We start from the raw sequence: 288,358 nt of genomic DNA on the forward strand, positions 1-288,358 counted from the left end.
CTAGAGATTTCATTCTTTTCTACCTGCTTCTTGCCTGGTGTAGCTGCAAGGCCCATAACTACTCTGAGCTCAACACTTGTATCGGCTTGAGATGCGCCTTTGGTGGAAGATTTGAGAGATACCTATCTCTCTGACCTGTTTTAATAAAGTTATTTCTTTCTATGCAATGGAAGTACATGGAAAAGTACTTGCGAAAGAAGATAAAAGGATTATGTTGAGCCATTTAAGTTTTTAAGAGTCACTTTCCCACACTGTTTTGAAACTTATAAAAGGGTAGCATATGAAAACACAGATCAGATATAGATAGGAACCTCCTCCTCTGATTGCATCACATGATTTATTTATTTCAGTCTGTATCTCTTACACTCCCTAAGGTTCATGATGTGCAGCAAGTTTAAAAACAGACTGAAAAGTTCTCTTAAGATTTAGAAGTTATAGAGAAGCAGGGCCTGCAGAAACCATCATTTGCAGTACCCATTATAAAATGCAAAATACACAGACTCCAAAGATCATTTTGAGAACATTATCCTCACATTTACCATGTTAGCTTGAGTGTGATTAAGTTCCAAGTTGGTCTTGAGTCAAATAGTCATGATGGGAGTTGTGAAAAGACAATGTCTACAAGGTATGAACACATTAGAGCTGCACAGTGTTTCCAAAGCTTAAAACTAGCCCTTAGCTTACACTTAAAGTACCGTAATGTAGCAGGGAAATGCAAACCTTTGGAAATTTCAGCTTTTTAATCCTCCACAAGAATACAGTGCTGCATTCTGCATCTTTTAGCAGTCATGGAAGGGTAGTTCCACACACAACACATTCAGTAGCTAAGCCCAGGTGCTACAGAAATATGAATGACAGCTGCCAAGTACACATCCATAAGAACTATTTACTTCTGCATCTGGTGAAAAAGGTTGCACAGGGCTTCTGTGCAAACAACTAGTCAAGAAGTGCTTCAAGTCTACTAGCTCAATGTCACTCATAAAGCTATCCCAATTCAAGGTCAAAAGTTCTTCCAATTCCATTGTAAATATGCTTACACTATATATTCATTTTTAACCTTTTTGGTAGTAAGCATTGTCAGCTGTCTTTTAGTTCTCATAGTAGTACTTCATTCCTATTTACATACATAAATGCATTGCCTCTTTTAGCTGCCTTGCCTTCCAGCTTTTCCGCTTTTGTCAATATCTATGACATCAACAGCTAAACCTGTATGTTCTCAAATAGTCGCTTCACATACTCGGCCTCCCAAGTACCGGTATATAAGCCACCAATTTAGCTCCTTGTGAAATCACTGCTTCAAAATATTCTGCAGATATTATCCATACCCACAAAAAATGTTTCAAAGAGACGTTTCCACATATAAAGGGGTGGTTCCATTTTATTTGATGTTGTCATGTATATTATCATCACATGGACTGTCAGGTTTCACGCACATCTTGCCAACAAGCTTTGCATCCCAAAATACAGACATACAGTGGTACCTTGGGTTAAGTACTTAATTCGTTCTGGAGGTACGTTCTTAACCTGAAACTGTTCTTAACCTGAAGCACCACTTTAGCTAATGGGGCCTCCCGCTGCTGCCGCGGCGCTGCTGCTGCGCGATTTCTGTTCTCATCCCGAAGCAAAGTTCTTAACCCAAGGTATTATTTCTGGGTTAGCGGAGTCTGTAACCTGAAGCATATGTAACCTGAAGCGTATGTAACCCGAGGTACCACTGCATATTTTTGTTACCATAGAATAATGTAAACAATTGTAAAGATACAATCCTATACTTACTTGGGAACAAGTCCCATTGAATTTGGTGAGGCTTACTTCTAAATAAATTTGTACAGGAATGTGCTAGAGAGTATTCTCTTATGTTTGTGTGTGCCTGAATTTAAATTTTCCTTATGCAATCTTTTTAATGTTTTTGTTTAAATCATTGCTCCTTTTTCTTGATTTGCTTTTCTTTTATTCAAAAACATTTCTTTGACATACAAAGTTTTGCTCAGACCTCTATGGATTGGATCCAGAGTTAGCTATGCTTAAAGCGAAAACCACTGAAAATCAATGCAACTTAAATTACTCATACTTAAATCCCAATGATTTATAGGTCTACTCAAAATGATGATGATGTCTGGATTCAACTCATTATGTTTGACATTACCAAAATAAAATAATAATAATAATAATATAATAAAATAGCAAGTATTTTGCATCGGCCACAAACTCCTGCTTATAAATGCTACCAAACTGAAAGTAAAGTGTAAGGTGTAAATGAGAGAGAAGCCCTGCTAGTGAGTCTGGAGACATAATGAAAGTTTAGAAACACACCAGAATGATCCCAAGAGGGAAAAGCAGTCAAGGTGACTTGGAAGACTCTTTGGCCCATGATATCCATAATCACTGTATTTCCTGTGTATTTCCATTTCAAACAGCTCTGTCATTAGCAGTCCCCAAACATATCCAAACATAAGAACAGAAATGCCACTACATTGTCAGAAGCAGGGATGAATGAGAATTTCAATTTGGTATGCATTTAGAGCAGACTCTTATCAAATGTGCACATTCTAAAACAATGTATGAACTGAAACAGAGCCACCCTTCAAAATTTGCACATATCTAAATTTGGTGATGCAGTTCGGCAAGTGAGCATGTTTTGCAAAACTACATATATTAGGGTGAACATGTGCAGAAAAATTAATTTATTAGTGAAAATATCATACAAAAATCTTTTTTAAAATAAAAAACCCACAAATAGCTGCAAAATGTGGATGATTGAGTTTAGGATTCTGCACCTGTGAAACTGAGAAAACCAAAATTGACAGATCTTTCCATCCCGAATCAGAAGAAAAAGCAAACTTGGGTATCAATAGGACAATCACCTGACTCCAGATTGCACCCAGCAGTCCATCTTACACACTTAGCAGGCAATGTCCCAAGAGAAGTGTATCGGAAATCTAAGCAATAACTATTTTACACATTCTGAAAACTGTATGCCAACTATGTTGAACAACTCAGCAGATGTCAGGCAAATATCTGCCAAGCATATTGACATTTCAGCAATACTTTATGTTCAACAGTATGAAAGATTACTAAGGTATCTAAAAGGATTAACAGTTAATATCCTCTGTCAATGTCCAACCAATATGCACATCAACAACCCTACCACAGACCTGACACTACATTAACTGATATAGGTCTCAGAGGTGGATTTAGGGCAGTCTGACCGGTTGCACTTAGTGGCGAAGATACCTGCTCCAGCACCGGGAGTGGCGTACATCCAGGGGCGTGGCTGACAAGCGTCCCAGGGAGCGTGGTGCGCATCCTGGGGCATGGTGTGCCACCCGCAGGGGGCGTGGCATGTGTTGGGGGTGCGCGATGAGCACTGAGTGTTCCAGGCGCGGGGGCGATGTCACCTCCCCGGATGGTACCCAGGGCGAACTGCCCCCACCTTCATCCTCCAGCACTGCACTAGGAGCCAACCCTATAGAGCACTGCGGAGTGAACTGAGCAGAATGGAAGGTGAGCGGCAGAGAGGAAATGAATTTTGGCTGCATGCAGAGCACCGTTGAAATTTGATAGACCAAAGTCTGTCCCTGTAAGTCTAGCAATCAAATAATAGACAACTGTTACCGAAGCTACAGTGATAGTTGAACAATGTAAAGGAGTTATGAAGGAAAGTCAGCACTAGTGGTAACAAAAAATCTAGGTCACAACCCTATTCCTACATATGTGGGGTTAAGCACCATTGAACTCAGTTAAACTTATTTCTAAGAACAGTGCAATCCTATATGGTTTGAGCATAGTCCCCCAAACATATCCTTTGTACCTGTGGGTAAGATTAATTAAAATGGATTAATATGCATGGGTGACAATAAAGTTGCCCAATTTTTAAAATGTAGTGATTTTTCAGTAATAATAGTTCAGATGCATAAATCTACTTGACGCCATGCACGCCAAAGCACTCTTGGACAGAATTTTACACATTCTAGGCCCTGTAGAGAAAGTAAAGTGATAATTAATAAGGAGTGCTGAAATGATTGTCCATCATTTTATAAGCCAGAGTGCTTGGATTTAAGACAGACTGGTTCCATTAATGCTTATAGGGCTAAGTTTACAAAAATCCAATCATTTAAGTTTAAATGGATTGTAGCGAGTACTCAGTTAATTATATTTATTTCCAAATGGTACTTAGCTGTTATTTATATGAAAGCACCTTGGAATACGCACTTGCGAGACCTTAAACATTTGCAACTAAGCTGAATAATAAGATAAAAATGGGAAGAAAAAACTTTAATAAGGTTTATGCAGTTGTATATATCATCACATTTGTTTCAGTTACATGCATTAAGAGTCTTCGATTTGCAAGGCTCTCCTAGTAGTATTTCAACTCTGAAACATTGTAAACAACTGACTTGCTTGGATAAGCTAGCAAGTCAAATCCTCATGGGACAGGTTAAGAGAAGTGCAAATTACGATAATCACATAAAGCAGGGTTGCAGCCCTTTTCACCTTGGAAAAAAGGCCAGGCTGATATTTCAGACATAAGTGTAAACTATGAAAAGACATAACTATCTGAAGCTGCAATCCTATACCCAGTTCCCTGGGACTTACTTTTGAGTAGCTATGCGCTGAGGATTGCACCGACAATTTTATCACCTCCAAAACAGGTGACTGTGTTAGTTTATATGTAAAGGGAAATTGCCAGCATTTGGTTCCTCTCCCCGCCCCCATATTATAGAACACAAATATTATGTTATGCTCCAAGGGAAACCTGCTTATTCCTGACCATATTTTATATATCTTGTGCACATAAAAACAATGAATTTGATTATATAGTTTATTACACAGTAGATGCTGTAGTCTGCATAAACATTCCAGTGGTTTTTAAACATATGATTTTAATCTCAAAGGTTCTTCACTTTCAGAACAAAAAACAAAAACAAAAAACCCTGATGCTGCACTTATTAATTCCCCTCAGAAAGCTAGCATCAATTTGCAGAAATAATTTCTCTCTTGGGCTATACTCAACATTTATGCTTTTGCTAATGAAATATTTTTATGCATTGGTTACACTGGGTTCAGTGATGCTAAGAAATGTGTTATAGGTTTGCAAGGCAAATTTAAGCATGGCAGATGATTTAGCCATACATTTCAAATAAACAAGTGTATCTTCAAATAGGAGATGAAAGGTCCTCCGTCCAAACCTATTTAGATATTCTTAGTTTTTTTATGGTTCCCATTTCCAAAATCTCTCATGAAGTGATTTTTTTCTATCTACCACTCAGATACATTTACAATTTGCTGGAGAACTAGTAAGTTTTTGCATATGAGTGTTTGCAAAAGTCAGGTTTTAGATTAGGCAAGCCGTTATCCACTTACATCATTATTGTGAACAATATCCCAAATTGCCACATGTAGCAATATGCTTGTAGAAAGTAAACAAATAATATTCAAATGTATCCCCTCTAAATAAGTAAAGTGCACAAATTTGACACTCAAGTGTCAACTATGGGTATTATACGGACTCAAATATGTACTAAGGCTCAAGACAAAACCAAGTACAGTGGTACCTTGGTTTACGAACTTAATCCGTTCCAAAAGTTCATTCTTAAACCAAAGTGTTCTTTCCCATAAAAGTGGGGGGCTCAATTTACAAATGGAACACATTCAACAGGCAGCTGAACATGTTCTGCTTCCAAGGCAAAGTTCACAAACCAAAACACCTACTTCTGGGTTTACAGCGTTATTAATCCAAGTTGTTCATAAACTAAGCTGTTCTTAAACCAAGGTAGCACTGTTTGAGTACTACAGAAGTAGTGTACTAATAATACACTGTTAGTAACCATCTGAAACGAGCCAGACTATCCCGAAGGAGTGCCTGCCACTCTGTTGAAGCATTTTGGCAGAAATATGAAGATGTTGACAGTTTGATATTTACAATGCATATATATCAGCTAAAGATGTAGGATGATGCTGGCAGTTTTTGACTTACGTCTTTTTATGCAGAGATATAGCTACAGACAAATAAATCAATTTTGAGATGTTATACAATCTTTGTTCCTACCACCTGCCCCTATGATTAGAATATTTACATATGGACTCCCTTTCCTGCACCAAGAGGATTGTATTCAGTGACATGAGATATTCCAGAGTTCCACCGTAAAGAAATTGTAAAAAAATATATATTCAGGAACATTGCTGGCTTTTATTCATCCATACAATATTGCATCCTATAAAGAGCATGGATTAGATAAGGTACAAAAATACTGTGGTTTCTGAAAATGAGGGAGAAACAGAAACAAGTGTCTCAGCAATACTGCATATGACTCGTCAGGCAAAAATTAATGTCACTAACACTAGGGAGTTTCTTGTCAAAAATATTGTTGATGCCATCTGCCACTGAATTAAACATTAGGAGCATCTTACGACAAAGAGCGAAAGTTGCCAATGGAGGTATGCTAATGTTCTAGTAACACAACCAATTTGAAACAAACCTTGCATTTCACTCCCAATATAAATCATACACATACAAATGACTGACCCTCAACATTAGCAAGACATGACTCTATTCAGACCTGTTTTAAATTGAGCAGAATGTCAACTAGTTATTCTTGCTGGTTTCCATCTTTAGTAACACGGTGCCTCATCATAATATGCCAGCACATGAGGATGTTAAGTAGTCTAGAGAAACATACACAATACTTCTGGAAACACCATCTAAAGTAAAAAAAATTTTTTTTTGAAACATATATCATCCCACTTTCATCATCTCATTGTCATCTGTAAAGCTTCAGGCTGTGCTTACACAATGAATTCCTTCTGCTTAAAGAAGCCACTTCAATCGCTTAACAATCAAACTCCTATAATTTACAAGATTTAAGGAACAGGAACACACATTTCTCCTTAAACACCTTGTCTGCTCATCTCTTTGTTTTCTCTCTTGAGATTCTTTAAGATTTATTAAATGGCCAAGCTACCCTAAGCAGAAGGCTTTAACAACAACAACAGCAACAGCAGCAACAACAATTAATAATATGCATATTATGCATAGACCGTAGCATCACTGTAGTCCTCAATGCCACTCACTTGCTGCAGAAATGTAAAGATGTTTTGCTTTGCCATATTAACATGATTATATTTTTCCCTAGTCAACCAACAGAAGTACTAACATGCTTCTTTTTCTCTCTATAAGTAGACTGTTTCTAACAAGAACATAAGAAAAGTATACTGGATTAGACCTATGGGTCAATCAGTATGAGTCAATACACTACTTAGTTATCAGGGTTAGAATCATCCTTAAAACAGAAGCAAGAGACTCCTGTAGCATTTTAAGGACTGATACATTATTTGTTTATTAAATTTATTAGTTGCTTTTCTTACAAAAGGAGCTCAAAGTGGCTTACAACAGCAAAGCAACATAAAACACCATAAAACAAAACAAAACAAAAATAATATTGAAAGCAATCACGTTCATAGAAGGTGGGATTAAAGCCTTCCTTCAAGGAGGCTGCAAAAAAATTAAAAGCCTGATGGGAAATGTTGTTGCCTGGCATCTCAAAATATGTAATGATGGCATGAGCTTTTCCCACTTTATCAGATGCTACAAGATACAAGCCCTTGCACTGCCATTAGCTACACTGTAGAACTCGTTAGAAACAGCTCCCCCCCCAAAAAATCTAGTGTTTCCTGTTGAAAGCTACAATAACAGTTTTTATTGATTTCTGAGACTGTTGCAGTGTTGACTGCAGCAGTTCTGCTTTCACAGCTCTCAGAGTTCCCTTTCTATTTTCAGTACCCCAAGAGATACACCTGTCTGAGCAGTGAAGCTTTAAGGACAGTCAAAAGATTTCCTTCCTTAGACTACGAATTATGTATCAAGACATATACTGAAATTTAGTTTTCCTACAGGATACAAATGTTTTTAAGATCTCATGCTTTCTGAGTTTGCAGGGTGCAAGAGAATGTTCCTAGAAAATACTAACTAGTGGCTTAACATAATGTATTAGCACTAATTTTGCTCGTATGTATTTTTTTCTTGATCACCCCAAGATAATCCCCTACATGAAATTTACAACTAAGCTCCCACATTTAAAGAATATAATAGTCAAACTGTTACTAACTTATTTGTTACTTCAGAGGCAATTCAACTGCTGGTTTCTTTTTAAGGAGGTTATCATGTCTTTTCACCAGTTAGAAGACAGATTCATGACAATTTAAACTAGTGTCCAGTCATTTTAACAAGACTGAAAGCTGTTTGTGACCAACAAAACAGCACACATTATATCTGAATACGAATTAATGATGTGCACAAGTTGTGAGCGACAATATGCCAAATCTGTCAGTCTAATAGTAAGTATTTAATTGGTCCCAAAGTTTTTTCTTGATTAATGAGTATCAGAGCAACCTTTTCTTGTTAAAATATGAAATAATGCTTCATAGTACTACTACTCATTAGAGAAAAGAAATTTCCCCATATGGCTTATCAATATGCCTGTTTTTAATGGCGTTCATCCATGCATTTGGTGTCTCTACAGATGCCAAGTATATTGGCAGATCATAGTACTAGTGAATAAAGACTGAGACATGAAATCAACATGACATCTTCTTAGGTTATCAGAGATATCTCATAACTTGGGAAATTGTCCCTTTGCCCAAAAGAACCACCTAGGGATAGGATACAAGAATAGAAGTTGAATCAAAATCTGCATATAAAGAAAATCACTAACAATCCACGTAGGAAGTGAGGATCACAGTATCTGGAATGAAAAGGCATTGTTGCACATTTCTTTCTAACCTATTCAACTTATTATGACAATATCCAATTGCAACATGTTAAAGTTAACTATAAAAAAGACGAAAAGATTGCTTTACCATTGCAACCATTAGAGTAAAATATAAAGGAAGGTACTTTTATTGCAAATATTCTATTTGTAGATGAATATGTACATTAGATGAGGTGTGAGTTGAGTGGTTAATGTGCCTTATAAATGGCCATTATGTACATTCAATACACCTCATGGAATGTGACATAATCTGTCCATGAGAAAATTATGCATGTTTTATTGCCAATATACATGTTCCGCAACTATTGTTGAAGAATGTGCATATTATTTTCAAGAAATACACCCTTTGCTTCTATCTCTAGCTCAGAAGTAGGGCTGGTTTTCAACACTGCAATATATCACAATATCTGAAATAAGGAAGGAAATACACAGAGGCGAACAGGACAATGTCCTGGCAACTGATACTTAAGGGTCTAAAACTGATAAATGATGATATTATCATCATTTCAGCAGCACTTTCAGCAGCAGGCAAGCCAAAATGCATCCAAATGAGACTTTTGATTTCAGGTTTACCTACCAAATGGTGGTATTGAGGACAAAGTACCTGCCACCATCGCAAGGCCACACAGGCCACCACTACTGACAACACCATTACAAGGCCTTGCAGGCTGTCACTGCTTTTGCCACTACCACAGGTCCTTGTAGGCCACCACCAAGACAAGGCCTCTTAGGCTGCTGCTTCTGTCAACACCGCCCTCTGTTGTGGCAAGGCTTCACAGGCTGCTGATTATTGTGCCTCTACTGCCAGGCTGCTACTGCTTCTGCCTCCCATCCTGGCCATTGCTGATTCTGCTGCTGCCAAGCTGCTTCTGCTACCTAGCAGGCCTGCTGGCAGTCCCATATTATTTGTATTCACTATGACTTATCTCCGTACTTTGGACTGTCCTGAATACCACCAAGTATACCAAAAGTCCTCTTGGGATGCATTTTGAATTGCCTGCTGATGAAACTGTGTGATGATTAATAATATTGTCATGTATCCATTTAGACCCCTAAGTAGTAGCAGTTGCCAGGACATTGTCCTGTTCGCCTCTGTATAGCTCCATCCTTATTTCAGACATTGTGGTAGATTGCAATATTTAGCTGGTGATATTGTGAGGTTTAGCTGCTGATAACATTGCAGTGTTTAGTTGGTGAGTTATCGCAAAGTTTAGCTGGTGAGTTATTTTGATGATGAAAACCAGATATCACCTAGTCCATACACACATTGTGATTCATGATATATTGCCAGCTCAAATATTATGAAACAATTAGCACTATGTGAACTTCAAACCAGTTTTGGATGATATATAGATATATCACCCAGCCCTACTTAGAAGTAGGCAACCTGTTGCTGGAAGGCAGTCAACCATCTAACTCTGTGTTACTTGTAGTGTGCCTTTCTGCTGACCTAAAACATTGTGCAGCTGTTCCTGCTGAGAGAGGTGGGGGAAGATTTGATCCTCCTCTCTCCTTCTAAGCAGTGATGAAAAAGAAACAGGGTTGCAGATACAGTCACATCTGCATTCATAGTGGGACTCCATTTACATGCACTTGCACATACATGTTACATATAATAAAAATGTAACTGCACTGGAGGATTTGTAGTGCTGTATCACAATCCTTGATTTGCATGTAGTCAAGAGTGTAGTCCCCATTGGAGGATTTGTCATACCTCATCACAACCCTCAATTTGCATGAAGTTGGGATGGGGTAGGGAAGTGAAAGAGAAGGTGTGTTGGAACAACAGCAGAGGCTGTGGCATAGGAGTAAGAAGAGAGGGTCACTGAGAAGGGGAAAGTGATGGCTTAAAACAACAGTAGAAATACAATTTCATGCATTGTATTTTACTCCTGGTATTATGTGTTATATTCAACATGAAGTTCCAGAACAGGTTTTTAACAAACACACACTCATCTAGGAACAACATCCAACAACTGAACTCTAACTGAACAACTCAATTGACAGGCTTGCTTTTGATATACTGTTCATCTTAAAGATGCAGTAACATGTATCACTCCAGGGTGTGTGCGCAAAGGGCTGCTACAGAAAAGGAGTACGGGGTGGACCAAGTGCAAGGGAAAGTTTAAAAAGGAAGGAGGAGGTAGGTGGGTAAAAGGGGATGGATGTGATAATGGTGTTTGTGCAAAGGGGGCTGCAGAATGGGGTTGGGAAGGTGAAAAGGGAGCTCAGTAGTTGCATGGAGTTGAAAGGGGAGGCTCTAGGGGGTTAATGTGGAAGGAGTGGCAGGGGGAATAAGAGAGAGTAGGGGCACAGCCCCTAGCGTGCATGTGTGTGTGTGTGTGTATACATATACACACAAACGGAGCATCCATCCATATCCAGATTGTATATGACTGTATATGAGCAAACAGCATGCTTCTTGAAGAGTATACGGTATATGTTGACTGGAGAATGACCATATTGCCCAGAGAATGCACAAAATGCTGTCACATTATGCACATTCCCCAAGGCCTGTTGGAGACTGTGTATATTGACTGGGGAATGTGCATAATTTACTTCTAATGGACAGACTATTTGTACATTCTCCACGTGGCATGATTAATGTACACATTCCCCGATTACACACATTAACTACTCAGCTCAGCTGACCCCATATGATAGATCTACACACACCTCTTTGACTCAAGGTAACACTTCATGCGTCTGATGAAAAAGACTGCAGTCTACTAAAATTTATGCCATAATAAATTGGTTAGTCTTTAAGTTTTGTAGTCATTCCTCATAAGTATGAGTAAAATCTCCCATGCAGAAAGGGTAATCTACATTTAGTAAAGCACTAAGACCACAATCCTAAATGCAATTACATTGGTCTTAGTGGGTCTTACTTTTGAGTAACCATGCATGGGATTGCATTTTTTTAAAAAAAATCTTCCCAAATTATAAAGGCTCTTGGAACACAATCAAAATTCTGACTGTCATTTCTAGAGTTGAAACAAAATGTTTTACTAGCCAATTGTTCAAGCAAAGAAATACCTGTATAGTGTTTGTTTGAGCAAGCTTCCAAGGTGAGAGCTCAGCAAAAGCAAGAAAGGAAGAGAATGATGTAGGAGTTCAAGAATTAATAATAATAATAATAATAATAATAATAATAATAATAATAAATTTTATTTATATCCCGCCCTCCCCAGCTGAAGCCGGGCTCAGGGCGGCTAACAACAATAAAACAGTACAAAAGTACAACATAAACAACATTCTAAAATCATTCATTATAAAAATTAATTAATTCAAGCCACTGGCAACCATTGGGCCAGAGCTCTGCGAAGATTGCCGAGGGAGGGAGTCAGGCTGTGCCCTGGCCAAAGGCCTGGTGGAACAGCTCTGTCTTGCAGGCCCTGCGGAAAGATGTCAAGTCCCGCAAGGCCCTGGTCTCTTGTGACAGAGCGTTCCACCAGATCGGAGCCACAGCCGAAAAAGCCCTGGCTCTAGTTGAGGCCAGCCTAACCTCTCTGAGGCCTGGGACCTTCAAGATGTTTTTATTTGAAGACCGTAGGTTTCTCTGTGGGGCATACCAGGAGAGGCGGTCCCGTAGGTACGAGGGTCCTAGGCCATATAGGGCTTTAAAGGTTAAAACCAGCACCTTAAACCTGATCCTGTACTCCACCGGTAGCCAGTGCAGCTGGTATAGAACCGGGTGAATGTGATCTCGCAGCGAAGACCTCGTAAGGAGTCTCGCTGCAGCATTCTGCACCCGCTGGAGTTTCTGGGTCAGTCTCAAGGGCAGCCCCACGTAGAGCGAGTTACAATAATCCAGTCTGGAGGTGACCGTCGCATGGATCACAGTGGCTAGGTCAGGGCGAGAGAGGTAAGGAGCCAACTGCTTAGCTTGGCGGAGATGGAGAAATGCCGCCTTTGTTATAGCTGCAATCTGCGCCTCCATGGAAAGGGAGGTGTCGAAGATTACACCCAAACTCTTAACGGACGGTGCTGGCACTAATTGCGCCCCCGCAAGAGATGGGAGTTGCCCCCCCAATCCCATATCGCCCCGTCCCAGCCACAGGACCTCTGTCTTCGAAGGATTTAGCTTCAACCGGCTCCCACGTAACCATCCAGCCACAGCTTCCAAACATCTGGTCAGTGTGTCTGGGGCCGAGTCAGGATGGCCATCCATCAACAGATAGAGTTGGGTGTCATCGGCATACTGATGACAACCCAGCCCAAAACTCCGAACAAGCTGGGCGAGGGGGCGCATAAAGATGTTGAAAAGCATCGGGGAGAAGAGTAGGTGGACTTTCCCAGTTATTAGGCAGCAACCTTGTCACTTGCATCTGATTTCCCTTTAGAAATCTACAAACACACCTCCTTTCACCATAGTTATGCAGACTGCTTACTCAGTTACATTAGAGCAGTGTTTGTCAAACAGCGAGCCAGGGACCACCATTGGCCATCACTGTACTTTTGAGTAGGTCATAGTTCTGCAGCCCATCTCCCCCTGGCCATGCTGTTGCCCTTTCATTGATAGATGCCAGCACCAACAGGCTGCTGACCATTTGTCTGACCAATGGACTACAATGAAGTTATATGGGCAACATGATGAGGAAAAACCCGACTTTGAAATCCAAAAATTATTCATAGTTAAGGACCTGAGGAACATAGAGGTGGATTGCATGTCCATTGTCTGCATCCTTAATTGGGCATGTCAGAATTATATTTTAAAATTATGTTATAATTATATTTATTTATAATCATATTGTAAAAAAACATAGGTGTAGCAGCTCAATCTGTAACAGCTATAAAATAGGAGATGTGTACTTTACAGAGTACTTTGGCAACTGAGTCATCAACAATGATAAACTAACAATGTCACTGCCAAACTGGTACAAGATAATTTGATACTGACTTTTAGTTCACCAATTCCAGGTGTTGTTTAGTTTTAAATCGGAAAGCCTTTATTCTATACGGTGCATGAGGACCTTGAGCATACTTTCCAGAAGAATCATCTTGCCTAGGCCAAAAGCTTGCATATTTAATTTGCCCAATAATGGTCAGTTTTGATGCCACTGGTTTCATACATGGCAAGCCTTATGGGTATATAAAAAGCTGCATAAATGTACTGCAAGGATCAACATACAAGTGTGTAGCTTTGGACTCAGTATATAAATTGGACATTACCTTCTTAATTCCCTTTGGAACCAGAATACAGTGGTGCCCCGCAAGACCAATGCCTCGCAAGACGAAAAACTCGCTAGACGAAAGGGTTTTGCGGTTTTTGAGCTGCTTCGCAAGATGAATTTCCCTATGGGCTTGCTTCGCAAGACGAAAACGTCTTGCATTTTTTGCAAGTTTGTTTCCTTTTTCTTAACACCGTTAATACAGTTGCCACTTGACTTCGAGGAGCAACTCATAGAACACGGTGTGGTAGCCTTTTTTGAGCTTTTTGGTGATTTTTGAAGCTTTTCCAAAACTTTTCCGACACCGTGCTTCGCAAGATGAAAAATTCGCTAGGCGAAAAAACTCGCGGAACAAATTAATTTCATCTTGCGAGGCACCACTGTATAAACAAGGAATCCTTATGTTTTTGCTATGTTTTGCAGTTCCATATACAAAGTAGCGAAATGAGAATGAAGTACCAAATAACAATTTTACCTACTTCATGCTACATAGAATTACAATGACCTTTCCCTGCCCACCACCAAATATATTTCATATACATTTGTAGCCTCTTGCTCAACAAGCTTTCCTAAAACAATATGTATCTACTTGTATCGGTCCTTTAAAAAGGTCCAGTGTGGACTGTGTGCAAATAAAAATAAGAAAAAATAAATGATGGTACTGGGAAGGAATGAGTTTAGGGATCAGCAGTTAATTCTGAAATTTAATTTGATTTGAAGCCTACAATTACTATTTGTGCAACATGCAAAACTACACTCAACCTGGAAGACTGAATGTTGACTATACCATGCATATATACATAAACCATACACAAGATTTCCAACACTTGTTTTTTTTAGACCCTAGCTGTTTTCACAAGTGATACTAAGCTCGTTTTTCTCCATCTCTACACACACCTGCATTGCTCTGGTAACCTTTTAAACACACAGGCATTCAAATTTTAGATCAAGGGAGTGCTGTATGGGAAAGGTGGGGTTATTTTTCAGCTCTTTTATGCCTTCTCAGCTAAGGAGCCTGCTGCAGATCACCTGATGACCATTTATAGCTGCATACATCCCAGGCCATTCAAGAGCAGGAGTGCCTATCCAGATCGAGTGGGTGTGTGCAAGCATGGGAACCTCTGAGCCAGAGAGCAGCCTGGCTCATTAACAGAGGCAAATGAGCATCAGCTGGAACAGGGTGACATCATCCAGAAATCGTGGGTAACAGCAAGAGATCTGTGTTAACCCTTCCCGGACATCATGCCGGGTAGCGGATAGGAGCCAATGCCTAGGGCCAATACCTTCAATTCTCTAATCAATAAAGTTGTGGCCATTTCATGCCCATTAAACTTAAACATCGTGTCCTGTGTCTTTCTTTCTGGGGGAGGGGTTTTGACACGCAAGAGATCTGTTGGAGACACTTGTGAAAACGCCCCCTGACGACCGAGTAGGTCTTCCCCGCCCCACTTGGGCGCAGGTGTTTGGTGCTCCCGCTTACCGTCCACCAGCTCGTCCAGGTTGGAGAGTTTCCGGCTGCCGTCGATGGTGTAGATGGTGCGGACACCCTGGGGAAGGTTGACATTGTCCGACAGAGACCTGGTGAGCTCGACCAGGAGGGCGTCGAAGGAGCGGAAGCGGTCGCTGGAGATGGGGTAGACCAAGCCCTTGAAGTACTTGTCTCCATTGCGGTAGAAGCGCGCCTTCTTCGCCTTCTTCTCGGAGCTGAGGGCCTGCAAGGTGCGCGTGCGGTAGAAGCTGCAGTGGGCGCTGTGCGCGGGGCTGGGGATGAGCCCGTTCCCTTTGGGGCCCGAGCTGCTGCTGCAAGTGGAGCTGCCCCCTCCGCCGCGGCGGGAGCTCGAGCGCTGCTGCCTTTTGTCCCTCTCCTCGAAATGCTCCAACTCAATGTTCCTCCGCGGGCTGGCCATTGGAGAGCCGTGTCGCCCACACCGCAGCCCAATACAATATAAACCCTCCCCTCGCAAGCGACACCCCCTCCACTCCCCACCTTAAGCCTCCTCACGCGCCCTGACCAAAGAGATGCCCGTCCGCGCGCGAGGGGATCCTTTACCTCAGCATCCCGCCAAAAAAAAAAAGAGGGCGGGAGACTGCGGTCCCTCAGAGGCTGGGCGTTAGGAAAAAGAAGCCGCTGCCTTCATCCAAGCAGGAGCAGCAGCAGCTGTAGCTGTAGCAGCGCCAAGCTGTGCCGGGGACTCCGTGCCCATGAGGGGCGGGGGAGAGAGAGGAGAGGCAGCAGGTCGCCCTCTTAAGTCACGCGCGCGCAGGCACCACCACGCATCCCTCTCACAGAGCCCCTGCTCACCACCTCCCGCCTCGGGGACGCCCGTCATGAGCCGCTGAGAGGCCGCCAAGCCTCCAGGCTGCTTCCATTTAGCCTTAGGCGCGCGCCCGCCTAGGGAAAAGCGGTGCTGGGAGGCGGAGAGAGAGAGAGAGGACGCCGCTGGCCGCGTCCCCCGCCCCTCAGTCACTCCGCTCGGAGCTACTGAGGAGAGGGAGGTGGGGACGACGGCGCGTCTGTTCCGCTCGGGGCCGGCGCGCCCCCGCCCCCCTCTCCAGAATCCCCAACTAAATACGATGCGCTAAGGGAGGGGGGAGAACCCACCCACAAAGAGGACGCCTTTCTGCAGGGCGCCTAAGCTATCCAAATCCCTCCTGTCGCTGCTGCTGCTGCTCCAAATGCATCCGCGCGCCCGCGAAGGCGCATGCACAACCCCGCCGGCAGCCGTAGCCGGGCTGATCTCCCGGGCGATAAAACAGCGCCGCACTGTAGCGTAAGGCTCTTTAGAGGGGTGCGGCGGTGCCGCCGTGCTGGAGTAAAATAAATAAAGGAAAGCAAAAGGAAGCAGGCTTCCCCTGCTCGCCCCCTTCCTTTCCTGTGCCGGCAACCTCTTCGGAAGCCAAGTGCAGAGAATCCAACAGGAGGAGCAGGCGGAGGCTGCAACCCGGCCAATGTGCACTAATAGCAATGCAGTATGTGATGTGACAGAGGCAAGGGGAAGTGGCTGCTGGGTCCTAGAGCGACTCGGTTCTCAGCAATCGCAGCTCTTCAAGGCAGGCTCTGGTTGCCCAAGCTGCATTGTGGATCCCGTTATATACACTGAGCGAGCCCGATCAGGGAGCTCAGAAAGGAACGCAGCAAGCTGGCTTCTATCGAGTCAGCCCCATTGAACCATCTTGATTGGTATTTTGCACAGTGACGGGCAGCCTGGTTTCCAGGCAGGGAATCTTTCCCAGCCCTGCCAGGGATTGAACCCCCGGACCTTCTGCAGGCAAAGCACATGCTCTACCATCTACTGCTAAGTATGCTTATAAATGCAACATCCATATGCATCTTCGGGATTTTACATAATGGTTTTTATATGTGCTAAGTTTAATACGCCCTCAATCAATATTCCATTTTGATGCCACAACTAGAAATTTCCATATTTAGGCCCACAAACTACCTGCTACTTTAGCCACATTCCTTATCATAGGAGCCAGTTCCTAGGAGCAGAGATCCCTTTGGCCCCCAATAAAATATTTGAGGGGGCTGCCCCCCTCCAAATTGATGGGCATTGCCATTCAAGTGTGTGCGTGTGTGTGTGTGCGTGCGTGCGCTGCATCATGTGATCCATTATGTACAGTAGGGCTTACCTAGACTAGACCAATGTTTTATTCAAGTTGGTACCCCTGCTCCTTATTGTTTCAATTTTATTGTTTTATTGTTTCCATTTGGAAATAGACAACAGCTTGCCTAAAGAAAACAGGTGTGTTAAGATTCACATAATATATTACTAGATTCCATGAACCAAGGTCTTAATCCTCTGCCACTGCAGGGATGACACACTTGAACCCTAAAGTTCAAGTTCAAGTTTTATTGCGGCCAAAGCCAGTGACACTAAACACCACAAGATCAGACAACAAGAAATCAGCAACAACCTCAGAAAAGAAAAAAAGGTTACACAAGGGAACTTCGCAATGTGCCATTCAACAGAAGAGATTTACGCTTCCTAATTACTAAAGTGCAAAATTTAGCCACCTCATATGATATTGAGCTTGAGGAATCTTCCAGGAGGTATTTTCGGAGAATTTCAGGAGAGGATTCCAAATAATATTGAAGGGGTATAAATTTTGATAGAAGCGGTAAAATAAGTTGAACTCATTCTTCACTATAAAATTCGCAAAATAGAAGAATGTGTGTGACAGATTCTACCTTATTAGACATACAAGGGCAGAGACGTGCATGCATTGGAACCCGCGTGAATTTGCCGTACAGCACTGCTGAGGGCATTGTCTCAAAGCGGGCTCTAGAGCAGGGTTTCCCAACCTTTTTTGGGCAAAGGCACACTTGTTTGATGAAAAAAATCTCGAGGCACACCACCATTACAGCCCCGTGACGTCAGCGCGCAGCGTCACGCCGGGAGGGACGCACGAAAGTGTAAGTTTCAATTTTTTCCCCTCCCCCTTGCCGGGGAACCTCCAAGCTTTGGGGGTGGGGGGGGAGGAGGCAGCAAAGCGAGGGACTGAGGGACTCCTCCAACGACAAGCGTTGGGGAAGAAGAGAAAGGGCTATTCCGCTCCAGTCACGGGAGGGGAATATGTACTGGCCCAACTGGTGTGCGGTCTTCGGAAAGCGGGGTGCGGGAAGGAAGCCTAGGCTCGGGGTCCACCGACCTCGGCGGAGAAAGGCAACAACCGAAGCCTCCCGACGGTTTCGGGGGAGACGTTCAGAGCTTCCCTGGGAGTTTCTCAGCCTGCCTTTCGGAGGAAGAGGCGGAGGGGGCCTGGGGATGGCGGTGGCCTCGGCCTCGCCCTCCCTCCGTCCCTCTACCTTTGTAGTGGACGCGCAGGTTGTTCTGCGAGAGGCCGATGTAGCTGAATTTGTCCTTCGGGCTCCAGGAGTGCGGCAGCGGCGTCTCCTGCTTGTCCACGGCCGGGTAGAGCCGCTTGAGGCGCCGCTTGAGCTCCTTCTCCTGCTCGTTCAGGGCCGGGTCGCCGCCGTGAGGGAAGGGCGCCAGGGCGCTGCTGCTGCTGCTGCCGCCGCCGCTCCCGGCAGGCATGGGCCCAGCTGAGGCGGCGGCGGCTGTTGTGGTGGTGGCGGCGATAGCGGGCGGAGGAGGGGCGGCGGCGGGGCCGAGGTGGCCGGCGGCGGCGGGGGAGGCGGCCGAGGCCGGTGAGGGAGTAGGGTTGCCCGGGGCTTGAGGAGCCGTCGCCGGGAGTTGCTGCTGCTGTTGTTGCTGCTGCTGCCCGAACATGCCGGCCTCCTCCTCGTCCGCTGTCTCGCGCTCCTCCCTTTTGCGCGCGCTGCCCCGCCGCCGCCCCATTGGCCGGGTCCTGTCAGCTGATCCTGTGTTATTTCCTGTGTGTGTGTGTGAGGGGAGAATGGAGAGAGAAACCTCGGCACCACCACCGCGGAGCCGCCCCCGGCTCGACGTGGATCCTCGCCGCCGCCCCGCCTCTCGCCGCCCGACTCGCCCGCCTCCCTCCCACGGCACACCAGCCAACGTCTCGCGGCACACTAGTGTGCCGCGGAACACCGGTTGGGAAACAGTGCTCTAGAGAAAGCCCATCTATAGGCTTCGTTAGTGATGTTAGTTAAGTAAGGGGCAGCTGCAAAATTAGGCCAAGCTTTTAAACATCTATACGTCTCCGGGAGTAGGGCGCCTTCTTGTTGTAATTCGATATCATAAAGTCTCCGAGTGACAATAGCTTTTGCCTTGTTCAGAGTTCCAATAAAAAGATTTTCAGGGTTTAGACCAATTTGTTTGATCTTGTTAGTTATTTGCATAAGCCAAGGAGGATAGGGAACTGCGGCCAGGAAGCAAGGTAATAGACCCTTAGGGTTGTAATGGATTTTCAGCCAGAGGGATATTGCTTGTTCCCAGACTTTTAATTCCACTCTGGGCAGTCCTGCCTCTTGCCTTAAGACTGCATTAGGTGTACACTTAGGGGTAGCAAATAATGATCTTAAGAATTTAGATTGTACTGTTTCAAGGGTCTTAAGGTTGGCAGAGGGGTTAATTTGAACCCTAAAAACACTCCAAGCTTCCATCCCTTGCGCATAGTGACTGTGGAGTAAGTCCACTGAACTCACTTTGCTTCTCCGTAAAGATACCTGGGACTGGGGTGCACATTGAATGAGAACGGCCTAATACTTTGGATGACCTTGACTAGCACAAAGGTGGCTAGATTGGAATACTAACATTCCTAACTCATGACAAACGAATACAGATTTATTGTTTTCAAATGTGACTATAAACACCCCAGATCTGGGAGAGATTGTTACCAGAGCCCAAGTGCTAAAGGGGAAAGCACTCTGCTGATGCTCAGTGGCACTTGCCCAACTAGCTTGCATGCAACAGGTCTGACGCTGCATTCTGGGGGGAAGAGTTCTGGAATCTGAAACATTAGCATGGACCCTCTGGGTTTTTGCTACACGACTGATGGACAAACAAGTCTAGTTGTGGAAGATCCATGATGAGATAGATAGCCTATTTAATAATAATAATAAAGTTTAAACACAGAGGTTACAGAGAGGAGGTGAGGCAAAATAATGATAATAATAATAATAATAATAATAATAATAATAATAATAATAATTATTATTTATATCCCGCCCCTCCCAAATTGCATTGGGAGCAACAGCTTTCTTAATTCTCCCATGTAGTGTTCCAGATTGCAAACAGCTTCTCTCAGGAGAAAAGACAAGGTTTTTTTTCAGGGATGGGGTTGACAATATCAACTGGGGAAGTGGCATGGATGCTGAACACTTTATTAAGCTTCTGGCATGAGGTTAAAACACACCTTATTCATTGCATGCCTCCCAGAAAACTTTATAGTATGGGATGGCAAACAAAAGTCATAAATAAAATAAGTAGAGGGTATGCATTATGTAATGATAGGAGACTGGTCTGCTTTGTTGCTGTCATGATTATATAAAAAGCAGGGTTGTTTCTGGACTTGGCATTGGTCCCGGATGCTTAAGTGGTGGCTATGGGCAGGACCATTCTCTTCTGCAATACAGGATTCATTTAGCCAATATAATTAATTCTGATAATCTGCAGACCCTTCCATCACAAGTTTATATTAGAGTGCAGGGGTAGATTTGGGATACAGTACATGATAGGGAGCAGATAACCATGCAGGTTACAAGCTCAGTATGAATTAATCACTGCAATGTACTCAATGTAACACTACTTTTAAAGACCATTTGGAAGCTTCAGTGGATCTGCCATGTAGCAGCCACATCACCAGCCAGACTTAATACCTGGAGATTTGTTAAGCTAGTTCAGGGGTCGGCAACCTAAGGCCCTGGGGCCAGATGCGGCCCAGTCGCCTTCTCAATCCGGCCCATGGACGGTCTGGGAATCAGTGTGTTTCTACATGAGTAGAATGTGTCCTTTTATTTAAAATGCATATCTGGGTTATTTGTGGGGCCTGCCTGGTGTTTTTACATGAGTAGAACGTGTGCTTTCAGAGTTGGTTGCATTAGCCACTACTATATGAAAGACATAAAGAAGACAGCAAGTAAAGATTCAGTTATACAAGATCTAGGTTTCAAATGGAAGGGATTGAAGGGAAAGTGAAATTACTGAAGGCCGCATACAGCATGCTATTAGAATGGGGGGAAAAAGATGAAGAAGTAAAATCAGTTATGATTAAATGGGCACAAGATGTAGGTCACAACATTATGATAGAAGATTGGGAAAAATTATGGAAACTGATTTAAAATTTACAGATTGGGGAAATAAGGATGATATGTTTCTGGATAATATGTTTTGCTTTAATTTCGAATTAAAAAAGTTTTTTAAAAAAGAGTGTGTGCTTTTATTTAAAATGCATCTCTGGGTTATTTGTGGGGCATAGGAATTCATTCATTCCTCCCCCCCCCCAAAAAAAAAAATAGTCCGGCCCACCACATGGTCTGAAGGACAGTGGACCAGCTGGTGGCTGAAAAAGGTTGCTGACCCCTGAGCCAGTTCCTAAGGCATCCCACTGGTGACAATTTCTGGCAGAGTTCAAGGTGCTTGGTTTTAAGATCCTAAATGGCCTGGGCCCAGAATGTCTTCTCCTGTTAACCTCTCCATGTGTTAACAGACTGCAGCAAAGCAGGTTGGGTCAAACTGATGCTAAGAGTATAGTTTATTTATACGTATATATACAACCTGAGCCTGGTTTAATTAGCGATGATTGGATTTTAACACTTGCTGGCTCCAGGGGTTAGGGGTGTCTGGCACCCTCAAATTCATAACATTATGTTAGGATAATGATAACCATCCCAAAACACAGGCCGCAATCTGAAACCCTACTACTGCGATGATATTGGTAAAAACATCTCCTCCAAATTAAATGACAAAAGGAGCAACAAACAAACACACATGCACTTGGGCTGCATTTCTAACCCCACTAGTCCAATGCTTCTGCTTCTGCTGCTGATATTCAGAGGAAACAGGATATTGTGCAAAGAATATAAGAGAACAACAGAAACATTGGGCAAGACACCTTGCCCTCTGATTTTAACAGTAGCCCCAGAACTATCTGCCTTATCAACACACATCTATTCTGGCATAAGGGGTGGTATGGAATGCTAATTCTACTCACATTAACCTATTAAAGTTAGTGGATATGATTCACTTAGGTTCATCAATTGCAATGGGTTTTCTCTGAGAAGGATTAGTTAAACAGTCAAAACACAAATTTTTTAAAAAGCTTTTAAAAAGTGAAGAAAATGGTATAGGATAACTTGCAATTTGCCTCCAAAATTCTCCCCCATCCAAAAAAAACCCCAGGTTCTTTAGGTAAGCAAAGGGACACCTTTTTCACAACCATTTTAGCAAAAGAAGAAATATGAGCTCTTGCATGAATTTCTCTCACTCATTTCTCTCACCTGTGAGTTGTTGTTTACAAAGTGTTTACAAGAATGTCAATAAAACTTTCTCCACTTTCTGCCTCAGTCAAGGTGCCTAGACAAAAATCCTACACACACACACACACACACACACACACACACACACACACTGGGGGAGGCAATGAATGAAACTGTGCACACTCAAGAGTGCAAACAGCTTGGACCCTGTTTCTGGGGCTATGCAAGAACTGCCCCACTAGACTCCTCTTCCCTCCTCCCACCAGCTTGGATACTTAAGCCTTCTCTTTTGAGGTCTGGCTTTGGGGAGAAAGAGAGAAGCAGGGAGAATAATATAGGAACCCCCCCCCCCATCTTTCTATGCCTGGTTAAAAAATAAAAAAATGAAGAACTCCCTTCTCATTGGAGACAGAAGAGGCATTTATTGCTAGTGAATTTTATAACTGGCCAAGCAGAGAAGGTGGACAGAAGCCTATTGGGCACTGGAAATGTGTTGATATTATTGTGGGTGACAGGACAAAGACTGGACCATGGCTTTCAGCATTGGGAGGGTTCAGAATCTTGGCAGGGTCAAGCTCCAATTTGCCCATAAGAGGAGTCCCTCTTGAAAACAATGGACTGTTTTGCATGCCATGGTAAGCCAAACTATGGCTTACCAGGACCTGCTAGTTCCTGGACAGGAGCTTGTACCTGTTTTGATCCTCTCTGGTCCTTTTAGGTCAGTACAGACTGGCAGATAAGCCAAGATTTGGATTAGCATGTCATCTGAACCCAGGATCATGTTTAAGTTCCTTCTTCACTAACCATGAGCTGATTGTGGCTAATGAGGAAATACCTCCAATTTAGTGATAAAGAGTGGGTTTTCCTGGGGAAACTGCCAGGACAAATGGAAAACTGCTTGGACTCATGCTTTCTAGGCACAGACACAAGCGGAATTTGGACAAGCCTGAACCCAAATAACTCTCCCACAGCCCTCTTCCCTTTCTGATCTTTTTTCCCTGACGAGGAACCAGCACCATATATTAGTCTTATTTCAAATATTCCCCACTGACATTCTAGCATTTTCTTTTTTTAAGCTCAACCAAACCCCCATATTTTGTTCTTCATTTTGGAATCACAGCTGTGTGCATTATCACAATTGACTGCACTGCATTTCTTTAACCACCCTTCATGTTCCCCCTTCACTCTGTTCAATTTACCCTCTAGCTTCTTCTATCTTTGGCTGCTTTCTGTTGTTCTTTTGTTTATAACCTTGTATTACATAACATCTTCCCCCTGCCCCCTGCCTTACTTTATCTCTTTGAGCTAAAATATCCTTTGCTGAGTCAAAGCAACTGTGCACCATGTTATGATGTCACAACTGTGCCAATTAATTGGCTAGATGATGAAAACTGGACACACCTTTTTTGCAAGCAGAATTCTGTAGAAAATACACGTATTTAATGTTATTTGATTTTACAATAGGATGAATGTAGAATGGCAAAGTTGATTGCATTTTTCTGGGTTTATGCTGGGGCAGTTCAGAGACCTAGTATTTCTATCTGTGTTGGCATTTGTATGGGGTTTTTTTTGAGGGGGGTGGGGTAAGATCTGCACTGTGGTTGATAGGCTTGCAAGAAATTGCATCCCCTAAGTGAGAGGGCTGGGAACTACTGAATACAATATCCTTCTGTGAGTCCTACAAACAAATAAAATGTTAAGACCTTTCCATCACAAGTATATATTAGAGTGTGGAGGCAGATTTGGGATACAAGATAAAAGAGGTAAAAGTTAACCAAGCAAGTAACAAGCTCAACACAAATTACTTGTTATTCCTGTGTTTTTATTGTATATTTTCAGCTGCTTTGAGTACAATCCTTTATTGACAAGCAACGTACAAATTAAAATTACAGAGGTTATCAATTATTGCTTATTAATTTTACAATGCACATGCATTGCTTTTCCTTTAGGGATATGTGTGATGAATATCATTCAAGCAGTAATGAATCACATTTTTTTGCCTTTGATTTAAGAAAGGCCGTATAGAAAATTAGGATGAGGAACTGTATTTAATTTCTCCAACCCTACAGTATATGCACTTACTTCTGAATTTACTTTTGAGTAGACATGCATATGATTACCCTGTAAGTCCCTTATTCTTGAGAGTTACACATGACTGGTTAACAGTACAATCTTGCTCAGGTGAATAGGGTGTTAATGATAACAAGCAAATGTCAGGATCTTTTTAAAAATTAAAAATAATAAAGGGGGCATGGCTTAATACAAATAGCTGCCATGGGGCATGGCTTAATGCAGACTGGTTCCCATGGGGGCACAGCATTGTAACGGGAGTAGATGTATTAATTTTGTGGCTACAGGATAGAGCTTTTGACATGATCTCCTATGCCTACACAAGCTTATTGCTAATATATGTGTATATTAGCAATAAGCTTGGGTAGGCATAGGAGATCATATCTACTGATTATGGTGGTTTCTCTGGACTCTGTATTAAACCTCTGTATTATATACTCTGGTTCAGGATGCTTGACTTAAGCAAGAGTCTTTTAGAAGCATTTTCACTGTAACTGTCAGGTTTCTGGATCAGAAAACAGGACAGGTACAAGGAGTGAGAGAACATTCTGAGGTTAAAAAGGAGACGTCAGCCAGTTTCAGGAGGCCTTGTGGTTTTTAAAAAAATCACTAAATGTAGGGATGAAAACCTTCTGTTGAAACAATATATTGTCATTCGGTTGGCGGGGGGAGATATTATTTAACCAAATGTATCACTAGATTGAGCATAACATCCATAAAAATATTTGGTGCAGTAGCAAGGGTATAAAAGGAAAAAGGACATGGAAATCTGGGCTCTTGGTCACATCCAGAAAGATTCCCCACCAGTCTGGGAAAATCAAGGCCATGGAAATAATCCTTTCTACTTTGCTAAAGATGTTGTAAATGTTCAGTGCTCTTGCATGAAAGGCTATGTAAGATTTTTTTTTAAAAAAACCTTTCTAGCTAGTAAATAAAGTGCCCAGTCAGTATTTAACAATTTGCTTGTTGACCATGTATTACTGGTCCAGTTGATGTCTCCCTAGTTCTCTCACCTACAGGCTAGGGGGGATGCTGATTGTATGTAAGCTGTGCCCCCTTTGCAGCTCTTGAATGATAAATAATTATTAACCCCTAACAGCATAACACAAAATGGATGCCACATGTAAAGAGCAGAAAAGAAGAAAGAGGACCACAAAATGGTGCAGGCAAGCCGCCTCCATCAGCTCTGTACCAATGGAGAAAAGCACAGGGCACTTACATCAGTGGTAGAAACACACAAACAGAAGCCCTTTGCACCTCATCTGCACAGAATGGAAGGGAAACTGGGCGTTCAATCCTGGTATCCAATGAAATGTGGGCATGTTTAAGGAGGCATGTTCAACAAGGAGAGGTCAAACGGTACTGACTCAAACCAGTAAAAACCGGAACTGAGCAGGAAGAGCAAACAGCTGCTCATGCCCTGCAAATTCTGAAGGAATATTTACTGAAACCTTTAGTAAATGGAAACCATGGAAGGTACTGGCTTTATAAAAATAGGGTGTGATCTGCTGCTCAGTTCAACTTCTTGTGCCCAACTTAAAACTGCACAAGCAGTTTGCAGCTATACAGAGAATAAATAAATATAGTCCAGAACCTCCTTATAGGTTCTCCAATACCAAGTTTCCAATTTCACTTCCATTTATGGCCTTTATTATTAGTTGTACTTCTGGCTGTGTTTATGTTTGCTAGCATTACCCTTCTTACTAGGATGATTTCAACTTATATTTAGTTTGTATGTGGGATGTATCAGGTTTCAGCTTCAATAAACAGTAGTGAAAATAAAGCTCAGAAATGTTTGCTTTCTGAGCTAAAGTATTCAACTAGTAGGGAAAGACATCACTTTTGAATAATATATTTTAAATATCATATGATAAGTTAGACACTGATAGCTTGATTAGTATTTTTGGCTTGTGTGATTCAGCAATTTTTTGTGGTAACTTCAGCTTTTTGTGCAGCAGGAAAAGTCAGCATATCTAAGAAGTCTTTTGTTTGTTTATGTAAGCATTAGAAGCAAACAATATTTATTGCTGAGAGGGGATTGCATTATTTTATAGTGGCAGCAAAAAAAAAAAAGTATTTCTACCTTTTTGGGGGGTTGGAGATTTAAGGAATATTTGTGTCACATTTCAAAAGCAAGATTTTTTTTCTTAATGCAAAAGGTTCAACTTCTCTCAACTTCCACCTTATCTGTATAGAGAAAGTAGGTGGGTACACACATTTATAGGCATAACACATTTAGATATAGCACCCTAACCTGTATGAGGCTTGAGTGTTCTTGAGTTGAAATGCTTTTATTGCTCTTGGCATGTGAAATGAATTGAGCTGACACTCTCAACTCCTATGGGCTTGGCAAACTATAAAGTCTCAGTATTTTTTATTTATTATGTAAGCAGAATCACAGCCTTGCTCTTTTATACACTGGCAGATAACCGTGATAATCTGAAGAAGCCCTCAGGACTGTCCCAAAGTTATATCAAATTCATTTAGTTTATTTGCAAACAATCTGGATATTTTGTCACCTTCTGAAAACCAAGCATATTTAGAGAATGAATGTTATTCAGTATTGGTCAAATGCTCTTTATTTTTTTGAAAACTGCCATATGGAAGCACCAGACAGATGAGATATTCTAGTGGGCAGAAGCTGCCTCAATATCCACCAGAAGCCGCAGATCCAACCAAAAAACACTGGATGCAATTCTGTGCAATCTTTCCATAGGTCAGCAGCAAGTATTCAAAATTGTTTAAGATAATGGAGTCAATGTTCTTTTGTTTTGTTTTGTACATTTCCATCTTATGGATAGCAACCAATCATTCTGTATTTAATTATATTAGCTTATATTATGTGAAAATAATGCTTAAGCAGTCCCTATGAGGCAGAGGATGATTGCTCCTCTGCCTCCCTTCATATCCTTCATATCCATTACACAGATACTTGTGTATATTACAATCCTACTAAGTGGCCTAGCAATCATGTAACTGCCCCCCTTTTTGCAATAGCCATTAGGAATTGTAATGTTAGTTTCGTTGATGCCCATGGGTCTAAACCAAGCCTGCGAGGCAGCGTCTCTGAGATGAGGGGTTGCAGTGGAGGGAACCTGCAGACTTGGTCAAGCCAGTTGCTTTGTTTATTTGTTTTTCTAAAATAATTTTTATTAAAACATTTCTTAGGTTACAAAAGTACTTGCATTGTCTCTTTCCCCCCCAGGTCGTAGAGTTTTTTCTAGAGATCAGTTACATTTGATGTGGGACATTAATGTTGTATACACATGGGGTACCCCATCTGAATGACCAAGAATGACATAGAGACCATGGAGTCTCCTTCTTTGGAGGTCTTTAAGCAGAGGCTTGACAACCATATGTCAGGAGTGCTCTGATGGTGTTTCCTGCTTGGCAGGGGGTTGGACTCAATGGCCCTTGTGGTCTATTCCAACTCTATGATTCTATGACCAATGGGTGGGCCTCACACCTCCTTACCTGGCTGGAAGAAGCACATGCACAGGTGGTGGCTTGCTTGATATCACTAGAGCAGATATGCTGCTTTAAACAGCAACACTGATCTCTTCAGCTATGGGGCCTGCTGTGCTGAATCCAACAAAGCAAGTGGGGAAGGTTTGTAAATCACAGAGCCATCCGAACTAGATGTCCGGCTAATTTATGCCAGTGCAAATTACTCCTAATCCAGACTTTGTTCAGGAGCCTCTGGGAGAGAGAGGCTACTGCAGGTTGAGTCGCTAGGTGAGTGTGGGCCCAAATTTTGAGGATTGGGCCCCCTGTATCACATGACCCATATGAACAAAGTTTGGAATAGCTGGAAGTCTCTCTTTGCTGCATCCTGCCACTTTGTTTTGCTTACATCAGCTTCAGTTCCACTGACTGAGCCCCAGCTGAACAACAATGAAGGACTTTTGTGTGTGTAGCTCAGCTGAGGTCAGGGGCTTATGCCAGTTTAGGTAAAGGGACCCCTGACCATTAGGTCCAGTTGTGACCGACTCTGGGGTTGCGGCGCTCATCTTGCTTTATTGGCCAAGGGAGCCAGAGCAGCGCATGGAAACACCGTTTACCTTCCCGCCGGAGCGGTACCTATTTATCTACTTGCACTTTGACGTGCTTTTGAACTGCTAGGTTGGCAGGAGCAGGGACCCAGCAACAGGAGCTCACCCCATCGCAGGGATTCAAACCGCCCACCTTCTGATCGGCAAGCCCTAGGCTCTGTGGTTTAACCCACAGCGCCACCCAGTTTAGCCCTAGCTGAAACCTGGCTTAGCCAAGGAAGTCCAACTTCCACCAGATCTAAACTCTCTCACCCCAGTGGATCTTGGGTTTGGATTGCACTGCAAAGCTCCCTTCTTTGGATTGTGATCAATGTTTATATATTTAAAACGTCAAATGTGGTTACTTAAAATCAGTGTTTCTTTCTGGGGGGGGGGACACAGGAGGATGCATACCCCAAAACATTTTGTGAGTCTAAGTTTGGCTTTATTTAAGGGCAGTATTTCAATATGAGTAGGAAAATGAGAGTACCCCTAAACATTCCCCCCCCCCGAAAAAAGCACTGCTTAAAATAAAATATCCTGTTCCCTCTCTCTAGGCTGATCTTGGCTAATTCATCACAAATGCCACTTCTCTGATCCTTCAGTGGCAATTTGTCTTGTGGGCGTCTCTCAATGTAGATAAATAATAATAAAATAGTAATGATTTTTCCTTAAAAGCATTGGAGTTTTATTGGTAAAAATCAGCACTGGATCAGGTGTTTCCTGGCAGTTAGTTAATTTCATGACTGGTTTAAGACCCCCTAAGCAGCACACCCAGACCCTCTGGTCATCTCAGGGATGCAATAATTGCCTGGAAATGGCCTCTCTGGTGGCAATTACTGCACTGACATGGTGCTTGTGAAAGCTTTACTACTGTTCCCTCCTCCTCCCTGTGCTAGTCTTGTGGGGAAAACACAGCTTCCTCTGTACATACTGTAGGTTCTTATTAGATTTATTTATGGATGGTGAGGTGCCATATTATGCTTCTTGGCTATTTTCCCCCCTTCTAGATACAAGCAACCCATAACCACTTCACTTTGTTTCTTCCTTGTCTCTCCCTCTGTCTGTGTGTGTCAAACATTAATGCAGAACTTAATATTCTCCTTAGGCTACTTTCACTTCCCTGTGTGAGAAATAATAGAAGATTGGAAAGGGGGAAAGATACTTAAAATACATATATTTGAAATGTTGCCTTTTCATATTTCTGACTTCTAAAGCAGCATGTTTTTCTGGTGGAGTAGAAGCCACAGAAGATATTTAGCTTATAGGGCTGCCCCCTATGTACTACGGCAACAGGGCCCTAAATAAAACTTTAATTTTGCTAGGCTTTTGCCCTAGGTCCTGTGCTGAGAAAATGAAAGAAAAAAAATAGGAAAGTGCATAGTACATTTTGAGGTAGTCAGTGACTGGCTCTAGAGTTAGAAGCCTTTCTGCACAAAGCAAAATTAAGAAGCAGAAGAGCACCGTCATTGTCATCATCTAGCAGGATAATGCTGTTGTTGGTTATATGTCCCTTCTCTATGGGGTTCCTGGGGTAGTGCTACCCATGTGCTTCCTTTGGATTAGAAAACACTGGAGATTTATGCCAGCTCTGTAATATTTGCTTTATATGCAGATATATGAGCAGAACATATATGGAAGCAAGCAGGAGGCACAATTACATAGGCAAAAGGTCCTTCAGTTTTGCTCTGTGAAAACTGCCCTCTACCTTCAAAGTGCCCTTAGCCAACTGACTGCTTTCTCTTCCCCTGCTTAGGTTCTTTCAAAGCAGCAATAGGTTGTTTTGCACCCAGACACATGCATCTGTTTCCTTCCCTTATCTGGGCAGGAGGAGGAAGTGGGGGAGAATTTTCTCCAAGCACTGATGGTTTTCAGAGAGAGAGAAAGAGAGAGAGAGAGAGAGAGAGAGAGAGGGAGAGATGGACGTTTTAAACCCTCTTTCAACCATTAGCTCCCAACAGCTGATCATTCTGGGCTATTAACCAGCAATCTGCCTAACAAAGGGCCTAATCTATTGGGACTAACAATAATTGTATATTAATAGTACTAGTCTATATGCATGCTTACGCCAAAGCCACTCTTAGAGTTCAGTGGAGCTTTACTCCCAACCATGTGTGTGTAGGATTCCAGCCGGTGTAACATACTTTGAATGGGAAAATACAGAACTGAATTTTATTTTGTAGATATTCCAGGCTGATGGGTCATGGCGAGCTTGTAACTGTAGAAAGAGACAAAGGCTGATGGCAAATGAGATTTATTTACATTTGAATATGGCATGAAAACGAACCCTAAGCATGGTTTGTTTGTTGTTGTTTAGTCGTTTAGTCGTGTCCGACTCTTCGTGACCCCATGGACCAGAGCATACCAGGCACTCCTGTCTTCCACTGCCTCCCGCAGTTTGGTCAAACTCATGCTGGTAGCTTTGAGAACACTGTTCAACCATCTCATCCTCTGTCGTCCCCTTCTCCTTGTGCCCTCAATCTTTCCCAACATCAGGGTCTTTTCCAGGGAGTCTTCTCTTCTCATGAGGTGGGCAAAGTACTGGAGCCTCAGCTTCAGGATCTGTTCTTCCAGTGAGCAGGCATGCTTACTTTAAAGTAACCCCTGTTCAATTCAGTGGAGCTAGGTCACAAGTGAGTGTAGGATTGCAGCCTTAAATCAAAACAGGCTTGTAGTTGCATCTCTCTAGCAGTTGCCTTCTTAATGTTAGGTCACACAATATATTTAAAGAACTCTTGCACCATTTTAGCACTCATGACTCTCACTCCCCCACACCAAAGAATCTTGGGAACTGTAGTTGGTTAAGGGTGCTAGGAATTGTTGGTTAGTGAAGGGGTCCCTTAGCAACTCATAGCATCTGTAGCTGGCAATAGGATTCTTTTCAGGAAGCCAGGACGGTTAAAGTAGTTTGAGAGTGGTTTAAATGTATCTCGTGGATGTGACTTTATTGTGATATTGAGAGACTAAAAGCTGGTGGAAGCATGGCTCCAGCTTTCAGGATATACACCCAGGGAGGGGGTATAGTGTTTATTGGGTTTCCTTAGCCTCTCTCCACTAGGGCCGACCCTATCATTAGGCAGGATGAGGCAGTCACCTTAGGCAGCAGGTGCTGAAGGGACAGCAGTGGCAGCCCCCTGGCTGTTCCCTTCTTGGAGCTGTATGTGCCACACGGCCTGCCCTGCACCCCATAGCTACTCTGCTGTCCCCTCTGCTACCCCATTGCCAACTTTGAACTAAGATTCAGCTGTCAGCTCAGTCAGCTTCTGTACACAGAATGGAGGGTTCCATTATCATCCATGATTATTTCTATTGTTTTATTTTCCCTCTGGTTTATTTTTATGCACGCTGCTTATCTATGCTAATCATTTAGGAGCCTATAGATACCATAAACAAACAAACAAACAAGCTTGGGGATCAGTAAAGCAGTAGGAAAATGGATTTTTAATGATCATCAACCCAGATAATGATAAATGAAGCTTATGGAGGAGCAATTATGGATTGCATTGCAATGTAAGTGGGCTGAGGAATTTCCTGCTTTCCCTATTTAGCCCTCTGACATTTCAATGTTTCTCCTCCTCTTCTGTGATCTCTGAATCTGCTTCTTCAGTGATAATGGGAAATATCCTAGCCTGAGTCAGCTTTGGTGGAAGTAAAAATATGTGTTTCTGGAAGTGTGTGTCATAGGCTGCTGTGAGATGGACACACAAAGATATACACACATAACCCGACACACAGAAATACAAGGGTTTAAGATGTTTTATGTGAGGCTGTGCTATATGATGCAAGCACTGCCACCTGGTGGTTTCAAATGAGTCATATATTTTCACTGCTCTTACAATGGGACCATGTAAAAATAAGGCTTTGTACACACCACCAATTTAAAACACAGCCAAGTCGTTTTTATTCTCACTTCGGACTGAAGCTGGTTTGACAGGGAAATGAACCATAAGAAAGGATAGATACAGGCAGATACAGATTGTGGCTAATGCCATGTGTACACTGCTTCCCAAACCATCAGTGGGAGAGCACTAGGTAAAGGGACCCCTGACCATTAGGTCCAGTCGTGACTGACTCTGGGGTTGTGGCGCTCATCTCACTTTATTGGCTGAGGGAGCTGGCGTACAGCTTCTGGGTCATGTGGCCAGCATGACTAAGCCGCTCCTGGCGAACCAGAGCAGTGCATGGAAACGCCGTTTACCTTCCCGCCGGAGCGGTACCTATTTATCTACTTGCACTTTGACGTGCTTTCGAACTGCTAGGTTGGGAGGGGAGAGCACTAGATGCAAACGAAATGAGTGTGAGAACAGTCTAAGGCCAATGTATACAGGATATATAGAATGTTGTGTAAGTGCAGGGCTGGCCCACCCAGGAGGCAAGGTGAAGCAACCGCCTCGGGTGGCAGGATCCACAGGGACAGCAGATCCTCAACGGCATGGCTAGCCGCTCGAGTGCTCGGGGCAGCACACGTGCCCTGCACCTGGGAATGGAGAGAGCAAGCCAGGGCAGGGTACACTGCCCAAAGCCTCTCCGCCGCCTCCCCGTCAGCTGTAGGGCAGCTGAGGGAGAGGCGGGGGCAGACGCAAGCCCCACACTGCCATTTCAGGCAGCGCAGAGCCTGCAGGCGCCCAAGTTACCACGTCAATCCCAAGAGAGACATGTGGCTCAGGCATGCTGCAGGCCCCTGCGGTGTGGCGCCCAGTGCCAGCTGTGTTTCGTTGTGTTTGTTGACTGAACTAAAAAGTTTCGTGAGCCCCCAAATGTTTATTTTATTTTAAAAACTCATATTTTTTTGCCATTTTGTCACCCCCCTCAGTGATGACACCCGGGGCAAACCGCACCCACCGCACCCCCCTTCCTATGTAACTGCAGATCCTGATGTAGACCTTTATTCCCCTTGTTCACCTTGTTCATGATGTAGATCTTCATTCACCCCTTCTTACCTGGCAGGAAGGGGGAAAGCATTGTGCGGTTCATCTTAGGTGCCAAAATGTCTTGGGCCACCCGTGTGTAAGTGCAAGGGGGCTTTTTATCTTTCCCACTCTAACATCTGCCACTCCCACCAGTACTTATGGGTTTTTAAGACTGTATGTGATATGGCATCTGTGTGTGTGTGTGTAATAGGTAAAAACAACATTTTATTAGGCACACACAAGCCCTTCAGTAGACCTAAAGTTGTTACTTGTCCACTGCCCGTGTGTGTGTGTGTGTGTAAATTAAGGCTGCCTTTAAGGTTAAAGCTCTCAAGCATGGCTTAGAAAGAAAGGAGGACATGATTAAAACAGCAGAGATCAACAGTGTTACAAACAGCAAGGATGCAACAATGAAACTAGCAAGGAGAGCAATAAGGCTTAAAAGCACAGCAAGAAAAAAAACCACCCTTTTAATAGCCTAGGAGAATTAAGATATTTATGTACCAAATTTATTAATCACTCTATAAAAATATTTTTGAAATTGTAGTGTTGTCCAATAATAATAATAATAATAATAATAATTTATTATTTATACCCCGCCCATCTGGCTGGGCCTCCCCAGCCACTCTGGGCGGCTTCCATAAAAACCAAAAATACAGTAAAATGTCACACGTTAAAAACTTCCCTGAACAGGGCTGCCTTAAGATGTCTCCTAAATGTCAGATAGTTGTTTATCGCTTTGACATCTGCTGGAAGGGCGTTCCACAGGGCGGGCGCCACTACCGAGAAGGCCCTCTGCCTGGTTCCCTGTAGCTTTGCTTCTCGCAGTGAGGGAACCGCCAGAAGGCCCTCGGCGCTGGACCTCAGCGTCCGGGCAGACTGATGGGGGTGGAGACGCTCCTTCAGGTATACTTTGAGACAACAATATACAATGATAATAATATTAAAACCTGTGTAAAATCTGAGCACTGATAAGAAGCATGGCTGAGGTCACCCCTCTGGGAAGGCTTGTCAAAATAAGAAAGTTTTAAGCAGGCCAAAAATTGGAAACTACAAGAAGTACCAACAGTGGAGGAATGGCAGATGAAGATGATGGATTTTTGGGAGCCAGCCGACCTGACCGGAAAAGTCCGTGACCAGAGGGAGGAGAAGTACCAAGAGGAGTGGAAGAAATTCAAAGACTATTTATCTAAATATCTTAAGATAATATAAATAGAATTACTTGCGAGTACCAAATAGGCCTAGGATTTGAAAATGTGATGTGTAAAATACTATGTTAAAGTTAAAAATGAAAAGAAAGAAAGATGTTAATTGACCAAGTAAATTTTATGTGAAAATAGTTTTGGAAAACTGTTACAATGATTTATATGGAAACTCAGCCAGGGGGATTCGAGGAAGTCACCTAACAATGTTAACAAAAGTGGAATTACTGTAATCAGGATAAAGGTTTGTTAGTTAATTTGTATGTTTTTTGATTTCCTTTTTTCTATCTGTTTGTTATAAATTTGGAAAACTAATAAAAACATTTGAAAAAAAAGAAAGAAGATTTTAAGCAGGCACCATATGATCACTGCCTATCTAATTTGTTCAGGGAGGGAATTCCATAAGAAAGACCGGTGCTGTGATGCTAAAGGCCCTGCTCTGAGCTGTCATGAAGCAGGCATCAGATATCTTAGGCACAATCAGAAGAGCATCTCCTGATGAGTGCAGCAGCCAAACAGGGGGTAAAGTGATCTTTCAAGTAACTGCACCCTGAGTTGCTTAGGGCCATGGACACAACTACCAAAATCTTAAACCTGCCTGGCCCAAAAGTGTTATATGCTGGCTGTACGTTGCTTCAGTCAGCAGTCTAGTCACTGCATCCTGCACCGGCTGCAGCTTCTATATCAAACTCAAGTGGAACCCCATATGGTGTCCATTGCAGTGATCCAATCATGAAGTTACCATCTGCAACCAGCACTGATAATAACAGGTTCAGCACCAGCTGAGTGTCCCTGGGAGAACATTCCATGATGAGGGAGCCGTCACCGGAAAGGCCCCGCCTCCACTTGCAAGCTATCTCTCTTCTGCAGGTGGCAGCATATCTTAGATGGGTGCACATCTTAATAAACTGTCAGGTACCCATATGAGTAGGTGATTCTGCAGATACCCTAGTCCTAAACTGAATGGAACAATATAGGTTCAAACCAGCATTTGAGTTGTATTTAGAATAAAGCAGAAGTTAGTAAAAATCTTTTACTACTAGCGAGCTGTGTATCAGTAAGTAATCTGGTTGCACTATTCTGAAGTTTGAAGTTTCTGAATAGCTTTCAAAGGCAGCCCACACACAATGCAATATGTTATGTAATGTATTTACATAAGCTGCTTTAACAATGCTTAAAGCTAATGCTGCATAAAGTTATTTTTCCTGCTCTGCTGGGGTTTTTGGAGGGTAGGGGAGAGGTTATGAATAGTTTTTCAATGAATAGTTATGAATAGTTTTATTTGCAATGAATAGTTTTTTCACCCACACAAGTCTGTATATTATGTAATAGTTTACTTTGCAAACAAGAAGGTGACATTGTCCTCCCCTCCCCAAGTCAGTTACTGAGTGACTTGCCACAAAGTCTAGGGAAAACCCCTTCAACATTTGCTGACTCATAAACAACAACAATATAAGTAATGCCAATGTGGTGTAGTGGTTAGAGTGTTGGACCTAAGACCTGGGAAACCAGGGTTCAAATTCCCACTCAGCCATGAAGCTTACTGGGTGATCCTGGGCCAATCACTGCCTCTCAGCCTAACCTACCTCACATAGTTTTTGTTGAGATTAATTGAGGAGAGGAAGAACTGTGCATGCTACCTTGAACTTCTTGGAGGAAAAAGGTGGGATATGAATGCAATAAATAAATATCCTGATTTTCTGTTCTGAAAGAGACATGTTTATGTAAAACCAAACAAACAATAGGGCACATATTTCAACTATAGAATCTAAGGACACTGGAACATTACTCATTTAATCATGTGGGTTCACAACATTAAAATGCTTGGGCTTGTGAGCTACCCTACTGGGTTAATATCTTCCTCTTTTAAACTAGAGGTTGCTGTGGACGGGGCATGTTATAAGAACCTACAAAGACTGGATTAGGAACTAGATTACCTGCGTCCAATTTCAAAGCTGTAACAAAGTGTCACCATACCTTTTGTTTTGCCACTTAATCTCCACCAGTGGTTTTGAATAATTGAGGTCCAGTTAGCTACGCAAGGAAGAGAAGCCTGCTACGAAGCCCTGACAAACTATCAAGAGAACCTTTGCAGTCCTCAGCATCGCTAGCCTTATCAAAGTGAGGTGGTTGGACGGCAGCAGTAAATCCATCAAAGCCAGATGCTCTTCCCACGCACAGCATTAGCTGTTCAACCCTAGGCCTGCCCTGGGGTGAACTGTTCAGTAATATACCTGGGCAGATGGTAGCTTTCAGAGACTGGAAGGTAGTTTGAGGGGCTGCAACTACCCATTTGTGCACAGATTTATTTTTATAGTTGCTCTTCTGTGGTCTTTGGCCAAACCAGTGAGGCATGTGTCATATTACTTTTAAGCTGCACACTGGAAAAGTTGAAGCTATTTCCCCAAAGACATAACTTTTGCTTGAATAGAATAAAATAGAATAGAATTTATTATTTATACCCCACCCATCTGGCTGGGTTTCCCCAGCCACTCTGGGCAGCTTCCAACTGAGTATTAAAATACAGTGGTCTGTTAAACATTAAAAGCTTCCCTAAAGAGGGCTGCCTTCAGATGTCTTCTAAAAGTCTGGTAGTTGTTGTTCTCTTTGACATCTGGTGGGAGGGCGTCCACAGGGCGGGTGCCACTACCGAGAAGGCCCTCTGCCTGGTTCCCTGTAACTTGGCTTCTCGCAGTGAGGGAACCGCCAGAAGGCCCTCAGTGCTGGACCTCAGTGTCCATGCAGAACGATGAGGGTGGAGACGCTCCTTCAGCTGTTATACACCATCCCCAATCTCTGCCGGCTGGTGACAAGATTCCATGGGGTTCCAGGTGCTCACCCAGGGTTTGTGTTTCCACCAGAAAATTAAGGCAGAGTGGAAGCTTATTATTGACACACATTAACACCCGAGTCTACTGTGAAGAGTGTTCCCAGCATTCGCATGACAGGAGTCCTTTGTTGCTCTCCTAAGAGAAGAGGAAACCCCAAGGGAAGAAGGGTCAGAGCTCAAGGATTGGTGGTGGGGAGACAATGAGGGAGAAGAGGGAGAAGGCTGGGAGGAAGTGTCAGAAGAGGCAATGGGGCTTAGTGAGCTGGGAGAGTCTGTGGCAGAGAGACAGAGATGAGTCTGGCTAGTGAAGAAGCATGGGTATCTCCCAGAAACAGGAGAGGCATGAGGAGAGCAGCTGAGAAATTAATTCACACAGGTGCCGTCTCAGATTGCTTGGGGGAAACTCTGGAGAGGAGAGGACTTAGGAAGCTGTGGGGAGGCAGGCACATTCAGTCATCAACTGCCTCATGGGGGTTCTAAAAACCAACTATGCCAGGCATAGGCAAACTCTGCCCTCCAGATGTTTTGGGACTACAACTCCCATGATCCCTAGCTAACAGGACCAAAGGTCAGGGATGATGGGAATTGTGTTCCCAAAACATCTGGAGGGCCGAGTTTGCCTATGCCCAAACTATGCTTTAGGGCCAGAGCTGTATAATGTAACAGCTTGTTCCTTGCAGAAGGTTTTTTCTGTCCTCTATGTTGAGACCACACCTTTGGCTTATTTGGATAGAACATTTGCTAAAATTGTCATATGTTGTTCATTGTGTATTATGTTGTCTATTGCATTGTTTGCAAATGGAAAGTCTTTCCTCAATAAAATATTGGCGAGGACCAAATGCATTATTATCAAAAAGTAAATATGTGATTTATAAGGTGATTTTATCTGTTTCCACTGCTGAGGAAAAAATAGGTAAAAGTATGAACAGGAAAATGTGGTGCTATTTGAATTCTGGAAATTGTGGTACTCTCTCTATTATCCTATAGATTTTTTTAAAAAAAAAATAAAATCCACCTGTGGATTTTTGACCTTATACACTTTACTATACTCAAATATGTATGGAATTTCATTTTGTGATGACTTTTGGTTTTAAGGAAATACAACCAACATAATCCCAAGGCTCTAATTCTGTATTTACGTACTCAGAGTAGCCTCACTGAACTTGGTAGAACTTACTTCTCAGTCGGCATGAACAGGATTGCACTTCGAATGTATTAATTTAAGTATGATTAAAATTGCTTTTCCTGCTGATTTGTTTTGGTATGCATTGGGTTGATTAGGTACTTCTTGGCTTCATGCTAGCAATTGTTACTTGCTTTCGTTTTCTGCTTATTGTAGCAGATAAGACATCTGGGGATGAGTCATGCGGAGAAAAAAAGAAGCATCTAGAATCCATTTGCTTTCTTAAAACTGCATGTGCATCTAGGACAAGTACGACTTGCATTTTTCTGTCAGAGCAGAGATATTTATATAAATGAAAGGTCATAAGCTCCTTGTGCTGAATTAAGCCACACTGTCTTTGGGACAATGGCAAAATAAGGAGACGTGAACGGCATACTTCAGCAAAAATGAACATAATATATGAGAGAGAGAGAGAGAGAGAGAGAGAGAGAGAGAGAGAGGGAGGGAGGGAGGTGAAATGCTTTATTCCCACTGGTGTATATGTGTGAATTGTTTTGATCCTATTGGCTTTAAATTTTATAGCCTGGAAAGTCTGGGATGAGCTTCATTGTTATTAACATGTCCATGAATTAAGACCTTCATCTGAGTCTCTTCTCCATTTGGCAGTTAAGTGGTGTCTACCATAGAGAGGCCTTTTCTGAGGTGACATCCTGATGGTGGGATTCTTTTCCTAGACAAACTTGCCCCATTCTGTCATTGGCATCTTTCAATCTGCCAGGCATATTTGCACAATTGTTTCTAATAGTACTTCCTTGTCATTGTGTCTATGGGTTGTAGACCCATGAAATTAATGGATGTGATTGGCTTACTCATTTTGGGGGGAAAAATTATAAACATAATAAAATCACATGTTTTATCACATTGCATGCTAAAATTACATGTGTGGGTAGGGTTACCTAAACAAAAAACCTCTTAGCAGGCACCCATAACAATAAAGCAAAGGCACTTGCCTAATACAGTGCTATCTCGGGTTAAGTACTTAATTCATTCCGGAGGTCCGTACGTAACCTGAAACTGTTCTTAACCTGAAGCACCACTTTAGCTAATGGGGCCTCCTGCTGCTGCCGTGCCGCCGGAGCACGATTTCTGTTCTCATCCTGAAGCAAAGTTCTTAACCTCAAGCACTATTTCTGGGTTAGCGGAGTCTGTAACCTAAAGTGTATGTAACCTGAAGCGTATGTAACCCGAGGTACTATTGTGCTAATGTTCCAAAGAGCTACAATGAAAATTGTGTGGAAATTGTGGAGGGGGAAAAAAGCAGTTTCTCAGATTGAAGTGGCTGAGAGGGCACGTATTAGGTAAGGCAAACCTTCAAGTAACGTAGTCCAAAGTGGTTGAGGACAATTCCACTTCAACCATCACCTTATGTGCCCTTACGTGTCATGACCGCTTCAATCTACGATTGTTAATCTGTGACCTTGAAGGCTTTAAAAAGGAACTAGCTGAGTAAAAAAATAAAATACAAATATCTCAAATCTCTAAATACATATTAGATATTTGGAATCTTTGGAATCAGTCTGATTTGAGAACTACTGTGATACACCCAGGAATAGCTCAGTCGGTAGAGCATGAGACTCTTTATCTCAGGGTTGTGGGTTCGAACCTCACGTTGGGCAAAAGAGAGTCCTCTGTTGCAGGGGGTTGGACTAGATGATCCTTTTTGCCCCTCCCAACTCTACAATTCTATGAGTCTGACATGGTGCCCTCTAGATGTTGTTGCTGTACCATGGTTTTATTTGCTATGAAATTGTTGGCAGGGAAATGGCTGTGCTGCCACCATTGGCCCAGTTTGTCCCACCCATCCCTGGCATAGAGGCAGGGAGATCAGGCCATTTCTGTGACTGAGGTGGGAGAGTGGCTGCTCCCCTTATAGTGACCTGCCCACCTACCCTGTGAGCAGCGCAGTTGCCTTCTAGGGATGAGTGGGAATATTTTTGATCTTGGTGTGTCCCTTTTCATCTGCTCTGCACTGTTCTGATTTGGGGTGTGTGGCTCTAACTGGCTTAACCTTACTGTCACAACTTAGCATTTAGGGTGGGATGGGAATTAATTTTAATATGAGATGTCCCTGCAGGAGCCTCCTTGGCAGTAGGCATAAGACAGGGAATCAGGCCACCTCCCTCAGCTTATCTTCATGGTGAGTTGAGTTAGGAATGAGAACCTTGCCTAGGTTTAAAACAGATGATGTGGTTTGAGCCAGAGGTTATTGCCCAAGACCAGAGACAAGGGCCACTGCATGCCCTTCATGGTCTTTGCCAATTCCCTGTCTACAGTTATTCATTCTGCCTTGCTGCAATATCTTGAATAAAGTTGTGATCTTCATACCAAATGCCAGTCTTGTGAGTCTTTACTCCGGACAGGGATATGCAGGCAATGTTAGCTGTATTATCTGATTTTTAGAAAAGGGCATTTGCTGCCAGACTTTGCTCCTGGTCAGAGAACATGGCCAGATGGAATCCTTGCTGCTTGGTTCAAAAGACAAGCCTGACTATAGAGCTCAGTGAGCTTAACCAGTTACAGTCCCCTTCAAGCCCCTGGAAGATGGGCTACTGAGTTGCAAACTGGGAATCCCTGAGCCCTGGGGTGGCAATCCCCCTTATGTTGGTGTGATGGGATGGTGGTGGACAGGTACACACATATTTTTCCTTGGCCTGATGCAAAAAGGCTGGCTTGGGCTCATGACCAATTCACACATACTTGGATATTTATGCTTTGCCCTTATAAATCAGTGCATATTCTGACAATGTCTTTATTGCTTTCTATGTAACCTGCCTTGTAACTTCCTTAGCTGAAGCCATTTTAAGAAAGGAGTTGAGAATCTCAATTGAACACATCCTCAGCTCAATTGAATATGCTTTGTGGATTTCATTACTTTCCCAATTTATTAAAGGGATGACTTTATCTTCATTTCCGCCTTTCTGATATATTTGTTATAGCCCATCTCCTTAATAACTTTGGCTGAACAATTCACTCTGCCTTTGGCTGCCCTTCTCCTTTTGCCTGCAGCACTAATTCACACTCCACTGCGTATATTTTTTTTATTGCTCGCTTCGCCTCAATTTCTTTTGCAGCTTAAAAAAACACCACCCTCTCAAATCCTTGACCCGTCCATTATTGTTCCACGTTTTTATGATTCACTTCACTGTTGATGTTCAACACTCTTCTGGAATGCCATTCAAGAAAATTAATCTTGATTTTTGTTGTTGATATTACAATTAAAGTTATATAGGAAGCATTTTCATCCGTGGGGTCTTGCTAATGACTTAGGAGGCGGACGCGAAACTATTGGTCTTAGCTAACTATATCATAATTGGACTGGTCAAATTAAATAATCTCAAGCAAGGAAAAGCAACTGATTGAAAGTAGCTAATTGAAAGTGCACATAATTTTACATATCCGTGAAATACATTGCATTTTTGAGAACTGATGGATTGTGGTCAAGGAGACAAGTTTCAAGCGTCACCTAAGCCATGAATGCATCAGTGCTCTCAGTTTTGTGAGGGGCAGCTGGAGATGGAAAAGGAATTTTATAAATAAATAAATAAATGTAACAATTAAATAGTTGAATAATTAAGTAAGTTGTCTTGCAGGCTCATTTCCCCATGTATAAAAGGATAATCTACACACTTTCACTCCAGAGTGTTTGAAGCTAGACATAAAACTGGTCTCTCTCTCTCGTATACAAACTGCAATATCTGCTATCGAGCCCATTTAACCATTCTTCATATCTTGAATTCTAGATGCTAAAACTTGCTGTGCCAACATGTAAGTGTGTAGCCCAAGCTTAATGCTCCCAAAGGTGGTGTTATGATATATTTTGCAGTAATATTAAAATCAGGGAGACATGTAAGCAAAAAGGCAAAATAACTGGGGCTGATTGCCCTTTCACTTCTTTTCTCAGGCATATTAATGAAACACGCAGTTGACATTATCATCACCTTATACATCAACATGTATTCAACTTGTGAACTACTGTAGGTTTCAGATTGTTCCAAAATTACTACTTACCATGATTCCTGCTTTATATTGTGTGCTGTACTTGTTTTGCATTCAGATATAAAAAAGTGATGCAGGTACAAGGTAGAGGGAAGAGATATAATAGTCCAACTATGGATATTGCCAACCAGTATAGGAAAAGGAATGAGGCTTGCACTGCCTGCTCATCTCCTCCATCTTCAGCATCACAAGGGAGTGAATATGTTTTAAAAGACACATATATTAGAATATATCATTTCTGACAACTCAAAGACAATATGATGAAGCCTTAGGCTGCAATCTTAACCCTACTTATCTGAGGTTCAGCAGGACTGAATTCAATAGAACTTACTTCTAAGTAGACATGATTAGTCTTACACTGTTAGGGCTGCATCTCAAAACACGGAAATCAGTTGACTTAGTCAGGGCTGTCAGTGCTATCCCCATCCATGTCTACTCAGCAGTAAGTCCCACTGAGGCTTAGTCCCAGGTAAGGAGGCTAGGACTGCAGTCTATGGGTTGCATCTGGTGGTGTCTGCTAGAGGCTCTGCTACAGCAATGCCTCCATGCATGAACATTGGGATACTACCCACCCCCCATACCTACTGAAGCTTTCTGCACCATGTCTCATTTTTTTCTTGAGAGCCCCCGAACCCTGAGAAGCAGCTTTTCAGGGTGGGTGTAAGTGGGAAAACATTAGACACAAGTGCAGTGCCCAGACTTGCCAAAGAGTGGGCCCTTCAGAAATGCAGTTCTGCTCACTTCCTGCTCCTTCTTTCTGCCCACTTCACTTGCTCCCAAAGTCTCTGCTATAAAAGGCCCCTGTTACCCTGGCAATCTCTTCCTCCAAATTCTTCTGTTTCTGTCTAGTCCTCAGCTGGGGGGAAGGACAATGGTCAATTGTCCTTCATGGCCCTGGACTTAGTTCTCCTTGTGTTCTTAATGGCATCAATACTGGAAGTCTCCTGAACAGGAAAATAGGTTCAGCCTGTATTTTTCACTGGCCTGGCATCTTCCCATCATACTCTAAAAAAAGAGCTAAATTCTACTCCTTTACTAAACTTAGGATTTGGTGTGTCTGCCTCCCCATTCATAACAATACACTGGATTGCATTGATAGCAATCTCTTAAAAGTATAAAATAAAATTTTATAATGGTTATAATAACCAGGGTCAAGACGACTGAATATTTAAGCTGTCAAAATACTTTGTTATGGCAGCAGTCCTGGAAGCATTTGCCAAGTGCTTATCCCATAATAAGCTGATAGTCATGTGCCTTTGGGATCTCAATCCACACAGCATTGATTAATTTATTTATGCATTTATTTCACAGCATTTTTAGCCCACCCATCATCAACAGATCTCAGGCCAGGTTGTTACCAGGTCATTTCAAAGCAATGGGGATACCCCCTCATTAAATGATAGCTGGGGGAAAAAGAGTTAAAACCACCAACACCCCCTTTTAATAAGCATCTTCCAACCTGTTACTGGCAGTGCTGCTGAGAAATGATATTTACAAACAGGTACTGCAAAAAGCAACTTAAAAGAACATCAGACAGTTTTCCAGCCAAGAGTTAACTCAAGAAGAGGGATCAATAAAATGGTGTGTTTGTGAGATGAGGAACCATGCCCAGAAAGATTTTGCTCCAGCTGCTTAGGGAACCAGACCTCAAACCAAGAAGAAGCAGATATGGCTACAATATCTAAAACAGAAAGAAAAAAGTGCTAAACATCAGCAAAATGTATTAAATGTATGGACTGGAAGACTTTAATTTATTAAACAACATACAAAAGTTAAATAAAACCAACAAGATAAAGGCATTCAAATGACCACCATAAAAAACAACCTCAGGGCAGGAAATGACTGGATTTGAATTAATCTCTAGACCAAGGTAAGAGTGCTCACAATAGATTTTGCTATTTAAAGGTAGACTTCCCCCAATCATGCATAGTGTATGAGGTTTGTTCAGGGTTTATTTTTAATAGCAAAATGGATGCACAGGTGAGGTTGCTGAACTGGACTCCCAACCTGCTGTTTGTTTCCCCTCCAAGGACTTTTGCCCAGATACTTCCTGTATCAGAGTTAGTGGGGAAGGGCTATAGTGCAATGGTACAGCATGTACTTTGCATGCAGAAGGTCCCAGGTTCAATTCTGGCATCTTCAGGTATAGCTGGGGATATTCCCTGACTGAAACATAGTCAGCCTTGGATATTACCCTGTGCTGGGAGGTGCCATTTGCCGTTCTGCTGCAGGCCAGTCCTGGCATCCAGACATTGATCAGGTGCAAATCTGCTGAGTTATCAAGGCTGCATTGAGTGCTCTCAGCCTACCTGATAGAAGACATCATTCCTCTGCTTTTCCAGACAAACCTGAACCAAAAGAACCACTTAGGGATAGGATACAAGAATAGAAGTTGAATCAAAATCTGCTTATACATGGTACCTCGGATTAAGTACTTAATGCTTTTTCAGAATAGTGGTCTCTTACAAATCTGGGTTTTGAGACTGTTTGAGGGGAGTGCAAGTCAGAAACAAATGAATATGGAAGATTCCTTAAAATGTATGCTTTGGAAGATTATTTGCACATCTGAACTATATACAGTGGTACCTCGGGTTAAGTACTTAATTCGTTCTGGAGGTCCATACTTAACCTGAAACTGTTCTTAACCTGAGGTACCACTTTAGCTAATGGGGCCTCCTGCTGCTGCTGTGCCGCCAGAGCACGATTTCCGTTCTCATCCTGAAGCAAAGTTCTTAACCTGAAGCACTATTTCTGGGTTAGCGGAGTCTGTAACCTGAAGCGTATGTAACCTGAAGCGTATGTAACCCGAGGTACCACTGTATACCAATGAATGAGATTAATCACATATAATTACATATATGATTGTCATTGGACTTTATTAATTTTTCTTTTTGGTTTTATGTCTTCACTGCATCCTGATTTTTGTAAGTTACCTTGAGGTGCCTTTCAGAACATTTTGAATTAAATATAATCAGTAGAATAAGGGCATTTCTCATGCAGTACTTACTAAGTTGCGGGCAATTCTACCAACTTGCAAGCTTCCTCTTTCTGGTCTCCTATCAGTCACTTGGATTAAAGTGGTCCAGACTGAGTGGTGTCTTATCCAGAAAAACATTGTTATTTTTAACCAGGTAATTAAATTAGCTGGTCATCCGTTGGGAAGTAAAAGAAGATTATCTTTGTCTGTGATGGTTCCAGGCTTCTATTTTGTCCAGTGCTGCCATTTCACTTGAAAAATGAATTCTGCAACATTTTTCATGTTTTTGTTTCAAAAATAAAAAATGCTTGATTGCAATTCTTAGCTGTACATTATCTGTATTTTCTACACCATATATAAAACCTACTATTTCCTCCTTGCTTTACCTGCAAGTTCACAGGGCTTTGTGTAACAAGGATTCTGTTAAGTCCATCTCATTGACTCTCTGGTAGGCATCAAGCCGCTTAGGATTGGGAATACAAAAAATCAGCCCAGCCATTCCTGATCAAGGGATTGAGATGAACTGATTGGCTATATCCAGTGTTTGCTTTGCCTTAGTAAAAACTGCAAGTTATAGGAACATAGGAAGTTGTTTTATGCTGAGTGAGATCATTGGTCCCTATAGTTCAGTGCTGTTCACACCAGGGGCCCAATAGGCACACGAGACTGGCCCATTTGGCCTACATGACAGTTTTCAGCTATCCACACTCAGCTGTCATTTCAAGTGCTATCACGTGACTTCAGATGTGTGACAGATAAGCCCTGTTGAGGGCAGCCGGAGCTACCAAGTACATTCCTGATTGTTCCTTGTCAGTCTGGCTTGCATTTGACACTCTTTGAATTCCGAGCTTGAGTGCAAGCCCAGCTGCAGGTGGCTTTGCTTTGGAGCTCTCAATCAGAGCTTGCCGCTGGAGCTGATCCAGGAATCTTCAGCAGGAATAGGCCTGGCTTAAATTCAAGGAAAGGAAGAATCTTGCACCCCTGTTTCTTTTGCAACCATCACCTCAGAGCCAAGGCTGAAAAAGAAGAAAGAAAGAAGATAATTTCTTTGAAGTTGAATCACATGCCAACCTGTCAAAAATGACCCATGGAAGATGGGCTAGTTCTGGATTTCATCCAGTTCCCTATCCCTGGTTTAAACTGTCTGACAGCAGCTCTCCATGCTTTCAAGAAGGGAAATTCCCATTCCTAACTGGTGATGCCAGGGACTGAATCTCAGGACGTTCTACCTGCAGAACAGAAGCTCTACTACTGAGTTGCAATGACAGAGCTGTACAAAACTCCTGTGGTAGGGAGGGTAATCAATCTTCCCTAGCTATTTAAGTCTCTTTCCTCCCTGATAAGCTGTTGCTGAGGGTTGGGAGGACTCTTTGGGCAGAACAGCATATGATGCAGAGCTTGGCAGGTAGACAGGAAGGATCAGCAAAAGTAGTGTGCTGTGGCTTGTGTGATCAGCGGCACTTCCTCCTGTGTCATCATTGGATGCAACTTAATGACGTCTCCTTCCCAGGACCCTGGCACACACATTCCTTCCACAAATAGCACTGGTTGTCTGCACAGCTGTGGCACAGATAGAAAGTGTTTCCATCTCTTCTTTGGAACTGGGTGCCTCACTTTTATAATAGAGTTACAAATATCGGTATTTTTTTTTAATGAGCCCCTCCCTTCTAAAATCTATGGTAAATCTTATTTTAGAATTCTGCTATCAGAAATGAGTAATTACACAAATGCATAGGGGAAAGAAATCTCTGTAACCCTGTTCCTGAAAACAGGGATGAAAGTATTCACTTGGTATTGTACTGTTAGGAAACCATTTTAAAGTGATTACACAGCAGTATCTCATGGCATGAACTTTTAAAGACCAATATATCATTGCAGATGTTGGGTGTGTGGTTATCAAAGAAGTTATTTATTTATGGCATCCCTGGAAACGTACAGCCAGGGGCTGGGTTATTGTCCTCTGAGGAGATCTAAAACAATATGATAGAAACTGCAGCTGGAGTTAATCTTCCTTCTCCTGGGCAGGACAAAGATGTTGTTCCATGATAGTGGAAGGAAGGAACAGTCTAAATAAATAAAAGAAAAATCTATATTAGTTGCCTGTTACATTTAACATTATGTTATATTTGATATATGATAGCTATTAAAGATTACTCATTGTGTCTTGAAATCCCCCCTCCTTTCTTGATGTGTATACTTGTTCATATTGGATATTTAGAGTTCATGTTTGGAAGCAATAATATTGTTGGCATCCATTTGTCTCGAAAAACAATGGAGTGCACCTCCAGGGTTGAAGTCAAACTGCTGCGTTATCAGTACCAAGGTGACCTCACCTGGGCACAAGCCTGGGCAGTGTATATGGTGGTCCTGGGCTGACCAGACAACAATACGACCCCTTCTCAGCCTGGCTGATGTGGTCCAAAGGAAAGCAGAGCAATACGTTTGGTACCAGTTTGGCTGCAGCAGTCAGAAGAAGAAACACAGGACACCATCCAACCATCTTAGGGACTCCACTCTGGATTTGTGTAGGGTTTACTCCTTAGCCTTTTCCTCTCCCAAAGATATCCCACAAGGCAGTCAAAGAAGTAAATAACCAAGGTGTAACAAATGCATGACCTTAGTTGAAGATTTGCTTGCAGGTAAGGTTCAAGCACCCTGAAAGTAGACAAAGAGGCAAGAATTTACATTCTGCCTCGTTAGTTCTTTTCTTCTTAGCAGTTAGTTCTTGTCCTTCCTAGCATCCTATGATGTGGAGGCCTGTTCAATTGCAGAACACGGAAGGAGAAGGTTGGAGAAAGGTCACCTGCATTAGCAATAATGTGGCGGAAAGAGCAGAGCAGTGTGATGTGTTCTGTGAGTGTTTCAAGAGAAATAGATTACACATATTTCTAAGGTATATTCTATGTCTAGTTATTATTGTTATGCAAGCTAAGGCTTCACTAAGACAGCTAGATGGACTATTGGCTCAGTCCAACAGGCTTTTCTTATGTTTTTATTAAGTTGCTCCTCCCCATTGTCCTTTCAACATATAAGCCTGCTAAGGCTTTCTTTTATTGTTTATTCTTTAAAAGCTGAGTTGTACATGTAACAGATGAACAGAACTGGTCCCTCCAAGGTTTCATATTCCCAAACATCTTCTGGCAACTTCTCCTCATGGGATCTTGGCATTTTTTTTGCAGCCAGGTATTTGCCACAATGTTGCATTCAAAGTATATATAGCTTAAATATACTACAGAACTTTATCTGACGATGGGGGAAAATATTATATGCAAGGCAACAGGTGGGTGGAGCAGCTGGTATGAGAAGTGAGCAGCCTGATCACACACACACACACACACACACACACACACACACACACACACGGGGGGGGGGGAAACCCAGAGTAGGTTGTGACACAATAATTTTCCTAGGAAATTGCAAATCTCACAATCTGTTAATCAGAGCTGATGGTGTAAGTGAGTGTGCCAGGCCGCAAGTCTGGGAGATACTAGACTTTGCAGGAAATGCTCCGTTTGAGACCTTCAAAGATCTTGTTAGTTTTGGCTCCATCCTATTGGCATCTCTAATGCAATCCCACTCATTCAGGAAGGTAATTCATGGTCAAAGTGCATGACGAGATTTGAAATGTCACTGTAACTTCCACTGTTAACCGATTTGCTGAAGTGTGTTAGCTGGCATGGCAATGCTCTACGGCACAGATGGCCTCTTTAAAAGTTTTGAAGGTGTTCAAATAGTTGCTAATAGCTAGCATCATATTTAGTTTAGCATTTGGCCCCATTCCATAGACAGCTTGGGCTGGTTTTGTGTCAGAAAAAACCTAAGGAGCTGCCCTTCTTTCTTTCTTTTTCTTTGAAAGTTGGTGAAACTGAGTAGCTAAAATGCAATGTGTTCACATTTTATCACGCTCATGAGCTCAATGGAAGCATGACCTGGGAGATGCATGGATGCCTTGTCTGCTGTTTTTGTCTTTTTCTAAAATCAACCCTGAACCTCCTCCCCTAGTCTGAATGGTGCTATGGTGCTGGGGGAAGGAAATCCAACACTTTAATATCTGGGCCATGGTCCTGATACAGCTCACTCCTCCTGAAGCTGCTCTTATTTTTATATTCTGTCCTGATGTGAAAAGGATCTAGGAGTCTAGGAGTCTTGGTTGACCACAGACTTGACATGAGCCAACAGTGTGACGCGGCAGCTAAAAAAGCCAATGCATTTCTGGGCTGCATCAATAGGAGTATAGCATCTAGATCAAGGGAAGTAATAGTGCCACTGTATTCTGCTCTGGTCAGACCTCACCTGGAGTACTGTGTCCAGTTCTGGGCATCACAATTCAAGAAGGACACTGACAAACTGGAACGTGTCCAGAGGAGGGCAACCAAAATGGTCAAAGGCCTGGAAACGATGCCTTATGAGGAACGGCTAAGGGAGCTGGGCATGTTTAGCCTGGAGAAGAGGAGGTTAAGGGCTGATATGATAGCCATGTTCAAATATATAAAAGGATGTCACATAGAGGAGGGAGAAAGGTTATTTTCTGCTGCTCCAGAGAAGCGGACACGGAGCAATGGATCCAAACTACAAGAAAGAAGATTCCACCTAAACATTAGGAAGAACTTCCTGACAGTAAGAGCTGTTCGGCAGTGGAATTTGCTGCCAAGGAGTGTGGTGGAGTCTCCTCCTTTGGAGGTCTTTAAGCAGAGGCTTGACAACCATATGTCAGGAGTGCTCTGATGGTGTTTCCTGCTTGGCAGGGGGTTGGACTCGATGGCCCTTGTGGTCTCTTCCAACTCTATGATTCTATGATTCTATGATTCTACGATGTTTCCTCTGCATGGCTAACAACTTTAGCGGAACGCATTTGGGATTGGAACTGTAGAGCAGGAAGAAAGGGTGTGGCCTCCTTTGTCTTCACCACAGCCCCAACTGAAATCGCCCTTCCTATGGTTACTTTCAGCAGAAGAAAAAAGACATTGGGAAACGCATCCATGCAATTCCTGAATCACTTTTAGTTTGGCCCTGGACTCCCAGCCATCACCTTTCATCTGCCTTGTGGGATGACACAGGCTTTCCTTAAAAGGATTGGTGGCTTAGTATATGTGAAGCCCCCCCCCCCAATGAACAACATCACCATCACCGCCATCTATTTTTCAAAAAAAAAAAAAAAAAAGCACTGATTAGGTCCATGGGGGGGCTTCACATCCCTGAGTAGCCCCTACATTACTCATGGGCTCTCTAGTCCAAACTGTATCCATAGTTGGATCACTTGGATCAATTATTTGATATTGTGTTTTAATGTTGTAACTCATCCAGGGACCTTAGCATGAAGGGCAAGTTCCTATTACTATATATTTTGTTTGCACAGATGAACTCTCATTGCTGTTAGTGCAAATCATGTGTATTCGGAACAGTAATATCCTTTCTGTAGATAAGAGGCTGTGATTCATGAGACATCAGGAAGATCCTTTTTTTCCTTTATGACAGCACTTATGAAAATGATTCACAATAGATACATTCACCTAGAACTCTCTCTGTGTGCTGAATATACTATTCTCCCCCTTCCCACACTGTGAGTAGCAAGTGGGAAGCTCAACCCAGCCATCTCTTTGATGTTCATCCATTTCATCATGCCCCTTAAAAATTCTGAAACACTTCTTCCTTCAGAGCTTATCAAACGACTCTCCCTTTAGACCTCCTCAAATACCTGTACCTCATCTTTTCAAGTTACTCAAGCTGCTTCCTTTTTCCCTTGCCATAACAGCAGAAGCTATTAAGAGCTTCCCTGTCAATCACCCGGAAAGCCTCCCAGGAGATCGGATTAGTATTTGAAGTCCAAGCTGAGAACCAGACAGAGTGCGCTGTAGCAACACACGGGGCGGGGGAGGAAGAGAGGGGAGGGAAATGCGTTAGAGAGAAATTCTTATTTCATGACAAGTGAAATAGAAGTTTTAGGTGGAATTGGGGGAAATAATCCTGTATAGGTTCTGAGATTATTATCTCCCAAATAATACTTTACCCAGCATATTACGGAAACTTTTGCAAGTGGCTGAATATTCAACTTTTGTGATCCTAACACTACAGAGAGGTTGGCATTTATATTTGCATTTAAAGCTTTGAGGTCTAGTCAGGGTCCTTGATGTGATGCCGGATGGGTGGAGAGACAAGCGAGTTTGCAGTGATTACCGTATTTTTCGCTCCATAGGACGCTCCTGACCAAAAGACGCACCAAGTTTTTAGAGCAGGAAAACAAGAAAAAAAATCTGACTCAAATTTTGTACTAAACTATTTAAAACAGCAAAGTGTGTGGCTCCTGTCCACTTTGCTGCTTTAAAGCGAGCCATGGTATATAATGATGAGAATGGAAAAAGGACACATTCCATTATAATGTAGCTGTTTTCATTATCACTGGGAAGTTAGTATTGGCAGCAGTCACAAAAACTAAAATTTGAGCATTTTACTGTTATTAATCAAGAATATTAATAGTCAGGGAGAGAAACCAGGGCTGTGCAAATGAGAAGTGCTTGGAGTATGGAGGAACAGCAAAAAGATGATGATGATGATGATGATGATAATGATGATAATAATAATAATAATAATAATAATAATAATAATAATAATAATAATATATTATTTATACCCCGCCCATCTGGCTGGGCCTCCCCAGCCACTCTGGGCGGCTTCCAAAAGAATATTAAAATACTGTGAAGCTAAAGATCAAATGATTGTGCTCCAGTTCCTAAATCTCTGAAGTTTTCTCAAAACAGGCATGGTTGTTTTGAAAGGAAGATTCAAAATGGAGTGACTGAGCAAAGAACAGAGGAGGAAAAGAGGGCAGATAAATAGCTTCCATTCAATACCAAGAGAACACAATGTTTTTGGTTTAGTATAGGTGGACTGTACTTGTAAGAATTTGTATAATGAATTATAGAGTTGGAGTGGAATATCAGAGCCTCTTTTCAGCAGTAAAGATTAGCTACTAGGAACATGGTCCACACACACAGGATGTCTGGTTATAGCTGTGCAGTTTAAACTGTTCCTGAGCCAGATACCTGCTCTGTTTTAGCTGAAATTACTATTACTGGTTTGTGGAGATGCTTTGCATGTATTTATGACTATTTCCCCAAAACTGCTACTTGAAGAAATCCCCAAACTTACTATTTTTAAACTTCAAATGGAGCTCAGAATCCAGTTAGGCAATCCTTTGCAGCTGAATTAGGAGGCACTGAGAGACAGCAATTTGCTGCTCCCCACCCCCACCCCAGGAGCACACAGCCTTCTCTCTGCTTGCAAACCTTGCAAACCTTGTCCGGACTTCAGGGGAAAGCAAAGTCTGTAGGCAGAGCAGTGTAGCTCCCCACCCCCAAAAAGCACCCCAGCAGCACAATCTTCCCTCTGCTTGCAAACCTTGCAAACCTTGTCGGGACTTCAGGGGAAAGCAAAGGCTGTAGGCAGAGCAGTGTGGCTCCTCCCCCCACCCCCAAAAAGCACCCCAGCAGCACACAGCCTTCCCTCTGCTTGCAAACCTTGCAAACCTTGTCGGGACTTCAGGGGAAAGCAAAGGCTGTAGGCAGAGCAGTGTAGCTCCCCACCCCCACCCCCACAAAGCACCCCAGCAGCACACAATCTTCCCTCTGCTTGCAAACTTTGCAAACCTTGTCGGGACTTCAGGGGAAAGCAAAGGCTGTAGGCAGAGCACTGTGGCTGCTCCCCCCACCCCCAAAGAGCAGCCCAGGAGCACACAGCCTTCCCTCTGCGTGCAAACCTTGCAAACCTTGTCGGGACTTCAGGGGAAAGCAGAGGCTGCCGGTAGAGCCGCGTGGCTCCTCCCCCCACCCCCAAAGAGCAGCCTGGGAGCGCACAGCCTTCCCGCTGCTTGCAAACCTTGTCGGGACTTCGGGGAAAGCAGAGGCTGTGGGCAGAGCACCGTGGCTCCTCCCCCCACCCCCAAAGAGCAGCCCAGGAGCATAGGACAACAGCGATTTGGCTCCAGGGAACACACATTCGCTCCATAAGACGCACAGACTTTTTCCCTTACTTTTTAGGAGGGAAAAAGTGCGTCCTATGGAGCGAAAAATACGGTATTTTAAAAGGTATTTCCACTCCCCCCTCCCCCAAAATCTGTTGGACTAGGATAGATAGTGTATGTGTAAGCTTGGGAAGTTATTCCATATAATTATGAATATATATTCAAAAACATATCATATTATTAATAATAAAAAAATGTATTTATACCCCATTTTTACCTGACAGGACTGAAGGCGGCTTAAAGATAAAAACAGGAAACAATAAAAACACAGGAAAATGTCATACTGAAAATGTAAGTGTCTTAAGGTAAGACAAAGGTGATGAAATAGCAGCTGTATTTAAATTAAGGCTGTGGATGCACTGTATATTTAAAGCACATCCTCGCCAAGAATCCTGGGAACTGTAGTTTGCTAAAATGGTTGGGAAATGTAGCTCTGTGAGGGTTTGAAGCAGGAGTTTAACATGGAGTTTTATGGGTTCTCTCCTGGACTGATTTATGATCATAGGCTCCTAGGGAAGCTGGGGTGAACCCCAAGGGATTGTGTTTACACGCTCCAAGATGTCCTGCCACCCTTGGATTTCTCCAGACATATGAAAGGAAGTGATGTCTCTAAGGAGAGCTCCAGGGATCATAAGGCCTCACAATACAGGCCCAGCACCACTGCAAGCAAATGCCGAGGGCTCCCACAACCAGTGGGAAGCAAGATTCAATTGCAGGAATGAATACATTCACTTGAATACACTCCGAAATAGTTGGAGACTGTTTTGAGGACCAGTCGCTGCATTTTTAGAAGCAACAGAGGTGCAAGGTGAAATTTACAAGTGAATACAAAAGAAATTTTGCTTGTGAATGTAGGATATGAGTCCCCTGTCTCTTCAAATCCTGCATTTGTTTAAAGTGCTTTACTTCGCTACTCCGTCATTTGCTATCCTGTGCTCCTTGGAGAAAAAAACTTGGTTTCAGAATGTAATAAGTAGGCTTACAAAATTAGGAACCCCTGTTTCCACTGAGAAGCCTTAAGGGGGGAGTGGTTGCTGGAAGGGGTTGGACTGAAATATCAATTTTATGTCTTGAACTAGCCTCTTGACATCAGAAGCTTGGCCTTGAGGCCCTGTGACTGGTTTGGCCTCGTCCACTTCTCAGTTCTGTCCACTGTGCAATATGTCACTGCCCTCAGAGTGCACAAAGTAGCAGGTTGGTTGGCCCTTAGTTTGGCTGAGAAGGAAAGAAGATTGTCAGCGCATGGATGCTCAGCGCATGAACACAATATATATACTGAGTCACCTGCAGACACCAGGGATTCAAACTGGGATTTCCTGCATGCAAAGCAGCTGTTCTACGATTGACAGATCCATATATCCCTAGCCATAGCTCAGTTTTAGTTCTCTTAAGTTTCTCATTTTTCCAGTCCTAAAATTGGTTTGCCACATTTCTGCAGCATGTTGTAATTATTTAAAAAATCATGAAAAATCCTCAGCACATTTCTCTTGCAAAAATACATTTTTTGTATGTAGTTTTCACTGATATACACATTTTTGCAAGGAGGTTTCCAGAAAACAATGCATTTTGAATGCAATTTTAATTTCTCCCTTATATAGCAATTTTTGTAAAATTGGTTGGCTGGACAACTGCATCACAAAATTCAGAGAAGTGCACACTTTGAAGAATGGATCCATTTCAGTTCTTGTACTGTTCATCTTTAACTGTGGACAGAGTCAAATTCCCTGTCCCCCATCTCTAGCTACGATTCTTTCCCTACATTAAAGACCAGTGGCACCACACATTCACACTATTATTGTGGCTGCAGGGGGCCACAACTGGGGGGGGGGATGAAGCTGCCATAACTCATCAAAAATCCACACTCCTTCAATAGAAATACCACCCGGTGCATGTACACAATTTGCTTCCCTTTCCTCCTCTGAAAACCTCTTGCACCATCCCTGAAATGGTCTGATGGATGGCACTTGCTGTCAAAAACATCTGGAGGGCACAAGGTTAGGGTAAGCTGCCCTAATTGCATTTTGAAAGTGTGGGAATTCAAAGAGCTATTTTAGGATTCTAAGGGGGGAATTCTAAGAGAGATAGTTAAAGAGAAATCTAGGTGTTACTGCAATGCTGTGGACCACAGCCAGCATCTTTGAATGTGCGGCAGCTGTATAAAGAATTCAGCCCCAATAAAGAATACTCTGAACTCGAAATGAAATGCAGGCATCTCAGTTTTGTTGTCCTTAGCAAAGCCCTTTCACACAGATGGCACACAGCAGGCTCACCCACACATTTCCACCACCACAGAGAAAAGTGAGTGACACACTGGCAATTTAGGAAGAGAGGAAGTGCTTGGTATAAAATAATTTAGTCATATGTTTGTTGTTACTTCTTAACTATTTACAGTTATACCCTGCCTTTTCACACTAGGTGGTCAACGAGAGCGATGTAAAAAGACAGGGAGTGGTATCTAACATTCTTGGTCCACTAGTGCAATGTTTCCATGTTATGTATCAATGGAATCCAATGCAACAGTTTGCATTAGGGGAAACTTGTTGCACGACAGATGGTGCAACGAAGTTACAAGCAAGCTGCTTATGCGCGACCTTCCGCAACAGTGTCCTGCTGGTGCTGAATATTTTCTCAGTGGAACAAGAATAGATTGCTAAGGGACTTCAGTGTTTTAAGATTATCAAAATATGTTTTTATTGTTTCCCACCCTAGAATCCTTTGGGAGGAAGACTGGGATATAAATTTTATAAACAAAACAAATAACTTAGCAGCACATCATTGGACGCAACCCAATGCAAAAGCATATTAATATATATATATATATATATATTAAAAAATAAAACTGCAGTCAAGGAATTATTTAAAGGAGTTATTTTGCTATCAAAATAATAGCAAAAGCAGACAGAAACAGCATAGCAAAAATATTGTCTTCAATTTCAGTTTATTTGACCTATAGACCATAAACTTCAAATACAGTGTAGGGTTATCAGGGCAGGAATAGCAGAAAAGAAACAACACAAATGCACACAAGTTGTGCCTTTTAAAACGGGAAACCCTAGAATATTCATTATAAACACATTGATTTGATTGTATTTTTATTGAGAAAGAGGAAGTTAAACATGGCATCTTCCAGGAGGTGGCAGCATTGCTAAAGAAAACAAGCTTGGCATTACCACTACAGTTAATGGAACCCAGCTGCTGCAAACTGGTGAAGACGGCTGGCAAAAGAAGTTACATTTTGCCTTTTCCTCCTGATGGACTGAATGATTCTTTGTATGTCATCAATCAACACAGAGGTCTCATATGTGGTTAAAATCCATTGTCTTGGGCTTACACCTAGGGATTCTTGAGGAACTTGACACTTGCAGATCTCTGATATGAACTTATTTCATCCATACCTCTCAAACTAATGCACCAGTTGAAATTTAGTAATAATGATCCCCAAATGTCCCAATGCACTTGTCAGCCAACATAAGTATAAAACAACTGTTGGAAATGCATATTTTGAGAGATGATACATTTAGGTGTGAATATTTGGGTGGATCTATTCCCCCTGCCCAAAAAGAATAACATAGAAATGAGACCAAACATATTTATGCGTGAGCACACATGGAATATATTTATCTGTTCTGTTAGTTCGATACCAGGCTTCCTGTAACTCTGCCCTCCAGATGTTTTGAGACTACAATTCCCATCATCCCTGACCACTGGTCCTGCTAGCTAGGGATCATGGGAGTTGTAGGCCAAAAACACCTGGAGGGCCGAGGTTGAGGAAGCCTGTTCTATACCATCTGTCCACCTGGTGATCTCTAGATGGCTCATGGCATGTTAAATCTGATAAACCAATAAAGCAATATCAACAATACAAAGTATTTATAGAAGTACAGTGGTACCTCGGGTTAAGAACTTAATTTGTTCCGGAGGTCCGTTCTTAACCTGAAACTGTTCTTAACCTGAAGCACCACTTTAGCTAATGGGGCCTCCTGCTGCTGCCGTGCCGCTGCCACACAATTTCTGTTCTCATCCTGAAGCAAAGTTCTTAACCTGAGGTACTATTTCTGGGTTAGTGGAGTCTGTAACCTGAAGAGTCTGTAACCACTGTAGCAGCTAAACGTTTTGCACCAGCAGAAACACAAAGGGACAAATATAATAGAAGATTGGGGGGAACAGACACTAGTATAAAGGCTATTTAAAATGATAGCAACATGGACCAGAAACAGACCGATCAATGTGCACATTGCAAGTTGTATGACTGAAGAGCAAGCACACCAGTTCTTAAAGTCCTGATGAAACTAATGTTAACTTAAAGCGAGTTTTCACCTGACACCACATTCTGGCATTTACATACAGCTATTCTGAGAATACTTCTCAGCACCTTCCATGAAACACTTCCCACCCTTTCATGCTGGGTGCCATATTGCATCGGTGCCAATAAGCATCCCATTAGCTGTCAATATAGTGATGACAAATTTGTATTGCCCATTGGAATATGATGAATAGTACACTGGGTAGCTGCTTGAGGGCTGCTGGCTTGCTCCATTATCAGGAAATGATCTCCTCTTAGTACTGGTTGCTCATGATATGAGAAAGTACGTTTTCATAACTTTAAAAAAACAGGCATGCCCCCCCACTCCATATATAACATTCAGCCTTTGAAGTCATATATCACACATTTATCTGCAACACTATTGCTTCCAAGCTGCATCTGAGGACAGACTCTAGTCCTTGAAAACTCGTGCTAGAAGAAATCTGATAATCTTCTTTGAGGTGCTGCAGGACCCTATATAGGTACAGAATGAGCATGAATTTAATTTGTATCTGAATGGTTAGGTCTGCATTAAGTTTAGCAAGGAGGTGGTAGATCAGAATTGAAGTTTCTATGTGGCACATAGAAATTTTAAGGACACGAGCCCCCATTCCTTATTTGTAGCTTTGACCCATTCATTTGTCACGGGGTTGGGCTTCCCACCATGTAATGGTTGGGCAAGATTCCAAGTCTTAAGTTAAAGGAGGTTTTAATTTTTTTTTTTTGGGGGGGTTGCTTTTATCTAGCAGCATGTCAGTCAAGCGGCTGGACACCCCTCCACTCAAACTATGGTCCAGTTTACCTTGGTGCATGTATACAAAACACACAGAGAATGCAGCACACAACACGCAAGGGGGGTAACACACAGTTCCCTTTATGCATTGATCAAATGAACATGCAGAGAGGGCAGGAGGCTCTGTGCACCTCCAACACCACACCTTTGATTTTCTAGGAATCACACATGGGGAGACTGCTGTTGTGCTCAGTCTCTGCTTTTGGGCTTCCCATATGCATCTGGCTGGCCACTGGAGAACAGGATTCTGGAATGCCCCACTGCACTAGCAGGACTCATTGTGCTGCCTTCTGGTGGTGCAACAGCTTAGCTGAATCCCGCCCAGTGTGTACAATTAAAAGCAAATGTCTATGGACTTCATATGAGATGATTCTGAAAATGCAGTGGCAAAAGTACTATGTGCTTTGAATGAAACAAGTAAATGTCCCGTCCCTCCCCAATTTCATTAATGGCTAAATTCATATGATGAAAGCTTCCCCCCATGCAAAGACTGTGCCTTTCTCATTTATGAACAATGATTTTGAAGGAAGACTATTGCAAAGCAAGCGTAACATCCCTGCCAAGTATTGTTTAGTTCCCATCACCATGCTCATAAAAAAAAATATATGGAAAATATCTGTACTACAAAATAGAAACATACAAATTAATTGCGCCCTCGAGCTTACAAAGTATTTCCATTTTGACCCTTAAGGAAGCACTTAGGTTGGCACACTATCACATTTCTTCAGCACTAAAGAAGCAATAGCATGCTGCTTGGAAAATGCAAATTTTCTCACAAATGCCATTATGAATGCTGTGAGAAATGTGATTGTATGAGTGTCAGGAACATCTGTTGGTCTCTATTGGACAGTGCCTGTGATGTCACTAACAAACATATTCTCCCCTGGTTTTGAGACCAAAAGTCCTACTATGAAATAAACAAAAACTGTTGTGAGCATGTGTGCTACTCTTGCTTGACTGTAGCCAACACAGTATAGCATTAAAATTATTTCTTTTATAAGCATTTGGAAAGGATCTTTGGGAAACAAGGGCTTAACTCTGGTTGGGAACGCCTTCCCAGATGTTCTCCCTGGTCATATGAGAAAGAACTTCCCTTATTTGCTTCTCTGAGGCCATTGCCTTCCATACATTTCCTACATCCTTATCAACAGCGCATAAATGTACCAGCGGCACTTCAAAACTCCTGCTTGCTATAATCATGCTTCAGCCTGGCTCTCCCCGCACCCCACCTCCAGTTTAATATAATCTTCAGTCCCTCCGAACCTGGCTTTCAAAGTAGAATGTAAGCTTGGATTTGAATTCTGGATTAACAAGATTGGTTTCACATGAACTTGATGCCTAAACCTGACATCCAAGTAAGTAAAAAAATAATAATCAAAAATCTGTTATCTATTCTATGGGACCAGAAGGACTAAAATAGTATTTCTGCGCCGGGGGGGAAGTATTCACTCAGCTCTGGCATGGTGGGTTGGTGTGTTTTGGTTGAAGTCTTTCACACATGTAGGCTGATTAAATCCCACTGAAGTAAACAAGATTTCAGCAGCCTTCTTGTACAAAATTGCAGCTGCTTTTCAAAGATTGTCCACAAAATGTATTTGATTCACATCACAAGAACATCAGAAGAGCCTGCTGGATCAGACCATTGGCTCATCTACTTTAGCATCCCGTTGTTACAGTCACCACCCAGGTGCCTATGGGCACTCTCTTCTCCTGTGGTTACCAGCAACTGGTGTTCAGAAACATAAGTTTCTGTGTGTGTCTCTTTGTGGCTGATTAGCTGCTCTCCCTGTGCAAAGGTCAGAGGGGGCAGGGTTTCTGTTGAGGCAGGTGATTAGCTGTGGGAGGAGCTTATCAGAGCTTGCAGGGCAGCGGCGCGTGCCTAGCGGTGCGCGAAGTTTGATCCATCTTTTAGATTTAGGGGAGCTAGTCTCAAACGTTTGTTGGGGGAGACCTAGGTTTTTTGGGGGGGGAGTTATTTGTCCTGTCTTCATGCTTTTTATGATGGAGGACCGCTGTAGCCACCCCCAACGACACGTTCTCAAGATGGAGGGGGAGGGAACAGCTGCAGTCGCCTGAGGTTCCTGCGCAATGTTTGCCATCTTGCCAAAGGTTGCGGGCAGCTTTACCTGCAGCAACTGCATGTTGATTGCCCTCTCAGAAGACAAAGTCCAGCAACTGGAGGAGTGTGTAGCTACGCTCCAAAGAATTAGAGAGCTGGAGCTCTTCTTGGAAGCAACAGAGCACACCGTCTCCACCAAGGAGGAGACAGGGGACTCCCCTGAGAAGGAGGATAGTTCACCAACACAGGAGCCAGATATATGGAGAAACGTGACTCAAAGAAGTAGGAGGCCCAGGGTTCGCTCTGATTGTTTAGAAATACACAATCGCTTTGAGGTCCTCTCCCCTAGCATGGAAGACGAAGAGCAGACTCCATTTGAGGATCTCTCCCTCATTACAGTCGATCAGGTATATGAAGACGAGCAGCAAAGTCAGTCCTCAGGGAATGTGCAGGCGACCTTGGAACGGACAGCTCATGGAAGATCCCCGACCAGACCTAAGAGGAGGCGTGTAGTGGTGATAGGGGATTCCCTACTGAGGGGAACAGAAGCAGTGATCTGTGGGCCTGACAAGATGTCTCGGGAAGTGTGCTGTCTCCCCGGGGCTAAGATCCAAGATGTAACTGAACGACTGCAAGGAATCATAAAACCCACTGACAAATACCCCTTCCTCTTGGTTCATGTGGGGACCAATGACACTGCAAGCAATAGCCTCCAGAAGATCAAAAGAGACTACGAGGCTCTGGGCAGGAAATTGAAGCAATTAAATGCACAAATTGTCATCTCATCTGTCCTCCCAGTTGAACGACGTGGCCCAGGGAGAGAGGGAAAAATAGTGGAAGTGAACAGCTGGCTTCGCAAATGGTGTAAACAGGAACGGTTTGGATTCTTAGATCACGGACTGCAGTTTCTTGAAGATGGACTTCTGGCAAGTGATGGGCTGCACCTCACAACGGTTGGGAGGAATGTTTTTGCCAAAAATCTCAGAAACCTCATCAGGAGGGCTTTAAACTGACTAATGTGGGGGAGGGAGACAGTGCTCCTGAAGGTAGGAGTCTATCAATTGATGAAGATGATCATCCAAATGTCATAGACCAAATGGAGCAAACAGCACGCAGACCTAGTGGTGGGAGGAAAAAATCCTTAAATAAGGGGAATGATTAATGGACTTCAATGTCTGTACACTAATGCACAAACCATGGGAAATAAACAAGATGAGCTTGAGCTCTTGGGACAGCAAACTAAATATGACATAATAGGCATCATTGAAACCTGGTGGGATAAGCCCCACGATTGGAATGTAATAATGGAGGGATACAATCTATTTCAGAGAAAGAGACCAGACAAGAAAGGAGGAGGAGTGGCGTTATATGTCAGGGATGTGTATACCTGTGAAGAGATCCAAGATTTAGAACCTCAAAGCCAAAGTGAGAGCATTTGGGTCAAAATTAAGGGAGAGAAGAATAACAGTGACCTCATTGTGGGAGTTTACTATAGATCCCCAAGCCAAACGGAGGACATAGATGATGCCTTCCTGGAACAGATGGCCAAGCATGCAAAAGGAAGGGAGATAGTAGTAATGGGGGACTTCAATTACCCAGATATTTGTAGGATGTCAAACTCAGCCAAGAGCATAAGGTCAAACAGATTCCTCACTGGCCTTGCAGACAACTTCACTGTCTAGAAGGTGGGAGAAGCAACAAGAGGAACAGCCATTTTAGATCTGGTCCTAACCAATGTCGATGACCTGGTTAGTGGGGTAGAAGTGGAAGGATCATTAGGCGCGAGTGATCATGCTCTTCTGAAGTTTACTATACAGCGGAAAGGAGCAGCCAAGCATACTAGGACTCAATTTCTTGACTTTAAGAAAGCCGACTTCATAAAACTTAGGGAAGTGCTGAGTGAGATCCCATGGACAGTAATACTAAAGGGAAAGGGAGTTCATGATGGCTGGGAGTTTGTTAAGAGGGAGATAGTAAAAGCACAACTTCAGGCAATACCAATGAGACGGAAACATGGAAGGTGCCTAAAGAAGCCAGGGTGGCTATCTAAAGAACTTTTAACTGAGTTAAGATTAAAAAAGGATGTGTACAAAAAATGGAAAAGGGGGGAAACCACCAAAGAGGAATTCAAACAAATAGCCAGCATGTGTAGACACAAAGTCAGAAAAGCTAAAGCACAGAATGAACTCAGGCTTGCTAGAGAGGTTAAAAGCAACAAAAAAGGCTTTTATGGGTATGTTCGTAGCAAAAGGAAGAACAAAGAAACAGTGGGGTCACTCAGAGGAGAAGATGGTGAAATGCAAACAGGGGACATAGAAAGGGCTGAACTCCCCAATGCCTTCTTTGCCTCAGTCTTCTCTGATAAAGAAAACAATGCCCAACCTGAAGAATTTGGAGCAAATGATTCAGCAGAGGAAACACAGCCCAGAATAACTAAGGAGATAGTACAAGAATACTTGGTTAGTCTAGATGTATTCAAGTCTCCAGGGCCAGACGAACTGCATCCAAGAGTATTAAAAGAACTGGCAGATGTGATCTCAGAACCACTGGCAGTCATCTTTGAGAATTCCTGGAGAACAGACGAAGTCCCTGCAGACTGGAGGAGGGCAAATGTTGTCCCTATTTTCAAAAAGGGGAAAAGAGAGGACCCAAATAATTATCGCCCAGTCAGTCTGACATCAATACCAGGGAAGATTCTGGAGCAGATCATTAAGCAAACAGTCTGTGAGCACCTAGAAAGGAATGCTGTGATCACCAATAGTCAGCATGGATTTCTGAAAAATAAGTCATGTCAGACTAACCTGATCTCATTTTTTGACAGAATTACAAGCCTGGTAGATGAAGGGAACGCTGTGGATGTAGCCTACCTTGATTTCAGCAAGGCATTCGACAAGGTGCCCCATGATATTCTTGTAAAGAAGCTGGTAATGTCCTCAAGCAGTCGGTGGCAATTTAAATTTGTATTTCTTTTTTTCCTTTTTTCTTTTGTTGGGGGTGGGTGGGTGTAATGGATATTTGGTTGGGGATTAATTTTAGTATAATTGTTCTGTTTTTGTTTTCTGTTGTTTTATTGGTTCTGTATAGTTTGTGTTTTGTTTTTAAGGGGCGGGATCAGGGCTGCCTGGGAGTGAGGCCCCAGCCAACACGATGGCTGGGACAAGTTCCACAGGGGGGGGGGAGCACTGGGACATCCGATCTCGGTGATCATGGGCAGGAGGCGGAGTTACGCTAAGACCAGACCATGTCATTACCGAGGAGGCAGGTTTAGTCGTTGTTTGAAGACTATCCCTGCCTCCGGGTCTGGCCTGGACCAGATGGATACTGGAATCAACAGGGGAAACCCACATAACCTGAAGGTGTTGCTGTGTAATGCCAGGTCAATGATGAATAAAACCACTGCCATCCACGACCTGATTGTGGATGGAGGATTTGACCTGGCTTGTGTGACAGAGACCTGGTTGAATGAGGCAGATGGGCCTGTCCTTGCTGCCGCTTGCCCACCAGGTTTCTCTTACGCACAGCAACCCAGGTCATGTGGGCGGGGAGGGGGGGTTGCAGTGATTTTTAGGAAGTCATTAGTTTGCATCAGGCGTCCTACTGGGAAGACCCAGTTTTCTGAGTGCATGTTCTGGAAGTTGGGCAATAGGGGCAGTACAGGATTCCTTTTGGTGTACCGACTGTTAGGATATTTCCGTTCCACCTTAAAAGGGAGCAGGCTTTGAGAGTCAAAGAGTCTGCGCATGTCCTGTTCACAGGATGTTTATGCTTGCTGTTTCCTTTCGATTTCAGTTGGTCAGAGATGCTGACACATTTTCTTTTGTTCTGTTCAACGCTAAATAAAGTCTGTAAATTATGCTCTTCTGCGGTGCAACTTTTGGCTGTGTTTTCTGCTGATAAAGAACTGTGCACAAGCTCTGGAATGTGGCAATCTATTTCCAGAACGGCTTCGTGTCGCTAACTGCTGGATCTGCCTGTCTACGGGAGATCGATGGACGTCCGACAGCCGGCTTGGGTCCATGATGATGGACTATATCTCCCTGGCAGTTTCCCAACAACAAGGTTTCGGGCCCAGATTCACAGCACCTACAGGAGAGTAAATGCTGCAACAGACTGCGTTTAAGAGGTACGATGGGAAAAGCGAAAGAAAAGAGGGAGGCTTTTGGCTTTTCTGTTTACCTCACAAGGAGCCTTTGAACTCCGGCAGGCTTAATTGGCCTGGGAGCCGAGCCAGAGAGTTCGTGATTAATGGGCTGCCAAGATAAGGAGTCTTTGAAGGCATAAAAGGCTCACGGCTCAAGCAAAAGGCTGGAAATGGAGTTTTTCCAAGCTTCTGAGGCAAATGCTGACTGTCCTAAGTTAAATGCGAAAAATTATGAAACCTGGGCAAAATGGTGTGAATCTTTGCTGCGTCAGTTTAGGGTGTGGCATGCCGTATCTGAGCCCCCCCACAGTTCCTCTGACAGAGATGGAAAGCCGATGATTCGAAAGCGATAGACGTAATAGTCTTATCCGTATCTCTTGAGGAAATTAAGACGCTGGCTGGCAACACCACTGCACGTGGAATGTGGAATGTTTTGAAAAAAGCCCACCAGCCAATCATCCCAGCCCAGAGTTTGACTGCATCGGAGGTCCTAGCTGTTTCCCAGAATGCGAGTGAATGCAGGGATGCTGAGGGCACCGGTTGCAAGCTGCAGGGGGAGCTGACCGTCACGTCATCCCAGGCAGAATACCAGCCTCCAGGGGGAGCCAAGGAGTCGGCAGCTGAGAGCTCTGGTTCTCGTGAGAACCAAGGTCATCGCCTTTGCAGAGGCCGGAAAGGCAAAGGTAAACAGACGCAGCCGCTTGCAGATGGCCAGAAGCAGAGGGAGGGTGAAGAGCCCGCGCCAGGGAAAAACAAAGCGTTGTTTGCTGGCACAGCTTCACCAAAGGCTAAAGGCACTTCTGCTGACCAGAAGCAGGGGGGCAAGCTGCAAAAGCCCACGCCAGTGGAAAACAAGGTTATGTTTGCTGGCACAGCTTCACCAAAGGCTAAAGGCACGTCTGCTGACCAGGAGCAGGGGGGCAAGCTGCAAAAGCCCACGCCAGTGGAAAACAAGGTTTTGTTTGCTGGCACAGCTTCACCAAAGGCTAAAGGCACGTCTGGTGGCCAGCAGCAGGGGGGCAAGCTGCAAAAGCCCACGCCGGTGGGAAACAAGGGTTTGCTTGCTGTAAAGACTGCTCCAACAGTCAAAGGCAGGTTTATTGTCGATTCAGGTGCCACCCGCCACGTCACGAAGGACCGCCATCTCTTTATCTCCTTCGAGCCTCAGGAAGGTGAGATCCACCTGGCTGACGGAAAGACGTTGCAAATCGCAGGAGAAGGGACTGTGAAACTTGCAAGTTTGCACACAACCATCAGAGGTGTACTTTATGTTCCACGCGCTGCAAGCAATTTGCTGAGCGTCCCACAGCTTACTGGGTGTGGTTTTCAGATTTCCTTCAAGAGGAGCGTCTGTGTCATCAGTAAAGGCTGCTTCAGGTCGTGGCGGATGTTCTCCTGGAGACACCTAGTTTGGTTGTCCTAGGGGATTTTAACATCCATGCCGACACGACCTTACAAGGGGCCGCTCAGGACTTTGTGGAAAGCATGGCCTCCATGGGGCTGTCCCTGAATAAGTTGGGCCCAACTCATAGTCATGGACATGCCTTAGACCTGGTATTCACCTCTAGTGACGTGGGTGATCTGACACTAAGTAAAAGTGAAACCAAAGAAGTGCCATGGTCAGATCACTTCCTGGTGCAACTGGACTTCTCCGCGACCCTTCCCCTCTGCAGGGAGGTGGGACCAATTCGGATGGTCCGCCCCGCCACTTAATGGATCCAAATGGTTTCCAGAGAGTGGTAGGGGATGCTTTATCCCATGTTGATGGCCTTTCAGCTGATTCCCTGGTGGCCCGCTGGAATGCGGAGTTAACCAGGGCTATCGACTGTCTGGCTTCGAAGCGCCCTCTCCGATTGCATGGAGCCCGGACAGCCCCGTGGTTTTCTTCGGAGCTGAGGGCGATGAAACAATCGCTGAGACGGCTAGAGCGTCGGTGGCAGAAAACTCACTCCGAATCTGACCGGACACAGGTTAGAGCTCAACGTCGAGCCTACCAAGTGGCGATAGCGACGGCGAAGAAGACTTTCTTCACCGCCTCTATTGCATCTGCAGAAAATAGTAGCAGGAGACTCTTTCAGGTGGTCCGCAATTTAACAGAACCACCTTTACCACCGGGGCCTTGTAAAGACCCCAAGATCTCCTGCAACGATTTTGCAAAGTTTTTTGCAGATAAAATCACTCATATTCGGAAGGAGCTAGACACCACCGTGGGAGCAGGGCTGGGGCGGGAGAGTGCTGGAGCTCTGTCTGGTCAAGTTGCATGGAATCAATTTCAATCCGTTACCCCCGAGGATGTGGACAGGCTGCTTGGACGCCTGAAACCAACCACCTGTCTCCTTGATCCTTGCCCATCCTGGCTAATAAAAGCAAGCCGGGAAGGGCTGGGCGATGGGCTCTGCGGGGTGGTGAATGCTTCCCTCTGTGAGGGAACATTCCCAGATCCGCTGAAAGAGGCGGTCATTAAACCGCTTCTTAAAAAACCATCTTTAGACCCGGCCAGTATGGCCAACTATCGCCCAGTCTCAAATCTTCCATTCTTGGGCAAGGTGATTGAGCGTGTGGTTGCTGAACAACTCCAGGCACACCTGGAGGATGCGGACCATTTGGATCCCTTCCAATCGGGGTTCAGGCCTCATCATGGGACTGAAACTGCCTTGGTCGCACTGGTTGATGATCTCCGGTGAGCTAGGGACAAAGGTGAGAGTTGTTTCCTAGTTCTGCTGGATCTCTCAGTGGCCTTTGATACAATCGACCATAACATCCTTCTGGACCGTCTAGAGGGGTTGGGAGCTGTGGGCACTGTTATACAGTGGTTTCGCTCCTTCCTCCTGGGCCGTGTTCAGAAAGTGGTGGTGGGGGATGAGTGTTCAGACCCTTGGGCCCTCACTTGTGGGGTGCCTCAGGGTTCTGTCCTCTCCCCCATGCTTTTTAACATCTATATGAAGCCGCTGGGAGAGATCATCAGGGGGTTTGGACTGGGTGTCCATCAATATGCAGATGATACCCAGCTCTACCTCTCTTTCAAATCAGAACCAGTGAAGGCGGTGAAGGTCCTGTGTGAGTGCCTGGAGGCGGTTGGAGGATGGATGGCGGCTAATGGATTGAAGTTGAATCCTGACAAGACAGAAGTACTGTTTTTGGGGGACAGGGGGCGGGCTGGTGTGGAGGACTCCCTGGTCCTGAATGGGGTAACTGTGCCCCTGAAGGACCAGGTGCGTAGCCTGGGAGTCATTTTGGACTCACAGCTGTCCATGGAGGCGCAGGTCAATTCTGTATCCAGGGCAGCTGTCTACCAACTCCACCTGGTACGCAGGCTGAGACCCTACCTGCCCGCGGACTGTCTCGCCAGAGTGGTGCATGCTCTAGTTATCTCCCGCTTGGACTACTGCAATGCGCTCTACGTGGGGCTACCTTTGAAGGTGACTCGGAAACTACAGCTAATCCAGAATGCGGCAGCTAGACTGGTGACTGGGGGCGGCCGCTGAGTCCACATAACACCGGTCTTGAAAGACCTACATTGGCTCCCAGTACGTTTCCGAGCACAATTCAAAGTGCTGGTGTTGACCTTTAAAGCCCTAAACGGCCTCGGCCCAGTATACCTGAAGGAGCGTCTCCATCGTTCTGCCCGGGCGCTGAGGTCCAGCGCCGAGGGCCTTCTGGCGGTTCCCTCATTGCGAGAAGCAAAGCTACAGGGAACCAGGCAGAGGGCCTTTTCGGTAGTGGCGCCCGCCCTGTGGAACGCCCTCCCATCAGATGTCAAAACGATAAACAACTACCTGACATTCAGAAGACATCTTAAGGCAGCCCTGTTCAGGGAAGTTTTTAATGTATGATATTTTAGTGTTATTTTGGTTTTTGTGGAAGCCGCCCAGAGTGGCTGGGGAAGCCCAGCCAGATGGGCGGGGTACAAATAATAAATTATTATTATTATTATTATTATTATTATTATTATTATTATTATTATTATTATTGTAAAATGCGGTCTTGACTATGCTACCACTCAGTGGATTTGTAACTGGCTGACTGACCGAACCCAAAGGGTGCTCATCAATTGTTCTTCTTCATCCTGGAGAAGAGTGACTAGTGGGGTGCCACAGGGTTCTGTCTTGGGCCCGGTCTTATTCAACATCTTTATCAACGACTTGGATGATGGACTCAAGGGCATCCTGATCAAATTTGCAGATGACACCAAACTGGGAGGGGTGGCTAACACCCCAGAGGACAGGATCACACTTCAAAACGACCTTGACAGGTTAGAGAACTGGGCCAAAACAAACAAGATGAACTTTAACAGGGAGAAATGTAAAGTATTGCACTTGGGCAAAAAAAAAAAAAAAAAAAAAAAAAAAAGAGAGGCACAAATACATGATGGGTGACACCTGGCTTGAGAAACGTACATGTGAAAAGGATCTAGGAGTCTTAGTTGACCACAAACTTGACATGAGCCAACAGTGTGACGCGGCAGCTAAAAAAGCCAATGCAATTCTGGGCTGCATCAATAGGAGTATAGCATCTAGATCAAGGGAAGTAATAGTGCCACTGTATTCTGCTCTGGTCAGACCTCACCTGGAGTACTGTGTCCAGTTCTGGGCACCACAGTTCAAGAAGGACACTGACAAACTGGAACGTGTCCAGAGGAGGGCAACCAAAATGGTCAAAGGCCTGGAAACGATGCCTTATGAGGAACGGCTAAGGGAGCTGGGCATGTTTAGCCTGGAGAAGAGGAGGTTAAGGGCTGATATGATAGCCATGTTCAAATATATAAAAGGATGTCACATAGAGGAGGGAGAAAGGTTGTTTTCTGCTGCTCCAGAGAAGCGGACACGGAGCAATGGATCCAAACTACAAGAAAGAAGATTCCACCTAAACATTAGGAAGAACTTCCTGACAGTAAGAGCTGTTCGACAGTGGAATTTGCTGCCAAGGAGTGTGGTGGAGTCTCCTACTTTGGAGGTCTTTAAGCAGAGGCTTGACAACCATATGTCAGGAGTGCTCTGATGGTGTTTCCTGCTTGGCAGGGGGTTGGACTCCATGGCCCTTGTGGTCTCTTCCAACTCTATGATTCTATGATTCCATGATTCTAAGTGCTTCCAGTTATGGAGATAGAGCATAGCCGTCAGGTCTAGGAGCCTTTGATAGACTTATCTTCCATGAATTTGTCCAATCCTCTTTTAAATCCAACCCAGGTTAGTGGCCATCGCTGCCTCCTGTGGGAGCAAGTTCCATCATTTTACTATGTGCTACGTGAAGAAGTACTTTTTAAAATCTGTCCTGCATCTCCCACCACTTTGTTACCGGGTCCTCTTCTCATAACTTTACCCATTGTCCCCTATGGAATAGTGGGACAATGTTCTTGACGCTATCAAAACTGTTGGGCTATTTGATGCTCAAAGATTGCTTTCATGCACTGTATTCTTGTCTCAACAAATCACTTCCCCTCTTGTAGTTCTCCGCCCTGCAGTATACTCTCCTCTCTTAATTTTAAACTGGTATCCAATTGTTTCTTTAACCAGTTTGACTCGTTTTGTTTCTGTTCCTAAATCCAATTCTCCTCTGCTCTCCTGGTTATCAAAATTCTTCATGGAGTTGCTCCACCTTTTCTCCTCTTCATATCCAAATGATCTGTTCCTTGCCTTATTCATTCACAGCTCACATCTCAGTCATCTCTGGAGATTCGCCTGCCATCCTTTAATTTATTATCTGCTGGAGATATACACTTCCAGTACATTTTTGTACCTACTATTCAAAATGATGAAAGAACTGAACTCCAAACTTTGTTTCGTGCTTAAATAGAATTTTAGGCTGTGATCTTGTCAACAGTTTTATTGCAGGCTTCAAAAGGACCAGAGCTGATTTTTTTTAGTGTTTTATAATTAACAGAGCCTCTTCAGTTATTCCCAACATCTCCTGAGCAGATGGCATGTTTTCTCCTCGTTATTTATTTAGAAAATTTATAATCCACTTTTCAATCAAGAGATTCTCAAAGCAGAGAACAGTAAAACAGAGCAATAAAACCAATAATAAAACAACAACATAATCATGATGAAAAATGGGGTGGGGCGGGAACTGCAGCAGCAGAAATTAAAATGATGCTAAAATCTACCCTGGAGATCTGAAATGGCACCTGGGAGCATTTCTGTGAGCTCAGATACGGGGACTGTTAGCCAGTGGAGTGGGGGGTGGGGGTGGGGGAGCACACTAAAGCCCTTTTCATATGTACAATTTCATTCAAATGATATAATGTGAGCAAGGACAGTGGGTTTGCGCATGTTCATACTATTGCCACAGTCACACCCCTTGCTAGCCCTCCGCAATGCTATTGGTGCATTTGGATGTCTGCAATGGGGCAGCTTGGGTTGCCCCATAAGCTGGAACCCTGAGCACTCAGAAGATTGAAAGTGTGTGTATGTGTGTGTAACTGACAAAGTGTAGCATTTCTTAGCAAAGGTTTCTCAGGTTGCTATCAGCCAAGTATTCTGTTTTCCTCAGAAATATGGAATGGTATTCAACTAAGTTTGATTCAGAGTAGACCTACTGCAATTAATGGACCTAACATGTTCATTGATTTTACTCTGAGTAAAAATTAGTTGATTACCACCTGCAATGTGGGAGATAAATAACCCCATATATATCCAGAGCTATCTAACCTCAATTTTAAGTGACGTTTAGCAGAGAATACATGTATTTTTGTTCCTCTGTGTAAAATGAGTACCAGAAGGTGATTATGCCCATCATGCTAGATATTTGCGGCATCCTGGATTTTATGATGACATGAGTGACAAATCCACTCTCTTACTGTTTCTTCTTTGGCAAATTATTCCATTTTGATGGAATCTTGTAAGGCTTTCTGCATATCTAGCTTTGCACAGAAGTTCATTATGGACAGCTTTCAGCCAATAAGCTCTTAAACACCCTATTTCCATTAACTTGAGCTTGGCTTGTGCTGCTACACCATCTTCTGTACTGAATCCAAGAGAGAGCTGAAATGTTCTTTGCTGCACAGCACTGTCACATTAAGAATCAGTAACAGAATTTGAAAATAACATTTTTTATAGGAATAGGGTTCACTGGTAGGTAGCATTGGGAGTACAGAAGGGCCAAATAATTTTCCAAAAATTGTAAATACTTGGCTTTTCATTTTGAATCCCTGTTGTGTTCGCCTGATCAGATTTCTATGGATTTCTTTCAGATATTGAGTTCACAACTGCATCAGAGCATTGCATTGTGTCATTTTAAGTGGTTGTTATGGACTCTATGTTATGTAAAAGGGTTTCCTGTAAAGGTTTCATTATCTAGAGAGAATATGTATAAATTGATACACTCTGTACATAGCTAAATTCTATAACGCTAAATCAGTGTTTGAAAATGCTGGTTGCAGAACAGTCTTATCTGAAAGATTGTTGTGGGGGATGTATGTGTTCAATAACTGCTTTTGGGTGACTAAATTGCTCTCCTTATCATTTCAATTGTTTTACAAACTTTTACTGCATTAACCGTGCAAGCCTAAGTTTATTCAGAAGTTAGCCCCACTGCGTTCAATAGGACTGTATTTCTAGGACTGTAGACTGACATTGTTGAGATTCATAGTTTTCTTTTTTATGACATTAGCAGTGTCGGCAGTGAGAGGGAAGTTTGTTTCCTGCTTTAACTAAGTGTTGATTCCCTAGTGGTGAGTAGGAGTGACATAGATATTAATGAAAAATAGATTAATTTTTTTGCCACAGAAGCCTTCACACTCTTGCTTAAGGATTCTTATTGTGGCATCTTGTGCTTTCTTGAACCTCATAAGGCTCCTGCTGTAAACAGCCTGCTTGTTAATCTACCTTATTATTGCTCCCCATTTCTTGTAAATAATACATGCCAATGGAGGCATCCAAAGCAAAGATGAAATAGCCTTAATCTCATTGGAAGCTTGATCCAATCCCACTTTGTTTTTAGCTAAGAGTTTCAGAGTCATAAAACAAGGTTACAGCTTTTGTCTACATAATCCTGAGACACATTCCTAAACTTAAGAAAATAACATATGGTACAGATTCGAAGTTCAGAAGATGACTAGCTGATTAGCTGGTAAAGCATTGTTGGTGTTTACTGCTTATGCTATAAAGGAATGGAAATATAATATTCTGGCAGGTGTCTTCACTGGCAGATGCTTCATAGTTTGACATGCTACAACCTTTTATTGAATTTACGTTTGGTGTTTAGCCTGGTGTTTTCAACCTAAGGCAGGGGTGGGAAGCCTCTTTCAGGCTGAGGGCCAGATTTTAATGTGGCCAACCTTACAAGGGCCACATGCCAAGGCTGTATGGGGCAAAAGGCAGAATTGAATGGGTGAAAGACAAAACAATAATTAACAAGCATAACAAACACTTACACACACAGAGGTATCCCTTTGTCTGATCTTTAAGGGTTAACCCCATGCCCCACACTTCCATCTACCTGAGCACTGGGGGGTGGGGGTGGGCATGGATGAAAATGCTGACTTTGACTATTAAAGACCAGGCAGCATATCTCTTATCTCTAATATCAGCACTGGAGGTTCCAGATTGCTTTTGCTGCAGGGGCAAGGTGTCCTTCCTAGGCACTCCACAACGAATGGCAGGGAGTGTGGGTATGACCTTAATGGCAGCTGATAGCATCATAAAATGGAGTGGCTGACCCTAAAAGTGCCAGTTGGGCAGGGAATGCAGATCTGCCACCTTTCCCAATCCACCACCTGAGACATAGGGCTCACTTTGGCTCACGGGAGGTTGCATTGGTAAATACTAATCTAGATCATAATGATAAGACCTCTAACTTGATAACACTTCTAGTTGTTTGTAGTTGGGTTATTGAAGACAAAGACAGCAGTATAGTATCAATGAATAATATGTGGATCCAGTACCATAAAGAATTGGATGAGACGGGCAAAGCATGAAAAGAGGTCAGCTTTCAAATGAGCCAGTTTTTAAGGGGTGCTGTCTCCTTTTAACATTTCCGAAGGTCTGGCCTCAAATGCCCCTTAAGAAATATGTCGCACACATCCCCATCTGCTCATAGCAGGTGCAGTTAGGATGCAGAAACAAAAACATTATCTAATTTTCATGATTTCATTCCCTTTCCTAGGAATTTGGCAGATCACTTAATCTGCCTGTGTGCCTCAGTGTCAATCTGTGAAATGGATAAAATGTTTTAGTCCTTGCTTCCCAGACATGTTATCAGGTTAAGTATATGATGATTACCATAAAAGGGCACATTAAAGATGGAAGGTGTTTAATGTTGTAATCCTAAGAACTGTTGCTTTGATTCAACCCCCCCATGAGGCACTGATGTTGGGTTTGGACAGCACCATTTCTTTTCAGGGCCAGCGTTTCATCCTTGGGAAGTGCATCCCTATCTGGTGCAGAGCTATCTAATCCCGTGTTTACACCACATCTATAGTCATATATACACTTGTGCCCCAATCTAGCTAAGGAGAAGCACACTTCCATGATCATATCCCTCACTGGCTAAAGAACCATATGCACAAACGGATTCTATGAGGTTATCCTCCATAAACCAGCAGAAAGAAAGAAAGAAAGAAAGAAAGAAAGAAAGAAAGAAAGAAGGAATTTCAGTGATGGACTGGAATCAGCAGTAGAGTGGGGCATGGATCAGTCTCCTAATCACCCTTGCTTACCAGACAGTTGAGTGGCTCAATTTTGGGTTTTAAAAAAGGGTTAAATGTGAATAAACCAGCTGCCCTGTGCTCACTGTTTTATATCAAAGCCCTAGGAAGTATAGTTATAGCAACAGACCTATCAAGTTCCTGTATGGATTCTTTGGCTTGGAATAACAGAGGGGCACAGCTTTCAAAGGCTGTTTGTGCCCTGGCCTAAAGCCTATAATGAATCTCTTTGGGTGCTTATTTATATATTTATGACACTGGCTAACCTACTCTGCAGTCTTTGGATTTACACAGTAGTTTGCAATGAAACAAGTAACATCAAACATAACAAAATCTTCAACAGGAAAACTGCAATTGACAATACAGCAAAACCGAACTTTTTTAATGTATGCAACAACAGCAGCAAGAATACTCATGGCGAAGTACTGGAAGACACAAGATTTACCCACCCCGGAAGAATGGCAGATGAAGTTGATGGACTATATGGAAATGGCGGAAATGACTGGCAGAATCCGAGACCAGGGAGAAGAATCGGTGGAAGAAGACTGGAAAAAGTTTAAAGACTATTTACAGAAATACTGTAAAATTAATGAATGTTAGAAAAATGTTGGAATGAAGTTATATGGCTTTAGTAGAAATGTTATAAGGAATTAAGTATAAATAGATTAATAGAGTATTAAAGGGAAAAATAAGGTTAGAATGTGTTAAGATAATTATAGGATAGAAAGCAGAAGAAGATGGAAAGGAATTGCTGAAACAATTAACAGAAGTGGAATACAAAAAGGGAGGTGTGAGGAGGTCATGGAAATAAGTGAATGAAAGATATGATATTGAAATTGTTTTGTGTTTTAAATGGTTTTTTTTGTTTTGTTAGTCTTATGTGTTAGTGTTTTGTAGTGTTTTTGTATTGTATTGTATGGTTGTATTTTTTTTCCTGTAGTGTTGTAGTTAAACTGTTAGAAAATTAATAAATATTATTTTTTTAAAAAAGACAATACAGCAAAACCAAGAAAAGCAGAGTTAAAAACCAATGGTTCTAAAATGCCTGGGGAAATTAAATAGCTTGCTGGTGGGCTCTTTAAGAGATACAGCTATGACCTATGAGCTGAGTCAGAGGTGTGGCCTAGCTGGAGAGGTTGGTCCCTACTCTTTGCAAGCTCCCAGACCTCACCAGAAACAAATTTTGTTAGCCACTAACTCAGCTTGCAGTGAATGTCTACATAAAAATCTGAAGACAACACCCAGAGAGCCTACCTGGAAACATAATTCTCATACATATACATCTTCCATAAGGTGTAGTGTACCAGTGTTTGCCTTTGCCCACCTTGTGCATTTGTCATGCTAGCTAGGGCTGATGGGAGTTGTAGTCCAGCATATTCAGGTTAGGAATAAGGAGCAAGGCACATTCAACTCAGAGCTAAATCGTTCTACCGTCAAGGAGCCTGGAGATGCCAGTTTGTACTCGAACCACATTTTTTTTTGTACACTGGATGATAACTCTCATTTATAGCAAATACTCCCTCTTTTTCTTTCCATCTTGAGATGCTTTTAGACTTTGCTAAGGTAGGAACACACCTGAGAATGCATTCCAACCTGAGGCTATTTTAAGGCACATGAAGTAATCTTACTGGATCAATCTAACATTTTTCTCTCTACAGAAATCAACTAATCTAGTAAATGCAATAGTTGTAAAAGAGATTGATTTGCATACTTTCTCAAATTCTTCACTGGGATGACACAAATAAAAAACATCTATCTACAGGTATATAAGCCTTTTTTCAGGTGACACCTGGTGATGTGTTCAGTGCAAAATTGTAAGGCAAGCTGTTACTGAATTATAGTCAAGGTCAGGGAAAACACATTTATTTTACTTGTAGCTGTATCATTATCAGTGGCCTCTGATGATAGATCCACTTGAAGAAAAAACACAGCTTACCTTGGTGAATTTGATTTATTAACATTGCAACTGACAAGGTTGCCCGTTTGTTAGTGCTTATTTTATATTTGAATAGCTTTCAGCACATAAATTTGAGGTATTGCTGCAAGTTACTTAGCATGCTTCATATATCATACGGAAAGGCAGATCTGTACAATAATTCTCTTGATATTTCTATTTGGGATACTACCCTCTTTTTTAAAAAAAAATGGGCACAATTTCTAGGATGACATCTGAACTCATAATTCAGAGTGATTCCATTTAGACTGCACTACGAAATGATGGCTTCACCTTTTGGTCTCCTATTTTGATTTTTGGGTTGAAAGTATTAGAGGGAGCATATGTTGAAAACCATCCTCTTATTGTGAAAATAGTCAGTTCTTTTCAGTCTTGTTTGTTGACATTCGTTTGATTGTTTCTCTTATTTGCTGCTGATTTGGAACCATTTTTTTCTAGGACACTTCTGAGGCAATCCATCAGGAATCATGTAGTGAAATGTGGATGCTCTAACGTTACAGAGGAAATCAAATTTGACTATGTACAGACTTCACTGAGCTCAGACTAAGTACATTCAGAGGGAAGGCAATGCTTATTGAATAGGCAAACGTTCCGCCACCCTCCTCCCCATTTCAAAGCAGGCATGAAAAATCATAAATAGAGGGTTGCCCCCTTTTCTTTGTTAGGCTGTATATGAATCTTATAGTGCGTAAAGTGAAAATGACATATCATAGAGAACAATAGGAAGCTACATACTTGTTTTCCTCTTTAGTTTTGTAGCACATTGGCTCATGGGGAACTCTGTTCTTTGATTCTTCTTAGAAATGAAAAATACAGCTTGTATTATCACAGCTTCTTATTCTATTCAAGTTGTATCCCGAATAGTAATAATGGCCAGCAAATATTATTTTTTGAACACAAAGGGCCAAGTTAATTTGCTTTTTATGAACTTTGCACAGGGATTGGATCCAAAGGCTGCATGTCACTCCATCCACACTGTACCTTTAAAGCACATTTTATGCACATGCTTACCCACAAAGAACTCTGGGAACTGTAGTTTGCAAGTCACAGAACTACATTCCCCAGCACCCTTAACACTACAGTTTCCATGATTCTTTGGGGGGAAACCACATGCATTAAATGTAATTTAAATATATAGTTGAATGTGACTTCCAAAAGCTCTTTGTGCAATCAATTTCCGCTTGTACAAATCCCCTCTGCCAAACTGGAGCCCCTCAGCAGCACAGCCCACGCTGTTCAAGAGGGCACCAAATCCACTGGAATGGCTTTTGAGGGACACAGGGGGCTTCAGTGGAGCAGAGAGGAAGAAAAAGATGACTTGTATCGGTGGTTTTCCAGTCACTCAACCCTTGAGTTCAGCCCATAGATCTTAACAGATGGACTGACATATCTGAGACAAAATTTTACTTTCTTTATTTTCTTACTTCTCTATCCCACCTTTCTGCCAAGGTAGAGTACATGTGGTTCCTAGGAGACCTTCCATGTGGGAGAATAGTCTGATAGAATATGATTAAATGTCACCCATTTAGATTAGTTGTCTCTGGGAAAGAGGCCACTAATAAATTCTGTGCTTAAATCAAATCATAGTTGCTGCATATATTTTCAAGCTAAATTGTTCATTTATAGACCTTTGTATTAGCTTTATTTGTGATGACGAGACAGTCATTGTATAATTACTGCATCCTAATACAGAACATGCCCAGTGTACTTTATATGTAATTCAAATTCTGTAGAATTACAGTGAATTATAAATATACTTTCAACATCGAAAGTAGGTTAAGATATACAAATCTGTTGTTTTAACCATTACAGTTATTCTCTAGTGAATCAAAGTTACCTCAAGTAATTTTAATATTGCATTTTAGTTTGTGTTAATCTTATTGAAGAATAAATATGGGTTTCCTATTATGCAATTAGTGGAGCCAAACTATTATGAAGAGCACTGACATGTTGAATCATACATAGAAATTAGCTAGGGGTATTTCATTAACAAACTAATTCAGTTATTTCTACAGACTTATGGAAAATGATATTCACCTCTTGGGGATAACTTTTGGCAGGAGAAGACAGTTTTTCTTGGCATCTACTGTACATCACTTCAATCTTTGGTTAGTCAGTTCTCTCCTTCGTGATGGATGTTGGGCACACACTTGTTAAGAAAGTATTCAGCAGTTTATAATGCTAGAGCTTCACTGATCAGACGTTCCAAAGGGCATCCAAAACATTTGTGTAATGAATGTGTTTGGATGAATAGGAGAGCTGTGAGCTGAAAGAACACAAGTAGGACACATTTAATATCAATAACCAATGGTTCATATAATGACAGTTCTCCTGTATTTCCTGAGTTAGGCAGAATCCATGCCAAAAATCTATATTGTTCATCAAAGAAACTAAAGTCAAATGTTAAGAACAAACTGTGCATAACTCAATTGCTTGAGCATACCAGGGAAAGCATGTACATCTAAAAACCCAATTAATGGTGTGCTGGGTTTCACTCTTTCACTCTGTGGAATGATGAAATGTGTACTAGGGTAAAGGTAAAGGTAAAGGGACCCCTGACCATTAGGTCCAGTCGTGACCAACTCTGGGGTTGCGGCGCTCATCTCGCTTTATTGGCCGAGGGAGCCGGCGTACAGCTTCCGGGTCATGTGGCCAGCATGACTAAGCCGCTTCTGGAGAACCAGAGCAGCGTACAGAAACGTCGTTTACCTTCCCGCTGGAGCAGTACCTATTTATCTACTTGCACTTTGATGTGCTTTCGAACTGCTAGGTTGGCAGGAGCAAGGACCGAGCAACGGGCGCTCACCCCGTCGCGGGGATTCGAACCGCCGACCTTCTGATCGGCAAGCCCTAAGCTCTGTGGTTTAACCCACAGCGCCACCCGCGTCCCGTACTAGGGTAGCAATGGGCAAATATGTCATTTTCTGTTTCTCTTGGTTTCTTCTTTTTCCATCCTTAACCAGTTCTTCACATTTCTACATCAGTTTGCAAGGGAGGGGGGGGGGGTGAATGATTTGCATGATTTCCCCCCTCCAATATATATTTTTATATGCAATTTTGCCTCATATACACATTTTTGCAAGGCAATTTCCCCTGATATAATGCATTTTTGTATGGTATTTTCACCATTATATGCATTTTATATGCCCACTTTACTCTAGTATATGCACACATTACTTGGCTGGAGAGCTGCATTGCAAAGGTCAGATAAGTGCAGATTTTGAAGGACAGCTGTGTTTCAATTCACGTATTGTTTTGGAAAATGTGAATTTCATAAAATCACTTTTACATGTAAATGGAACCAAATTTCTACCCCATCTCCAATTGGGGCACATGTGGGATGAGTGGGTGAGGCTAGAGCTCCATTCACCTTTGTTGCAGAACATACCGTATTGGTCTGAATATAAGCCGCACTCCCCTCCCCCCAATTCCGACCGTGAAAAGTTAAAGTGCAGCTTAAATTCATGACCTTACAAAAATTGACTTTTACGATATTGCTGCTGAAACAGACATACAGTAAAACGGAACTGGTGTGAGTGCTTGCGGAATTTTAAGGGAGTGGCTTATATTCGGGTATTGTGTTTTTTCCTTCTCTCTCCCCCCCCCCCAAATTTTAAAGGTGCGGCTTATATTCATGTGTGGCTTATATTCAGGCCAATATGGTAAGTATGCAGATGGAGGAGTGGGACCATACTTTTAACCCCACCCCTGACAATGCATTCAAAATACAAATGCTGCCCCATGCCTGCTATTGGTTCCAGGAAGGAAACCTCCATTGATACTACTCCATTGAGGCTTCCCTCTCAGGACCAGTAGCAGGTGGTTGGTCAAGACCAGGGTAGAAGAGGAAAGGATTAAACTTCCTTCCCTGTGTGCTGTGAAAATCCCGCACATGCCTTCTATTTTTATTTCTTAAGTGGACGTGATTTCAAGTCATGCTTACTGTCACATCAAATTTGGTCCTCAGTTGGTGAGAACTCTGTGCATTGTGATGTCTGGGGCACATCAAGCTGAGGATGTGCTTCCTAGAATGTACTCAGCACTCTTTTGTAGTTATGTTGGGCATTTCCCCCCTGTAATTCTCCCTTTCTCCTTGTCATGGAAGTCCAGAATTTTGTGACATACAGATTTTAAAACAAATCGTAGTTCCTGTCCAGATTTCCCAATCCTGCTTATTAGTATTGGAGCTTTACCTTCTATTAGTATTGGAGGGAAAACTTCCGTTGGCACAAATAGAACCTCCCCCCCCAAAAAAAATCCGGAGTAGGACTGCAGCAGGGGGCAAAGGCCTTACAACCCAACACCCGCCCACCTCTCCAGTGCCAGGATCTTCTCCCAGAATACTTTACCCACACATGCTATTTACTTCTTAAAAAGCCATTCGTGCCATTGCTAATTGTGAGAATGGCGCCAGAGGTGAATTTAGGGGAGTGCAACCAGTTTGCCCACACTGGGTGCTGAGTTGAGAGGGCACCACAACAATGACTTGGAACGGAAGGTGAGAGGTGGCAGCGGGGGACAGGGGAGGAATTTTGGCATCGCACAGGGTGCAGTTGAAATTCAAAAGCCCAAAGTCCACCACTGATGACATTTCGTCTAGTTTGGCATAGTAGAAAAAGTGACATTAATGTCCTATGTGTAACTGTAGCCCATTTCCCCTAAAAAAATTAGACATGTTTTCAAACAGAACAATAATGTTAACATCTTGTCCAAATATTATACATTTCATTGGCAATGTAAGTAGATTTCTTGAATGGAGATTGCACTGCTTCAGTGTCAGATGTAATGTTTTAAGTCCCAATTTTTAAAATAATTGTTTGCTGTTATGTGATTGCAATTTATTATGCCTAAAGCAACCTGAGGACACTTTGGAAATTGAGATGATTCGTTTTAAGTGTTTTATCCTAGTGAGCAAAATTTTAATCATCTGGTTTTCTAATCCCAGCTCTGTTACTGGCACAGTCTGTAAACTTGGCAAGGTCAGTTCATCTGCTCTGGCTTCAGTTATTCCAGCTACAAAATCATTAAGAAGGACTCTCTGGTAGATGTGTTTACTTATGTGTTTTGTGGATATTATAAAGAAGTAAGAGACAGCTATAAATTGTTGAAACCAATTTTCTTTTTAGGATTCTGCATGCCAGTATCTAGTATGCAGTATTTTATCATAATTAATTATGACCAGCAAAGGAATGAGTTATAAAATGAATAATTTACAAACCTCTTGGCCACATCTGTATCAAAGCTCTATAATTTCGCTTTCCCTTGAAACTCCAAGTCCCAATGAAAAGTAATTGTCTCTTTACATGTAGGATTGATTCAATGACCTTTTACAATGCAATCAGTCCCACTAGTACTAGATGTTGTTGTTGTTGTTAATTAAATTTCTATACCACTATTCATCCGAGGATCACATGGTGGTTAAAAAACACAGCAATACATAATACAGTGTGTATATATACCAAATCATGCCTCATTACTTGCTGCAATATTCTGTTTCATCAGGTGACTAGTGACAATATAGTTGACAATACTAGCATATTTTTTAGTAGAGTGCATTTGCTTCAGGAACATTATATCCACACCTCCATGTTTCCATGACACCACATTCAGGAGTACAATCACTGTGCAGTATTGGAGCAGCCATAGCTCAGTAGTAGATCACTTGTGCTGCAAGCAAATGATATTTGGTTTGATCCCTAGTAGCTAGGATTAAAGGGATATCAAGATTGCAGGGCTAGGGAACACCTCTCTGCTTGCCATATTGGATTGCTGCTGTCAGTCAGTTTAGAGTGGACTAGACTTGGTTGAAAGGCAGATTCATAAGTACATAAGCATTCTGTTTCTGTATGTGGATGATCCTTTTGGCATTATTTTCTTGGCAAATAACACACTCGGAAGCTTCTACTTATTGAAGTTATCTTGAATTATATATTCTACATACCCTAAAATGTACATATTCTTAACTTTAAGTGATGTTGAATACATACTTCTCAGAATAGTAGACATTACTATTTCTAGTAATCTTAATCTTCTTTCAGTCCAATTATACAATTAGGTGTAAAACAGTACTGATTCTATTATGTCTTCCCAGGATAAGTTAAAATTTGCATAAATTGTAGCAGTTTTCTCTTAGATTAGTTGAGATGGAGTGCTCCAATTAATTCAAGAAGGTGAATAAATGTCACTTATATTCTGATATCTCCTCAGTAAAATTCAGTACTTGGAATGAACTAGCTGAGTTGAACAAAGTTCATTAAAATACTTCAAAAAACTACACCTGAAAGTAGTTCCCATATTACCAGGTGAACTAAAGCTGAATTAAGTTCATTTTGGAGCACAACTCTGAATGATTTCTGATTGATCTTCACATTCAGTCTCTCCCCACCCACCCCCACCCCAGCAGGTGGCATTTTAATGCTTATTAGGCAGATATTGAGGCATTGCTGTTTCTAAGAATGCCTAGTCACTTAATCCCTGTTGTTAAGCAATGAGAAGGAAGGGATATGAGGCATTTCCTGTATCTTTCTTGCTGAAGTGATGCACTCTCTTCCAACAGTAGCAGTTTACAGTGAGAAGTACTGGTACATAAACAAAGCAGATGATGCCTAGTGCCGTTAAGAGTGCTGTGGCTGGCAAAATTAAACAGGGCAAGCATTTTCTATTATAGAAATACAATTATGGGGAAAGCTTCACTAGTTGATATTCTGTCTTTCAGGCATCATATTACTTGTGTTGGCCTCTGGTTTACTTTTGGAGCCTATACGTCATTATAACAGCTTGTAAGATTCTGAACTCAGCTTGAACTAGTTTGTTTTGTAAAATTGAATTGAACCTAGATTATTTTTGGACAGGATGACCTTGAACTATAACTTGTTCCTTTTCAAAATGAACTTTCCAAGCACTGTGAAAATTATAGCAATAGCTATTGTACACATTTTATTTTATCTTTAAAAAATTAAATATTACTTCTAAATGAATCCAAAATCCTGGGAGCAAAATCCAGTTTCGCCTTTTCTAGTTTTTTAAAACTCCAAATGGCAATGTTTACTGATTATAGTTTTGTATACAGATTCTATAGCTGTGTAAATTATTCACTGATCTATTTTAAAATATATATATATTATGTATTTCACATATGATGTATATCATGATTTGTCAATTTGCAATGCACATAAAGCCGATAGGATTAACTTTGTGATATATTTTGACACCACAAAACGCATTAAGACTGATAGGTGATAACTATGATTCAACATGAAATGACTATCATACAGTTAGTTATCTGTGCATCTTCTAAACAATATATCAGTTTGGCAAATAATCTATTGTTCAGTTAGGAAAATAAAAACTTATTGCAATGGCTGAAACCTTCACTCAAAATGAATGAGATGCAAGGATGCACAAGGTCTATTTATTATGGGATTTAAAACCATGCAATGTATGGCACATATCTTAATGGCTCTTCTAAACAATTATTGACGATAATGATCAAGAACTAAGCTGGATGGAGTTGATTCTCCATATGCCAGCTGTGATCAGAGACACAATAACCCAATTTTGGAGGGATCTAGCCAGAGCAAATATTTCATACTGGTACACAAAGGTGTGGGAATCATCTCTGCTAGAAAAAAAAATGGCATATAAACTGAGATTCTCTAGAGGTTAAAAAGTAAGGACCAATTTATTTTGGTATGGTATGATTTTATTGTTGATGATAATAATAATAATAATATAGAACACAACCAATCTCTCCTCCCCCACCTGACCTATAAATGGCCGTGGACAATACAATAAAATAGGAATACTTCACAAACAATGGTTTGCTGAAAATGCAGCTCATCATCCTGGAAAATAAGGGATAGCCATGTTAATAGTGTTTTTATTTTTATTAAGTATTGATTATGCAGAATCCTCAAATCTGAATTAGAACCAAGCCATAGTGGGCTTTGAACTGGCACCCTAAAGCACATTGGGCAAAGATTCAACCTCTTTGTACTGTTTATTGTACAGTCACAGCAGCATGGACAATTCTTTACCCTTATAAGTCAGAATAGATCAGCTGTTGCCCCTCTGCCCGTCTAGAGACTTCTACATTGCCTTGTTGCTCTGAACAGTAGCAGATTCTGTTTTTTGCTGCCTGTTCTCCACCCTCAGCTTCATAAGAAGTGAGTCTTATAAATACTTTGGTAATAAAGAAATTTAAGTGGTTTAACAATTTAAATAGCTTGCATACATATCTATCTGATGTCTTTTCAGTATCTGATGTGTTGACTCTGCGGCAAGGATGAATATCCTCTCTGGTTCACACATAAAACTGCACACTGGGAAATCTCCCAACTTGCCCAAAGTCTGGCAGACTCTCTGTGACACGTAGTGAAGTATGAATCATATGCTTTAGATCATGTACTCTCAAGACAGCCTACGTTGACATAATAGGATTCAATTAGCATAACATGACCTCTCATTTAGTTCCAATTTTCCAAAGTTAAAGCACTTCAAAAAGCAGTCAAGAGTGAATATAATTGTATTATTTTTTTTAATGACCAGGTCATGGCCAGAACTCCTTTTCTTGAATAGCTCTGTTCTTCTGTCATTGATTCTATGCAAAGAATCAATGCCCACATTCCATCAGTATCGGAGGAAGAAAGTTCTATTTTCCTCTGCTCTTCTGGTGATGTCACAGTGCACAGATGCTTTCTAGTAGAACGCTAGGATGGGTTAGTAGAGTACCAACATGTGAGTGTGTTTCAATCTATTTCTGGTTTTTCCCATGTATTTTTAACTGCTTTTCTCGGACTCTATTTTTATATATGTTATTTTAAAGAGCTGGAAGACCAGCCCTCCTCCCATTTCTTATATGAGCCTTTGGCTTCTGAATGAAAGCCCCACCCTAAAAACATTAGCTTGGAGCTACGTTTGACTAAATGTATTGCCAGGTATGTGGCTTAGGATCACAGCCACTCCTATTTCTGTACAAAACAAATGACTTAGTTAGAACTTTCATTTTGCCTCTGAAGCAATGCTTTTGCAATAAATTCATGCATTCTGCGGTGAGTAGTGTGCCATGAGATCGTGCTTACTTGAAATCAGGGAGATGTATGTCCAAAGAAAGTTACAGCTTAAAGTTGTGCTCACTCATTCCCTTCAGGTGTACACAGAACACATGGCTAGGGTTCTGACCTCTGCACATTCAACACATGCATGAAAAGGCTCTGTCATATGCTTAGAAACTCTGAATGTGAATGGTTCCAGACAGCATGGGGATCTTGTCATGGCCTGGTTGGACACAGAAGAATGGTGGGAGGAACCAGCTGGGGAACCCCCAAGGGAAGAAGGCTCAGAGCCCGTCCAGGAAAGTGGTGGGACAATGATGACTGGTCAGAGGGAGAAGAGGGAGAAGACTGGGAAGACGAGGTGTTGGAAGCTGAAGAGGTAACAGGGCTTGGTGAGCTGGGAGAGTCTGTGGCAGAGAGAAGTCCAGAATCACAGGCTGAAACTGAAGCAGGAGAGGAGAGAGGCCAAGAGGCAGAGACGAGTTAGGCTGGTGAAGAGTCAAGGATGTCTCCCCCTCCTGCTGCAACAGGCTCCCCCCCACCGCCCACCGCTTGTCTCCCAGAGCCAGAAGAGGCATGAAAAGGGCACAGGAGAGATTAGTACACCCAGACATAGTCTCTGATTGTTTGGGGAAAAACCCTGGAGAGGAGGGGACTTAGGCAGCTATGGAAAGTTGGGGACCTTCAGACTCAGCAACTGCTTCATGGGGCAAAGACCTACTGGACATGAGTTGCTGTGCTCATTAGGCCTGACACTGCTATGCACATCTTGTTTTTGCTGATAAAGAGTTAACTCCAAGTTACACAGTGTGATTTACTGTTGGCTTGTTGACAAGTCTACATGCACTGAGTCATTCTTGCACATCTGCTGAACATGTAAACGTTGAGGCAGGGAGAACCAGTGTGCATGATCCTGCTCTCCTGCCACATGTCTACATGGAGAGAAAGAATGAACTGAGCAATCAAGTGATGAGAAATCAAGTATTTTACATGCAAGTATGAACTGTTCCAAAATCTTAAGGGCACCCACCCAGAGCTGCTACTGTAACCCTGTTCTAATTAGTTATAATCAGTCTTAAAAACAAAAAAGCAACCTGCCTGCAACCTAATAATATTTTTATTTTCATCTTTACTTTTCTAAAATGCCCCTACATTTGATCTACTGGTACGGTGAAGAGGCAACTGCAGTTAATTCATAATATATTTTATATCTCCAAAAATGCTGTTTTGATCTACAATATCCTATAAATAAAGTGTATTCATGCTATGTTCTCAGCTCTGTAGAATTCTGAACTCTCTGTTCTTAAATAAGTGGTCTCATGCATGTTTTGTGGATTTGTGATAACATAACATAATGTCAGCCCCTTGAGAAGAAGGGGTGTTTGGTAAGTGGATGCCATTATACTTTGCGTGTCAGATATGTCATGTACTTAATAAAAAAAATCCTCAGTTTTGATTGAGGCCTCGAAGGGGGATTATAATTCAATAATAGGAGCTGAATTTCCAGCAATAGGCTGTGATATCATTCAACATGACTTGATTGCACTGGGATTTGGGTATGTCTGAAGGAAACAAACTCTTCTTTCCTCATTGCTATGATCTGTGAAAATGTGTCAACAAGAGCAGAAGTTATTCTAAGTATTCATTTTCTGAATCCCTGCTCTAAAAACACACGTTATCCCCAGTTCCCCAAAAGCCTGTCATCATTTCCCTTAGTGACACTTAGGATGCGGATTCTCTCAAAGCAAAGTTATTAGTGACAATCAATCTCTTAAAAAGCACTTTTATTCATGATGACAGGAACTTTACTACACTTCAGTTGAGCAGTGTGTTCCTTTGATCTGGTAGAAAATCATCCTATGGGCCAATAACACTGGGCGTTGAAGGTAGTGAGAATGCTGATTTATTTAGGGGGGAAATGGAATTGTGTTCTCTTTCCATGAATGAGAGCCTTTTGCAATATCCACATAAAACAAAAAATGTTTAATTGATTGATCATCTATCTTTCACCCAATTAAACTTAAATACACTCACATATTACCGAAAAGGCCCTCAATATGTGCCTTTTCAAGAAGGAAGTGAAAGATAACTTAATAATCAAGACCTATTCTTTTTTTAAAGAAGGAAACCAAACCTTCCATATACCAGAATCAAATTTATCAGTCCAACTGACAGAACATTGGTTCCAGTGATTACAGTTGGAGCACCACGAATACAGCAACAAAGGTTTTAATAAATTGATTAATCTATTTTTAAAATGTTGGTCAAATGCCTGCTCCCTTGGACAGCTCCCTCCACCTTCTATAAAAAATGAAAATGAAAGGCAAAGCTGCCTTAACAAGAGAAATTTGAGGAGCAAATTGACATGGTACTTTAGCTGTTCCCCATTAAAAATGTGGGGAGAGATAGCTGGTCAGATCTGGGGTTTCTAGTATGTACCTCAGCTGTCAGAGTACTCTCTCTCTCTCTCTCTCTCTTGGTGGCTACAGTTGAGGTTGGGCAGGATCATGGCTCTTTTCCAAGCGTCCAAATATTTGCCTGAAAGCCTTTTTGTTAATATTACACCAGAACAAATGCATGCAAATGTTAGTGAGGCATTTTCTAGAGAAAGGGATTGGTGAAATGAAAATTTATGACAGCTATTGAATATGCAGGTGAACCAAAACTGATTGAGAGTGTCAAACCACTGGGCTGTTTTATCATAATTTGCAATTACTGGGCAACACCCCCTGCTCCAAAAAACATAGTTTCATCTATTATCAGCTGATGAAAACTGACCTACTTTCTAGCCTAGAGTACAAAGGTAATTGTGCTCAAGACTATTTTCCATGGTTAACCTTGACACTTCAAATGCAGAAGGAAATTTGTCATTAAATCTTAAAGATCTGTGTTCTGACGAGCATAAAAAGGAATAATTCTAATCTATTCTCCTTCATTTTCAGATTACAATATAGGCATAGCCATGTTGCAGTATGCCATACTCCACATAAGGTGAACTTGGAAGAAGTAATTATTTTCGGTATTGGTCAGGAAAGGGAAGAACAGGTAAGGAAAAGTGTAACTATACAGCCGAGTTAAACCTATTGTTACTTTACAAATTATTAGAAGAAGAATTGCGAAAGCAATCAAGTTTGTGAAGCATATGTTTCTTATTTGGTGAAATCAAAAGAAAACAGAATCAAACCTGACTTGTGACAAACAACAGTAGCTGTGCCGCAACCAGCTCCTGTTTCAAGAAACTAGGAGTGCTCTGCCAAGATGCTGAAGACTTACACCAGGCATCTTTGCTTTTGATTTTTTTCAAATTAGGCCTTGCAAATTCTGTTTTGCCAAAATGGGAATACAAAAGATCACACGGGAGGGTTTAAATCTAATCAGATATTTTCTATAGGTTGCCTGTATTTCAGACAATAATCTTTACTGTAGAGGTTAATTTGTCAAAAGCTATTAAGCTGGGCAGGCAACCTGCAGCCCTCCAGATGTTGCTTGACTACAACTTCCATCCTTTCTGACCAGTAGTTATACTGGCTGGACTGATGGGAGCCGGAGTCAAACAATAACTGGAGAGCCACAGGTTCCCACCACTGATATACAGGGTGTAGTCAAGAGGGATAACAAGAAGGAAAATGTGTCCAAAAGTGGATAAACATACACATTCTATTTATCAGTCTAAGCTATGGTGTTAGCCATTTAAAACACACTTGTTTTAATATGAACAAAGACAGCACTGTCAGCTGTAGTATTACAAGAAAAATAATGGAGACAAGAAATACTCAAAATTCCAATTTGTCAACTGTTGACTCATAGCTGTGGTGTTTTTAGAGTGAAAAAAAAATCAATAATGTAATTGCAACTGATTGCTCTTGCTGGGCTACTTCAGTTTAATTACTTACAGTGCAATCTTACGTATGTCTGCTCAGAAGTAAGTCCTTTGGATTTCAGTGAAGTTTATTCCCAGGTAAGTGGGCATAGGAATGCACTCTCAGACTGTAATCCAAATCACAATGACCTGGGAAAACGCAATGGGACTTACCTCTGAGCAGGATTTTATTCTGAAAATTTTCCAGTTCTTTATTTTCCTGTGGAAAATAAAATTAAGAAACAGTGAAAGATGACTAATATAAAGTTTAGGAAAAATGAAATATGACTGCTACAAACCCACCTGCCTCTGAGATAAAAATATAGGGTTGGTTCCAGACTTAATCATGCTAAGATTAGGGACTCAGCTACACAGCTGAAATTATAACATTATAAGTGTGTTATAAAAATGTGACATCAGACAGCACTGTAGTGCTCAATGGCAAATTGCATATACGGTATATATTTTATAGCATTTTCATAGCGTTTTTAAAATATCTGTGTAGATCCAGCCCTAGTTAAATTAATGGGGCTTAAGATATGATTTACTTGCTGCATAATCTTAACCATTTCTACTCAGAAGTAAGTCCTATTGAATTAATTGCAGGTGAGTGGGGTTAAGAGTACAGCCTTAGCCATAATTTAATTGCCATTTATTTTGGCAGGTCCAGTTTAAGCAAGAATAAGTCTAGATCCAACCCATATGTCATATCTCTGAGTTTATAGTAAGGAATAGAGTTTAAACCAGAGATGGGAAACTGTGGTTCTCCAGATGTTGTTGGACTACAACTCCCATCATTTCTGACCATTGAACATGCTACTTAGAGCTGATGCGCCACAGGTCCCCATCCTTGGTTTAAGCAGTGCCCTGCTCAAAATTGAAATGTTGGCAGAGTACCCATGATTAAAAGATGATGACATGGAAAGTCAGTGGTGTAAAAGCAGGTTTTTGTGGTGAAGAGACACCAGTGGAAACAATAAAATACTCTTTCATACTGTAGGCAGATAATGTTCAGTCTTCTCAATATAAGATTTCAGATTGCATCCTTAAGGTTCCTCCCAATCTTCTGAAGTGCTGAATTCAGGAGAAACTATGGCTACTCTTGTAGTGGGGTATTTTAATGTAGTTTCTCTGTGTCTCCAATAATTATAAAGACTTACTAGATCTGTACATAACCAATGTAATTAATATATTTGAAAGAAAGAACTTGGAAAGGGAAATGACGAATACTTATTCAATTTTTTCCCTTTCTGTATCTGTGCAAAGTTATAATTTATTTTTAACATATAATTATTAAACTAGGACAGATGAATAAAGATGTAAAATAAGCATGCAGAAGGAAACCTAATACATCACGTAGGTATTTATAGCCCACAGACACTAGCATTATTGTTAATGAAGATTAATGACCTTTGCTTCTTACACATGTAGATTCCAAAGTGTACACAGAGCTGATTAAGCAATCCAAGGTTATTGCAAATCATGTAATGGTAGTCTATAAGATAATATGTGTCCTCAATGGATGTGACTGAGATTTGTCTGGAACATTTCCATTGAACATGGAGAGGGATACTTTCCAAGGCCTATGCCAAGGTTCCTACACCTGAATTTCAATGAAGTTGTGGCCTAATTAAAACCCATATATTGTTGTCATGTCTCATTTCGGGGGGGGGGGGACGGCTCCAGGGACAGGGTTTAGTGCATGGGCTCACAAATACAATGGTACCTCAGGTTAAGTACTTAATTCATTTTGGAGGTCCGTTCTTAACCTGATACTGTTCTTAACCTGAAGCACTACTTTAGCTAATGGGGTCTCCTGCTGCTGCCGCCGCCGCCACACAATTTCTGTTCTCATCCTGAAGCAAAGTTCTTAACCCGAGGTACTATTTCTGGGTTAGTGGAGTCTGTAACCTGAAGCGTATGTAACCTGAAGCGTATGTAACCCGAGGTACCACTGTACCCTACAAAATTGGATGAAAGTTAAGAGAGAAGATGCTTGCACTCTTCTCTTTCAAAGCATGTAGGAGGTAATTCAAAGCTCCATGTACTTTTGCAACAGTTGAAATTTTTGTTGTTACATCAAATGTGCTTGTGTGCTTCTTACTGTTGGACAAGGAAACTATGTTATCTTGTATGTTTCTTTGTTTTCATTGGCTGCCAGGAAATTGAGAGCCAAATGTGTGGCTTAACTCTGAATGTCTCTCCCCCTCCATTTTTTCTGTTTTATAGCTAAATAAAACTGTTCCAGACTTAAACTTTTGAAGAGTAATGGCTTTGAAAGTAGCACAGAGCAAGAGGGATGATTTCAGACTAAAATTGGTGATGGTGTTACTCATTTGTTTTGTCAACAGAAAACATGGCGATGCACCCGATTCTTAGCGATATCCTCGAGGAGCCCACAGAAAATATGAGTGACCAGAATTTTCATAGCAAAATCCTTGGGGAGTCAGAAAGAGCGACTAGTGCACCACCTAAATTATCATCTTATGTGGGCACTAAACGCACCCAGTCAGCAAAAACTCTTAACAAGACCTCTCTGGAAGAAATATTAGACATGTTGCCATTAAGACCACACTCTGAAACATGGAGGTCTCTGAGCGGTATAAAATCCTGTCCTACGAAGATGGAGTATGGCTGGGGAAAAGGTGAGATATATATTTGTGAATATACTTAATATGGTTTCATATAGAATGACATACCACTCTTGACCAAGTTTTGATGTTCTTCCTACTGTGAGATAATTCAGCTAGGCTGAATTCAAACCTCAGTGAAAGTCAATAGCATTGACTTCATTTGCTGCAACTGTTCATATATGCCTCAAAGGTGGTCATCACACTATTTCCACCCTATTTAACAATACTATATCTGTATGTTTGTATGTGTTGTTGGTGCACATGAGTGCCCCAGACAGCACTAACTCAGGCTTAACTTTCTTTAGAAGGGGAGCTCACTGCAAACATATGGTACTTTTGTTATTTTTTATTCATTTAGAAATGAACCTAAGGCTGGTCAAGCTATGCTGATGAAGAAATTCCCAAAAGCCCAATTTCCTGGAAGAAAAAATACAAGAATGATAAATCATTAATAATTTGTTGCTTTTTCATGACACCCCAAATCATGAGGTACTGCCTGAGGTGACCACCTCGCTTTACCTCAAAGCTGGCCCTACCTTTAGGCAGACTCCTATTCATAACAAGTGACTTCACGGTTCCTTCCAGCAGCTCAGAATTTATTTTGAGGGATTCCCTGATATATTATGAGACATTATTTTCCATAGCTTGTTTATGGCTTGTAGCCCATCCTTAAATGTTTTTAGTCAGGAGTAATTCCCTGAACTCAATAGGACAAAGGGCCAAACTAGATATGGCCTTTGTCAGGTCATTTGCCCTAGTGTGCCTGATTAACAAAAGAGAAAAGTTGGTGTAGCCAACCCAAATGGCATGGAGAAAGATATGTGAAAAATACTTGTCAGGAATGGGTGGAGTTTAAAAAGACAATAAAGCCTTTTTCTCTTCATGGTGTATTAAAAATATACTAGAGCTTTAGGTCAAAGAGAGACATTTTTTATCTTCTTGCTCTACATGTGAGCAGCTCAATTGATGTCTACCCCAGCAAGCCACAGGTGTGGAAACAGGAAATCTATATGACAAAATGAAAAAGGCTGGCTATGAATAGTTGAGAAAGGGTATGTGTGTTTGTACAGACATTTTTTCGTAGAGTATGCATAATTCTTGAAACTCAAATACAGAACTGAGAAGAAAAGCTGACACAACCATATTCCACAGAGGCCTTTCTGCTCTTACTTCTCTCCATGCTGTCTTTATATTTCAAAAAGTAAAATCCTTTTAATTTATTTATGTGTGTGTATATATGTGTGTGTATAAAAGTTGAGCTCTGAGAAATTCTCAGGAGTTTTTTAATGCTCAAAGATTGTTATACTTTTATTGAGTCTGTATGCACCTGTTAAAAAATCTTGTTTTAGAGGTTGTGAAATGACCAAAGGATTTTAGTTGTAAACTGATGTATTTACAAATGGAATGTTTATATCCAAGTATTTTAATTGGGACATATACATTATAGTTAGATTTCTACAGACACCTTTCATTCATAAATCTATATCTTTGGTTGATGCAAAGTAATCCAAAAAGTTAATTTCCATGTCTGCATATGTAATATGCTGTGTAGAACCTTTTCAGCAGCAGTCCCCTAATTGCAGAATTGAAAACAAGAAAGAGTCTTGTGCACCTTAAAGACCAACAAATTGATTATAGCACAAGCTTTCATGGAATAGTGTCTACTTCATCAGGAGCATCAAATGTAATACTCAGCTGGTAGCTGGGTGGCTCTTCTTAATTAATGACTGTGGCCAACTCGGCTTCATTCGCCTCTCTCTCTCATCTGTCCTTCTGGCCAGCATTGCCTCCACTTTTCTGCCATTTCTTCACCTCAGAAATTTCAGCATTCCTTTTGCAAGGCAGCTGAGACTTAAACAAAAACACAATGACAGGCAGGGATTATGAGTGCAGCCCATAGTGGACATAGGAATGGCATCTGTGGCACTCTGCCCTTTATGGTAATGGTTTGTAACATGCATTTATAGAAGCAATTAGCTTCCCTTTCAAGTACGAACAGGCTGTCCTGTAGAAGAATAGAATAATTTTTGTCTGGAGTCTTTGACAAAAACAGGAGTGCTTTATATGCAAGAACGTCAGGATAAGGTGCACACTACACAATTACTGGGCAACTAACCCCGTTGAACTAAGTGGGGCTGACTTCTGAGTCAACATGGGCAATGTTGAATTGCAATGCCCCTTTCAAGGAGTATTCAAATAATACACATTTTTGATGTGGCTTGGGTATATGGTAACTTCATTTTCAGTGAATGCCATAAATATAATGAAACAGAAGGTCATGGTAGTTTTGGTGTAATTTTCCATCCAGAATTCTTTCCTCTCTGTGTGGGAAGAGAACAGAAGGAGTTCTTTTCACGTATGCATGTTGTTGAAGTCTCCAAAAAATTTTTTCCACGGTCTTGCATATTTAAAAACAAGAATTTTGTGCATACATCCCTTGTAAGCCCAGCTTCTGAAGCTGTTTACATTAAAAAATGTTTTGCTTTACAAATATATAATAAAGAAATTGTGTGTGTGTGTGTGTGTGTGTGTGTGTGTGTGTGTGTGTGTGTGTGACCTACTTGACTAGTGGTCTGAATCCATAATTAATTGTACATCTACATATGTGAATTGCCTGAGTTGGCAGTTTGTTCTTTTGTCAGTAGCTTCTTTCTGAAATGTATTAAATGCTTTCCAACTTGGAATAACAATATCAGCTACTACTTTTGGTGCAACTCTCCTATTATTGTTAATTATTTTTTAAAAAAACATTTCCCCTTTCTACTTTTGATAGAGAAAATGTGGCTAAGTGATGTATTTACCGAGGTTGGATCACTGAGCAGAGCCATGGAACGTGAGAAAGATAAACAAAAGCTATCCATTGGGTAATGTATTGAAATGGTTGGAATAGCAATTCATATTTATCTCTACTGCAATTCGTTTTGACAGGGTGCAAAGAATAATCTTGAGCTCTTATTGTGCTTTAAGTCAGGCTAATAATAATAATAATAATAATTTATTTATTTATACCCTGCCCATCTGGTTGGGTCTCCCCAGCCACTCTGGGCAACTTCCAACATACAATTACATCCATTACAATTTTATATAACCAATGCATCTTTTCAATTTGCTGACAACAGAATTCTACTACAATTTAGAAAAGGAAACCTCACTTGCTATGTATCCATAATTTAAATGAAACTATTCTGATGGTGAATGTGTTCATTTAATTATTTAACAGCTCAATTCTATATATCAGAAGTCCCCTTGAAGTCAGCGGGCCTGTCAAATCTACAAGTTTAATTGTACATAAATGCTGTATTTAATTGCATTGTATTGTAAAATAAGCTTTAGGCACATAGCAAGTAAATTTTCACTGGGTATGGTAGGCTATCTTGTAACTAAGCCTTGTGACTAGATCACAGGTATTAGACTCAACAGAAAAGCGGTAATTTGACTACTTACCTGTGTGCATAGATGTAGATGAGAGAGCTTGCAACACAGAGATGCACATAGGCAGTTACTCAGCATGCAGGAGCAGAGAGAGACAGTCAGTGGTGTTGCATCCTTTGCTGGTGCCCGGGGCATACAAGCACATGAGCTGGGTGGGACCAGAGGTGGGGCAGTGAACAAAACCTGCTGCCCCAGCCCAGCCCTCACTGGAGGGCACAGAGGATTCATGAGGACGGGTTGCGCTGCCTGCCTGCACATACTCTCCAACATTGGCCAGGTGGCCATTTAGTGAGGGGGCCAGGGACGCAGTGGCAAGGCAGGGCAGGACAGGACAGGATGGGGACACATTTTAGAAAAAACGTGTTCAAAACACTGTGTTCTTAGTGCTCTACATCTACATGTGGATGTTGTATCCCAGTTGAACAAATGCTTTCCACTTTTCCTCCTGACATTATTGGCCCAATGATATTTATGACAGCAATAACACATGCAGTGCAAACTTGGAAGTCTAGTCAGAAATAAGGCCCATTGAGCGCAATTGGACCTCCTCCCATTAGAGTAAATATAGAATCACAACCTTGGTATGAAAATAACTCAATTCCTAAATGTTCAGAGTCCGTTGCCTCATTGTCACAATGATTTAAGATAGGCAAATATTATTTGCAAATGGTTATTGCCTAGCCATTTAAGTTTTGTAACCCCATATTTCGGGGGAGGGAGGGAAATTGTATAGTCTTTACTGAGGGTACTCAGTAAATTTATAGCTGTGTAAATATTTCAGCTGTGACACATAGCTCATGCTGGTAACCACTACTTATGATGATGCTAAGACAGCTCCAATGCTGCTGCTGTCAATCAGCAGCGCCGCCCTATGATACAACAAGCCGCTGCATGGTTTCATCCAATGAAGTTATATTGCCATAGGCAACCGGCGATTTGCTTTAAAGCTGCTGTTTCTGCTTGTGATCTCACACATGGGGGTCACCTCAGAACCTTTGTTCCATAATTTGAAATGTCATAGAGGTACTGTAATCTATTTCTACTTATGCAGAGTTTTGGAGGGTGTTTTGAGCTGCTAATCTTTCAACAGTTTAATGAACTCCAAACATTCTGTCATGATTATCATTTTTTTTTAAAAAACAACAACTCCCAGTTGAACCATGTTGCTTCTAACATATCTCTTTATTAATGTCTAATACTGACTGACAATAAAATGGTGTATTCTAGAAATTCTGAAAGTCTCTTTTGAAAGATAAATGTTGGAATATAGAGAGATGAATGCATTCTTCACTTCTGCTTTGTGGGATAATTATATTCTCTTGAAAAGAATACTGTGCAAATGAATGATCACAGTGAACAGTGTAGTTGTGCATATAGGCTTTTGGCAGTTTCACATACATACTCAAAGGATAACAAAATTATAACTTGTATACAATTTCTTTTCTGTATGCTTGCATTGATTCTTTTTGCTCAAGTTGGTGTAATTTGTATAAAGCCAATTCACACATCCAGTTTAAAATTAACTCATAAATACATCTTTTCCATCCGTAAGAATGTCTGTTTGAATTTGTCAGCTTTGATGATTTTCTTACAGCCCAATTCTATGCATGTTTTCTCAGAATTCGACCCAAAAGTCCAATGGGGAATTATTCTGATTGAATGAAGCCACCCAACTACTACAGGGGCCAGGCAGATGGAACAAATTACACCACTATCTCACCAGTTACATTTTCTGGCCAAGTACAAAGTGCTGGTTATGACCTTTAAAGCCCTAAATGGTTTGAGACCTGGTTATCTTAAGGACTGTCTGCACTGTCAGTCTGGCCATATCGTAATATCTAATTTGAAGACCCTGTTGAAATGCCTCCCTGTAAAAACAATCAGGTTGGTGAGCACCCAGAACAAGGCCTTTTCAGTAGCAGCCCCACAATTAGAGAATTTGATTCCAAGTGAGATCAGGCTTACCTTGCTAACTTTAAGGTCCATTTAAAGACCCACTTTTTCATCACGGCTCTTGGGGGCTAATCTAGGTTATTGGATTTTATTCTTTAGAGCTAAAGGCTTAATTGCTGATGGAGCTAAATTAATGCAATAAGCAGTAAGCAGGACTCCCAAGCTCAGGCTTTTATGTTCCTAGGATGGAACTGGATATTTTAATTGTTTCAACTGGTTTTACTGTTGGATTTTATCCATTTACATTTTTGCATGGTTGTAAACAACTTTGAGACAAAAGTGGTCTGTAAAAGTGTTGGGGACAGGACTGTTATTACGATGATTGTTTTATTATTAGGCCGTCTGTCTGTATGCTTTTAACTTTGCTTTTATTATGTTTTTATCATTGATATTCTGTTATGTGTTTTTAAGGTTTTACACTGCCCTGGGATGTTTTGACAAAGGGTGTTATATAAATTAAAGTAATAATAATAATAATAATAATAATAATAATAATAATAATAATAATAATAATTTATTTAACTCAAATTGGTAGTATTTAATTTTGGGTGGGTTCTGCCCAGTACATATAAGAATATTATAACAAAATAAACTAGCACCTTATAACTGATTCCAGAGAAGATAGTCTCTGAAAACTTTCCTTCCTTCCTTTCTCATTATGCCCTGCATGACACCTCACACACTTCAGTCTCAAGAAAATCTGAATGAAAAATTAATATTTCATGAAAACATAAGTGCTTTAGTTTGACATTTAGCTTTTCCCTTCCCCACCCAGACAGCATTTTCATGTGAAGTTGCTGCCATGTTTCAACGGTGGCTTTTGCCTTCAATCCTAAGCAAATGGGAAAGTGTTGATGTGCTGTTTCTGGAACAGATCACAAAGCAGATTGGCATTGTGCTGGTTATGGGGCTTAGCCCAATTCCACCCACTTGTACAGAAGGGAATGTCAACGACGGCTCAGACGGCTTTCCTTCTTGTAGAGTTATCTGCATTACAGATAGCTAGAGAATGGACAGATGCTATTAAACTTTATTTCCGAGCATAAACCACAGTTCAGACTCGGAACACAGTATGTTTGCAAAAATCAATACCAAGTTTTATTTATTTTTATTTTATTTTTAAAATGTATTGCTTGCCTTTCAATTCCATTAGAGCACTGAAAGTGGTTGCAGGGCACATGCTTTTTCAAGCAATTCCTCACTGTTCATGAAATGTTTCGATTTTTGAGATTATATAAAAGGCATGTACTTGTACCACTGTTTCTACAAAACACATCGCTCTGTTCCTTAAAAAAAAATAAAAAAAATTGTACATAAGTTATTTAAGTAGAAAGATAAAAAAAGAAAAAAGAAATAATGGCTGTTTGTTTTGTGCATGTTTGTTTTTGTATTTAAGCAGCCGTGGCAATTTGCTTGGATTATCCTCAAATGAACAACATCAGACTGCCTGGATTCCAAAACTTCAGAAGGGTAAATCTTTATTGTTATTTAGCAGTCTCATTTCATTTTAAATAATTGCCAGTTACTGTAAAAATGTTATACCGCATTTGTACATTTAAGACTATTTCTACCTAGGGGTGGAAGTGACATATTTTTGAAGGAATGAGTTATGGATAATGACCATAGGGAAAGGGTTTTTTGTTGAAATACATTTTGAAAGTTTCATGTTTGTGTGTATAGATAAAGACACACACACACACACACACACACACACACACACACAGCAATATTTCTGAATACAGTGTGACACCTAATGTTAGCCATATTCAGAGCTGCCCCTTTGAAATAAATGGACTCAGGTCCATTTCAATGGATCTATGAGTTTGTCCATTGATTTCAATGAACTTACTCTGAGTATGGCTATTACCCATACTTTATTGAGGTTTGTTATCTAAACTATGATTTTTCTTCAAAAAAGGGAAGTATTTTAACTTTACTTCTGCCCATTGACGACCAAACAGTAGTTGCTATTTTATAGATTATACCAGATCTTCCTTCATCAATCCTCAGCTGCTTGCTTTACTCTTACATACTTCTTCCCAGATTTGAAAATGCTCATGGGCATGTCTTCCTATATATTATCTTGTCTCTGTCTCTATGCACACCAGTGGCCAGATCTCTCAAGTTTGCTACAGTTTCTCATCTCCTAGTTTGTGTAGCTGGTGAAAAGTTAGGACTGGAAAAACTGGCAAGAAGATGAGCAACATTTTTGTTTTGCCGTTCAGAGCATGATTGCCCTCATTCAGTTGGAGGCGAAGCTGAAATAGCATGGACCACATATCCAGTAGCCTCCAGTGTGACCCAAGCTTGAATGTGCACCCAATTGCAAGGGAGCCCTTATTCACATGGTCTTCATCTTTTCTGGGAAGGAAAGAATAATGCAAATCAGGTATCTATGTAATGTGGTGCCCCCACAGAAGTCTGGGTCCATACAGTGGAGGCTACTCTCTCATGCCACTCCTTTGCAATGCTTTTTTGATGCAATCAAAATGTACGAACCATGCTAGCCTTCGTGTGGCAGAGCTAGGTAATGGTTTTATCCCGTTTATGCAGCTTTATGTTGATTTTGTATGCAGTGGAAGCAAATGGACCTACTAACAGGTATGCCCTCAGCCAGACCCCCACCTGCCTGCCTGCCTTCTTTATGTTGGCATGCAACCAAGGAAACCGGGGCAATTGGCAGGCCCCCAGCTGGCTCCAGCCCACTGGCCGGTGTGCCGGGCGAACTCCAGTCCTTGGTGCAGCATGAATCTGCGACCTGAGCTTCAGAAGCTAGGGCACGCTACTCATCAGAGTAAACGCTGCTCAAACAGAAGTGGCAGGAGAGGCTGTGTGAGCATATTTACAAGCAGTTTATTCAGCGTACATCAGGACAAAAGGAAACATGTCTGATCTCCTTTGTGTCCAAAGCAAAAAATCAGCATAAGCAAAAGCTATACACAAAACGGAAGTTCCCAGCATACTGTGCTGGAGTGTAAACAGACATGTGACACACAACAATCATGCCTGTTCCTTAAAGTGGAATGGAATATCCTAACACTTTACACTCTATCCAGGGGGTGTCCTTGCCTGTCAGCTTCCTCCTCCTCAATCTCTGGGGTGTGCCTGCAGAGCCTAGCAGGCAGGAGGATGATAACAAAACTAGAATCAGTTGGCTCTTCCTGTCATTGGCTCTGGCTCCACCTGATGCTTGGACCTTCTCTCCTAATGGTCCCAGTGTGAACCTGCCACCACTTGCATTTATTTGTATGCAAGACTACATCCGACCACATGCATTCAGTAATTGGAGAGCCCTTTCCTCTAGATCAGGGGTAGTCAACCATTTTATACCTACCGCTCCCTATTGCATCTTTCTTGATGGTAAAATTTTCTTACTGCCCACCAGTGCTCGATGGAAGGAGGATTCAGCTTGTGCCATAGAACCCCCTACTGCCCACATAGAATCCTGAAACACCCACTAGTAGGATGTAGTGTAGGGACCAGGTTGACAACCCCTGCTCTAGATGGTTCCCACTGAAGCATTTGTGTCACAAAATACACATATTCCTCTTAGAAGTCTGGAGATAGTTCTGAGCTTGGTCATTCTTGGTGCTGAACAGGAGGAATGACAGCCATCATCTTGGTGTGTGTGATTTAATCCACTTGTCAGATCCTCAACAGTTGAAGATCCACAAGTTAACTGTATCAGCAAATCCACATTATCCCAAATGATACAATGCTCTTCATATTTTTGGTGTGAAGGCAACATTTCTCATCACACTTCCCACAGTGTAACTAAATATTCTATCTTTATTAATTACATCTTTACATCTTTATGTAAGAAAATTGTGTCTCTTTTCATTACTTGACTTATGCTTTGAAAAAACTGCATTAATTTAAGTAAGGATCAATTTGTTATTGCTCGGTGAGCCCAGTTATTTGCAGTAAATGCATACAAATTAATTTGGATATGGAAATACATTTCCTGTTTTATGGCAAGTCATCTCTTCAACACTTTCACTAAGTAGAGAACACCGTAATTTGGATGTATACAAAGGCTGTTTATTCCAAATATTTCATCCACATAAATGTTTTAAACATGAGTTGGCACAGACGTTTTGCATAAAATGTGCTACAATGCAACTGCCTTTTGAAACAAAACAAGGTTGTTCTGTTTGCCTGTTAAGTCAGCTCTAGCAGTTCTTAGAAATGTCATTTATTAAATGTCACGCTAATTGCTTGTAATATCAACCCCTGAAAAGCAAACCTTTGTGAGTGATCTTTCAGAAGCTTTATTTTTCTCTGTTCTGTCTGTCTGGTACATTTTGAAGAGAATAAACAAACAAGATTTACCTTTGATACAGCACCACTCGCTAAAAATATAAGGCTGACTGACTGGTGCATTTAAGGATATTTCATCTCTGCGAATAAAAATGATGCACCCATTCTAAATTAATCAAATGCTTTAAAATTAATTTGATGAAATTAATATTCTAAGATTAATGCCATCATTTATCATCAATATGCTATACTCTGAGTCAGGTTAATGAGTTAGGGGGAAAGTCCATTCTTCATTTGGTTTCTCTGCTGTAATAGATGGCCAATAATGAAAAAAGAAAGAAAGAATAAGAAGTACCTGGTTCAGCCTCCTTCTCCTCCTTACAGTGGCCAGCTGGATGCTTCTGAGCATCCCAAATGCAGGACATGGAGGCGATAGTTCTCTAAGATCATAAGATCAGCCTCAAAGCCTATCTAGTCCTGCATCCTGTTTCCCATAGTGCTCCACCAGATGCCTATTGGAAATTTACAAGCAGGACACAAGTGCAGTCGCCCATTCCCTGCTGTTGTTTTCCCAGCAGCTAATATTCAGTGTACACAAAGGTAAGTAACATGACTGTGGGCTAAGGCAGAAGGGTGTTATGGGCCTTTGTTGTGTGGTAAGGGTTAATATTTGTTTTTTGATGAACAGAAGCCAGCTTTATAATCAGATGCTGCTGATTGCTTCTAATGCTATTTATATCTCCTCCAGACTTATTATCTATATTTCCTTGAGGCTTATTTTGAAATTGTTTTTATGTGCCACTGCAGCTATTGGATTATTCAGTGTAACTCACTGTACATGTGGCTATTCTTGAAGATGGCTTGGAAACTCCAGGTAGAACCTAATTCAAAGCATTCACCTTGACATAAAAAAACTCTGAATGGCTTGTGACCTGATTACCTGAAGAGGTGTCCCCCTCATCACAACAATGTGAATTCAGTGCGGGATGCCAGTGCTCCCCTGCCATATTTTAAATTGCTGTTACCCACCTCAAGATTACCTCTGATGAAGGGCAGGATATAAATCCTGTAAATAAAGAAATGAGCAAATGTTGGTATATGTTGTTGAGCTATTAAAAGTAACCATTCCTATCAGCAGTGCCATGTTTATCATAACGTGGTCACTTAGTCGCTTGGCCCCCAAAATGAGAATCATTCAATAATTATAGTGTTAGGAAATACTTGCCATTAGAGGTATTGCAGGCTGGCACTTGTCCTTGTTCTGGCAGGTATCTCAGATATTATGGTATCAGCCTAATTAAGAGAACAAAATGGAAATGGAGTGAAATCTTCTGTTGAAATGAACTGATGGAAGGTACCTGTCCTGCCTCAGTAGAGACTCATTCCTTTTAGTATAATTGACTTCACTTGTTGACATTTCCTTGGACAGATCAGGGTGGGTTTTCTTTTCATGCTCAACGGATACAGATATAGCTACCTATGAGTAGGATGGAATTTATCATGGCACTGGATTGACTGCTTCGATTGGCACATAATTTGTCCCTTTCATTATAAAATAGGTCTTGGCTCCACTCCCTGCAATTTTGAATGGTTCGGTCTGTATGCACTTTAGGGTGATATAACTTGATTGTTCCTTTTCCTCTGCTTGTGGTGCACTGGATTGCATAAATAATTCTAAGGCTGATGGTAACTGGTTTTTAGCTTGATAAATTGAGCTGTACTTTGGTAAACTGTTGATCCTTTTTAGTACCATAGCTCATTGCCACTGTGAGTCTTGCACAAATTGGCTGGTTTTAAGATGAAACAATTCTGAAAATTCTTAACTTTGCGGGCCAGGTGTTTTCTTTGTGTGTGTGTGAATGAATAGACAGAAATATGCTCATTTGTATGTTTATCAGCTGCAACATTTAGTTGACTAAGCAATGAAATACCTTTTGATTGATTAAAAAGCTGCCCCAATTATTCAGGAAGCAAGATAGCTATATCTATCTATCTATCTATCATCTATCTATAGTCAATTAGGTTGCAATTAATTTATTTGTTGTACTTAACCTTGTTGTAATTAATTTCAAAGCATTTGTTTGTAAGAATGTCTCAATTTATAAGAAATAAATTCATAAATAAGTAAATTTATAAGAAATAAATACAACAATTGTTCATGTAAGAACTCCACAAATTCATGACTGGCAGGTGCCTTCTTTGAACAGGCTTTCTTACTTTTTTCTTACACAAACAGAATGCCTCTTTTGAGATAGTGACACTTAAGTAGATCATATAGAATCCAAGAAAATGCTCCCCCCCCCTTTGTTTGGCACTCCTCATTCAATAAGTCAAACTGTGTGATGTTTCCTGTACAGTATGTCTTGTGCACGGGCTGGGAGACACTGAGCAAACCAGATCACAAATGCCTTGCAATGAAATAGACCCTGCAGACAGTAGCTGGCCATGCATGCTGGCAGAACAGGCAGACTCTGAGGATATTCAGAGTACTCTGCCAAAAGAAAACAGATATGCAGTCGTGTGATTGTCTGCCTGGTACAAGGAAATGAATCCGCTAGGCATACATTAAGTGCAATATAACTGAGAATGCAGACTGTGATTCTGGACTTGTGGCATATCAGTAAATTCGCAGGGGAAACAGTTAAAAAAGGAATGCAGTAGGTGTTGAAAGGGCATACAGAGAGCACTTTTTTGGGGGGGGGAGGAGGTGAAATGTAATCATAAAGTTGCCTGCATAGCACAAGGGAAGGAAGTGTTGGGGCATATACTGAGTGCGATATAGCCAATTGCACCTGCACAGCCTGTGCTGTTGGAATTCACAGCCAAATGCACTTGTGCATCCTGTGCTGTTGGAATTAGCTGACTTGCTTCATGACCTGAGATGAGAACTTGTGCTTTGCACACCCAGTGCATGTGATGAGCCATAATAGCGGAAGCACGGCATCCTGGGTGGACTGACAGCAGGCACTAGAACATGTGTTTGGAATGCATGCAGTTTATGCTTCTTCTCCCTTCCAACTTCTTAAGCTCCGTGGAATTAGAAGACAACTCTCCTTGCCTGAGTGCTTCCGTATTTATTTCCCTTCTGCTCTAAACCAACTGACTGAATTTCTCTGTTCATTTATGTGCTGCTAGAATTGAAAGAAGGCTTGGTTAGGGACTGCAACTCCCATGAGCCCCAGCTAGTATGGTTAATGGTCAGAATTTATGTGAGCTGTAGTCCAGCAACATCTGGATAGCATCACATTTGCTGGCCCTGGGATAGAAGGAGGGAATTCCTTCTGAACTCTCCACCTGCCTTCTAGTCCCCTTACATTGCTGACAAGAGCTGGGCTGAATTCTGCAGGTCTGTTGCTACCCCTTATTCACCATGTGGAAGTGGAACCCAGGGATGTTCCTGCTCACAATTTGATTCTTACTTCTTCAGCTAAAATCCTGTTTCTCAGATACCACAGTCCTCCTGGAAATAAATGCCATTTAAAAACATGACACATTACCATACCATTGATAGCCATATTGCATCTTATATTATCAGTTGCAATGCTTTTTGGAATTCTGATCACTTTCGCAGTCTGTTACATTTAGTAGCTTCTTAGATCCAGTGCTTATCAAGTTTTCTTTGTTATAGATGATCTCTGTTTTGCAAGAACTTATGCATGAAATGTATTGGGTTCTTATAAATGACTTAGTGATTTGACATCATAGCCATGTTTGTGCAAATATGGAGTTATTTTCCTTTATTTACAGTTCAAAAGAAAATGAACATGAGTTCAGCCCTGTATACAAGTTATTTAGAAATACAGTATGTTGATCTATTCAATTATATTCTTTCGTTTTAGAAAACTCGATTAGGTGAAATCTAAACTGTCCAAATCAACCCTTCACGACACCACTATTCAAATAATTAGGATTTGAACTGACATAAGATCCTCCCTCCTCATTTTTCTAATTATACAGATAAACTGGTAGCTGCTAATTCTATCTTCCAGCACTTAATTGTTTGTAAGTGCCTAAAGATTAACGCTAAATGTCCAATTAAAAAGGTATTAAACTATTGTGAGATTTTATGGAAAGATAACACAAATTTTGAATTAAATGGTCACCGAGGAATAGTGCTGCTGAAATCGGTTGGTTCTTCCCAGTTCTTTATTGCTTTGCCGGGAGTAACACTCTGAAGGATTAGATTACTGTTATAACCATGCAAGCATTTAACTTGAGGAAGGGAATTAGACAAGTATGGAATGATTGCAGTTGAGCTTTTGACTGGCACTGACAAGATAAGGATATAGTATTTATCTTTTTAACAACATCACAAGAAAATGACACTTGTGTTGTTGCTTTGACATAGTAAAGCATACAGGCCTTGTAATTCAACCCAACTGGGCCTGCCACAACCCTATAATTTCTGGTTTTGGTAGAGCAGGTATGGGGAACCATTTTCAGATCAGGGTATACATTCCCTTCTAGGCAAGCTTTTGAGGGCCATGTGCCAAGGGTAGGTGAAGCAAGAGGCAAAGATGAGTGGAGCAGCAAATCCTAATTTTACAACAGTTTACACATAAACAGCTTTCTGTTTTCTTCACCTAGGCAAGCAAGAAGTACTACCAGAGTTCAAGGACACACTCAAAGACACTCAAAGAGGGGGGCATTAAAGCAGGTCAGGTGAGCGGTGTGGCCTGGGGAGAGGGGCATAGTTGATGAGAGCCCTAAAGGCTAGACAGAGAGAGTTGAAGGGCCATCTTTGGCCCCTGGTCCACCAGCACTACACCAACGGGACACAGCACACACACCCTCCACCATCCTGTGAAAACCCCTCAATCCCGATTTTATTTTATTCTCCGGTAGATTTACAAAAAGAAAAACATGCAGCAATAAATATATTTTATAAAGGGCCATTATTAGACATAGACACACATAGAATTTTCTCTCTTTTTTTAGTCAAGACTCCTTTTGCAAAAGGAAAGGCCACGGAGAGGCAATAGGATTCTCCCTCGCAGCTGTCTCCAACTCTGTCACCACCACCACTGCTTGGGATAAGCGTTGGCTCATCCTTTTCCCTGAACTTGATGGTGGCAGCACTGATGGGGGAAATAGGGACATCCCAGGATCAGATCATAAGCTGGGACGATTTTCATAATTCCGGGACTGTCTCTGGGAAATCGGGACACTTGGAAGCTATGTGGTGGCATGGTCAGGTTCTGCTAGGATAACAAAACATTTGAATAGGACCTGATGTCTTTCCCAGTAATGGTTCTAATTGGTGTTTAATTCTATTGAAACCTGGGTCAGCTGACTGGCCATTCTCATGCTTCTGGGCTCAGCATTTCTGAAGCTATAGATATAACTCACGCTGCATAAAGCCCTCTACTGCCTTTTACTTGCCAGTTGTCAATGCTGATGTCCATGCTGGATTCCTAGGGTTGGTTTAACAATTTTGCCTTCAGCAGCCAAGAACGAACAGATGAGGTGCATAAAGATGGGAATATGAACGTGGTTGGGGTGTTTTTTGGGGTGTGTGTGTGTCAGACTGGCAGAAGAAATGTATTCCAAAGTATCCACTGTCTGTTTTAGAAGCTCTGAAGGTCACAGAATATCCACAGGTGTGTTACAATGAAAACTGTAATGGGAAAAATGTTACCTGCTGAAAATTGACCTCTTTCAGAGCTCTGGCAGAGGCATGTGGCTCATCTTCCACAGATTCTCCTCCTTATAGCATCAGACAGAAAGACTGGAAATATTTTAAAAATAAAAGTCTAGTTATGCTTTTACTCAGTTTGCATCATTTGGTGTGGTTTTGCCCACACACATCTTGCTACTAAGTTGTGTTGTCTTGATTATTACGGCATTGATGTATGGTAAATTTCAGTGATCTTCCCAATAGGAAGAACATACCAAGACTGGAGAGGGGTAGTATTATCAGATACTATGCCTCCATACTCATCGCTCACTAGTAAGGAACATCAAGAAAGACTGAAAGCAATAACGAAAAGGCAAAGGCAAAAGATGGTAAGTCATAGTTGGATTTCCCCGCAGCTTCTGAAGTGTCCCATAGAGTTTAGGAAGTATGCTCTGACACTATGGAGCCGGATTATGAAGAACAGAAGTTTATTGAGTGGTCTTGATCTGTGTATGCTTGTGGAGAGCAATCTTAAGTCTTCAGAGTTCATATTAAAGAATAGAGGAGTTTATATATGTGAACCTAGTGAGCTTTAGCTGTATGTTTTCAAACCTCAGGCCATACTTGATGTGCAAATATGTTTTTCCTAATGGGGCAAATAAAAAACAGAGCAAAGGTGGAGATTTTCACAGAGAACATTATGTGGGATGGAGATTTAACTCCCTCACCCTATGCTACTGTTCTGTTCTGGGTTGCTGCCCTCTTCCTCCCCTACAGCCCTGCTACACTATGAAACTTCACAATCAAACATCCAACTCTACACTGAAGCCTTCACCACAATTTTATTTTACTTATAAACATCATCTCCTTTCATATACCAACCCTCTCCTATATATACAATCCCTCACTGAACACCTTCACATACTCCACCCTGTGCTGAAAGCCCCCTTGCACACACTACTTCACACTGACCCCGATCCAACAAACAAGTACAGGCCAACTCATGCAAGGGAAGAATTCTTTTGCAGTACAGTAAGGCCCAGTTGCTTCATAAGGACCACAGCATGAGGCATCTTTGCTGTTCCCAGGCACATCTTCATCCCAATCTGGATTTGGGCCTGAAAAACTAGGGGAAAGTGGGTGTGTGGAGTGTAAATTGTAAGTAAGTACAATTTGTGACATTTGCACAGCATCATTCCTAATTACGGGAAATGTCTGTTAAGGCATTTGCCTTGGCTTCCAATTTCTTGGCTTGTAGAGCTTGAGCCAATATGAGAGCCTTAGCTTTGGTCTTAGCTTTGGCAGGTTTTTGGTCACTGAATATGAACTCTATTCTTTAAGATGCCCTGTGTTAGGTACAAAAAAGTGTACTTAAGTTCCCTATATTATGTGGTGCTGAATTTACCAGTTCCACAATCAATGAGATGATATCTTCAGAATATCAGAGCAATTCCATCAATGTTAACACTAGTTAAAGGGCACACCACTTCACTGGAGGAAAATCAGAATACTATATTCCTTCAATTAAAGTCATAATAATAATTAGAGAAGCAAATTGCTAGCACTGTGCTGTTTAATTTGAGAGAAGCACCTCATTTAGAGTAGTTAACTTCTGAGTCCTTAAGTAATTATTTAAACAAACTCACTTTAAGAGATAACAGCAAATCTCATGTAGAAACAAAGCCAATTCATTTATTGAACTTTGCTACTGAGCATTTAACATGTTATCTCTCTGAGGCTGTTATCTCTGTAGCTGAATTTGTGGAAATAGAACCTAATCATTCAGCTGCGAAAGGCTATTCACTGAGGTTTATTTACAGAAGTATCGTATATAGCTTCATTTACAGAAGGGATCCCTTCATTTAAAGGGATTTATTGTATAGTGGAATACACAGGGATCATACTCTAACCTAGCAATTATTAGAGGGGTGGTGCCTGAATAAATATTGCTTTCGGTTTGTCCTATTTTTCTTACAATGATAAACAGTTTTCCTTCTTCTTCAAGGTAGTTTTTTTTATGCCCTTAACCTGGCCATCCAAAGATATTTCATTACAAATTCAGTGCTGTATAACAGGGTTGGAAAACCCCTGGCTTGTGGGCCTAATCAGGCGCTTCAGGTCTTTGAATTTTATTGTTAACCTTTCTCACATACCGCCTATCCCCCTTAGCCGAATGGACACAGAAAGCACAGCCGCTGACCTGCATCTTAATGTAAATCTATCATATTTATTAATGTAGCCAAAAATGGACTTTACTTTCTTGTTGTGAGTGTTAAAATGTGAGTTTGATGCATATATTTTCTAATTAGTTTAATTACATTATTTATTGCAATGTTTATAGTAAGTCCCATTATGACTGAGCATGTTATTACCAAGAGGAAAAACCTCTGTATCCTAAAATATTGATGATGAATGAATGTGTGAAAATACACAAATGTGATTAGAACTAATGTGACCTTGGCTCAGCTCAGAATACTTCAGGTGTCTTTCTCAAGGAGGAGTCAATCTCTTTGCAGTGGGAGGGTGGTGTGTGATGTGGGAGGGATTTTTCCCTTTGTAAAATCCAAACCTACAACCATTGAAACGTGTCACTCATTTGCTTGGCAGTATGTTGTTAATATGCCGGCCAGCTGACAATAAAAAATGTCAAAAACCAGTAATGTATGTACGTGTGTGTGTGTGTGTGTGTGTGTGAGAGAGAGAGAGAGAGAGAGAGAGAGAGAGAGAGAGAGAGAGAGCTCCTCCTCATCACTTGAACACACAGTACTCCTGAGGCAATATGCATACTTCAGTGGGCAATTACTAGCTCACTGAGTTTGCAGCCAACTCTGAAATCATTATAAAAAATGTAAACAATAATGATATTTTTTTTAAAAAACAACAACTGAAGGACTGAACAGTACAGGTGATGAGTCTGTATAATTGTAATCAGAATCAGATTGCATCCCTAAGCCTGACAAACAAATATAATTAAAAGCCAGTCAATTGGTGAATGGGCAATTGCCCCATTCACCAGTTCTTGCCATCTGCTTCCTCTTCTACATGACTTCTTTCCCCCATTCTAACATAACTTCCTCTTCCTGCATGAACAGGGAAGTGAGTGTGTGACAGCAGTAGTGCAATTGCTACTGCATCCTCATCGCATTGATCTCATTCCGGCACAATTTCCTTCACCCAGCATTAGCCATGCTTTAAAATAATATTTATTTATGTGTGGTTAGGTAGCTGTCTCATATATATTTGAAGGGTACCCCTTCCTTTGTGACCATTTTGTTCCATGAAAGATCTGTCACAGTGAATACTCATGCATGTCTCCTGAACAATTCTGTTAATCGGTCCTTTTCTTCATAGCGGCGCCGTCGAGAAACTAAAGTGAAAATATGCTGTGAAGAGCCTCTGAAGCCTTCAAAGAAATCTTACAGGTGCTTTCAATTATTTTTCTGAAACAGGACACAACCTAGTTTGCTATTGGATTGTTTGCCGTGTGTGTGTGTGTTTTAAATGTCAGGTATCTTAAATTTCCAAAAGCAAAAGAAAGGAACAGGTTCAAATTATTTTTGGTAACGATTTAAGGCGCACTTCAACTCTGCAGGATATAGAGGTTCTGCACTGGTAAGTGGATCCTAGGGCTGTTACACAGTGCTGTTAAGTATTGACATCAAACATGCAAACAGAAGCTGTGCTGGAAGGCCAAGCTACTTGCCACCCAAGCCGCTGAATATGTGGGGTGCTTGAAGGCCAAATGAGTCATAATGTAAAATGGTGATAATTGCATCAAGAGATTCTGCCCCTGCCTCCCCAAGTCCTCTTCCTTCTATGACTCCATGTCTCCTTTTTCTTTCCACCCCTCTTTACGTTTATTTTGCCGTAGTGGCAGTCGCTATGCCTCCCCTCCTACCCTCAGCCCCTTACACTGAGAAATGGCAAAGGGAAAGTCCTTTCTCAGGGTGAACCACCGGGAGAGTGCCTGGGAGTTGCTATCGCTCTAATACCTAGCTATTCTCTTTAAACTGAGGGCTCATCTGCACTACACCTTTAAAGCAGTATCACACCACTTTAAACCATCATGGCTTCCCCCAGAGAATCCTGGGTACTGCACGTTCTTAGGGGTCCTGAGAGTTGTTGGGAGAAACCTATTCCCCTCAGAATTCCCAGAGTTCCCTGGGAAGAGAAATTGATTGTTAATCCACTGTGGGCATTGTAGTTCTGTGAGGGGAATAGCAACCTTGATGAATTACAGTTCCCAACTGGGTTTGGGAGAATAAAGGAAGGAATTTATACAGATGCCTTCTGGTTCCTCTGACCAGAAGGCTCCTATAGAGTCAACCTATCCAAAGGGTAAAACCAAATAAAAAATAAATCCAATAAATTCAGGGGAACACTGGGGTGGTGTGCAGAACTCCACTCTGGAATGAGATTATTCTCCCCCTTCCCAATAGTCTGTGAAGGGCATGCATACCAAATGGAGAGCATTAGTGGACAAGGACTGGGCTGGATTGGGCTGTGCACTAAAACAGAGACAGACATTATCAGTGGTTGGTACTACCCTCTGCTGTGTCATGCCATTAACATTTTGCAAGCTGGTTGTGTTAAAAGAATCGAAATGTCATGTTTTCCACCCAACCTTCTGACACAATGTTTATCAGAAAAGTTGGAACGACCCTTTAATGCTCCTGTTTAGTATTCTTAAATTCAGCTGCCGTTCAGGAACACATTACAAAATTTAACAAATGAAAACAGAAGAAAGTGCATTTCCCCCTAATGTGCCTAAGCCTATTTTATATCAGTTTGACACACATAAGCTTCAAGCTTTGCATTTTCAATTATATGCCTTCCTTAATTAGTCTGTCTTGAAACCCCGTTTACTGAAATATTTATTTGTAGAAAGGACAGGGAACTCTTGCCTCTACAGATGTGGGTGCTCTGTACTTCCCACCATCCCTGAACATGCTGGCTGTTTATTGTGTGTGGGCAGGTAATCCCTCCCCTACCTGGCCTGGTCTCCTTGGCAACGCTTCCCCCAGGTGGGATTGGACAACTGACTGAGGTAGGCGGAGACCTCCAGGTATCCCACCTGAGGGAAGGCAAACCAAGCCTATGCTGTTGGAGCCACTCCAGATCTAGGGGCTGCGCGCGTCCACGCAAAGGGCGCCCCCCGTTTTAAGCGTGGAGCGGTCATTTCCCATTCCTGGTTTATATGGTCAGATCTATCATTGTGCAAATACAGCATATTGCACCACAGTTTCTGTTTATTTCTTGTGCGGAGGCCGTTAAAACATCTGATCTACCGTATTTTTCGCCCTATAGGATGCACCGGCCCATAGGGCGCACCTAGATTTTTTTGGGGGGGGGAATAAAGGAAAAAAATTATCCCCCCCTGGCACGGGGCTGGGGAAGCTCGGGCTTTGGCAGCTTTGGCATCGCTCTGGGAGCTTGCGGGGCTGGTGGAGGGGAAAGCGGAGCTTCCACCTCCCCCAGCCCCCAGAACGGGACCCAGACCCATGTGGAAGCTGCGTGCAGCTTTGGCATCGCTCTGGGAGCTTGCGAGGCTGCAGGAGGGGAAAGCCCTCCGCCAGCCTTCTAGCCAAGTCGGGGGACAGCGGGAAAGGCGCGCTGCGCCTCTCCCGCTGTCCCCCAAGTTTGCGGGGCTGGCGACGGGGAGGAGCAGGCTTCTCCCCCCCCCGCCAGCCTTCTAGCCAAGTCGGGGGACAGTGGGAAAGGCGCGCTGCGCCTCTCCCGCTGTCCCCCGAGTTTGCGGGGCTGGCGACGGGGCTCTCCTGAAGCCTGGAGAGCAAGAGGGGTCGGTACGCACCGACCCCTCTTGCTCTCCAGGCTTCAGCGAAAGCCTGCATTCGCCCCATAAGACGCACACACATTTCCCCTTCATTTTTGGAGGGGAAAAAGTGCGTCCTATAGGGCGAAAAATACGGCAATTCAAAAAAAGCACTGCATTTTTTCTGATTATGATGTATATGTGATACATAATTTATATGAGATATAATAATTAGTGACCTAGTTGTCCCACAAGCATGACATAGTAGAAACTGTAATAAGTGAGATTCTTTATTCTGTTACTGATCTTTGTGTAATGTTATGTGTGTGTTATGTGTGTCTGTATTTTTAACCCTTAAAGCTAAGTAATGGAATGTCTATGATAATAAATTCCTCTCCAAAAAGTTCTTAAACTATGATTAGAAATCTCCAGAGCTTAGTTTTACTCAAGTGTCACAATGACTTAACCTTTGAAAAGAACTGTTAATGTGATCATTCAATTCCATAAGATCTGGAGTGTGATATTAATGCATCTTCACAGGGAACACTGGCTAAAAAAAGGCCATCTCTTAGTTCATTCTGTCATTTATCTGAAGAATTTTTATTCCACTCTTCAGCCGAAAAAACACATGGCATAAGAGGAAAACAGATTGGAAGGGAGAAGGAATAAAGCTAACTGTGGTAATGCTTCTCGTGTTGATTATTACTAAATCGGAATATACTATTATTGCACAACGTCCCTCAACATTAATGTGATAAGGGGGCTTTTTGAACTTACCATCTATTGTAGTATAGTTATTGCCCCCCATCAATTTTTTTTTTGTATGCTACTACACAACATCATCATTATTCAAGTATGCCAGTGCAAGTAGATAAATAAGGTACCACTGTGGTGGGAAGGTAAATGGCATTTCCGTGTGCTCTGGTTTCCGTCACGGTGTTCCATTGCACCAGAAGCGGTTTAGTCATGCTGGTCACATGACCCAGAAAGCTGTCTGTGGACAAATGCCGGCTCCCTTGGCGCTTTCAAGAGATGAATGCCACAACCCCATAGTCGCCTTTGACTGGACTTAACCGTCCAGGGGCCCTTTACCTTTTACCTTTACTAGAATTATGTAACCCCCTTTTCTATCACAAAATTGCAACTTGTCTGAAAGATGTGGGACTCAGCAATACAGCTGCAAATAAAACATTTTAAATGTGTTGTAAAGTGCAATATAAAAATGTGACACTAGATGGTGACAGTGAGCTATGCCAAATTCAATGTATTTTCCAAAACGTTTTTTAAAAAAGCATTTTCACAGTGTTTTTTTTAAATATGTGTGTAGATTCCACCCTGGAGTGGATCCTTGATATTTTCATTTGTGTGGCATCATCCTGGTTTCTGTATGTTTAGCTGCTAGCTCCAAGAGAGCTACATACCTTTTGTACTCAGTTCCTTCCCCTAAACCACATTTGGATCGATTCTTTATTTCAACAGTTGTTTTTTGAATCTCTGTTCTTAATGAAATTGTGAAGCTACTATTTAAAGCAGATAAATAAAATAGCCCCACCTTCACAATTGCAGGAAACAGGAGAGAGTGGGACAAAGGGAGGTAGAAGACTTAAGCTTGGGCCCTGTGACAGTCTGGAAAGCCATATCATCCTTTCATAAAAGGACAGGGCTGCCTGGGTCCATCATAAATATATATGGTATAGCTCACGTACATTGTTCATATGTTGGTTTCTGTCTCTTTCAGCTTTAGTGCTCCAAATGTTGCATTCTTGTTCAGCACAAATTGTATGAATTTTTTTGCTACCCTATTGCAGTTTATAAATAAACCATTTATTCTCTGTTCAAGTCCTCCAACAGTTTGCTGCTAATCCTCAGCAGATTAATATGCTTTCAGTGATAATCCTTTCATCTGCTGAAGTTCAAAGATGCTGAATCACTAAAGTTAGTAGGCTGACAGAACTTCCAGTAAAATGGTACCAAGAAAGTGACGATCCTTTGATGGATTTCTTTTAATTTTTAAGGTTAAAATTGTAGGTGGCACAAAAATATCTGGCATTCACGAACCGTCTTTCAGCACTGATAGAACACTTGAAATCTCAACGCAAAATATTATTTGCCATTTATCTGCCTCCTCATAGCTTCACATGTGGGCAACTTGCTCTATAAGATCTTACACTACGAGATGTTGGTGAATAAAGAGCGGGGAATGTATGAATGGTTAATGCTTTGTATAGATTCCAGAAAATTGCACAAGCAGCTCTGACTGCAGGCTGCTGGGATTCAAAAGTGGGAAGAGTGCGGTTGTGCTCAGTTAGGTTTTGCTGTTATGCTTCCCACAGGCATCTGGTTGGCTACTGTGAGACAGGATGCTGGACTAGATTGGCTATTGGCTGGATCCAGCCAGCTCTCCTTATGTTCCTATTTGAGACACACTTTCCATGTCATCACAATAAATTGAAATTACTGGTTTACTGTGAATGAACAATATGCTGGCGCATACAATCCATTCACTCACCCCTTTTTCAAAACAATCCAGTTATAGTTAGCTTGAGATCTATGTTTGCTACTCTTAAGCAAACCAGAAGTGCAAATCAGGATTTGAAGTTGGCTTATGAATTCTGACTTGCTTGAGAACAACTGGGGCAGGATTCTGGCTTTTCATGCCACAATGAGATAGCCGCAGTTGGGTTTACCTGTGAACATGAAAGGAAGATGCTCACTCACAGTAAGTCCAGGAAAGCCAGGAATCCTGGCTTATTGTGATGTGAAAACATGGCTACTGGACAGCGACAGAAAGAGCTGCAGGCCTTATGATAGGAGAGCTAGGCCTGTACAGCCTGCCTGCTCTCCACTGCTGCCTACTTCTCCAGGTCACTGGGCAAGACAATATTACACAAGGGACACTATGACCTTGGGATGAGGCAGGGAAGCTGCACAGGTACTCCACACATATTACAGTGGCACTAACTCATACTTTGAACCTGACTTGTGACACACACTTGGCACGAAAGGTAGGCCATCAGTGATTTAATACATCCAAATTGTCTTATGTGGCATAAATTCAATCTACCACTTAAATACTTAAGAAAGGTTTTAGAACTATATAATGAATGTGTATGATGTCATACTCTGTTGGCTGCAAGTGTTTTATATATTCTTGGAGTCCCGCGTAACCTCTTTTTCTCCCCTTCATTCTCCTTATCTGTTTAGTCCCGCTCCAAAAGAGTGAGTGGGTCGGTTGGAAGAGAGAGAATGGTTGCAAAGCAATGCGGATTTTGAGAGTGCATGTATCTTAGGGATGGGAAGAAATGTGCAGTGCAATTCTATGCAAATATACTCAAAAGTAAATCCCACTGTGTTCTACTGAACAAAGTTGTGATGGTTATTGGTTTTAACATTTATGCTCTGGTATCTTGCATTTGATTGGAATATTTGTATACTGCTCTGCAGTCCCTTGGGATAAAAGGGTTTATACATGTAAATGATGATGATAACAACAAATCATTTGAGGAAAAGTGATAATTTCTTGTTTTTCCTTTTGAGCTTTCTCTCTTACGTTCAAAATATAGGAGGCAATTCTACCCTGCTATATGATGTTTCTGGTTTAAGCATTTATGTTGTGAACTTCTGTGGCATACCATTTTGAACATGAATAACAGGTTATAAATATTTTAAACAAACCAAACATTTAATGAAAGTAATACGTGTCTAGTAGTACAAATACACACACACACACAATCAATTCTTAGCTAAAAACGAGCATGTCTAAACCAAATCTATCTGTGTTTTGTCTAAAAGTAGATGGCAACTCAGTCAGCAGAACATGGTACTCTTAATCTCAAGGTCATGGGTTCGAGCCCCATATTGGGTGAAAGATTCCTGCGTTGTAGGGGGTTAGACTAGATAACCCTTGTGGTCCCTTCCAACTGTAGAGTTCTGTGATTCTATGAGTTGTTGGGGGTGCAGTAGGCCTGTTGCTGGAATTTGTAGGTGGGGAGTGTGCTGTCTTGTTGGCCACTGTGGGAACAGAACGTTGAACTAGATAAACATCTGGCCTGATGCAGCAGCAAAGCCCTTGCTGTGTTCTTTCTCGATAACATCATGTTCAAACTTTTCTCTTCATATCGCTTTTAGGTATGTTCTTTATGCTGTGGTTTGTTTTTAAACCTTGCATTCTTTGTATAACCCTCCAACTGTTCCATTTTAGAAGAAAAGACCACCAAAAGATGAATGCCATCTTCAAAAAAAATGCAACTGTACCCAATAGGCCTACAACCCATATATGACGGAAGGTCCTCACAATTTCAGTGAATGTAGCAGAAGTTCTTCTTCAAGGTCACTGTGCAGCAAGTGTAAGCCTCTTGGCTCAGTTTAACAGGACATCAGCCAACTCAAAGCAAATTGCAATTACACTAGAAATTACATTTGGACAAAACAGGAAGGCTGGGCCTGTTAAAGGAGGCAGAATATTTGCTTTGAGAGAATGTGGGTTGGTAGGTGATTGGAGAGGGAGGAGGCAGACATCTGATTCTGAACTTGGCAACCCCTCCAGCTGGTTTAGTCACATATTTTCAGCTCAAAATCTATTTGGCCTTTACAACAGCCAAAATAAATGTCCCTTAATCACTTCCAACCTATTAACAGATGGGTAAACAGCTTTTATAAATGGGGCATACAAAATACTTCACAATCAGCCAAAACTAATTAGTGGCAATAGCTGAACCAAAATGTTTAATTCAAGTAATATATATATCAATGTAGATGAAAGTACAGTTTATTTTATTTTTTTAAAGTCATTTCAAATATTATGTCTTAGAAAAATCACAATGGGCTTCATTTAAACCTGATGAATTTAGAATTCTAATTTGTTTCGGCTTTTCTTCTACATTAAGGCACAATCCAGTGGCAAAGATCTGCCAGCTGAAGGACTACTGTATAGTAAGAGAAAGGGCCACCATTTGAGGGCCACATGCCGATGGTGGGGAGGGCCAGAGGCAAAAGTTGGCAGAACAAATGTGCAATTGAACAGGAGGCTGGTTTCTGTACTCACCCTTCCCCATCCTCCTTCCAGGCAAGCAAGAGTCATTATCAGAGTATAAGGACACATTCCAGCCTGGGAGAAACACTTGGGGTTTGAGGCAGGATCAGTCTTTGCATTATGCTTATTAAAATAGCTAATAAAAAGTTATTAAAAACAACAACAATGACTGAGCACTAACTGAGTTGTACAGAGGAAGTCTGTGGGCTGACATTTCTGATCTCTATAAGTTGCTCTGGGAACCTATTTTGGCTGAAGAGTGGTGTAAAACTGCTTTAGAAAAACTATTACTCTGTTGTTCTCCTGAATTTTCAGTCTACTATTTCCAACACATGTCTGTGTATGTATGCATGTATGTATGTATTATTATTATGCAGTCACTAAAAGGGTTTGTGTGAAGAAAGACATGAAAAATAATATAGATTTAAGGATGACCCATGTATTCAAATTAGTCACATAAATTTGGTGAATGTTGGGGCTGTTTTATAGTCTCAACTTTAAAAAGATTGATTCAGAGGAAATGGGTATAAATTGCAACTTTGCAATTTATACAGATGGATGCAATTAATACACCTGGTTTTCTCTATTTCATTGGAAATGTATATTTTGTTAACATTTGCATTCATCCTTGTTTCCATACATGTTAAACTTTTTTCTGTTTTTTAACAAAATATTTTGTAGGAGAAGACGTACGCTCAGTATAGTTCACGAGAAAGTCAAAAGGATTGGGCCACACTTGGATATCTTTGAAGCTTTCAAACACCTCCGAAAAAGACAAACCAAGGATAAATATATTTCATCTGCCATTATTATTCAGAAAACAATCAGAGGATGGCTTGTTCGTTGCAAAATGCACAGATTAAGGCTGAAGGTATTGTATCAGAAGCTAGGTGACATGCCATGGCTAGGATTGCTATGATTAGGCTTAACTATGAACCCTTTGCATTAGGCAGATCAGCTGACCATGATGATTTTTATGCATTAATATTATCCAGGGCTGGCACTGCCATGAGACAAGGCAAGGCAGTTGCCTTGGTGCAGGAGGCTCTGGCCCTGTGCCCTGTGCTTCTTAGCTTTGTCCTCCTTTGCTATGCAGTGGCGGGTGGCATTGGGCACCTGGGCAGATGTGGTGTGGCTGGTGCACAGCAGGGGTGGCCGTGGCAGGAGGCAGTGTTTTTGTTTTGCCTCTAGGGGCAAAATGTCCTGGACTGGGGCCCTTATATCATTCCAGCAATTTGATAAGCAGGAATCTGATTTGGTAGGTAGATCTCTCTCTCTCTCTCTCTCTCTCTCTCTCTCTCTCTCTCTCTCTCTCTCTCTGTAAAATAAATAGCTTGATGTGGTTATAAGGCAGCTTTCTATGTAGCTTACTGTATACTGCCTGAAGCCACAATCTCAGTTAAATAGACTGAAGGCCCACAAGCAGTGCCCTTTATTTAAACATTGGTGCAGGTATATAATGGTTTGCATATAATGATAAGTATGGCTTAGTGTGAATGATCAAGTGTGGTGTTATAGAAAATGTAAAGCACATATCCTTCCTTCTTCCCCAGTCCTGCTGCTGCCATGCTGTCCAGACGTAAGCAATGGTTTGCGTTAGCATTATGTGTGAACCCAAGGTCATAGTTTTTCTCACTCTAAACAAACCACATGTTCTTGGCTTGTTTGTTTGGGGAAGAGAAGTCACAAACCCAGTTTCACACATAACTCTAAGCCAAACCATGACTTCTGGGTAGTGTGATGGCAGCAAGGCTGGGGGGGGGGGAGAGGCAAGGCAGATATGATTTTTCAATTTGTGTGTCCCCATGCTTAATTGTAGCTTGGCTTACTATTACATGAGAACTGGGTCAGTGTATAGCACCCCATATCTGGTTGTAGTTAACGGTAATTTTTAATCCACCTGCATTTCTTTTGAAGTTTTTTCTAATGTTGCTTTACATTGTCTTGAAGTTTTATGAGAGGGCAGTATATAAATACTTTTATAACTAAATAAAATACATAAAATATTTCCTTGTGTTCTCCTGTGTCTGCTCTTGCACGTTGGTAATAATTTTCCCCCCTACCAAAACATTAACACCTGTTGCTTCTTGTTTTATTTTTTCACTTTTGCTTTGTAGAACTTCTGCAATAGTTTGAACAGACTTTGATACTTGCCTCATCACATTCATTTAGATGTGTGTGTGACATAGTTGTGGTTGTACACACTTGCAAGGGATTTGTCTCTGTTCACCACCTCTAAGAGTTTCTTACCTTACACACTAATAATTTATAATCCTTTCCCTTTTAAATAAATGAAAACAAAATATTTGCGTAATTGTAGGCTAGGAGCCATGGACCAAGTTTACTAGCTGTTGTAAAGGAATATCGCAAAGTGATGCTTCGCATTAAACGCCGATGTGGACTCTTGGATCCAACTACACCCCTAATATTTGATCAACTAGAAGACTATCTTGACCACAAAAGATGTATGTATTGGTTATATTATATTATATTTCAGAGCAAACCATTATTGAAATTGCAGTACCTCTTGCTTTTTAAAATGCTGTCTATATCTCAGTATTTCAGATTTCCAGAAAATGCAACCATCTCTTGTGCTTTCCAAAGCTTACAGTATTGTTTCAAAGACCTTTCCACCATAGATGAAATACAGGCTTATGTACAGTGGTACCTCGGGTTACATAGGCTTCAGGTTACAGACTCCGCTAACCCAGAAATAGTACCTCGGGTTAAGAACTTTGCTTCAGGATGAGAACAGAAATCGTGCTCCGGCGGCGTGGTGGCAGCAGGAGGCCCCATTAGCTAAAGTGGTGCTTCAAGTTAAGAACAGTTTCAGGTTAAGAACGGACTTGTTGGTTGGTTTTTTTAAATTTTTATAATGATATTTATTAAAAGTTTAAAGATTACAGAAAAAAGAAAAAAGGACAACAATAAAGAAATTACATTACAATACATAAAAAGAAAAACATAAAAAAATACAGCAAAAAGAAACAAAAACACTAAAACACACATCCAATATTCCATATCTTTACCTTTCATTTACTTGTTTCATCGACCTCCTCACACTTCCCTTTTTTGTATTCTAATTCAATTTAGCTATTTCAGCAAATCCTTTCCATCTTACTCAATTTTTGTTCTATAATTTACCTTAACCCAATCTGACCTTAAATTTTACACTTTGGCCCATTAACAATCCATTTTTACTTAATTCTTTATAACATTTCTGCTAAAGCCATGTAACTTCATTCCAGCATCCTTCTAACATTCAGTAATTTTGCTATATTTTTGTAAATATGCTTTAAATTTTTTCCAATCTTCTTCCACCGACTCTTCTCCCTGGTCTCGGATTCTGCCAGTCATTTCCGCCAGTTCCATGTAATCCATCAGCTTCATCTGCCATTCTCCCCTGGTGGGTAGATCTTGTGTCTTCCAGTGCTTTGCGATAAGTATTCTTGCTGCTGTTGTAGCATACATGAAAAAAATTCTATCCTTCTTTGGCACCAATTGGCCGACCATGCCTAGGAGAAAGGCCTCTGGTTTCTTCAGAAAGGTATATTTAAATACCTTTTTCATTTCATTATAGATCATCTCCCAGAATGCCTTAATCTTTGGGCATGTCCACCAAAGGTGAAAGAATGTACCTTCAGTTTCATTACATTTCCAACATTTGTTATCGGGCAAATGGTAAATTTTTGCAAGCTTGACTGGTGTTATGTACCACCTATAAATCATTTTCATTAAATTCTCTTTTAGGGCATTACATGCCGTAAACTTCATACCAGTGGTCCATAGCTGTTCCCAGTCAGCCATCATAATATTATGTCCAACATCTTGTGCCCATTTAATCATGGCAGATTTCACCGTTTCATCTTGACTATTCCATTTCAACAGCAAGTTATACATTCTTGACAAATTCTTGACTTTAGGGTCTAACAATTCTGTTTCCAATTTTGATTTTTCCACCTGGAAGCCTAATTTTTTGTCCAAATTATATGCCTCCATTATTTGATAATAATGGAGCCAATCTTGTACTCTGTTTTTTAATTTTTCAAAGCTCTGCAGTTTTAATCTGTCTCCCACTTGTTCCAAGATTTCCCAATACTTCGGCCATTTGGCCTCCATATTGAGTTTTTTCTGAGCCTTTGCTTCCATTGGTGACAACCATCTTGGGGTTTTGTTTTCTAACAAATCCTAATATCTTATCCAAACATTAAACAATGCTTTTCTGACAATATGGTTTTTAAACGCTCTGTGTGCTTTAACCTTATCATACCACATGTATGCATGCCAACCAAAAACGTTGTTGAAACCTTCCAAATCCAACACATCCGTGTTTTCAAGAAGCATCCATTCTCTCAGCCAACAAAATGAGGCTGATTCATAATAAAGTTTAAGGTCTGGCAGGGCAAATCCACCTCTTTCTTTAGCATCTGTTAGTATCTTAAATTTTATTCGAGGTTTCTTGCCCTGCCAGACAAATCTAGAGATATCCCACCTGAAGATAATTTTGTTCCTTCTCAACAGAGCAACCAAATCTCCAAAATTAAACCTGAGGTCCAAAAGGTGTTTTGGAATATCTTTAAATATTTCCACTCTTGACTGATGTATTACCAAGATCTTCTCGTAGTGCCAACCCAAAATTTTATCCCTCTCTTCTTTAGATCGGCTGGTTGGTTTTTGAGTGGGTTGGCTGGTTGGGAAAGGCAGTTGGTAATAGAGTGACAGTTAGGGCAGTTGGTCCTTGAGTGTGGGGAGGTAGTACAGATAGAGAGAGCAACATAAGACTAAGAAAGTAAAGAGGAACACTGTTTGGAATGCTGTAATAGTTTTGTTTTAAGTCTGAAATAAAATACACTCTTCTTTATGAATTGGAAGGAAAAAAAAGAACGGACCTCCGGAACGAATTAAGTACTTAACCCGAGGTACCACTGTATTAACATTATGAGACTCTTATGTGGAGGTACCATAACTCACTGGTAGAACATAGGTACACTGTCCCAAGTTTCCTGTTAAAAGGATAAGGTAGCAGATGATGGGGGAAACCCAGTCTGAGATGCACAACTGTGTGTTCTGTCAGGTTCTGTGGTTAGAACTGCATGGGATGGTGGGAGTCCTATATCTTCCAATGCAGTTCACCACCAAACAGTAATAAAGCACAGGGGGTGGGGTGGATTTAGTTATTACCATTAGAGGGTGGAAGAGCTTTGCTGAAAATGCTGTCCATTGTTTTATTGCCCCCCTCCCCCAACTCCTTTCTCCATATGCTTCTCCCACTCCAGTCTGGTATTCAAAATGGGAAATAAGTCCAGCTGGAGGGAAGTTTCTGGAAAGGGACTCAGGGAGGGGATAGGGAGTGACAGGTGGAGGAAATATTCAGCATCCACTTTGCCCTCAGCTTCTTTAGTGGAAATTACTGTGCAAAGCAACAGTCTATGCTTGATATAGCAGCATCTATCACACTAGTGATGCTAAATGTTGAAAAGGGGGTAATAGATAAATATAAAGTATTACTTTGAAGTTAAGCAGTGGAACTAGTAAAGTAGCTGAAGTAGCAGTGATCATACCATTCTGTGTTGACAGTGAATATATCTAGTGACAGCAAGGAGATCTAGTGCTGGGCTGAAATCTGCACACCAGCAATTTTCATACTATTCTCTGAATTGTGTGTATGTGTGTTAGTCCTTGATGTGGGTGGGTGTAGGCAAATTCTATTTGGTGTTGGTGTTACCTTTAATATGAGTTGGCTGCTGATGAATTAAATAGCAGGTTGGCTACCCTCAGCATCCTGGTAGAAAGCTTGTCCTGTAAAATGAAATGAAAAAAAATAAAACAAAACCCAGTGACTACCTCTTATTTAATGATAAGATTACCAAGCCTCCCTGCCCCCCGGCCCAATTCTTAGAATTTGCCTACATCTTCAAAATATTAATAGGTACAGTTACACATAAAAAGGATGAAGTTAACCACTGAATATCTTATATCAGTACATGCATATCCAGGGAGTGTGTGTGTGTGTGTGTGTGTGTGTGTGTGAGAGAGAGAGAGAGAGAGAGAGAGAGACCTGGAGCAGCACTCTCTGAATGCAGACTGCAATAGTGGAGGAATCAGCATAGTGAAAATGGAAATAATAATAATAATAATAATAATAATAATAATAATAATAATAATAATATAATATATTTATATCCCATCCATCTGGCTGGGTTATCCCAGCCACTCTGGGTGGCTCCCACAAGAATATTAAACAGAATAAAACTTCAAACATTAAAAGCATGGCTGCCTTCAGATGTCTTCTAAAAGTCAGATCGTTTATTTCCTTGACATCTGGTGGGAGGGCATTCCACAGGGTGGGCGCCACCACTGAGAAGGCCCTCTGCCTTATATAGAAACAGTAGCAAGAAATATATACATAGTTTGTCAAGGCATGAAATATTATTTGTCAGGGACAGGATGGATACTGAGGGGTGGGCACCAGGAGAAGTGGAGTTGGAGATTGACTTGGAAGAAGGGATCAGTGAATGGGGGGAACCTGTAACAGCCAGAAGACAAGAGGCAGAGGCAGGAGAAGATGCAGGAGGATTGGAGAGTGAAGGAAGCAACGATAAGTTAGGCTGGTGGAGAGTCAAGGGTTTCTGCACCGCCTCCTCCTGCCCCCACCTCTCTTGCTCCACTGTCTTCCTGGACCATAAGAGGATTAAAGCGGAAGCAGCAGAAGGTTACTGTTATGTACTGAGTTGAATAGGATCCAAAAGGCAGCAATCTGATTGGTCCTATAACAATAGGATTCAGAATGCAGCAGTCTGATTGGTCCACAGGAGCCACCCAATCCAGCTCCAGGTGGAAGTGAATCCGCAACCTGACTGGCCTACAGGTGAATCCCGGAATTAGCCAATCACTTGGGGCCCATTGTGTAAATAATGTACATAAAGCAGACATTCTGGGGGAACTTCCATTCCTCCTCACCACTATGAGCTGAATAAAGAGCATGAAATCTACTCTCGACTCTGAGTATATTTCAGTTACACAGAGGCAGAGTCTTCACCTGCTTTTGTGCAGCCGAAATAGGGAGCATACACAACCCAAGATTGGGGGCAGGGCCTCTGTTGTGGCAACTGCCTCATCAGGTGCACATCTAGGACTATCTGAGAGAGGTAGGACTGATGGATATGCCTCCCCCTGATTTGTAAGTGTACTTTTGACAATGACAAGTTGATTTCTCACTCTGGATTTTCCACACCTGACAACACTGTGACATTATTGGGAGCAGGTGGACTGGCACTCTACCTAGGCACAGAGTTGTAGTCTGTAACACAGTTTACCCAAAATGTTCTCATCCTCACTATTAGAAATTGGATTAGATGGAGCAAATTTAGCTGCCTCAGGTATGGATATATAATGACATTATCCGAGTCAAGTGTAGGAGCAGCTTTAAATGCCTCAGGTGAAAGTGTGGCAGCTTGGTCAGAAGCCACTGCCAACCCTGTAGCACCTGAATCAAATACTGCAAAAGGATATCTAACAGGAACGTTAAAACTCAAAGGGGATTGTTGGAGAAACAGGGGGGGGGGCAGACTCAATTCTGCTCTCTTTAGATTTAGACACAGAGAGATAAGTCTGGGACTACCTGAGTGTTTGGTATTACCCATTATAAAACACAAATAGTTTAAAAGTACTGCACCCCCCCCCACTTTTAAAAGCAATATCACAAATCCACTGTTAAAACTTATATAAAACAAGCACACTACTGATAAAAAAAATGTAAACTATTATATCCGGAAAGACTGTTCTTTTACCAAGGCACACACTTTTATATTACACTGTCTCAGGCTTCATAATCAACAGCATTAACAAGAGGTCCAGTTATATAATTCTTTATATTCTTATTGGGCCTGCAGATCTTGGTGGCCACAGGCTGTGCCCTAGGTGATTAGTCACAAGAAAGGAGCACGTTGGCTCTTCCCCTTCAGCTCGTTCTTCTTTTGCTTGATGGCCAGAAGAAATGCACAGCCTTCAGAAACAGACCTTGGTGACTCAATTCACTTCCACCCCTAGTAGTCATATCATTCCTCTGCAACGCTTTCATGCATGGTGTCCCAAATGTTTTCTTAAATGAGTTCTAGTCCCATTTCAAAAGTCCTGAAAGCTCTGAAACTCCAAAAGGGTGTCTACCAGGCACCAGAGTTTGGAGATGAGATGAAAGAAGAATTTTATACATTCAGTTTTGATGAGCTAACAGCCTTGTTGGCCTAAGTGTAAATAGAGTTTGATTTCACATTGTTTGATTTCACCTATGGAGACAGCATCCGACCTAAGTTTCCAGCGTCTTCTCATAAACACTATAATTGAACCTATATCTCATCTGGAGATAATTCTATATAACAGCAGAATGCATTTATTTTATTTTGCTCTGAGTGCTTATGGCTGTTGAATAAGAACCACTCAGCTTTAGAAAAATCGTTTTGAGTAGCTAAAGCTGATCCATAAAATAAAATAAAAAATGCATCCTGTTCTTGAATTTGTGTTCACACTGACAAACACATAGAGTGCTCTGAAGAAGCAGGCTTTCCTGTTCCTTTTAATTAGGGATATTGTGGGAGTTCACCTGAGCCTGACTTGGATATGACATTTCAGGGTTCAAAAACCCCACCTTCAATTTCCCTGCTCCAGAGTTAGATAAAAAAAACACCTGAGGAAAAAACCACCTCTAAACAAAAGAGAGGAACTCCTACACCCTCCTTCTTGCTTCTCCTACTTCCCTGGCCCCCCAAAGCCACAACCTACCCCCAGCCCTCCAAACCACTTCCCTGTTCCTTCTCTTGTCCATTAGTAGGGAATAGGAACAGCAGTGGAATCAATGAAAGATGAGAAAAGAGAATTTTCTCTCTCTCCAGCTTTCTCTCCCATTTATGCAATGAGTTATAGTCTACGGGAGGGTTAAGACCTGCAATTGCAAGAGCTCCTGAAATACCATTTTCCATAGTATACTTCACCCCTATACCATGCTATGTGTGGATGACACCTCACCCCACTCATTCTTTGCTTTGTATAATTTGTTTTGCATTTGAGAAGGTAATGCAACTATGCTGTTAACTTTAGTATTTTGAAAAATACTACTCATAAATACTGTTTATTTTATTTTTTAAAAAATCTGATTTAAAATGATACGGAAAATTCAAGATTTGTTAAAGTTGTCACCTAATAAAAATGTACATATACATTATTTTACATTCTAGTTTACGAAACGATGTTTACCAAGAGAGACTTCTTGAAAGAGATGGATAGAAACGAGCTACCTAAATTCTTCAGAGATTGTGGCCTTTTCCCAACCCTGGCTGAAATGAACAATACAATGAAAATGGTATTAGAAGGTAAGAGATTTTCTGGATGTTTTTGTTCAGAGGCAGTAGAGAATGCTATTCTTAGGCAAAGGGGGGGGGGTTTAAATTGTTGAAGGAATGTGCACTTTATTTATTTAAGTAATATTTAAAAGCTACATTATGCTGCTGAGTAATTCAAATGAGCCAGTGGTTGTTAGGGCTGTATAAAAAACAAAAATGGGCTTGGAACCTGACTCACTTGGACAGCTGGGTCACCTTGCCCTCAGAGGCTTGGACAGACACTGTGCTTCATCTTGGAGCTGAGGGCACCTCATTTTCTGAAGACTTGGATGGCTTCTTTATTGACTAGAATGAGAACATCAATAAATGCCTCCCCCCCCCATTTGAAGGAAACTGCAGGCAATGTAGGTTCTTCTCAGGGGATGAAGCCTGCTATATTTCAGAGAGATAAGTGTAGAGGTTTCTTACCAAAGAGAGCATTTGATTTATTTATTTATCATTCCCTACCGTAGTTTTGTGAGCAATTTGTTGTGTTCTATGTCGTGAGTGTTGTGTGACTATGCAACATTTTCACATGCATTGTTAAGTGTTATGCGCTCTATAAAACCAGATCTGTTAGTAAAAATCCTCAGAGGACAAGCCACCTTACTCTTCCAGGCATTCTAGTTTTTGTTTGTTTGTTTTTTGTATCTTATTGTTGTGGCTTTACCCTAAGAGCAGTGGATAAGAGCTATGACGCCAAGACTAGTCAGAAGTACAAGATGGGGAGGCCTAAGGCTAAACCAGTTGCAGGTAGTTCCAAGGGTGGAACGGGTGCTACAGGGATATACTGTGTGTATGACATCTGCATGGTTGTTGCAGTTACACAGATGACTGCAGCACAGCTCATGAACTGGGGGAGGATGTTAGAATTCCTGCTCCATGATTGCAGTCATGGGATTGTTGTCTATCACATGACGGTATATGTTTTGACTCCACAGAGTGGGAACTGACGGAGACAGGATGTTTGTGTTACTGTGTTCCATGAAGTAGGACTATTGTCCTTTATTCCTTTTCTCTTTGCTGTCTGATGCTAGAGAGAGAGGGAAGGAGCCATGCTGCAGTGCTCCATGTGTGTTTATATGTAATTAAATTAAAAGATTAGCCAAAAAGCTAAGTTGCTGAGGTCTGTCACACAAGTTGTGAAGACTCTGCGGATCCCTAAGTGTGTCGGTGTCTGTTGACATTGGTTGCTGTGATGTTTGGGCAGAAGAAAGCTTTTGAAGCTCCTCAACCAGGAGGGAGAGAACATGTCAGTCAGGCATGTGTCTCTGCCAGGCTCCTACTCAAGTGTAGGCTGAACTCCTTACAGGGTGAAGATAGATGAAGTGGAAGTACCATATTCTGTTCCCCACCCCCACCTCAAATAATGCTGCCTGGTTGATGGAGCTCATGGTTTGCTATAAGCTGCCTGAACACACCATCTTGAGTCTAGAGTGTGATTGGTGCTGAGAAACTCTTAGGTGGGCCATTTTGTGTGGCAATTGTGTGGTATTATATATCCTGCTCCCAAATCCTATAGGTCTTTAAACATCATAACCAATAGATTGAATTGTGTTTGGAAACAAACAAGCTACCTAATCAGCCAGTTGTTTTTCATGTGTCCCTTCTGAGCCCATAAATGTGTAAATAAGCAATTTTTCACAAAAGACAGTAAGACTGCATTGGAAAAAGTAACTCAGGAAGAGTAACTTGAAGAAGATTGACAGTAACCCCCTTCACACACAAAGCCATGTGAAAATTGCTCTCTCATAGCAATCATGAATGATATGCCTTGTAGCTTTCGAGGGAAGGGGGCTGCATAGCAACAGACAGGAAAATCCACAAACTTCTTGACAAGGTCTGATCAAGGAAAAAGGTGTGACAGGCTTCTTCTGTCTGAATTCTGTATTACTGGTCAGTTGACTGTAACAAATATCTGACTGGGGCAGAGAGGACATGCAAGACCCTTTAGGAATGCATCCAAAATACTCCTCATCCTAATTTCTCCCCAAATTTTTGGAATTTTGATTTGTGATTGTGTTCTAACTGTGTGTGTGTTTTTTCAATTCCTTGACCATGTAATCTGTCCTGATAATGTGTTGAAGGGTGGGATATAAATATCAAAACATTTTTCAAAGTTTTCTTTTTTTAAAAAAAACCATCTTTAAATATTCATCACCATTTGCTGTCTTGAAAAAGCTTCTGCTGAAAAGGGCATGGAGGGATGATAGCTACTGAGGCTGTGCAAAAGCTTTAGACAAGGCACAAATTTAAGGTAAATAGTACTGCTTCACCGGGCCACATTGAAAGTAATATTCATAGTGATCCACAATATAGACTCCCCCACCTCCCAAAGTTTTGGAAGTGCCTTGGAGCTCTGAAAGTGTGTTTTTGTTTTTTACTTTTTCAGGCCAGCACCTCCAAGCTCTCCATAAATTAAAAGGAAAAAAAAAAGCAGAGTGGGGGCGGCAGAGAAGGTGGTGTATTTCTGTGACTGGTGGTTGTAGATTCTGGAGCTCTCCATTTACTTCTGATCATAGTGGTTTTGGGCATGAGACAGGGCCTTTTCGGTGGTGGCACTTAGGCTATGCAACTGTCTCTCCTTAGAATTCCAAATGGCCCCCAAATGACAAGCATTTTAAATGTTCCTTGGAAACAATTTTGATTTGTCAGGTTTATAGATCAGGATGTTTTCATTTGTTCCCCTGGTTTTCTGCTCAAATTTTTGTTGCTGTGTTTCTTTTTTTGCTGGTTGTTCTTGTTTACTCTTTATATGAATATTGTTTTTAAGTTGGATTTCTGATCTCCATCTTCATCTTTTGATGGGCAAGTGGCTTAAAATATTAATCTAAACATGCATGATTCCAACAAAAATAATGTTACTTTAGCCACATGCACTTAAGTCTTTGGATTAAATTCATGAGCCTTGCAGCCCAATCCTGTTCATGTTTATTCACAGATAAGTTACCCAAGTGTTCATGGCACTGCAGTCCTCAAAGTATAAAATTTTACATGTATTGTTGATATCCAATGATACCAGCACAAAGCCATTCTTGTTTTCTTTTTTACAAAGGTTGAATAAATTATTATTTGGACAAAGGGAACTCAAATCAAGTGTTCTTCTGCTTTTTTGGGAATGTTTTAACACAGTTATGCTTTATTGTTTCCAGCCATAGCTTCAAAGGCCATAGATGAGCTTTAACTTGAATTTCTAGCAGCCTTGGTTGGTTTACATCACAATTTCTGTGTAGTTAAAATGTTTTTTTAATGCCAGGCAACTCTCTGGGGGGCCTCTTAAAAAGAGCTAATGTTCCCTTTGGCACTGAAATCCACTTACCTTAACTGACTTCAGTTATATTTCAACCTGATTCCTGGTGTCACAACGGTAATGTTAATTGTAGCATCCCAAAGGCTCTTAGTATTCATCAAATATTTGATTTACATTTTCTAATAAGGCTTTTGGAATGCATGAACAGGAAACCTGTCCTCTACCATGATTCCTACTACTGTCTCCTTCATTAACATTGTGAGTTGTTTTTTCTAAAGTAATTAAAATATGTAATTGAATACACTAGAATAATTTTGGAAATTTAGTTTAATTATTCCACAGGTTCTACTGGGAAACATTGCATCTTTTATTATGACTGAATGGGTAAATGTGGCTTTTTAAAATCCCACTTGTATTTCACTAGATTATTTTTTTAAATCATTTAAGCAAATCCTGTGGATAGGCAGGATTGTCTCATGGTTCTCCATAAAAGTACAAAAGTGCTGTCGGATAACTTTCCATCTATACCTAAAACCAATAGCCACCCAAGTTATTCACTTACTCCTGCCCTTGACACAATGCTCGTAAGGTAAGTCTAGGACTGATTTCAGCATTGTATATTAGAGAACGTGACTATGTACTTTTTCTGAGGCAATGGCAGTGAGTTTTACCTTTTCAGCTGAAGCTACAGCAACTTAACTCTTAAAAACAAAACAAATACCTGATCCGTCTAAGGAGACCTGTGTGCTTAATCAAGCCTCTATGTCATGGGTAGGCAAATTAAGGCCCAGGGGCCGGATCCGTCCCAATCATCTTCTAAATCCGGCCTGCGGATGGTCCGGGAATCAATGTGTTTTTACATGAGTAGAATGTGTCCTTTTATTTAAAATGCACCTCTGAGTTGTATCTGAAGGTATCTGAAGAAGTGTGCATGCACATGAAAGCTCATACCAAGAACGAAAGCTCATACCAAGAACTAACTTAGTTGGTCTTTAAGGTGCTACTGGAAGGAATTTCTTTATTTTGACTCTGAGTTGTTTGTGGGACATAGAAATTCATTCATTTCCCCCCCAAAAATATAGTCCGGCCCCCCACAAGGACACCTCACAAGGTCTTAGGGACAGTGGACCGGCCTCCTGCTGAAAAAGTTTGCTGACCCCTGATCTATGTGCATCAAGCATCCAAGTATCACCAGCATAAATTAGATAAATATCAAAATATGCATCCAATGTACATCTGAGTGTGGATGATACCTATTTGCATTGCATTGCTTTCTTTGAAATGTTAGTTTGAATGTGGATCCCTATGCACACAGATGCTTATACATTCAAATGTGTGATTCTCATGCACACAGAGGGCTGTATGTGTGGAAGCTCAATATACATGTTTATTCTCTCTTTTCTTGCGAGGGGATAATTATGCAGCTTGGACCTCTCTACAGAGTTTGTATTATAGTCTATAGAGTGGAATATGTATTATACTTATGGTGGAAAGGGCATGCTTGAAGCTCCTTGGGGAAAAGAATTAAACAGCCAGATAAACATTCTCTTACTTTATCTTTCCAAGAGACAAGCCAAAATGTAGATCTTCATAACTACTATATAGAACTTTGTACTCAAAATTCTTTCTAAGTGAATGGCTCCCTTAAGCAAACTATATTAGGGAGGTAATTTATGTGAGAAAAATGGATGCCAGTTCCTCTTGCTGGGCAACAGCCACAGCTTGAGTCATCTTCCTCTTTTGGCACAACTCCTATACCTTTCACAGTTGTCTGACCTGTAGAAATTTAGCGGGTGAAACTTTTGAAGGCTTGGAGCTGGACTGATGAGGAAATTTCTCTATATGTCAAACTGCTATTAAGGGCACTGTGCTGGAGCACTGTCAAAAGAAAAAAGTTAACAACCCTATCCATAGCCTTTTGAATTATAACATGTTTTGTCAAAGTCTTGCGTTACCAACAGTGGTGCTGAGAAACCTAATGGAAAAAGCATAACATTAAAGGCTGTAGCCCAATTCCAGTCCAGGTACCTTGTTTCATGTAACACCCCCCCCCCCGCAAGTTGCTTTGGGAGGGCAATAGGGCAGGATTTACCATTAAGCAAAATAAGCTCGTGTTTAGGCAAACCCTCCAAGTGTCCCCGTTTTCCAGGGACGTCCCTGATTTAGAGAAGCCATCACAGTTTCTGATTTGATCCCAGAGTGTCCCACGTTTCCTTAGAATGTTCCTATTTTCATTGGAGAAATGTTGGAGGGTATGGAGTTATCGAACCCCCGAGCTGTCTGAAGGCAACCCTGTATAGGGAAGGTTTTTTATATTTAATGTTTTATTATGTTTTTACATATGTTGGAAGCTTCTCGGAGTACTGGGGCAACCCAAAAAGGTGTGTGGGGTATAAATAGTAAAATTATCATTATGGAATGGGATGTCCCTATTTTCATGGGAGAAATGTAAGAGGTTATGGTTTAGGGAATTAAGGGAAGTGGGGCACAACATAAATTTTCCATTGCCAGATTGGCATAAACACATAGTTCTTCCTTGGTGGATCATAGCAAATGCTTTATACCAGTTTATAGTGCACAGCAGTGCCAGCACCTCAATGGTTTGCTTGTTCCATTAGATGCAACAAAGGGATTAGGACAATATATAACTTAGTAGCTTAGTAGTCAAAATAAAAAAATTCCTTCCAGTAGCACCTTAAAGAGCAACTAAGTTAGTTCTTGGTATGAGCTTTCTTCGTGCATGCACACGAAAGCTCATACCAAGAACTAACTTAGTTGGTCTTTAAGGTGCTACTGGAAGGAATTTTTTTATTTTGACTATGGCAGACCAACACGGCTACCTATCTGTAACTAGCTTAGTAGTGTATTACACGTCTTTAAGCAGAATTTTGCTTTTGCGGAAAAAAACAATACTGTTCAGAAGTTATTCAGAAATAAATTATTAGTTTTTCTAAACTGCTTAGTAAAGAAAAAGAGTATGCCTGATTGCAACATGCTCAACATACACAGTATAAGCTGTGTGGCTTGTCCTTTAAAACACTCTGAGTGACTTAGATGGCACTAAAAAACAACTGTCCTTCTCCTCAGGTTTGCAACAATATATGGACGTGTGTGTGTGTGCCTGTATTACACACAAATGAGAGTGCTCTAAAGGAATGAAAGCTGGCTGAATGCTTCTAAGCACCACTAGTCTACCATTCTGTGTTCTGACAGCTGGGGCCCTGTGTGTAGACTGAACATGTAACATCACTCGGATAAAGATTGACCTTTGCCATCTCCTGTCATATTATTGCCGGCGAGGAAATTCTCTGTAACCTGAGCCTCCCACGTATGCTTAGCACTTACTCTGCTTATGACAGAGGGAAAGATGTTTAACTTAGAGGGTAGAATAAAAGGATTTTTTTGAATTAAACTTTTCCTTACAGATTATCAGGCGAGGAACTGGGGATCTTGAAACGGGAACTCCAGTGTCAGCATCCAGGCACCTTACTTCTGCTACCACTATATTACTCTGTAAGCAAAGGGAACAGCTGGCTGGATCTTTGCAGGTGTTAGGGGGTATAGTGTATCTTTCTGCCCTTAGGGAATCAAGTGACTTGAGGAGCCAGTAGAGTCCCTTACATAGCTGGGCTGAGCTGCTCCACCATCCCTGATGGGAAATCTCTGTGTTGGCACAACTGAGGACATGAGTGCTTTATGCAATTCTTTGTTCCATGCTCTAGGATAAAACAGGAGGTGCAGGAGGCAGTGACTAGAAAAACATGTACAATAAGGAGTGTGCCATGGTACTGCCTCTACATAGCTTAGGATCTGCCACTTCTGCTTCAAGCAGGCAGGCAAGAGATTGGTGTCTGGGAGTGCCCTTGCTGATTGCTGTAAGGCTCATATCTGCTGGTCGTTGTTTTCTGTTAAATCCAATTTTATTAGACAAGAAAAAATCCATTGACAATGTAGTTACAAGCATTGCCTGTGGGATGGCATTAAATGGGCAATGAACAGCCCGTCATTGGTGATTCCTTCTGTTTCCCCAAATGGAAAGAGATAGCCTAGAGTGCCCTTGTGAAACGCTGCTTCATCTTAGTGTAGCATGAGCGAGTCATTTACTGTGTGGATGATAGTGAAAAGGTAATGGATTTCATCCGAAGCAACATAAAGTGTGGACCTACAAGAAAAGCAAGGTAGCTGCCACAGATATTACCGCAATCAGTTCTAAGTTATCTTTGGAAAGAGAGAATGCAAAAGACACTGTAGTATGGTTGTTTCCAAATCCTGAAAGTGGAGGAGAAGGGAACAATTTTTTATCTTCAGCAAGAAGGGCAGAATTGGACCTTCCACGTGGCTCATAGCTTCATAAGCTTTTGGAGTATGAAGAGACAGATATTTTAAGTGTTTCATTAGTTACTGCCTGCAGTGTACACAGCTGTGAACTTGGAAAAGAAATAAGGATTATTTTCATGAAGGAACCTTCAGTAGCACTTTTGTGTGCGTGCGCAGTGGTGGATTACTGAAGGAAGCTATTAGTCACCTGCAACCAAATGATAATTAGCTGGATCTTAAATATTGCTGTGTCTCTCAGTTTTTACTGTAGATTCGACTAGTCAGTAAATATGTGCTCTGTATTGTAACAGAGCCATGCATACACTTGTATGGATGCAAGTTACTGCAAGAGAAATAACACACGCCAGCTGTTGCACTTGTAGTGAGAAAAGCACTTCAAGAATACAAAATTATCTTCATTATGTGCATTATCAAAATCTGATCATGCTCTAACAAGGGTATAAAGGTGTACAGCATCTTCAACAGCAGATCTTGTGAATCAACTTTATGTGTTTATTTATTTAAAACATTTTTATTCTGACCTTCATAAAATCATTCCAGGGTGTCTTACAACAGAAAAATAACAATGCAATAAATGTAATCCATTGCAAGTCAACAAATATAGAAAAAATAGCAACAGCTGACCAGTTCTTAATAATTGTTAATAGTGCAGCCAATCGCTACAGAGCAGCCTTCTAGTCCTGTGCTAGGCATGTTGCAATGCTCCTTGTATTTCCCAAGCACCTGTCAGCCTGCTGGCATTGAAGCTCTTAGAAGGTGCTGCACGAGGGACTTTGACAGGGAGTTGGGACAGCCCACCAGTCAATCATCTGTCAGGAGATTGGCAGGTGGGTTGTCCTGTCCACCTGTTAAAATTGTTAAAAAGGGATGGGGACAGGTGGGGTGGGGACCTGGCCTGCTTAGCCAAAAAGGTCTGATCTAAATGGAAGGTGCTGCCTTTTTGAGACTATACCAATGGCCCTAATTATAGGACATAATCTAATCTGCTGCAGCTCCACACTGCCCTCCTGTGCAAGTCCCAAACACTTTTCAAGACTATTGGGCAGTTTACACTAATGCTCAGTTATGGCTGATGCAGACGGGCAGAGCCTCAGGGTCAGAATCCTGACACCAGTGTGGCAGCATCTCGCCTAAATGGGACAGGGCAGCAGTGAGATTAGGGCTGTATGAGTATACTAGTGGGTGCACCAGGTTGGCTCTGTGTAGCCCCAACCTCACCACAGCTGTACTCAGCCCCATCCTCATCCAGGTAGATTGAAGGTTGCTCCCCAGTGTCAGGAGGGCAACTCTGTGGCTCTGCTCCACCACACCAACCACTGCTGCTAATTCCAGTGTATGGGGGCCCCACTAGGGGGCGTATCGGAAGATGGCTGACAATAACATCTCTCCGACCCACACGAGGTAATTTGAAGGCTATGATGGGGGTAATTAGCCTCCTTACCCCCCCGGATGGGGGGGACTGCCCTTGCCTGCTGTGCCCTATACCACCCCCGAAATTGTGGGGATGGGGGCACTAGGCACAAAGCCCTCCTGTGGGATTCCGGCACTCCTGGACGCCGTCCCTGATCTGCGCCACTAGCTGCAAGAACTTCAAAAGAAACAATTTGGATGAAGGAATGCAATATTTCAAGGAAGGAGGGGGAGTAAAGACTGCTTACAGAAGAGATCTCTGATAAAACAAGACAAGAATAAATCATGAGAAGATACGCCAAGATACGGTATGGCAAATGACTGATGGGGGAGGGGGAACAAACTTTCCTTTCTTTTCTTATGTGATTAAACAAGAATCCCCTCCCCTCACGAGTCAGAAATGTCGTTTTAAGGACTTAAGCTGTGGATTTAAGGCTGTGTGGAGATAAACTTTCAAACCAAAGCATGTTTTAAGAAGAGCGTGGAATGTATAAGAGCTTTGGAATGACGCAGTTAAAAATGCCATCGCCATTTTGGGAAGTTCTGTCGGAGGTTTTGAGTCTGGGAGGAGAAAGAGAGAAATAGAGCTGCTTTTATATGGTGGGTGAAACTCCTCAGAGGGACTTAAGAGTGACAGTTTTGCGAGAAAAATGATGGAAAGAGCGATGTTATCTATGAAGGCCATGATATATGGAAACCATCTCGATTTGAGGATTGGAAGAACGGAAAAATTCACACAGGATTAATATTGGTGTTTATCGGCTTAAGGAGACTATCAGAAGAGGTCATAAAGAAAAAAGAGAAAATATATGAATAAGATGTGATGTGGAAACAGCAAGATAAGACTGGATAGAATTATGAACTGATTTGGTCTGATTTGGACTGATTTGGTCTGATTTGGACATTAATGCAGTAGCAAGAAGATGATCAGAATCCCCCTTCGGATCTTGAAATATGGGTTCCCCCAACAAAATTTAAAATTCGGCTTTGTAATTCGGAATTTATGTGATGTGATTTAATTTGATTTGATTGGCCAGTTAATAAAAATTATTTAAAAAATAATAATAATTCCAGTGTATGGCGTACAAGTTGAACACGCATTTGTGAACACTCATGCATAGTGGTTCATGACTAAAGAATCTGTGAAAATGAAAGAAGTGGTGAAAGTCTTAAGGTATTTTTTTTATGTATCCACTCTTTCATCCCTGTTAATAGTTTGCAATATTATCTGTTAATTTTATACAAATAACAGCTTGGATACAATGGCTCCAGTTTAACATTTAAGCTTAGTTCTTGGGGAATAAGCCCTATTGAATATACCAGGGCTTAATTCTGAATAAGTGGGATGTTAATTTAACATGTTCTTTCAGCCATATAGCATAATTAGCAATATCTAAATCAATGGGTGTACTCTGACTTGGTTGGATATCGCTCATTGTCTAGTGGGTTGGGGTTTTTTGTGAGGTTAAAAAAGTGTATTCATTCTGAAAGACAATTACATGTAAAAAAATATTACCTTGCTCAGTTGAAAAATGATTTCAAAACTCCCAAGGGCTATGTTATATTTACATGAACTTGCAAGCTAATCAAATAGGTCATTTTATTCATTGTTACTCAGAAAACCCCAAAGCAAAAGCAAGCTTGAAAGTCTTTAAAAGATATTCAAATCCTCGACAGTTGGAGCACTTCTGTTACAGTATAGCCAAAGCAATGAGTCAGAAATTCTTTGAAAGAGGGTTAAGAGCTAAAACAGCTGGATTGCTGAATGGATGGCAGGAGGCAAAGGTTGAGGCAGCTTGAATCTTATTTTCCACTGTGATTTTGTACTGGTAGGAAGTCTACTGGACGGGGGAGGAAGAAATAACATGCTGCAAAATACCGAAACTGCCCTGTGGCATCTTCTGTACAAATATATACATTTAGTTTCTTCCATGCTCAGAAAGAAAAAGTCAACCCACTGCTGAGTTTGTATGGCGTAATGCATGCTATTCCTTCTAAAGCTACATTAAAGATTGCATTCTATTTCAAGGAAGTGTTTACAGTTAAATATTGGTAGAGATAATGAGTGTTATCTGACACTTAACTCCTCAGAGATCCCTGCACTCCTCTGTAGCCAAGGGCACCTGAAAATAATAATGTCACTCAAGGACAGTTAAGGGAGGCCAGCTGGAAGGCGATGGAGATAGAAAAACATGTGTCAAGGATATGGACATGCCTTCACTAAAGTACAGTGGGGTCCACAGATGCCTTTGCTCATATAATTCCTTTTCCTTGAAATGGAAGGCCATGCCTTGTTCACTGACAAGTAGAAGACTGAAAAGAGGTATATAAATAAACAGCAGTATTAGTAGTAAAAAAAAATTGAGGAGGAGAAGGAATTGGGAACCAGTGTCCTGAAGACTTAAGACAGAACTTAACTGTATCCTTCCCATCATTTCTCTCCCTGGGGAGAGCATTCCACAAGCAGGGAGCCACCATAGAAAATAACTTCTTGGGTTGCTGCCCTTCATAAAGAGGGGCACCAAATGATGACTGGAGGTCCAGGTCAGTTCATATGGAATCATAATGGTGCTGCCTTAGATATTACAAAGGGCAACTGTGTCAATATGTGATGCCATCTGTGAATATTCTGTTATACATTCAAACATAGATTTATATGGCTTAGAATACTACAGTACATGTTATTCCATTTACTGTCCAGTATGGTAATACTGAAATATGTTTTCCAGATTTTTAAGACCTATGAGGTATCTGGTTGATAAATTCAGTAATTCCCTCTATGCGGCAGAAACTTATCTCTTTCCCGAGGCAACCTCATTCTACAACATTAATTCAAATTTAGTGAGATCCCTCTTGGCATGTGCCCTCAAGTATTGATTCACCAATATGTTTGTGAGCTTCTAGTTATCTACTTATTTTCTATAACTTTAATTCTATGGGCAATTATTTGCTTACTTACACAGCCTCAGTCTCAGCAGACAATACAATACTTCCATTCTTTTATTCCTGAAACAATTGATAAATTAGTAAATTTGAATGGTTGACTTGCAATCTGGTGTAATTTTGGATACATTTTTAAAAAAATGAAATTTGGTACCCACTAATATAGACCCCTGGGACAGCATGCAAACAGCACGCAGACCTAGTGGTGGGAGGAAAAAAATCCTTAAATAAGAGACACGGGGGAATGATTAATGGACTTCAATGTCTGTACACTAATGCGCAAAGCATGGGAAATAAACAAGATGAGCTTGAGCTCTTGGTACAGCAAACTAAATATGACATAATAGGCATCACTGAAACCTGGTGGGATAAGTCCCACGATTGGAATGTAATAATGGAGGGATACAATCTATTTCAGAGAAACAGACCAGACAAGAAAGGAGGAGGAGTGGCGTTATATGTCAGGGATGTGTATACCTGTGAAGAGATCCAAGATTTAGAACCTCAAAGCCAAAGTGAGAGCATTTGGGTCAAAATTAAGGGAGAGAAGAATAACAGAGACCTCATTGTGGGAGTTTACTATAGATCCCCAAGCCAAACGGAGGACATAGATGATGCCTTCCTGGAACAGATGGCCAAGCATGCAAAAGGAAGGGAGATAGTAGTAATGGGGGACTTCAATTACCCGGATATTTGTTGGATGTCAAACTCAGCCAAGAGCATAAGGTCAAACAGATTCCTCACTGGCCTTGCAGACAACTTCATTGTCCAGAAAGTGGGAGAAGCAACAAGAGGAACAGCCATTTTAGATCTGGTCCTAACCAGTGTTGATGACCTGGTTAGTGGGGTAGAAGTGGAAGGATCATTAGGCGCGAGTGATCATGCTCTTCTGAAGTTTACTATACAGCGGAAAAGAGCAGCCAAGCATACTAGGACTCAATTTCTTGACTTTAAGAAAGCCGACTTCATAAAACTTAGGGAAGTGCTGGGTGAGAGCCCATGGACAGTAATACTAAAAGGAAAGGGAGTTCATGATGGCTGGGAGTTTGTTAAGAGGGAGATAGTAAAAGCACAACTTCAGGCAATACCAATGAGACGGAAACATGGAAGGTGCCTAAAGAAGCCAGGGTGGCTATCTAAAGAACTTTTAACTGAGTTAAGATTAAAAAAGGATGTGTACAAAAAATGGAAAAGGGGGGAAACCACCAAAGAGGAATTCAAACAAATAGCCAGCACATGTAGACACAAAGTCAGAAAAGCTAAAGCACAGAATGAACTCAGGCTTGCTAGAGAGGTTAAAAGCAACAAAAAAGGCTTTTACGGGTATGTCCGTAGCAAAAGGAAGAACAAAGAAACAGTGGGGTCACTCAGAGGAGAAGATGGTGAAATGCAAACAGGGGACACAGAAAGGGCTGAACTCCTCAATGCCTTCTTTGCCTCAGTCTTCTCCGATAAAGAAAACAATGCCCGACCTGAAGAATTTGGAGCAAATGATTCAGCAAAGGAAACACAGCCCAGAATAACTAAGGAGATAGTACAAGAATACTTGGCTAGTTTAGATGTATTCAAGTCTCCAGGGCCAGGTGAACTGCATCCAAGAGTATTAAAAGAACTGGCAGATGTGATCTCAGAACCACTGGCAGTCTGCTTTGAGAATTCCTGGAGAACAGGCGAAGTCCCGGCAGACTGGAGGAGGGCAAATGTTGTCCCTATTTTCAAAAAGGGGAAAAGAGAGGACCCAAATAATTATCGCCCAGTCAGTCTGACATCAATACCAGGGAAGATTCTGGAGCAGATCATTAAGCAAACAGTCTGTGAGCACCTAGAAAGGAATGCTGTGATCACCAATAGTCAGCATGGATTTCTGAAAAATAAGTCATGTCAGACTAACCTGATCTCGTTTTTTGACAGACTTACAAGCCTGGTAGATGAAGGAAACGCAGTGGATGTAGCCTACCTTGATTTCAGCAAGGCATTCGACAAAGTGCCCCATGATATTCTTGTAAAGAAGCTGGTAAAATGCGGTCTTGACTATGCTACCACTCAGTGGATTTGTAACTGGCTGACTGACCGTACCCAAAGGGTGCTCATCAATGGTTCCTCTTCATCCTGGAGAAGAATGACTAGTGGGGTGCCACAGGGTTCTGTCTTGGGCCCGGTCTTATTCAACATCTTTATCAACGACTTGGATGATGGACTCAAGGGCATCCTGATCAAATTTGCAGATGACACCAAACTGGGAGGGGTGGCTAACACCCCAGAGGACAGAATCACACTTCAAAACGACCTTGACAGATTAGAGAACTGGGCCAAAACAAACAAGATGAACTTTAACAGGGAGAAATGTAAAGTATTGCACTTGGGCAAAAAAATGAGAGGCACAAATACAAGATGGGTGACACCTGGCTTGAGAGCAGTACATGTGAAAAGGATGTAGGAGTCTTAGTTGACCACAAACTTGACATGAGCCAACAGTGTGACGTGGCAGCTAAAAAAGCCAATGTAATTCTGGGCTGCATCAATAGGAGTATAGCATCTAGATCAAGGGAAGTAATAGTGCCACTGTATTCTGCTCTGGTCAGACCTCACCTGGAGTACTGTGTCCAGTTCTGGGCACCACAGTTCAAGAAGGACACTGACAAACTGGAACGTGTCCAGAGGAGGGCAACCAAAATGGTCAAAGGCCTGGAAACGATGCCTTATGAGGAACGGCTAAGGGAGCTGGGCATGTTTAGCCTGGAGAAGAGGAGGTTAAGGGCTGATATGATAGCCATGTTCAAATATATAAAAGGATGTCATATAGAGGAGGGAGAAAGGTTGTTTTCTGCTGCTCCAGAGAAGCGGACACGGAGCAATGGATCCAAACTACAAGAAAGAAGATTCCACCTAAACATTAGGAAGAACTTCCTGACAGTAAGAGCTGTTCGACAGTGGAATTTGCTGCCAAGGAGTGTGGTGGAGTCTCCTACTTTGCAGGTCTTTAAGCAGAGGCTTGACAACCATATGTCAGGAGTGCTCTGATGGTGTTTCCTGCTTGGCAGGGGGTTGGACTCGATGGCCCTTGTGGTCTATTCCAACTCTATGATTCTATGATTCTGGGACAGGGGGGGCGCTGTGGGTAAAACCTCAGTGCCTAGGGCTTGCCGATCGCATGGTCGGCAGTTTGAATCCCCATGGTGGGGTGAGCTCCCGTCTTTCGGTCCCAGCTCCTGCCCACCTAGCAGTTCGAAAACATCCTTAACTGCAAGTAGATAAATAGGTACCGCTTTATAGCGGGAAGGTGAACGGCGTTTCCGTGTGCTGCGCTGGTGCTGGCTCGCCAGAGCAGCTTCGTCACACTGGCCACGTGACCCGGAAGTGTCTCCACACAGCGCTGGCCCCCGGCCTCTTAAGTGAGATGGGCGCACAACCCTAGAGTCGGACACGACTGGCCTGTATGGGCAGGGGTACCTAATATAGACCCCTACTCTTGGCCTCCAGCTGTTAAGGCCGCAACAGTACCTAAAACCAAAAATTCAACTTTATTTTTTAAAATGAAGTTTTTATTGGTTTTTCTATTTGGAAAAATAACCTAGAAGCTATTTTACCTGCTAATCTTCTGGTTTGGTGAATAGGTAAATGAAGGCATGAATAATTAAACTAGTCTCCTACAAGTCCATTTTATGGGTAGGGATAAAAAATTCCCTTTCCATTCAGTACCCTACTGGTGGGTAATTAACATTTCTGTTAAGTTCTAATTATAGTCCTTGTATCTCAGCCATTATGCTAATAGTGTTATTCAGTAGTATGTGAGATTGCATTCATTATCACTGGTGAGTTAAACCTTTATTAAAGAAGAACTCCCTCAGGCCCCATTCTGGAGTTAAGTAATTATTCATTTGGTTTTATCCTTGCAATTAGCTTATATACTGTAGCGCTCATTATTGAGCTGCTATACCTCCCTGAACAAGATTAACCCACCATGGTAAATAAATGCCTAACAGCTCCAAAAGTGCTGCTTTTGAAGTATTTTATTATGTAATGAAATAAGGAATTGCAATGCATTGGTGCAACATCCTACTTCCCCACACAGTCAAAGTGAAGGAAATTACAGTTCTGTGGGACATTTTCGACTCAAGTTAAGCTGCAGAAAAAAATAGATCAGATCACAGCCATGGTGAATCCAACTGTTAAGATGATTGAGCTCTGCTTTCCGTCAGTGGCCTCCTTATATTGCATTAGGTGGGTGGAGGTGTGGGTTAGGAAAATGAAGCAGAAGTAACTCAGAACAGTCTATATTCTTGATTAAAAGATTTCTTTGTTTTCTGGACCACCCCATCATGGTCTTCTCCTTGTTGCAATTTAACAATACAAAAATACTGTTTCAAAATGGAAGTCTGTTAATGGTTCCTACAGAATCATTACAAAAATTATGGCATTTAGTTGGATGATGAAACTAACAAATTTTGTGTGCTGTAGACAAAACCCACCAGCAAAAGAAAATATTTATGTAATGCGGTTTCTGACAATATTGGATGTCAGTGTAATGCTAATATCATGATTGTTATATCACAGAACCCATAATATGTAGACATATAAATCCTATTTAATGGCGCTTACTCCCAGGTAAGTAGAGGTTCACAGTCAGCTTCCTGGTAATTTTCTTCTATGCTTTTTAAAGAACACAAATGCTTTTATTCATTGCTTTTTTCTGGGGGTACGCATACCCTTAAACATTTTGTGAATCTAAGTTTGGCCTCATTGAGGGGCAGTATTTCAATATTAGGAAAATGAGAGTACCCCTAAACTTTTTTTATATAGACAAAAAGCACTGCTTTTATTAGTGGAGGGAAATCCAAGCTTATAAATTCTTTGGAATCCCAGTACCAAATTGTTCAGGGAATGATTCCCATGCACATTTCTGTTTTCCAACATTTTGCTTCAGAAAGCTTCTTCAGTCTTTCCTCAAGCAACACCTTCAGAGTTCATGTAGCTCCAATGCATTCTCCTTTTCTTTCGTGGAATCTTAAATGAAAGTAGTCATCTTTCTCGATAAGCATTATAGAAGTAGTAGTAAAGGAAGTGATGATTCACAGGTTATTCTGTGGAGTTTGTATCAGGTTTTTTGTAGCTTAGCATGACCACAAACATCGTGACAAATATAGTTAGAGAGAACACTGTATTGAAAAGGCAATTTTCAACACTTTCATAAAACTAGAGCTATTGTAGACTTGGATACTTAGCCATCCATATTTCATAACCATTTTTTTTCAACCCTTAGGGATTCAAAATTTTTCGTTCCCATGGTAATCTTGGATTCTGAAAATACTCATACTTTCCATAAATGGATGGTAAAATAGTTTAAATAAATAAATGACCAGCTGTCTGGTAGTTAGGCATATATTTGATTTCCATAAGACATAGAAACCTACTGCTTCTGCCAATCCGAGGAAATGAAAGTAAATCAGTCATCAAAGGTATAATATGTTAAACATTTGCATGGTCATGACCTCTCTGTCATTAGCTGATCCTTTTCTTTTTATCATCTTTACTTTCTGCTGCTGTTCCCCAGTTACCTATAGTACTGCTTCAGGTGTTGATCTGACACAGTTGAAATATATATAAAAATAAAAAATTGACAGTAGCACTTTAGAGACCAACTAAGTTTGTTCTTAGTATAAGCTTTCGTGTGCATGCCTGGTATCTGAAGAAGGGTGCATGCACACAAAAGCTTATACCAAGAACAAACTTAGTTGGTCTCTAAAGTGCTATTGGACAATTTTTAATTTTTATATATATTTCAACTACAGTACTGCTAGCAACATATATTTAAATGACTTCAACTGGGAGTCTCCTTCTCTCTCTCTCTCTCTCTCTCTCTCTCTCTCTCTTTGGCTAAGCTCCAGTAACATACTATCTGTGTACAGTCCCATAGTAGCTATACAGAGCCTGAAGAGGATGTCAGTGGGGGTGGAGGAAGCCCCAAAGAGGCCAGAGGCACAGCAGGCCTTTGTTTAAAATCCCAGTGGTTTAAATACATTCCTTTATTATAGGGAGGTCTTTGGCCCTTCCATACATACCTTTGGTAGTACAGTACTATAGTTGCTGTCTGGCTCCCCCTGGATTTTTCTAGATGCTTCCACATGGCGTCGTTTTCACTCTGACACTATTATGGAATATTACATTCATAATTCAAAGTGCTGTTTTCTGTCACAGAAATTCTGACATTTGTGAAATATATGGACTGGTTCAGCAACATGTTCATTGTTTTGCACGATTTACTGCTTTTATGTGTGGCAGGTAGAGTGAGTGGTGCGTATGCTGAGTGACATCCACTTTGAGCCATTATGTTGTCTTTTTTGACAGGTGGCTCTTCACTGTGGTCTCTAACATGACAGATGGTTCAGACCAACACAGTTACCTCAAGTAGTTCTTTAGGCATAAGGCAAAAACATTTCTCTATAACCAGGCCTTTGGATGATTAACATTCTATAGCCATTTAAATGTTTTTTTTTGTGTGTGTGAGGGTTATTGGTTTATTTTTGTTTTCATTTTATTATGTATTTTGTGTTCTCATTTTGTATTTTTAGGTTGTGAACCGCCCTGTGATCTTTGGGTGAAGGACATTAAAATGAATGAATGAATGAATGAATGAATGAATGTTCCTGCTATCTATTCTTCTAATCTCCCTCAGGGTCTACTTTCCAGAATACCAGATGTTATATAGCCTGCCCCCATTCCCCCTCCCAGGGGTTGTCAGTGACCTGTACACATACTCATAACTCCAGCATTTACTGGTTGGTGGAATGTACGAATGGAAGGGGTGTGAATAAAGGCACAGAGAGTTTTTCAATCTGAATACATCTCACCATTGGCGTGGGTGGAAGAAAGCACAGACAGCCTCCAGAAAACAGCATTGTGATTGGTTGTGTGGCTAGTCTGCCACAATTCTGCTTCATAGGAAAGAGCATCTATAGCACTATAATTGCTGCTCCTGGATAGGTCCTAATTCAAAGACTGAGATGCACAAAATTTTGTGATCTTTATGCAGAACTGCAGCATCTATTTGACATTTATCTCTAAGCAATAGCCGCTTCTTCGTTCATTCACGGATTCAAGTAATTCATTCATGGATTCTCTTGTGCTTTTACCCTCCCTACGTTTTGCTTTCTCCCCTCCCCCATAAGACTCATGATCTTTTGCATAATTGGAAGATTAACAGATGTCCTAGGTAACAGCTTTCAGAAGAATGAGAAAATCACTCTCATGTCATCCATCTTTTGCTGCAGTCCAAACAACTGAAGGGAGGGGAATACTTTGGTCATTTGATTTATCGCCAAGTTTGCAGTCATCAAACATGTGTAGCTTCTGTCGATCAATGTCATTCTAAAGTAAGGAAAATAGGGACAGAACTGGCATGTTCTTTAATATTCAGTTTATTTGAACATGTACAATTAGAACATACATAGAGGCTCTGCACTCTCAAGGTGTCTTCAGCCAACTCACAGCATTCCCTCTCTATGTAAATGCACACATTCACACCTGCTCCTTCCTCAGCTGCAGCGATGTCACTTGGACCAAGTTCTGTTTCCTAACTAACAATTAGCTCCTGTCAGCTGACTATTCAGTGCTATTAACCAGCAGTCAGCCAGGAGCCTTGACAGTAATGCCTTTGAACTTATTTGGTTATACATCCCATGAGACAAGGGTGAGGGGAGAACCATTGAGAAGTTTTTAGAGAAAACTACAGCTGAGCTGAAATTTCCTAGAAGGCACTTTCCCCCTGACATTTTTCTTTTTTCCTCACCCACCAAAGGAAGTCATTTTTCAGAATGCTCTCTAAATACTGCCCACCATTTTGTTGACTTAGTGTTTATTTGTTCATATGTTATGGATTGTGCATTTAAATAAAATAATAATAATAATAATAATAATAATAATAATAATAATAATAATAATAATAATAATTTATTTATACCCCGCCCATCCGGCTGGGTTTCCCCAGCCACTCTGGGTGGCTTCCAACCGAATATAAAAAAATTCCCTAAACAGGACCACCTTCAGTTGTCGTTTAAAAGTAAAATAGTTGTTTATTGCCTTGACATCTGCTGGGAGGGCGTTCCACAGGGCAGGCATCACTACCGAGAAGGCCCTCTGCCTGGTTCCCTGTAACCTCTCTTCTGGCAGCGAGGGAACCGCCAGAAGGCCCTCAGCGCTGGATCTCAGTGTCTGGGCTGAACGATGGGGGTGGAGACTCTCCTTCAGGTATACAGGACCGAGGCCGTTTAGGGCTTTAAACATACTGGGAGCCAATGAAGATCTTTCAGGACCAGAGTTATACGGTCTCGACAGCTATTCCCAGTCACCAGTCAAGCTGTATTAATTGCAGTTTCCAAGTTACCTTCAAAGGTAGCCCCACGTAGAGCACATTGCAGTAGTCCAAGCGGGAGATAACTAAAGCATGAACCACTCTGGCAAGACAGTCTGCGGGCAGGTAGGGTCTCAGCCTGCGTACCAGATGGAGCTGGTAAACAGCTGCCCTGGCCACAGAATTAACATTTGTGGGAGATTTTCTTGATTTGCTCTTATGTTTGCTATAACCAAATGCTTAGGTGCATATTCTCTAAGTGCATTCTGCTTCTTTGCTTTTTTTAAATATGGAAAGTCTTCAGTGGTGCTTTCCATTTCTCAATCCACAAATGACATGAAGAATTATGAGAGGCCATTTGCTCACAGCTCTAGAAATGACTTAGCAGACATTATTTTGGGGAAGACAATATATTATTATGGATTATGTAACTAGGATTAGCTAATCAGTGGGATTTTAGCTAAGCAAAAATCTGTGAGTGTGTCATCTTCATTATGGTCCTTTGGATTGGGGCTCCTATTTGCAAGAGGAATCACCACAATTTATTTTGAAAGACTTCCTACATTAACATGAATATAAATTCCTGGCTGTCATGTGGAGACAGAGTTGTCAGAGTGGGCCTTTAGAAAAGCATTTCCCCCCTTCTGGTAAGCTTTAGTTCATGTGTCAACTATCTTTCATCATGATTCCTATATACTGCTTTATAGTGTAATAGATCAGGCAGTTTATGCATTTTCATTCTGTTTTGGGCTTATTTCAGATAGATTATATTATTTATCTTCCAACCCCCACCCCAGGACTCTTAGCTGTGCTTTAGTAGTTTCAGAATTTCAGCTAGTGGTTTTGGTAGTATGGCTGCTCCTAGATATTAGAACCTGGAATTAAATTCCCCCTGGATTTTGTCTATTTTCTTGCGACTATCACATGACTTACTCAAGCATGGCAAGGTAATTCAGTTTTTGCTCAAAACTCAAAGTTCATGTGGTTTGGAGAGAGAGTTGAAAATTGATCACTGGATTGGATTGATTATTGCATTGATTAGCTGCAATAGGAACACACACACACAAAAAGGTGATTGGGAACATGGGTTGAAATAGTAATGTATTACTTTTATTAATTTCAACAGAGTTTAAAACTCTCCACATGCAGGTCACCCACAGCTATCTTTACTGAATATTTTTATTGGTTTTCCAATAACATTCCTATAACAGCCTCATTATAACAATGCCAATTTTAAAAAATATTTTTTTAGAAATTGATTTTCCAATATCACTCACCCACATCTATCTTATCCCATTGCTTAGAAAATAAAAAGGCTGATCCTATGGGATAGATAGCACCTTCCTTGCACTAGTACTGTATGGGAAAATATATTTTGTGTTTGGTGTTCTGCAGAGGGGAGGCAACCGTTTTTAACATTACAGAGGTGGCCCACTTACTTCCATCCAAGACTTACAGGGTGTTTATTCCATATACTGCCCTCCAGCCGCCACATTTTCTCCTGGTTTCTCTCTGCATCTCAGAAGGTGGGAGCTCCTCATTGAAAGGAGGAAGTACCTCAGATGGCTCCATAGCAGTCAGGCTTAATGTCATTTGGATGGCCACTTCTCTGCCAACCCACTTGGTCCCTCCCTTGGGTCCAGCTCTCTGCCCTCTAGACTACTGTCTCCCTCTCCAGGCTCAGATGCTTCTTGGGGTCCCGAGTTCACTTCTTGTACCTTGCTAGGACCCTTCCTAAGGTGATCCAGCTGTAGCTCCCCAATCTCCTACAGTTCCTCCTCAGGATCTAACAACCCCCCACCAAATGACCTCTCCATGAGACTCATGACACTTGGTACATGGTCATCAAGCCCTCCTGAGTGGGAACCAATCCTAGCAGGTCTTGCAATTAACACCAGATTTAAAAGACACCAAATATAATCCCCACTTGGCAAGAAAAAAATGAGAGCACATTATAAGTCTCCTATATGTGATGTCTGGTGTGGGGCGGAAAATGTACTCATGGTCCAAATAAGGACATCTCCTGCCACCTAATTAGGCCTGTGAGCTAGAGGTTCCTCAGGTGCTAGAGGAGCCTTTCAGTTATTCAGTTCAGCCCAAATTGCAATGCTATGAAGTTACAGCAGCTTCACTGACACTTCACAGAGTTTGGGAGGAGCAGCTATTGCATAACATGCTCACATATTGCTATATCATCCCTTCCCTTCTGTTACAGGATCATAAAGGGGATTATATTGTGACAGAAGAATAGGGCTTCATGAATGGCACTTCCAAATTGGAAGTTCTAACTTTTTATTTATTTTCTTAAATCACAACCCCTTGCTGACCTGCATTTGAATAATTTTTTTTGCTAGCATTTTCACCTTTCAGCTGTTAATGCTGACCTTCTGAGTCTTCATTAATACGCTTGCAGTTATTATATTCCTGCTTAAGTAGAAAACATTGTAACCAAGCAACAGATGCTCCATTAATTTAGGAATTAGGACAGTCTATTTTGGCTCCCCTTTTCTTGGTATATGAGCACAAAATTTTTCACTTTGATGAATGAATTGCTCTGTTTATAATTTTTATTACTAATGAACAGAAGTGTTCAATAAAAATGACATGACAAAAATGCATGACATTCACTTTTTTCATGTCGAAGTAAATGAACCCTCTGTTTTAGTGATAACAAATTTTCAAAGTTTATATTTGGGAGTTCTTAAAACTAGTTTGACTACCAATTGAGACCAAAACTTTTGGACGTAAATTCAAAAACAGCTTAGTTTTGTTAAAACAGAGAAGGAATCTGAGAAGGAAAGGGTAAGTCAGAAGTTCATATTTATGAACAGAGCTGATTGCATGGCATGGCACATTTAGGGCAGATCCACACCATACATTTAAAACACATCCAACCCACATTTAATGCACATGACTTTCACCAGAGAATCCTGGGAACTGTCTTTTAGTAATGGTGCTGGGAACTGTAGCTATGTATTCCCCTAGCTTCTTTGGGGAAAGTTGTGTGTTTTAAATGTGGGTTGTACATACTTTAAATGTATGGTTGGATCTCCCCAAATTGTCTCTGGAAATTGTTCCTAAGGCAATTCTGATTAGTCATAGTGGAATGGCTGAAAATCCTTTTAGTACTTGACGTATTTAGGGTTGGCCCAATGTATTTTGCGCCCCATTCCATAGGCAGACTGGAGTAGCAGTTAAATCTTACTCCACCAGTCACGATGAGACATCTGCCTAAGGACAGCAAGCTGTGTTAGGGGGCACAGGGCAGGTCACATGATGCAAATGTTCTGTGAGGGTCGGTATGGCGTTTGCCCGTTCTTTTGGAAATGTCTGTACAGGGGGAGAGAAAGGGTTAATAGGTAGACCAATAGAAAAGCCAGAGGCGGAGTCTACCTGTTTTTAAAAGGCTTAGTCAGAGGTTTAGACAGTTGGGAAAAAGCAGTTGGGAAAGCAGTTGGCAGACAGATGGAAATAGGGAGACAGTTAGTGCAGTTGGTTCTTGTGTGAGGGGACGTAGAAGAGTTAGAGACAGGATAAAATAAGACTAAGAGGGTAACAGTGTTTTGAATGCATTTAAAGTTTATTTGTGTTTGCAATAAAATACAATCTTCATTGTTAACTTGAGAACCTGACTGAGACTAAGTGATTTACTGGGGAAAACTTGGTATGGTGGCAGCGGATTAGTGGTGTACGGGTCAATAGCCTGTGAGACGACCGGGGGCTGCATACAAACACCACAGTTGGGAACATCCTATTCCATGAAAAATGGTTTCTGGCATAATGCAAGGAGTAGAAATCACAGTTACAGAATGTCCTGCCTCAGTTTACCTCGCTATCTGCTGCTGACACTTAGCCATGATTTCTGGCTCACAGATGGGGATGGAGGTGAGCAGGAAGATGGGAAAAGCACCAGGGTCAGTAGAATCATAGAATCATAGAGTTGGAAGAGACCACAAGGGCCATCGAGTCCAACCCCCTGAAGTAGACTAGCGAGCAGACAGGTTCTGGTGCTTAATGTAATGGGGTGCTTGTTTGGCTCACACATTGCAGAGTTAGTTGAAACTCCTTCACCAGGAGCTATAAACAAAGATAAGAATAACAATAATTGGACAACATTGTTATCGCCTCTTGAAACCACCAAACCATATAAAATGTAAAGAAAAGTGCATTGAGGAAATCTAAAAATGCAAATCAGGGAAATAAATTGTTATGCATGCTGTCAAACTATGGAAACACACGGAATGTTCATTAACAGATGGTCAAGGTTTTACTCAAAAAAACGTTTAAAACCTCAGCGCTTTTACATTTTACAAGCCATTGTCTCCACTGTGAACACGCACTCTGTCTAAAGCCCCATGCAACTGAGGAGACACCCATTAGAAGAACAAAACTGCTACTGACCATTAGTGGCAAACATACTAACCAGTGAACATGAACCTCAGAAAACCGTATTATTTCAGCAAGCACCAGAGCCTGTCTATTAAACTCACACTTCAGCTACAAACTCTAAATCACAGACTTTATCCCAGCTCTGACCCTTAAAACATCTTCTGCTCTTTTAAATAAGCTATATTTATTTATCTATATAATTTATATTTAGCTTTTTATAAGGCCCAGGCTTATAAAGGACAATACAGATTTTGTTGCCCTTCATCCTGTCTTCTTACTGCAATATTATTGTAGGGTTGTTGTTTTTTTTTAAAAAAATAACTGTTGCATGTTAATTGTTGTTAGCTGCTGTTTAGAACTAGCTGTGTCTGCTCTGAGCAGTTTTTGAACTGCAAAAAGTAGTATAAACAAAATCTCCTCTGCCTGAGATTCAAGTTTAGTGCCATCAATGCTGGAATTTGAGGATGTGATTTTGGGTGTCAGTGATGCCTCTGTTGCCATCATCCCAACTAGATCCCGAATTACTGCCATGCCAAGCACATAGAAGGAGAACAGTACATTTAGTTTTGCAAATAAACAAAATGGCAATAGCTCCCTTCTGCTATTTCTCCCTAGCAGCTGGTATTTGGAGCCTTAAATCGAAGGGTGGTACCCAACTGCCATCAGTTCAAGGGGTTTTGCTTGTTTTAACCGAACTTTCCCCCATCTCCTCCTCCACTGCATGCTCTGCATCCCACCCTCAATCTTCTCCAGAGCATTGGGGGAATGCTCATAGAACAGATTTAGGAAATGTGCAACAGCAGGAGAGGGAGCAAAAAATGCCACTAAGCAAGAGGAAATCCTTGTATTGATGGAATGTTCACATAGTACTATGTTAGATACGACCCTATAGCTTTAAATCTGGAATATCCTTGTAGCCAGTCAGGACTAAGAGTTAGCTATTGCTTGACCTATTCTCCATGAACATGCCTTTTATGCTACTCCCCTTTTCAAACCCATGTAGCTATTATGTGTCAGTGAGTTTTAAAAATTAATTATGCTTTGAACACTCTGAAAATACTGCTTTCACAAAGTAGCCTTTTACACTTTTCAGGTGCTGATTCAAAAATAAAGAGCATCAGTAAGTCTCAAGCAGTTGAAATGACCTTCATGTTGTATCCACCTCGTGGTCTCAAGCTTATAACTGCAGCTGCTCCCAGGTCAACCTGGCTGAAGCCAATAGTCGATGGGGAAGATGGTTACAAATATTTAGGTAAGATTTTATATATAAAATCAGGCTCTGAATATTCAAAGGTTTTTCTAGTAGTGTTGTATCTACATCTGTATTCATACTTCTGTTTTGATTAGAAATTGATGTAGTCTGTTTAGATGCAGTTAGTATTTTACAGGCTTTTCAGCAAAATCACTTCCTGGAGACAGAAGGGGACAAGCAGTTTCTCGAATTTGTTTAAAGGATAGTATATCTTTATAAATATTTGAATTTCAGTTAGCAGAGGAGTTGGGGCAAACTTTTAAATTTTTACTGTAAGAGGGAATCATGCAGAAGAGCATTTGTTCTGAAGATCTCCACACCTTCCATGTATGATGCATAAAGCTGGATTTTAGAAGGTGGCCAGGGCACAAAAAGAGCATATCACTGTGGTGGCTAGTCACCTGTGTACAGGTCATGCTTTGTAGTGCAGCAAAGCCCTAATTCCTTTGCAATATGTTTTGGTGGTCTAAAACATGCAATGGGTGAGTTACTTATTGTTTTATGCAAGTATTTCTGTGCCACTTTCCGAACCCACAAAGCATCTCACAAGAAAGCAATGTAAAACGACAATAATTAAAACAATGAAAGGTTGATGTTGGCTGTTTTTTTTTAAATGACCCTCCCCATAACTTTTCAGTAAGTATGCACCCTTGTATGGAGATCTGGCCTTTATCACACATTCTTTGTTAACATGACAATCCATGTTGGGTTTTTGCAAGGTGTCCTTGATTGCCTGCATTTTGAAGAATGCTTGGAAACTATGTTGTTGTTTAGTCGTTTAGAGGTGTCCGACTCTTCATGACCCCATGGACCAGAGCACGCCAGGCACTCCTGTCTTCCACTGCCTCCCGCAGTTTGGTCAAACTCATGCTGGTAGCTTCGCGAACACTGTCCAACCATCTCATCGTCTGTCATCCCCTTCTCCTTGTGCCCTCAATCTTTCCCAACATCAGGGTCTTTTCCAGGGAGTCTTCTCTTCTCATGAGGTGGCCAAAGTATTGGAGCCTCAGCTTCACGATCTGTCCTTCCAGTGAGCACTCAGGGCTGATTTCCTTAAGAATGGATAGGTTTGATCGTCTTTCAGTCCATGGGACTCTCAAGAGTCTCCTCCAGCACCATAATTCAAAAGCATTAATTCTTTGGCGATCAGGCTTTATAGTCCAGCTCTCACTTCCATACATCACTACTGGGAAAACCATGGCTTTAACTATACGGACCTTTGTTGGCAAGGTGATGTCTCTGCTTTTTGGGATGCTGTCTAGGTTTGTCATTGCTTTTCTCCCAAGAAGCAGGCGTCTTTTAATTTCGTGACTGGGCCTACAGTTCAGAGAAAATGACAGAGAATAGCAGTATCATAATAAACTCAGGCAGCCCGCATTAAGAGCTGCATGGCTGGTGCTGACCTGTGACAAGCCTTTCTCAGTAGTGGCTTCTCACTCATGGAGGTGCTTCTGTCACAGCCTTACAATTTAATTTCATATTAAAGGCATTCTAAACTAGGACTGAGCTGTATGTTTTCTTCCACCTCATTCCATTAATTTAATGTTTGTATTTCTTTTCATAAGAGTGATGATATAGCAGTTATAAATTTGTTGTGCGATGTGGATTAATACTGGGAGGAGATAGGTATTATAGTACCTCAGGAGCAACTAATTTGCTAGAAGTGTTTTGCTGCATTTTCTTTACATAATTTAAACAAAGAATGCTGCCCCCACAATTAAAATTATAAAATGAGCTTTATTTGAAGCAAATTCCTCATTAGGGATGCTTCTGAACTGCATAATTTCCCACCTTGGATTACAGATTCTGAAATGACAGCAATTCCTCCCAATAGTTCTCTGGCTCTCATTGTAAGTCTTATTATGGATGGCAGGCATTTTGGGAAAACAACAGATCCCAGACCCCTTGAGACCACTTGTTGTAGCAATGTTATAAACATTAGAAAAGCCTTCCCCAACTTGGTGCCTTCCATATGTTGCTAACTAGAACCCCATCCTTTCCTGAACATTGACTATGCTGGCTGAGCTTATCAGAGTTGTTGTGTAAATCTGGAGAGTACCAGGGTGGGGGAAGGAGCATTAGTTGAAGTGGTGGGGAGAATATCCTTTCTTCCCATAGGCATCAAGTTGGCCATTGTGAGAACAGGATTGTGGACTAGATGGACTACTGGCCTGATCCGACAGGCCTCTTCTTATAGTCTTTTGTCTCTCAAAACAAGAGTCATGAACCTTCACTCCTTTCTCTCTCACCCTTAAACTTGGCCTGGTGGGCTTTTACTAACACCATTTGTGGACAGCAAGGTTTTCTTCAGAAAGTAGTTATAGATAATTCCACCCTAGATGACTGGATAGTGTATCTTTTTGAGTTACAGTGGTTATTAAACTAGTTGACAAGAGAACTGCAGGAGTTGCCTTGAAAAGAGATTAGTCTATTAAAGAAAGTCTTTCTGTAGCACAGCAACTGCTCTCCCTGTAAACATTTTTGGAAAGATAGCACCGGACATTTGTTATATGATCCACTCTTGATACTTAAAAAACACTGGCACAAGTTCCAGACTTTCTTTTTGTGTTTCTTGAATCTGCTCTGATGACTTCAGTAAACTTTCATCAGTTGTGTGTACAACAAGCAATTGGATTTTATTTACAGATTTCTATTTTGTATTTACAGAGAGAGCATTTGGTCTGATTACTTGAAATGCAAGTCTCAGACAGGGATTAGACATTGCAAGAACTGTGTTTTCTCTTCCTTTGTAATATCCAGTATTACAAAACTAGTGATGCATTATCAGTACACTGTGGGTGGAAACCAGAATTGCCCTTGTCCGTATAAAAGGGCTCCTCCCATTTGCAGAAGGGACTGAGCTCCTGTGGACATTCTTACTGGATGAAGGAGAAGGGAGGGGATTTTTTTTCCTGGTCTCCTTTTTCCTCTTGAAGCCTGCTGTACCACCTACCATACTGTTCTGCAAGGTCCCACCACTCTCCAGAGCAGACTTTGGGAAGGCTCAGGCACCTGGAGGGGGAGGGGAAAATGGTCTCAGTAAAAAAATGGCCTCCTACTCTTCTTCTGTCCGCAGTGTCCCCTGACTGGAGTTTCTCTTACAGGAACTCTGAATATAACTGTGTGAGATTTTTGCCTGGTTACCATTCATTGATTGCCACTTGTGGGGAGAGTGGAGGAGCAATTTGACATGTATTATGAGGGGAATGATGAGGAGCAAACATGAAGCTGCTGCTTATAAAGCCCAATTCTGATTTCAGTGTGTTTGCTAGTTGCATACACTCAGAATTATGTCTTGCTTCTATCGTGCTGAAGATACTGCTTGTATATTTACTCTGCTGTATATGGTGGCACTTCTGTCTAAATTTATTTTTTATTTGTAATACAGTATGTGGATTTCCTTGTCAATTACACATGGCATTTGGCTGTTAATGATTTTCACTATAAACCATAAAAACCATGTTGCAGCCATACATTTATCAGATTTGCTCCGGTAATCAGTCTTTGAGGCAAACTCAAAGCGGAATCCTGCAATGCCAGTCTCAGAGGTAGTTTTAAGGGAAGAATATGAATTCCTTTAGTTCCTGGCTTTCTTTGTTGAGAATGACTTGTGAAGACAAATATTGATTATCTTGCTGGGAGAGAGAAGTAAAGTTATAATAAGATTAGAAAAATAATTGAGCTATTTTTCTAGAAATGAATTAAACATCATAAACTAAGCATTGTAGAGCTTTCCCCTAAATCAAATTTAGCTTTTAAAACATCTTAGCAAATGCAACGATGTTCGACATCCCAGATTCAACATTATACTTTTATTAAAATTAATACAGCTTTAAGGAGGGGATTACCTAAACAGAATAATTCATTACTTTCCTTTGTTATCCTATTTCCAGTGGATTGCTGGAAAGGAGGGAAGGCAGTTGCTAAGAATGTGTTAGAGGTCACTTTTATGAATACTAAAAATGGGTGCTAGAGGGAGGCTAACAGCCTATACCCACTTTCCCTCAAGTTATAGGTGATATAGATAGGGGAAATCCCCTTAATATTAGCATTACTAATCAGCAGAAAAAAGAAGGCAGCTTTGCAGTTTGAATTTGGGCAGAGACAGAGCCCTGAGAGGTTTTTTCTGGAGTTGGCAAAAACAGACATGCTAGAAGTGCCGTTGATCTTCGAGGAGCTAATGTGGTGTGTGTTGCCTAGAATGCGAAGCTGCTTGTTTCAGGTTGGTTCTGAATCAAATTTGATTTGAGTGGGCCTCTGGGCAAGGTTGAAAAGGTTGAAAATACCCAACCCAGAGCCACCTATCCTGAACACCAAGGATGTAGAAAGGGGTGGGGGGGGTGCAGTCCACCCTGGGTGTCACCTTGATGGGGTGACAAAATGGTGGCACTGCCTCCCCCCGCAGCTGTAGGGCAGCTAAGGCCAGGAACCCCATCCTTCCCTAAGGGCGCCGCCAATCCCATCCCTGGATGGGGGTGCACTGTGGGGCCTCAGCCGCCCTATAGCTGGGGGGGGGGAAGGCAGCGGGCCGACAGTGATCCCTCCCTATGGGCACCATGCACCCCATACTGCCCCTATGGGCGGTTCGCCCCACCCCTGGGCATGCAGCCCCAGGTGCCCAAGAGGCTTCCTCTGCCGCTGCCGAGCACTTCTTCAATTTCTGCCAAAATGTGCTGGATCAGAGTCCAGGTGTATAGATCTGCACTCTTACACCCAAATCTTTCATCTGTGATTCTAACAATCGGAACCGGCATGCATTACATGAAAACAAAGGACTGATGAAACTCTACATCAATACTGGCAAAAGCTAGACAAACATCCTGGTCCAGAGAAACATAAGGGCACCAGAGGTCTGAACCTGATATCTCCTCTGTGATGAAGTGAGCGGGGCAAGAACAACCACTAAATCAAATTTCAGAACTACCAGCAATCCTGAGACTTAAAAAAAAAAATAGTATTTTCTATTTTTTTCAAGCACTGAGAAAAACATATTCATTTGTGAAAGTATGCCATTATGATTCTGGTGAAATAAGAGTAGTATGTCTCTCCCCCTTCTGAGACAACTGTTTCCTGACTAATCAGACAGAAGAACAGCTTCAAAATTGCAGTCAATTCAATAAATTTAGGAATGTCAAATCTGTGATTCATTCTTGTAGTCTTTGGAACAGAAAAACAACTGATAAGATTGATTTCCACCACTCTGCTATTCATTTGATGGAACTGCCGTTTAATTTGAGCTTGGAAATATATTTAGTATTTACTGCAGGGCTATATAATGATAGCCTATATATCTGAAGAAAAAAAGTTGCTGGGTTCCTTGCACCTGATAAAACATCTATAAATATACTGTAATACTGTGACATCCTTGCCTCTTCCCTCTTTCTGAGATGGAAGCATGCAAATAACCTTGTATATTCCTCAAAGTGAAATGCATGTTACATTTGTGGTACCATGGAGAATACCAATGCCTCCCATTTTCAGTTGTTATCGCTGCCTTGTTCTTTCCTAAGGATCTTACAGCTTTGCCAGAGATTAATTTCAACATTATCATGATCAGAAAATTATATACTTTTCAGTATATTAGTGCATTCCATATTGTTTGTTTTTTAAATAAATAACATGCAAGTTTGTCTACTGGGCATTTACCTATCTTGAATTGTATATAGATAGATACATTCCAAAGGTAGGAGGAACAAACAATAAAGATCACCTTGCCTGCAATGCAGATTTTGAAGGTTCATACAATGAGGAAACAGGTAGTCCTGCTTCCAGCTCCACAGTAGGTTTATTTTTTTTGGGGGGGGGGGATTCAGTGACTAGAGCATAGCTGTCAAAGTAAGTAGCTCCTCTCCCTCCCTCCCTGCAGGCCAGGGAGGAGGGAGGCTCCAACTGTGTTGCCTGGCTGCGTTGCTCACCCAATAAGGAGTCTAAGAACGACTGGAGGGTGGAGCTTGCATGCCTTGTGCCGATCAAATTGCCCGCATTGCCTGGGGACTCGCCTTTGCTCAGCATTTCCCAGCGGAGAGGTGACGGTGGTTTCCCTTGCTGCATCCCCTTTGCCGGGTTGCTGCGCTGTGGGAACCACCGCTTGAGGCTTCGTTTGGCTGCTGGCTGGGCTTTCTGCCTTTGGTTCGGAGGGGCTCAGAAGTTGAACATACCTGTGCTTGGAAAATCCCTTATTTTGGCTGCTGATCCCTTATTTTCGAGGCTGCTGGTCCCTTATTTTCAAATCTGTAAGTTGACAGCTATGGACTAGAGCTATCTATATACAGTATATTTCAAGCACAGTTGCCCCATATATTTGTATAATGGAAATATGATCTTGGTGGTTTTATTTCCAACCCCTTTTCTAATGATGGAATCCACCATTTCCACAGCCGCTGTACACTGGGTCAACATTTCCACCAAGCTATCCACCACAATCCCAAGATCTCTTTAATGGCCAGTTCAGTCCTGATTAGTGTATGTGTGAAGTTTGTGGCTTTTGCATTTTGCTGTTTGGTATCTTAGAAACAGGATATTGGAGCACTTGTGTGATTCCAAGATTAGAATGCTGGATTTTGACTTTGCTCCACTGTTGGCTTTGTTAAGCATAAATGCATCTGTTTTAAATACAGCACTATTAAATATCATACTTTCTTATTAACAAATAAGGTAGGTTGCGTGTTGAGTCACAGTAGCCCCCCAATAATTCACACTTCACACATCAATTTTTGTTTAAGGTTTTTGGCATAATTTTGGCCACAACTTTATTCAAATACAAAAATGTGAGTGGTTGCTTAGGCACTGGTTCCGACTATCTGTCCTTGCCCTCAGGGACAGAGCTGGCCTTCCGGATACCAGCGGAAGCCAGCGTGGGAAACAAGTATTGGGTGAGAAATAAAGCTGGGCACCAGACCATTACTTCTCACCCTCATGTTCCTGTGGGGCTTGCACGGCCCAAGTCCGACTCCGGGGACAAGGACGAAAGAATGGCAAGCCCCTGGATTTCCTTTAACGGAATTCCCATTCGCATCATTTGGAGGGGTAGGCACTTACCCCTCCAAGCACCAATTTAACCAGTGCCTAACCGCCAACCTTACAAGTTGTGACGATTTGCTACGCAGTAGGCAAAAACCAAATGGCACCAGCCAATCAGCCAGATGGCAAAATTCCTACCGTGCCCCCGCACCAAGGCGAACGACACCATGACAGGCATAGCAAGGTCAAGCGATCAGCTTAAATAAAAAAACCCCCTATTAAAGGGAGGGAGGGCGGGTGATCCGATGCAAAACGGCCAAGAGGCCGTGCCAACGTCTGGCCCCTGTATATATAGACTCTGACCCCTCCTCCGAATTGGCAACAATCAAAACACCCCAGCAACCCAGTTTAACCATTTAAATGGTCGGGATTCAACTAAATTTGCCTAGTCACTGGAGGGTGGCCTGTTCCCAACCGCAACACGTGCTCTCTGCTAGGGAGAACACGCTTTGCGTGTTGAGTCACAGTAGCCCCCCAATAATTCACACTTCACACATCAATTTTTGTTTAAGGTTTTTGGCATAATTTTGGCCACAACTTTATTCAAATACAAAAATGTGAGTGGTTGCTTAGGCACTGGTTCTGACTATCTGTCCTTGCCCTCAGGGACAGAGCTGGCCTTCCGGATACCAGCGGAAGCCAGCGTGGGAAACAAGTATTGGGTGAGAAATAAAGCTGGGCACCAGACCATTACTTCTCACCCTCATGTTCCTGTGGGGCTTGCACGGCCCAAGTCCGACTCCGGGGACAAGGACGAAAGAATGGCAAGCCCCTGGATTTCCTTTAACGGAATTCCCATTCGCATCATTTGGAGGGGTAGGCACTTACCCCTCCAAGCACCAATTTAACCAGTGCCTAACCGCCATGGAGCCCTCAGCTCACCGCCAAACCACTCACAGCCCCAACCAAGACCTCAGCTTGGTCACCACCGCACCAATCCAAGCCTCATTCCCTGAAGCGGAAAGGTGCATGCCATCAGCTTGGAAAAAGGATGGCCTCTCAAAAAGAATCTCGGGGTGGGAAATTGCATCGCCACCAGCTCCAAAACTTTTTTGACCACAGCAGAATTGATGCGTTTTCGGGCCCTTTCAGTGGCAGCCGGGCAACGACTGCCCTTCCAAACGCAGCGTTGCAAAAGCTTTGACCAAAAATTTTTCGCTGTCGGCACCATTGCACGCAGCGTCTCCAGGTCACCCAAAATTGCAGCACGTAGTGACAAACAGTCCATGGGCACCAGGTCGTTCTCACCAAGCTGCACCACAATAGCAGCTGGCGGCCCCTCCAAGAGCAACTGCCTCCGGATACTTGGCAGGAACTCCGACCAGCACATCCCACGTCTGGACAGCCAAGACAATATGTGGAGGAAAGCCGAAATCTGGACCCAATCCAGATTGCCGTGCTGCGACGCCAGCCCAATGGACGATACTGTGCCCCACAATCCAAACACGGGTCACCGCTAAACCTGATAAATAAGATGAAACAAGCAAAAATTGTAAGACACCAATAATGTTAACGAACATAATCTTTGAATGCATTCGATTTCCAACGACCTGTATTTTATTTCCACTGCCTTATTAACATGCTTTCCGGCCTTCTTGGTGGTACGTTTGTCTAGGCATTGGTTCCCGACTAGCTGCACCTGACCTCAGCAGGGCAGCACTGACGACTGGGCCCCACCATATCGTCAGTACCAGCAAACATTGTGGGGGAGCAATGAATCCCAAGGCAATCGCATCCCGCCAGGTGTCGTTCCCCATAGGGGACAGATGCACCCCATCTGCCCTAAAGAGGGCAACAGCCTTGAAGAAAATTAGCAGGGTGCAATATTACAGAACCACCTAAAGCAAGGACCTATTTTATTTTATTTGTTATTTTATTTACTTTATTTATTTTATTCTATTATCCACCGCCTTATTAACATGCTTTCTGGCCTGCTCGGTGGTAGTTTGTCTAGGCATTGGTTCCCGACTAGCTGCACCTGACCTCAGCAGGGCAGCACTGACGACTGGGCCCCACCATATCGTCAGTTCCAATAAACAGCATGGGGGAGCAATGAACCAGGATCAGACTCAAGCTCACCCCAAATGCTCCCAGGGACTCTTGCATGGCCCTACCCCTCAAAAGGGGTCGACAAAAGCATGGCAAATCCTTGGATTCCCTTAATGGAACATCTTTGTGCATTGGAGGGGACAGGTGCTCCAACCCCCCCTCCAGACCATCTTGAACCAATGCCTTAAATTAATTTGAGTCCAGGGAGAGCTGCCATCAACTCAATCCAAGCCCTCTTGCATGCAGGAATGCAAACTTATGCTGGAGGAAGACAGCAAACATTCTCGCCCAGCTGTACCACCAGCACTGCGGGAGGACCTGCACAGGTCACACTCGACCGCACCAAAGGAAGGATCTCCTCCCAAAGCATTCCCCATCTGGACATCCAGTATATGTTCACATGGGCAGGATGACTGAGATGACGCCCCAGTCCAAACCCGTCAACATGCTTGCCAGCCTAGTGTACAATGCTGTGGCCCAAATGTGCACAGCTGCTCCTATGAAAAAAGGAAACAACAGACAAGCATCAGCACAGACATCACTGTGACACTTCCTGATATAATCCTTGTCAGCGTCAGACTTCCAATGACCCGTATTCACAATCCTGTCTACTGACAGGCCCCCAGTGTGCAGCCTTTGCAGCAGCACCTAATCGTAAGGAATGAGGAGTGTTCAGCGGTAAGCAAGCCGCAGGCTCTAATAACTGGTGCACGACGTAAGCACATTGATGCCGGGCTAACGGGAACCCATTTTCATGCACTAGGAGCGGGCCAGCCCCCAGGGAATAAAAAGCCAAATATTCTGTTATCCATAACCGGGCAAGGGCCCTCCTCACCTGTGGTGGGAAGCCTGATTGTGGCACTCCTGCCCACTAAGTCTGTTTTAGAGTTACCAGCTCTAATGACAAGCTCCAAAGGATAAGGAAAAGTCCTGAAGCAATAAGCCTCCAGAATCTCGGCCCCGTGCTGGCTCCAACAACCATTTCCCCAACCCTCAGTGCGAAAATGCAATGGACTACTGAAAGGAGTCTCACCTTGATCTTTAACCCGCAGACAAGTTTTAACTTGTTGCAGATACTGCATAGGTAAAAATTGACCGACTTCCTGCCCACTGTCCTATGAGGTTGGAGCCTATTCCAACCTTCCAAGGCCCTGCGCACTGCAAACTTTATACAAGGGTCTCTGAAAAAATAAAGCTTCAATGAAACAGACATTGCAGCGGACTGAATTCGGATAGTTATAACCGCATGCCCAATCTGCAGCAGGTGGACCAAATACTGCAGGATCTGCTCAGAGGATGGGGGCAAATTCTTCTGAATGGCCAAGAACTGCCAGCTTAAGGCTAAGAAATCCATCCAGGCCTTCCCATAAGAGGTAAAAGCAGAAGGGGAAATGGAAGCTGCCGCTCTCTGAAATTACTAATTGTTGTCAAAATGCCACAAGACTGGAAAAGTCTGGCAATAGCTGAGTCTGGAGCCCAGGATCTGAAGCGCTTCATCTGAAAATCGGATAGTGTCAGCGTAATTTGGAGAGTAGAAAGCACAATATTAAACCTTAAGTGGCGCAGCTCGAAAGCATGAGCAGAGGGGCAGAGACTGTGCTACAGCATGAGGACTGTTTTGCCAAGACGCTCACCACCACCTGGTTATCAGACCAAAAGCAGATCCGATGGTCACTGAACTCCTCGGGCCACATGTGAACTGCTACTACAATGGGGAAAACTCAAGAAAAGTTATGTCACATGATTGCCTCACCACACCAGGCTTGAGGCCATAGCTTTGCACACCAGCAGCCCTTGAAATAAAAACCAAAGGGCAAAGATCCAGCAGCACCAGCATGAACCTGAAAATCCCTGAGCGGGTTCAAGGTATCCTGCCATGGCGAACTACTATTGCATACATTCAGGAATTGCTACCATCGCCTGATATCTGCCTTCACCACACTTGGTAGGCATACACAAAGGTAAGGGGACCTCTGTCAGCATCGCCCTTGAGCCAGTGCCACCAACTGGACTCATCCACTTCAGCCCCAACTGGGCTAGGCGAGCTGGGTAGCACTTCCAGAGACCACCTTCTGCACATGAACAGGTCAAAGTGCTGTGGACTCACAGCTTAGAGTTCACTCCAACAAAAAGACAGTCGTCGCACAGCAGAGTACAGCAGAGTCTGAGTATATAAACAACTCAGAGAGCAGCTCTGTAGAATATCTTCTTTATTCTATCTACAACTATACAAACTATATACAGAGCTTAATAGGTCTAAGCATAAATAAATGCTGCACTGCACTGAGTATCTGCAGCTGCCCTTAGCAGCAACCTTATCTCTACACATGATCTCTAACACTCAGTCTCTCTCCCTCTCCGACACTGACTGACTGACTGACTTGGTGCTGGAGCAGAATAAGTAGAGACCAGAACACGCCTCCTCCTCTCTGGAGAATCAGCAGACTCCTCAGGAGATTCTTGGATATGGGAGGGGTGAAATCTAGGCAGCCTGGCCTAGTGGGAAGATTAGTTAAGTGACCCAGCAAGATCGGATCTGGTGAAGCATCACTTGCTACAGAGGAAGTATTACAAAATAACTTCCTTCAAGGCAGACAGCTTCTCCATAGCCAAGTGGTATGTTTTAGCAACGATATCCAACTGGATCCCTAAATAAAATGGGAATATGGGCAAAAGGTATTGAGCTATTGCTTGCCAGCTTCCAGCCCCCGCTTGGGCAGGGGGCATCTTGTGCAGCCATCATGATATGTAAATTTACAGGGCCGACGCTGGCCAGAACCCCTAAAGAAGTCCCAACCAAGCTGCCGCCAAGCCAGCTTCCTTTTCAGACACACACTCTGTGCAATGCAAAAAAAAAAAACAACAACACACACTCCGTGCAGTGCACACACTCTCCATGCAATGCAACTACACACTCCGTGCAATGCAAAAAGCACGCTCTGTGCAATGCAACTACACATTCCGTGCAATGCACACACAAAACCTCTGTGCAATGCAACTACACACTCCGTGCAATGCAAAACACACTCTCTGCAATGCACACACCTTTCATGCAATGCAACTACACTCCATGCAATGCAACTACACACTCCGTGCACTGCACCCTCTGTTCAATGCAACTACATACTCCGTGCAATGCACACACACTCTGTGCAATGCAAAAAACCAAAGCAAAACAAAAAACACTCTGTGCAATACAACTACACCCTCCATGCAATGCACACACACTCCATGCAATGTAACTACACACTCCCTGCAATGCACACGCACTCCATGCAATGCAACTACACACTCCCTGCAATGCACACACCCTTCATGCAATGCAACTACACTCCATGCAATGCAACTACACACTCCGTGCACTGCACACCCTCTGTTCAATGCAACAACAAACTCCGTGCAATGCAACTACACCCTCCGTGCAATGCAACTACACACTCCGTGCAATGCAACAACACACTCCGTGCAATGCAACTACACACCCTCCGTGCAATGCAACTGCAAATCTCCTAGCAATGCAATGCAATTGCAGCCCGTGCAGCGCCGTGCTCTGCAACGCACAGAGCAAACTGCAATGCGGGCACGCAAAGGTGCTTTCTCCCAGTTGCATATTGCAAACATGGCGCCCATTACATCCCTCGCAGTGAGGTAACCACCAAAAGGACTTAAGTGTCCAGGTAGAGCAATGGGGGAGCATGCAGCTGTCCCATACAGGGACCAATCCTGCAACCTAGGCATTACCGGCACTATGCGCTGACCCAGTGAAACCAATGCTTCATGGACCACATGGGGACACTATTCAGGCCGGAAACGCTTCCAGGCCATCGAATTCTAGGGCAAAGCCCTAGGATCACCTGCTAGGCCAGGCATAAATGTTTCCAGTGAAATAGCAGAGTTGAGGTAGCCCACAGCTTGTCCAGGTACCCCTGCTTGCCCTTTTAGAGGGAAGCACCCCTTCAAGAAACCCAAAGTTCTTTTATCACAAATGGGCCGAACTGCCCAGCAACAGAATAGCCCATAAGGAGCAGTTTGTTTTGTTTTGTTATAACAATGGCTAAGAGGGGGATATGAACTCCCAGGTCCTAGTCCTGCACTTTAGCCACTAAGCCACAATGGCTCATCTCAAAATGGCAGTCGCCTCTATCAGGGCAAAACAAACTTAAAGAAAATAAACTTGTTCAGAAACAGCATAGTTCAAGAGCATATACAGAGTGCTCATAGTCCTTGGAGGCACAGGGAGCCATAAAGCCAACCTTCGGGGATACTATAAACGAAAGTGATACCAGCTAAGCTGGGAACAGCCCTGACTAGCCCCACAATTTCAACAAGAGAAATGGGGGAAACCTTTTTGCGAAAGAAAGCCCCTAACGGGGGCTCTCTCACTATTGGGAAAGGCAAGCCACAGATACAGGGAGAATCTTCCTACAGGGCAGGGTAAGGGGTGGGGTGGGAAATTGAACAGGAAAAGGGGGGAAATAAATTATTTAAGGGACTAGAGAGGATTAAAAGAAAGGGGAAATAAAGAAATAAAGAAATGTAACCAGACAATGAGAAGATTGTCCCAGTGCTCCATGTGATCCGATGCAAAACGGCCAAGAGGCCGTGCCAACGTCTGGCCCCTGTATATATAGACTCTGACCCCTCCTCCGAATTGGCAACAATCAAAACACCCCAGCAACCCAGTTTAACCATTTAAATGGTCGGGATTCAACTAAATTTGCCTAGTCACTGGAGGGTGGCCTGTTCCCAACCGCAACACGTGCTCTCTGCTAGGGAGAACACGCTTTGCTACTATTAACACTTTTTTTTTGAAAGAGAAGACACTGAAAGATTACAAGTTGCCTTCAGGTAAAGAGCCGACGTTCTGAATCAGTTTTGGTCAAACCTAGCATTACACTTGATGATACTGACCAACTTTCAGGCTATATTATTTCAGAGAAGTCATAGTATTTCAGCCACATTCCTCCCATTTAAGAGAGGAGCAACAAAAATTATGCCGCAGTTTCCCCCTCTCTGTTGAACATACTAGCAGCCTCAAACCCAAAGTCAGCTAGTAGTTTTGAAAGGCTCAGTCCACCAGTGTTATTTCTTGAAGGATTGTGTCATTTGGAGGAGCTACAGCTGAACTGCATCGCCCCCCACTTACTTTCAGAATCATTCACCCTCCATGAAAAGTGAGAGGGGTATCTTGCAAGAGGGTGGTCTTGCCTTTAAAAATGAAGTGGTTGAAGGTTTTTCTCTTTTGCATTATATAAGGAAAAGACAAAGCCCTTGGCCTCTTTGTCTTTAGAAGCAGGAACATTTCCTCCAGATTCTGAGAATTTGCTGAACTGCTGGAGGTTAATCAAATCTTGGGGTTGGAGTGAAGTATTCTTTGCAGAATATTTCAGTCAAGCACTAGAAGGAACATCTGTTGCATGACACTTTACCTGCAGCCTGAATTGATATGACTCAGGGACTGGTTTACCATCCAAGAGAGAATTTTACCTTTATACTCATCTGTTAAAGAAACAAGAGTTTAATAGTTTTTCTGGGCCCATGCAACCACTAGATAATCTAAGGAAAACTTTGGACTCTTGTTATGAATCTTAGGTTTAGTGGGGTTTGTGTTCAAATGACATGTTTTGGACTAATTTGTAAAATCATCAGTCTTCCAAAGCATATATCCAAAGTTTAGAACTGTTTTGGAATAAATAATACCTGGATGTATCTTTCTACTTCTGGATACTCCCACCACATGTGCTGATATGTTCTTATAATGGAACATCCCATTCTTTTTAAATGCTGAAATTCCTAATGATAAAATCTGTGGCATGGTATGGTATTTGTTCCTGCATGGGTTGAATGGGAAATGTTCTGTCATTACAAGCTGAACTATACAGTGTTTTAAAAGGTGAGTTACAAAAAATAGCAATGGCAGACCATTTACATTAATATGTATGTGTGGCAGAATATATGCCAGAGTCCCTGTCACTCTGCTTTTCAAGGCTACATCTGATATTTTTCTGTTACAGTAATAAAAACTGCAGCTGTTGCTAAGCAAATGGAATGAATTACATTTACAAGAAAGTTTTTCTGAGTGAAAAAGAAGATAGCTCAGAGGAGCTGTATTGTAAGCTCATGAATGACTATCATTTTTATTTTCATTCCCCAACTGGACTAAGGCAAGGTGATCCTTGGACTCTTCAAAATGGTGGAATTTAGTCCAAAAGAAGGGGAGCTGGAAAGCAGCTCTGTTTTAAAGCTTGAACAATGCTGTGTCCAAACAAACCAGCCTCTTGCTAAGTTTCCAGTTCCTTGGGCTGGGAAATGGTCTGTTAATCATATAGCCATCTTATAAATATAGTCCTGTGATCTTGCTGTTGCCACTGTTCCTTAGCAATTGTGTTTGCCGAAGGAAATTTATTTTTTATATAGGTAATTAACACTGTTGATTCTCTTGCTGGCACCACAGATTTTGCACAGGAAACAGCTTGTTTTGTTTCATTTTCCCCCTTTAAAAAATATATCAGATTCCAGTGTTACAGCAGACATTTGTTAGCTCCCATGCAACCCCAAAAGCACCACCAAATTACTAGGAGGCTTAGGAAAGAATATATCCAGTCAGTATTAATGATGGGTGAGTTTCCCTTAGCATTTTTCATAATTCATTATTCCCCCTCCCTTAACTCCCCCGCCAAGCTTTCTTGGGGGAAAATGGGGTCCTAGTATATGGAAGCACCTGTAGTTCATTAGTACAGCACATGGTTTGTGCAGAAGGTCTTAGGTTCAGTCACTTGTACAGTATTCCTAGGAGAGAAGTCTGCCTCAGCCTTGGAGAGATGCTGCCAGAGTAGATAGTATTAGCTTAGCTCAGCCTTCTCCAGATGATTTGGACCAGAACTCCAATTAGCTGCAAACAGTGTGATCAATGGTTGGACATGATAGCCATTCAAAACATCTGGAGGGTTGTTGTGGTGGCTGGGCAAATAGTTTGACTTATTTCTGTAGCAGTTAAACTATTTTCTGGGATGTGACTCCAGATTCCAGGTATGAATCGATCTGTGGGTTGTGTGATTTGCATACAGAAGCTGTGGGAAGCTCAGGGAATTAAAGTCTCCATCTACATTTTGAAACAAGATTACAAGCTGACACTTTCAAAGCACTGATTTTAACCCCTGGTTTCAAAACTGCACTGATTTTTGTTGTTGTTTCTTAGAATTCCCAAACAACTTCATGTACAAGGCTTCTAGTACTTTATATGTGGATTCATGCACTTGGTATGATAAACATGCTATAACTGAAATTTGAAAAGTCGCAACTTTCAGTCGTAACATTTTTATACCATGGCCACAAATTCACACGAAAGGCTTTGGAGACTTTAATTCCAGTGTTGACAAAATCTAAATGACAACATTGTGAATGGCTGATTGTCATTTTGAATTCCTTGGATCAAAATAGACACATTTTCTTCATTAAGAACATTACAGTCTAAAACTTTACGGGAAGATTTATAATCACTGAAAGGAGAAAGTAATCTTCCTTTTGTCAGTGTATACAACTAGAGAGACTCATTAGAAAGTTTGTGTTAATGGATGCTCACTGCAAATATTGCAGTAGTTTGTTTCTGTTACGACAAGACACCCCAAAGGAAGCATGAAATTCTTATCAATGCCACCATATAAATACTAATTCTGATGCACTTTACATTTATATAAGGGTTTCTGTTTGTGCAGAGCATCATAATGTAAGAAACAATCAAGATCAGCCCTCCCCTGCTTTGTGTCACCAGCTGAGTGCCTTGATAATAATGCCATTTGAGATTGTTGTTCTTTCCCCCCCAATGCTAATATTAGCACAAAATGTAATCACAATTATTTCAAATACTAATTGCATGCTCTCTCTTTTGGCAATTGAAAGTTGTCTTTGAAACATGCTTTATATAGGTTTGGATAACGCCTGTTAATAAATGGTTTGGGTCAGCAAGTAGTCTTTGCATGTTCTTCTGGTACAGTAGGTTATGATGCTCACCACCCTTCTGAATCTCCTTTGTTCCTGGGGATGTGGATACCAGCTTGGGATCAGCCTGAGCCACAGAATGGCCAAGAGAATAGGGCTGGAAAGAAATTATTGGTTAGCTGCTTGGCAGATGTCAAGGCAGTACAAACTACTGGAACTAGGGCAGCTTTGCAGGATGGACAGAAGGCCTCAGTACTTCAGAATTATGTGCAAACTTATCCGTAGAGATTAGCCATGTTCTTTCATTTGCTGTACTTCCTATTGGATTGCATCAGAATTTTAGCACCCAAAACTATATAGTAATAAATTAGGTAAAGGTAAAGGGACCCCTGACCATTAGGTCCAGTTGTGGCCGACTCTGGGGTTGCAGCACTCATCTCGCTTTATTGGCTGAGGGAGCCAGTGTACAGCTTCCGGGTCATGTGGCCAGCATGACTAAGCCGCTTCTGGCGAACCAGCGCAGCGCACGGAAACACTGTTTACCTTCCCACCAGAGCGGTACCTATTTATCTGCTTGCACTTTGACGTGCTTTCGAACTGCTAGGCTGGCAGGAGCAGGGACCGAGCAACGGGAGGTCACCCTGTCGCGGGGATTCAAACCGCCGACCTTCTGATTGGCAAGTCCTAGACTCTGTGGTTTAACCCACAGTGCCACCTGTGTCCTGTGAGCCACCCAAAAATCTCAAAATGTGAAGGTGGTTAAAAAATGGCCACCAACATCACAGCTTTAAACTCATATTCAGAGATCCAGAAATATCATTTGCATTTAAAAAAACGGGAAAAAAGTTGACGTAGAATTTATGATCTACTCAGTGCTAAAGTTTATCATTGGGGAAACAGACGAAAATGGGAGATGCAACACCCAACATATGGGAGACATATCTATTCAATGGCAAACTTTCTCATTGGGAAAATATAGAAAGAAGAGGCATACAAAAATTAGTGTATTTATGTATGCATGCCTGAACTGGCCTGAATTTTTTGTTGACTTTGTACTAGAACAAGTGATAATATATACAAGATACTTTGGCATAAGAACTGCACTGGAGCCAAAGTCATGCCTTGCTATTCTGTTCCAAATTATTTGCTAATTAGTGCTACACAACCTATCACCTTATTTCTTAATAAATAGAGATCTTATCTTGCATTAGAGTTGCTTAAAGAATAACAAGTCTTTACTTTTTTTCTCCTCTTGCTAATACATTCTAAATGCTGTGCTGTGTCCTTACTAAGCGTTGAATTTCCTTGTAGATATCCTATTAAGATTAATAGAATTTTAGCATTTTTCATTAATACATTTTCAAATGGATTACCTTTTCAACTATATAAAACAGCTACTTTTTTTAGCTTAAGGATCAACTCACTCTTCCCAAATGGGGTGGCTAGTTATGGATTGTCACAGAAGTGGATGTGGTTTAAATAATACTGAAATATATCTCACCACAGTGGAGGAGACAATATTAGAGACGTGTGTCTGGACTCTTTCTTTGTTTTTTAAGTGACTTTGCTAACACATGAGAAGGGAGTTTGCTCACAGCTGCCATATGCAAGAAACCCTAAGTGTTTGGTGGTGCCTGCCTTGTGTCCCAGAGGTGGGTGGTAGGTTATTGCTTTGTTGTTTCTCTTTATTTGCGCCTTTATCTTGTGAACCACCCCAAGATCTGTTGATGAAGGGTGGAATATAAAGCAAGCAAGCAAACCAACCAACCAGCCAACCAACCAAGAAGAAGATAGATAGTGGCTGGCATTGAAAACTGAGTGTGTAAATCCCAGCAGAATTTTCCAAGGCATCTCAACCATCTCATGGGCTTACATACTCTGTGTCACAGAAGGCTAAGAATATACATTAGCTGCACGTTTTATGTTGTAAACCACCCTGTGATCTTCAGGTGAACTATATACATTTCCTGATTGCCTCTCTTAAGCAAAAACACAATAGCAACAGGTAACTTCTGACTCTAGCAGATAAACTAAGACCAGTGCCATCTAGTGACGAAACCATATAACAACACTATAGATAAATGTATACCTAAAGGTAACGGGTAAAGGGACCCCTGACCATTAGGTCCAGTCGTGGCCGACTCTGGGGTTGCGGCGCTCATCTCGCTTTATTGGCCGAGGGAGCCGGCGTACAGCTTCCGGGTCATGTGGCCAGCATGACTAAGCCACTTCTGGCGAACCAGAGCAGCACACAGAAACACCGTTTACCTTCCCACTGGAGCGGTACCTATTTATCTACTTGCACTTTGACGTGCTTTCGAACTGCTAGGTTGGCATGTACACCTACACACCCACAAATGATGTAGGCGGAATTGCCATGGTGTGTTGTGGAAGTGAGGCTCGCTTAGGAGAGCTGGTGAGAGAGGAGCAGTCAAATGGATGCCCTCTGCACTGGAGACGGGGTGAAGGAATAGCTACTGTAGATGGCTCTCTTGGGATCTGGGAAGAGGATCTTTATATATTTGTTTTATATCCTGCCTTTCTTCCCCAAGAAGCCCAGGGCCACACATAACAATTGATAAAACAATTAAAAATCAATTGCAAGCCAGATGCAGATTGGGAAATATCTCCACTTGACAGGTTTGTAAAAAGAGGAAGGTCTTCTGTAGGCATCAAAAAGACCACAGAGATGGCTCCAGTTTCATATGAAAAGGGAAGGAATACCAAAGGGGAGGTGCCACAACACCGAAGGCCTGAATCCTACATTGTGATAAGATGATATCTGCTAGAGAATTGTTCTCGCAGAGAACAGTGACCTGTTGTGTATATAAGGGGAAGAGACAATCTTTCAGATATCTTGGTCCAAAGCTGTACAGAAATAGTTTTGTAGCCTCTGTGAGTAGAGGCTGTTATAAGCAGTGGGCATATGTATTCGCCAATGGCATCCAAGAGTGCGAAGTGGGGAATTGGCTAATGGAGTCTTTGACAGAGAACCGGCAGGCCGTACACTGCCTTGTTGTGCATGGTGTGTGGGAAGCAAGACCATAATTTGACGCCTCACCCAGCCCTCAGCCATTACCTAGGCTTTGAGAAGGAGGTGGGTGGACTTTAGGATCCTGCCAGAGTCCTCACACCTCCTTGCCAAAGACCAGCGCCTTGCTTACCCGGCTTTGGGAAGGCATCAAATATTTTTGGGGAGAGCATCAAATATTGTTGAGGGCCACCAGGAAAGGCTTGAAGGGCAGCATGCACACTGGACTATCCTGGTGTAGGAGGAATATCGGTGCAAGGGAGAGAATCCTCTCTTTCTCCTCCTGCTGCTAGCACATTTTCTGCCTTAAAGATTGGACCCCCTTTCTGTTGCTGTTGAAAATTGATCTTTAGACCCTATTCAGGACTTACAGCAAGCTGTTTTCCACTTCATTGGAAAAACAGCTTAGTATGTGAAACCCACTTAGAAATTGAAATGTCTTTGTATTCTCGCATCAAAGTCTGATGAACAATTTATTCAATTGAACCCTAAATACCCGGTAAGAATTTTAACTAATTTCTTCACAAAGTAAATTTTACTTCTCACATATCTCAAGTCTCTCTCTCTCTCTCTCTCTCTCTCTCTCTCTCTCTCTCTCTCTCTCTCTCTCTCAGAGAGAATAGAAGGTGGTAACAGATTATAACTTCATAATTGTAACTAGAATCTTTTATGCAGTTCTGTTAGGTTTTCCACGCATACTGCCAAAAGAGGTTTTTCAGTCTGTGGCTTCTTCCAGTTATGTCTTCCATCTGTTTCCTTTCCTTTATTCTTTCATCATTCTGGTTTCTAGCTTCCCCCTTTGGTTTAGGGTGCTTTTTACAGAGACTTTTTTTGTGTTAGAAAACTGCTAGCTTGGGCCAAGATCCCACATAGTCCAGTACTTTACCCCATGACACTCTTCAAACAAATGCCCCTGGAAATTTTCAAATCAGATATAATAACAGCATCTGCTAAACAGGGGTGGATTGCTCCAGAATGTGAAGGTTCCATTTTTTAGATATTGTGATGAATCTGCACTGATTAGACCCCTCGTGCATAAATGTGTCGTTCCTTTTTAAACCCATCTAACCTACTGCCTATCACAGCAACCGGGGTGTGGGTGTGTGTCAACCATATTATTAATGTATTGCATGAAGAAATGCTTCTATTTTGTATGTTTAATCAGTCTCATTGGATGGTTGTGGTGTAGTGTTTTGAAGGACGTGTGGTTCCATAATTGGCCTCCACAGGCACTTACAGACTCATTGTTAAAACTGTGTTTTATGGAAGACAATCTTACTAGGCTACGAAGATCGCCAAAGAAGAAGAAGGAGAAGAGTGTTTTGAAGTACTGAACACTGAATATTCCTTATTCACTTTCCCATGCCATTCTTATAAAAAATATTTTAAAATGGTGCATCCTCCTAGTTTCTTTCCTTATAAAGTAAAATGGCACCAATCCCACTTAATATTATTGGGGAAATGTTCTCGTCTTTGAATACAAATGTAATCTTCTTAGCTCAATCTAAATGCTTAATGACACATCAAAGAATTCTAAAAGATTAGTGAGGAAACAGCCACCTTTACAGAAGCCATGCAGATTCTTCCTAAGCAAGGCTTGTTCTTCTGTACTGCTGCAGGACCAATCTGGTTGCTCTGGCCCACAAGCCACATTAGTTTCAGTTCAGAGCCTTAACACAGTTTACATTCCTGGGATGACCTTAAAATGACACTTCAACTGTACTGGTAAATCACAACCATCTGGACATATCTGCAATTTTACTTCACAATTTTCTTTTTGTGAAGAACAAATTGACTGCAGACTTACATATCCACAGTTCAAATTTGATTTTGTTTGAGAGCTTTATTGTCAGCAAGAATGTACAGGGGGAACATATTCATAGCCACTCACAATATTTGGACGCTCAGTTTCTGAAAGCTGCAATTTTATGTTGCTACATCTTCATTTCTGCTGAGATGATTACTTCTTCACCAAGGTAAAGGATGTCTGGCCTTTTAGCAGTTAGATGGAATATTTCCTTTTCTGGTGGATAGCCACATTTAAATGGTTATAGAATGGTTCTATGACTTCCTCTTCTGCTTTACATCTTCATGGGAGAAGTATTCCTGAAGCATTTGAAGTGAGCACAACCAAACTCTCTTTCTGCTCCAACTGGGCTTGTGCATGGTTTTTGCTCTGCTCGACTCAGGCCAATTTTTAATTATATTTAGAGTTTGCTGTCACAACATGGGCTCACTAGTTTTCTATGTCTGGAGAATCTCTCCTGCCCTCTAGTTGTCAGCTTTTCTGCTGCATCATTTCTTTATCAAATAGTTTGATGATAGTCATTGCATTATTAGGGTGTTCTCTGTTAATTTTACCGTAATATTTATGCTTTTGGTGGTGGTGTTTTTGTGTTGCCTAAAAAGTTTCCTAAAAAGTTCCTAAAAAAATGTTTCCTAAAAAGTTATATTCAAAATAGCTCATGGAAAAATCAAGGATAACAAGTTGCTTTAAGATGCATCTTAAAGTGACTATGGGGGCTAAAGTTTATATTCTCTCTCTCTCTCTCTCTCTCTCTCTCTCTCTCACACACACACACACACACGGCTAGTGGTGGCATAGTGGGTTGTGGGTTTTAATCCCTGCCCAGCCAGCAAGCTCACTGGATTACGTTGGGAGAGTAAACCTGTCCTCACAGGATTGTCAAGAAGGTAAAGTGGCCAAAAGACTGATACTGATGAATTGGAAGAATAAAGATAATCACTGGATCAACAATATGGCAGCACTCACAACTTTTGACTGGACTTCTTACAGACATAGACTTTGTTTGGATAAATATGACAACATTTGGAATGAGTTTATACAGAATGTATCTACACCTGTAACCCCCTTTGTGCTCTTAATGACCCATTATCTCAAGAGGGAGCCAGCTTGGCGTGTATTTTAACATTTACTGGATCCAGGGCTTCAGGAAGCTAGGTTGGTTTGACTAGCTTTTAACGCTTGCTGGATCCAGGGATCAAATGCGAGTTTGGCACCCACAAACTCAAAACAACACACCACAGTAACCTTTGTCCGCATTGTCCTCAATTGAGATGGATCTTCATTTGTATGCTCTTAATATACCAATAAATCTATTGATTTTGTGTTACAGTGGGTGGACATCCAATATTAAAGGCAGCTGATATTCGAGTCGCTGGAGCTTTGGTAGCTGCATCAATGCGAGAAAGGAAGAGCAAAGAACAGGAAGCAAACCAAGCTGCTGCTGTAACAGAGAACAGTGTCTAACATAGGATGCAATTCATGCCAAGTTGTAATAAATGGCATCATCAATTTGATTATAAAGATACTGGATTGTAAACAAACTTCAGTTTCCTCTGAAGAAAATTCCCAGTATACAATGGAAAGCATTTCATCTTTAAATCATCAGATGTAGACAGAAGATAACAGAAACATCACTCTTGAGCCCATGCTATACACTAGATTCCTATACTGTTAGAAACCGTAATTTCAGTAGGATTTAGAAACCTAATGTGTAAAAAAATTAAACTTAAAAAATCCCATGCTTATTTGTTTGGATCATAATAGGCACTGTTCTTTTGTTTTTGTCTTTCTGTATTCTGTATGGCAGCGTCTAACATCAAATAAATGTGTCAGTGTTTTTTGCCCAAGAAATTTTACAGCCTTTCTGGTGCCTTTTGATCTCAAAGTTGTTCTGTGTGCTTTTCAAAACAAACTAACTTGCATCAAGCGCTTTAACAATATATTCCCCAAATCTGCAAAAAGACGGTGTAAGGTCAGTAAAGGAAAGCCTTTACCTTTCAATAGTCACTTTTCTATAAATAAATTGGCACTTGATCCTCATCAAAGAGCAAGAAATATTGGATATGCTCTCTGAGTGTCCATTGTAGTTTTTTGAGCCAACTACCTGATGGAAGTCATCACTTATATGTAAATGAACTGTCAATGGTTTGCCACTGTTGGCAATCACTGGACTGTGAAGGGTATGTCTTAATAAGAACCAAAGCTCTTCACAGACTTTGATTTACTGGAAATAAAATAGAAAAGTCCTCTGGGATTACGAAGGACACTTGTTTCAGATAAAATGTCTAGACAGTAGCAATATATCTGGGGCTTTTATTATAGCAAAACTGCAAATTAGAATGGAGTGCAGAGAAAGTTCCAGTGACCCAACTGAGTTCAGAAACACTGCTTCCCACAGATCTTTTTCCCCAAAGCCTAAAGACATGGTAAGATCACGAGCAAGCCCCTCCAAACAAAAAACAAAACAAAGCATTATGTCCAAGGTTTTGAAGGGCAATGTTTATTGAGAATTCATTTGATTTGTTTGCAGGGAGCTTAGACAATGTTGGCTTTTTAGGGAACACTTGTCCTGACTTGTTTGCGGGGAGGTTAGATACTGTTACGTCAAGCAAGTGTTCTCCCATACTTTCCAGCGCATGTTCCCGTCGCGTTCCTTATCGCAAAAAATCAGGTCTTTGGGGGAAGCGAGTTCGTTGTGCCAGACCTCCCAATCAGTTGCAACTGTGCGACCTGAATTTGATGGTATGTGATTAGATCCTGCCCAAAGATAGCAACAGCCTGGAAGCACCCAAAGTTGCAGTTCACCAATATTTTCCCTGATCAGTACTAAAAGAAATGTGAGATTGTATCAACATAAAAAGGCCATGGATGGCAGGCAACTTGAATAATTTTCCAGTTTAAGAGCTTCTCCTTTCAAAATTCCAAGTCGACTTTTCTACAAATAGTTCTGATGGGAGGGGGGATGAAATCATACTGAATCAAATTCCATTAACATAGAAATGTGAATGGAATGCTCTTCAATGGAAGAAAAAAGAGCCAGCTATGTATTCTAAAGCAGGGATGGGTGAATATATCAATTTTATTTCTCCCAGTTCCTCATTTTTCCAATCTTAAGTTCTGTTCTCCATATTTCTACATTGTTTTGTGATTTTTTAAAAAAAAGTCCTCATGAAAATTTACCAATCTTTTGCTGTGTGTTTCTACTATACACATTTTTATTTTATGTTGCCTTACAAAGCAATTTCCCCCAATGTAATGCATTTTTGAATGTTATCTTCACTAATATACACATTTATTTACACGTTTTATCCCAGTATACATATTTTTATATGTATTACTTGCTGAAGAACTGCATCTCAAGTGCAGATTTTGAAGGAAGGCAGTGTTTTGTCTCAAGTATGGTTTCGGAAAATGCAAATTTGATAAGCTTGCCTTCAGATGTGAACAGAATCAAATTTCAACCCCATCCATATTCTAGAGTTAAATTACTGTCCATTTAAAATGATCTTATCAGGATTGACCCATGCATTTTTAAATGTATTATTCAACCTACTCATTTAAAAAAGCCACCGCCCCACCCCGCCCCAAATAACTGGAATTGGATCAGGAGCTGCATCAGAGACCATTCGTTCATTTAGCCCATAACTATTTGCTATGACTCTTCAGGGATTCTGCAGAGGTCTAATGGAGCCCTGCTGAGATCCTCATGACTGGAGGTGTGAAAAATTCACCCAAGGAACATTTATGTGCAAAGCATCTTCTTTACTTCTGAGCTATAGTCCCCTCTCCACACATCCTTCACCCAGCAGGCTGCACACACAGGCACACTCCTGGGATATACTGACTGCCCACAGAGATTGTCTCCACAGGCAATCGTGATTGAGTTCTGCTACAGAGTATTTTTGGAAACAGTACAACATACTGTAGTGAAGATGATTAGAATTGCGCTACCTTTTAAACTGAACGGTTGGTTTTCTTCTGCATGGTTGCTTCATCATTTTTTATTATTAATTAAATTGCTATACCATCCGTCTTCCAAAGATCATAGGGTGGTTTACAATATAAAGATGAAGAAATACATGACATAATAACAAACGAAAACATTGACCACCTGAGATTTTAGTGCCTCTGCTAATCTAGAGCCTAAATAGGAGACAGGACTGAGTAAGAAAACTGATACCAAAATGATGGTTTATGGTATGGTGTGGCTGGTGGTGCTGGGAGTTGTGGAGGGAAGGAGAATTTCAAATATCACATCCCTCACCCCACATTGGTGGGATCTTCCCTCTGTATCCAAAGCCTTCCATGTGAAGAAAAAGACTTTCCATCCGTATAAGGTAAAGTCTGGATCAACCCCACTGTTCTCCCCCCCACACACACATTGTGATATTTTGTGTATGTGCTGCTAACATTTTTTTTTAAAAAAAATAAATAAACAGGAACAGGTGTGCAAGCAATAATTTTTTTTCAAAGACAGAAGTTTGTTTTCAAAGCTATATTTAAAAAAGAACAATCCACTACACCACCACCACAAAAAACCAGGCAAATATATTGAAAACATTATATGTTGAATTTGGAAGCCAATCCCATTAATGCTGTTATCAGTATGAATTATCTTTTAACACACCAAGGACAGAAATATGAGTACCTACATAATAAAAAAGAGCAACGAAAAGCACCAATGGATGGAAGGGAAGGAGTATATATATAAAACGAACAGCTTCACTCTATTGTAACGGAACAGGTTAACAGGATTGGAATAGTAAAACCAGGAAATAATATTACAACCATGGTTATCTGTCTTCAGAGGTATTGCTTGGTTGTTAAAAGACTTGATTCGCTCCACTCCTAATGCACTGGCACGTAGTACGGAGCTGAGCTTTTGCTAAGGTGATATTTCAGAGGAAAGCAGGGAGGCACATTTCTCCTGAAAACTCCAGCTGTGCCTTTAATTTGTCTCTGTGCTGTTTACAAACATTACAGCCACAGAAGAAGTGAGTCGTGGCATAACTGAGAATATTCCAATGGCTTAGACATCCAGATAACTCTTCCTGTATTCCCACGGCATGGTGCGGTGGCCCATAGGGGAGGGTGACTTGCCCAAGCACCTTGGCAACCAGGTGACTCTTCCTAGCTTGCTGTGCTGCAATATGGTGGCTCCCAAGACAGCTGTATGATCCAGGAAGAAATGGAAGTGTCCCTCACATTGCAGAAACCAGGCATGAGGAACCAGATTTGTCTGGTAGACTGGGTCCTTATCTCTCCCATCCCCTGCAGGCCAAGTTCAGCAGGTGGCTGGGACACAACAATAATATCAGGTGGCCCATTTTAGCCTGGTTTGTGGCACTTTGAAGCCCAGACAATCAGCTGATCATCAAGGCTTCCTGGCACCACTCACAGCTCTCTCGCTCATGGTGCCATGCTCAGGGCTTTGCAGATTGGCCCAGCCATATCTTGTGCCTGCATCACACCTAATATCACATAGGCAGTTGAGTGACTCTTTGTCTCTTCTAGCACTGTGCTGGAAGGAAAGAAGGAAGCACTCCCTAGTTTCCTAGTCAACACAGGAATGCATTCACTTCCCTCTACCCACAGTGCAATGGCTGGACTTCATGTATTTTCAAAGTGCTGCTATAGAATTGATGAAAAGGGACCTCAACTTTGCAGTGAATGTATGAAACACAAAGCTTGGATTGGTGGTTGTGCTCCGTTCTATTGGCACGGATACTTGCGAATCTCAATAATAGGATTGTTATATTGTGTATTTAATTAAGGATGTTTATATTTCAATATTTGTAGAATTGGTTTTTATACTTCATAAAGGGGTTAGAAGCCTATTTGGACATTAAGTGGAATATAAATTAATTACTTAATCAGTAAGAATGGTAATGGTAATAGTAATAATAATAATAATAATAATATTGCTGTGCTAGGAAAAACAATATTGTTGTGCACCAGTAATAAATTGTAATAATAGTAACAACAACAACAACAACAAGAAATATACTATGAAAAACAGTCCCCTGTGATACATTCACAAGTGAACTTTATGTGACAACCTCTTTGTCCATGCAAAATCAGCTGCAATCTCTTCATAGACTCTTTAGTTCTTTTTGCTACTGCTTCAGCATGAATTACAGTTTTGGAAGAGATTATGTTTCATGTATTGTACATTTTCCTCTTGTTTGTGTTTCCTACCAATATTGCAGCTCAGCTTATGAGAAACCACCATAAGACCCTCGTTACATAAATTTACCAAGTGCTGTTAGTTTATTTCAGCCTGTGGGGCAGAAACCCAGTTTAATCTTTCAGTGATTTCACCAAGTTGTACACACTCATGTTCCACAGCAGTATATTATCCTTTTATAAAATACCTATAAAATATATTTTCTTCCATGCTGCCTGTTGCAGAATTCTGTTCTTGTTTTGAGATATCCATTGAGCTATTTATACTCCCCTGTGCAGATGGTATCATTATTTTGAGATATTCCTTGAGCTGTTTGCTTTTCTGTGCAGATGTAATTCTATTTCCCCCCCAAGATATCATCTCCCAATATTCTCTTCACTTGCCCATTGTTTAGTTTCTCAGCAAAGCTGTTATTTTTCTGCTGTGAAGGACTCAAACAGTCTTAAAAACAAAACAAGAACCCCTTTAAGCTATTTTTAGCTTAAGATTCCATGAACTATACCGACAGAAGAACTCCTGGGTTTGTTTTTATAGTGGAGCTGTTCAAGTCTTACCCCTGCAGCTGAGAGAAATATAACTGTATCATAATATTGGATGTCGCTAGTGGTATAAATATCCATACTATGAGTAAGGCAAAAGACTTCCTAAAATGAATTTATTGCATGAACTGAAACTGGTGGTTTATGCAAATTATCTATAGTCACATTTCTTTTTTATGACTTTGGTACAGTTACTAACAAAACTCTGAACCTGCTTCCTTAATGTACAGGATGTCCTGGACCACTGACCATTGGGCCTATCCCTCTCCCCATTTCTCATGCAACATGGATTTCTCCAGTGTTGTTTAACATGTAACCGCTGAGTGGGATCACCCAGAGATTTGGAGTATCTTGTCAGCGATATGCTGATGACACACAGCTCTACATCGGCATGAACAGCAGTGGCCTATTAAATGAAGCTTAATCCAGGTAAGATTGAAGAACAGTTGGTGAAACTAGATTGGATACATGAAAGTGTTTGCATTTCGTTTCCATGCAAACCACTTCACACTAATGGAGCAAGTCCCTCTGCAAGTGCACTCCCACTGCCAATCAACTGATCAGTGCTGGGACCCTGCCTTCAAAGGTGCTTGCATACGACACGAGGGCAGGTAGATGTGGTTTGTGAGGAACGGCCATTAGCAACAAGCAGTTTGCATTGAAGGCACTTGCTAAATTGAAACTTTCAGCTGGTGGTTTCAAGGCAAACCACTTGAAAAGACAGCCCCCTCAGCTGCACTTCAGAGTTCTCAAGGGGCTGATTGCCATGGGTCTCCCTGTTAGTGCCAATCAGCTGATTGGTGTTGTCAGAAAGCCTCACTTGCAAAAGAAAAACTGAAAGCTCACCTTCAGCGTTGTCCTTACCTTCTCCACACTTGAGGCCCATGCAAAGTCTAATTAGGCCTGTGGGCTGAAGATTCCCCACTGCTACCCTAAGTAGCTGATCCAGATAGGTCAGAACAGGAAGGCTATATATCTCCTTCATTGTTGCTCCCAGCAGTTGACACTGAGATTAGATTATATAATTTATATATATTAAGCGGTGTACATAAAGCTGAAGTAGCAATAGACAACTTAAACAAAATAGTACAAAACACACAGTTACATGTAAAAATGTTACATTAATATATAGTAACGGATCCACTAATATATAAAAAAATCAATATCACGCTGCCTCTGAAGATTTACTACAAAAAGTTAGTAATCAAGTATAGCATGTTGCAGTGCACTATTCTTTGAACAGGAACATCATCTAATGGAAAGTGTGCTTTTATGCAGATCATTGTATATTATTTATACTGCCAGTGACACATTTTACAGTCTTCATGCATACAAGCTTTTTACCAGCATCAATCTTGATAACAATAGCAAATACTTTAGTAAGCTCTGTGGATCAGGATGGCACCTTTAGTGTCTTCTTATAGAACACAGGCACAGAGCAGTCTTCCTTTTAAAATAAGCAGATTTGTATCATTTCGGTTCTTTAAGACAAAAGGTGAACCTGCATGAATAACGTTACACGTTTCTATTTACAATCCTATCTCAGTACCCTTAACGTTTTAATCTGTTGTCAGAAAAATTGCATCAAGAGATTTTCCCACTGATTCCTTGACACTGTGCCTCCAAGCTCTACACTCTTCTGCAACATCTATCTTGTGTTCAAGTAGGTACTATATTTAGAACATCTAGTACTCTGCTCAAAGCGCACAGTACACTAAACCTTATCGTGCCCTTTATGTACACACTACAGAAACAACAACAAAAATCTTCTAAGTTTAATTAGACACTGTTTTTCTCTTGTTCTTTAAAAATCTAAAGTTAGTATTTACAAGTGATTAGCTTGTACACTGTCTCAGCTTGCCAGCAACAATTACCATATTGTATTTGTTGAAATAAAAATGTATCTTGATGGATGCACCTTGCACTCTGTTTGTACACAGCAGTTTGCAGTGTATTTATTAGTTTTTTCTTCCCGTGCTGATTTTGTTCAGCTGACTTTACCAAGGTCTCCTCTGTAACATGCATGGTGAGCTGCAACACCTGCACTGATTGCTGGAAACTGCTGTTGTGTGTCTGTGTGCGTTTAAGTTCTTCACAATAATGTAATACATAAGATAGGAAACTGTACTTCTAGCACAAAGAGAGCCATTTCATGTATGTCAGCAGGCAAACCACTGGCATGCATCTCTACTTGCCCCAGAATATCCCAGTCTTGGGAAATGTTTCTAATACTAGAGTAGAATGAGCAGAGCATCAGGAACTGGTATGTTGTTCATAACACAAAACAAACTTCTCCTGCCTATATGAATATGCCCATAATGTCAAAGGGAAGGATCCTGACTTGCTAATTGCATGAAAGGAAGGTCTCCTATTATGCATGTAAAGAATCTAGTAGAAACTCCTCTTAGAGGAATGGGAGGAGAGGTGATTTTTGCCAATTCTCTCTCCCTACTCTAGTGTCATCTATAAAAGTTTTTTAATTTTTTTTTTAATTCAGAGGCTTCCTCCCAACCCGCTAAATAATTTTTTTGCAGGCTGCAGTGGGAATTGGCAAAAATCCCACCTTCCTCCAGTGAAGATCCAATGGATCTCATCCACTGTTTGCAACATTAGACTAGTGCAACAGTTAGTACAGCTCATGTAAGCTATTTCTTGTTGCCACAAGTCCCAGGTTCCTACAAAATCCTGCTACCTGATTTGTCATTCACATCAGAAACTTCCACATATTAAAAGATCTTGTTTGCATTGAGTGTTTTTGCATGCACTCAAGTATGCATAGGTTCTTGTACATGGGGTGTTATGTATGATCTCTGGCCTTTCATTTTTCAGGGATAGTGCATAGAGAAGTCTATGCATTTAGGCCAGCCTCCATGTAAACAAGCCCCTTGAACATCTGGAGGTGAGTGACAGGATTAGCCATTGCAACTTTCATCACCTGAACAGGCTTTAGGATTAGTTTGGAGAATATTTTCCTGTAGTGATCATTTGCTCAGATGTAAACCCCACAAAATTCAATGGGACTTACTCCCTTAAGAAAATATGCATAGGATTGCAGCCAAAGGGAGTTCAATAGTCAATTAACTTTACAGCCACTACTCTTGGCTTTGTCCCTGATATTTGGAATGGAAGGGGTGATAGGTCCAGTTCTGAAGTCAATGTCATACAGTTTCTTCAGACAACTAAATAATATCAGCATTCCCTTAGGATTTTGCATGCTTGTATGTTAAAATTTTGCCACAATTTAAACTTAACTTCAAAAAGATGGCTAATTACCATACAGCTTTCTTCATGCTGCTGCCCACAGACCACCCAACAAAGAATATTTTATGATGTCATAAAATGGTGTCACTTTGTGGGAAATTGCTACATCACATGGTTGCAATTTCAAGTGGCTTCCATGTGGCAGCAATTGTATGTTTGTGTGTGTGTGTGTGTGTGTGTGTGTGTGTGTGTGTGTGAGAGAGAGAGAGAGAGAGAGAGAGAGAGAGAGAGAGAGAGAGATAGAAGCAGAACTTAGATCAAAAATCCTTGATGGCAAACTTATATACCATTCATTAAGGGTTTTCACCCACATATATTTTGTGGTAAAATAAGAATATGTAATAATCTCACTGCCAGCTACTTTTCTATCTATGGATAAAATTTATTAACTTGAGGAAACATAGTGCTAAGATAACTTGAAAATAGGTCATTGTGTAAATCAGGAATAGGCAATTAGATTTAGGAGGGGGAGAACCCTAAAGGAAGAGAACCCCAAAAATAACCCAGTGAATCAGGCTGATCATGCTCAGTGGTCATGGAATGCTCTCTAAATGTGGGAGTAGGGAGAAAACCAAGAGGGAGGGGGAATGTAAGCAGTTGCCTGGAATTTTGAACCTGGAGCACCATCACCCTGCCACATTTTTTAAAGTGTCTCATTTGTAGATCTCTGATAAGTTTCAGCAGGATGGTTGCTTTTCTGGGCTGGATTTTCATCAGCCCTAGTGTGTTTTTCTAGCTTGCAGAGAACTTCAATGAAAATTGTGTTATTTTCTGATTAAGGCCAACTGAAAATCGTTGGCATACCGAAACTGCAGATTTTACAGTTTCAGTGCAGCTGCTCCATGACTTTTAAGCAACTGTGAGAGCACATTGTTTCAAGTGTGTTTGTGAGGGCTGATGTCTGGCTGTATCTCTTCTCATCACTTTCTCTCACAACAGCCTCCCAAAATAGTCCTCCTAAGATCGTTAACAAAGGAAAGGTAAGGAAAGGCAAGCTGGCTCTTCTTCATGAACTGCTTGTTTTTCTTTGATTTTAAGAAAAGGTATTAAAAGGAATTAGCAATGGGGGTTGATGGGGTAATAGTACATCACTAAAAATACCTAAATAATAAATATTTTTGTGTATCTATTTCATAGAGATAAAGTACAGCACTCTGCTGTTGTTAATAGCATAAGAGCGTTTATGAGTTCTGTGTGACTTAAAAAACTAAGATATCATGTTATCGATTAAACTATTGTTGTGGGCTACATATATGGTACTGATTGTAGGTGAGTAATAGGACAAAGTATGAAGCCACTTTTTCTTTAGACATAAAAGAACTACTGACTGAGATCTCACTCACTGGTGTCCCTAGAAAAGGTGCCCCACATTCACCTCACTTTACTGAGCTTTCGGTTTTGTGGAAGTGGTGAATTGTCTATAACATACCTTTCCAATGGTTTATTCACATAGCTTGTTATTTACAGCCCAACAAGTACATTGAAGTGAGTGTTGGCTGCCATGTTGGAGGGGGACAATACTCCCATAGGATCTTATTGGGGCTCAGCATTGTGGTGGAGTGGCCGGCCCTTTAAATGGACTGGGCACCATTCTGCTCAGCCTCCTTCTCCTCCTTCGTCTGCTTGGACAGACCAGCTCTTCCCTCATCTAAGGTGGTGATGGCCAGAAGGCTAGTGCTGACAGCAGCAATGGGTGGGAAATTGGAAATTGCCCCACCAGAGAGTAGTATTTATGTCCTCCTACTGGTTTGTGGGCCCTTTTGAAGGAAGGGGGAGAGGCATGATGTGACTCCTTGAAATTATTATTTCTGTGTATGAAGAAGGTGACCAAGCTTCTATGGCAGACAGATGTGGGAAGTTATGAGGTAAAGTCAAACTTCAGGAAGGTTACAGCGCCTGATGTGACTGCTGAGACTAATAATGGAGAGACATGTTTTGTTGCAGTGAAGACGTCCACTTGTGGTGAAGCAGATGCACCATAGCATTTCTTCTCTCTGTGCTCCTCCCAGCACCTTTAAAGAGGAAGGATGTAGACCCAAGACTCCAGGACTGTTGGGCTGTGTGACATGCTTAGGGAGCACCTTTGAGGTCAAGCTGTAAACACCTGCTTAGAGTTATGGGGCCCCAGAAGGAGGAGGTGTAGCAGCAGGAAGGCCTCCCTACTCAGCTGAAAGAGTGGGGCTTAAGGGAGGGTGAGCTTGCCCAAAGTTTGGTTGTTAGATATAGATCCCACGCCTTGTACCCAGAAAAATACAGTGCCAGATATCGTAGGTGGCTGGGTAAGAAATCTTCTGTGTTCTGTACTGAAAATTTCCAGCATGTATGCACAGGATTTTTAAAAATAAAAATATTGTCCAGTACACTTCCATTAAGTATTATATTGCAGCCCTCAGTTATTGACTGAAAGTAGAAAACAGTCAGCATGGTAAAGGTGGTAAAAAGTTTCAGGAGTACAGTATAAATATTCACAGATCACAAACACCAGAGGGCCTCAGTCTCTTCTGCTCCCATAAAAATCCAGCCCTGCATAACAAAGGTGCTTGTAAAGAATTATGCTTAGATTTAAGTGCTGAAATGGATACATGTGTTGGCCAGGGTAGGTTTTCTTTCTTTCTTTCTTTCTTTCTTTCTTTCTTTCTTTCTTTCTTTCTTTCTTTCTTTCTTTCTTTCTTTCGCTCTGCTTTCAGAGAAACTTGTTTGCTGTAAGGAAAAATACTGACAACATTAAACCAGGCAAATAATTATTACTCAATTAGCACCAGCAACATATGAGTTTTTAATTTTACTGAGCCACATGAACAAAGAAAGGCAAATTACTGCTCCAAGGAGCAAAGAGTCTGAAGCTGGAGAGTGGGGCTGATAGCAAATGAAAAGGAGCCCAAAAGCAGGCAAACATAGCGATTAATACCAGCAAACGCACTCACTCTAGGCTTTAGGTCTGAGCCGGCTAATGCTGTCTTTAATGAAAAGCAACTCCAGCAGTGGAAAATTCAGAGCAGAGAAGTGATGGAGGGTCAAGCTGCTTGGCCCCTTCCCCACCTGCTATTTCCCTCTTTCATATTGCCACTCCAAAGTGATTTCTTTCTCTGCAAAGTTCCCAAAATGTGTTTGCTCCTGCTAATTCCTGCATTTTAAGCATACTGTACCAAGCTGCCACATGAGAGCAGCAGTTCTGGCTTACTTTTTCTGCACAGTTGGTTACCCTATGCCAGATTATTGAAATCTCAACATGGTGTTTGCTTCCATAAAGCTAGCATGATTAATTTAATGATATGTTTCCAATAACAATGAAGCATAGATATATCTACAGGCCAGAGAAGCTACTTAAAGTTATAGTTATTTTGAAAGCTTTGAAGGACATAAACATGTTAGATGTAAATTCAGAAGAAGGAAATTGCTAAAAATGAGTCAATTAAATGCACATTTTATTGAAAGATAATGCAATGAGAGTTTACAAAATTTAATTTTATGGGTGGTATTCAAGTAAGTTTTACTCATATTAGACCCACAGAAATTAATAAACATGACTAAGTTAGGCCTCTTAATTTTAATTGGTCTAATCTGTGTTAAACTTAGTGGAATACTACTCTGTACCTATGACAATATTATTTCCTTCCTTGGAAATGGTGATATTTATGAGCAGCTTGATCCAGTAAGGGGAATCCATGGTGAAACATCCTCAACAATCCCCTTCTAGACTGGGTGGTTTCCCTTGCTAGTTCCACGAGCACAAGGATCTTTGAAAGAAAGACGTTAATGTACTCTTTATAATTCATCTACTCGCAAGTAGCATCATTGTACAGTACAATGAAAGGCATCCCTTTGCAGTATGCTGCATTGTTGCAATACAAATAATGGCAGCTAGATTTATCGGTGCAGTGTTCCATTTTTTAAAAGATTGCAGATAAGACTAACAAGAACTGAGAAATGACAAGAAATGGTTAAAAGGCCGGCCTCTATGGCTTAGGGGAAAAAGGAGTTAGAGAAGTTATGCCAACACTGTGCAAATGAGGTTTCCAGTTTGTGGGGCTGTAGTCCCTTCCTCTCCCACATAGCACATTCAGTAGTAAATACTGAAGTAAGCTTGTATATGTGTTCATTTGAACATGAATACACACCTTCATGCAACCAGGAACTTTGTCTACTGGAATACCTTTCGCTATGTTGTAGGCAGGTGAGTAGGGCCATCCTGCCTGGCCTCATGATTCCCACCCAGTTTCACTAGTCAGGCTTCTAAGGTATGAAGAAGGCTAAAGTGGCAGCAGGAGAGTAAAGAGACGTTCAAATCACCCTTCTCATGTGTTCACCAAATGCAGGAGAGGAAAGCTGGCCATAATTCCAAATGCCATTGTGCCCACTAACTGTTCCTACTAACTATGGGCATTCAATATATGCTACTCTTTCACTCAGGTGCCACCAATAGGTGGTCCACGGCTCCTGTTGTGCTGCCAAACTGTAATGTGTTGAAAGTTACAATAAATTTGTGGCCTATTTTTCTTCCATCTAGTCAGTATTTTTTCTTATTTTTGCCTTTGCTGCACTATGGGTACAAAGTACTGATTTATAGCTTATCTTGGTATGTTTCTTTTCCCATGGGAAATATCTTTGGGGTTTGAGTGTGACTTAAAACCTTATAAATGCTGAATCATGTTTGAAAGAAAGGTATCTTAAAGACAAGCAAAGGCCAAAATCAAAACGAAAACAAGTGATTTTTTAAAAAATAAAATAAAACCCAAAATATTATTAATAGTATCCGGCTTAACCTCTGACCTTTGATCATTAGGAAAAAAAACCCACACAATCTTTTAATAAAGCTTCAATAGATGCATTAAAATATAATCCACCCAAGTTGTTTTTAGTTCCCTAATTAAAATCCAGACAAGCAGCTTTTACAGCAATAGTATCTCCAAATGAATACAGTATAGTCCTTTCATTGACATCAGATTAGCTCCTGGAGCCAATCCAGACTCAATTGAGGACATGAAAACCTGATTTGCTCTGAGCCTTCCATTCATATCTGATCAGTTTCCAGATTGGTTTGTCAATGGAAGTACTGTATATGCAAAAACCACCTATTCTACATTTTCGCCATTCACACACTGTATTCTTTACAAAAGCTTAATGTTTGTATTCAGTTGCATCAGAGACTCTTAAGGACAAGCAAATGAGAACGAGATTGTTCTGTTAGCAAATCAAAGTTGGTATTTCTTAGGAGAACTTGTATGCAGGTTCATTGGAAACTGAGACAAGGCTAAATGTTTTTAATATACAAATTTCTGGTCTAAAGGTTCTCCGACTACTGTATCACATTTTGTTTGAGGTATGTACACAGTCAGTCACTGCCTGACATTGCTACCATTGTGTGATGTGCCTGCATGTGTGAACTCACATACAAGTGCCTCATTAATTGTACCAAACTACTAAATACCAGAAACACCCTCTCATTTGCTATGAGATCTCAGAATATTTGGGATTACCTATATTACTAAGGGTTTATCCACACTTCCTCTTGTCTTGCTGCTTCCCCTCTGCTCCCATCAATCGGAGCAAACAGCAATTCACTGTTTTGTGTCAAATCTGCTTGGATCTGTGTCTAGAAAGTGTGGGTCAAGTGGAAAACCACTTGGACCAGCGCTTTTGAGGCACAGGAAAAGCTGAAGTGTGGGTGAGTCCTTGCTCTAGAAGAAGTCTATGAAGTAATTACACAGGAGGAATTGTGCCAAAGCAAGAACAGAGAGACAAAATAATGGCCGTTATCAGGATTTTCATTTAAAAAATGTGAACATGCCCCACAATTAAAGAAGTTTTAGAAAGCACATTTCTGCCTCCCTAAAGCACTTGAGTTTCACATGAAAACTGAAACAGGAGAACATTGGGCAGAGTCCCAGTAAAAACCCCTAATGTAAATTGCAATTAAGGCTCCTCTCCTATACATACTTGGACTAAGCCCCATTAAACGTCATGGGGTTTACTTCTGTGTAGGCATTCATAAGATTGACTGGTAAACCTATTGGCTTCAATGGGATAAACACATTTAAGTCTCGGGTGGATTATTGTTTGCTAGCCACGTCTAGTAGGAAAACTACATTGATCTCCATGCTTGTCATGCAATCTAGACTAATGATTCTAACATGATGGATCATTTTGTCTCTCAGCTGGCTGTGGGCAAATGGATATTGTCAATGCTAGAACAAGGAATAAAACATTTTGGAATCAATGTGTGGGCAGCCTATGAAGTAAGATTACCAGATTTTCCCCCCAATGAATCCAGATACACTTTTCAGCTTCAATGGATTTTGTATGGGGACTGATATGTAAATCCGGGGACTGTCCCCGGGAAACGGGGATGTCTGGTAACCTTACTATGAAGGCAAAATACCCAAGCAAAAAATAAAATGAAACTGAAAATTAGTGAAATGGTCTCCATGTTCAAACTGGGAATTAAATTGAACATGCTGCTTCTATATTAGTTTTTCTTTCTTAGTTCTTATCCCCATTTTCTTATTTTCTTCCTCTCTTTAATTTCCAATAAGATGTTTTCAGCTTTTCAGAGGCATATTCACACATTCCTACACATTTAAAGGTATGTTTTAATGGACAGTGATGCTACATAAACTCTAGTAACAATCAGAAAATTAACATTTCAGATATCTCTGAAATTTCATAGTTCTTGGTTCTGATCATTTGAATGTCCATCAGAGAACACCTTCCCTTCTGTTGATGCTCCGCTTGTTGTCTAAGTGCTCCTGCAGGGTTTGTAACAAGTTTATTTAAGTAAATCTTGCTTGTAGAAAACACATGGTACCTTATTATTAAAAGCCTTGCATAAAAATTGTGCAGCTGTTATTATGTTATACCTTGGAAGAAGCATCATAAGGCTTTTGTGAACAGATTGCATTTTGCAGTTCTTTTAAGACATCTCTTAGCTCTGATAGTTTTCATAGTGTGATAATTGTAAGTCCTTCGTTTGATAGAGCAGCCAGGCCATGTTTGAGCAAGCAGATTGTTTGTTGCTCTTCACTAAATATTTTTATGTTTGTAATTTATATTAATGCATTATTTCCTGTTCATTATTGTCACGTTACAGCAGAGTGTCCAAAGTTGGTGGTTTTACCTCACCAGCATGTGAGTTTCAATTTTAAATAGAGTTGTTGCAGAACTGGGATTTGGGTTCTGGTGAGAAAGTAAGGCAAGACTGAAATATGGATTTTGTGCATCCAGATTCTCACTTTCTCTAGGACTCTCAGCATAAAAGAGAATTGTCTCAAGGGAAGCATCTGTATGATTTAAATGTGTTGCTGTCCTGTGTTGTATGTGGCTGTTGTCTCATTTAATCCAGGCCTTCTGTCACCAGTGAGGAAGCTAGCAAAGATGTTTATTATCTCTCTTGGCTCCAACTCATGACATGAAGTTGGGTGGAAACAGTTCTCTGGTCATCATAGTTCCCTGGAGGCTTCTATGTAACATACCAAGTTCTTTTTTCTAAAAAAAGTTTAGGGGTACTCTCATTTTCCTACTCATATTGAAATAGGGGTATGCATACCCTTGTGTCCCCCCAGAAAAAAATCACTGAACATACCCATCTTAAGGAAAGCAAGTTCCTTTCCATCCATTTACAATAGCTCCTATTCTGCAAGTCTTTACACCCCCAAATGCATGCCCATCATGCAAAATGTTTGGAAGGAAAATGTCATTGTTTCAAAAGGAGTTCAGCAAATAGCTTTCATTTTGCAGGAGTTAAGGAAGACACTGGGGGCACCTTGGTTTCCAAATCTGGCTCAGATGTTGTCTCTTGTTACTAACACTGTCTTTGATTTAATATCTGGGAAACTGTAGAAATCTAATCCAGATGCCATATGACTGAAAGTCAAAGTGATCAGCATAAAATTATATGCTTAATTTAATAGGAGAAATGATCTTGTGAGTGAAGTTTCTATAACCTGAATAAAATTACAAAGGGCAGTGATGGTCCTTGCAGACTCCTGGGGGAATAGATGCAGTTTAGTTGGGAAAAGGCTGTGGTTTAGTGGTAGAACATCTACTTTGGATGTAGAAGGTCCATGGTTCAATCCCCAGCAGCTCCAAGTAGGGTTGGAAGAGAACCCTGCTAAAAATCCTTGGCCAGTCGGTGTGAACAACACTGAGGTAGATGGATCAGGAGTATAAGGCAGCTTCCTATGTTCTTGTGCTTTGTGTTTGAACTAACTAGTTAAGCATAAAAGAATTGCACAAACTAGAGGAGCTACTGTTTCATCTTATTCATTGGGCAATAATTGGACTTTTTCACATAGTTAAAATATGGCATTTGCTCCCTTAGGAGATAGTGAAGGCCACCAACTTGGATTGCTTCAAAAGACGATTCAACAAATTCATGGAGGATATGACTCTCAATGGCTACTAGGCAATATGCCTCTGGGTGTCTATTACTGGGAGTCACAAGTAGGGAGAGTGATGTTGCTATCAGGTCCTGCTTTGGGTCTTTCTTAGGACATCTGGTTGGCCACTGTGAGAATAGGGTGCTGGGCTAAAATGGGCAATTGGACTCATCCAGCAGACCTTGTATTTTTTCAACAAAAAATTTGCCTTAATTCGATCTCACACATGCATTTGCATACATTTCATGCATGAAATTGATGATCTCTGATACAAAACAAGTGTGCTATATCTGAGGGACTCATTGACTGACTAGGGAATTTGGCTTCATGAGCAACGGGACTTCAAGTTAGTTGAGAAAGGAGGTATTTTTAATTCATTTCAGGATTTATACACTTTCAAACTTTCAAAGAATCTCCATCCGAGAATAGTATATAAAACATAATTCTACTCTTTACACCTAATCTGCCTCTCATCAATGCCTCGCAGCTCACCCCAACCCAACCCAACCTTAGTGGTTTTCTGACATGGTGCTTGCTTACTCACCTGCCCATCTGCCATTCATCACCTAGATTTGGCATAGCAGCCTATTGATGTCCAAACAAGCCAATATGGTGACAGCCTTATATTTTTATTATATATGAAGACATTGAGAAAACCTGTTCCAATGTTTGGCCACCCAAAAGAGAAATCACGCTATGTCATTTTAACAATCTATGTACTTACACCCTGAGACCATCTAGTAAAGGGCAGTAAATCTCATGAATGAATGAATAAGTAAGTAAGTAAGTAAGTAAGTAAATATTACATCTCACATTTTTAAAATTCAGAATTCCCATTTTTGCAAAGTAAATAATACATTTGAGTTCCAACCCATTTTCTTAAGCTATGTCACCAAAAGCTGAGCACTGATATGAACACTTATACCCACCATAAGCTCAAATCTCTGTCAAAAACATTCATTTAATATTCTGAAAATTGGCTTTATAAGTGCAGTGTTCTTACAGTTTGGATTTTATGCATACTTTAGACAGCTGAGAATCTGAATACACTTTTCCCAGTAAAATTGGTGTTCTCTCTACTCACAGCTGGTTTACCACTTTCAGTGGAAAGACCATGAAAACAGTAAAACAAGGAGCATTAGAGCCAGTTTTAATAAAACACTATGTGCACATAAATAACTTCTATTCAGTCCAGCATTATATTTGGTGAGTTCTTAACCCATGCACTGACCTCTGCTTGTGCATCATTCACCACCAGTGATCTATGGCTTGATGGAAACCACCCTGATGTGTCTGAATGGCTTACGTTAAGAGGCCTTTAAAGGAAATGCTAGAACATATGGATTATTTTTTATTTGCCCCAAGTTCCTTGCTTTTCAACTGCATTTGAATCTGTGTTAATAATGCAAATTATCATTCAGAAGAAGCTGTCGTACCTTCTATTTCATTAGCAGTAGCACTCCAAAAAGGATTCTGAAATCTAAAGGCCTTTGAGCACATTATACTTATCACAGACTCTCTGTGGCAAGTGCTTTGTGCCATGGCTATAACACGCAGGGCAGATTACCTTGTGAATCGCCACCATCCTTTGAGGAATGCCCAAGTTCCCAGGCAACTGGTAGTGATGAAAAAGCTTGTTGTTTTTGTTAGTTTAATAAAATACTTGTATCCCACGTTTCTCTCATTAAAGAGATCCAGTGCAGCTGACAAAACCAAGGCATAACCAGTACCTAATTAACAAAGGTGAAAAACATTTCAAAAGCATATATAACCACAGAAAATCACAACAGTATCAAATTCAAAACAAAGTTCTCAGCATAAGAATGTAGACTGCTAGGATCAGACCATGGCTATAGAAAGAAAAAAAAGTTTTTCTCTCCCCCCCCCCCTTTAGTGCTGATCTGTAAAGGAATACACAGCATCCTCCCTATTTTTGGCAAAGGTTTTACTGGAAGTTGCAACCAGCTGTTTCAGAATGCTACTGCATAGCCAAAGAGTTTCAGCAGTTGTGACATCCTGAAAGCTCTTTCCTGAATGCACATAGACATGTATTCAATTGCATTGGCTCCTGGCTCACCACCTGCCCTACCTTTTTCTCATGTAAAACACTGATCGCAAACTATCCTCTGCTCTGAGTCTGCAGATGAGGACAGAATCAATGCACAAATCTGACTCAGTCAGTTGAGTTAGTGACACACAATTGGGTTGCTATTAGAGACGCAAATGTTTCCTTAAGAAGCAATAAAACTTTTGCTTCAAGACCGTACACGGCCTCCAGTTTTTCAAATGATTTCAAGAGGGCCAGACAAATGTTGTTGTCATCAGCTTTTCTCATCGTCTCCAACTTCTCTATAATGTTTTAACTAATCTACTGAATGAATCTCAGAGAGCTGTAAGGATTGGCAAGAACTTGAAAGTGCTGGCAGTTCCATAATGTTTATTGCATTGTAATTGCTAATATGGCTGGGGATACACAGATCAAAGATTTGTACTGGGTCTGAGCAGATGCATAGCATGCTGCATCTTCCAGTACATCTAGGGTGATACCCAACTAAATTAGAGTAGACCATTCATATTGATGGGTCTTCTCTGAGGATAACAGTGGATAACACCCCTAACGGCTGAGACATATCAAACAGTTTACGTAGTTATATACCGTATAATGTGTTTTAATGAACAAAAATGTCTTTGCCCCAAGGAACCTCGGGTCTAAATTTTGACAGAAGAGTAGATGAACATAGGGAGGAGAGGGAAGAGAAAGACAAGAGGACATAAAGAGGGGAGGAACAAAGATAGCAAGGGAAGGACGGGAGCAAATTCAGTTATAGTTAGACTTCACGAGAACATTACGTGTGTGCTAAACCATACATAATGCTAAATGGGTCCCTTGACGTTGCATTTGTGTGGCACTTTTAATAATCACTGCAGGAGGTGGGACTTGTATCAGGACAACATCGTGTGGGGAACAGGGGAATGAGCCTTTGCTTCCCTGCCAGGGTCCTGATGAAGTCCATGACCTCTCCAAAATTGCTATTAGTCCTAGGAGAGCCCTCTTCCATTGCCACCAATGGATGCTTCCTTTCTGAGATAAGCAGCAGCTTTGGAGGGGGAAATTTTAATGAGGACTGGGGCAAAAATCCCCTCACCCAGCAGCTAAAAACAGCACAAAACAAATGCACCTTCAAGAGACACATTCCATGTTGTATCTGCTTGTCCCATGTATTGCTTCTTCATCCCAAAGCCCACATCCTACGTTGTGGGCCAAAGAGAAGAACCCTGACCCAGCAAAACTTCGTATTTTACCATGAATATCTCTTTTCACAGATAACTGCAGCATCCTTACCCAGAGGCTAGCGGCTTCATTTTCCCACCATGCCTTTGGACCAGATAAGTACCTTTCTTTCCTCTGCTATGTGGCAATCTCTTTTGACAAGCTAAAGATGTAGCACTGGGTTATTTCAGGAATTTCTTACTGTTATATCCAACCATGATCAGGTTTGTCATTCCGTTTTGCATGATTGCATGTATGTTTCAAAAGCATCTTCTTCTCAAGATATTTCATTTGCTGTTGTATTGCAGCTATGCCCATTTATTAAAAAACAATGTTGAGGATTTAATATATTATGCACCACAAGGAAAAGGGGAATAATCAGTTTATGCACTTTCAGCTAACCAACATCTGGATTTAATAGCAAATGGAGTTTAAGATTTTCATTCCCTGGATGTGTGACAAGCCCACTGAGGTTTCTATAATCTGGGTTTGTAGCCAGAGACAACAAACTTAACCACTCTCAGAAATGTCTATATTTCAGTTAAACCACTTAGTGTTATATTCTATATTGGAGCACTATAGTAAAAATGTGCCTGATAGGTTTGTTTAGGTCAACCTTCAAACACTTTTTTTAGGGAGCTATTGTGCAGCAGTAGAGCATATGGCCAGCATGACAACAGAGGAGAGTTATACTATATTTGTTTTAACGGGATCTTATTTTCTCTTTCATTGTATCTTAAATTTTCTTACATGCCCTGAGATCACCTATGATGAAGGACAGGATATGTGTTTGTAAGTCAATCTCCTTTTTGAAGTAATATAACAACAACAACAACAACTTCTTTTAAAAAATGCTTTGCATGCAAAATATATCAGGTTCAGTCCATAGCATCACAGGCAGGACTGGGGAAAACATCTGTCTGAATGACACTGTGAAATTCTCGACCACAAAATGTTGGAATGTGAATGGCTTCAACTTGGATAGCTTTAAAAGATTAGACAAATTCATGAAGAGTAAGATTATCAATGGCTACTAATTGGAGGCGGTAAGCTTCTGTGCACCAGTTGCTGGAGAACACAAGTGGGGAGAGTGCTGTTGAGCTTAGGTCATGCTTCTGGGCTTCCAGGAATCATCTGGTTGATCATTGTGAGAACAGGATGCTGGACTTGATGGGTGTTTTGTCCGCTCCAGCTGAGCTCACCTTTGTTGCAGTTTCTAACATCAACCAGAACTGTAGTAGATATTTAGAGGGAAACTGAAAGAGACATTTACACTGCAATTCTGTGTGCACTTTCTAGGGAATAAGCCCCACTGAATGCAGTAGTATTTACATGGGTAGAGTTTGGCTATAGAAACAGAGAAGGATATTTCTAAGTACTAAGTAGCATTTTTTCCTCTGTAGCCAATGCATTGCACATAAAACAGAGGATAGTGGTACTTTGTCCCATATAATTGCAACACGTCATAAGGTTTGAGAGCACGTTGTATGGACTGAGTGTACTTTTCTCAGTTGTAAACTGAAGTGCTGTTTCTTTGGCACCTGTTGATGCTTGCATCCAGTCTGCGGGGTGGAAAGGAAGCCCCTTCCCTTATAAGACCTGATCCAGTTTTGCATGGGTCTCTGGATCAAATTGAAATGGGAACAGCTTTCTGAGATCTCCCTTTCAAAAGATCTATCCATCCCTGTCCAGTATAGAGCAAGCAATGCACAGCTACAACAGAATATTTGACTCACGGAAACTGTAAAGCCTTGGGCTGATAGAAATGGGATTTGCTGGGGTAGTCTGAAACAGAGGTAGTTGAAATTAGGTGGTCTATACATGCACCACATTTCTCCGTTAAGGTGTTTTTAGAGCAATTTTACAGCAGAAGGGGGATTTACAATGGTAGACAGGACTTCCCTAAGACTGGATAAGGCAGTTCATTTGTATTATGTGTTTCATGTTCATATATAGTCACAAAAACCACAAAATGAGGAATAAGAGGAATTATATCACATGATGTCATGTACTGTAGGCAACAGTTGTCCTTGGCACTTGTATTTAAAGATGGTGCACAAGCTATCAAATAGGTCCCTTAATTGGTGGGGGGCGGGGCGGAATCAGAACAAAATACTGTGTTTGGTTTTTGGGAAAGTGTAATTTCTCTATAAGAATAGCACACCCTTGAAGTGAAAACACTGGGTTCCTGAATCAGCTGTGTGCTTTTCCAACACAAAAACAATATTCAAGTCCCTGGTAGAACTCATTGAGTTCACTGTGGGGAAGAATTTCTACTGCTAGGGGGAACATGGTGTTGACTATGCTATGTAGGGCTTCAATTAATAGGCCTGTGCATATTAAGGAGCACAAGGCAACAGCATGCTTTGCTCACACTTTTATACTTCCTTCAATACCTTTTGTTTTTATTTCCAAAGGGTTTTAAAAAAACAAAAAGAAAATGATCCGCAGGTTCTTTGCATTATTTAATATTTGTGTTTTAAGTTCAGATTTATTATTACCCCTTTCCCCCAAAAGACTCTTGTAGGTTCTTTACAAGTGGTGTTTCTGCTTGTTCTTTTAATGTTTCTTATTTTGCAGGGTGAATAGTAATAACTTGAGTTTCTAGTGGACTTCATTCAGGTTCATATGATGGGACAAGAACAACCAGGCCAACCTTCAGTTTGGATCTCTGGCCTGGCCTCTCAAACAGCCAGTCTTACTGGTGCTATGTTTGTCGTAAAGGGAGAAGACAACATCATTGCATTGGTACAACCTGTTGGGATGTGTCCAAGGGAACGGGGGCAGTTTGCAGGCCCCCAGCTGGCTCCAGCCCACCAGCTGGCAGCCAGGCGAACTCTGGTCCTTGGAAGAGCATCAAAACAGCGGCACACAGCTTCAAAAGCCTTCAGAAACTTGAGCACACCTTAATCAGCAGAGTGAATAACACGTAACAGAAGTGGCGGACAGAGGCATATGTGAAGCATATTTACAAGCAGTTTATTCAGCATAGTTCAGGACAAAGAAAACATGTCTGCTCTCTTGCATGTCCAAGAGCAGGAAACAAAAACCAAAAGCTATACACAAACGGAAGTTCCCAGCAAGCTGTGCTGGAGAGTAAACAGACATGTGACATACAACAATCATGTCTGTTCCTTTTAAGGTGGAACAGAACACCAATATCATAACACAACGTTCTACAGCCTTGGGTCCTCAGATGTTGATGGATTAGTAAAAACTCCCATCAACCCTAGCCAGCTAGTTGAACCCCTAGACATTACCACAGGAAGTGAAGGGTACAGAAAAACCAGAACTATGACAAAAATGGATTATGACTGCATGTTTGAACATGCAGAACATTATTTCCTACACTCCACTGCCAAGTGATATTTAGGTTGGACAGGTTGAGATGAAAACCTTTGTTTACAGATGAAACCGATTTTTGTCTGCGCTGTCTATTAATATAATCATTACTCTGACTGTGTGCTATGCACTTAACTCAATGTACCACTGCTTAATGTCAATGTCAAATTCAGCTAAACCAAATGTAGCAATCTTTCCCCCTCACATTAGCCATTTAATCACACAGTCAAATAGGCACCTCTAACACCATGTTCCAATTGCACTGTGCATTGCAACCACATTTTGGAGCCACCTTTGGGAGCAGCTGGCTGGCCAGTTAGGAAATTAGGTGGGGAAAATGTTTGTTTCTGGAGCAACACCATAACACGATAACTTGTTGAAAGTTTAACTGAATTTTTTTTATAGCAAAAATGGAACAATCATTTAAACAGCTTTGACAACAGCAACATTTTGTTCCCCCAGAAGCCCTTTTCAGTTCAGCCATTCATCTTAGTAAAGTGGGCAAGCTTTCAGCAATGTACCTGGTTTAAACGAATTGCATTGTGTTGAAATGAAAAAAGAATAAGCACCTCTGTTTCAGCATCATTCACATTGACTTGTCCTAGTGCTGACCCTCCTCTGACATCCCTCCTCTGGTGGCGCATGTGGGGAGGGCAGAAGAATGTACAACATGGCTGCTGGCACTGAACAGTTGAAAGAGGATGAGTGAAGTTCCTGTGGATGCTGCTGGCCACCAGTGGAGGAAGTTGAGGCAGATTGGAGCTGCATGCTGCAGATGCAACAGAACCTGTAGATCAATGCTCTTACTGGTCTCCAGCCATGTTGGGCACAGTAGTCACTCCCCTGTGTCATAGTGTGGGAACTGCACTATGAAGCCCTAACACAACCCTTTCTCCATTCTCACTTAGCAATACCATCAACATCTGCTAGTAAGCTATAGGAATAACTGTTAAGTGTTGGTACACAGGTGTTGCCATTCAAAATTTCAGTGCCACACATATAAGTACTCTGTGCTTTTTTTCTAAAAAAATGTCTAGGGGTACTCTCATTTTCCTACACGCATTGAAATACTTCTCCTCAATGAGGCCAAACTTAGATTTGCAAAATGTTTAGGGGTATGCGTACCTCTGCGTTCCCCCCAGAAAAAAAGCACTATGTGTATTTGTGCTGCCAAATTCATAAGACAATATGGTAAGCGCTGGAGATTCTGCTTTTAATTTGTGCTGCAGTTTCTTGCCAGTGGCCGGCCAGTTGTGAACCACCATGTTATCATGTGCTACCAGTTTTTTTGTTCTGGAACCAGACAAGATTTTGGAGAAGGAAGGGGATTTCTTTGCTAGCCCAGCATAATTGAGGCTCACAAGGGAAAAAGCAGAGACAGCCGAATTGCAGCTCTCCAGGTGCCACTGGACTCTAGCTTCTATCAGCCCCACCTGAAGTCCAGCAACGTTATGAAGGCACCCAGCTCCCTGGCCCCTGCTATAAAGTGACCTTGCTTTGTTTTGCTATTTCTTGAAGCAGGGAAAAAATACATAGCAATTTGTTTGTTTATTCACTTATTAAGAGTATACCTTTTTTATCCAAATGGGAAAAGTATATTAAGTAAATTAACTAGATGGCATTGTGAGATTTCATAGATATTTAGGATAACGATAAAAAGACAGCAACAATGAAATTAGATGAGTGATTCCTGTTAGCCCCCCCCCCAAGACATTGACACATGAGATTCATGATCCCAATGTCTTAATTTTGTAACATAGACACACAAAATTAAAAGCTGCTATGAGATTCTAATTTTAAAGCAACAGTTATGGGGAAGGTTGTGTGTTTATGTGGGGGGGGGGGAGTGATTGCAACCATTTCAGACAAGCTCCCTGACCAGGAGGTGAACCTGAAGAAAAAAATATGTTATTTGCAGATGTATTCCAGTTTATTTGCTACCCAACCCTTCAGCTTCATAACTCCCAGGGTAGCCTGCAATCCAACATTAAAAGTAGTCAAGGATAAAGCATAATAGAACACAACTAAAAGCAGCAGAACAAATAAGCAACAGCAGCACATATAGTACATTTAGCAGGCATTAAAGGCTGGTATTAAAAAGCCTGGGTGAATAAAAATGTCTTCATCTGTTGCTGGAATGATTCAAAGTTTGGCCCTAGCCAAGTCTCCAGCCTTTCTCAAATGGAGTGCTACAGCTGGGAAGGATTCTTTCCCTGGTTGCCATTTCCTAACCTCATGGCCATCAAATATGATCATTACTTTCCGGAAGGTTTGTATGGGAATCTGCTCTACAAGCCCACTCTTCATCAAAGGTAGCAGCAGGGTTGGTGCTATCATTGGCCAACTAGGCAGCTGCCAAGGGCTCAGAACTCGGAAGAGCACAGTATTGACATTTGAGGCGCACAGTTTATACAGATTAGTTTTTGTTATAGCTTATAAATTTCAGATTATATTTTATTTTCAGTTTATATTTTATATTTTTGCTTTCCCCTGTCCAGTGAGGTTAATACCTTTGAAAGAATCGAAAAAACTGTGAATAGGGAAGTTACATGCCACTTTCCCTCAGTGCTTGTGTTTTGATCAAAATGTGAGTCACTTACATTAGCTTTTAGTTAAACCACACAGAAACATATACATAGATTTAGGACCCAGTTATGGATCCTGCACCTCATCAATTTGAGTCCTTAGAATGTGAGTTTATTACTTCTCTTTACCTTTCCTTGATATGCATATAACTGCAGTACAGTATATCCTTTAAAAATAAAATTCTTACTAGAAGTTTCTGTTTTCAGGTGTGAAATAGCATGCTTGAAGCTTCTTATTTAGAAATGCTTTCCCCCCAGAATGTCTAATACTATTTCAAAACATCCACGCTAACTGGTTCAGAAAGCCATTTGAAACCCACAGCCTTTAAATACAGCAAACCCATTTGCTGTGGCTACTGATGAATTACATCTAATAGATCCGAGGTTAAGTACATGGAAATTATTGGTAATGGTTCTGTACGGTACATTTTTTGAACAGAATAACCTTCACTTATATTAACTCTTGGCTAGACCAAAATGAAAGAGAGCCTGGCTACTTACCTACCTACTTACCTATTTATCTTCAGGTAATCCCATGTGAATGGAACCAATCAGCATGGTGACCAGTGGCGTAGCGTGGGTTGTCAGCACCCGGGGCAAGGCAAGTAATTTGTGCCCCCTAACCCATGGATTTGCGCCCCCTAACCCGTGGATTTGCGCCCCCTAACCCTAACCCCCAGATGTTGCACCCGGTGCGGCCAGCCCCCCCTGCACCACCCACGCTACGCCACTGATGGTGACACAACCACCCCTTTCAGTTCCAGACCTTCTGATAAGAAAACGTAATTATTTTAGAGTGCTAATAGTAAAAACTTTGACACTTTCTAACTTTTTAGCTGCCATTTCCCAGTCCACGGTGAATTGATTTCACCCGGTGATATTAATCTATATTTCATGAAAAATGAAGGTCTTTGGACTGGACAATTTTAAATTTGATTTATGTTCTTCCCAACTTTATTTTTGAGCATGTTTCTGGTGTTGCAGCATGAACATTAGCTTTAATCAGTACGCCAGGTTTCCATGTGATTTAATAGTTGGAGATGCTGGATCTACCCATCACTTTTTTTATTAAAAGAAATCTTGTAAACTGGATATTATATGCCCTGCCTTTTGCTGACAATGAATTATGTTTAGGATTTGAAGGGAAGAAGGCTGTGGGTGGGTAGACTGCCATAATTTCTGGTATCTTATCAAATCTTCTTCTTGCTTCATATTAGCTGAAACTGTTACTAAAGTCCTTCTGGAGTTGGAATATTGACTGCAAAAGCGTTGCTTTCAAACTAAACTTTATTGCCCTTTCTGTGTGCTCTGGACTGTAGTTCATAGAATCATAAATGGCCATCCAACTTCTGCTTAAAAACCTGCAAAGAATGTCCTCCACCTTTCAAGGGAGTCTCCTCCACTGTTGAACAGCTCTTACCATCAGAAAATTCTTCCTGATGCCTAATGGAAATCTCCTTTCCTGTAAGTTAAAGCCATTGGTTTGGATCCTACCCTACGGAACAGGAAAAAAACCAAGCTTCTGTCTTCCATGGGACAGCCCTTTAGATATTTGACGATGGCGTCCATATTTCCTTTCAGTCTCCTCTTTTCCAAATAAGCATATTTTTACATTTAGTGACACAAACTGAAGGTTGCCCAAGATCCACTTTACAAATAATGGATAATGCAGATGGGGAAAGAACTGTAGCTTAGTGGTAGCACACTAAGAAGAGGGATTCTAGGCGTGTTCAACTGAATGCACTTTAAAGCCTTCTTTCCACCTACTCACATTTACTATATGGTTAGAAGAGAAACCATCTGACAGTCTTGTGTTGTAATGGCTTATGTTTAGAATTTGAAGGGAAGAAGGTCTTGGGTGCAATCCTGGAGTTCATTTCAGTCACTTCCCAGAGGAATCTCTGCAGAAATGGGAAAAGGTTTCTGTTAGTGGGAAAATACTTGCAGTATGTGTGTGGAAATTGTCATGCATGATTTTCTGTAGCAGACTGAACCAAGGCATTTCCTGATGCTTTAGTGCCATGATGCTGGATGGTGCTGAGGTGGACCACAGGAGTCGGCACTTACGATTTTTGTCAGAAAGGAAACCATTCTGAAATGACTTTCTAAAAATTGTGGTGTATATTTCACAGCTGGCACAAATAAATGTGTGTTCTTTGATTTAAAACTCTGAAATGATTATATTTGACTTTGGATTTCAAATTTGCATATCCTACAGAAAGTATTTATTTCCTCCTGCTTTCCAGTCTACCATTATGTCACATATTTAAACCGATGAACTAGCATACAATTATACGGCCATATTGTCTCCTCCCACAGACGTATGCGAGCAATCTCACTAATGCGAACAAAGCTGTTCAAAAGCTGCTCAAATGACTAAGCTTGTCTAGTGTGAGTGAGCATGGGTTGATGGGTCCTTTTGCTTTGAGACACTGTGATAGGAAAATACAAATACATTATCTAGGGTTTTCAGATTCCTTCCCAAGGTTATATTTGAGCAAGCCATATTTCAACATTTCCCAAATTGCTGCAAAGCAATTTGTCACTATTGCAAAGTGCTTCTGTCCTAAAGCAGCCAAATCCAGTTTGCAGCAACGCCAATCACAAGGACACCCTTCTCTTCTTCCAAATGCCCTTAGAGGCAGCTACTTCATGACTCAACTGATCCTGCATCCTGATCTATCTCCTATAATTTCCATGTATTCTCTGATGATTATATAGTGAAATGTCATATCTTAAAAACAAATGTTTTTCGACATTTAATGGCCAGGGTCAAGGAGCTTTCAAAAGACATAAGTTACTTAACTGAATTAAGAAAATAAATTGACTGTGGTCTACCTGGCTCCTAAACAAGGAAATCATGTTATTTGATTATAATTACATCTTAGTCCTCCTTTCTTTCTCTGCTCCTCCTCCAAGTGGATCCAAAACAGAGAAGACATCGTCAACAAACTGTTGTGCATAAACATTAGTGTACAGCAGCAAAAAGAGATGTGTGCAGTTTCCCCATCCACAGTCTTTCCATATTTAAAGATGGGTAGAAATAAACAATCTTTTCTCATACCATAAAGTTTAGATGCAGATAGCACTCATCTTCCGAGGTATATGCAATTCATTGTGAACAGGAGCCCCATTTGATATTTCACATATGGATATTCCATGTTGGATCAGGCCAATTATTTGTTCAACTTAAACTGAAATCTAAGATCACTCTGCTCCCTACCTCTAAATTAGGCTAGACTGAGAGATAGTGACCATCGAAGGTTACCCAGTGAGCTTTATGGCTGAATGGGAACTGGAACTTGGGTCTTCTTAGCCCTGCTCAACATTCTAACCAGTATTCCACACATGCTCTTAAATTTGATCCTATATTTCATTCTTTGCTATAGACAAATGCCTCCAGGACATTCATGAATCATCTAGAGCTTACAACAGAACATCATAAATATAGTAGGTCTCACTGGACCAACACCAAAGCAAAACTGCAAGATCAGAAGCAGTGTGCTCTCCCAGAGCATTTTCTGCTGTCCCAGGGTACTCCAGCGGAGGGCTAGAAGTACTGGACTGAAGCGTTATAGTTCAAAGTCAAATGGTTAAGAGCAGTAGACTCGTAATCTGGGGAACAGGGTTTGCGTCTCTGCTCCTCCACCTGCAGCTGCTGGGTGACCTTGGGCTAGTCACACTTCTCTGAAGTCTCTCCACCCCACTCACCTCACAGAGTGTTTGTTGTGGGGGAGGAAGGGAAAGGAGAATGTTAGCCACTTTGAGACTCCTGAAGGGGAGTGAAAGGCGGGATATCAAATCCAAACTCTTCTTCTTCTTCTTCTACATTACTTAGGCTGGTCTGTCCGTCTTAAAATAATCTATACCTGGTTCTGACCTCTCTATTCACCAGGAGGTTGTGTCAGAGATGTAGTAAATATAAGGGATAATTATGTCTTGCTCATTCATAAACGAGAAAAGAACCCTTCTGTGACTCCTACAGATTTTCCTCATTGCCAGCCAGCTTCCGATTGTATGCTATTAGTCATCAGAGAGTTATTGGATTGCACAGATGCTGGTGATGCATATTTCCACTTTACATATCTATCCATTGAGACTGTTTTGAAGGAGCCAGAGCCATCTGATCATTTAGTAGTGTATTCTTTTTTTAAAAAAAACCTTCCTGTGACTGATTGATATGGGTCATCCACTGAATAAGGCAGTTTGCATGCCAGCAGACTCAGCATTGCGGACTCCACTGCTCCATACTTTACAGTCATGAGAGCTTTTTAATGCCGTGTCATTGTGGGCCTGTTTCTGCACACAAACCTTTTGTACTGAGCTGGGGTAATGAACTATCTCCCAGGTAAAAAGTCTGCAGAGTGGTTCACAACCCAAAAAGATACAAAATGAGAACAGAAAATGCACAATAAAACAAAAGCAAAAGCAAACCAAGAACCCCACTTCCACAAACACATCTTAAAGGCCATAGACTGTTGATCATTCATAGAGAAATATAGGGTTCACCCAAACTTCTGCTGAATGGAAACAAATGTCAGGGCTTATTCAAACCTCCGTTTGCCCCTCTGCTTTCCTCTGGGGAAACCTGATCTTTAGCGCTGAATCAGAACAAACAATATTCGGATTTTCTGCAGATAGCTGTTATTTAGCACTGAAAAGTTGGTTTTCTGGGGGAAAGCGACAAGGCAAAGGTAAAACCACTTGGACCTGTGCTTTCTGGGAATGGGACAAGTGAACATGTGAATGAGCCTTCAGCTGGGTTTTCTGCAGATTGATGTTTTTGTTCTGGTTCAGCAGGAAACAGTGAGTTTTCCTGAGGAAACTGGAAGGAAAAAAGAAGAACTTGGACCCATGCCTGGAAATCATGGGGCAAATGATTTCCACATAATCTCTATGTGGATTAACCCATAGAGAAGTATTCTATGAGTAAAATGGTAAAGTAAAAGACAATTAGAAACTGAAGGTTCTGCTACTGGTAATACAATGTTTGTTCAATGAATAATCAAAACAGGATTTTAAAAATTGATGCCCATAGAATACTAAAGATGGTGTAGGTGGCGGTAACTACAATGTGCTGATTTCATAGATTTCACTTATAGTTTTTGTATTGTGCATGTTTGATGATAATAATAATAATAATAAAGAAGAGGAACGAGTCAAGGAGAAAGAAAATAAATCAGAGTACTAAGTAAATGGGTACTACAGTACTTCCAAGCCTTAGTATCTGACACTGAAGAAACAAAATTCTGAGACTGAGCTGACATCGAGCCAATTTAATGTGTGACATTAGCAACCCTGTCACCAAACCTACCAATTTGACTTTTATACAGCAGGGACCCACTTGCTTCAGATAATGGGCAAGTTTTTCACTCCCAGCTGCCTTGTTAAAATATAACCTATTACACTCCTGAGCTGTATACGCATAACCCACATATTTACAACAAACACACACACACAAACATGCACACATATACAAGATGCTCACCAGCACTTCCTGGTTTCCTTCCAGTGTAGCTGCAGTTTCTTGGTCTCTGCAGTTGAAATCATTGAGAATGCACTTTTTACTTAACTCATTGAATATGGGGCTTTGAAATATTAAAAACACCCAGCTGGGAGAGGAAATGAATTATTTTTCTTGTGATATGCAGTGGAACTTTATTAGATGGACCTCAGTGAAAAACGGTCACAGGCGTTCCTCAGTCATTGGCTTAGTTGAGCCTCATTTTTCATAATGTGGGATTATTTTGGCCTGGGTCCCATGGACATCAGTGGGAATTTCACAGTTAAAAAGTGCATGCACTGCTCAATAAATATATATTATGCTGCTCCAGCGGGGATTTTCCCAAGCCATATATTATAGATTGCCCATTGATTTTAGCACTTCCTCTTTCTTTTGCTGCATATAAAACACAGCAGAAAGTCTTTATTAATATTTAAACTTCTGGTAGATCTAAGTTTGAAGTGAATACCCCAGTAATTTCCACATAACACAGTGCTGTTTACATCCTTTCAATTTTCCAGAGAGATTACTCTAAATAAACAAAAAAAAAAATGTGATGGCCACTTTGTGCTGTGTGCAAATAATCACATATCAAAGTGAACAGGTGACGGTAAAGAGATCAGGTAATGTTTTATTAAAAACCTAAAAAAAATGAAAATACCTGTGCATTGTTGTTTTGCTCATTCCATACCATTCAACTGCCCCGTTTTAAGTGGGAGATCCTGGAATTACAGAAGTCAATTCTGAGTTCTGACTGAATCCCGGAATGTCCTCACTCTGGTGTGAGTCAGGTGTTTTTGAGCTATTTTTAAGGGGAAATGACACTGCCAACATGAGTTGCCATATGTCCGGATTTTCCTGGACATTTTCCCGATTTCCTCCCAGACATTGCTTCCAATAGCAATATTAAAGATATATCTGGGAAATTCTGGACGTATGGCAACCCTAGTCAGGTGGGTCGCTCCAGAGCGCCATTAGCAACAAGCAGTGTTTTCTCCCCTATAAAAATAGGTGCTGGGACTCACCATGAAGTTGTTACAGTAAGTTTCACCTTTAAACCAAAAACGAAAAGAAAAATGGCCAGTACAGGATACCCTTGAGTATCCCCTGAAAAAAAGCACTGGCAATAAGCAACATAAGCCAGTGCTATTTTTTTTCTAGAGAAAGAGTTGCTGGAACTCACCATGAACACTCCCCTCATTCTCTTAGAATGGGAAATAGGTGCCGGAACTGTGTACTGGTGAGTTCTGGCTGGAGAAAAGCTCTGAACATAGCAATAAGCAAATTTGTGTGTAGTCCTCTCTGCCTTGTAGGTTTAATCCCCAGGAAAAATGAAGGCTAAGGTAAACTCCCTTGGCCCTTTTCTCTCCTGGGATTAATCTACAAGGCAGAGAGAGCAGCAGACTTATTTGCTTGTCATATCACAGTGCCCTCACTTTATGATTCAATTTGTATGTCCTTCCTTGACGGGTCTGTGTTGATTTACAGAAGGAGAGTTATCCCATCTAACTCTTGCATTCCGTATAGCTTGAGATATCTTGCCCTTTCTTAGGATTTGTACCAGGAGCTCAAGAATAGGCTCAGAGGCTGAGCGATTTGGTGTCTCTTTATTGTTGCATACACTTTTGCAGCAGATCATTTGCTTTCACCATCAGGCAATATTCCAGCTCCACGCAGAGGAATGCTGCAAAACATACTTTCATGAAAGGCACAGTTGTCTTCATAGACAAGACATGTGGCACCAGTCTATATATTAGTGCTTAGTAAGTTGATTTGTACAAGAAGTCCCACAATTTTTAGCAACTTGATAGCTACCAAGTTCTTATTTTAAAAAATACTTAACATTTATAAAGGGCAGATAATGAACTGAGCATGAGATAAAGAAGCTTATCAATAGCCATGTAAGGTGGGGTGGCTAACCTTTGACCCGCCCAATGTTGTCGGACTCCAACTCCCATCAGTGCCAGCCAGTGTGAATAATGACCGGGGATGGTGGGAGTTGTAGTCCAACAACACTGGTAGGGTCACAGGGACTTCTAGGTGAAGGGTGGGTAAATAATAATAATAATAACAATAATAGTTGCTGCTGCACCCTAATTAAACTGCTGCTTGTTACATAGCATGCACAGTTCTGGATAACAATAGCAAAATAGGCTAGTTCATCCACATACAGTTTGTACTAGTTTAGTACTGACTCCAGCCTTTACTCAGCTGCAAATATTGAGCATTGCTGTGGACAGCGGTGCTTGTTTTAAACTTCAGGTTCCAACAAACTGTTGGGAATTAGCCTATGAATTTAAAAGAAGAGGCAATTATCGGATGCATTTGTATTTTCTTATGAGGCTGGATTACAAGGTAAAATGATAGTCACAGTGCAGAAATATTGTGGAGGTTCTTGAAAAATTTCAAACCCATTTGAGTTTCTGGTTTTGGAACTATACAGGTTCTTGTTGTTTGACATTCAAAGGAATGTAGCTTCCAGAGGTGATACCTGTGATGTTCATGGAGTAAAAAGTAAAAGCATATAGCATAATATTTATGACTACACAAAATGGCATGCATGATAAGAAATAGACAAGCCCTCCCTGAAAAATGTTGCTAATAAATTTTAATTATTTTAGCCATTCTTGTAATGTACTGTTGTACGCCACCCCAATCTCTGAGTGGTGTTCCAGGGGTTCTAGGCATTCATCCAGGGTCTGTATTTCTTTTTGGAAATGAGACACAGTGGAGACTCAGGTGTCTTTATGATTTATTTACACATATATACCACCTGAGCTTATGATAGAGGGGTTGACAGCATAGTCTCCCCAAGAGAGTCTTGCTTCTCCCATAGCTGCAGCCTTTGATTCAAACAGACATCAGCCACCATGCTTTGCATCTCAATCACATAACTCCTAACTCTCCCTACTCTAAGCTTTGATTTTATTTGTGGAGTGAGAGTGGACCCACCCCTTTCCCATCCCACACTGAGTCCTTTTGATCCTTTGTTATCATTATGACCCAACACCCAGGCTCCAACCTCAAAAGGAAACGAGCCTGGCTTAATTAGCTTTTATCCTTTGCTGATTCCAAGGAATTAGAAGTGTCCAGCACACAACTTAGCACCCCAAGCTTAATTAAATTCTAACAACTCCTGGGTCCAAGAATTTAAGGAGTCTGGCACCCACAAATTCACAACACTAAAATACTGTTTTAAAGAGAAAACACAATGAGATTCAGGTCTTGCTATAGATGTCAGTGGATCTTCACTTTTCATGGTGGCAATGAGAGCAATCCTACTGAAAAAAGTTTGCTACTCGAATTTAATCTTGAAATTCCTTCAGATGTTTTACCTGTTCAGGAACTTCCACATTCACCTTAAGTGAAACAGACAGCTACCTAGCACAGGGGTGGGAGGCTGAAGTGGTTGGAGCAATAGATGTAGACCTTACCTTTGTAAACTAGGCAATATTCCACCCGTCCCAAAGTTAATGTTTTCTGACATCTCCACACACTTCCTCATTTGGGGCAAGCAAGAGGCATTATCACACTTCAAGGAAGCATTCCATCCAGACAAATGCATTTGAGAATGGCATGGAGTGGGCTGGGGAAAAAGCAAGGCCTGGTGAGCTGTGTGGCCTGGCAAAAGTTCATGGAGAGACACATTTGGCCTTCAGGTCTGAGGTTCCTCATTCCTGAACTAGCAGATATAACTAGCATTCAAGTCCTGTCAACATTCTGCAGTCCCTGTCAACCAATACTGTATTTATGTGTTTGATACATTGGTACCCGGCCAGTCCATGTAAATATTTCCAGGGCAGCTCACAAGAAAGAAGGATATAAGAATAATGTCAGAATAACAACAATAAAAAGGGAGCAGAAGAACAGATAAACACACCCCAGAGTGGATTAAAAGCAGTACTATAACATAGAATCAGAGAAACAGTGAAGTGTAGAGTTGGAAGGGGTCTTGAGGGAGATAGGAGTAAGTGATTTAAAAGGTCTTTACCTGGTTCTGAAATCCTATCATAGTAGGCAGCAGGCAAGACTACTTGGGGAAAGCATGCCTTAGGCAAGTCATATCACACCTAAAAATGCCCACTTATCTGCCACCTTCTCACTTTGAAGGGCAAGGTCACTTGGAGGGTGTGTCCTTGTCAGTGCCATTCTCTACTCTCTCTTCCCCCCAAAAAGCAAATGGAGATAAAGTGAACATTGCATTTTTTTAAAAAGCCATCAAAGATTTACATTTTTATAGGGTAATTTCAGGTTATGTGCCATCTGTAGCATGGCACAGAGATTAGCAAAACACAGAGTTGTCTCCTTATGGTTGAAGCACCACAATACTCCAGCACATGTTCAGTACCAACATGTCTGCAACAGCAGAAAACAGAAGTCAGATTATTACTCTGTGTTCCTGGTTCACTAAAAGCGAGACTGGCCACCCCCACATTGCTGTATTTATGCCAAATCTTTTCTTCTTCTTCTGACTTTAGAGTTCACTTCAGCTCCCGTTGACATACTGATAGAATCTCCACTGTTCTTGTGTTAATTCCGTGAACAGGTGGACTGCCTGATGTAATGCACAAGATAGATAGTAATGTATGTTTTTTGCACTGTTAACAATGATACCCCTCTGTCGGCACATGCTGTTAAGTTCATATACTGTAAGTTTTGGGTGGAAGTTTTTTGAATTAATGATATAGCGCTGTAAACTACACAGGAGTACTTAACTATGATGTCCTATAGGATTGTAGATTGGTTCAGACAGTGTAGTTCACATGGGAACCAGCAATGATTGGCAGCCGTGGAGACTATAGGGGTCAAATGTGTTTTAGATGAACAGAAAGTGCATGGAATTTAATAATACATACTCCTTGCATCCTTCATTTTTATCAATGTCTTAGGCCCCTCATACATTTAACTGGTCGATGGTGTGGATCCATAGTGAAAGAAGTGAATGTGGGGTGGAATCCTAACCCTGGCTGCTGCTCTGCAGGATTTAACTGGGCAGTGGAGTCACCTGTGCATTCTGGAGGTAGGCAAATTGCTGCACCAGCCTGGCAGCCCCAGTGATCAAACTCACATGATGGCACTGGGATGGACTCAGGATCCAATGGATCCTGGGAATGCTCAGCCTCTCCTTTGCCTGCTCCCACAATGCCTTATTTCAAGGCATTCTGCTTGTCATTCACAGTGGAAAACTCACTGCTAGCAAACATTTCCACCTCCCCAACAAATTGGTGGGTAGGAGAGGTTTTCTGAACTGATGAAAGGACTCTGGCATCACTTTTTAGTTACCCTGTCATCATTGTCATTCCCCGTCCCCCGTCCCCCCCTCCTCAGCCAGCACACACACACACACACACACACACACACACACACACACACACACAGCCTGCTACAAAGGAGTTTGGATTGCACCCTTGGACAGTAACTTCATAGAACTTACAGTCAGGACCTAATACATTTTTCATCCCCTTAGAAGTGCCATTTGGATTGCTCTGTGGCAGCCGATCAAGGAAAACAGTTGTATAAGTTACATTCTAAAATGTCAGCCGCAGGACTCTTTCTAAAAAGGTAGCAAGCAATACATTAGGCTGAAATATTTTCCAACTCAGAATAAATGCACCATAAAGTATTCCCTAAGTGAATGGCATCATTATTTCATATGCTCTAATTGAATGCTGGTGAGGTCATTCTGTAAATTCGGAGACTGCAACAATGATGCAAGGAAATCAGCTGATTATTTGGATGGACTGAAAAACAGACCTGTGAAGGAAAGGCCAGCTTATATTTATTACCAGCTGGCAGGGCTTCATATGAAGCTAGGGTTGCTAATGCTCAACCTCAGAACCTGACAGGCCAAGCTCTAGAACATGGGTGGGGTAACTGTGGCCAATCCAGGTCTTGTTGGCCTACAACTCTCAGCATTCCTGACCATTAGTCCTGCTGCCTGGAGATGATGGGAGTTGGAGTCCAATAACATTTGAAGGGTCACAGGTTCCCCTCCATGCTCTAGCACACATGAAGTAATACATACATGTGCAAAGTACCTACCTCTTTCCTCTGAATAATGCTTCAGATTAGAGAATTTGGTTTCAAAACTGCCTTTCAAATAAGGCTTAAACCATACTCTGCTTTTAAAAATCAAATACGGCAACATATTTGGCTGGACCGTTCCCCTGAAAATTATTCTATTTTGGGACCTGATTCTTTCTTTTCCTTGTGCCTTAGGAAGTGACTTGAGCCTTTGTCACAGAGTTTTTAAACTGCAGTGCACTTTCTTTACCCATCTTTCTAGATTAACAGTAAACAATAGGTGAAAAAGTCACAGGCAATAAACTGCTGTGTGTGACTTATAGCACAAAGCTCTACATGTCTGCTAAAAGCAAGCTTACTGCATACTACTCAAAAGGGACAAGAAACCAGGTGGATTACAAGTGAGTAATCAAATGCCAGATTGGAAAAATATGTAAGGAGTGGTTTACAGTTCTCAGTATACCAGTGACATTAATTTTGTTGCCATTTTGATGCCTTTCATATACAAGCATTAGATAAAAGGCAGATGAAGGCTGTACCCAAACACATCCACAATAGGGAAAAGGTCCCAGGGAACTCAGTGGAGCTTCCTTCCAAATCAGCATGTTTAGGAGTGAGCTGTATATTGTTCACAAGTCTATTAAAAATGGTTTGAAATGCTGTGATGTGTTTTTAGATTTAGGCTGGAATCCTATGCCCATTTATCTGGGAATAAGCCCCATTAAACTCAATTCAGCTTACGTTTAAGTAGATGTGTCTAATATTGAAAAGCCAATTATGTAGGTCATAGACTATGGTGCACAAAGGAAAAGAGAAGCGCAGAAAATCCATCTAGTGCTATTTTTAGTGCAGGGAGGTCGAGTTCAGTATCTAAAATCTAATTTCATATATGTTGGGGTGGTGTTTCAGGGTGTGTGGAAAAATTAGAGGGTTTTCCATAAAGGGAAGAAGTACCAGGACCCATTGAACATGAATTACTAAGTGAATGCTTGAAGGCAAAATTAGATCATTTGCTATGCTGTGATCAAGCATAAAGGAATAATGGACATTAAAATGCAATTTCTCCAATTATTCATTTTGCAGAATATTAGCCCAAATGGACACTTGAGACAGCACCCTAGAGGACTGGGGAGAAGACACTTTATCTGGCTAGATAACTGCCATGAATTTCATATGATATAACTTCTGGTACTCCAACTCCAGCATCCAAAGAAGGGCAGGGAGACTGGAAGCAGGATAGTGAGGCAAGAGCACTGCACAAGAATGTAACTCAGGGATGAGGAAGCAGATATTGTTGCTTTACAACTCCCATCATCCCTGCCCATTGGCCAAACTGGCTGGGGCTGATGGGAACGACATGAAGGGCCACCGCAGTACTGGATTTTGGGTGATGCAGGCTTTCCCCCCTACACAGGGCACTGAGCCAAGGGGGCACAAAACTGTGACATAGTGCACGTGAGTCTATGCACAGAATGGGAGGGTGAAGGGCATCAGATTGTGTTCTCGCTCAGGGCACTGTATTACCAAAGGCTGTCCCTGGCCACAGGTCCTATCCCCATGTTACCTATAGTTCAGCCCTTGGTTTCTGTCACTGGTTGGTTCTGCATCCCATCCTCTGGCCTGAATGAGTCTGAGCCCTATGATTTTCTTGTCCTAGAAGGGTATAAGAAATGCCTGCAAACACACTCATCCAGTCCAGAGTTTTGTCCTCACAGTGGCCAATCAAGTGGGCAGCCCCCAAGCAGGAGTTGAGTGCAATAGCAGTAGGAGTTGAGTGGAACACAGTAACCATAACTAGAAGCCACCAATAGCCTTATTGCATATACTTTAGCTTCACTTCCATTTTTGTCTCCTCCCTCCGTTGCATTCGCTTGTGCCAAGTTTTAGATTGTAAGCTACTCAGGGAAGAGGTCTATCTTTTTATTATTATTTGTTCTGTAAAGTGCCAGGCCCGTTGTTTCCACTTTATGAATGGATCAAAAATTAATATCAGAAGCCCCAACAGAATGGTAAGGGCCCCCTGGTGAGCAACAGAATTTTGGGTAAAACCTCTGCTAAGAAAGAGTTGATAACCCTGCCTATTCTTCCGTTGGACTGACTTGGCCTTTTCCCCCCTCAGGATGACCCCTCCCTTTCCTTTCTCAAATGTTGTAAGGTCACAATTTCAGAAAGCGTGGTTCGGTAAGAGGAAACACTGGTGGGGGTGGCGGGGGAAGAAGAAGATGCATAGCGCTTGCAAGCTGAACAGAAGGCAATGATGTAGAATATAAAACTGGAAAAGAGCAATTTTTTTGTACCTAGCAGAGCAGATGCTATAAAGATCCTGAGGCTCAGGAGGCAACAGCAGCTGGTGTATTGGTAACATTATTCGATTTTCAGATAATCAGGCTAGCTAGACTTTTGCGGAGGCAGACCTGCCTGGCAGTTAAAAAGGCTGTGTGCTGCCCATGCTTGCTGAGAGTCAGAATTATAGAAGCAAACTCTCTCTGCTGAAAAGAACAAGAAACTCTATGAAACATGCACAGCACTCACTGAACACAAAGAATAGGGAGAGAACGAGGGTTTAAAAAATAAATAAATGTGTACTGCTCTCTACAGCTTCCTACCTGAGGCAGGTTTCTACTTTGAGCTCTGTTCACAGAGCATAAATATTATTCCTCAGATAAATAATGGAACCTGGCCCTCTTGTGTATACAGACTCTTTCCCCCATCTCCCATCCATTAAGGATGAGTTGCTCCCCTTTATGCTTGGGCAGTACTTGGATTGCTTATTGGGAATGTGCAAGCAGACCGCACTAGTGGACATTGTCTCCCACACTGCCTGGGAAGAGCTTTTATTTCTGTCTTCAGCATGTATTCCTCTCTTCTGCAAGCAGAGTCCTTTGTGGTTATACAAGCAACCCATTGGGATAGGGATATTTGTAGGGGTGTCAGTGCAAGGGTTGCTGTCTAAAACACCCTTGCAAGACTCAGTGACGAGCTTCAACTCTCAGATAACACACAGCATTCCAAATATTCCTGTGCAAACAGCTTGGGTTGCATGATCCAGATGCACCAGCCTAACTAGAACAGGCTATAAATTTAGCAGTAATAGCTATCAACACATATATCTTACGCAGTTCCTTGCTGTATCCAGGCTGTTACCCAATCCTTTCTCTCCCTCCCCCCATGCAGCCTTGACCACATAGTCTTACTACCCTTCTGGCCTTTTGCAACTTTAAAATACACACATTTTTCTTGTTTTAGACTGAGTGCTGGAAGTTCCTGTCATCCCAGAATACACCACTATTTTTCCTGTGAATGTCTTAATGAGCTAACGAAAGATGGCAACCGAGGATATATTTTGATATTCAAAAGTCCATTCAGCCCACTTTCTGAATCAATCTGCTTTTTTAAAAAAATAAAATAAATCACATTATTTTTCTCCATATGTTTCACAAAAGATGCATTCTGCTTGCCCTTTCATGTGCAATTTAAAATGTGTGTTTTAACCTAAACTATACATTTTTGTGCCTATTTTAACCTTGCATACACACATTTTAATGCATTTTGATCTTTAATGCATTTTGAGCCAATAACTGTGCTACAAAATTCAGAGAAGTGCACAAACCAAAGGAGAACTGTGTTCCAATCCATCTATTAATCTGGGAAATGTGGATCAGGTTGGTTCACCTACGAGATGCAGATCAAACAAAATCTTCGAGCATCCCTAGATGAAGCCTTTGAAAATCAGCAATGTCAATAGCATTGCATTGGTATAATTGAAGGAATTATTTGGTGCATAAATACAAATGAGACAAATGAAATAACAGGTGTTTGAAGCAACACCTTCCTAATATTAAATGACATCCAAACAGGAAAAAACTGAGATGGAGAAAATGTCATGTTATATAACAGAGTCATTTTTGGTTAGGTGAGTTCCTTAATTCTGGGCTGGCTTTTCCCATGCAGTCCTATGTACATTGTTGGTCAAATGTGATAATGTAAGCCTTTATACAAACTAAGCTAGATGAGACAGCTGGTCCATCGTGGTAAACAGCCTCACCCATTCCGCGAACATCCTAAATTGCCATATGAATTCATCAGTGTCTAAAAATATTTTTGCATAGACTATTATCAGGGTGAGTAAAGCAATTACTCATGCTTTATAGGAGGAACCAAACTTTCTGCATAATGTCAAAGTTTCTCTTGGAAATATTTGGTCAACTACCAGTGGTAAATTGAACATAGAATATTTGTGCTGGAGATTTTCATCCAGCCTCACTCCACACCCCAATTTATAGTATCCAAGCTAGTTCCACCCTGTACCTACCAGCCTATGTGAATGTAACACAATGGAAGAGGATTGCATTGTAGTGCTTGAATCTTTCAATATAAATGTGCATCTGTAGGCACATGCATTTTGGATGATATGCACCTGCACCCATACTTATTGCCCAGTTTGCCAATGTGCAGTCACAAAAGCCAACCCTTTGGATAAGTCCTTTCTGCCTTTATGCTGTGCTTCTGATGAGGGTCTGTGCATGCAGAATAACTTTTCTGCATGGGCAAAGCAATGGTTGGATTGGCTTATTGACTTTTAGATATGGAATGTGATAAAATTAATCACTGAAGCGTACATATTTGGTGTGTTGCATGTTTCACATTCCATTGCTTTGGAGGGTGGGAACACATGCCTTGAAACCAAGCTGTTGCTTCTCAAATGCTTCTCTCATTTGTATATGTAACTACATGTGAAGTCTTCAGTCCCATAATAATCCTAGCAGTATCATGATTTTCTTTAAATTCCCAAGAAACTGTATGGAGTTGGTGCTCTGACCAGAGGCTAGAGAGGACCACACTTCTACACAGTTGCATCTGCTATGCAGTAAAAGCATTTAAGCAGTAGGTTCACATGATTTTCTACTACTGTTTCAGTTCCGTAAGTCAGAATTAAGCTAGAATAATACAAGAAAAAGGTAATATATGTGAATATAGGCTGGTTACTGTTTGAACAGATGCTCACCTAAATGTTCTTGGAAATATAGGGTGTGATACAGCCCCTATAAAGTCAAATGAAAATGTAGCACTAACAGAATTGGAAAAAAATGAGCTTCACCACTATCTTTGTAAAAACTCAGAACACACATTTAAAACTTGGGGTTGAATTGAGCCCAAGATCGTAAGCCAGGCTTTCCCAACTCGGTGCCCTCCAGATGTTTTAGACTACAGCTCCCATCACTCTTGGCCAGCATAGCAATGGTCAAAACTGATGGGAGCTGTAATCCAATAACATCTGGGAGACATCAGGTCAGGAAAGGCTATCCAGAGCTTTTTCTTTGAAAGAGCCAATTTAATGAATGAAAATAAGTTTCTATGTTTAGGATTGCACTATTTTATTAAGTTTTCCATAGTCCTTATGTGGCAGATCCCAGATGCCTCAAATGATTGCCCACCTTGCACATAGCTATTTAACAAAGAACTGAAGGAGGGCCAGAGGAAAGCCAACTTGGTGTTCATTTATGAACAAGTGAACAGTGTGAAATTCATGGGAATGTTTTGGGGATTGCCAAGTCTGATTGCTATCTTGGCACCAGGTGAAGAAACCACCACCTGAACCGGGCCTTGTTAGCTAGCTAGCTTTCTTGCATTCCTAACTGCGATGGTAACCAAGTAACTAAAATTTCCGCCAAGGAAGAGAGAGAGAGAGAGAGAGAGAGAGAGAGAGAGAGAAGGGTTTAAGATATGAGACTAGAAAAAGAAAGACTCTCATGTGTCAGCGCTCTGTTTCTCTTTCTGCCAAAGGGAAATGAATGAATTAAACTACATTTGCATGAACTATTGACATTTGATTCATCCCTACTTTTAACCTTTTGATCCACCCTGGCTTATTAATATAAAAGTATTATTATTAAAATGCTAAAATAAGCCTGCTTGAGTTGGTGGTTTCTTTTTTTTTTTAAGTAATATTTATTAGAGTTTCAAATAATACAGAAAACAAAAAGAAAAAAAAAGAAAAAAAAGAATTCATCTTTTACAGTCCCATTTTCAATAACTTTTTTCCGCGACTTCCCCTCACCTCCCCTTCTTGTATTCCAAGTCCAAATATTTATCCAACAAGTTCTTATCTCTAATTTCTTAACCTTAATTTGTTATTATGTTTATTTATATTAAATTTTTAACCTTAATTCATTATTATATTTAGTTCAATTTATATATCAACTTTTAACTTATGTACCTCAATCATTTATAGAAAACTTTTTCTAAGGTCGACCCTATTTCCCTTCCACGAATTCCCCATTCTTATACTAATAGCAACACAGAATTAAACACAGAATAAAGAAGATCAAGCCCCCTTTCGATTTCCAAACCCCACCCTCCCTTCCCCGGTTTCGATCCCAAAACCATAGTCCATTAGTCCATTATTATTAGCCTGGCAACCTATTATTAGCCTGGCAACCTCACGTCCGAGGCCCTTAAATCTCTCTCTGAGAGAGATTTGAGTTGGTGGTTTCAATTAGTTTCAATTTTCAATTAGAAAATTGGAAGGTAGTAACTCTGCTGACTTTCCATCATCTAGGAAATGGCTGCCACTGAAGTATGAGGTCTTGGCCTCTGACCCTGATTGACTTATATAGTGTACTGCATTTGTGTACTACCTTGCTGCCAAGGCACCCAAGATGGTTTACAATTTTGCACTGCTAAATTGTGACAAAATATAAGAAGAGGCCCATCTAGTGACCCCCAGTGACCAGCCAGAGGCCTATGGAAAGCCCATCAGCAGGACCTGAGCAAAAATGCTCCCTATTTGCAAATCCCAGCAAGTGGTAAGATAGCACAGATAGGGCAGAGAGGTCTTTAAGTAGCCTCTGGGAGGGTTGAGGGAGTTACCCCAACAGTTTTCTCAGTCCACTGATGGTTGCTGCAGGAGCCGATGGTACGTGTTGCTAGGGTCTGCTCTTTTCCTATTCTGTCTTTCTCCAGGGCACACAAGAAGCCCCAGGGAACGATGAGGGAGTGAGGGCTGCCCTCATTTGTTGTCCCATCTCCCCACCGATCCTACAAGCATCTTCCCTTGCTCAGTGCCATGCTATTTATCTTTCAAAAGTTAATTGCCGTTCCATAGTTCTGGCTTTTATTATTCGCAACAGTAAACCTTTTTTAGATGGTGTTGGCAAAAAGCATGTTGTCTGTTATCGTCTGTTTAGTATCATGCTCCCACTTTTTTAACCTATTAAAAATCGTAGGAGCCATTTTGCCTGTTCAAAACACAAGGGCCAGACAAAGGCTGTAGCTGAGTGGTAGAGCACCTGGTACATATGCCACTTCAGGTAAGGATGGGGAAGACTTCTTCCTGAAACCCTGGAGAGTGGCTGCCAGTCAGTGTAGACAAGACTGAGTTGGATGGACCAATGGTGTGACTTGATAGAAGGCAGCTTCTTTTGTTCCCAAGTCTATTTAACATCCCACCCCCTTTCTCTCTCTCCAATAGTGGCCACTGAGGTGTCCCTGGGAAACTCACGAATATTTTGATGGAAATAGCAACTCCCTAAGTTACTTCCAGGACATGATAGGCAAGTATGTCCTGCCTCTGATCACAGGGGTTCCATTTCTAACTGTTATGTCTATTAGCCATGGATAGACCTATCCTCCGGGCATTTGCTTCCGTTTTCAAAGGCCATCTCCACCTGTTCCCATTTGAGTGTCTTCATTCAATATTCAATAGTGTAAATATTCTCAAAACTGTAACTAATCAGATGTTTTACTATTTCCTCTTCCACCCACAGCACTGGAGAAAACATTCAAAATGTACATATTTTTAAGCTAATCTGCAAATGCTTTGCATTGCTATTCATGCTGTGCAGGTATGGAGCAGAAGAATATATCTGCTTCTTTACACTTCAGAAAACATTTATATGCAAAGGCCATCAGTATTATTTAATGCAAATCTGTAGATTCTTGTAAGTTCAAAGGTATCAGTTTGCACTCTGGGATATACTTCATGCAACAGTTTCTAAAGATGACATGAAACCTGCCCCAGTTATACAAGCAATGCATAATATGTGATTTAGCTTACTCTGCCATGAAGTCTATATACTGCTTCTAAAGGGAACCTGGACAGGGCTGGCCCATCCATGAGGCGACTGCTTCAGGCAGCAGGTTCTACAATGACAACTTGATTTAAATATTTAGTCCTCCCCCCACCTTGTTCCTAATGTAGATCTTCACTTACCCTTCTTCCCTGGCTAGGAGCGGGGGGATACCATTTTGTGGTTTGCCTCAGGTGACATAATGTCTTGGGCTGGCCCTGGCCACTTTATTCTCCAGGCAGTGGTCAGGAACCAGGATTTTTACACTATAAATAGGCCTTCACTGGTTATAGGCAGACTCTCCACAGTTCACTTGGTTTGTGTCCTATGTGTTTGTGGCTTATGCTCAAGGTACATGAAAACGGCCTTTTTTTAACAGAGTCCTCTCCTAGTTTTTCATATTGCTTTTTCATGCCCCATATGTACACCTTTATCCTATGGCCTCTTGCATTTTGTAGGTCACTTGTTGTATTACATGAATTCAAAGCTGGTAGCCCAGAATATTGTGTTGTTACCCATGAGGCATTTCTCAAAGTGATATCAGGACACACCTCACAATCGATTTCAAGTCTGTTTGCAATTATTAATGGAAACAAAGTGAAGCAATGGGTGTGAGTTCTGCAGATATTTTCACCCCTTGTAAAATTAGTCTTTTAGGACACTTCATGCTGCTTGCAATGAGACAGGCGTGCCTCCAGAGCATTTGAAAGCCACACAGTGTAGTGAAATGCCATCTGCATTAGGGTATATGCAGTTGGGTCTGCATCCAACTGTGTGTCTGAATATGGATGTCACTCCTCAGTCTTGCGTTGGCACGTTTTGTATGTGCAACCCAATGCTAGGGGTTGCTATGCATGCTCCACATGGTTCATGTGAACATGGTTGCCTTATCAATGGGAATGAGCTCTCTCCCCTCACCGGTAACAGAGTAATAGCAAGGCAACAAACATGTTTTGAGGGACCCAGATTCGGCTTGTGGGCTTCCCATAGGCATATGGCTGGCCACTGTGACAATAAAATGCTGGACTAGGTGGACTGGCCAACTCTAGTAGGACTCTTCTTATGTTCCTATGTACAAATGTATGCAGAAGAGGATAAGGCAGGGAAGCTGCCGTTTGATATGGCAAGTTTCATAGGGAAAACCAAGTCTCATAAAAATTAAGCAGAGAACTAAGGAAATTAAAGGAAAACTTAACCTCAGCTATCTAGGGGTATGGGTGGAGGGGAGTGAAGCAAGTTCATGCTTTTAAAAACTTAATGAAACAGGATGCAGTCTTAGTGAATTGTATTTTTTTTGTTTCTGTTTTTAAAAACCACCCAGGTAGATGAATTAAATAAAAAGTAACACTGAAATACAATGCACACCTAGTTTTTAAAAACATATTTTTATTAAAGATTTCTTAGTTTACAAAAATACGTGCATTTTCTCTTTTTTTCAAATTGCGTTTTCTCTTACTATTCTCTTGTTGTATTTCTTTGGTGGTGAGAGAGGTTGGGGGTGGCCTAAGGTGTGGTTGACAACAACAAGAATCTGTCAGCAATGCACACCTAGCTGAGGGAGCAAGCCCCATGGAGCAAATGGGATTTCCCCTCCCATGTAAACATGCATAAACTCAGATTACACACCTCATTTTAGGGAACTCCTGCTTACATATTTTGACTTCAACAATGACCTCATCTTTGAAATGTGGCATCAGAATTTTTTTTTTTTTTAAGGAAAAGAACAGTTACCGCATATTATTCTCTTAGAAATGAGTGGCATATCTCTTTGGAAATGAGTGGCATATCTCATGAAGAATTCACATTATGCTGTTCCAAACTGGGAATTACTTTTGTTTAGCATATGCGATATGCTTACGGGGCATGTTGAAAATTTTGGCTAAGTTGTTGAAGCACATGCATTGCAGCACAGCATGTGGAGACAACACCATTGGTTTTGCATCCCTCCCCCCGCTTTCTGATTGGCTGCATATTGGTGCTTTACTTAGGGTGGCGCTAACAGCGCTGACAATTGCAGTGAGCTGTTGAAGTGATTAGAAAGCTAATTTCACAAGCTATTTATTAAATAACAAAAGGAACTTAGTTGTGTGCTGTAATACATCCGTATGCCAAGCCCATGCCATTTTACTAAAAGGAATAACTCTGCTGAACCAATGACCCATGCATGCGAGCACCTTGTTTCTCAGTGAACCAGATGCCTCTGTGAAGTAGAAGATGAGGGCAATAGTTCTTTCAGTTCCCATCAACTGATATTTAGTGGCATGCTGCCTCTGAGCCAGGAAGTAGTTTTCCTGTCATAATGGAAAGCTAGGAATAGTTTAGGCTGGATTAGGGGAAAGGTAATTCATTAATTTTACCTAGCTCAGAGTATCACTGCCTATGAAACAGAGGGGAGTGGGGTGCCTTGCCACATTTCACACCACTGGTCAATCAACAACCCTCCTGCCAGCAGGCACGACTGTGAGCTCATTATTTTATATAATTATATTATTAGTTATTCATAACTTTTAAGCTCTCTGACAAGTAGTGATGGTACTGAATTTTGTAATTTCCTGGTTCAGCATATGAGCTTGCCCGGCTTGTGATGCCTGGATAGATTATGAGTCCCCGAGAGGTTCTTCTCAGGTTCAAACTGTGAAATGAGATTCTGCCCAAGTGCTGTCAGTTTTGCAGGCTGTTCCATCTGCACTGCAGTGACATGGACAAAAGTTCTTTAATTAGTGTTAACCCTTTGCTCTCTTCATGAAATTCTTCTCAGTTGCTGCAAAACCGATGATCAAACGACATGATCAACGTGGAAAGCTCAGAACTTGTAGCGGTGCAGGCAGGGATGCTGGAAGCAGGTTTTGTGTGCCCCCCCATCCCACCTGAAGCCTACATGTGTTCATCCTGAATGTATGAACAGGGCAACAATAATCCTACATAGTACCTGAACCTTCTCATTCTTCAAGCTGAATTGGCACTCTCTTGCATTGTGAGTGCATTTTGTCACCTTTACTTTAAGCTTGCATTAGAACACCCCTTCCCTGGACTGCACTTTATCTCATGCAATGTGTATCATGGAAGAAAGAATTGCACTGGGGAGGTAGGGGAGCTTACCTGAGGGAAGGGGGGAAGAGGGAAGACTTCTGGGTCTTACTGACATAAACAAGAACAGGGCAGTGGCTGGGAAAACCCAGCCAGATGGGCAGGCTATAAATAATAAATAATAATAGCACTTGCCTGCTTTGTACTTAGATTATAATCCCTATTTATTACTTAGATTATAACCCCCAACCCCACTGCTGATTGGCTGATCCAGGAAGGAAGTCTGATCCAGGAAGGAAGTCTGCTACTGAAACCATCACAAAGGCAGTCATCCTATGGACCATTATGGGAGGAACTGGAAGGGGCAGGCAGGTGACTTGACCTCTAATTTCAAGCAACACAGATTAGACAAATGCATGTAGGATTAGGTTATCATTGGCTACTACTAGCCACAATGGCTATGTTGTGCTGAGAACCACAAATGAGGAAAATGCTGTTGTGCTAAGGTCCTGCTTGCAGGCTTCTCATAGGCTTGTGGTTGACCACCATAAGAACTAGATGGGCCTTTGCCTGATCCAGCAGAGCTTTTAATATTTTTTATGCTCTTACTAGTTCCATAACTTGTACTCATCTCTAGGTAATAGCTATCCAAATTCATCAGTTGCTCTGAGCAGTAAGGAACAGAAAACCCCGAGACAGATGTCTTTATTTATTCTTTCCTTAACTCAAAAGCAAATCCGAAATGAACACTGTTGCTCTTTGTACTACAACATATGATGTAAATTATAAAGCCACAAATTTCAAAAACCTCAAAATGAGAGATGTGGTTGACCTCCCCCCACCCCTGTAGAATCTGTGTTTTATTTCAAATAAGTGTTTTTTGTGGGTTAGGCTCCGTATGTTGAGGGTCCCAGTTTTGGGGGGTTTTTGTCATAAAGTTCCAGTCCACTGTCAATCTGTGTTCTGGTGGCTTCCAGAGGTTTTCAGTACATCATTTTTTTTTTAATGCCTGTTATTCAATAATCTAAATGTAGATGGAATTGTTAGGATTTTTATGAACAGCAAAGCTCACATCTCTGCCAAATAATATAGCACATCATTGCTCTTGGGTGAGCAAGAACTCAATTGTGCAAAAAGGGAACTGAACATGCACCTCTCTGTGTTCTAGCAGCTTGATATGCATGTCCAGAGCTCTCTTCCTCCATGGAGAAAAGCCACAACTTAGTGGTAAGCATCTGCTTTTCAAGTAGAAGGCTTCAGTTCAATCCCTGGCATCTCTGGGTAGGGCTGTGAACATCACCTGTCTGACACTATGGAGAGCATCTGCTAGTCAACGTAGACAATGCTGAGGTAGATGGACCAATAATATTAATAATAAAATGTGCAAGATGATGGAATCCAGTGAAACCTTTAATCCATTTTACTCCCAAAGCTTTAATCCATATGGTACAGTTGACCACCTGAGCACAAGTTACATTTCGTAGACTCTAATCAAATCATTTAACTGACAACCTATATTAGATGAATGTGGTTAGAAGAAGCCCTTCTGAAGCATTTATCGAAGGGATAGGCTAGGCAGGTTGTTATGTAATCCAAGAAGGCACTTGACAAAGATGCTATCTCTTTCTCCTCTCTTCTTATTGCACTATTTAATATCTCTTACCTAATGTTTTGATCAGGTTGGTTGCATGCTTTGCATGGTCGCTCCTTCTGCCAGTTTTTGTATCTACCTCTTCATTTTGACCTTTAAAATGCTGCTTTTGACCTTTAAAGCCCTTCACGGCCTAGGACCCTCGTACCTACGAGACCGCCTCTCCTGGTATGCCCCACGGAGAGCCTCAAGGTCCATAAATAACAGCACCCTAGTGGTCCCAGGCCCTAAGGAAGTTAGATTGGCTTCAACCAGAGCCAGGGCCTTTTCAGCACTGGCCCCAACTTGGTGGAACGCTCTGCCTCATGAGACCAGGGCCCTGCAGGATCTGATTTCTTTCCACAGGGCCTGTAAGACAGAGTTGTTCCGCCTGGCCTTTGGCTTGGAGCCAATTTGATTCCCTCCCTCTCTTTCTTTTTTCTTTTCCTTCTCCTCCTGCAATGAGGCTACATTTTAATATTTTAATGTTCCATTATTTTAATGTTGTATTTTATTTTTGTTTTTAAGTTGTAATCATTCATCTTGTTTTTATTATTGCTTGTAAGCTGCTCTGAGCCCGGCCTTGGCTGGGGAGGGTGGGGTATAAATAAAAAATTATTATTATTATTATTATTATTATTATTATTATTATTATTATTATTATTCAGATGAGAAATAATATTCTAATGATTCTTTGAAAAAGCTTTATTCATAACTTCCAGTCACATCTCAGCATATCCTTTTCTGTCTCTTTCCTCCCCTCCAGCTACTAGGTTCAGTTAAGGTAAGGACAAACTTGGTCAGATTACACCCGGAGTACTGTGTCCAGTTTTGGGCACCACCATTTAAGAAGGATATTGGCAAGTTGGAGAGTATGCAGAGGAGGGTGACCAATATGATAAAGGGTCTGTAAACTAAGCCTTATGAGGAATGGTTGAGGGAGTTGAGTATATTTAGCCTGGGAAATAGGAGACAGAGAGGAAATATGATAGCCATCTTCGAATATCTAAAGGGCTGTTACATGGAAGATGGAGCAAGCTTGTTTTCTCTTGCTCTGGAGGACAGGACCTGATCCAATGGATTCGACTTACAAGAAATGAGATTCTGACTAAACATCTGAGAGAACTTTCTGATGGTAGGAGCTGTTTGACAGTGGAACAGACTCCCTCAGACAGTGGTGGACCTTCCCTCCTTGGAAGTTTTTAAGCAGAGGTTGGATGGCCATATGCCATGGATGGGATTGTTATGAAGAGACATAGAAATAATTCTTGTACAGACGAGGAGGATACTTTGGATATTAATTTAAATATCCTTTAAGTGACTTTTTAGAAATAAAGCAGAAGGGCATCTTCCCCCCACACACCTAAAATCCATCTATCTTACAAGTATCAATGATGTTGTATGTGTATAGCACAAGGCACAAGAGTTTTAAATGGATGCAAAACAGAATGGAAAAAATAGGGCAGAAGGGTAAGTGATAATGAACACTTCAGAAACAGAAATGTAAGTAATGAATGCTACAAGGATAAGCAGAGAGAGCTTTTATGTTCACATTATGTATCATGCAACCCCAGAAGACAAGAATGCAGGAAGGTGAGGCAATTTGCTGGTGATGAAGAAAAGTGTAGATGGCAGAAAGGCTGATTAGGTACAAAAGAAAAACCCTTTAGTAACAGCAATGTCACATACTATTTTTTATTCTACACAGAGATCACTGCTATATAGGAAAATATGTCCACATTAGAGAGGGGGTGTTTTTAAGCCAGAACCAAGTGTATTTCTCCACTGAGAATATACAGATTGGATTCTATCCTAATTTGTAATAAAAGAGGTTCTTGCCCTGATTTACAGGTTTTCCAAACCGGAGAGTCTCCATATAGGGGAAAAAAAGAGTAACATTTCAATACGTCTAAAGCAGGTTTCTCAAACTTTTTTCTCTGGGCCACACTTTCAGAACAAAAATTTGCTTGTACCACACTGATTTTTTTATTGATAAGAAATAAATTGGAAAACAAAACAAAACAACTTCTAGCACTGCTTGATTTATAACACAGAACCTAAGTACTTTATAATATGATCATGGGACATCTAGAAACTATAAAACAATGCAGTTACATAAGATAATGAATCATTCCCAAAATAGCATTATAAATTAGCCTTTTACATATGTACCTCAAGCATGTATGCAAACTCAATGAGAGGTGTGAGCTTGCTTTTGCTGGGTAATCTCATTTATATTAGGTCTAATTTGAGATAACCAAACTATCATCTCCTCATCAACACACAGAAGCCTTTCTCTTTTCTGATCTTTCATATTTGTCAGAGTTTTCTTTTCTCTTTCTCTTTCTGTTTTTGTTTAGATTAGTTTATTTGATATTATTCTATCATGAAAAAGCTTTAATAAAATCTTTAATAATATATTGGGGGTGGGGCGGAGAGAGAAATGCCATGACCAGATGTGTGTGTGCAAGCACACAAATACACACACACACACATTCTAGAACAAGGAAAATGTAAAGGACATGAATTTTGGAACTGGATACGTATAAAAACAAAAACAGATAACTGCTGCAAAGGGAATATTCAAGCAATTTTTGGATGAAGGCAAAACTCCTCAAATGGTAATAAAATAAAAGATCAGATCATTGTCATGTACATACAGACTTCTTATTTTCTTCAAGTGACAGCTTCAGGGAAAATGTCATTCTAATGCATGCAGTGTGTGTGTGTGTGTGTGTGTGTGTGTGTGTGTGTGAGAGAGAGAGAGAGAGAGAGAGAGAGTTTGGATTTAATGGTATTGCTGCACAAGTAAAAGACACTTCTGTTTGAGCAAGAGGAACTATTTCTCTCTATTTCCCCTTCACCCTTCTACTCCACAGAGTTCCTTCAAAATCCTGTTTGTTTTCTGTTCTTTGTGTAATTAAGAGATAATTTAAAGCCAGGTACCTCGTTGTGGGTTACAGGCTATTGGCTGAAATGCAGGACATGACTAAATGACTAAACAACAAGAAGTGGTAATATACAGAAAAATATTGCCTCACTCCCTGGCGTATGTACAAAGATCATTACAGCTTGAATCAAATTAAAAGTATCTGATTTATAAATGTCCCGAAAGCAGGTTTATTATGGAAATGAAACTGGAGGTCTATCTGCAGCCCCATGGATGAAGAACGTCAGCCTGAAACATGTTAAACGTCCAGCTTTAGATGAGAAAGTTAACATGTGAAGGAGAGCAATTTTGGATAATGGTAATGGAGGAAGTATTAAATTTGCAAAAAAACTGAGCACTCCTGTTAGAGCTGCTCCACTCGTGATCTTGGACCCAGTTTCCACTTTTATGACGTGCTTCCAAAAAAAATTGCATTAATATTGTTCTCTCTCTTACACAATAAGTAGCTGATTATTTGGGATGGTGATGGTGGTATAGCGGCAAAAGGGGATGGTTTAAAACAGAAGCTAGCTGGCAGAAAAACCATTTATCATCTTCAGCCTCCTCTTTATTACTGCATATCTGGGAGCACACCACACGATGACAGCAGGATAAGATGAGAGATGGCTGTGTTTGACTTCAGTGACTATTCGCTTCAGTCTGCTTTTATAGCTTTAATCATTAACATTTGCACTTTCATGACACAGTGTACGGGAGCTGGAGTTTAAGCAAGCAAACACTTTGGGAACTGCTGGGCCTTTTTAAAATGAAGTGATTAACTAGAACATAAAAGGGAACAGAAGTGATTGTTTCTTAGTGGCGCAAGTGTATCCTTCTTCCCCTCACCCTCATATGTTACATTCTGTGATTGCTATCAGAAGATCAATAGAAGGCAATGAGGCCTGCAAATTCTGGAATTACTAGAGTTTAGAAACAAAACTATCCTAGCTGGCAAATACAATCCTCATTATCAACTGAGTGCTCCAGACCTCTTCTGAAGTTCGGGAGGAACTTATCTTCACTGCCAACCAAGTTTTATGGCTGGGCCTGCCTTCCTTTCCCAAACAAACTTATTCAAAGTGAAGAAAGAGCTTCCTTGGACTTGGTCTTCACTATCTTTCTTACTGATATCTTAGAAAGACCGTGAGACTTCTGTGGTGGCCAAACTACATGTTACATTAACTACCTTTCTGTGCCTTTTAGTGTTGTTGTTGAGTGTGGTTTTCTTTTGTTACACAAATAGACCACAGACAGGGACTGGACTGGATTGGGATCCTAGTATGAGGGGTGGTTTTTAAAACCCTTTATAGCTGCTGAGATCCCATGCCTGTTTTGCACTGGGGGAAAACTGCAAGGCACTTCAGTGGGAGTTTTTGCCCGTGTGAAACAGGTGGCTGTGCATGGAAGCCAGAAATCCTGAAGGGATCAAAAGAAAACGAAAGATTGGCCACTGGGGACCCAGATGAAAAAGGGCATTCATGTCAAAGGAAAAGTGACAGTAGGTGACATGTTGCAGTCAAGATCATACATACATACATACATACATACGGTACATACATACATACAAGCCCTTCTACAGCTGGCTTCTGCTTTGCTTACTATTTCTTCCTATGTAAGTTCTAAATCTTACTGCATTTCTGAATATTTATTTTATTTATATGACTATTTATATACTACCTTCACCTTATGGTCACAGTCTTGTCTTTCCCATGGGTGCATTTTGACATGGGGATTATTGTGTTGGTTTTCCTGATTATGCTAGTGTTTCTGTTCTGATTTCTAAACATTCTTCCATTACCTGTTATGTTATGGAACTGTGACCGTTAGATCACATGTTCTGCTAAAATTCATTCACACCAGACAGATACCATTGGAGATGTCACCACCTTTTATGTGCATGTGTGCTTCTGTTGCCACATGATGCACCCATAAAAACATGGGGGGGCTGTATGCTTGAATACCACCCCAAATTTCATCACATCGCAAGGGGGGGGAACTGCAGGGAAAGTACAGTACTAAGTTACTGTGATTTCTCAGGTTACTATGGAATCCCCCCCCCCCCCCGGAAGCAATTAACATAGAAATGAGCACTAAATTTCTGCTAGATTCCACTAGATTTCTAGAAGTGGATTTTACATTATGTAAAAGATCACATTGATGCATAAATTATCAGGTACAGGAAAACAGAATGAAGTGCTGTCTGAAAACAGCCTTTACCTCCTAGTATAATCTGTATAGTATACTATATAAAGGTAAAGGTAAAGGGACCCCTGACCATTAGGTCCAGTCGTGACCGACTCTGGGGTTGCGGCGCTCATCTCGCTTTACTGGCCAAGGGAGCTGGCGTACAGCTTCTAAACTATATACTATACTATATACTATATACTATATGCGTTCTGTACCTTCACCATAAAAAGGTGGGGCAAAGTTCTCTACCATCACCAAGCACTAGGCATCCACAGTTGAGCTGCAAAGTTCCAGAGCTTTCATTGCCAATCCACAGTGTGACCTTGTGAAATGCACTATGGCACATACTTGGATTGCTTTTCCATCCCATTTGCAATCTTCTAGGCAACTGAGAAATTACTGTTCAACAATTTGCAGTATGGCATGAATATGATGGTTGATATTGTTCTCGCTGTAGGTCACTTGCCAATAGTCCATATGAGGAAGGATAACACTCATAATAGCATGTTGTTGATTTCTGCCACACAGCTAGCACCATCCCTTAGCAACATGTGAGGTCTTTGGTTATCTCTATAGCACAGTGCATTTCAGCTTCCAGCAACAAGAAGCTTTTTTAACCTCCTAACCATGTGTTTCCTCTTTTCATTGTTACTAAGGAATACTGCAAAAGTCTGAAAGGCAACAGATTGTCTCATGCTGTTAACTGAAAGCTGTGTGATATAAGATATGGGGAAAGACAGTGATACACATACATATACTAGTTTACAAATTTCAGTTCACACCTATAGAACTAATGTACTACTAACAATGGTTGGTAGTTCACAGGACATGTAGTCTGCTTCTCAGGTTACTCGATTGTGCTGGCAAATCAATAATAAATGTATCCCACCAAGACATCACCCACTCATGTTTGTCTCATGACTTTTTCACTCATGTATGTAATTAGATGGATATCCACATTTTGTCATTATACGTTCCCACCATTTTACCATAAAACATGGCAACTGCCCACTAAAACCTGCCTTATAACCATCTGATCAAAATATGATCACATTGGCTTACAGTGAAGGATCCCATATGAATCCAAAGAAGAGCAACAAGCAATGGTGGAGGCTGACAATGTAGTCTAGGAAAAAAGGCTGAAGGAATTGTGTTTATTTAGCTGAGAGAAGAAGGAACTGAAGCAGGATTAAGAATCTTCAAATATATAAATAGTTGCTTTAAAGAAGATAGAGATCAGTATTTCTTATCTACTGTGGTCAAGATTATAATTATCTCAACAGATTAATAAAAGCCTTCCCACTCTACCCCTGGAACATTAGATCACTAGATTTTCAATGGATGAGGTGGAATCTTCAGCACCTAAGGCCTTCACTGTCTAATAGAAGCAAGTGATTAGATCTGTATAGGTAAGTTCAATACTTGAGCAGGAAGAGTAACAGGATAGCCCCTTCAAAGTTTCTTACACTTGTATATTCAAGTAGCCTTCTGCCTCTGGCAGAGGTTTGAACTTGATGACTTATTATGTCTCTCCCAGATCTATGATTCTGTGATATGAGGATTCTACTCTATAGTGAGGCAATCTCTGTAAAAAAAGAAGGGATTGTTCATTGTGCTTCTCCCCTTTATTTTCATATTGTTAGATCAAATTTCAAAGTAGCATTAAAACAATGTATTTTTATTCTTCATTCATCCTGCAGTTCTGATCAAAGGAGTAATTGAAGGGGAAAACCATTTAAGACTTTTAAAAATCATAATCCTTTTACTGTTTATAGATACGTACATTAAGGTAACAACTGCAAAAGGTTTGCGCTGATATACTTCCCTGACATTAGAAAGCATTAGAACTTGTGAATTAGATGGTCCTGAATCAAGACCACGACTAATAATGATGAAGGGAAAGAAAGAAGAGTCCCCAGTCAAAAGGAAATTAAGTTAGAGCCCTTAATTTGTCAGTTTGCAATATGTGTCTGAGCATTTATATAGGATTATGACCTCACAAATCAAGTGGCAGTGAAATATGCCTATTTTTTGGCTCCTGATGCCGTGTAACTCCATTAGGTAATGCTTAAATATATAGCCTCTTAATCATGGATGTTCATAATGAAAAATGCACACTCCCCATAAAAAGTTTATCATACAGCTGTGCCTGCCTATATATAGCACAGGTTTTTATTAGTTCATATAGTTATGAAACTACTGAATTGTCCTTTGAGTCTCCTTTCTGAGATTCCAGATAATTAAGTTCAGGGAAAGGATCTCTTACTTTAAAGTTATTTTTGTTATTTCACTGGCTTAGGAAAAAATGGTTACCATTCTTTCTAAGCATTAAAAAAATAAAAAAATAAAATAAAAAATAGAGCAAGGTCTCCAGGAAGACTTGGTCTTAATATCAATGTAACTGAAATTACTTAAACTATTGGCAGAATTGTAGTACCAGAGATTCATTTAGCTTAGACAATACAGAGCTCATTAGACGTATTGTTGTAATTGTGAAGTTTTAGACGTATTGTGTATATGTATGCACTTTTGCTAAACATCTAGAGAATACAAGAGCAGAGAAGACAAGCAGAAAGGTTTAGAGACTCCAGTGAATCTGGGGAGCAAATGTTGGTACGAATCCCTGTCATCAATATCATCTCCTCTTGAGCCAAGTAACATTTTCCAGAATGATACAAGTAGGCATAAACATTTATTCTGTGCTGCTGTCTCTGGTCATCCTAATTTTGTAGGTTTTTGGTACACATCAAGGTGCATCTCAGAAAGCTATTTTTCCCCTCCTAGAAAGCAAATGAAGGCTAACTCCACAGATGTGTACAATTGTGGGCATCTATTGATGATGTCATTTGAGACAAATGACATGAAGGACACTCAGAAGGCACTTACACCAACAGGGGTCACCATCAATTCTCTCATTTGCTGACTGCGCTGTAAAGGCATCTCTTTTATTACAGTACTGATTTTCATCTCATCCCCGCCAACGAAGTGGAGCCCTGCAAACAGAACATTCTTGGCGAGCAGACTTTCCTCTGCTGTTTACATACCCAACTTGCAAGCAATGCCATTGGCCCACTCATAACATACGGTAAATACAAAATGACTCTGTTAAATAATGTTAAAGGTCAGAAAAGCATATACAGAAAGAGGCTTCCAGTAAAGATAAGCAGCTTATGCCTGCTGCTTACCAACTCCCTCCTGTTTACAGCTCACCTTTTACAATCTGGAGGATCTAAGTCCAGGTATTGGGCTGTCGTGACTGCTTATATATTATAGAGATCTGCTTATCTGAAATGGTGAACTATGCCAGATACATTTCCACAGGAGAGCCTCACTTTATCTCTGGCCCCTCTTTGTCCCCATATGTAGACTGCAGGCATTGTTGTAGCAGATCTCTGCTACAAATGTGTTGCTATTGATTCCACCGCGGTACGATATTGTTCTGAATGCTAACCAGGGCTTCTTGGTCTGACACTGGTACAGAAAAGTGGAACTTCCTTTTTTGCTGCCATTTTCTGCTGGCATCCATGGTGCTTTTATCAATATATGAGCACCAGCAGTTCATTTTTACCCCCCCCCCCCCCAGTATTGTTGCATACAGACATGGCAAGTATCAGGACAAAGCCAAGCTTGCTCTTTAAGGCCACAGTTCCTCCTTCTGCCACCAGTGGCCTCAGAATTGGTGTACATGCCTATGGGAACCATTGTGCTCGGAGGGGAGATTTCCATAGGCATATGGCATATTGTTCATATGTCTCCTTTCCATACATTATGCTCAAAGCTGTTTGCAACAACAGCAAATGATAGAAATAACAGCAATAGAACAATTAGATCTGCAGCAATATATCACAAGCCACAAAAGAAAAGCAGTTCCAAACAAGCTCCTTGTATCCAACAATGTGAAACGTAATCAATATAACACAACTGGAAAACTATTTCATTTAAAAAAAATATCCACCCACATTTAGGTGATGCAACAATTAATCTATAATTGCAATATCTCAATGCAACAGGGGAATTTATAATGTAGCAATAGCATATCAGTGCACTGAATAACAAGAATTCATCATCTAGATTTCATCAAATACAGCTGAGCATTAAAACAAGGGATAACGTAGGCAAAAAATAAATAATGCAAAATGGAAACGCAGCAGCAGCTTTAACAAAGTCCAAATTAACCTTTAAAAATTGCAATAGGCATTGTAATAGGCACACAAACAATATACAGTGGTACCTCGGGTTAAGTACTTAATTCGTTCCGGAGGTCTGTTCTTAATCTGAAACTGTTCTTAACCTGAAGCACCACTTTAGCTAATGGGGCCTGCTGCTGCTGCCACGCCGCAGGAGCACAATTTCTGTTCTCATCCTGAAGCAAAGTTCTTAACCTGAAGCACTATTTCTGGGTTAGCAGAGTCTGTAGCCTGAAGTGTATGTAACCTGAAGCGTATGTAACCCGAGGTACCACTGTATGTAACTTCTTAGTAACAAATCCTGGTATAAATAATTGCTACTTATTTGCAAGCTTGCTTAGCTACAAGGCATAAATTCTCTTATTACATAATATATATTCATATGGTTAGTAAACCACATGTCAGTACTCTATGAGAATCCTTCCAAAATGGTTGTGCATTTCACAGTTTCGTTCCTATTTGTTTTTCCTTGTGAATTGTTACTTGGTTTCCTCTTATTTTCTTGTTTTCATTGTTTGCTTGTCTGCCTACTCTGTCAAACAGCCCAGCACTCTTTGATTACTTCTACAGTGTTGTTGTTGGTGATGTCATCCTTTACTGCCTTCTACAGCTATCCTAACAGTGTTTTGATGATTTTGTGCTTATGCTGCTTTAAAGTCTGCATTATGCACTTTTTATTTTTTTTTAAAAAAAATTGATAGCATTTCTTGTGCACCCTTCAGACATAAGGGCCCAGGGTGGGTTACAACATTATTCAAATCACTTAAAACAATTTACAGGATAAATATGTGCATCTTCAGTATGAAACAGAAGCCATACAGCGAAGGTGCCAGGCACATCTCTGTGGGGGAAGGAATTCCACAACTTAGAAGCTGTTGCAAAGAATATTGCAAAGAATGTCTCCCCACCCAATGAGGGGTTGTGGGACAACAAAGAGGGTCCTCTATGCTGATCTTAACACCCGACAGGCTTTAAACACTGTTGTGAACTGCCTGGAGATCTATGAATGAAGGGTGGCATACAAATTTAATTAAGGATAACATCATCATCATCATCCTCATAATCAACAACAACATAATGAACACACTGAATTGGGCCCAGAAACAAACCGACAACCAGCGTAGCTGTTTTAAAAGAGGACTTATGTTGAGTTTCTAAACAAAAGCTCAGTCAGTAATCTGGCTGCTGCGTTAAATTCCTGAGTCATCTTCAAGAGCAGCTTCCTGCAGAGCATGCTGTATTTACCCAAACTGAAAGTTACCAGAGCATGCAGTATAGTGGTCAAGTCACTTCCAAAAGGGGCTGCAGATGAAAAAGCAATATTTTATCTTACAACATTCATCTGTATTGACCATTGTATAAGAAGCGTTTTGCATAGTGCTCAAAGAAACACCAGCACTTGGATGAGCAACAGGTTACTCAAGCTCTCGGAACACTGCTCAAAGGTTGCAAGAGGTTTGGCAATATTTCTTCTTCCTTTCACTGTGGTGTTAGCAATTCCACCTCATTCTGCTCATTCTTGTACCTTAAGCATTATGGTACACTTCGCAAAGGGCTGTGGGACAGGAAGGTAGACATTTGCAAAAGTCTTCCTAAGAAGCCTCCTGCTTGTTTCCTGGATATATAGAATCATAGAATCATAGAGTTGGAATAGACCACAAGGGCCATCGAGTCCAACCCCCTGCCAAGCAGGAAACACCATCAGAGCACTCCTGACATATGGTTGTCAAGCCTCTGCTTAAAGACCTCCAAAGAAGGAGACTCCACCACACTCCTTGGTAGCAAATTCCACTGTCGAACAGCTCTTACTGTCAGGAAGTTCTTCCTAATGTTTAGGTGGAATCTTCTTTTTTGTAGTTTGGATCCACTGCTCCGTGTCCGCTTCTCTGGAGCAGCAGAAAACAACCTTTCTCCCTCCTCTATATGACATCCTTTTATATATTTGAACATGGCTATCATATCACCCCTTAACCTCTTCTTCTCCAGGCTAAACATGCCCAGCTCCCTTGAAAGTGACAAAGTAGTGAGACTTCCGGGTTGGCGCGATTTGGAAATGGCGGATTCCCTCCGAGCTGCGGAGGGAATCGGCTCAACCGAGGACGGGTCTTTGCCGCGCCAGCGACGCGGGGACCCTTAAAAACCGCAGGCGCGGAAGCCTGCAGACTGAAGACTCGGCGGGTGCCTTAAGCGCCCCCCGATCCACGAAGAGCCTTTTTAAAGGCTGCGGAGAGGATACGGAGGGCGGCGTGGCACTGAGAGTCGATCGCTACCTCGGTGGAGTGAAGCCGCGAGCCATGACCAGAGAGCGCTGACTTCCTTCCTTGAAATTTGGACTGAAAAGAAAGAACCCGTGAGTAAGACGGAATTGGATCTTAAAAACATTACCCTGAATTGGAGACGACCGGGGTGTGTGCTAAAAGGAAGTCCGCACCCCCCCCCTTGCAGACGATCTAAGCAACGACAAAGTGCTAAGCTGGAGAGCCTACCCTTGGAGGGGTGAGTTAAAAAGGACACTAACTTCCAAGATTTAGTTAAAAGAAATTTTGAGCTGGAGAGTGGAGACTGGGAAGCCTTCTTTTTGCTTTAAACAACCCCCCCCCCCTCCCGGGCCCGGGAGCGTCCTGTCTCTGTGCCTGTGTAAGAGCTGTGGAGTTTGACAGCTGTCAAAGCTGTCAAGCGGGCAGTTTAGAGTGGAAAAATTGCTATTTAAGATCCCTCTGGACTAAGATGAGCTACAATTGAACCAAGATTGTTGGAAACAAAGTAATAAAAATAAGTTAAAGGATTGTTGGAGAAAAGACTAATAAGTAACCAGATTCCCCCTAGGGGGAATTCTGTGAAACTACAATGGATACAATGGCTGTGGATGGAAAGTTACTAGTGGAAATCGAAAGGATGTTTCAATTGGTGGGAATTCTACAAGAGCAGAGCTTAGCTATGAATAAACAACTTATGACCTTGACTTCTGGAACAGGCAGCTCTGCTGTATGTATTGAGGATCTGAATGAGAAAGAATCCACAGCTGAATGGGAACTGATATCTGAAGAGGTGGAAGAGACTAAACAAGAAAAAGAGAAAGTAAAGCTGGGAAGTAACAACCAAAAGCCGACATCTGTGGAATACAAGCAAGGAGATTTTTGGATTATATCTACCACAAGTCTGCGAAAGATGAAGAAGATGAAGGGGGAGGCCCCGGGAGTCTATGGAACACAGGAACTTAAAACAAAGAAATATGATTGGGGCCTCCGTTCTGACTTTGACTTTGAAGATGCAGGATTTGTGGAAATCTTTCAGCAGTGGCTTTCAAATGTCCTTGTGGGAAGAGAATATGGTTTGATGGCGAAAGAACTCTTTCCAGACTTGATGACCGACATAAAGGACTATCAACAAGACCGGCGGAGAGGGACTGAAAGAGACTTGAAAGCCTCGGACATGAGGAACCCAGGCTAAGAACTGCTATTCTGGATATGTATTCGGAAGGGACAAAAACCGGGGATGGGAGGGAGGGAAGAAGAGAATCTTAAAAACACTCAAGACCTTTAGGTTTAGTTAATATGACTTTTAATTAAGACAAAATGAGAAATCGACGGAAGAGAACTTGAGTCCAACTTAGGAAAAATCTATATTTCTTTGTAAAAAAGGTAATAAGATGGTTAAGAGGAGAAACACCAAATTGCGGACACAATCTTGGGAATTGGGATGCACGAGGGGGGGTGGGGGGAAGTCTGGGAATAGGGTTAGGAAACTAGGATTTTCGGAATTTATACATGTTCTTGTCTCGTGTCTTTTTTGTATGTGTTTTGTCTTTATAAAAGTGGAAAAACCAATAATTTTTTTTTTTTTAAAAGAAAGTGACAAAGTAGTATTGCAATTTCAGTTCAGGAAACTGGCTGCAGAGATGAAGATTAAGTTTTATCAATTCCTTTCCCTACCCAAACTTTATCTCCCTTCGAGCACAGAGCTTAAGCAAATTATGTGCATCATGTATGAAAATAGTAGGGGGCCATAAGTGCCCCCCAATGTATAATATCAGGGTCTCTCTTTTTTTTTAAAGGAAAGTCAACATTTCTATCCATTTTAAAATTCAGATAAAATATTGGAAGACACAAGATTTACCCACTCTGGAAGAAGAAGAAGAAGAAGAAGAAGAAGAAGAAGAAGAAGAAGAGGAGGAGTTTGGATTTGATATCCCGCCTTTCACTCCCTTTAAGGAGTCTCAAAGCGGCTAACATTCTCCTTTCCCTTCCTCCCCCACAACAAACACTCTGTGAGGTGAGTGGGGCTGAGAGACTTCAGAGAAGTGTGACTGGCCCAAGGTCACCCAGCAGCTGCATGTGGAGGAGCGGAGACGCGAACCCGGTTCCCCAGATTACGAGACTACCGCTCTTAACCACTACACCACACTGGCTCTGGAAGAATGGCAGATGAAGCTGATGGACTATATGGAACTGGCAGAAATGACTGGCAGAATCCGAGACCAGGGAGAAGAGTCGGTGGAAGAAGATTGGAATAAATTTAAAGACTATCTACAGAAATATTGTAAAATTAATGAATGTTAGAATGATGTTGGATAGAAATTAAGTGGTTTCCAGCTGTAATGCTTTAAGGGAATATGAAAAATGGGTTGTTAATAGTGAAAAATCGTAATGTTACTATTTTAAGACCAAAGATTAGGATAAACAAAGAGGGTAAGGATTTGCTGAGCCAACAAATTGAACTGGAATACAAAAAAGGGAGGTATGAGGAGGTCCGGGAAACAAGCTAAGGAAAATAAGTAATAGAAAAATGGAGTGGTTTTTAATCATTTTTATTTTGTATTTTTTTTCTTTTTCATTTTGTATTGTAATATCTTAAAAAAATCTTAATAAATATCTTATAAAAAAATAAAAATAAAATTCAGATAAAATAATTGGGGGAGCCAGGTTTGAAGGGGGACATGGGATTTTCATGTTAACTAAAAGGTGGTATGGGTTGAAAAAAGGTTGAGAAACACTGGTTTAATTTGCAGCTTCAGTAAAGATAAACAAGTTAAGAATGGATGAATCCATCAATTTCAATTTTTCTCAGTTTTTAATTTTCCTATCTTAAGTTCAGTTCCCCACATTTCTACAACAGATTTTTTTTAAGCTCTTATGAAAATTCACCAGCATCTTAGTGCAAATTTATCCCAATACACACTTTTGTGTCTTCAATTTTGTCTAATATGCACATTGTTGCACAGCAATTTCTCCTAACAGAATGCATTTTTGTACATTATTTACACCGATGTATTAATTTTTATCACCATTTTGCACCAACATATGCCTTTTTGTACACATTACTTGGCTGGAGAATTGTATTGCAAAAAATCTGGAGAAGTTTAAATTTTGAAGGATGGCTGTGCTTCAGTTTGCATCTTGTTTTGGAAACTGCAAATTAGATAGGTTCATCTTTAACTATGGAGCACATTAAATTTCTCCCCCATCCCAGAATTGTAGCAATCCAATAACATAGAGAGGCGTCATCTCAAAGCATATTCTATCACACAGAGATGATGCACGTGGCCCTTCAAATGTTGTTAGAGTACAGCTTCCATCAGCCACAGCTAGTATGGCCAATGGTCAGGGAGCTGCAGTCTGATAGCATGAATCCCCATCACTCATCTATCATTAAAAACGTTTGTCCTGGAGGACTGACATCATAAGAGCAACAGTTAAGAAAGCAAGACAAAGCAAAGAACAATAAACAGAAGTAGATCAGGCAGAAGCAGCTCACCAAGGAGGGTAGAGGCACTCCGCTACCTTTCTGGGTCATTGCTGCTTACTGAGAGGGGTGAAGTGGTGGGGAGGTTGAAGAGGTGCAGCCACATCAGTGGGAGCACTGGATTGGCTCTGCCACTGTGTTTGCACTGCATGGACCTCCTTGTCACCTCACTCCTCTCCGTCCCAATAAGCAACAGTGATCCCCCTCTGCCAGGATGCTAGTGTAATGGTTCTGCCCCACCCATTGAGTTGCTACTAAGATCTGATACCTAATACAGATACCATTATGTGAAGAGTATCCTAGAGATAGACCGGTAGAGATCTTGCAGGTGTGAAGTAGCACAAGTAGCATTACCATTTGAAAATGAACCACAGGATTGTTATTATTCCAGTTTTAGATGGGTAAAGGTCAAGGTAAAAGGACCCCTGACCATTAGGTCCAGTCACGGACGACTCTGGGGTTACAGCGCTCATCTCGCTCTATAGGCTGAGGGAACTGGCGTTTGTCCGCAGTTTCTAGGTCATGTGGCCAGCATGACTAAGCCACTTCTGGCGAACCAGAGCAGCGCATGGAAATGCTATTTACCTTCCCTCTGGAGCAGTACCTATTTATCTACTTGCACTTTGATGTGCTTTCGAACTGCTAGGTGGGCAGGAGCTGGGACTGAACAATGGGAGCTCACCCCATCGCTGGGATTCAAACCGCTGACCTTCTGATTGGCAAACCCTAGGCTCTGTGGTTTAGACCACAGCGCCACCCATGTCCCCTTTTAGATGGGTAATCTACAACAAATATTTGGGCAACTCAATGAAGTTAACTACTTGCCTATCTATTCTGATGAGTTTTGGAACATTTGGCTGTGCATTGCTAAGACTATGAAAGCTTGAAAAAATACCACATACGGCGATAAACAAACTATTTTCTGGTTACTTCTTCTCAGGAAAAAAAGTATGCAAATCCCATCCCTGCCAATCTTGGGAGCCTAAGGGCAGATTAATTTACCATGACATGCTATAACAAAAATATTGTGCCTCCCAATGCAATGCTTTTTTGACAGATTGTCAATGAGTTAAGCCTAAGGAGTCAACACAATCTGCACAGGAGAGTTCTTACTTGTTTTACACTTTCTAAGCTTGTTATGTGGGCTTGCCAAACTCCCTCAATTAAAAAACACCAGTGAAAAATCCCTTTTAAAAACTGTCAGTTGTAGCTATGACCATCCCTTGTTAGACAAGATACCTTGCATAGGAAAGCTGTGCTCTGTAGCATCACAATAACCACCATCACCACAAAGAAACTAACCACCCAACATTAAGTAAAAGTCCTCCATACTTATTGAATCTATATTTTAACGTCCAATGTTATAAGCCAGCTTGTGACCTAGTAAGCTGCTCAGCCATACAAATTCTTGCAATCAGAGGAATACAGAAAGCTGCCTCATATTGAAACAGACCATTGGTCTAAGCAGCTCAAACTGCTGACAGCAGCTCTCCAAGGTTTCAGACAAGAGGTCCTTCTCAGCCCTCCCTGAGGATGCCAGACTCCAAAGGTGGGGCATTTTGAATGTAAATCACTCTCTCGGTCTATCACTCAGCTACAGCGCTTCCCCCAAGTCCCTGCCCTGGCATTTAAATATTAGGTTTAGCAAGCCAGTACCCTATGTTCAGCATTTTTTTTACAGGTTTTAGGGATATCATGCTTTGCACAATACATCTCATAAAGTATCAGACTGAGCTTTGTAGTAATGCAAGCTATTCTCATTGTGGGAGGAAATGATCAGTTGTAGCTGAACAGCCATTCTGAACTGAAACAGGGGAGGATGCACTAGTTATCATTACCTGTTAAGAAATATTATCAGTTGTGTTTTGAATGGAAGCCATACATAAAATGTGCTCCAAATCACAGAAACAGAAAGCATTTTCATGCGAGCTGATCTTTGTTTTGCACAATAAGGTCACAGTTCAGCAAGATCTAATCTTATCTTAATGGGTGGGGATTCAGTTCCATTCCTTTCATCTGAAAGATCGAAATGCCTTGTTGTAGGTAATGCCAGGGGAATGTAACTTTAAAAATAATTAGGTTCAATCTCATGCTCTTCAACAGGGGGAAAAATGGTCATAATTCATAGTTAGAAAGGGATGGCATTGGTATCTCTATTATTCACTTTGATAATAGCATTAATCAAGATGACCTCTCTACTTATTCATGTCGATGAAATTTGCAGTTCTGTGGATACTCAATTGCAGTTTAGCATGAATTAATGTACCTTTGCTGGAAAGCCTTTATAAGAAACAATATTATATGCTATTGTCAATAGCAATGAAAATAGCTGAGAGGTCCAGGAAAACCAACAGGGTTGCATCCCCTCTACGATTCTCAGGGGTAAGTCATCTATCAGGGCATCCAAGGGTGTTTGGGTCCTAAAACCAGGGTGGAAACCAGTGTTGAAAGTATTTCATTATGTCTTCATACACTTTTTGTTCCATGAGGGATAAATAATCAATTATACTGTCTATTCATTAGAGATAGGCAAGAATATCCCAGCTCATAATGGATTAATTTGGAAATGTTCTCCCCACTCCAAGTTGGGAAGAACCACAGCTAATTTTCAAAGCCAATTTGATTATTTAATCTATAAAACTATATCATTGCAAAGTACATGTGATATTCTGCATAGCCAATATAGATGAAGGAAGTTGTTATACTTCCTTGTTTAAAATTTCTGGTGTATCTCTCAGACTGTTGATTTTTGCATCCAACCTCTAGAGAAATGGATAAATGAAATGTGCATCTGGAACTACAGATGGAAGGTCTATCGATTTTGGTTCTTCCTGTTTCTCATCTTTTCAGTCTTAAATTCAGTTATCCACATTTCCACAGACTTTTGTGATATTATTATTTTTATATAAAAAAACCTCATTAAAAGTTTTCAGCATTTTAGTGTGAATTTATCCAAACAAACACATTTTTGTGTGCAGTTTTGATTAATGTACACATTTTTGCAAGCAACTTCTCCTAATATAATGCATTTTTGTAATTCCCCTCCCCCCACTATTTTAATGCACATTTCCTCCTAAAACATACAATTTTGTAAGCACTGTTTGGTTTGAGAACAGCTCTACAAAATCTGGATAAGTGCGATTCTTGAAAATGACTGTGTTTCAGTCTCTCTCTCTCTCTCTCTCTCTCTGCTTTGCATAAATTTGATAAATTTGACTTTAAATCACAGCTGAAATGAATTTCTCCTCCATACCTATCTGGAACTCAAGTATCTCACAAGTGACTACATTGAATATGACATAATAAGCACACACACAAAAATGCAGTGCCCAAAGTTACTAATGAATAGTCTGTCAGCACTTCCTTGCAACATCCCAAGCAACATCTATTTTCTGCAGGTGCTTTCAGATGTAGGCCTTTGGGAGTGTCAGCATGCCTGTTCACCACAATCCACTTGGAGCAGTGCAGATCCCCATACAGATCTCTGCTAGTCCAGAATGTAGTGTAGAAACAGCTATAGGAGCATGAGACGTCTGCTTTAGCTGAGAATCTTGTAGGAGTTCCTTCTCTTCCTTAGCATCCCTTCTTGTTTGACACTTGAAATTAGCAGCCATTCAAATTAGCAGAGCATTACATTATAACCTTCCAAGTTACTGTGTCTAAAATGGAGATGTTAGGTCTCAATAAAAGGTTTATCCGAATACTTTTTGTCTGGAGAGTAAATAAAGAGGATATGAAGGATATGTATTGAACATGCGGTTTGAGCATGACTTATATTGGTAATATGCAAATGTTTATAGGGCATTCATGGGCCATAAGAATGGTAGTGATTGTGGTTTTGTGCTTACTTCCCAAATGCCTTTGTAACACTGGTTTATTCTTTTCGCTGCAGTAACTGCCGGTTGTTACAAATCCTTTCATGAATGCATTATGGAAAACTGGGGCAGGGTTCTTCACTTGTTAGCCAAGTGCAGGCCTGCTGGGACTTTATACTGGGAAGAAGTAGGGGGGCATGGGGTTAAAACTAAAGTACACTAGAAACCCGCTTTAAAAGCCTAAGCATCTGGCACAAAACTAACGTTCATTAAAAATGCCCCATGGTTTTGTGAAATACGTATTGCTTTGCAATGCAGAACATATTTGTCAGGCATTTTGTATAAATGCATTCATTTTCCTACTGCACTTCACCTTCTGGAGCACTGAAAATTATTTTAACAAGTCTATTCTTTTGCTGAGAATTCAAGTAAAAACAGTTTCAGTTGTTTTGTTCTCCATGGTCTGGTGCACAGCACATGCATTCTTTTTAAACAGATAGGGTGTGCAGTTTAATCAGCTCATTTAAATCAGCTCTCCTAGCACAAGGCACGACAAATTCTGCTCTGACAGATGCACATGACGGAACCAGATTGGAAGTTTGTCCATGGGTAAGTTATCATGAGATTTGACAAACCAGCTAGTGGGTTCATTCATTGGGTGATAATGTTGTTGTTGTTTTATCCCTGACAGCAGATTCAGGCAATGTAGAGCTATCATGTGACTGACCACTACCATGACCACTTGAGTCTCTCAGTGGTTTCTTTTCTGTGCTCACTGATAAGGCTGTTGACCCACTTTTGGGGACCTGAGGATTGGTGTGAGAAATGTCCCAAATGGAAATCTCCTTTCATCTGAAATACTTTTTTATAGTTTTTCTGAACTTCACAAAGCAGTTTACATACATATATATATATATATATATATATATATATATATATATATATATTCAATTAAAACTATATATTTGTCAAATCAGAGGGAAGAGACCTTTTGGAGAACTATGTCTCTCCTTCTGGAGCAAGGTAGTTCTTGAGGAGCTCTGTGGTGATGCTGGCTGGAGGAGGGAGGTGCTGTTCTGTGTGCTCTTTCACCCTCACCTTGGGGAAGATGGTCACAAGAGAGTCCTGTAGTGTTGCTTGCAGAAGGGAGAGTTGATCTCAGCTACAACACCAAGAGGTAGATAGAACCTTTGTCTTACTCCAATTCTTAGTTGTGGGTTAGGCATGGCCACAGCTTTATTGGTCATTGCTATGCAAAAGGGGAAAACCTCATTGGCCTAGGCCAACAATGGCTATGAAAAAAGTCCCTCCCAGTGCCATCAACCAGTGGCCAACTGTTATCCACAGCAAGGACATCCCTGCCTAAGGAAAGGTGGGTGGATAAGCTGGCAATGGGAATGATGAAGCCATGGCTCAGGCCTGAATTTATAGCCTAGGTATAGACCAGAAGGAATGAGTTCTTCTCCAGTCTGAGTCCCAGACCCCACCCCCAGCAGTCAGCCAAGGCAGTTGATTGGGTTCCAGGATTGGCGATCATCCCAAGATGCAATGCAGTAGCACAGACCAACCAGGGATCCAAAATGCTCCTTATTCCTGCTACACTAGAGCCATAAAGCAGGCTCCCTACAAGATGGCAGCCAGCCATGACACAAAGCAAATTAAAAGTTAAAATAAGGTAGAATAAAATTCAGAGAGAAATGACATTTTTGGTAAAAAGCGTGATGAGCAAGGTCCCTGGGTATCCTATGGCAGTGTTCCCCAACCTTGGGCCTCCAGCTGTTTTTGGACTACAATTCCCATCATCCTTGACCACTGGTCTTGCTAGCGAGGGATGATGGGAGTTGTAGTCCAAAAACAGCTGGAGGCCCAAGGTTGGGGAACACTGTCCTATGGGATGGGGAATTTGGCACTTCTGTCCACTTTCATTTGATATACTTGATTCAGGAGATTATCGGTTATAAAAATAGTATGTAGCCTTAAGAACTATGGAATAGATGCTAATTTACCGGTAATTAAAATTTAATACTGCCCTATACCCGCAGATCTCAAGGCAGTTCACAACAAAAGTTCAGGGAAGGAAGATAATTATTTGTTTCAGGATGCATCTGGGTTAAGAAAACATGGGGAATAATAGGAAAGAGTGACCATCACTTTCACTTCCAACCATAGCTCAGTTGTAGAAGAAATGCTATCACCTTGCTGAACCTAAGCAAGTCTGGGTCTCTATGGTGCTCAGCTGGGTGATACTGTGGGAACTACATGTATGCTGTCTTGGGTTCCCATATTCTCCAACTGGTCAAAATCAGGATGCTCGGTTTTTTTATTCTGAGTTTTCACGGGAGACAGCTGATCCCACGCAAGAGCGTGAGACCCAAAAATGACTTTTGAGTGACTTTTGGTCTGGTGCAAGCCAGCTGACTCATGCTGGACCAAAAAAACAGGACATTCCTATATCCAATCAAGGATGGCTTCTGTAATTCTGCGATGTCCCACTTAAAACAGGACCGTTGAGGGGTATGGGCTCCAGAATGGAAGAAAGAATTGACATGAATGTAAGAAAATAAACCAACAGTATGGACCAATGCTCTGAGTGACCCAAAAGATTTCCATGTTCCTACTGTGGAAATGCCATTCAGAATGTCAGAAGTACTGATATTGAACAGAAGGATTTTAATAAGTTTTAAATTCAGCATGAATACAGCCTGCAAACACAATGTTTTCTATTCCTGACTGATAGTCATAACAATTAAATTATCAAATGTCTTTCAAAATGTATTTTTAATTTCAGTAATGGCTATATTTTCTCAACACTGCAGTGTAGGTGAAATTACTCTTCAGTTCAAGAAACATGATGAACACACATTTTAAATGTTAAATATAAGGATAGACTGTGCTGGAGTTTAACAATGAACGTTATAAATCTTTTCTGATGAGCTAACCATTAAAAACTGATTCATCTCTCAGCTAGGGGTAGAATTCATGTGAAAAACAAAACAATTATAGGTCTGAAGAAAAATTATTCATTTTTTGGGGTGGTTCTCCTTTAATGTATATCAGTTCCTTATTTTATTTAAACATGATGGAAGTAAATCTGGAGTAATAAGCAATTGTCTGACCAATGTGCACGCACTGAAAGTGCATAGTGTACCTACTCACTGTAGTTTAACAACCCTAGACAATAATAGCATGTCAAATGAAAACTCCACCTCCTAAGAATACACTAAAATGTGAAGTGACGATTCCTGAGTTTGTGCTTGCAAGAACTTCCAGTTACCTCAAGCAATGAGATGATCCAGGGATGAAGCTACTGGGCTCAGTTACTGACAGGGGTGGACAATTGCGTGACCAGGCAGCGACAGGCAGCGACAGCCCCAGCCCCCAGGGATCACAAGGAAGGAATAAAGACTCTGACAATGTTATATGGAATTAAAATTAGGCCACAACTTTATTAAACTTCTGAATGTAGGAAGACCTACATTCCAATGTATAAATTTTTATGAAATTAATAATAATAATTTGATTTATGAATATGGTAGTGCCTCTATTGTGGGGATTTTATCTCCATCTTGGGCAGAATTTCTAATTTAGATAAAGACTACCCATATCACTAATCTCAGATGTGTGGACCTTAGATACAAGCACTCATTATATGGTCAACTTCTTGACATTTAGCAGAGTGGGATAGCAAACAGAATCAAATGCAATAATGATGGAAAAGTGTAGGGTGGGTGTTATAGATAAAGTATGAGGTCCTCCCAGGCAGTACACAAATCCTCTCCGCCCCTGCCTCCCCTGCTTTCTTCTCAGCCTGGTGGTACATGTATGCATTATAAAGAAATTCCTGCGGTTTATACCTCAGTATCCAGCTATGGAATATTTCACAACATTTTAAGCTGCAAGCCCTGCAAAGCAGCAGCTTTGAATCATGACCACCAGTTACTGATTAGCCCATTTGGCTTGTCACCACCTAAGGCATTTGTGAGGTGAAATGTTTCTTGAACTATGTAAACAAATAACTGTAATTTCCATTTAATTGAATGTTGACCTTGGACTGCAGTTATAATTGACTTCATGACTAGATGATGCCTAGGCTGGCAACTGGCACAAACATGCTGTAAGAGGGTGTGTGAACTTTGTTTATTATAGGTTCACTCACATTTGTACCTAGTGCACTGCAGTAAGTCCTATATAGCTTCTTCTTTGGCCTACAATACAATTATCAAAGGCAACGTAATTTACAAGGAAAAACTCTAAGAAGACCTGGAAGCATATGAAATACAAATGAAATAGATCCTGACTTGAAATAGATGCCCGCCCCTGCTACTAGCATCACCTTAGGGTTTTTTAAAAAATATATAACATTCAGTGACTATCTAGAACCTTTATTATCATACTAAATGACAGCTAATATGGTGCTCTTTCTCTCTTTCTCTCTGCAGTCCTCCTCCCGTTTATCTCCAAAATCTGCTCCAGAAGATTAGGAGAGCCTCTGAAGTAAATTGGATTGCATGTATGGGAGAGAAGAGAATCTGAAAGTCCTGTTTCATAGCACTAGCAGATTTCTGTTGCACAGGTGGACGGTCATCACTGGATGTCGCCCACTGGTTTAAATGTATATAAATATTACAAGGACGTGGGTGGCGCTGTGGTCTAAACCACTGAGCCTCTTGGGCTTGCTGATTGAAAGGTCGGCGGTTCGAATCACCGCAAAAGGGTGAGCTCCCGTTGCTCTGTCCCAGCTCCTGCCAACCTAGCAGTTTGAAAGCATGCCAGTGCGAGTAGATACCTAGGTACCACTGCGGCAGGAAGGTAAATGGCGTTTCCATGTGCTCTGGCACTTGTCACGGTCCTCCTTGCACCAGTAGCAGTTTAGTCATGCTGACCATATGACCCGGAAAGCTGTCTGTGGACAAACGGTGGCTCCCTTGGCCTGAAAGCGAGATGAGCGCTGCAACCCCATAGTCGCCTTTGACTGGGCTTAACCGTTCAGGGGTCCTTTACCTTATATATATAAATATTAATTCCTCATTGTTGCAATGAGGCATGATGTTGATCTGTTTCCATAGTACTGGAAGAAGAAGAAGAAGAAGAAGAAGAAGAAGAAGAAGAAGAAGAAGAAGAAGAAGAGTTTGGATTTGATATCCTGCTTTATCACTACCCGAAGGAGTCTCAAAGCGGCTAACATTCTCCTTTCCCTTCCTCCCCCACAACAAACACTCTGTGAGGTGAGTGGGGCTGAGAGACTTCAGAGAAGTATCACTGGCCCAAGGTCACCCAGCAGCTGCATGTGGAGGAGCGGAGACGCGAACCCTGTTCCCCAGATTACAAGTCTACCACTCTTAACCACTACACCACACTGGCTCTCACACTGGAAAGAGAAAACAGTTAACAAAAATATATCAACTCCGTTATCTATTACCTCATTTTGATTTCTGAACTCTGATGTTCAGCTTTGCTAGCTAAGACCCACAAAAAAGACATAACATGCAAACAGCAGGTACATATTCCTAAAGTTTCAGGCATTATATGCTAGTGAGGCCTGATCAACCATGGGTCCCCTGTGCATGCCCACTCAGTAAAATATGATCTCCCCTTAAGTTTTTTGCTTTTGTTTTGTATTTGATGCAAGAAACCACTGGTGTAACATCACAGCAGGCACTGCAATCACAGTTGCGTGTTGAGTCACAGTAGCCCCCCAATAATTCACACTTCACACATCAATTTTTGTTTAAGGTTTTTGGCATAATTTTGGCCACAACTTTATTCAAATACAAAAATGTGAGTGGTTGCTTAGGCACTGGTTCCGACTATCTGTCCTTGCCCTCAGGGACAGAGCTGGCCTTCCGGATACCAGCGGAAGCCAGCGTGGGAAACAAGTATTGGGTGAGAAATAAAGCTGGGCACCAGACCATTACTTCTCACCCTCATGTTCCTGTGGGGCTTGCACGGCCCAAGTCCGACTCCGGGGACAAGGACGAAAGAATGGCAAGCCCCTGGATTTCCTTTAACGGAATTCCCATTCGCATCATTTGGAGGGGTAGGCACTTACCCCTCCAAGCACCAATTTAACCAGTGCCTAACCGCCAACCTTACAAGTTGTGACGATTTGCTACGCAGTAGGCAAAAACCAAATGGCACCAGCCAATCAGCCAGATGGCAAAATTCCTACCGTGCCCCCGCACCAAGGCGAACGACACCATGACAGGCATAGCAAGGTCAAGCGATCAGCTTAAATAAAAAACCCCCCTATTAAAGGGAGGGAGGGCGGGTGATCCGATGCAAAACGGCCAAGAGGCCGTGCCAACGTCTGGCCCCTGTATATATAGACTCTGACCCCTCCTCCAAATTGGCAACAATCAAAACACCCCAGCAACCCAGTTTAACCATTTAAATGGCCGGGATTCAACTAAATTTGCCTAGTCACTGGAGGGTGGCCTGTTCCCAACCGCAACACGTGCTCTCTGCTAGGGAGAACACGCTTTGCGTGTTGAGTCACAGTAGCCCCCCAATAATTCACACTTCACACATCAATTTTTGTTTAAGGTTTTTGGCATAATTTTGGCCACAACTTTATTCAAATACAAAAATGTGAGTGGTTGCTTAGGCACTGGTTCCGACTATCTGTCCTTGCCCTCAGGGACAGAGCTGGCCTTCCGGATACCAGCGGAAGCCAGCGTGGGAAACAAGTATTGGGTGAGAAATAAAGCTGGGCACCAGACCATTACTTCTCACCCTCATGTTCCTGTGGGGCTTGCACGGCCCAAGTCCGACTCCGGGGACAAGGACGAAAGAATGGCAAGCCCCTGGATTTCCTTTAACGGAATTCCCATTCGCATCATTTGGAGGGGTAGGCACTTACCCCTCCAAGCACCAATTTAACCAGTGCCTAACCGCCATGGAGCCCTCAGCTCACCGCCAAACCACTCACAGCCCCAACCAAGACCTCAGCTTGGTCACCACCGCACCAATCCAAGCCTCATTCCCTGAAGCGGAAAGGTGCATGCCATCAGCTTGGAAAAAGGATGGCCTCTCAAAAAGAATCTCGGGGTGGGAAATTGCATCGCCACCAGCTCCAAAACTTTTTTGACCACAGCAGAATTGATGCGTTTTCGGGCCCTTTCAGTGGCAGCCGGGCAACGACTGCCCTTCCAAACGCAGCGTTGCAAAAGCTTTGACCAAAAATTTTTCGCTGTCGGCACCATTGCACGCAGCGTCTCCAGGTCACCCAAAATTGCAGCACGTAGTGACAAACAGTCCATGGGCACCAGGTCGTTCTCACCAAGCTGCACCACAATAGCAGCTGGCGGCCCCTCCAAGAGCAACTGCCTCCGGATACTTGGCAGGAACTCCGACCAGCACATCCCACGTCTGGACAGCCAAGACAAGCGAATATGTGGAGGAAAGCCGAAATCTGGACCCAATCCAGATTGCCGTGCTGCGACGCCAGCCCAATGGACGATACTGTGCCCCACAATCCAAACACGGGTCACCGCTAAACCTGATAAATAAGATGAAACAAGCAAAAATTGTAAGACACCAATAATGTTAACGAACATAATCTTTGAATGCATTCGATTTCCAACGACCTGTATTTTATTTCCACTGCCTTATTAACATGCTTTCCGGCCTTCTTGGTGGTACGTTTGTCTAGGCATTGGTTCCTGACTAGCTGCACCTGACCTCAGCAGGGCAGCACTGACGACTGGGCCCCACCATATCGTCAGTACCAGCAAACATTGTGGGGGAGCAATGAATCCCAAGGCAATCGCATCCCGCCAGGTGTCGTTCCCCATAGGGGAAAGATGCACCCCATCTGCCCTAAAGAGGGGAACAGCCTTGAAGAAAATTAGGAGGGTGCAATATTACAGAACCACCTAAAGCAAGGACCTATTTTATTTTATTTGTTATTTTATTCACTTTATTTATTTTATTCTATTATCCACCGCCTTATTAACATGCTTTCTGGCCTGCTCGGTGGTAGTTTGTCTAGGCATTGGTTCCCGACTAGCTGCACCTGACCTCAGCAGGGCAGCACTGACGACTGGGCCCCACCATATCGTCAGTTCCAATAAACAGCATGGGGGAGGAATGAACCAGGATCAGACTCAAGCTCACCCCAAATGCTCCCAGGGACTCTTGCATGGCCCTACCCCTCAAAAGGGGTCGACAAAAGCATGGCAAATCCTTGGATTCCCTTAATGGAACATCTTTGCGCATTGGAGGGGACAGGTGCTCCCACCCCCCCTCCAGACCACCTTGAACCAATGCCTTAAATTATTTTGAGTCCAGGGAGAGCTGCCATCAACTCAATCCAAGCCCTCTTGCATGCAGGAATGCAAACTTATGCTGGAGGAAGACAGCAAACATTCTCGCCCAGCTGTACCACCAGCACTGCGGGAGGACCTGCACAGGTCACACTCGACCGCACCAAAGGAAGGATCTCCTCCCAAAGCATTCCCCATCTGGACATCCAGTATATGTTCACATGGGCAGGAAGACTGAGATGACGCCCCAGTCCAAACCCGTCAACATGCTTGCCAGCCTAGTGTACAATGCTGTGGCCCAAATGTGCACAGCTGCTCCTATGAAAAAAGGAAACAACAGACAAGCATCAGCACAGACATCACTGTGACACTTCCTGATATAATCCTTGTCAGCGTCAGACTTCCAATGACCCGTATTCACAATCCTGTCTACTGACAGGCCCCCAGTGTGCAGCCTTTGCAGCAGCACCTAATCGTAAGGAATGAGGAGTGTTCAGCGGTAAGCAAGCCGCAGGCTCTAATAACTGGTGCACGACGTAAGCACATTGATGCCGGGCTAACGGGAACCCATTTTCATGCACTAGGAGCGGGCCAGCCCCCAGGGAATAAAAAGCCAAATATTCTGTTATCCATAACCGGGCAAGGGCCCTCCTCACCTGTGGCGGGAAGCCTGATTGTGGCACTCCTGCCCACTAAGTCTGTTTTAGAGTTACCAGCTCTAATGACAAGCTCCAAAGGATAAGGAAAAGTCCTGAAGCAATAAGCCTCCAGAATCTCGGCCCCGTGCTGGCTCCAACAACCATTTCCCCAACCCTCAGTGCAAAAAATGCAATGGACTACTGAAAGGAGTCTCACCTTGATCTTTAACCCGCAGACAAGTTTTAACTTGTTGCAGATACTGCATAGGTAAAAATTGACCGACTTCCTGCCCACTGTCCTATGAGGTTGGAGCCTATTCCAACCTTCCAAGGCCCTGCGCACTGCAAACTTTATACAAGGGTCTCTGAAAAAATAAAGCTTCAATGAAACAGACATTGCAGCGGACTGAATTCGGATAGTTATAACCGCATGCCCAATCTGCAGCAGGTGGACCAAATACTGCAGGATCTGCTCAGAGGATGGGGGCAAATTCTTCCGAATGGCCAAGAACTGCCAGCTTAAGGCTAAGAAATCCATCCAGGCCTTCCCATAAGAGGTAAAAGCAGAAGGGGAAATGGAAGCTGCCGCTCTCTGAAATTACTAATTGTTGTCAAAATGCCACAAGACTGGAAAAGTCTGGCAATAGCTGAGTCTGGAGCCCAGGATCTGAAGCGCTTCATCTGAAAATCGGATAGTGTCAGCGTAATTTGGAGAGTAGAAAGCACAATATTAAACCTTAAGTGGCGCAGCTCGAAAGCATGCGCGGAGGGGCAGAGACTGTGCTACAGCATGAGGACTGTTTTGCCAAGACGCTCAACACCACCTGGTTATCAGACCAAAAGCAGATCCGATGGTCACTGAACTCCTCGGGCCACATGTGAACTGCTACTACAATGGGGAAAACTCAAGAAAAGTTATGTCACATGATTGCCTCACCACACCAGGCTTGAGGCCATAGCTTTGCACACCAGCAGCCCTTGAAATAAAAACCAAAGGGCAAAGATCCAGCAGCACCAGCATGAACCTGAAAATCCCTGAGCGGGTTCAAGGTATCCTGCCATGGCGAACTACTATTGCATACATTCAGGAATTGCTACCATCGCCTGATATCTGCCTTCACCACATTTGGTAGGCATACACAAAGGTAAGGGGACCTCTGTCAGCATCGCCCTTGAGCCAGTGCCACCAACTGGACTCATCCACTTCAGCCCCAACTGGGCTAGGCGAGCTGGGTAGCACTTCCAGAGACCACCTTCTGCACATGAACAGGTCAAAGTGCTGTGGACTCACAGCTTAGAGTTGTGAGCACCGGATTCACTCCAACAAAAAGACAGTCGTCGCACAGCAGAGTACAGCAGAGTCTGAGTATATAAACAACTCAGAGAGCAGCTCTGTAGAATATCTTCTTTATTGTATCTACAACTATACAAACTATATACAGAGCTTAATAGGTCTAAGCATAAATAAATGCTGCACTGCACTGAGTATCTGCAGCTGCCCTTAGCAGCAACCTTATCTCTACACATGATCTCTAACACTCAGTCTCTCTCCCTCTCCGACACTGACTGACTGACTGACTTGGTGCTGGAGCAGAATAAGTAGAGACCAGAACACGCCTCCTCCTCTCTGGAGAATCAGCAGACTCCTCAGGAGATTCTTGGATATGGGAGAGGTGAAATCTAGGCAGCCTGGCCTAGTGGGAAGATTAGTTAAGTGACCCAGCAAGATCGGATCTGGTGAAGCATCACTTGCTACAGAGGAAGTATTACAAAATAACTTCCTTCAAGGCAGACAGCTTCTCCATAGCCAAGTGGTATGTTTTAGCAACGATATCCAACTGGATCCCTAAATAAAATGGGAATATGGGCAAAAGGTATTGAGCTATTGCTTGCCAGCTTCCAGCCCCCGCTTGGGCAGGGGGCATCTTGTGCAGCCATCATGATATGTAAATTTACAGGGCCGACGCTGGCCAGAACCCCTAAAGAAGTCCCAACCAAGCTGCCGCCAAGCCAGCTTCCTTTTCAGACACACACTCTGTGCAATGCAAAAACAAAAACAAAAACAAAAAAAAACAACAACACACACTCCGTGCAGTGCACACACTCTCCATGCAATGCAACTACACACTCCGTGCAATGCAAAAAGCACGCTCTGTGCAATGCAACTACACACTCCGTACAATGCACACACAAAACCTCTGTGCAATGCAACTACACACTCCGTGCAATGCAAAACACACTCTCTGCAATGCACACACCTTTTCATGCAATGCAACTACACTCCATGCAATGCAACTACACACTCTGTGCACTGCACCCTCTGTTCAATGCAACTACATACTCCGTGCAATGCACACACACTCCGTGCAATGCAAAAACCAAAGCAAAACAAAAAACACTCTGTGCAATACAACTACACCCTCCATGCAATGCACACGCACTCCATGCAATGCAACTACACACTCCCTGCAATGCACACGCACTCCATGCAATGCAACTACACACTCCCTGCAATGCACACACCCTTCATGCAATGCAACTACACTCCATGCAATGCAACTACACACTCCGTGCACTGCACACCCTCTGTTCAATGCAACAACAAACTCCGTGCAATGCAACTACACCCTCCGTGCAATGCAACTACACACTCCGTGCAATGCAACAACACACTCCGTGCAATGCAACTACACACCCTCCGTGCAATGCAACTGCAAATCTCCTAGCAATGCAATGCAATTGCAGCCCGTGCAGCGCCGTGCTCTGCAACGCACAGAGCAAACTGCAATGCGGGCACGCAAAGGTGCTTTCTCCCAGTTGCATATTGCAAACATGGCGCCCATTACATCCCTCGCAGTGAGGTAACCACCAAAAGGACTTAAGTGTCCAGGTAGAGCATGGGGGAGCATGCAGCTGTCCCATACAGGGACCAATCCTGCAACCTAGGCATTACCGGCACTATGCGCTGACCCAGTGAAACCAATGCTTCATGGACCACATGGGGACACTATTCAGGCCGGAAACGCTTCCAGGCCATCGAATTCTAGGGCAAAGCCCTAGGATCACCTGCTAGGCCAGGCATAAATGTTTCCAGTGAAATAGCAGAGTTGAGGTAGCCCACAGCTTGTCCAGGTACCCCTGCTTGCCCTTTTAGAGGGAAGCACCCCTTCAAGAAACCCAAAGTTCTTTTATCACAAATGGGCCGAACTGCCCAGCAACAGAATAGCCCATAAGGAGCAGTTTGTTTTGTTTTGTTTTAACAATGGCTAAGAGGGGGATATGAACTCCCAGGTCCTAGTCCTGCACTTTAGCCACTAAGCCACAATGGCTCATCTCAAAATGGCAGTCGCCTCTATCAGGGCAAAACAAACTTAAAGAAAATAAACTTGTTCAGAAACAGCATAGTTCAAGAGCATATACAGAGTGCTCATAGTCCTTGGAGGCACAGGGAGCCATAAAGCCAACCTTCGGGGATACTATAAACGAAAGTGATACCAGCTAAGCTGGGAACAGCCCTGACTAGCCCCACAATTTCAACAAGAGAAATGGGGGAAACCTTTTTGCGAAAGAAAGCCCCTAACGGGGGCTCTCTCACTATTGGGAAAGGCAAGCCACAGATACAGGGAGAATCTTCCTACAGGGCAGGGTAAGGGGTGGGGTGGGAAATTGAACAGGAAAAGGGGGGAATTAAATTATTTAAGGGACTAGAGAGGATTAAAAGAAAGGGGAAATAAAGAAATAAAGAAATGTAACCAGACAATGAGAAGATTGTCCCAGTGCTCCATGTGATCCGATGCAAAACGGCCAAGAGGCCGTGCCAACGTCTGGCCCCTGTATATATAGACTCTGACCCCTCCTCCAAATTGGCAACAATCAAAACACCCCAGCAACCCAGTTTAACCATTTAAATGGCCGGGATTCAACTAAATTTGCCTAGTCACTGGAGGGTGGCCTGTTCCCAACCGCAACACGTGCTCTCTGCTAGGGAGAACACGCTTTGTCACATAAAGCAGATCTAACTTACCCAAATTAATTTCCAGTGTTCTCTGTGCTAGTGTCCCTAGAACTTGTTTAAAACGTCCCTCCCTGACCCAGGTGCTTTTCATGTCTGGATGAATCCTTGAACGTATGGCATTAAAAGTTATCCGAAGAAAATCATGGGTTTTGTTATAGCATCACAGACCCATAATCACTGTAGCACACTTTGTCTGATGGTAGCAGCAACACCCAAGGTCTCAAAAAAATTGCAAGCCTGGATATGTGTACGATTACCAACTACCCAAAGTAGACATTAAGGTGAATTAAATAGAAGGTGGCTTCAAGGTGAATTGAGTACAATTATTTGCAGGAGCCTATGCTGAAATCCAGCTCAACTCAACTTCCTTTCCCATCTTTCCTGACTATACTAGTGTTTGTAGTTATGTTCCAAAGACTTGGTAGAAAGAAACAGTCCACTTTCAGAATGTTTTCAGACCTTGTCTGAATCTTCTCTCTAAGTTGCATAGAGTTATAGGGTCAATTTGGTTCTCACTTTCTTCCTTTGGTCACTTCCTTCCTTTGGAGGCTGATAGAACCTACATATGTGGGGCATCTACAAGATCACAAGGGTGACACCTAGGATATTTCAGTCGTATGCTCACTTCTCAGTTAAATGCACAGGACTGTATTATTAACTACACCCTAAGAAATGCTTCATCAGTGGCATACACAAACTTATAAAAAAAATTGTTCAGTAGTGCTCTCTTAAGCCTGTAAAATAATTGAAAGGAAAAGCACCAACTACTGAACGAATTGGCCAATTGGCTTGTTTCCTTGTTCAATACAGGAAAGAGTTCAATGCAACCTATTCTCATGTAGATGGACAGAGGATTACAGGCAGCATCCATCATTCATCCAAATAAAACTATAGCAATTGCTTTATTATCATACAGTGAGCTTCATGCCTGAAGCTTTTATCCTTGATCTCTCACACCCTAGTCCAACACTCTAATCATTATATCATACTAGAATGTTACATGATTAGGCTTGTTCTGTTATTGTATGCTCCCCAACTTCTAACTCATCCGCTAGGTAAGGTGGAGGGGGGGGCCTTCCCCCACCGTTCTGGACATCTTTAGGTACTAGTTGTTTCTATGACAACATAGTCATTTTTTAGACTCTATAGTTTAGAGCATGATGTGACTTGGATGTGCCTATTAACTTAACAAAGAGTCCAGTTTGACAGACTCCAATCCTACAGGAAAGGGAATCAAAAACATAATCCCCCTTCCCAATCCTATAACATTATCACCTCCGCCCCCCACCCCCCATCACACACACTGCTGTAAGGGAAAGATCCACACCTTGCACTCAAGTAAGGAAATAAATATGGCTTATTTCTCTCCCCACCTTAACCGCCACACTGCTGAAAGGGAAGGATCCGTGCAAATGTAAATGAGCAATCAACCACATGGTGGCTTAGAATGGACTGGGAACAAACTTCACTCCAGGCAACTTATAAGTTGGTGCTTCAAGGTGTGGCTTCTGAGAGAGAAAACTGCAGGATGAGAGGACAAAAGAATCTTCCTGCCCACCCACATAGCTTGTGAGATAGTTGTTTGGTGTGTGGGTGTGGGTGTGTATACCTCTTGGTCATTGGAAATGTGTTGATATTGTTGTGGGTGACAAGAGAAAATATGGAGAATGGCTCTGAAGGCTTACCTCCTTAACTTTGCAAACAAGGTGTTGCCTCAAAGAGGTTTGCATTTAACTGACATTGTTTTTCATAGACTCCCAGATTTTACATGGAAAATTACTAAAGGTGTCAGTGATAATGATTATCTAAATGGCACCAACATGATGGAAATAAAGAATAGCTTAATAAATGTAAGTAGGAAAGCCAAGTGGAGACTAATACCAATGTCACCTATGTTGTTTACAGACTATCTGAAAGCAGGTTCCCACAAATGGAATAAAAATGACAAAGGTTTAGACACTAGAGATCTACACATACCATTGAGGTTTTATCAGATGAGATAATCTTGAGGAATTAATGTTTTCAATAAGAGAACTGCAGCAAGAAGGGTAAAGGTTAAGCTATGAACACAAAGCCAGCAAACATAATGTAGCAGCATCTTGATCAGAAAGAAATATTGCATTCTACACTCCAGTGAAATGTGCTGAAGAATTTAAATGCTTGTGTGCAGAGTTGCGAGTGGAAAAAAAGCAGGCAAATACTGAAACATGCTTGGAGTGGAATGCTTTCAAACGCCCCACAGTTTTCTGAAGGGTTGACTCTGTTCAGAAGTTTACAGAATGTTTTGCATATTAATAACGTGCAGAATAAAGACCAAAGCTTCTATACAGAGCAATTTATATAGGCATCTAAAGAGATATCAAATATCACTGGATAATTTCAAGAAGACGCAGGACCCATGAATGCCTTCATGACAGCTAAATAGGTTAGATTATTCTGAAACTATATAGCGTGACTCTTTAGACTTGGGAAGTCTACGTATGGATATGGACAACACATGCATAAGTTTATGCTAGACTACTTTATAAACTGCTTTTAGGGTTTTTGTCTTTTTTTCCAATCAAGCGTTATGCAAATTTTATGAAATAAACAAATGCTTGCTGAATGAGTTTAGACATCAACTTTGTGCCAACTTCAGCACAGCTTCTCCAGCATGCTCACTATTTCCTTCTCTATTTAAATGTAAAACAAGAGGAGAGAGCTACAGTATATTGTACCAACAACCCTATTTAGAACCTGCTGTTAAGGTTTGTAACAATTGAAACACTGATTGTTTTGACTTGATCTTTTTAGTAAGCACATATATTTATTTTTGTTATTATTCAGCTTACTAGAGGACACCAATTTTCTCTTTCACTGATTGCACCATTTTTTTTGTCTCTTGCATTTTGCATATATTCTCGGATTACACTGGTCAACAACAAATTTGTTGTCTGCGTTTTTTCAGTTGGTTTAGGATGAATCTGATGCACGGAATCCAAAAATCACATTGGTTTTGCTCAATCAGGTCAAGTTTTTGAGCTATGGCCACATGTCGTTTTTTTACGTTTTTGTTCACATGTACGCTTGTGTGGAGCATTTTAGAAGAAGTTGGTGGGGGTAAAATGCCATATCAAATAATTTTTGCTTGGAAATGATTATTTTAATGACAAGAAGTATTCAGGTCCGATAGTTCTGGGTGATTATGTCAAAAAGGTATCAGTTTGAAGTCATAAAATCTGTGTTTTTTCTCGGAAGAGAAGGACTTGGTGTATTGTGCAGATATTGCGCAGCTTCCGCTCAAGCTTGGAGTGCCACAGTACAAACCCAAAGATTGGAGACTGTTCATCAACAGCAGCAAGCGATCACTGAAATGTGTTCTGCTACACAACGGCAACCAGTTTGCCTCTATACCCCTGGCTCACTCGAGTACACTGAAGGAGAACTATGAAGCGGTGAAGTATGTGCTGGAGAAAATTGGTTATGATCAGCATAAGTGGTTTATTTGTGTTGACCTGAAGATGGTGAACTTTTTGTTGGGACAACAGTCTGGCTTCACCAAGTACCCATGTTTTCTGTGCATGTGGGATAGTAGGGGCCATGCTCAGCATTACACGAAGAAGGACTGGCCTGTGTGGGAGGAATTGGTGCCTTGCAAAAAAAGGAATGTCATCAATGATCGTCTGGTGGACAGAGACAGAATACTCTTCCCACCGCTGCACATCAAGCTCGGCTTAATCAAGCAGTTCACCAAGGCTCTGGACAACGATGGTGACTGCTTCACTTACTTTTCCAGGATTGACCATGGAGAAGTTGAAAGCTGGAATCTTTGATGGTCCTCAGATCCATCAGCTCATCAGAGATCCAGAGTTCGGAAAGCCAGTGAACGAAGTGGAACTTGAAGCGTGGAAGGCATTTGTTCTAGTAGTGAAGAACTTTCTTGGCAACAATAAGGCCAGAAACGATGCAGAACTTGTCAACAACATGCTGACTGCTTTCAGAAACCTGGGCTGCAACATGAGAGTCAAGGTGCATTACCTATTTTCACATGTGGACTGGTTTCCTGAGAACCTGGGTTCAATGAGTGACGAGCAGGGGGAGAGATTCCATCAGGACATGAAAGAGATGGAGACCAGGTATCAGGGTCGCTGGGATGCAGTCATGATGGCTGACAACTGTTGGACTCTGAAGAGAGACCTCCCTGCCGCTGAGCATTCCAGGAGTTCCAAGAAACGGAAGTTCAAGCCCTGAAGTTTGAAAAATGGTGAAGCAACTTGCAATTTACGTGCACTTACCTTTACGCGGGTGGCGGAGGGACGCGGGTGGCGCAAGGGACGCGGGTGGCGCTGTGGGTAAAAGCCTCAGCGCCTAGGACTTGCCGATCGAAAGGTCGGCGGTTCGAATCCCCGTGGCGGGGTGCGCTCCTGTTGTTCAGTCCCAGCGCCTGCCAACCTAGCAGTTTGAAAGCACCCCCGGGTGCAAGTAGATAAATAGGGACCGCTTACTAGCGGGAAGGTAAACGGCGTTTCCGTGTGCGGCTCTGGCTCGCCAGAGCAGCGATGTTATGCTGGCCACGTGACCCGGAAGTGTCTCCGGACAGCGCTGGCCCCCGGCCTCTTGAGTGAGATGGGCGCACAACCCTGGAGTCTGTCAAGACTGGCCCGTACGGGCAGGGGTACCTTTACCTTTACCTTTACCTTTACCTTTATCAATGCCCACCATTCAGTTTACAGTAAACCTGACCTGATGGAGAGAAACGGATGCCATTTCCTGATTCAGCAGTGCAAAAATACCCTAAATCAGTTGTAGAAATCTAGACAACATTCAAAAAGTAAAAAATTGTTGCCCAGTGTTAACTTGCACTACAGAAAGTTCTGGCAGAGAAAGAAATTCATCTTACTCTGCCCAAAACCTGGACTGGAGTGCAGCATATGGAACAGATTCCACAATGAACTCTCAGCCTGCTAGGCTTCTCTGGGCCCACTCCAAAGCAGATGGCAAATATTGCCACCTGCTCTGCATGCTGGAGTCAGTAGGGCCAAACTAGACAATGCAAGGGATGTGTGATCGTATCGCACATGTCTTGTTTAAATTAAACAAACAATAGAAGGAAAGTATTGAGAAAAGGAAAATCAGAAGAAGGGGGTTGAGTTGCAGCATGGTCCTGCCGAACATTCCCCTCAGCTGTTATTCGCCGTGAAAGGGAAGGTGCTATCAGTGCCACGGGCTTTTTTCCTCTAGGAACGAACATCTCCTTTGCTTTACAACCCTTCCTTTTCACTGCATTCCTCATAGCCGCCTTCCCACAAAGAGCTGCTAGCTTTTATGCTAGATCATACATTTCTCAAATCATCAACTCAGAATGGGGGATGCCTAGCGTAGCCCAAGACAGATATTTGGGTGTACGCATACCCTTCAACATTCTGCAAGAAAACAGGGACATTCTATGCTTTTTGAATGGAATGTCCCTATTTTTGCATGAGGATGAATTTTGGAGGGTGTGGTATGAGGCCTCTGATATGCAAGGGGAAAGTGATGTTGCTGTATGCTTGGTGGTCCAGAGGACTTGGATAAAAGCATCATATGGCCTAATGTGGCCCATGGGACCTCCCACTTGACTCTGAAAGCCCTTTCTACTTCAAGCTGCTGAACATCAGAAGATCCCTTGGACTATGCTAGTCATTCCCCTCTAATCTGCTCCTAGGACTCTGACTACATTTTAAGTGCCTGTTTGCCTCAGTGGAGGCCTTTGTACATAGGAAGCAGGCACGGTACATGTCTGTGGCCTACATGTCTGAAAGAGAATTACTACCACGGCAGAAGCAGAAAGGATGGGGCAGCTATGATATTATTTATTTCTTGAAAAGCTCTGGATGACTCAATACCAGGGCAAAGTCCAGAACGCAACACAAAAACAGCCCACCAGATCATAAAATAAGCAACAGTGAATACTAATGTATTTAAGCAGCAAAACACATAGAACAGGTTAAAGAATCACCATCTTACAAAACTTTAAATGCCTAGGCAAATAAAAAAGTCTTAATTTGGAGCTAGGATAATAATAATGTTGATGCCAATTGTACCTGTAAGGGGGAAGTATTCCAGAGATGGGGCTTCACCACCAAAAGTGCTCTTCTTCTTAACAGTTGCATTTTCTTGCACTGAAAACCATCAAGCGAAACACTCTACAAACCATTCTTTAGGTGAATTATGAAATGCGTGCAGACTTTTCTGTGGCACCTCTCAGAGTAAGTTATTACAAGCCTTTGCCTCCATCTCCTTCAGGTCTTGTAAAACTGCAATTTGGACAGAAAAAATACAGATGATGCAAAGCACAGGCTACTGAGGGAACACTTACCAGCATGCAATTTCAGAAAATGTAATTCCTGCCAAGAAAATTTGAGGTTAAAAAGAGCATACTGGCAGGTGCGGGAGGGTCTCTTGAGATCTGATGCAGAGGAAGTTTTATCTAAAGGAGGTGCAACATGGTGGAGTTAGTGCCCTTCAGACATTGTTATTATATTGAGAAATCCCATAGATATTGCAGGATTAATACAATCATCTTTCAGAGAGCAAAATAGAGATGGGGCAGCAATTCAATTCAGTGTACGTTTAAAGGTGAACTTCTCTAATTCACACTTTCTGAAACAACATGTGAACTGAAACACAGCTGTCCTTCAAAAATAGACATTGCTCCAAATTTTGCAATTCAGTTTTCTAACCAAACATTATGACCAAAAATGTAAATAGTTGGGTGAAATGTGCATAAGTGAAAATAACATACAAAATATTAAGGCAGATTGCTTGCAGAAATGTGTATTATAGTCAAAACTGCATAGGAAAAATATGTTTTTAAATGAGAAATTAGTGCTAAAATGCTGACAAATTCTCATGAGGATTTTAAAAATAATAATACTAATCAAAAATTCTTACAGAAATGTGAAGAACTGAAAATAAGATTGGGAAAAAAGAGAAACAGAGCCCATAACTGAGAGTTTCATCCAGTCCTACTACTGTGACATTATTCAGAAGAGATATGAAGTGTAATCTTTACTTGGAAGCAAGTCCCACTCTGTTCAATGGAGCTTACTCTAAATAAGTGTGAAGAAGATGACAGGCTGAAAATCTTTCACCTTTTCCTCACTGCTCTGGATATTCAGGGCAAAGGTGTATAAAGGCTGAGTATTATTAGTTTTTAAGATAGAAGACAGATGTAAAGTGCCCCGCAGTGGTGTAGCGTGGGTTGTCAGCACCCGGGGCAAGGCAAGTAATTTGCGCCCCCTAACCCGTGGATTTGCGCTCCCTAACCCGTGGATTTGCGCCCCCTAACCCTAACCCCCAGATGTTGCGCCCGGTGCGGCCCGCCCCCCCTGCACCCCCCACGCTACGCCACTGGTGCCCCGAGATTATTATACTAGATATATTTTAATAACATCTGCATAATCAAAACAACTTTTGATGGCCACAACTGCACAGGAATTCTAATGCTGATGTGAGCTCTTGTCAACATTCGGAAGGCTCCTTTCCTGCAAGGTCTCTTTCACGTTTACCTGATTTAGAACCTCCAGTTAGAAAGAGAAAGTAAAAATAAACAAAGCAAGCCCACAAAGCTGTTAGAGGAATTCAGAGCAGCAGACCAAGCTTACATAACAGCTACAGCTGAGATGATAGAAATGACTCTTGCTATATCACATTATCTTTCCATAAAGTCTAATCCCAGGTGACACCGCTCTGCCAAGGTTAAAGCAATTCACCTGGCATGTCACTTTAGCCTTTATTTGCATCTGCTATGCAAATGAGTCAGCAAACGTCCAGCGAGCTCATTCACAAGGCTTGGTTACCAGAGCAAAAACAAAATTGATTGCCATCATTAACATTGAGTGTTTTTAAAATATTTGAAAATGTAGCATTCAGTGTAGGTTACATAAGCTCTAAACAGCTACTTAAAATATCCATGGTTATACCAGAGGTAGCCGACGGTTACTAGACTATAAATCCCATTGTCCTGGACCAAGGACCATGCTGGCTGGGGCTGATGGACATTGTAGTTCAACAGCATTTGAAGAGCAATATGCTGATTGCTCCTGGAATAGACAATGTAGACTATCTTTATTTTCACCATGTAAAACTGGAACCTTTTTCAAAATGAAATAAATCTGCTTTTATTTCACAACAACAACTACCATTGCAACTAGAAAACAATCCCATATTTTCTTCATATTCTGGATAAGTATATAGTGGTACCTTGGTTCTTGAACTTAATCTGTTCTTGAACTTAATAAGTCCATTTGACTACTGAAACTGTTCGAAAACCAAGGCGCAGCTTCCAATTGGCTGCAGGAGCTTCCTGTACTCAAAAGCCACGTCAGACATTCAGCTTCTGAAAAACATTCGAAAACTGGAACACTTACTTCTGGGTTTTCAGCGTGGGAGCTGATTTGTTCGTCAACTAAGCCGTTCAAGAACCAAGGTTCAACTGTAATCATTATAATCATAATTTCATCAGATAACACATGAAGTGGGCAAGTATGAACTGGGCCATGTTTGGCATCTTTTATACATGATCTCATTCTTACTCATGGTATCATTTCCATGTAATAATCCTGAGGTCCATGGGGTGTTAGGGGAAGGGTATTACATCTGGTGGGGGCCATGTTATGCTCCTTCTGAGTTAGTTTGTCCACTTTTGGTCCTCACCCTGCACTCAGGTCTTATCTGTGGCTCCTAGAAGCAGTCAGCATGCAACAGTGGCCACACCTTAGGAACGGCTTCAACTGACTGACTAAACCAGGTGAGGGTAGCCGATGGGTCTTAAACCCTCAGTGAGTTAGGGGCTTCCTCTGCATGAGAAGACAAGCTGCCGTGGATTGAGCGGACAAGACCAATAGTGGGTCCAACAGTCAAGTTGGTGGTTTCTGTACATGCTGTAGATGGAAGTGAGAGACAGATGGAGCTCACCCACTTGGGAAGGTAGCCCATCTAAGAGAATGAAAGCTCTGATTCTAAACCTCTGCTGCCTTGTGATATATCCTCAGGAGAAGAAAAAGCTAAGGAGTAAACCCTGCACAAATCCGGAGTGGAGTCCCTAAGATGGTTGGACGGCACCTTGTGCACCTCCTTCTGGCAACTCCTGCAATCTAGCTAGTGCGAAATATAATAATAATAATAATAATAATAATAATAATAATAATAATAATAATAATAGTAGTAGTAGTAGTAGCAGCAGTAGTAGTAATTTATATCCTGCCCATCTGGCTGGGTTTCCCCAGCCATTCTGGGCGGCTCCCAACAGAATATTAAAAATATACTAAAACTTTAAAAACTTCCCTAAATATATATTACTCTGCTTTCCTTTGGGCCAAACCAGCAAGTCTGATGGGGGGAGGTGTTGTCTTGTCATCTGATCAGCCCAGGACCTCCATACACACAGTCCAGGTTTGTGCCCTGAGGAGGTCACTTTGGTGCTGCTAATGCAGTGGTTCGACTTGATCCCCATAGGCGCACTCTGTTTTTTCTCAGTGTTTTTTCAAGTGCCAACAGGAGAATCTTGGTAATGTGGGGTTTGCTGCCTAGACAAGGTTGTGTGGAAGGACAGTTTCACTCAGCCAGCACCTCTACCTGATTACTGTATCCAAATCTGTCCACATTCCGATAGCAGTTGCCCTTTGCAAATGCAAACCATTCCCTGTGGAGATGCTGAATAGGTGTGGAAATGCCACCTCACCCGTAAATAGGTTGTATCATGTATGCAAATTGCAGGATTATTGTTCCAGTCATTGCCTTGAGAAAGATGAGCTATGCCAATCATTCAGTGGTTCCTAGTGCCTAATGAAACACAACCATTTTTATAGATTGTGCTCGGTTGTTAGCTTTCATTGTTTTAAATTCTGTGCTTTTCTTCTGAGTGGAGCAAGAGGTTAAATACTGCAAATTGCAGAAGGGCCCAGAGATGTGAAGGCTTGGTTGAATAACAACGCCTGTTAAACGGAACTTACTAATAAATTGCTTTGGCTTCTTAGGCATGTAGATAGGAAACACATTTGTGTTTGCTAGGAATGGAGGTGGTATGTGGAGGAGGTGTGAGAAATTAAAATGCAGGACAAACATTATTCACTTGTCCTCTCATTCACTGTTCTCTCTCTGGTGCTGAAATCTGTGTGATATACAAATATTATGTTTACCCATGATAATGTAAGAGATGAATAAATAAAATTGCTGCATTCAAAAAACAAATCATAAATGTGTGCTATTATGATCAGGGAGAGAAAGAGGGGATATGTATTGTAGAGACCCCCAGGAAACAAATATATGACTATGTACACTATTATCGCTGCAGGGGGAATCACTTTCAATGAGAGCTAAGATACCCAGTGTCAGGTGTGGGGAAGTTTAACCCTTCCCTCCAGGCTGCAATTGTTTTCATTTTCCCCGTAGAATTCAATGGGAACAATTGAGAACTGAACTCATCTCTATCTGCACAGCCTTCCTCTTCCTCTTCATAATTCTGCCCTTGGGTTTATTTGTGAGTCACATTAAATTTGTGGTACAGAAACAACAAACAGTCCTGTGGTACCTTCAGGACTGAATAGAGACAATGCTTTTCTGTCTCACTACAGGTGCTGATGAACTTCACAGTGCTAAGATTATTGTTTTATGACAAGTGAGTTCTGCTGTAAGGGCCACAGTGCTTATTTTGCACACATTTAAACTCAGCTTAGTTGCTGCAGACTGTACTTTTTACATTTCATTTCCATTTTACTTTTGGAACCAATAGCTCTCCAGATGTTGCTGAACTCCTACTGCCCCCATCTCCATCCAGTATGTCCAATGGTCAGAGGTTATGGGAGCTGTAGTACAGGTTTTCCACCTTTGCTTTACACTCATGTATGTATATACCTACCAATTAAGGATTACATTTCCTGCTTCTGGTGAACTCTAGTCCATGAAATTTGTTGATCTTTCAGGTGCCACAAGAATCTAGTTTGGTTTTTTTAAAACAAAGGGGAGGTAGATGGGTCACTGAAGTAGACAAATGAAGCTACCCTCTCAAAATAGTTAAGGTGCAAAAAGAATTGGTTTTTACTCTCACTGGAGTGGCATATATAAAGATGGAACCTGGGAATGGCATAACAAAACCATACATAAATTTAATTTAGCTTCTGTTCCCCTTGGGAGGTAGAGACTAGTAGGTTTAACTTTGTGACCTTTTTGTTCATGCTGAGTAAATTATGTCAGAAATAGATCTCTTTTGTCTTAACCCATATAGAATAAAATAGTTGTGATAGCATATACTGTGATTTATGGGCTGTATTGGCTATGTTGAGCCTTTGTGAAAAAACTCTACATGAACCCTTGTTTGGAAACAGAAACTCATTACTTAGGAAAATACCATTTCAAGGATGATGACGGGCTGTGGTCAGGACTTACTTAAATTGGAAAGAACTATCTACACACCTCCAATGTCTACTGATGTTGTCTCCCACACAGTGGTATATGTGAATTTCTATATTTTATATTATTGCCACCTTAATGGGCAATTTCTGCAGAGAGATCACATAGCACAAGTGATCATAGTGGGCCCTTCTATATCCAGAGTGCTTATTTTGCACAGAGCTTCCTCCTCCTCATTATAGCTCTCTGTTCATTTGTGCCTACAAACTGGTTGCCCGGTGACTAATGAATCACATTTAATCTTCTCCCTACTGTTGCAATCCTTTATTTAAAATGTTTTCAAGTGAAACTACTTTTGCAAGCAAAGCAAATTATCAAAATGCATACATGTTTGGAAATTTGTGTTATTCATTCCTGTTGAAGAATTGAGATTTTCAGGCTTTAAAATCAGGTGCTTCGCTTCTCCTTTTGTCAGAAGGGTAGGACACTCAAATTCTAATCTAACCATAATATATACTAGTTGAAGACTCCTGTTGAAGAGCAAATGCCCACATTGGACACACCTGATGTGAAAGCAGTTTTTCAATCACAGTACAGTGTCATAACTGGAGATTTTAATGGCATCTTATGTAAAGCTGAATAATGTGCCATAAATGTGAGAACCTAACACATGATCTCAGATTAGGAAGAAGCCAAGCAGAATATGGTCACTTCCCCATTTTAACTGAGGAATTTATTGCTGCTTGAGGTCAGAGAGTTAAATGTTGTAACTATATCCATTAAATAGGTTGGATGGTTTTATGGTGCCATTTTGAATTGCGGATTTTAACTCAGTGAGTTATAGTTTATTTGTTATGTTGCAGATTGTGAATCACCACCAACAGTGGGCGTTTTCCTCTTTGAACAGTCACAAGGAAAGTGTAGTTGCTTCTTAATTAAAAATAATAAAGTACTAAAACAGTATTAATGCATGGAATAAACCATAGCTAGGATTGTAAATGTGGATCATCTTTCCTCCTCCCCAGTTTATATTTATATCAGTAATTTAGTAAGATTTCATAATAATAGCAATAAGCAGTAACAAAAATGAAGCTGAAGAGTTATAGGGAAAATGACTCCAAGGAATACCTACTCAGAAGTAAGCCCTACTGTATTGAATGGTATTTACCCCCAAGTAAGTGTTCATGGGATTGCAGCCTGAGACAACGGAACAAGTTGTCATGACTAACTTTTCACCTTGCTTTCAGTGAGACCTAGCTGCAACTTAAACCTCACATACCTGGAATGAAGTCTTGATGAATTCTGAGTAGAAATGGTTAGGATTGTGCTTTTAATCAGGCCCAGGCCCATAGAGAAGGGATGACACACTGGTTCTAACTGGGAGTGGCTTGGCCTCTGGGTTGGAACAGCACCAATAGCCTCCTGGCTGCAATATTGCTTCCACTTCTACTCTTGGCCAGTGGCAACAGCTCTGCTGTCAATATGACATTACTGCAGTTCCATCCACTGCGGAAGCCACTTCCAGAGGTTCTGCTATAAGGCTCTCCATAAGCATCTCTTTGTCCACAGTGAGAGCAGGATGCTGGACCTCTGTTTGGCCTGATCCAGCAAGGCTCTTCTTATGTTCTTGGCAAAGTGGGGATTCAAACCTGGGTCTCTCCGGTTCTTGTCTGGTTATCTGACCAATATGCATTGAGCAATAATCTGAATAAATATATTTATGGTTTTATGTCGTTTCCATTTTATCTTACTAAGTCATAGGAAATTTACTTAACACAGTTTTGGAATGAAATGAAGTAGCTGTGGCTGCGAACTAGCTGTATTAAGAGAAAAGGAAAGTCCTGAAGATTTTAATTGACCAAGAAAAGTCACTTTTGAACGAAGTCAACTGAAACATAAGGAGCTGTCTGATGTCAGACCTTTGATTCATCTAACACACCAAACGCAGTATCTACTCTGACAGCCAGTGGCACTTCAAGGTCTCAAGAGAATACTTTCCAGCCTTTCAACATTAATTCCTTGTCATCCAAATATGGCAGTAATTGAATCTGAGACCTTATAGCTGCAATGCTGCTGAGCTATCACCCTTTACAATGTGATATGCCAGCGACGGGGAACCTGTGACCCTCTAGGCGGGTTCTAAATGGGATGGGAACCAGTGGCCCTCTCCTGCACTCCCCATAATTCCTGTGTGTTAAAGGTTGGTCAATGGTTGTTGGAAAACCTATGTGAAACCACTGTGCTTAACAAAAAACAATTCAAAGCTCTTCAGTGCTCTGAAGACAACATTTTGGACAGCCTCATTTATTGTAGAGAGATGTTAAACCATATTATTAAAAAATCCAAAAACCAGAATGACCAAGCATTCTGTGGCTTTGGGGGCCCCCTGATTTAACTCAGGGGGTCTTACTAGCATCCTACTTCAATGTGCAAGTGAAAGATCCCTGAACCATCCTGATTCACTTTGCTATTTACCCTCCTCCCCATGCACAAACATGCAAATAGTGAGAGAGCTAATGCACAGCCCTAAATGCTATCACTAGGATATAAGTACAAGTCACTTTAATTCATTCTGAGCCCCTGAATGCAGTCGTTCAATTGAAGCCAGTGGATGAGCTAAATGTTAATTTTGGGACTTGAACGGTGCATACTAAATGTACACTGAAAGATGGAAATGTGCATGCATAGACATTCATCTTTTTCTGTATGCTTATCTTTAACACCATGACCACATACAGCAAATGACTTTAGCCATTGTTTTATGCACATGAATATTATGTTAACTCCATTTTGTTCAGTATATTCTACACTTTTTGTTCAGTGAAATAAAATGCACAGTGATTTGTAGGATCAAGTCCCAAATTCAGAACGCTATTCACAATATATATCCTTATATGAATTGCTTGCTGGCTATATTGTTATGCTGCTATTGTTATGCTGCTACAGAATAATGCTCACTGCTATTTCAATGAAGACCTTTTAAATAAGAAAAAAGAAAAATATCATATGTATGTTAGAAGATATTTTTCAGAATGCATTGTTAGGGCGGCTCCTTTATAATGGCCACATCTAAACTCACTTTTTCTTGGCAGTGAGATGTATTTTTCTCTAAGATTAATAGTTAATTCATACTGCACTCAGTGACCTGCTGTGATTTTGGAGCAGTACTGCAAAATACAGACTAATTTCTGAACTGCTTTACTAGTATAGCTATATTTAATATAAATGCAAGGGAAAATATTTTGCCTTGGTGTTTCCCTGATTTCCATGCCAAGAGAAAGAAGAAGGAAAAGAATATATGGATCCAAAATATATTTCTGGAAGCTTCAGGGCTACTTTGCATTTTAAAAAAGTTTATTTTATAAATGAAAGACACTTTTACACACACACACACCTATATAGACACACACACATATACAGTATATGAGAGAATGAAAGTGCCCCAATATTTGATTTGTCAAAAGTTAGGGAACACACTATTGATGGTTGCAGCACATTTAGTTGTGGCTCAGGAGTGGAAGGATGTCCCCCCCCCCCACTCTAGATAACTGGTACATGAAGGATATGTTCATTGCCATCTCCAAAAATAATACATACCAAGTAACAAGGGGGAAAGCAGAACCAGTATAAGTTCAAGGTGTTGGTTTTGCTGTATAAAGCCCTATGCAGCTTGGAATCCAGATACAGTGGTACCTCAGGTTAAGTACTTAATTCGTTCCGGAGGTCTGTTCTTAACCTGAAACTGTTCTTAACCTGAAGCACCACTTTAGCTAATGGGGCCTCCTGCTGCCACAACGCCACCGGAGCACAATTTCTGTTCTCATCCTGAAGCAAAGTTCTTAACCCAAGGTAATATTTCTGGGTTAGCGGAGTCTGTAACCTCAAGCATATGTAACCTGAAGCGTATGTAACCTGAGGTACCACTGTATCTGAAAGTTTGTCTCACCCTTTAGTTACCCAGTTGTTCACTGGAGAGAACCTCCTGCAGATACCATCTTATCAAGAGGTCCATTCCATACAATGCAGGAATCAGGTCTTTGATGTTGTGCCACCTCCTCTTTGGAAGTCCCTGTCCTTGAAGGATAAGCACCGTTTCTGTTGTCTTCTTGGTGCCTACTGAAAACCTTCCTCTTTCAACAAGTGGAGATTTTTCCCAGTCTACATCGGGATCAGAATTGTTTTTTACGATGCTTTAAATATGTGTTTATTGTTGTTTGTTGCCCTGGGCTCCTTTAGGAGGAAGGGTGGGGTATAAATTTAATGATGCTGGTGATGCTGGTTGAGGGATGTTTATGACTCTATAAACAGACCATTTCATAGAAGCTTTATTCCTGCCAAATATCAGTTTCTTTGGATGAATTGAAAACCTTCAGGGAAAAATAATAATTAATGATTTGTACCCTCTTGTTTTTATTTTTTTCATCTTTTGTTCCCTCTCTGTCTTGATTATGTTACCTGTATTAGATGCTTGCCCAGTGCCTTGTTTCACCATGTATCTCTGTGGAAAAAATTGGTTTAGTTCATTTTTTTATTTCTCAGTGTTCCTATTTCTTTGAGGGAAGTCATGTATTTTAAACATGCTTTAAACATTTGGTGGGTACACAGCTTGTATCAGAACTGAAAACTGAAGTTTAAATGAAAAAAAAGCAAATCTCTCTTTCTATCTACCTATCTATACATGCTTGGGGCGTATTCAGATGTGGGAAATATTGTGACCCATATACCGCATGTCACGCTAAAATCAGTTCACACCAGTGGGAATGGTGTGACACAACAACAAGTGTAATTGGACAACTTTCCTCACAAGTGTGCTTCTGTTCCCCCACATTTCACCATGAAAATGGCAGGAAAGAACTACTCTACTGCCTCAAGTGTCATCACTTTAGACCCATGGTTTTCTTTAATGAGATTTTCTGGGTTAATATGTTTGTTTTCCTGGAAGTAATTAACACAAAAATGAGTGCTAAACTTCCACTACATTCTGCTAGATTTCTGGAAGTGACTGTTACATCATGCAAAAGCTCAAATATCGTGAAGAAATTAACAGCTCGATAAACACTTGGGAAACCGAATAAACTAATCTGTATATTTAGCCTTAGCCCTATTACTTCAGTGACTCTCTCTATATTTGCCCACTTGAGGCCTACAACAACCTTCTGGCAAGGCAGACTTCAGGAGTGGCACATGCGTGGGAGCAGAGTAGCAGAAACTCTGAAGGTGAGGGAAATTGTGAGGGCTTATCGCCATTAGGTTCCAAAAATAAAAGAAAAATGTTGGGTGCTGCTCATTCCTAACACTGAATTACTTTTCTTATACCTTACTTTCCATGACATTTAGCTTTACTTCCTATGACATTTCAGTCTATTAAAACTCAGGGTAAAAAGAGAAGTACTTTCTTTGTCCCTTTCCTCCTTCTCTGTGGAAGAACTTTTGTATGTTCATGCCCTGAACCATCTGTTTTAGAACCATCTGCTTCGCACTTTGCATATGAGGATCCTCTTGGAAGTTGGCATACTTTATGCTCGTGTTCACCAATATTATAGTGCACTTCATACCTATATGTCTACTCTAGACATGTTGTTCAGTCCCTGACATTCAGGCAATGTGACTTTGACGGTGCTGACTGCAGGCATATTCCTGAGAAAACCAATGAGCGACAGGATTAATGAACTGTCTCTGCAGAAGCACTAAAACATGAAGTTAAATTATACTACATTTCCTTCTCTCATAAACTGAAATATTTTAAGATCCTTTATCATCATGTCCCATTGTAAATGAAAATATTGTTTTGAACTCACTCTGAATGTCATAAACAGAAGCATTAATCCTGGAAAAACAATGAACTTGGTTTGTTTAGAACAAGCACAATCCCACTTATTTCAGCATGGAGGAATCTTTTCCCAAATATGTGTTATGTGGCAACCTGTTGGAGCTGTTCCACCCCATCTCTCTTTTTGGATGTGGTACTGAAAAAGCAGATGGACACCTTGCAAATCTAAGTGCACTTGGATGGCATTGAATTCTGGGACTGTTCCGCTCCAGCTTTTGACCCGAATGTAGTACTGAAAGTGTTTTGATCAATACTCCATTCCGATGGATTGACAGGAGTAATTTCACCTTGTTGGTCTCATGAGATCTCCCAACAGATTTCAGTAGTACTGTTAATAAGATGTTGGCCATATGTTTGAGGACTAGCTGTTATTCATCGGATTACTCTTAAGTAGTCCTGCTTAATCCCCAAAAGGATCTTTCAGGGACAAGTGCTGGGTGATCTTGAATTGTTATATTTAACCTCTCTGTAGAATCTATTGGCATCCATCTTAACTAAATTCCTGTTCAACATTCTCTCTAGGTAAATCCAACATATTTTGACTGAGATGCAATCACCATGGCTTTAACTAAATCATGCCATCACACATTGCACCCTCTTCATGGTTCTTGTGCAATTTTAAAATATAAGAAAAGCCCTGCTGGATCAAATCAAAGGCCCATCTCACCTAACATTTTGTTCTTACAGTAGCTAAACAGATGCCTATGCGAAGCCCACAAGTAGAAGATAAGCACAGTAGCATCTTTGGGAACTGGATGTAGGCAAGTAAACTGAGACTGCAGTCCTATATGTAATTATCTGGGAGTGAGTCTCATCAAGCATAGGGGTGCTTACAGACATGTGTTTGATTGTGATGTGAAGAGAGAGATAGTTAAAATCTTGGTTTTTCAATGCAAATGTTCTCAGTACTGAATTCTCTAGTACTGAATCTGTTTGTATTCAGTTTTACTTTTGGATCACTTTTTCAAATTGTGACTTTCTTTATGGAAGCAATGCAGAGTGCTGCATCTCTGCCAGTTTGACAGGTGGGGAATAACACTGCTGTCAGATTTCCTGCTACCCTTCTACTAACTTAAAAAGTGTTAACTAAATTTTACTTAATAAAAAAAACCTTGCACTTTCACAAAACTACACATTATGCAACAGCAACAGTTCCACTTAATGAATGTTATTACCTCTAATTTTCATCTATGCCGGACCACTTTATAACCTCTCTTGAAACCCTAAACATGTATTTATATTGTGAGCTATGAAATCTACTCTTAACTGCCATGGTTCCAGAAACAGAAATGTTCTGTTCACTCACTCGACATTTTTGTTCCCAGAACCATGACAAAGAGTGGATTTCAAAGGGCAAAATCATAGAAGGTCAGGGTTCAGCTCAATTTTTTGTAGGCCACTCAAATTCAAGGCTGCTTCACACATGCATGAACATTTCTCCATTATTCAGTAGATCATTATTTACTGTGAACTGTCTCTATTGACCAGTATTATTGTGGGCATAGACTGATGTGATGCTAAAGTTCTGTTTGTGATGTCTGCTCTGTAATTACTCATTCACACATGTAAAATACCACCTGAGATTACATTAACGAAATGATGAACATGTATGTGTGTACCAGTCAAAATGAGCCTGATATTTAAATCAAATTGAAAAGTATGCCTACTAGTTTCTGAAATTTCTCTTGCTGTTCATTTTAGCCAGTGTTTCAAAACACAAGCAGAGACACCCACAAAATACAGCCACTGCACATGCTGCTCTCCCCCTCTAATGATCAGGTTTTCGTTAACTGTTTCAGTTAAGCTTTGCTTTTTAATCTGCTTCCCAATGAAATGTTGACTTCCAAAAAACTCCTGTAAGTTGCAGGGAGTTAGTTCCATTGTTGCAGCAGGAATGGGGAAAATAAGACTTACTCTTTTTCTTCAGACATAAGAAGGATTGCCATTCCAACACTTACCATAGGCATCCATGTGAAACATCAAGCCTGAAAAAAATAAGCTCTACAGTTTATGGATGATGTAACATCTTTTGCAGCTACTTTGTGATACCTCATGGCTTCAATTATCTATTTTTGGCCTTGATGCATGACCAGGCTCCACTCTCTAGATTCTAAAATATAAACTGCAAGGAAATGGAGTTGGAAGCAAGAACGAATGTCAGATTTTCAGTAAGATTAAGCGTCTGGATGAAATTGATGAGACTGGTTCCTTGATTAATTCTGCTCTGATCTAACTTGCTTTTGCAAGTTACTGGAAGGAAGCCAGTGGTTCAGGATCTTGATCTGAAGAGTAAGCACCAGCTCATTACACCTCTATATCTTGACATAAAGGTGCTACAGGGACCTTCCTCTATCATTTCACCTCATGCTTATTGAATGTGCTAACTTAAGTAGAGTTTTATTTTTAGGTGTCCGGTGTTCATGCAAGAAGCACTGCATGTTGAATCCGTGAGTGATCCATAAGCACATTTGTTGTGCCAACTGGTCCTCCTATGGTGTGCTAAGCCTTGTCCTTGCTAGAGCTTGAAGCAAAGGAGAGTCATTCCACTGATCACCAAAATGATGTGTTTTATTTATTTATTAAATTTATAACCCAATTTTTCTCCCAAAGGAACCCAGGGTGAAAAAGGAACACCAGCTCAGTCTTATGCAACTGACCCATATACTGTTCTTCCAACTAAAGAAGGGGCAAAGTCAGCTATGGTAGCCCAAGAAGCCCAGATGGAACACGGCTGTATTTGAGGATGGTGAGGTGAGGATGAATTAGGATGGGAGACAAGCCACCTAATAACTTGTATGTCTATTCTCCTGGCTTGTAGGGTAGCTACCAGCAGCTTACAGAAGAGCTCTGTGAGAGTGTACCTGGGTCTCGAAGCCCCAGTGCTCCTCTCTAGCTGCTTGGGGGAAGATGTTAGCAGTGGGTGGAAAGGCACACCAGTCTGAATCCCAGCCAGACTTGCAGTTGACTCAACATTGGCAAAGGGGAAGTGTCCTCCACTGCATTTGAAGGCAACACACTAGGCATGTGTATGAGGCATCAGGAGGCCAAGTGGCAGCACACACTGCTCTTTCCACTCTCTGTCCCTCAGAATTCCCACCTGCTGTCTGTTTGTTTCCATTTTAAAAAAGGTAAAACAGAAAGAACATTCTACCTGAGGCTACTGATTCACTCTACCTAATGGTAGCTGAGCTATAGGCTGTCAGTGACTTTATGTATCTGAATTTCAATAATTAAACACACTCCTCCCCCACAATCTTGAATATTAATTCTGATTGTGACCTCTGTTATGTCATCTCCATTAATGACTTCTGTCACTTTGTATAACACAGTACAAATTTAGAAATGAGGGTGACAAGAAATGTTGAGAGTAAGAATGCTTATTCAGGGGCCCAGCACAGATTCTCTAATGTCCATTATTTTCCTAGACTGGGACTGTGCATTTTAGCTAATTAGCATTTATAATGTGTCTTTCTTGAAATCATTGCCTGAAAAAGTGCTATTAATATGCAAATTATTACTTATTTCCACACTAAAAATAAACCAAGCCTAGCATATTGTCAGAGCTACTGGAGGATATATGAAATCTACCAACTACACTAGCTTGTAAAATATCTATATTCTCAGTCTGGAATGAACATTTAATCTGGGACGGAATGTTCTTATGATGGCATTCAGGATGATATATTGTTGTAACCAGGTACGCTACTGTAAGTGAGCCTGGAAGGGAAAGCATGTGTGAAAGAAATCCATCTTGATTGTAAAAAGCATGTGCTCTATCATGGAGCTATAGTGTCCTGCTAAGTCTGCCCACTTATCAATTGCTGTTCCCAGATGTGGGCTTAAAAAGTCTTACCCCCAAAGTGGCAAACTGGATCTGAACCCAGCCCCTTCCCTCCCCCACCTTCCGAAGGCCAACACTGAAAGATGGATGGCCTATTAATCACCTGACACCATTATAGATAGGTAGCCGTGTTGGTCTGCCATAGTCAAAATAAAAAATTCCTTCCAGTAGCACCTTAAGGACCAACTAAGTTAGTTCTTGGTATGAGCTTTCGTGTGCATGCACACTTCTTCAGATACACCTGACACTGACACCATTATGATAACTTCAATGGTACTATCAGTACCCAGTGGCTGATTGGTGCAGAAAGCCATTCCTTCTGAAATCTGTTTGCAAGCAGTTTGAACAGGGATGGCTCTCCATGCCCATCAGCTGATTGTCTGGGACTTGCCCCATTGTCTGATGCCAGCAAGAGATATAGCCAGGTGTGTGAGTGTTCCATAGAAATATACACTACATGATGCCTTGAAGTTTGGGCATGATGTTTATTTTTTCATTTTATTTTTTCAGTCTTTTAAGCTGCTTGGTAGGCCCTTTTGGTGGAAAAGCAACTTTAGGTTGCAACCCTATGCACACTTACCTGTAAATAAATCCCACAGAGTTCACTGGTGCTTAACTCCATGTAGACATGGAGATAGGATTGCACTGTAAAAATACTTTTAAATTACTGTTTTAATAATAGGAACTAGATCAGGGTCCAGACCACTACACAGAATAAATTTAAAGGTCATAACAATAGGATCTGTGGTTATGGTTAGTCATGTATTGCATTTTCTGTTCCTGCTACATTCACTGATAGATGAATTCCTAATGACATTTATCTGAAACGACAAAGTTGCTGAATCAACATCAATATGAATGAAAACAGAACTGATAGGACATACTTTTTCTTTACAGATCTATTTGTATGTTCATGCCCATAGATCAGTTTTTTTCCACCCTGAGTCAGGAGCCACACCCACAAACTAATTCATCACTTCTAAGCCCTTTTAAGAATCACTCCTCCATCCAGCATACAGGAGAAAATATATGCTTGTCTCTACTTGGCATCATGGCCACCTTGTGGATTAATGAATTCTGTGTCCTCTAATTCCCCCTTATTATGCACCTCTGTTGTATGTGAGTAGCCAAATGTATCGAGATTCATTTTAATGGCTGTGAGTCATTCACCTTATAGAAGAGGCAGGGCTGTCATGCTGTAAGTAAGCATAACATTAAGAGGGCTAAAAATAAACAGACAGTACCTGAAGATAACCTAAATAGTAAAAGGACACGCACAATTCTAATCATAGAAAAGCCAAACATTCCTTTAACTGATAACATAAGCAGTAATTATCTTACTGTAGGTTAAAGTAACACAATCAAATAACTGCTACTCTGGTTTTTTATTCACTGTAACAACTGAAAGCAGAATCCAATCTTCCAAATGTGTATGACGTTGAGGTTCTGCTCCACTATGCTTTATGGCGAATAAGGTTCCACAGAGATCAACAGGACGTGCTTACAGATCATGTATTTAGAACTGGGTCTTTGTCTCTGAGCTATATGCTACTTGCTTTATGATTTCTCTTAGTAGAATATAGCTGCACATTAAATGTGCAAATGTCTAAAATACACTTCGGACCATGCATGTTTATTTGTGTAGAAAAGAAAACTAAGGGACAGTGCTTAGGTTAATTTTGGGGAGCTTGATTACTGTGTGTTTCTGCTAATGTGGCACTGCTTATAGCTCAAATGATGGTTACTTCCTCCCTTCATGTTTTCAAGGTCAATCTGGAATCATATAAAATTAAGCAACAATGTCCCTTTCCCTCCCTACCTCTCACCTGTCAGCACTGGTCCTGGAGAAAGGGGATAGCATAAAATGAAACAGCCATCAAGAGAGTCTTTTTACATTCCCTTGTAGTTCAGCTTTAATGCACTGGTGATATTAATAAATAGTTGCTTGCAATGGGGTTGCAATGGGCTACAGGGAATTCCTTGGTCCAATTCTTAGGAGTCATTTTTCACCGCAAGATGTGCTGGGTGCATGCTTCTGGACACAAAGTGAATTCACTCTAAATGGGGCTGCCATTGAAGAAGATCTGGAGACTACAGGTTATGAGTAGTTGCAACAGTCAAAGTATGAATGGACATGTGTGTGGCACTATATAACACCAGTCCTTAAAAAAAAGAGGGGGAGATCTGTGTTAGCTGTCTATTTGTCACTAGCCACAATTAAAGGTGTTAGTTCTGATGTATAAAACCCTAAACCCAGTACTCACTTCTCTGCATATCATTCTGCCCAGGCTTTGAGGTCTGCTTGTGCTTTGAGTCCCTTCTCAAAGTGCCAGCATTAACCAAGGGAAGAAGATTTATCACCCACCAGAGGGCCATCGCAGCAATTTCACCTCAGGTGTGGATTACTGTTCTCCCAGAGGTCCAGGTCATGCTTCCTCTGACCATCTTTCAGTGCTAACTAAAGACATTTCCTTTCCACAAGTCAATTGGATGAACTTTTTAAAATTAATATTTGGAAGAGATCGGACCTATAGATGTGTTAATGATATACTTTAACAGCATCAACTGCAATATTGTTATTTGCATTGTTGTGATCTACTCTAGGATATCCTCGGATGAAGGGTGGAATAGAAATTAAATGAATGAATTTGTAATTTGCCTTGTTTGTCAAAAAGAAAAGAAAAAAAAGGCAGCTATATGAACCAGCCCTTCAAGGTATATTAAGAAGACACAACAGGACTGCTGTAGCTACGTATCATTCTTTGGAATGAACTCGTTCAACTGCAGAGGAACAATAGATAAGCTTTGCCATGTTTACTAAAGAAACATGAAATGTTGCCAACAGGAAACTACCTTTACATAAATACCTGCACTATTCACATAAAAAGACTGATGGAAAAGATTTTTGGCCAAGTTTTGTTTACATACATCTCTTTTAAAGCAGCAAGAGGCATATCAGCTGTAAATCATTTATTGCACCATTGTATGGATTATGGATAGGGTTTGGTAATAGGTTCTGCATTGTCACACTATCTGTAATATCTTTCATCTCCTAATTTTGGTGGTTTACCTCAGTTTTGCATCTGTAAAATTGTACCGTGCATCACTGACTAACCAATGCTGCTATGTGGTAGGTCACATTATTCCACAGTGTACTTGGAACAATCAATGATGATGATGATGATGATGATGATGATGATGATGATGATATAATATTTCATGTTTCAGTCTATGCATCTTTATGATTGTGGTTTGTGAATGATGGATTCACATTTTGTCATGATTGGAATACATAACCCGTCCCAGGGAGTGTGCCTTCTACTGTTGAGATTGATTGATTGATTGATTGATTGATTGGTTGATTTTAACATTGCATGCTGCCTTTCCAACAAAAAGAGCAACCAAGCTAGCTTAACAACAACATATAGAAATATCAGAAACATTTTTAAAATAAATAAAAGCAGATGATACGTATAAAAAAATGCTGTTTCACAGGAAATGAAATAATGAAAATAAAAGCAGCCACTGCATGATTCCAGAAGTCAAGGACTTTGCCTAGCACCTAAAATGTAGTCAAGAAAATGCCAGGCAGATTTATTTATCTATTTAACAAAAAATTATATGTCATTTGATTACAATAAACAAAACAATTCTAAGCTTTTTTTTTTTAAAAAAAAATTAGATCTCTCTTCATATGGTGTTACATGGGGGGCACATTTTATTTTATTTACTACATTTAAATCCCACTTTCTTCCATCATGGAATCAAAGGTGGGATATATTTGGTTCCCAGGTGGTCTCCCATCCAGACACCAGATCTGCTTAGCTTCATCAAGCTGGCGGCCTCTTGTGCTTTCAGACATTACCCAGGACAACTACAGAGAAGGTCCTTTCACCAGTAGCCACCTACCTGTCCTCTGCAGGTGAGGACATCCAAAGTAGGGCCTCCAGTGGTGTTTTCAGCTGCCAGGCAGGTTCACCTGGAAGCATCAGATCCTTTGGGTACCTTGGACTAAGGCTATTTAGTATTTTCGAAGTCAAGACAAATTTGTAAGTATTCATGTAATATGCCCATACTATCGAGCCTCAGCCAACAGTTTGGTTGCTTGAGTTCCTCAAGACTTCAAAAGCAGCCACACACATAATGCACTATAATAATCAAGTCTGGGTTTTACTGCAAAGTTCACATATCTCCAGGCTACTTCCAATGTGAGAAAAATCCACCACAAAAGGAAAGGAGCGGAGCGCCAAAAGGATGCAAACTAATATTTATTGGGAGATCATGAAATTTTTGACATACTGTATGCTCTAGGCTTTTTGACAGGTAAGATTTTGCCTTGAAATTTTCAATAGAGATTGAAGCTGCTTAAGTTGAAAAATACTTCTATGCTTAATAAAAGCCATTAAAATTCACCTCCTATTCTAAGACTGTAGAGATGGAACTCATTTATCAATTGTTGCCAAGGCTGTGAGGATAGGTGTCAATGATAGTGTTCAGACCAATTTGAACATTACACCTGATACATGAAGGCTGCCTTCCCAGAACCACTTCTGACTGGTTGTGTTCTAGGTAGTGGATTATACGCTAGTGGCAGGGCCTGATATAGGTTTGATGAGGCCCTAAGCTACTGAAGGTAATGCAGCCCTATATATGTCCAGCTGTCCTTTGTCAACAACAAATTGTTGCTGTTTTTTGTGTTGAATATATGCTATATGGTAATTTATGGACCTAATAGGTATCTAAAGCCATTTGCACATAATAAAAGATGTATTTTATCAAAGTACAGTCAGAGAGTAGGGTCCTAAGCTATAGCTTGTTTAGCTTATATGTAAATCCGGCACTGGGTAGTGGCCAAAATTGTGGAAACCTTTTGGAAAAAGTATATTTCCGAGGTTTGATGGCTCATAACACCTGATTGGCTCTCTAAACACCCATGTTCATTGGCTACATGCAAATGAAGGAAAGTAACTGCATATCTACCTAAGCAAGTTGTCCTTCCTTTTTCTGCTTATTTGGCTATAACTTTTGATAGAATACAGGTAACTGAGTTTTGTTGCATTACATTCTTTGTTAAATTATCTTTCCACTGATATATAATTTTATGGTATTACTTCATAAAATGTGGTATTATGAGCCATCAAACCTCAGAAATACACTTTTTCCAAAAGTTTTCCACAATTTGGCTGCTAGTGTATATAAAAAACACAAATCACGATGATGCCCCTGATCATGTAGAGAGTCTGTAGACCACAGTGGTTTGGAGTCTGCATATGATCAGGACCTTCCACATGGTAAACAGATTTCCAGCATTATAGCTAGCACATGAAGCTACTTTCTGGCTGTAACATCCAAACCAGCCCATAACATTTTTACAGTAGGAAATAACTGTTCCTGTCCCTAAGGGTAGGGACAGTTGCAAGCTCTGTAAATTATCTGCAGTGAATCATACTGAAGGAATTTCAGCAGAGAGGTGTGGATGGGAAAGAGAAGACGAGAATGAGAAATATTTGACATGGTTACTCTACAAGGAGGCCAAGTAGTGTTCAACTAACAGTTTCCCATGCTCCCAGGTTGCTTCTATAGCTCAAGACAGTTGTCTTTCCCTGAGACAACCTCATCCTTACTACAGGAGGCAAATTGTACAGACTTCATGGCGCCTGCTCATCGAGCCCCTATAAGCTGTTTTAGCCTGCAGGGTCCTAGTAGAAATGGAAGCACATTACATTTCTGGACTGCAACAATCAGAAATGCTGGGCTTGAACATCTGATTGCTGAAATTGGTCCCACCTGGGCATGGCAGAAATTCTAAACTCACAAATCCCTGGTGCACATGAAAAGCACAAACAAAATCCTTTGAAAAGGGAATTGCAGGTTTCATCATACAGCACGTCTCATTACAGAGGGGGAAGCATTTGATAGGTGATGGGGATTTGAAAGGATTCAAATTTATAAAGATATGCAATTTAAGGAAATGCTTTAAAAACCCATGAATAATAAAACAATCAACTAGAACATCATTGCAAAAAAGCCCATAGCTCAAATTAATTCCCTGTGACAGTCCATATTATGCCAAATCTAGATTTCTGTTTAGACTTAACAGTCCTGATGTTGCTGCTTCGTTTTTTTTTCTTTTTTTGCTTTAATCAACAGCAGTAAAATATTTAATATTAACACAGTTCAAAACGTCTGGGGTCTATGTTGGGAGCTGCAAGAGGAAACATGATGAAAACATCTTCAACTTTCTTATTTTACATTCCTCCGTTTTGAAACAAGCGATTCATTCATGTTCAGTTGTTTATGGTTGACGATTTTCATCTATTCACTTGTGTGTGACCAATTGTTGTACTTACTGTTTTGATATGGTAAGACACTTGGGTCCTCACTTGGGTCCTCACAATAGCCCTTCTTAGTCCTGCCAGAATGTGCTGGACTTAACAGTCTTTTTCAATGATGGATAATCATTTTTCAAAATTCTAACCTATGTTTTCAGCCACCCTTTGCCAAGCTGGTGCCCTCCAGATATTTTAGGCTACAACTTCCATCAGGAGTTCTAGTCCAAAACATTTGGATGGCGCCATCTTGGTGAAGACTAGTATAAGCTTATGGGCCTTTTCACCTTTAGCTCTATGGCAGGGCAGATGCTTTGCATACAGAAGGTTCCACGGTCGATCCCAGGTGTTTCCAGGTAGGAATGGGAATGCCCCCTTTCTGAAGTTCTAGAGAGCCACATTCAGCCAGTATAGACAATTCTGAGCTAGATCGATGAATGATGAGAAGAATAACTCAAAATGTATGTTGCTGTGTAGGTTGAAATGACCGTTCAATGGCTAGAGTGCAAGAAAGAAGCAGAAAAGCAAAGGTAAGCAGCAAGTATATTTATTTTTCTTTTTGATGCACTATGCATATTTTTGCTCATTGGCTTTTACTCACCCCTATTAGCCTGCAGCCATACCATCCTGAATACATCTGATCTCATCTGATCTCAGAAGCTTAGCAGGGTCAGGCCTGCTTAGTACTTGAATGGGAAACCACCTGACAATATCAAGTGTTCAGAGGTAGACCACCTGCTCTGCATGAAGTAAATCCCAGTTTCAATTCCTGGCATCCCCAGGTAAGACAGAGAATATTTCCCGCCAGAAACTTTGGTAAGCCCCTGTCAGTCAGTGTAGACAATGCTGTGTTAGCAGGATCAATGGTCTAATTGAGTTTGATGCAGCTTCCATGCCTCCTAGATATGTTGTCATTTTGCTACTATTGCCACCACTATTGCCCGGGAAATGGGCAATTCAATTCTAGAGAAGATAGCAGCCCCAAGCAGAAGAAATTGAGTTCAATGTTGGAGGAAGAAGTCAGCTGCTTATGACAGTAACTTCTGGTGAGGGAGAAGGCCATTCCCTCCTCCTGCCTTATTCTTATATTTGCAAATTTGCTAAAGCCTTGGCTAGCAAACATGCAAGTTCCTGCATGTTGTTGTTGTTGTTTAGTCGTTTAGTCGTGTCCGATTCTTTGTGACCCCAGAGCATGCCAGGCACTCCTGTCTTCCACTGCCTCCCATAGTTTGGTCAAACTCATGTTGGTAGCTTTGAGAACACTGTCCAACCATCTCGTCCTCTGTCGTCCCCTTCTCCTTGTGCCCTCCATCTTTCCCAACATCAGGGTCTTTTCCAGGGAGTCTTCTCTTCTCATGAGGTGGCCAAAGTATTGGAGTCTCAGTTTCAGGATCTGTGCTTCCAGTGAGCACTCAGGGCTGATTTCCTTAAGAATGGTGCTGGAGGAGACTCTCAAGAGTCTCCTCCATCACCATAATTCAAAAGCATCAATTCTTCAGCGATCAGCCTTCTTTATGGTCCAGCTCTCACTTCCATACATCACTACAGGGAAAACCATAGCTTTAACTATACGGACCTTTGTTGGCAAGGTGATGTCTCTACTTTTTAAGATGCTGTCTAGGTTTGTCATTGCTTTTCTCCCAAGAAGCAGGCGTCTTTTCATTTCGTGACTGCTGTCACCATCTGCAGTGATCATGGAACCCAAGAAAGTAAAATCTCTCACTGCCTCCATTTCTTCCCCTTCT

The 288,358-nt window shown here is 41.4% G+C and overlaps 2 protein-coding genes and 1 long non-coding RNA gene across 9 annotated transcripts in view; 1 reads left to right on the forward strand and 2 right to left on the reverse strand.

Annotated features, from left to right (window-relative positions):
* DCLK2 (doublecortin like kinase 2) overlaps positions 1–16,900 on the reverse strand; it is a 79,199-nt gene extending 62,299 nt beyond the window's left edge. For 4 of the 5 annotated variants that reach the window (XR_014011654.1, XM_081208368.1, XM_081208367.1 and 1 more), the window contains exon 1: positions 15,420–16,899. Coding sequence is in view for 4 of the 5 variants with exons in the window: in XM_081208368.1 (XP_081064494.1) it covers positions 15,420–15,846 (427 nt within the window). In the remaining variant the exon portion in view is untranslated. Of the gene's footprint in view, positions 1–15,419 lie in introns of all 5 variants that reach the window. The other variant, XM_081208369.1, reaches the window with a different exon arrangement.
* Positions 16,901–47,886: 30,986 nt separating this feature from the next.
* LOC308594936 lies at positions 47,887–85,454 on the reverse strand. The gene is made up of 3 exons (XR_014011689.1): positions 85,127–85,454; positions 78,931–79,159; positions 47,887–48,049 (listed from the first exon to the last, which is right to left on the reverse strand). It is a non-coding gene; the product is annotated as an uncharacterized lncRNA (long non-coding RNA).
* A 115-nt stretch (positions 85,455–85,569) lies between these two features.
* On the forward strand, positions 85,570–177,504 carry IQCM (IQ motif containing M). Of its 3 annotated transcripts, none has more exons than XM_081208431.1 (12): positions 85,570–85,629; positions 88,889–88,991; positions 92,157–92,450; positions 95,212–95,302; positions 99,220–99,293; positions 107,965–108,089; positions 111,052–111,122; positions 119,187–119,376; positions 120,826–120,970; positions 127,736–127,870; positions 153,650–153,808; positions 176,984–177,504. In XM_081208431.1, the coding sequence occupies exons 3-12, from the start codon at positions 92,162–92,164 to the stop codon at positions 177,115–177,117; spliced, it is 1,413 nt and encodes a 470-aa protein (XP_081064557.1). In that variant the 5' UTR covers positions 85,570–85,629; positions 88,889–88,991; positions 92,157–92,161; the 3' UTR covers positions 177,118–177,504. The 3 variants fall into 3 exon arrangements, with proteins under 3 accessions (XP_081064557.1, XP_081064559.1, XP_081064558.1); XM_081208433.1 differs by having other exon boundaries at positions 99,223–99,293; XM_081208432.1 differs by lacking the exon at positions 85,570–85,629 and adding an exon at positions 85,636–85,829.
* Positions 177,505–288,358: the final 110,854 nt, after the last annotated feature.

The sequence above is a fragment of the Podarcis bocagei genome (genome assembly GCF_964188305.1).
Source record: "Podarcis bocagei genome assembly, chromosome: 9".
NCBI lineage: Eukaryota > Metazoa > Chordata > Lepidosauria > Squamata > Lacertidae > Podarcis > Podarcis bocagei.

Excerpts from the sequence above, each read along its gene's own strand:
- IQCM (XM_081208431.1), top strand. The coding sequence starts at position 92,162 with ATGGCGATGCACCCGATTCTTAGCGATATCCTCGAGGAGCCCACAGAA. Across the intron at positions 92,451-95,211 it reads GGAGTATGGCTGGGGAAAAG|AGAAAATGTGGCTAAGTGAT; the intron begins GTGAGATATATA and ends TACTTTTGATAG. Across the intron at positions 108,090-111,051 it reads AAAGGCAAAGGCAAAAGATG|CGGCGCCGTCGAGAAACTAA; the intron begins GTAAGTCATAGT and ends TTTTCTTCATAG.